At 51.8% G+C, this 280154-nt stretch overlaps 8 protein-coding genes, 1 long non-coding RNA gene and 1 pseudogene across 31 annotated transcripts; 5 read left to right on the top strand and 5 right to left on the bottom strand.

Annotated features, from left to right (window-relative positions):
* The first annotated feature begins 47457 nt into the window (after window positions 1–47457).
* On the top strand, window positions 47458–80372 carry ITGA3 (integrin subunit alpha 3). 4 transcript variants are annotated; one of them, XM_032616051.1, is made up of 26 exons: window positions 47458–47665; window positions 54799–54926; window positions 55247–55326; window positions 57104–57353; window positions 58905–58991; window positions 59351–59558; window positions 60017–60213; window positions 62108–62196; window positions 62323–62459; window positions 62627–62713; window positions 63660–63727; window positions 63803–63939; window positions 64537–64686; window positions 64778–64875; window positions 65174–65321; window positions 65598–65672; window positions 66285–66364; window positions 66474–66551; window positions 67833–67935; window positions 68042–68224; window positions 68406–68528; window positions 69243–69356; window positions 70307–70405; window positions 74362–74436; window positions 74848–74989; window positions 75744–80372. In XM_032616051.1, exons 1-25 carry the CDS (start codon window positions 47460–47462, stop codon window positions 74956–74958), a joined length of 3111 nt encoding a protein of 1036 aa, XP_032471942.1. In that variant the 5' UTR covers window positions 47458–47459; the 3' UTR covers window positions 74959–74989; window positions 75744–80372. The 4 variants fall into 4 exon arrangements, with proteins under 4 accessions (XP_032471942.1, XP_032471941.1, XP_032471940.1 ...); XM_032616050.1 differs by having other exon boundaries at window positions 74362–74487; XM_032616049.1 differs by lacking the exon at window positions 74848–74989 and having other exon boundaries at window positions 74362–74487.
* A 586-nt stretch (window positions 80373–80958) lies between these two features.
* Window positions 80959–108640, top strand: PDK2 (pyruvate dehydrogenase kinase 2). Of its 3 annotated transcripts, none has more exons than XM_032617906.1 (11): window positions 80959–81244; window positions 83103–83244; window positions 90273–90344; window positions 90693–90877; window positions 91346–91435; window positions 91623–91700; window positions 94055–94131; window positions 94222–94320; window positions 94489–94596; window positions 95262–95375; window positions 108190–108640. In XM_032617906.1, the coding sequence occupies exons 1-11, from the start codon at window positions 81127–81129 to the stop codon at window positions 108214–108216; spliced, it is 1110 nt and encodes a 369-aa protein (XP_032473797.1). In that variant the 5' UTR covers window positions 80959–81126; the 3' UTR covers window positions 108217–108640. The 3 variants fall into 3 exon arrangements, with proteins under 3 accessions (XP_032473797.1, XP_032473796.1, XP_032473798.1); XM_032617905.1 differs by lacking the exon at window positions 108190–108640 and adding an exon at window positions 96194–97284; XM_032617907.1 differs by lacking the exons at window positions 83103–83244; window positions 108190–108640 and adding an exon at window positions 96194–97284 and having other exon boundaries at window positions 81138–81244.
* Window positions 97539–112233, bottom strand: SAMD14 (sterile alpha motif domain containing 14). 3 transcript variants are annotated; one of them, XM_032617902.1, is made up of 10 exons: window positions 111671–112233; window positions 108172–108226; window positions 103563–103729; window positions 102842–103130; window positions 102030–102117; window positions 101859–101933; window positions 101593–101752; window positions 100271–100390; window positions 100028–100183; window positions 97539–99197 (listed from the first exon to the last, which is right to left on the bottom strand). In XM_032617902.1, the coding sequence occupies exons 2-10, from the start codon at window positions 108212–108214 to the stop codon at window positions 99042–99044; spliced, it is 1254 nt and encodes a 417-aa protein (XP_032473793.1). In that variant the 5' UTR covers window positions 108215–108226; window positions 111671–112233; the 3' UTR covers window positions 97539–99041. The 3 variants fall into 3 exon arrangements, with proteins under 3 accessions (XP_032473793.1, XP_032473794.1, XP_032473795.1); XM_032617903.1 differs by lacking the exon at window positions 111671–112233 and adding an exon at window positions 109443–109570; XM_032617904.1 differs by lacking the exon at window positions 108172–108226.
* Window positions 112234–115832: 3599 nt separating this feature from the next.
* PPP1R9B (protein phosphatase 1 regulatory subunit 9B) lies at window positions 115833–132300 on the bottom strand. Its single transcript, XM_032617900.1, has 10 exons — window positions 130420–132300; window positions 126345–126477; window positions 124902–125022; window positions 122908–123012; window positions 121735–121870; window positions 120994–121146; window positions 120830–120883; window positions 118063–118292; window positions 117653–117749; window positions 115833–117461 (listed from the first exon to the last, which is right to left on the bottom strand). The coding sequence occupies exons 1-10, from the start codon at window positions 131782–131784 to the stop codon at window positions 117408–117410; spliced, it is 2448 nt and encodes an 815-aa protein (XP_032473791.1). The 5' UTR covers window positions 131785–132300; the 3' UTR covers window positions 115833–117407.
* An 8613-nt stretch (window positions 132301–140913) lies between these two features.
* LOC116746176 lies at window positions 140914–141346 on the bottom strand (annotated as a pseudogene).
* Window positions 141347–145747: 4401 nt separating this feature from the next.
* Window positions 145748–155053, top strand: SGCA (sarcoglycan alpha). Its single transcript, XM_032615711.1, has 10 exons — window positions 145748–145784; window positions 146664–146786; window positions 146890–147044; window positions 147237–147309; window positions 147653–147851; window positions 148278–148440; window positions 149334–149542; window positions 149744–149770; window positions 154409–154601; window positions 154908–155053. The coding sequence occupies exons 1-9, from the start codon at window positions 145748–145750 to the stop codon at window positions 154587–154589; spliced, it is 1167 nt and encodes a 388-aa protein (XP_032471602.1). The 3' UTR covers window positions 154590–154601; window positions 154908–155053.
* On the bottom strand, window positions 150720–151247 carry LOC116745194 (spermatid-specific linker histone H1-like protein). The gene has a single exon (XM_032615712.1). It carries the CDS (start codon window positions 151245–151247, stop codon window positions 150720–150722), a length of 528 nt encoding a protein of 175 aa, XP_032471603.1.
* Window positions 155054–162773: 7720 nt separating the features above from the next.
* On the bottom strand, window positions 162774–180197 carry COL1A1 (collagen type I alpha 1 chain). Of its 12 annotated transcripts, none has more exons than XR_004347311.1 (51): window positions 179964–180197; window positions 178268–178462; window positions 178097–178131; window positions 177961–177996; window positions 177771–177872; window positions 176867–176935; window positions 176589–176633; window positions 176376–176429; window positions 176141–176194; window positions 175564–175617; window positions 175390–175443; window positions 175007–175060; window positions 174875–174919; window positions 174705–174758; window positions 174545–174589; window positions 174324–174377; window positions 173976–174074; window positions 173845–173889; window positions 173649–173747; window positions 173466–173519; window positions 173214–173321; window positions 173082–173135; window positions 172721–172819; window positions 172488–172541; window positions 172303–172401; window positions 171630–171683; window positions 171375–171428; window positions 171204–171257; window positions 171052–171105; window positions 170564–170608; window positions 170374–170472; window positions 170005–170112; window positions 169467–169574; window positions 169205–169258; window positions 168937–168986; window positions 168607–168714; window positions 168466–168519; window positions 168293–168346; window positions 167979–168140; window positions 167783–167890; window positions 167522–167629; window positions 167362–167415; window positions 167149–167256; window positions 166671–166724; window positions 166449–166556; window positions 166054–166107; window positions 165654–165761; window positions 165281–165563; window positions 164984–165174; window positions 164455–164697; window positions 162774–164339 (listed from the first exon to the last, which is right to left on the bottom strand). XR_004347311.1 is itself a non-coding variant. In XM_032615703.1 (51 exons), exons 1-51 carry the CDS (start codon window positions 180064–180066, stop codon window positions 164193–164195), a joined length of 4392 nt encoding a protein of 1463 aa, XP_032471594.1. In that variant the 5' UTR covers window positions 180067–180196; the 3' UTR covers window positions 162774–164192. The 12 variants fall into 12 exon arrangements, 11 of the variants coding, with proteins under 11 accessions (XP_032471594.1, XP_032471592.1, XP_032471593.1 ...); XM_032615703.1 differs by having other exon boundaries at window positions 168937–168990; window positions 179964–180196; XM_032615701.1 differs by having other exon boundaries at window positions 168937–168990; window positions 173214–173519; window positions 179964–180196.
* On the top strand, window positions 178927–189944 carry LOC116745195. The gene is made up of 3 exons (XR_004347313.1): window positions 178927–179651; window positions 188396–188402; window positions 189931–189944. It is a non-coding gene; the product is annotated as an uncharacterized LOC116745195 (long non-coding RNA).
* Window positions 189945–240442: 50498 nt separating this feature from the next.
* TMEM92 (transmembrane protein 92) lies at window positions 240443–245238 on the top strand. Of its 5 annotated transcripts, none has more exons than XM_032617157.1 (6): window positions 240443–241495; window positions 242226–242280; window positions 243156–243181; window positions 243983–244072; window positions 244215–244410; window positions 244649–245238. In XM_032617157.1, exons 1-6 carry the CDS (start codon window positions 241479–241481, stop codon window positions 244760–244762), a joined length of 498 nt encoding a protein of 165 aa, XP_032473048.1. In that variant the 5' UTR covers window positions 240443–241478; the 3' UTR covers window positions 244763–245238. The 5 variants fall into 5 exon arrangements, with proteins under 5 accessions (XP_032473048.1, XP_032473049.1, XP_032473052.1 ...); XM_032617161.1 differs by having other exon boundaries at window positions 240490–240593; XM_032617159.1 differs by having other exon boundaries at window positions 240508–240593; window positions 241456–242280.
* The last annotated feature ends 34916 nt before the right edge of the window (window positions 245239–280154 follow it).

Raw genomic sequence — 280154 nt, 5'->3', positions numbered from 1 at the left:
TACTGTAGGCGGGTATTCTAGCATAGGAATGTGCCAACATTTATTTATCTGTTCTACTGCTGATGGGCATTTGAATAGTTTCCAATTTGGCGTCCTCATGAGCAGTGCTCCCCTGAGCGTTCTTGTACATGTGCTTTGGTGCACATATGTATACACTGTTGTTGGACACGAGGGGTGGGATTGTGAGCCGCGGCGTGGGCGTGCATTCTCCTTTAGAAGATGCTGCCAAGTAGTTCTCCAAAGTGCTTGTGCCATCAGCTCCATTTTTTTTTTTTTTTTTTTTTGCGGTACGCGGGCCTCTCACTGTTGCGGCCTCTCCCGTTGCGGAGCACAGGCTCCGGACGCGCAGGCTCAGCGGCCATGGCTCACGGGCCCAGCCGCTCCGTGGCATGTGGGATCTTCCCGGACCGGGGCACGAACCTGCGTCCCCTGCATCAGCAGGCGGACTCTCAACCACTGCGCCACCAGGGGAGCCCCATCAGCTGCATTTTGACCATGCTGAGTCTGAGTGTTTCTGAGACATCTAGGAGGAGCTGTCCAGCAGGCAGTTGGCTACATGGATCTAAACAATCAGTAAAGAAGCTGGGATTGGAGATGTAAATTGGGGGCTTGGGACAACTTGTGGTAAGTGAAGTTCGATGGCATGGGTCTGATGGTCCAGGACGGGGCCGTGGAGAGAGAACAGAGGGTCGAGGGTCTCAGGGCAGCACCTGTGAGAGAGTGACCAGAGTGTGTGAGGCAATGCGGAGGGAGGTGGCCCTGAGTTTGTGGGGGGCTGGGAGAGTGTTTCAAGGAGGATGGAGTGGTCAGCAAAGTCAAATCCTGCTGTGAACGGCCAGATGGGGACTGAGATGTGCCCACTGGATGACATCTCAAGAAGGCATTTGGTGATTTCAAGGAAGAGTGGGTTCAGGGGAAGGGAAGTTTATGGCCGGCTGAAGGGTAAGTGGGAGGGAGGGTGTACAGAGAACAAGTGAAGTTTGACTCTGAAAGGAAGAGGAATGGAGAGGGTGGTTGCTGGAGGGCATTTGGCACATGGGGAGGGGTGTCTGTGTGCTTTAAATGGGAGGAAGTCTGTTTAGAAGTCAATTACAGCAGCCAGTAGAGGGGACTTGGGAAAGGATCTGGAAGCCCACCCAAGGGGTTAGCCTTACAGCAAGTTCTCTCTTCAGTTGAGTCAAGAGGAAAGATGACCCGATAAGAGCTAGCTTTCACTGAACGTTCTACGCATATGAGTTCGTTCACTCCGCCCACCGCCCTGTGAGGGGGAAACTGAGGCACAGAGTTGACAGAGGGGGAAACTGAGGCACAGAGAAGCTAAGTAAATGCTGGATTCACAGTTTGAGCCCAGGCAGTCTGACTTTTCACCTCTGTGGTAGCTACTCCGTTCTCTGTACTTTTCTGCATGCTTGAAACATTTCAGAGGAAACAGAGCTGTTCAAGACATCTGGGGGTTCCTGTATAGTAGGTGTGTATGCAAAGTAGGTGTGAAGTTAGTAGCTGAGGAGAGGGGAGATGGTGGCTGGTCCCAGAGGTTTAAGGACAGTGGAGAAAGGTAGGTCCCAACTGTAGCTGCTGCCATGGGGACCGGGGAGAGGACTGGCCAGGGGAAATGGAAGAATACCCAGGGCCCCTAGAGTCCTCTTGCTTGTGAGAGGTCATGGGGTTGCAGTGACCCCCAGGAGGCATGGTGGGGGTCCCAGGTGGTGGGCTGCTCTCCAGCTGGGCTCAGCACCAGCTGTGGGCAGATTGTTGAGTTGACCAGGTAGAGGTTGCTTAGCAGGCAAGGGAGGAGCGGACCTTAGCGAGGGTTGCTCAAGTGGTTTCCAGGGGACTCTTAAGTTGGGCAAGGAAAGAAGTGGAGGGTAGAGTGATTGGTGGAAGGTGGAGGAGAGTCCAGGCTGGGGTTCCCACGAGGTCAGAGGGAGGCAGCAAGGAGATCACAGAGGGGACGCTCTTGTGGTCAGAGAGCCAGAGATTGGAGTCTATTCAAACTGTGGGGGAGGGGGCGGTGGGGAGAAAATCTTGAATGAAGCTGGGGAGGGAGGGTACAAATATAAGAGTTACACCACACTTCTCAGAAACCGTGCGAGCAAAATCAGAGTGGGGTGAAATCTTTTTTCAAGTGTGGAAAGGAAAAACAGTAACAACATAGAGTTTTTTCTTTAATTAAGTAGTGTTGATTTAAAATATCATGTTAGTTTCAGGTGTAGAGCAAAGTGGTTCAGATATATACTTTTTTCCAGATTCTTTTCCACTATAGGTTATTACAAGATATCGAATATAGTTCCCTGTGCTATACAGTAAATCCTTGTTGCTTACCTACTTTATGTATAGCAGTTTGTATCTGCTAATTCCATACTCCTAATTTATCCCTTCCCCCTCCCTTTCCCCTTTGGTAACCATAAGTTTGTTTTCTATGTCTGTGAGTCTGTTTCTGTTTTGGAAATGGATTCATTTGCACTATTTTTTAGATTCCACATATAAGTGATATCATATAATATTTGTCTTTCTCTGTCTGACTTACTTCACTTAGTATGATAATCTCTAGGTGCATAACAATATAGAATTTTGTTTGCATTTTGTTTGGATTTTGGTTCCATTTTATAATTTCTGTCTCTTTACTGATATTCTCTATTTGTTCGTACACCATTCTCTTGGTTTTCTTTAGTTCTTTATCCATGCTTTTCTTTAGCTCTTTGGGTGTATTTTTTTTTTTTTTTTTTTTTTATGCGTTACGCGGGCCTCTCACTGTTGTGGCCTCTCCCGTTGCGGAGGACAGGCTCCGGACGCGCAGGCTCAGCGGCCATGGCTCACGGGCCCAGCCGCTCCGCGGCATGTGGGATCCTCCCAGACCGGGGCACGAACCCGTGTCCCCTGCATCGGCAGGCGGACTCTCAACCACTGCGCCACCAGGGAAGCCCTGGGTGTATTTTTAAAACAGTTGATTTCAAGTCTTTGTCTAGTAAGTCCAATGTCTGCTTCCTTAGGGATGGTTTCTGTCAATTTCTTTTCCTGTGAATGGGCCATATTTTCTGTTTCTTTGTATGCTGTGTAATTTTTTTGTGGTTGTTGAACAGTAGACGTTTTGAATTTTATAATGTGGTAACTCTGGAAATCAGATTCTTTTCTCCACCCGAGTTTGCTGTTGTTGCTTGTTGAGGGATATAGTCATCCAACTATTTTTGCAAAGACTATGTGCCTTATCGTGTGTGGTCACTGACGTTTCTGTTCTAATACCTCAGTGATCAGTCAGTGACTTGATCTTTTTTTTTAAACTATGTTTTTAATACTAACTTTATTTATTTATTGGCCACATGGTGTGGCATTTGGGATCTTAGTTCCCCGACCATGGGTGAAACCTGTGCCCCCTGCATCGTGAGCATGGAGTCTTAACCACTGGACCTTCAGGGAAGTCCCAGTGACTTGATCTTAAATGTCAACATTTAGCATCCCCTTTCTTTTTTACACACTCCTCTGAGAGCTGTAAGTATTTACTAGATTTCAGAGTTCCAAAAAAGTTGATTCTGTCAATTGTCACTGGTTGCTTCAGTGGAAGGGCTGATTTTTGGAGCATCCAACGGTACCATTTGCCTTGATGTCATCCCTGATTTGTTTTTGAAGCTTACTCTCTCCAAGATATATTGTTAAGTAAAAAATAAAGTAAAAAAATAAAGATGGAGAGAAATGTGTATAGTATGTTACCAGTTACCTAAAAAAGGGGGGGGGTATATTTGCTTATAAACAGTGAAAGGATAAACCGTAAGATTAAAAAAAGAATAGTTTTTAAAAATAGAGCTACCATATGACCCAGCAATCCCACTCCTGGGCATGTACCCTGAGAAAACCATAATTCAAAAAGAGTCATGTGCCACAATGTTCACTGCAGCTCTATTTACAATAGCCAGGACATGGAAGCAACCTAAGTGTCCGTCAACAGATGAATGGATAAAGAAGATGTGGCACATATATACAATGGAATATTATTCAGCCATTAAAAGAGATGAATTGAGTTGTTTGTAGTGAGGTGGAGGGAACTAGAGTCTGTCATACAGAGTGAAGTAAGTCAGAAAGAGAAAAACAAATACCTTATGCTAACACATATATATGGAATCTAAAAAAAAAAATGGTTCTGATGAATCTAGGAGCAGGAGAGGAATAAAGACACAGATGTGGAGAATGGACTTGAAGACGTGGGGAGGGGGAAGGGTAAGCTAGGACCAAGTGAGAGAGTAGCATTGATATATATATACACTACCAAATGTAAAATGGATGGCTAGTGGGAAGCAGCTGCTTGGCACAGGGAGATCAGTTTGGTGCTTTGTGACCACCTGGAGGGGTGGGATAGGGAAGGTAGGAGGGAGACACAAGAGGGAAGGGATATGGGGATATATGTATGCCTATAGCTGATTCACTTTGTTATATAGCAGAAACTAACACAACATTGTAAAGCAATCATACTCCAATAAAGATGTTTAAAAAAAGGATAGTTTTTAAGTGACTCCTTATTGAATATAGATACAAAAATCTTTATCAAAATATTAGCAGATAGAATTCAGCATTACATAAAAGAATTATACACCATGTCCAGATGGGACTTATTCCAGGGAAGTAAAGATAATCCAATATTTAAAAATCAATCAATGCAATCTACCATATTTACAGGTTAAAGAAGAAAAATCACATGATCCTATCAATTAAAGCAGAAAAAAGCATTTGACAAAATTCAACACCCATTCATGATGAAAATTCTAAGCAAACTAGGAGTAAAGGAATTTCCTAAACTTGCTAAAGAACATCCAAAAAAAATCTGTAGCTAACATCATATTTAATGATGAAAGACTGAATGCCTTATCCCTAAGATAAAGGACAAAGTAAGGATATGCACTCTGTCACTGCTATTCAACATAATGCTGGAAGTTTTAGTCACCTCAGTAAGGCAAGAAAAGGAATTAAAAATAAATACAGATCAGAATCCAACAATATATTAAAAGGATCATACACCATGATCAAGTTGGATTCATTCTGTGGTCACAAAGATGGTTCAACATATGCAAATCAATCAATGTGATATACCACAATAACAAAAGACGAAAACCACAAGATCATCTCAACAGATGCAGAAAAAGCATTTGATAACATTCAACATCCATTCATGATAAAAAAAAAACACCTCTCACCAAAGTGTGTATAGAGGGATTATATCTCAACGTAATAAAAGCCATTTATGACAAACCCACAGTCAACATAATACTCAATGGTGAGAAGTCGAAAGCCTTCCCACTAAACTCTAGAACAAGACAAGGATGCCCACTCTCACCACCTCTATTCAACATGGTATTGGAAGTCCTGGCAACAACAGACAAGAAAAAGAAATAAAGGTATCCAAATTGGAAGGGAAGAGGTAAAATTGTCATTATATGCAGTTGACATGATACTCTATATAGAAAACCCTAAAGACTCCACACAAAAACTTGTAAAACTAGTAAATGAACTCAGCAAGGTTGCAGGATACAATATTAATATACAGAAATCAGTTGCATTTCCTTACACTAACAATGAAATATCAGAAAGAGAAAGTAAAAAAAAAATTCATTTAAAATTGTGTCAAAGGAAATTCCCTGGTGGTTAGGACTCCACACTTGTCAGGGAACTAAGATCCTACAAGCCACATGGTGCAGCCAAAAGAAAAAGTGTCAAAAAAAAAAAACCCCAAAACTAAGAATAAACCTAATCAAGGAGGTGAAAGATCTATATGCTGAGAATTATAAAACATTTATAAAAGAAACTGAAATGATTCAAAGAAATGTAAGGATATCCCATGCTCTTGGATTGGAAGAATTAATATTGTCAAAATGGCCATACTATCCAAAGCAAGCTACAGATTTAATGCAGTCCCTATCAAATTACCCATGACATTTTTCACAGAACTATAACAACAATCCTAAAAATTTATATGGAACCAAAAAAGACCCAGAACTGCCAAAGCAATTTTGAGGAAAAAGAAAAAAGCTGGAGGCATAACCCTCCCAGACTTCAGACAGTACTACAAGGCTACAGTAATCAAAACAGCATGGTACTGGCACAAAAACAGACATATAAATCAATGGAACAGAATAAAGAACCCAGAAATAAAACGCATACACCTACGGTCAATTATTTTCAACAAAGGAGGCAAGAATATACAAAGGAGAAAAGACAGTCTCTTCAGCAAGTGGTGTTGGGAAAGCTGGACAGCCTCATGTAAACCAATGAAATTAGAACACTCCCTCACACCATATACAAAAATAAACTCAAAATGGTTTAAAGACCTAAATATAAGACATGATGCCATAAAACTTTTAGAAGAGAACATAGGCAAAATATTCTCTGGCATAAACCATAGCAGTATTTCTTAGATCAGCCTCTGCTCCCTAAGGTAAAAGAAATAAAGGTAAAGATAAACAAATAGGACCTAATCAAACTTAAAAGCTTTTGCACAGCAAAGGAAACCATAAACAAAATGAAAAGACAACCTACGGAATGGGAGAAAATATTTGCAAACAATGCAACAGACAAGGGGTTAATTTCCAAACTGTGCAAACAGCTCATAGAGCTCAATATATATATATTTAAAAAACCCACTAAAAAAATGGCCACAATACCTAAGTAGACATTTCTCCAAAGAAAACACACAAATGGCCAACAGGCACATGAATAGATGCTCAACCTCACTTGATTTGATTTGATGCAAATCAAAACCAAAATGAGATATCACCTCACACTGGTCAGAGTGGCTATCATCAAAAAGTCTACAAATTATAAATGCTGGAGAGGGTGTGGAGAAAAGGGAACTCTCCTACATTGTTGGTGGGAATGTACCTTCCTGCAGCCACTATGGAAAACAGTATGGAGGTTCCTTAAAAAACTAAAAATAGAGCTACTATATGGTCCAGCAACCCCATCCCTGGGCATATATCCAGAAAAGACAAAAACTCTAATTCTAAAAGATACATGCTCTCCAATGCTCATAGCAGCACTATTTACAATAGCCAAGACATGGAAGCAATCTAAGAGTCCATCAACAGATGAATGGATAAGGAAGATGAATGGATAAAGAAAGTAAATACAATGGAATATTACTCAGCCATAAAAAGAATGAAATATTGCCATTTGCAGCAACATGGATGGGCCTAGAGATTATCATACTAAGTGAATTAAATCAGACAGAGGAAGACAAATATTATATGACATCATTTATATGTGGAATCTAAAAAATAGTGCAAATGAATCTATTTACAAAACAGAAAGAGACTCACAGGCATAGAAAATAAGCTTATGATTACCAAAGGGGAAAGGGAGGGGTGGGAGGGATAAATTAGGAGTATGGGATTAATAGATACACACTACTATATAAAAAATAGATAAGCAACAAAGATTTATTGTATAATATGGGGAACTATATTCAATATCTTATAATAATCTATAATGGAAAATAATATGAGGGACTTCCCAGGTGGTCCAGTGGTTAAGAATCTGCCTGCCAATGCAGGGTATGCAGGTTCGATCCCTGGTCCAGGAAGATCCCACATGCTACAGGGCAACTAAGCCCGTGCGCCACAATTACCAAGCCTGCACTCTGGAGCCCACGAGCCACAACTACTGAGCTCGCGCGCCACAACTACTGAAGCCCATGTGCTCTGGGGCCCACGTGCCACAACTACTGAGCCTGCACTGCAACTACTGAAGCCCACGTGCCTAGAGCCTGTGCTCCACAACAAGAGAAGCCACTGCAATGAGAAGCCTGTGCACCACAATGAAGAGAGTAGCCCCCACTCACCGCAACTAGAGAAAGCCTGCACACAGCAACGAACACCCAAAGCAGCCAAAAAAATAAAAATAATTTTAAAAATAAATTTTTTTTAAAAAAGAAAAGCATCTGAAATATATATGTGTGTGTATGTGTATATATATATATATATGTATGTATCTGAATCACTTTGCTGGGCACCTGAAACTCACTATTATAAATCAACTATACTTCAATTAACTAAATACATACAGATCAGAAAGGAAGAAATAAAGCTGTTCCTATTTGCAGGTGACATGATGTGTTACAAAGAAAATCCAAGGAATATATTAAAAAAAAAACCCTCCTAGAACTAGTGAGTTCAGCAAGGTCACAGGATATAAGATGAATATATAAAAATCAATCATACTTCTATATAATAGGAATGAAAACTGAAAGTAAAAATACAATACCATTTACAATTGCTAAAAAAAAGAAATACATAGGAGTAAATCTAACCCCAAAAAAGTAGACATAAATTTAGCTAACGTTGTATTGTCAACTGTGATTTATGGTTCACTCTAATGGATCATCATCGTTGCATCACTCTGAGTGACGGCACTGAAGTGAGTAACTTAAGAGACTTTAGCAGTCTACCTTTGACTTGGCCTGTGGATTGAGATGGTGATAGTCTAATTTTTAACAATGTGAATACTGTGACCATGTATTTTAAGAGTTCAGATAATGAAGATGAGAATAATTACAATACCAATGACACCACCAGGTGAAAAAGGCTAAAGGACTGTGTTAGGACTGTGGGGTTTTTTTAAATTATTTATTTTGAAGTCTAATTAATTTACAATATTGTATTAGTTTCAGGTGTACAGCAAAGTGATTCGGTTATACATATATATGTGCATATATCTATATTCTTTTTTTAAAATTCTTTTTCATTATAGGTTATCACAAGATATTGAATATAGTTCCCTGTGCTATACAGTAGGACCTTGTTGTTTATCCCTTCTATATACGCCAGTTTGCATCTGCTAATCCCAAACTACCAATTCAACCCTCTCCTACCCGCTCCCCACTTGGCAACCATCTGTCTGCTCTCTGTCCCTGATTCTGTTTCTGTTTCACAGATAGGTTCATTTGTGTCATATTTTAGATTCCACATAGAAGTGATATCATAAGGTGTTTGTCTTTTCTCTTTCTGACTTACTTCACTTAGTATGATAATCTCTAGCTGCATCCATGTTGCTGCAAATGGCAGTATTTCATTCTTTTTTATGGCTGAATAGTATTCCATTATATATATGTACCACATCTTTAACCATTCATCTGTCGATGGACATTTAGGCTGTTTCCATGTCTTGGTTATTGTGAATAGTGCTGCTATGAACATAAGGATGCATGTGTCTTTTTGAATTATAGTTTTGTTTGGATATATGCCCAGGAGTGGGATTGCTGGATCATATGGTAATCCTATTTTTAGTTTCCTGAGGAACCTCCATACTGTTTTCCACCAACTTACATTCCCACCAACAGTGTAGGAGGGTTCCCATTTCTCCACACCCTCTCTAGCATTAGTTATTTGTAGACTTTTTAATGATGGCCATTCTGACCAGCATGAGGTGATACCTCATTGTAGTTTTGATTTGCATTTCTCTAATAATTAGTGATGTTGAGCAACTTTTCATGTGCCTATTGGCCACCTGTATTTCTTCTTTGGAGAAATGTCTCTTTAGGTCTTCTGCCCATTTTTTGATTGGGTTGTTTGTTTTTTTGTTGTCGAGTTGTATGAGCTGTTTGTATATTTTGGAAATTAACCCTTGTCAGTCGCATCATTTGCAAATATTTTCTCCCATTCTGTAGGTTGTCTTTTCATTTGGTTTATGGTTTCCTTTGCTGTGCAAAAGCTTGTGAGTTTGGTTAGGCCCCATTTGTCTATTTTCATTTTATTTCTATTGCCTTGGGATACTGGCCTAAGAAAACATTGGTACAATTTGTCAGAGAATGTTTTGCTTATGCTCTCTTCTAAGACTATTATGGTGTCATGTCTTATGTCTAAGTCTTTAAGCAATTTTGAGTTTATTTTTGTGAATGGTGAGAGAGTGTGTTCTAACTTCATTGATATACATGCGGCTGTCCAACTGTCTCAGCACCACTTGCTGAAGTGACTGTCTTTTTCCCATTGTATATTCTTGTTTCCTTTGTTGAAGATTAATTGAGCATAGGCATGTGGGTTTATTTCTGCATTCTCTATTCTGCTCCATTGATCCATATGTCTGTTTTTGTGCCAACACCATGCTGTTTTGATTACTGAAGCTTTGTAGTATTGTCTAAAGTCTGGGATGGTTATGCCTCTTGCTTAGTTCTTTTTTTTTCAGGGTTGCTTTGGCAATTCTGGGGCTTTTGTGGTTCCATATGAATTTTAGGATTATTTGTTCTAGTTCTGTGAAAAAGGTCATAGGTAATTTGATAGGGATCACATTAAATCTCTAGTTTGCTTTGGGTAGTATGGCCATTTTAACAATATTAATTCCATAAGTTTGTTTTCTATGTCTGTGAGTCTGTTTCTGTTTTATTCATTTGTACTATTTTTTAGATTCCACATATAAGTGATATCGTATAATATTTGTCTTTCTCTGAATGACTGTGTTGTTTTAATGACAGAAAGACATATAGAACTGGAATGGGGAGGTAAATAATCAAAACAGAGCACTGCACAGTATGCAGAAAAGAATTTGGGCTTGAAGAAGGGGCCGTGAAGCAAACACAGAGACTCATATATATGGAATCTCAACAAATTTGGGATGAATCAGGCAAGTAATGATAAATCAATCAAAAGTTTTTCATCTCCCAAAAGACACAATCCTCACTCACAAATAGTGGCTCAGGCATCCTACACGAATGAGCAGGTATCATCATATAGTTTCCTTGACAGCTCTGTGAAACTGAGTGAAGTTACATTACCTGATTCAGAGGGTGCAACTAAAATGTCCCCTGGGAGAGCAAAAGGGGACTTTTCGATAACCTACATCATGACCTCCAACAGTAGAGAGCTGATTTTGTCAGATCTCACCAACAGTCATGCCATGTATTTCAAGTCTGAATCATGGCAACAAAAAGATATTCCACCCCAGCTCTTAGGTACCTTGATTTGAAAAACAGAGTTTCAAATGGTCATCTTGATTTCTATGAAGGTTTTTAAAAATCCACAGAAAGCACAAAACGAAAGGTTGTTGATATCTTATCCACATACAAACTAATCTTGCTCATCTATCTTGGATATTCAGCAGACAGGGCAAATGTAAACTTTGGCAAATTCCATTCCGTCTGGAAACTTCTTACCAAAAAATAGAAAAGATCTTACCTGCTAAATGGACCGTATCTCCTGTGCACAGTGCTGTTGAAAGGAGTGTGATTTACTTTTCTGTGATATTGAGGTTTTCATAATGAATTTTTTTCAGTCACTTTTCAGTTTTCTCAAAATGTGCAGAAGCGGTTAATGAGATCGCTTCCTCAGGCATGTGCCTACAAAACAGCTCAATTGCTGTCCATGGCAGAGATATTAGAATGTTGACCTGCTGTAAAATCGTATTTTTAAAGGGTGAGATAAAAAGAATGTCTCTAATTTGGAAGTACATTAAAGATGAGCATGGGGCTTCCCTGGTGGCTCAGTGGTTGAGAGTCCGCCTGCCGATGCAGGGGACACGGGTTCGTGCCCCGGTCTGGGAAGATCCCACATGCCGCGGAGCGGCTGGGCCCGTGAGCCATGGCCGTTGAGCCTGCGCGTCCGGAGCCTGTGCTCCACAAAGGGAGAGGCCACAACAGTGAGAGGCCCACGTACCTCAAAAAAAAAAAAAAAAAAAAAAGATGAGCACAGAGAAAGGGATTACAGTAAAACAGATGTTTATGCTGTGTCTCCAGAACTGCTTGATGATCTTTGGAGAGGCCATGGGGAGCCTAGAAAAGGATGAACCAATGGCATCTGAGTTGTTCAATGTCATGTGTACGTTGTGACAAAAACTCATATACAGAAAAAAAATCCTCATACTTTGGAAATAAGACTGCTTCAAGAATTTCTTAATTTCTCTACTAAAACTTTAACTTATTTGAAAACTGTGTTAGTCTGGGTTCTCCAGAGAAACAGAACCAATAGAACATTAGATAGATATATAGACAGACCAGATAGATAGATAGATAGATGATAGGTAGATAGATAGATATGGGCATCCATATCTATCTATATCTATCTATCTATCTATAGATATATACTTATTCATGATAAGGAATTGGCTCAGGTGGTTATGGTAGTTGAGAAGACTTCTGTATCTGTAGTCAGCAAGCTGAAGACCCAAGGGAGATGAGGTATGGTTCCAGTCTGCATCCCAAGACCTGAGACCCAGGAGAACCAATGGTGTAAGTTCCAGTCTCAGTCTGATACTCAGGCTTTCAAAGGACCGGATGAGGCCCCCCACGTTGGAGAGAGGAATCTATAGAGTCAGTGTACTCAGTCTACTAATTCAAAGGCTAATCTCATTCGGAAACACCTTGACAGACACATCCAGAATAATGTTTAACCAAATATCTGGGCACCCCAAGGACACAATCCAGCTGACACATAAAATTAACCATCGCATAATTTCAACTTTGATTTCACAACTTCAAATTACCTCTGTGCTTTATTTTCCCTGAGAAAGAAGTTAAACTTCTGGTGACATCTGAGTCCTTAAAAATGATGGACGTTTTGGATACAGATAGTCTATATGATGAACTCATAGATGCAAAAGACTGGATTGATAAAAGCTGGTCGACCAAAAGTCTGTAGATAAAAGTAGGACATTTCTCAAGAGCTATAAACTGATTCCTACAAGTCTAAAAAACCTGCTGTTGTCAGTAAGTAAAATCCTAAGTATTCCACTCCCAAATATTTATGTTGAGAGGATTTTTAGTTTCATGTCATCGTACTGGACTGACACCAAGGAATTGGTATAATGTAAGATTGATAAGAGCAAAGCTGTAGGTCCAAGTGAATTTTACATTTGCCTGTCTGGAATTGCACTATTACATAAAAGAAGAGAAGGCCATCCTAAATAAAGACCTCAGGCTGTTCAGTTACTGGAAGAGAAAAGAGAAAGAGTCAAATTACCTTACCATACCATGGGACAGGAAGAAACATGTCATTGCTCTTTTTTAAATTAAATATGGGTAATATCTGTTTAATTTGTCCTATTATATTTCTGTTTTCCTTTTTAAAAGCCTCACCTTTATGTATCTTAAGAATACACAGGGCTCCCCTGGTGGCGCAGCGGTTGAGAGTCCGCCTGCCAGTGCAGGGGACACAGGTTCGTGCCCCGGTCCGGGAAGATCCCACATGCCGTGGAGCGGCTGGGCCCGTGAGCCATGGCCACTGAGCCTGTGCATCTGGAGCCTGTGCTCCGCAACGGGAGAGGCCACAACAGTGAGAGGCCCGTGTACCGCAAAAAAAAACAAAAGAATACACAGTAATAGGGACATCCCTGGTGGTGCAGTGGTTAAGAATCCACTTGCCAACGCAGGGGCATGGGTTCAACCCCTGGTCCAGGAAGATCCCACATACTGTGGAGCAACTAAACCTGCGTGCCACAACTACTGAAGCCCGCGCACCTAGAGCCCTTGCTCCACAACAAGAGAAGCCACCCAATGAGTACAGCACTGCAATGAAGAGCAGCCCCCACTCACCGCAACTAGAGAAAGCCTGCACGCAGCAAGGAAAACCCAACTCAGACTTGTACAAGCCTCTTAGATAGCCTAATCCACCAGAGGGCAGACAGCAGAAGCAAAAAGACTACAATCCTGCAGGCTGTGGAACAAAAACCACATTCACAGAAAGACAAGATGAAAAGGCAGAGGGCTATGTACCAGATGAAGGAACAAGATAAAACCCCAGAAAAACAACTAAATGAAGTGGAAATAGGCAACTTTCCAGAAAAATAATTCAGAATAATGATAGTGAAGATGATCCAGGACCTTGGAAAAAGAATGGAGGCAAAGATCGAGAAGACGCAAGAAATGTTTAACAAAGATTTAGAAGAATTAAAGAACAAACAAACAAAGATGAACAACACTATAACTGAAATGAAAAATACACTAGAAGGAATCAATAGCAGAATAACTGAGGCAGAAGAACGGATAAGTGACGTGGAAGACAGAATGGTGGAATTCACTACTGCAGAACAAAATAAAGAATAAAAAGAAGTGAAGACAGCCTGAGAGACCTCTGGGACAATATTAAACACAACAACATTCGCATTACAGAGGTCCCAGAAGGAGAAGAGAGAGAGAAAGGACCCGAGAAAATATTTGAAGAGATTATAGTCAAAAACTTCCCTAATATGGGAAAGGAAATAGCCACCCAAGTCCGGGAAGCATAGAGAGTCCCATAAAGGATAAACCCAAGGAGAAACATGCCAAGACACATAGTAATCAAATTGGTAAAAATTAAAGACAAAGAAAAATTATTGAAAGCAGCAAGGGAAAAACGACAAATAACATACAAGGGAACTCCCATAAGGTTAACAGCTGATTTTTCAGCAGAAACTCTACAAGCCAGAAGGGAGTGGCATGACATATTTAAAGTGATAAAAGGGAAGAACCTAAAACTAAGAGTACTCTACCCAGCAATGATCTCATTCAGATTCTATGGAGAAATCAAAAGCTTTACAGACAAACAAAAGCTAAGAGAATTCAGCACCACCAAACCAGCTCTACATCAAATGCTAAAGGAACTTCTCTAAGTGGGAAACACAAGAGAAGAAAAGGACCTATAAAAACAAACCCAAAACAATTAAGAAAATGGTAATAGGAACATACATATCAATAATTACCTTAAATGTGAATGGATTAAATGCTCCAACCAAAAGACACAGGCTCACTGAATAGATACAAATACAAGACCCATATATATACTGTCTACAAGAGACCCACTTCAGACCTAGGGACACATACAGACTGAAAGTGAGGGGATGAAAAAAGATATTCCATGCAAATGGAAATAAAAAGAAAGCTGGAGTAGCAATACTCATATCAGATAAAATAGACTTTAAAATAAAGAATGTTACAAGAGACAAGGAAGGACACTACATAATGATCAAGGGATCAATCCAAGAAGAATATATAACAATTATAAATATATATGCACCCAACATAGGAGCACCTCAATATATAAGGCAACTGCTAACAGCTATAAAAGAGGAAATCAACAGTAACACAATAATAGCGGGGGACTTTAACACCTCACTTACACCAATGGACAGATCATACAGACAGAAAATTAATAAGGAAACACAAGCTTTAAATGACACAATAGAACAGAGAGATTTAATTGATACTTATAGGACATTCCATCCATAAACAGCAGATTACACTTTCTTCTCAAGTGCACATGGAACATTCTGCAGGAATGATCACATCTTGGGTCACAAATCAAGCCTCAGTAAATTTAAGAAAACTGAAATCATATCAAGCTTCTTTTCTGACCACAAGGCTATGAGATTAGAAATCAATTACAAAGAAGAAAACGTAAAAAACACAAACACATGGAGGCTAAACAATATGTTACTAAATAATCAAGAGATCACTGAAGAAATCAAAGAGGAAATAAAAAAATACCTAGAAACAAATGACAATGAAAACACGACGATCCAAAACCTACGGGATGCAGCAAAAGCAGTTTTAAGAGAGAAGTTTATAGCAATACAATCTTACCTCAAGAAACAACAAACATCTCAAATAAACAATCTAATCTTACACCTAAAAGAACTAGAGAAAGAAGAACAAACAAAACCCAAAGTTAGTAGACGGAAAGAAATCATAAACATCAGAGCAGAAATAAATGAAATAGAAACAAAGAAAACAATAGCAAAGATCAATAAAACTAAAAGCTGGTTCTTTGAGAAGATAAACCAAATTGATAAACCATTAACCAGACTCAAGACAAAGAGGGAGAGGACTCAAATCATTAAAATTAGAAATGAAAAAGGAGAAGTTACAACAGACACTGCAGAAATACAAAGCATCCTAAGAGACTACTACAAGCAACTCTATGCCAATAAAGTGGACAACCTGGAAGAAATGGACAAATTCTTAGAAAGGTATAACCTTCCAAGACTGCACCAAAAAGAAAAAGAAAATATGAACAGACCAATCACAAGTAATGAAATTGAAACTGTGATTAAAAAGCTTCCAACAAACAAAAGTCCAGGACCAGATGGCTTCACAGGTGAATTCTATCAAACATTTAGAGAAGAGCTAACACCCATCCTTCTCAAACTCTTCCAAAAACATGCAGAGGAAGGAACACTCCCAAACTCATTCTATGAGGCCACCATCACCCTGATACCAAAACCAGACAAAGATACTACAAAAAAAGAAAATTACAGAGCAATATCACTGATGAATATAGATGCTAAAATCCTCAACAAAATACTAGCAAACAGAATCCAACAACACATTAAAAGGATCATACACCATGATCAAGTGGGACTTATCCCAGGGATGCAAGGATGCTTCAATATACACAAATCAATCAGTGTGATACACCATATTAACAAGTTGAAGAAGAAAAACCATATGATCATCTCAATAGATGCAGAAAAAGCTTTTGACAAAATTCAACACCCATTTATGATAAAAACTCTCCAGAAAGTGGACATAGAGGGAACTACCTCAACCTAATAAAGGCCATATGGGACAAACCCACAGCAAACATCATTCTCAATGGTGAAAAACTGAAAGCACTTCCTCTAAGATCAGGAACAAGACAAGGATGTCCACTCTCACCACTATCATTCAACATAGTTTTGGAGTCCTAGCCATGGCAATCAGAGAAGAAAAAGAAATAAAAGGAATACAAATTGGAAAAGAAGAAGTAAAACTGTTACTGTTTGCAGATGACATGATACTATACATAGAGAATCCTAAAGATGCCACCAGAAAACTACTAGAGCTAATCAATGAATTTGGTAAAGTTGCAGGATACAAAATAGTGCACAGAAATCTCTTGCATTCCTATACACTAATGATGAAAAATCTGAAAGAGAAATTAAGGAAACACTCCCATTTACCATTGTAAAAATAAAGAATAAAATACCTAGGAATAAACCTACCTAGGGAGACAAAAGACCTGTATGCAGAAAACTATAAGATACTGATGAAAGAAATTAAAGATGATACCAACAGATGGAGAGATATACCATGTTCTTGGATTGGAAGAATCAATATTGTGAAAATGACTATACAACCTAAGGCAATCTACAGATTCAATGCAATCCCTATCAAATTACCAATGGCATTTTTTACAGAACTAGAACAAAAAAATCTTAAAATTTTTATGGAGACAGAAAAGATCCCAAATAGCCAAAGCGGTCTTGAGGGAAAAAAACAGAGCTGGAGGAATCAGACTCCCTGACTTCAGACTATACTACAAAGCTACAGTAATCAAGACAGTATGGTACTGGCACAAAAACAGAAATATAGATCAATGGAACAGGACAGAAAGCCCAGAGATAAACCCACACACCTATGGTCAACTAATCTATGACAAAGGAGGCAAGGATATACAATGGAGAAAAGACAGTCTCTTCAATAAGTGGTGCTGGGAGAACTGGATTGCTACATGTAAAAGAATGAAATTAGAACACTCCCTAACACCATACACAAAAATAAACTCAAAATGGATTAGAGACCTAAAAGTAAGACCAGACACTATAAAACTCTTAGAGGAAAACATAGGAAGAACACTCTTTGACATAAATCACAGCAAGATCTTTTTTAACCCACCTCCTAGAGTAATGGAAATAAAAACAAAAATAAACAAATGGGACCTAATGAAGCAAAAGTTTTTGCACAGCAAAGGAAACTACAAACAAGATGAAAAGACAACACTCAGAATGGGACAAAATATTTGCAAATGAATCAATGGACAAAGGATTAATCTCCAAAATACATAAACAGCTCATGCAGCTCAATATTAAAAAAACAAACAACCCAATCCAAAAATAGGCAGAAGACCTAAATAGACATTTCTCCAAAGAAGACATACAGATGGCCAAGAAGCACATGAAAAGCTGCTCAACATCACTAATTATTAGAGAAATGCAAATCAAAACTACAATAAGGTATCACTTCACACCAGTTAGAATGGGCATCATCAGAAAATCTACAAACAACAAATGCTGGAAGGGGTGTGGAGAAAAGGGAACTCTCTTGCACTGTTGGTGGGAATGTAAATTGGTACAGCCACTATGGAGAACAGTATGGAGGTTCCTTAAAAAACTAAAATTAAAAAAAAAAAAAAAAAAAACTAAAATTAGAATTACCATATGACCCAGCCATCCACTACTGGGCATATACCCAGAGAAAACCATAATGCAAAAAGACACATGCACCCCAATGTTCATTGCAGCGCTATTTACAATAGCCAGGACATGGAAGCAACCTAAATGCCCATCGACAGACGAATGGATAAAGAAGATATGGTACATATATACAATGGAATATTACTCAGCCATAAAAAGGAACGAAATTGGGTCATTTGTAGAGACGTGGATGGATCCAGAGACTATCATACAGAGTGAAGTAAGTCAGAAAGAGAAAAAGAAATATCGTATATTAACATATATATGTGGAACCTAGAAAAATGGTACAGATGAACTGGTTTGCAGGGCAGAAATTGAGACCCAGATGCAGAGAACTAACGTATGGACACCAAGGGGGGAAAGTGGCGGGGGCTGAGGGTGGTGGTGGGATGAACTGGGAGATTGGGATTGACATGTATACACTAATATGTATAAAATAGGTAACTAATAAGAACCTGCTGTATATAAAAAAAAAACCCAACGCAAACAAAAATAAATAAATAAAATTAAAAAAAAAAGAATACACAGTAATATAGCCCACAGAAGTTTAATATCCAATGAAAACTTTTCAAGACTTAAAATAAATTTATAAAATTATATGAGGACAAAAAGAGATGTTATAAAAATATTGTTATATTTTTCTCGCACATATTATTTGTTTAATTGGTCTCACTATCAATTAGTACTAATCTCCTCTTTTAACTAGTCCTATTGTTGTTTTGTTTACATAACAGCATTTATGGACCAGAAAAGTAAATAACAGAGAATAACATATAATTTCAAATAACTATTTTCATATATTAATGTTTAAGTCATAAAACATGTATATACTATATATGATTTTATTATGCCCTTATACATTTCGTCTGGTATGACTGTGTCCCAGGTTGACTTTAAAAAATTGGTCACCCACACATGAGGTGATTCCCTGCCTTCTGAAAGCCAGGGCCCGGGTAGAATTCATTTCACAGAGCTCAGATGATGTTGCCAGTTCTACTCTCTTTCTCTGTCTGCTTTCTCTGGTTCCTCCTGCAGCCTGTGCTTACATTATCCTCACCCAGCAGTCCTAACCAGGAAAGTACTGGGACTGGGCTTCAGCAGATGCCCTGGACCGCTTGCATGGTGGTGTTCAAAGGGAGTTGCCAAGTCTGGATGTGCTCACCCGAGTGGGAGGGAGGCTGGAGGGAGCCAGCTCCCTCAAACACTGGTTATGGGAGTGGAGACGTGCTTCCCTAAAGGGAAACTGAGGGGCTCTTACCAGAAGGGGGAATAGATGATGCGCAGGCAAAAGCGTCCTCAACTGTCCATTGCCCGGTCAGCTGCGAGCCAAAGTGCTCCCTGGAGCCAAACAAACACGCATCCATTTTATCACTTACCATATTATATTGAGATGATCTATCGATGTGTCTCTCTTACCGATTTGGCAGTGAGTTTCTCAAGGTCAGGGACTACGTCTGATTCCTGCTCTGTCACCAGCGCCTTGCACTCAGCCAGGCACATCGTACATGCTCAGTAATGTCCCTGGGATCCTGCTCTTGCCTCTGTTCTCAGCTCTCACATCACATGTGCCTCGCACAATCTCTTCCACTCCTATGGCGTTCAATCTGTAGCTCCAGCACAGACCTTCCCCCTGACTTGGGTGTCCCAAAGGCAGCTCAAACTCCATCTGTTGGAAATTGAACTTGCCGTCTTCATCCTAAACATTCTCCTTCACTGCTCCTCTTCTCAGCAACGGCACCATGTCACTCAATGTACTACGCTCCCATCTGCCACGATCAGTCATTCCCTGAGTGTAGGATCAGTCCTGCCTCCCAAATACCTGTCAATTTTCCCAACATCCCCATCTCACTGCCCTGCCCCCCACCATACCCAGGCCTCAGCATCCCTCCGCAGATGTCCTGCACCAGGTCTCCCTCAGCCTGCCCCTCCTCTGTAACCATACTCCAGCTCAAAGCCCTCCGGTGTATCACCTTCACCTTCAAGCCCACACCAGCAGCACTTCAACCCCGCAACCTCCAGCCCTGCCAAGATCCTTGCATTCCCTAGGGGCCAGCTGGGAACACGTGCCCCTCTCGGTGTCTTTCCTCCTTCGTCAGGTGCTAAACCCCTCTTGTCCTTGGAGACCAAGCTCACCTCCAAGAAGCCTTCCATGATACACAGCCTGGTCCCCTAGCTGAGAGCCTTGCCTCTGGCTTCCTAGGTTCTCTGTGCTTTTCTCTTCCCTACTGTGTGCCCGCTGTTGTATTCGACAGCAATTTGGCTTCCTGTGGTAAAACCTCTTGGTTAGACAGTCAGTCTCTCTACTTACCAGTCTCTCCCTCTAGACTGTGAGTGCCAAGAGGGCAGGATGATACCCCTTATCGCTGGCACTCTAGTCAGAGTTTATCACAGGATTGGCACATAGTAGGTGCTCATCAATTGTTACATGGATGATCGGCGGACCAGGGACGGCAGAGATTGGCAAACTTTGTAAAAGGCCAGATAGGAAATATTTTAGTCTTTGCAGGTCCTATGGTTTCTGTTACAACAAGAAAACAGCCGCAGACAATAATAAATAACATGTGTTTGCAAAATCAGGCAGGAGGCTGGATTTAGTCTGTGGATTATAGTTTGCCAGCCCCTGAAATACAGGGATGAGCTCTCCCAGTGCTTGGGGACAACTTTCGTGCCCAGTGAGACCCATGCCTACTTGCTGTTCTGACCAGCATCCCTTCTCAGTCCAGCTCCCAAGGCCCTTCCTCCAACTTCCGCTCTCACCCTCCCAACCCATTCCACTCTCTGTGCCTTGTCACCTCCTTCAGGCTCGAAGCTACCTGTGACTCAGAATGCAGCCTTCTTTCCCTGGGGCTCCTCCTGCCCAGACACTGGGACTCCCCATCATTCCCACCTTGACACAATGACTACCCCTTTGGACAAAGGAATGACAAGCAGATATTTACCATGAATAGCATTTCCTTAGCTGATCAGAAGCTCTTTCCTCTGCAAAGCAGTTTACCTGCAGTATTCCACTCTTTTGTCAGCCCCTGCCTCTCTTAACCTTTAGCTGGGTTCCCTGAGGTCTTTCCCCTAAAGGCTTGGCCGTCCTGGTCCCTGCCCTGGCAGAGGCATGGCGTGCCAATCAGCAGCGTTGGTCTCCAGGAAGATGAGCGTTTGGAGAGGGTTAGTTGCTTCTCCAGAAAACCGGGGAGGGACAGGTATAGAAAAAGCATGGGGGGTTTTGTTTTATGATAGGCTGGGGGAGTGAAGAGAAGATGTTAGCCAAGGCATCCGTCCTTGCCCAACCCCACGGCCTACGCTGAGCTCCTCATTAGGCAGGCGGCAGGAGCATTTATGTGAGAGACTTCGAGCCTCTGAGCCCCAGCACAGCTGCTGTGGGGCCCATGCATTGGAGCTGAGCGCCACTCTGGCACCCAGGGGCTGACAGTTTGAGGAACACTGGAAGACAGCACCCTGGGAAGGACACTGGTGTTCTCCCCAGGGCACCATCAAGTCCCTCTGGTGTGGTTTTGTGGGCAAAGGAGCTCAGCTGGAGGGATGGAATGGGGGAGGGGGAACGGCGTGGGTGCAGCCGGGCACCCACTGCTCGGGGAAATGTTTACGCTTATTCCTGGGCTTCCCCTCCAGAGATCCTGCTGTCCTCAGTAAAAGTGAGGTCTGTGACCAAGGGGGAAGGGAAGAGTGGTTGTCAGGGGTGGGCAACCAATGATTTCACCACACTGGGATGTTTCCTTACAGGGACATCTGAGAAGTCACCATTTGTTCTGCAGCTGGCCCTGGGGGTGAAGAGCAAGACGAGGAATGGAGAGGATGGAGACAGCTATGGAAACTGGGCCAGTGGAAGGAGGGGAGACACGCCATAGACGTCAGCCAGGTATGAAGAGGCAGAGGCACCCCCAATTATACAGGTGGGGTCGCTGAGGCCCAGAAAGGGCAGGTGACCTGCCCACAGTCACACAGCAACGTCTCCCATCCCCAGGACGGGCATTTCCCCATGTTAGAGCCACCAAGTTCATCACAGGCCCTGGTGGGTCCCCACAGTTATCTGCCTTGTGAGGTGAATGGCAGTGTGTCTCTGGGCCCCGGGTGCCCACTGGGGCTGCCCAGACCCTGCAGAGCAGCCTGAAATCTGCCTTCTTTTCTCTGAGGAGGAAGAGGCCAAGTTTTCTCATACAAATGGAGAGAGGCAGGAGCCAACAACCCATCCTGGCACAAACCAGCCAACTTAATATATTTAGAAGTCTAAGGAGAAACCGGCAGACAGACAGAATTCCTGCCAGTCCAGGGCTTGGCCCCTCCTCAGGCTGACCATCCTGTCTGGATGAGGGGACAGGAGCCCTCTCATCCTCTCAGTCTTTCTCTGTCTTGAGGATAAGAGGTCAGATCATAGGTAGGATTTTCCAAGGGGCAAAGGTGAAGGAGAAATCTCTTTCCTTGGAGATTTTTTTTTTTTTTTTTCCCCTTGGAGATTTTTAAAAATAAGAGAAAACTGCCTAAGTGTGCCGGAAAAGAAGGGGGTGTGGTCTGGAGGCAGGAGAAGGGTCAAGGTGGCCCTTGGATGGGTCTGAACGGTTGCAATCCAGGCTTCTGCGGTTTGGAGACGGGCGATGCTGGGCCCTGACCGCGTGCTGCAGTTAGCGCAATCACCACCAGGTGGCAGGTCTGTCCACTTCTAACGGATGAGGACTCCGGCTGCTGGGAACTCAGATGGGTTACCGCATTTGTTTATTCATCCATCATTTATTCATTCGTGGTTTTTATTCCCCAAGCACTTTGGACTCCTCGTATGTGCCAGCAGGCATTGTGCTAGGTGTAAGGAAGAAACAAAAGTGGCCGAGACAAGGGCTCTGTTCTAGGCATCTCGCACAGCTCCTCTCTACTCAGCCGCCCGTCCCATGCGCAGACGAGGGTCAGTAAGGGCAGCTAGGTGTCTGTGGGTCAGGCCTGCTGCCTCGGTCGCTTCCTACTGCAGCCACGTGGGATGGTGCCCCTTGCCTCTATTCTGCAGCAAGAACCAACGGGCAGTGGGCCCTGAGCGAGGTTTGGATGGCCCCCCATCCCTGCGTCGGGCCGCTCACAGCGGGTCTCAGGTGTAGCCGCACAGAGGTCCCCGGGGGCTGCGGTTTTCTCTATCTCTGTTCCTCCTCCAACCCGGCCCAACCTCCAACCACCAGCCCCTCCCCTCCCCTCGTCCTCCCTCGCACGGCTCTGTTCTGGCAGCTTTCCTCAAAAATGTGCATCCAGAGAGCAGAAAGTGGGTCCCTGGAGCAGACCCAGGTCCTGGGTGCCCTGGGGGTCACTGTACGCCTTCTGCCTTCCTGAAACCTGGCTCCTACCCCACCCCTGCTCTGGGTAACCAGGGCCAGTGTTTACCTCCAGAGCACTGGTCTCCTGTGTGCTGGAAGCATTGAGTCTTGTCCATGGTGGCGCAGTGGTTGAGAGTCCGCCTGCCGATGCAGGGGACGCGGGTTCGTGCCCCGGTCCGGGAAGATCCCACATGCCGCAGAGCGGCTGGGCCCGTGAGCCATGGTCACTGAGCCTGCACGTCCGGAGCCTGTGCTCCGCAACGGGAGAGGCCACAACAGTGAGAGGCCCGCGTACCGCAAAAAAAAACACACACACACACAAAAAAAACACACCCGAGAGTGTCCATGTGTCCAAGTAACTGCCTTGAGTTGAATCGGAGGACCCCCTGGACCAACCTCAATGAGGACCGCAGGAGCCCCAGTCTGCTCCTTACACACCGGAACTCCAGACCCAGCAGGGGTGTGGTAGCACCCACTGGGGTCACTTTTTGGACAGGGTCCCCAGATGGCTTCCTTGGCCAGCAGCCACGGAGCCCTGTCCTCTGGAAGAGTGCCAGCCACTGTTTGGCCTTGCTTCCCACTCCCTTCTCTTCCTGCTCCAGCTTCCCTGGCAACTGGGAACCCCCTCGCTCAACCCAGCCCCCTGCCTTCTGACACATGGTTCAGCTCAGCTAGAAAGCATCTGGCCATGCCCACGGCCCTGGCATCTGGCCCGTTGCCCTACATGAGGAGCACCCCTCCCTCACACCTTCCGTGCAGCTCCTCCATTAGAATTATATCTATTGGAAACTCCCCAACTCTCAAGAAAATCCCCTCTGTAGGTGGAGGTGGCAAAGCACCCCAGCCCCAGTACTCAGTGCCAGGTAGAGTGGGAGTCCCGGTCTTATCAGCTCATCACATTCCTAACATTCCCCATGGGCAGGGGAGGAGGGGAGGACAGAGAGGAGAATGCTGCTTGACTTCAACATCCTGCGTTTCTGTTTGCTCCAGTTTCTCCCCCAACCACCACCACCCCCAGCCCGGGGCCCAGGGCCCCTCCATGTGCCTCCCAGGCCCTCGAATCTTAGACCGCATGTCTAGTTCCTCATCCTTTTCTAGTCTCTTCTGAGAGTTCCCCCAAAGCCCCCTTCCAAACTACGCAGGACCAGAAGTGAGGGTCAGCTTCTCCACCCACCTCCCACCTCTACCAGCCCCAGCCCCCCTCCCTCTCTTGCCAGAGGAGGGGCTGCCTACCCACCTTCTTTACACAGCATCTGTGGATATTCGGACAAAGTTGTCCTTTACCTAAAACACATACACCTCCCTCTGCCCTCTGGCCACCTCCCAACTCCTGGCCAGAGAGCAGTGGCTGAAGGGGGGCTGGGATCCAGGAACCCCAAGTTCTAATTCTGGCTTCTGCCACTAACTTACTGACCTGAAGCTTGTCACCACCCTGTTCTGAGCCTCAGTTTCCCTGAGAAATGACAGGAATGGACTGGTGGTCTGTTTCTGAGCCTAAGGGGAACACCTAGTGACCCCTTAGACTAGACTGAAGCTTGGTGGAGGACGTGAAGGGAAGTTATCAGGGAGGTGCTCCCCCTTTGGAGACAGCTCCGTTTTGGTTTTTGAGTGAGGAGCAGGCCATTCCCAGGGGTGCTCCTCCCCCAAGTGTTCCCCACCCCAGGTCCTCCTTCTCTTATCAGAAAAATGTGTCCAAAAAAGAAGTACCATGGGGCTTCCCTGGTGGCGCAGTGGTTGAGAGTCCGCCTGCCGATATAGGGGACACAGGTTCGTGCCCCGGTCCGGGAAGATCCCACGTGCTGCGGAGCGGCTGGGCCCGTGAGCCATGGCCGCTGAGCCTGCGCGTCCGGAGCCTGTGCAAAAAAAAAAAAAAAGAAGTACCACGAAGAGTATCTCCAAACACACACACACACACACACACACACACACACGCACACAGAGCCAACATCAAGCTTCATGGTGAATTACTGTAAACTTTTCTACGAGATCAGGAATGAGACCAGGATTTCACTATCACCACTTCTGACTAGCACTACACTTGGAAGTCCCAGACAGGGCAATGAGGCAAAAAATAAAAGTTATAAGAATTGTAAAGGAAGAAATAAAACTACCAGTATTTTGGGGTGAGGAGGGGTGTTGAACCATCTATCTTATTTTTTTTTTTATTGAATGCAAGATTCTTTAAATTCTATAGTGCTTTACAATTTTCAAAAGTTTCACACACATAATTCATGTAATCCCATAATAATCCTTTTTCTCCCTACCCTTATATTGCCCCTCTCCCCTTCCCTCTCCCCACTGGTAACCACTAGTTTGTTCTCTATATCTGTGGGTCTGTTTCTTCTTTGTTTTATTCACTAGTTTGTTGTATTTTTTAGATTCCACATATAAGTGATATCATACAGTATTTGTCTTTCTCTGTCTGACTTATTTCATTTAGCATAATGCCCTCCAAGGCCAACCTTTGCTGCAAATAACAAAATTTCATTCTTTTTTATGACTGAGTATTCCATTGTGTGTATATGTGTGTGTTTGTGTGTATCACATCTTGTTTATCCATTCATCTGTTGATGGACATTTAGGTTGCTTCCATACTTTGGTAATTGTAAATAATGCTGCTATGAACATTGGGAAAACTACTAATATTTAGATGACATATGATACACAGACAAAATCCATAAAATATACAAAATATTAGACTAAACAAGTGAATTTAACAAGGTCACTGGATACAAGATCAGTATAACAAATCAAATGTTCTTCAATATACTATCAATGTACAATTAGGGAAAGGAATTTTTTTTTTTAACACCATTTATACACCTTAAGATTAGCAAATACCTACCTAGAAATAAATCTAACCAAAATAGTGCAAGAATAGTCAATACACAGAAAACCACAAAACATTACTGAGAAATACTTTAAAATACCTAAATTAACAGAGGGGTATACCATGTTCATGGATTGGAAGACTAGATATTGTAAAGGTGTTCATCCTCCACAAATCAATCTATAGATTCAATGCAGCCCCGATCAAACTCCTAGTGAGAATGTGTATGTGTGTGAGTTTGTGTGTGTAACTTGGCCAGTTGATTCTAAATTTGCTTCTATAAAAAAATAAAATAAAATTTATACAGAAATGCAAAAGACCAAGAAACGCCAAGACACTCTTGAAGAAGAGCAAGGCAAAAGAACTCCAGCACCAGATATTAAGACAGCGTGGTATTAGTGCAGGAATAGACCAGATAGAACAAAATACAGAGCCCCAAAACAGATCCACACAAATATGGCCACGTGATTTTTTTTTTTTTTTTTTTTTTTTTTGCGGTACGCGGGCCTCTCACTGTTGTGGCCTCTCCCGTTGCAGAGCACAGGCTCCGGATGCGCAGGCTCAGTGGCCATGGCTCACAGGCCTAGCCGCTTGGCGGCATGTGGGATCTTCCTGGACCAGGGCACGAACCCGTGTCCCCTGCATTGGCAGGCGGACTCTCAACCACTGCGCCACCAGGGAAGCCCCGCCACTTGATTTTTGACACAGATGATACTGCTATGCTATACTTGGGAAAGAATGGTCTTTTCAAAATGGTGCTGGGTCAATTGGATATTCATTTGGAAAAAAAGTATCTTTTAAAAATTGAAGTATAATGGACATACAACATTATATTAGTTTCAGGTGTACAACATAATGATTCTACATTTGTATACATTGCAAAATGATCACCACAATAAGTCTAGTTATTATCTGGAAAAAACATATCTTGATCCCTATTTCACACCACACCAAAAATAAATTCAGGATAAGTTTAGTTCTAAATATAAAAGGTAAGGAAACTAGAAGAAAGCATAGAATATCTTCATGCCTTTGGGGTGGGCAAAGATTTCTTAAACAGGACACACAAAGTACTAACCATAATGGAAAAAAAACTTGATAAATTATTCTCCACTAAAATTAAGAACTTCTATTTATCACAAGTCACCATGAAGAAAGTGAAAAGGCAAACTACAGAGTTGGAGAAGATATTTGCAATGCAAAGGGCTTGTGTCCAGGGCTTGTCTTGCAGATCAATAGGAATAAGATGGACAACCCAACAGAAAATCAGCAAGAGGCTTGAATAGGCACTTCACAAAGAAGGCTTTGCAAATGGCCTGTAAACATCTGGGAAGATGCTCCATATCATCAGTCACCAGGGAGATGCAGACACCATAAGGAGCTAAAAGGGAAAAGACCGACACTATCAAGTATTGGCAGGATGTGAAGCACGTAGCACTCTTGGACCCAGCCGGTGGGAGTAAGTTGGCACAGCCACTTTAGAAACCTTTATGGCAGCATCAACTAAAGCTGAACTTATCCAACCCCTATGGCCTAACAATTTCCCATCTGGGCATGTATCCAACAGAAAGGCATACATTATGCCCCAAAAGACAGGGGGCAAGAGTGTTCACCACGGCACTATGGTCAGCAGCCACAAATTTTAAAAGCTGGATGTCCATCAGCAGTAGGATAGACAGATAAAGGGTGATACGTTCACATGATGGTGTATTATACAGCAACTCAAAGGAACAAACTGCAACTACAAGAAATGACATGGAGGATCTCACAAGCTTAACGCCGAACAACAACAAAAAAAAGCCAGACACAGAAGAACACATACTGTACGATGCTGTTGATAGAAAGTTCAAAACCAGGCAAAACTGCTCTGTGGCGGTAGAAGTCAGGGTGGTGATTACCTTTAGGGAAAGCAGAGATTAGGGGGAGGCAAGAGGGGCTTTGGGGGATGCTGGAATTAATCTATTTTTTTGAGCTGCATTCTGGTTACATATTGTGTTCATTTTTTGCTTTAGAAGTTTGATTTTTTGTTGATGTTGGCCGTGCCATATGTCGTGTGGGATCTTTATTTATTTGGCCGCACCGGGTCTTAGTTGCAGCACGCGGCATCTTTGTTGTGGCATGCGGGGTCTTTAGTTGTGGCATGCGGACTCAGCTGTGGCATGCATGTGGGATCTAGTTCCCTGACCAGGGATCGAACCCGGGCCGCCTGCATTGGGAGCTCAGAGTCTTAACCACTGGCCCACCAGGGAAGTCCCACATATTGTGTTCATTTTGTGAAAACCCGTGCACTTTTCTGTCTGTATGTTACACTTCAATAAAACATTCACATTACAACAAAATTAAATGGTGGCCCAGAGAGACCTGTGAACTTGCTCAGGGTCACACAGCTCTTAGACCGGCAGTTAAAGTCCTAGGTTCTTACTCCTGCTTTGTTCCCCCACATCTATGTGGAGTGGGAAGAAAACAAAACCACAGTTGCTGTTATAAAAGCTGACCGCAGAATTCCCCTGAGAGGAGGCTATGCTTGGGAAATAACTTGCTGGGCTCTCTCTGGGCATGAAAGGAAGAGCAGCATGGCCCCAGCTAATAGCCTGGAGCACTCGGGGTTTCAGGGGAGAGTTCTTGAAGAGAGATGTGGGCGGGGTGGGAGGGGCGGGGGAGAGAGAGGCTGAGAACCAACAAGATGGTGGGTGACCAGGGCGAGATGAAAACATGGCGGCTGGCCGTGAGAGGAGAGGGCAGCCGTGGGGCTTGAAGACCAGTGGTATCTGATATTCATCACTCCCCTCCCTCCTCCAGCACCCCCACCCCGCAGGAATGATCCTCCACCTTCGCTGCCTTGGGTGACTAGTATTCAAGGAGGAATTAAGGAAGGAGGGGGTGCATTCCACACCTGGGCTGACAAAGTGCAGGGCCAACAGCCCACAGGTGAGAGGCAGAGAAGACAATTCAGCAAAAGCCAGACCCTTGGGGTGGGGGGCTCATGCTGTTCCAGTATGCGCGCAGGCTCAGCGGCCATGGCTCACGGGCCCAGCCGCTCCGCGGCATGTGGGATCTTCCCGGACCAGGGCACGAACCTGCGTCCCGTGCATCGGCAGGCGGACTCTCAACCACTGCGCCACCAGGTAGGCACCCAGTATGATTTTTATTGTGAGAAGGGGAAGGGTGAGCCTAGAAATCTGGAGCACTCGAGTTCCCTGGGTGACTGACCCTTGGGTTTCATGTGAACTAGGCAGGGGAGCTTGGATGTGGTTTAGGGCCCATTGCACTCAGCTAACTTCCCCAAGCCCTTTCCTGCACTGGTGCAGGCTGTAGAAGGTCAGACCTTTCAGCCAGATGTTACACAGACACACAAACACCGTGGAGCATGTCAGTGACCAAAGGCCAAGATGGCTGGAGGAGGCCATGGAGGTTTACCTTGCTGACATCTGGGAGCTTGAAGGAGCCCCCCTCCCCGACCCACCCCCACCCCTGCCCTGTCCAGGCCTATCTCTGGGTGGAAGGACTCTGACACTCAAAGAAACAGGGGTTCAAGGCCCCAAGGGAAGAGTCAGCAGCCCTGAGGAGCTGAGACTGAAGGCGGGGGTGGGGGGTGCCTTCAGCTCCCCCCAGGGCAAGTGGGAGGACGCTTACCACAGTATCTCCTTTGCCTCTCACAATTTAGAAGCCCCAGTCACCTGCAGTAGGTCTAGTTTGTTGGCGCAGAGGTGCAGGACCTCTCTTCTCTCAGACCTGTCACTCCCAGGACCCCAGTCAATCAGCAGGAAGACTGCAGGAGGCAGTGCTAGACCATTTCTTTCGCACTGACGAGGCTCTGAGAGGCTCCAGCCCAGACACAGCTGGGAAGTCATGGGGGTGCAGGAGAGGCCGGCCCTGGGTGAGGTGGCAGGAGGGCAAGGAACGTGCTTTGCTCCTGGTGGTTAAGGAGGCTCCAGGTCGGTGTGGGAGTGCGGGGGCAGCAGTGGTGGACACGCCCCCAAGAGAGATAGGACCCTCCTCATGGAGGCCCATCTCCAAATGTCACCTCCTCCAGCAGGCCTTCCCAGATGCCCTCATTAAAGAGGCTGTCCCCATCCTCATCCCCAACCCGCGCTCCGAGAACACAGGCACACCAGCCCCCCACCTGAGTGGAGGGCCTGCTCTGCCTGTCTCCCCACTGAGCACTGACTAACCTCTGAAGAGCGGGGCCAAGGGCTCCTCTGGGTCTCCCCCAGGCTGCCAAGGTGCGCTCTGCACAGGGCAGGTGCTCACCAGCACTTTCTGAGTCAACCAGAGAGGGGTCCACGCCACCTGGAAGACTTCCTGTGGGAGGGAGCCCAGGAGAGGCAGGAGGACCTTCCAGAATTTAGGGGAGAAGAGGGGGTGCTCGGATCTCCTGTGACAGCCACATGCCTACCGAACCCTGATTCTAGGGCAGACCTGCCCTTGCTGCCCTGGCTGGGGACCAGCCCATCCCCATAACTAGTCCCAGCCAGGCAAGCCCAGGTCTGGGGAGGAGAGGCCGTGACTGGGCAGAGGGCCCATCCTTCCCTGGAGCCCTTGGACCCACAGGACCTGGAGCCTCTCAGGCCCACAGCCCCTCCCCGCACTGGCCAGAGCTGAATGGGGCTCCCCAGGAGGCAGGCGGTGCTGCTTCCCCTTCTGTCCCCAGGGGTGTTATCAGGGAAAGGGTGGCCTTCAGGGAAGGGGAGCAGGTGTTTGCCTGGTTGGGAGAGGCTTGGCTGAAGTTCAAGTTTAGCTACTTAAACATGCCAAGGGGGAAAGAGGTGTTGTTTGCTCCTATGTTGCTGCCTCAAACCTCCCAGGGCACGGGTGGGGCCGGACAGGACCGAGAAAGCTGAGTGTCTGGGTCCTCAACACGCTATGGGGATGCACAACCACTTCTCCTGGCCTGGCCCCTCCTTCCACCAGACCTCTCTTGGGTGGGTGGCACCTGGATTCTTGTCCCAGCCTGTCTGTGCAGAGATGAGAGATGAGGAGAGAGGGGACAGAGAGGCAGAGGAAGACAGGACTGGAAGGCAGAGGTGGGTGATGGGGGCAGAGGAGGGGACAAGGGAGAAGGCTCGAGAAGGCTCTCGGGCAGAGGCCCTGGGAGTGGAGCAGGGCTGCCCAGTTTCCTGGCCCAGAGGGAGGGAGCTACACAGGTCTGGCCCCTGTACACTGCCCAGGAAGAGTATCGTAACTTTCTGGGGGCCGGCCCCTGCCTCTGGCGCCCCAGGGCAGTTCTGAGGGTGTGTCTGAGACTGCCACGCATGATGGGGCGGTGTGCCCTGGCGGGGGGCCGCTTGTGAGGCCGACAGGCCTGGGACGGCACCCCCAGCCCTGTCAAGCTCCTTGATTGTTTTTTCCTGTCAGCTCTGCCTTCAGGGACGGCCTCCCGCCCAGGATGTAAGGCAGGCAGCAGCTTGTCTGACCCAGCCTGGCCCTGGGGGAGCCCCCCTCCTAGGGGGCTGAATAACCTAAGCCAGTGTGACAAGAGAGACTCTTCCCACCGCCATCCCAGGAGTCAGGGAGGGCCCCCTCCCTGCCCCCAGCTCTCCAACCTCTCCCCTGAGAGCAGGCCCAGAGTCTCTGGGATGCAACCAGATTCCTGCTGGGCTGGTGGGCTGTGGGAGGATCAGTAGGCTGGCTACTGTTCTCTGCATCTCCCATCCCCCTCAGAGGGTGAGCCAGGCTCCTGCCTCCTCCGGCTTCCCCTCCCCGTGTCCAGGGCCTGCTTGCCTGAGTGAGACAAGAGTAATGGATGCAGCCAGGGCCTGACCCAAGTTCCTTGGCTCTGGGCCCAGCGCCAGGAACACAGTCCGTAAATATTTGGGGAGTGAATGGTGCCCGCCCCTCCCCACACAGCCGACTCATATAGCCACAGAAGGCTTGCAAGAGAAGGAAGCCTTGGTGTCCGTCTTCATCAGCCTTGCTGATGGATGTTCTTTCTAAAATCTAGCCTCTGTCCTTCAGGGGCCCCTTTACTTGGTATTGGGACCGAAATGAACTGGTCTGGCCTTTGGAAAGTTAACCATGGTCCTCATCCCGCTCCACTGTGCCCCCTCCTGGAGAGTTGTCTGCCCGCTGTCACCCTGTCTGGAAGGGCTCAGCCCTGGGTGGGCACCCCAAAACTCCTTGGGAGTCCCCTTTCCTGCCCTACCGGGAGCCTGGAGGGGAACAGCAGCCTTCAACTCCCCCTCTCCCGTGGCCTCAGATCAAGACAACAAGGATGTCTTTTGAAGGAAGTCTCTGGACAGTTCCCATGCCAGGCAGCTGGGAATTGGAGGGAACCAGTGGCCGCCGGCTGCAGGGGGATGGCTGAAGTAGTCTCAGGGTGCCCCCTGCCCGCACTCCTAGAGCCTTGGGACAGGCTATGGAGCAGGAGAGCTGGAGTCAGGGCAGGCAAGAAGGTGCTCGTGTGTGCTCTTCCAATTTTGCTCTGTGGGTCTGCCCTCACTTCATAATACTCCCCTGGCCCACTGTCTTGTCATGTAATATGCATGGGATAGAGTATACAGTAAGTAGTCAATAAATGTTAACCATTATTCCTAAGACTTTTAGACTCAAAGACCAAGTTCTCCACGTTCCCTCAGCCCTGAGTTCCAGGTGTGCTTCTCATTGCCTGGGGGAAGGAAGGCTGTGTAGGAAATAATATACTTTGGGACTGGACAAACCCCTGCCCCAACCTGCCTGCCCTGAGCAGGCCGACCTGCTCCCAGCCACTGTTGCCCTCCCCACCGGGTTCTCATGGGACCCCAGATCTAGGGTCTTCCTCCATAGTCCTCCAGCCTTGCCAGCCTGGTGCCCATCCCACTTCCAGGAAGAAGGACATAAACACTGCTGAGATAGATTAGGGCCCCCAGCATCCTCTCCGGAAGCACCAGGATAGTTGGGGTTCCTGTCTGGGTCAGGGAGGTCTGGGAATTCCTAGGGCTTGGGTTAGGGAGCCCAGGGAGTGGGGAAGCACCCATTCCAGGAGCTAAGGAGAGAGGGAGCAGGGTGGTCCCACCCAAAGGTGGCATTTAGACCCCTACCACCTCTGCCTGCATACCTAATGGGTGTGAAGTGGTATCTCCTTGTGGGTTTTTTGGGGGTTTTTTTGCGGTACGCGGGCCTCTCACTGTTGTGGCCTCTCCCGTCGCGGAGCACAGGCTCCAGACGCACAGGCTCAGAGGCCATGGCTCACGGGCCCAGCCACTCCGCGGCATGTGGGATCTTCCTGGACCGGGGCATGAACCTGTGTCCCCTGCATCGGCAGGCGGACTCTCAACCACTGCGCCACCAGGGAAGCCCTCTCCTTTTGGTTTTGATTTGCATTTCCCAGATGACTAATGATGTTGAGCATCCTTTTTTTTTTTTTGAGCATCTTTTTTTAAAGCGCTTATTGGCCATTTGTATATCTTCTTTGGTGAAATGTCTATTCAAATGCTTTTTAACCACCTTGCTGGCACCAAGCCACTAGCCTGTCCTGCCTGCATCCATTCTCCCCGTAGCAGCCTGTCCTTTGCTAAGTGAGGCTCTAGCCAGGCTCTTCCCTGCTTAAACCTTTAATGGCTCCCCACTGCTTACAGCTGAACTTGCCAAACTGTGTCCTGTGAAAAGTGTTTTGGGAGAGGTCAGGAGAGGTTCCTTTGAAGATGGTTCCATGGTCAAATTATGGTCACAATTTGGGGAAATGCTACATCCTCTCACCCATGCCAGGAGTTTGCCAACACGTGTTGGCCCAAGGAAGTCCCAAGGCAAACATTCCCCTCCTTAACTCAGCATTTCCCAAACGAATTTGATGATAAATTCACACTCTCCTCACCTTGTATTTTCTTTTTCACAGCTTTATTGAGATATAACTCACAAATCATACAACTGACTCATTTAAAGCATGCAATTGAATGGTTTTTAGTATAGAGATGTGCAGACATCACTAGTATCAAATTGGGAACATCTTCATCACCCTCAAAAGAAACCCCATACCCCAACCTGCCCCCCTTATCCCTCCCTCTCATCTCTGGGCAGCTACTAATCTACTTTCTATCTCTATATTTGCCTGTTCTGGACATTTCATAGAAATGGAATCATACTAGATGCAGCCTTTTGCGACTGTCTTCTTTCACTCGGCAAAATGTTTTCATGGTTCATCCATATTGTAATGTGTATCAGTACTTCATTCATTTTCATGGCCAAATAATTGTCCATAGTCTGGATAAGCTACACTTTGATTCATCAGTTGATGGACATTTGTGTTGTTTTTACTTCGGAGCTATTTTGAATAATGCTGCTTGAACATTCATGTACAAGTTTCTGTGGGAACGTGTGTTTTCATTTCTCTTGGGGTATATACTTGGGAGTGGAATTGCTGGGTCAAATGGTAACTCTATGTTTAACTATTTGAGGAGATTCCAGGCTATTTTGAAGCAATTACATCATTTTGCATTCCCACCAGCAGCGTATGAGGGCTCCGATTTCTCCACATCTTTGCCAACACTTATCTGACTTTTTGGTTCTAGCCATCCTTGTGGGTGTGAAGTGGTATCTCATTGTGGTTTGATTTGCATTTCCCTAATTATTAGAGATGTTGAGCATTTTTCATGTGCTTGTTGACCATTTGTATATCTTCTTTGGAGAAGTGTCTATTCAGATCCTTTGCCCATTTTTAAACTGGGTTACTTGTCTTTTTATTATTGAATTGTAAATGTTATTTATATATTCCAGATACAAATCCCTTATCAGATATATGATTGATCAATATTTTATTTCATTCTATGGGTTATCTTTTTGCTTTCTTAAAGGTGTCTTTTTATTTTTATTTTTTATTTATTTAGGCCGTGCCACATAGCATGCAGGATCTCACCCATGCCCCCTGCCGTGGAAGCACAGATTCTTAACCACTGGACCACCAGGGAAGTCCTTAAAGGTGTCCTTTGAAGCACAACTTTGATTAAGTTCAGTGTCTCAATCCATTCTGGCTGCTATAGTGAAATACCTCAGACTAGGTAGCTTCTAAACAACAGAAATTTATGTCTCACAGTTCTAGAGGCTGGAAGTCCAAGATCAGGGTGACACCTGATGGTGTGGATGGTGAGGATGTAGCATTTCCCCAATGCATGGTCAGGTGAGGGCCCTCTTCTGGGTTGCAGACTTCTTGTTTTAGCCTCACGTGACAAAAGGGGCTAGGGAGCTCTGTGGGCCTCTTTTATAAGGATACTAATCCCAGTCACGAGGGCTTTGCCCTCATGACCTTATAACCTCCCAGAGGTCCCACCTCCTAAAATCATTGCCTTGGGAATTAGGATTTCAACATATGAATACGGGTGGGGGGGTGGGGACACCAACATCCGGACCACAGCATTCAGTTTATCTATTTTTTCTTTTGTTGTTTGTGCTTTTGGTGTTATAACTAAGAATCCATTGCCAAATACAAGACCACAAAGACTAACGCCTATGCTTTCTTCTAAGAGTTGTACAGGTTTACCTCTTATATTTAGGTCTTTGATCCATTTTGAGTTAATTTTTGCATATGATCTGACGTAGTGATTCAACTTCATCCTTCTGCATGTGACTATCCCAGTTCTCCCCTGCAGCCCACCTTGTATATTTACAAAACCTCCAGTAGCATCTCATGGAACCCTGGTGCTTCAGGGAACACCAATTGGGAATTGCCAACCTATATGATCAGGTCCGAGTTTCTTAGCCTAGCCAAGGCCTCTCACCATCTGCCCCCAACTGGCCTCTTGCTGTTCCTTAGACTTGCACTGGGTTTTTCTGCCTCCCGGCCTTCGTATATACTGTTCTAACACTGCACCCAACCACTATCACATTTACACACACCATCCACCTTTTCCTACTGAAATTCACTCATCCTCTAAGGGATAATAATAGCTAACATTTACTGAGCACTTGCTGTGTACCACTTTCCTAAGCGCTTTATTTGTAGTATTATCTCATTTAATGCTTACACTAACCCTATGACGTATATACGCCTATTATCCTCATTTTATAGGTGAGGGAATCGAAGTTCAACATGGGTAAGTAAACTGCTCAAGGTTGCACAGTTAGCAAGTGATGGAGGGAGAATTTAAACCCAGACCGTCTGCCTCCAGAGGCCCTGCTCTCACAAATCACTGCCCTCCAATCAACCTTCGTTTATCACCCCCACTCTGCCCACTACTTCACTGGTACCAAAATATATTTACTGAACTCTACTATGTATTTTGCTAAAATACCAAGCTAGCAAATGAGTAAAAGAATGAATAGAACTGCATTGTCAGAGCTGGAAGGGCCTCAGGCTTCCTGGAATGTGGGGTACACTCCAGGATAACAGGCTCTGTGACTCACCCAGGGTCACAAGGTGGGGCAGAAACCATGTCAGGACGAGGTCTCTACCTCCTGCAGGTAGTTTTGATGCCATGCCTGCTGTGTCTCCATTCAACATACGTTTATTGAGTTCCCTGCCTGTGCCAGGCCCCAGTCCGAGCCCCATCTGAGACAAACAGAACAAGACCCCTGGGACCCTGCCCTGTCTCTCTCCCCGGGGACAATGGGGCTTAGGCCTGGCAGGGTTCCTCCAGGGTTTCAAGGGCCATTCCCTGGGCTCCGACCCAGCTTTCCCTGTTCCCTTGGAGGAAGCGCTGAGAATGGGAGATGGCAGGCAGTCAGGGGCACAGAGCTGGCGGGGAGGAAGGGCCCCAGCTCCAGTTCTTTTCCTGGCACCCTTGTTTGCTGCGTGTCCCTGACTTCCGGTGGTTGTTTCCGCCCCACCCATAACCTCCCTGGCTGAGTGGGCAGCTGGCCTGGGACTGGAATTCTCCCACCATCCTCAATTTCAGCCATCTCTCGGATAGGCAGTCCCTCAAAGCCCAACAGACCTGGATGAGAATCTTGCTCCCTCCACCAGCTGCATGACCTTGGGCCTGTCACTTTGCCAGTCTAAGTCTTTGTTTCCTCTTCTGGAAAAGGGGACAATGGGACTGACCTCACAGGTTTGTCATGAAGAATAAAAGACATAATATACATAAGGCGCCTGGCACAATGAGACTCCCAATACAAAATGTTATCTCTTTTCTCAGCCTAGCTCTTCCCACTTTCCTCCTCCAGGAAGTCTTCCAGGATACCCTCTTTCCCCTGTCTCCCCATCCCTATGTTGGGATCCCAGTCTGAGCCCCGGGGAAGGCCAATTGGGCTCCTGCATGATGGAGGTGCTATGATGGGGCTCTCCAGGTGCTGATATCTCCATGAGCTCTCAAGTGTCCATTTCTCTCACATAGACGTATCCGTGTCTCATAGGGAATGGGGCTGAAGGGGACCCACAGGGAGCTTCATGAGTTTTTCAATGGACCAGTTCAATTCAATGTACATCATTGACCTTGACTCCAAGCAGAGCACTGTGGTAGGAGCTATTGGCAGGGTGGAGAGAGAGGGGGGTCCGAGCTTACTTTTCCTGGAGTATTGAGCTATAGGGGGAGAGATAGCCACTGCCACCCCCACACCCATTGCAATGAAAAATAACTTTTATTGAACTATTACTATGTGATAGACATTGTGCAAATTCTTTTACTCTCCACAATGACTCTATGCTTAGGGTGCAATTTTAAACTCAATTTTACATAGAAGCTGAGGCACAAAGAACTTAAGCAACTTTGCTCAAGTGAATAAGTGACATCTGGCCAAATGTGACAAATGCTCTATCAGAGGGAGAAATGCTGGAGCAGAAAACATCCACTGAGATCCAGGGAGCCTGGGAAGATGATGGGTTTCAGCTGGCCTTGAAGGAAGAGGAGTTGTTCATGGGCAGGAAGAAGTAGGAGCACTGCTTGCAGGCAAAGGCCTCAAGAAGGGGGCGAGGGCTTCCCTGGTGGCGCAGTGGTTGAGAGTCCGCCTGCCGATGCAGGGGACACGGGTTCGTGCTCCGGTCCGGGAAGATCCCACATGCCGCGGAGCGGCTGGGCCCGTGAGCCATGGCCGCTGAGCCTGTGCATCCGGAGCCTGTGCTCCGCAATGGGAGGGGCCACAACAGTGAGAGGCCCGTGTACCGCAAAAAAAAAAAAAAGGAAGGGGGCGAGCAGGCATTTGGGGGATGAAGATCTGCCTGGCAGTTGGGGCTGTGTGGGGAGGACGGGAGTGCAGAGGGCAAGGGCAGAAGGTGAGCAGGACGGTCATGGAGGACCTCAAGCCCCCGGCTGAGGACCTGGGCTTCAGGTTTGGTTCTGCAAGGCACCCAAGGTAGTGTTTTAAGTGGAGTCAGATCAGAGGAGAGGAGGAGGGCCTCCTGGGGCCAGGTGACAATTGTCTAAGGGGAGAGAAGGGAAAGATATGGTGGGTAGCCCGACGCCAGGTGCTCCCTGTGTATGAGCTCAGCCTCCCAACAGTCCCTAGAGGTGGCCATGGTCATCACCTCTTTGTAAATAAACTGAGGCTCAGAGCTGACCAGAGGCGGGTTAGAGGCTAATGGCATTGGGGTGGGGGCCCCTGTTCCCTAAGGTGAGGCCAGGTCCCAGACCGTGTTTGCCCACTGGCGGCGAGGGTGGGTGTGCAGTACTCTGAGGTCTTCTCAGGGTGTCTGTGGGTGCAGAGAGGAGGGTGGGCATGGAATGAATGGGGTGGGGCTTCTGGGGTTACAAAGTGGTCACCAAGAGAGCTAGAACAACAGGGGGTCAAAGGAAGGAAGGGCAGAGCTGAGGGGCCGGAGCCCAGGGTGCAGGTGGTGAGAGGCCTGCGGGGGTTGGGACCGCAGGGGTTGTCTTCAGTGAGTTTGTGGTGGGCCTGGCTGACCGCTGGCCTGATCAACAGCAGAGCTCAGGCTGCTGCTCTTGGGGAAAGGCCTGGGTTTGGGGTACAAACCTTGGGGTCCCTTCTGGACTCTGGCCTCCATGTCTATCTCTAGCCCTGCCCCGGGGCCTCGGGCAGATTGCCAGCCAGACCTGCACCTCCACCTGCGAGGCCCTAGAGGTCCCCGACTCGCTGGCTGTCCTTATTGCTGACTTCTCCCGTGTGCCCTGTGTCCCATAGCCACCAACTCCTACCCACACTCCTCGTCCAAATATCTCGACAGTCCACCTACATCTCTACAGTAAGGCAGCCCCTCACCCCTTCTCACTTCTCTCTCCACATCAGCCCCGAGATGGGTCTCCCTGACTCCCAACCAGAGGAAGCTTTTGAATCCACAAAGGCTGTCAGCTTACTCCAAGGCATGAACCCATCACTTCCCTTCAGTTCCAAGGCCAGCAAGCTGAAGCCCAAACTCCAGGCTCTAGTGCTTTCCTGAGCGTGTCCCTTACAGCCAGCTGTACTTGTGATTACTGCCCAGTGTCCTACCTACTGCATCTCAGTGCCCCCCACCTCTCCACACTCCACTCGTAAGTTCCCTTCTCAGCAGCCGTGGTGGACTGTGCTCTCACCCATCGCAGAGCTATACCTGTCGGGGGCGTGGTCCAGAGCAGTTCAGCCACTTCGGGAGTGGCCTTCACATCCTCCAAGCCCCATCTGACTCTTTACCTCAGATGAGTCCCTGATGCCCTGGACAATCCCCCAGAGAGAAAAGGCCAAGCCCCTGGGGGATTGTTTTACAGGAAAGTGAAATCTCCATCATTGCCCTCATCATGCTAACAGTTAAGCGAAGAGGGCAGTGCCAGGGCCTGTCTGGAACCCCTGCCTGCCCCGCCCACTCCCCACTAAATCATTCTTTGTCCCAGCTCTTCCCTCAGCACCATTTCCTCCCTGCCACCACCACCCCCACCTTCATGGCTGCCTGAGTCATTTTATACCCCAGGGCCCTGGTTTCTATGTGTGATGCTGTAACATCCTGCCCCATCCCTGCCAGGTAGGGCTCCCCGCCTTTTAATAGCAACCTTCAGGAAACAGGCCCTAAGCCACAAAAAGGTTGCCCAGTGGTGAGAATTTCTGTGATCCTGGCAGGAAAGGAGAGGGCCACGAGGAGGAGGAACGTCTGCTGTCTCCCAGGTCAGAGTCCAGAAGGGTGCCCTGCCTTGCACATCAGACTCTGGGTCCCTAGAGCAGGCTCGCACCTCCCCGCTCCGTCTGCCTTGTAATCTACTCTTTAACTCACTGAAACTTGCAAGCAGATTTCAAATCAGCGGCAACTCACCCCACTGCCCTTCTTGCCGCTGCTGGCCGCTCAGGGGTGAGGTCCCAAGTGAGGGGCTGGTTGGGGACGGGGCGGTGCTGGGATGAGGGGCGAGAGCTGGGAGGAGGCTACAACCTGCGTTACTCAGGGCCCTGGCCCGTCCGGAGCAGGCGGGGAGGAGGAAGTGAGTCAGTGGGCACAGCAATTCATGCCTCAGAATTCTGACTTTCCTTTTCAACCCACTGAGCCAAGACGTTTGTCCTAACAGGATCCTGCGGTGGGGGAGGGGAGGGGAGGAGAGCAGAGCAAGAGGATATTTATGAGACAGAGCTGGCCTCTCACTCACCTCTACCAGGTTCACTTTTTTAGGGCCATAAACAGTATGTGGCCAACTGAATTCAGCCAGACATGCAGTGGTTGAAGACCTACTGTGTGTGAGGGACTGTCATGGGTGCTGGAAATACAGGTGTAATTGACGGTGAGCACAGCTAGTACTTAGTGAGCGACTTCTGGGTCCCAGTTCTGCTGTTTTTCAACAAACCTGTGAGTCTGGTATCTGTGTCCAATTTATAGTGAGGAAACTGAGACTAAGAGGTGAAGGGGCTTGTCCAAGGTCACGGCCCTATCAGTCTATAATCATACCATAAGCCCAGCCTACAAGTCAGCGCAAGGCCTGGAAGATGCACGAGTGATTACATCTGTGTGTGTGTGTGTGTGTGCGCACAGGGGTGCAGGGGGCAGGGGTGAGGGAAGGAAGTGAAAACTCATGGAAGATTTCAAAGAACAAGTGGATATTTTCCAAGTGAACAAGGGGGTGTAGGGAGGCAGAGGTATCAGCATGTACAAAAATCAGGTGGCACGGACCAGCCCTGGCGTGTCTGTGGAATCCTGCCAGGGGCAAGGCACTGCGACAGAGGCTGTTACAGGGGAGCAGGCTGTGGGGACAAGGGGGAGGTGCTGAGCCCGTTCTGGACGCTCAGAATCTGGGAAGCCTGTGGGTGGCCAGCTGGAGGTGACTGGCAAGGGTTGAACATCAAGGCTGGAGCCTGGAGGTGCTTGGGTGGGGGTCATCAGCATGGAGGGGGATGGTAATGCACAAAGGGTGATCTGGGGAGGCAGAGGGATGAGACAGACAGCAGCCCAGGGTGGGCTGAGGAATCTCGCAAGGGGGTGAGGGTGCTGGGCAGAGATAGTGCGGGAGGAGGGCCAAGAGAAGGTGCAGAGGGCAGTCAACAGGGTCACTGCTGCCACCCCAGAGAGGTCAGGGGCAAAGGACCAAAGACCACTACCGGGCGTGCCCTCCAGAGGAGGCTGGTTCCCAAGTGGGTAAGGTTTCAGTGAGATGAGGGGGCTGAAACCAGGTTGGGGAGGTAGAAGGGACCAAGACAACCCAAGGGCAGAATCCCTACTCCAGGGAGAGCAGACAGGTGACTGATCTCAAGGATGTGACTTCTAAGCTGTGTGTGTCCTGGAAGAACAGAAGGCAGCCAAGATGACTGGGGGATGGGGGAAGCAGAGTGCCTGGAGGAGATATTCACACCTCTTGCACCTTGGGCATCTCAGTATTTTCAGCTGTAAAGTGGGAGACATCTCCACCTCATAAGGTTATTAGAAGATAACATACATAAAGGGTGGGACACACAGTAGGTGCTCAATAAACGTAAGCTTCCCTTCTGAATTCAAATGTTCATAAAACATTCAGAGACGCATAGTCACATAGGCAAACAGGTGTGAATGTGCAAGGGACCATGTGCACAGATACATGTTCCAATCAACATGTGTACAGGAGTGCTCCATAGACAACCACACATGGCCCTCCATCCTTAGCAGTATCTCTAGGAAGTTAGTAGGAGTGTGTGGAGGAGGTAGATGAATCCCCCCACCTGTCCAGATTTCCCACCTGGCCAATAAGAACCCTGCCAATAAGAAGGCATCTCCCCAAGAAATGGCAAGGCCCTAGGGGGCTCGTGACTCAGCTCACCTGGGGCTACCAAGTGGGTCCCCGTGGCCTCCCAAACTTGAAGAAGCCACCTTGGCATGAGGTAGAGAATGCTATAGAGTCCTAATCTCCCAGCCAGGAGGGCAGGGCTTGTGCAGCAAGGCCAGGCCGTGGCGGGCAGCAAGGGGACCATGGAGAGGGTTGAAGGAACTAGAAAGACAAAGGGGTTGGCCAGCAGGGAAGTTTCCTGATGTCTGCAGCCTGCTGGCCAGGCCCCTGTGGGGGTCACTGCCCATTTATCCCTGGAACCCCTCTGCTCTTTCCCTCCCCCACCCGCTGCGTACCCCACCACACATGTACCTGAAGTCCAAGTCAAATCGGCGCCCTGGGTCCTTCTCACTCACTCTCTCCCTCCCTCCCTCTGCCCCTGCCCCTGCTCAGCCCACTTCACCCATTGCCTAAATTATTACAGCAGCCCCTTCCTGCTCCCCAGCCCAGTTCGTCTTGGCAATGCCAGCTTCACGCTGTAGCCAAGATGTTCTTTCTCACACCCCCATTGTTCCATAATCACCAGTCCTGAAACGTAATGCAATGTTTAAATTTGAGAGCTTTCAGAACGTGAGGCCAGGATGAAACCCTGGCCTCCTGAAGAAGCCCTCGTTCATCTTTGAACCCCTGAGGGTTCTCAGCTCTGTGCCAGTACATAGCAGGTTGTCAAGGAATGCTTGAAACTGACAGATTCTGAGCCAGAGAAGTTGCCTGGCACATCTGGGGCACAGGAGAAAGGAAATCTGATAAACCCATTCATGCTTCGCTGCTCCTCGCTCCCTCCCCAGTAATTTGCATTTTCAATTCAAGTCAGAGATAGAGACCTGAGTCTTAGTTCCATAGCCGAGATTTGGTTCATTTAGTTCAAGGAATATTAGGAGCCTTGGGACACAAGGGATGCCAGGTGAGGAATAATAAGGGATTCCTTCCAGCCTTTCGTTTCATAGATGGGGAAACCGAGGCCTGGAGGAGGAAAGGAACTTGCGCAAGGTGAGAGGGCAGAAGACAGCCTGCATCCAGCCCTCGAGGAACCACAGTTCCACTCCATCCATATCTCTCCATCTCTGCACTGACCTTCCTATGAGAAGTGAGTGAACAAGTGGTGTGCTCTGGGGCTCTGGGAGAGGGAGAAGGGGAGGGGGGGAAGTGTTGTGTGTGGGCGGGGGGAGCAGCAGAGGAAGGCTGGTATGAACACAGCAGGCACTGAATAAATGGAAGGTGCCTTTACAGAATATGAGGCTGTCATGTTACAACTGGGAAAACTGCACCCCAAGTTAGGCCCCAACTCTTCTGCGTTCTTCTCTTGAGGCTCCCTCTTGCTAATAATCCTTTCCTTCTCACTTGTCCAGATACTCCTTCTCCAGGAAGCCTCCCTGACTCTACAGCAGAACCCACAGAACCCAAGCTCTACCTCCCTCTTGCTAATAATCCTTTCCTTCTCACTTGTCCAGATACTCCTCCTCCAGGAAGCCTCCCTGACTCTACAGCAGAACCCACAGTTTGTATGTTGTCATGTTTGCCCACAGAGGCAGATGGACCCCATCCAAGATTTGGTTCAATGTCAAGACTGATGATGCCACACGCACGCTAAGAGGGAATGAAAAGGTTTATTATTTACATAACTGAGGTCTCTGGAGGAGCAGGGCTGGCTTCTCAAACAGGTCCAAGATGGCTTGAGAGAGCGAGGAAAGGAGATTGGCCTGGGTTTTTACTGTGGTGAGGGAGTGAGGCCAGGTGAGCATTTGTGAGGAAAGTGGCTTGCATGGTTCGAATCTCCCATGGACGCCAAAGGAGGCAGCACAGCACCCAGGCTTTCTTTTTTTTTTTTTATTACCAAGCTATGAGCTTGTCCAGATGGGAGGCACAAGGGGAAGAGGGAGAGGGGACGGCTTAAAAGATGTCAGCAGTCAAACATCAAAAACTGGGCTCAGACTCCTCATTACACATGTTATTCTCCTTGTTTACATTTCTAGGTGGGTCCCTTCTCTACAGGGAAGGGTTGGCATGGGTCAACTGAGGGATGAGATGAGGCTGTGGATGATAATGTCACTTACATCAGAGGATTCTGGACCTTTGGCATGAACTGGGGATTTCTCTTTCTGCATCTCTCCAGCCCAGAGACCCCTCCAGTCCCTTCATCCCTCCATTCCCATTCCATCTCCCCCAGGTCTGTCTGACACTCCCCCACATTCCTTAGCTTGGGCCCTCCCCCTACCAGGCACCCGTGCTCCCACTCCCACATTCCCTCTGGACACTCCCCCAGAGTGGAAAAACCATTCCTCATCCCTTTCCTGCTCCCAGCCCTGGGATCGGACATGCTGGTCATTCCTGTTTGGGATGGCCAAAGAGATAACACCTGGCATGGAGCCCATCTGTCATCACAGAACTCTCAAAGCTGTTTCAGGTGGGGCCCCTGTCCACACTGAGTGTCCACCCTGGCCCCTGGGCTCCTGGCCCTGTCTGTTTCCTCCTTCTCTAAGAATGAGGTAGAGGACCCAGCAGCCAGCTGGAAGGAGAGCAAGGTAACTGTTCAACTTCCATCCAGGTCAGCTTCCTGTTCCTTGGCCCCACATGTCCTAACCCCTGGAGACTCTGGGCCACAAAGCAGACCATGGAGAGAGGCTGGGCAGCTCTGAGAGTCAAAGCTTGGGAACAAATGCTGCTCCAAGGGCAGACAGGGATAAGTGTCCTCTCCCCAAACACCACAGAGAACGCTGCTATCACAGCTGCTTTTGTCTAGGCAAGTCTGGCTTTCTGACCAACATCTGGAGTTTGTCTCTTAAAGACACAGCTGTGGCCAGTGGCCTCCAGTCCTAGCTCTACCTCCCATGAGCTGCGTGACCTTGGACATCCATGTTCCTCCTTAAGTCAAATGAGGAGTCAAATGAGGCCAGGAGAATATGAGAGTCTGCAGGTGAAAGGATTCATAAGCACAAGTTCATCTCGAGTTCCTTCCCAGGCTCTGAATCTAATTCTGTACTCCTAATTCTCTGAATCTAATTTTGTACTCCTAATTCTTCATCTTTTTCCTTAAAGAGGGCTCCAAATTGTAGCTTCAAGGCCCCACAAAACCTAGATCTGCCCTGAGTATGGTACAAATATGTTAATTATTAGCATAAGTGGTCAAGAAAGGCCCTGGGCTCAGATAACACAGGATTAAAATCCGAGTTGCTAGCCTTCAAGTTGCTTAACCTCCCGAGCCTCAGTTTTCTCATCTTAAAACAGAGGTAACACCTCAACGATTGCCGTGAGAATTTGATAACATTTGTGGGCTTCCCTGGTGGCGCAGCGGTTGAGAGTCCGCCTGCCGATGCAGGGGACACGGGTTCGTGCCCCGGTCCGGGAAGATCCCACATGCCGCGGAGCGGCTGGGTCCATGAGCCATGGCCGCTGAGCCTGCGCGTCCGGAGCCTGTGCTCCGCGACGGGAGAGGCCACAGCAGTGAGAGGCCAGCGTACCGCAAAAAAAAAAAAAAAAAAATTTGAAAAGCACTTAGCATAGTTTCTGCTGCTATGTGGTGGTTTTCTTATTATCATAAACTCTCAGAGATAGGGGCTCTGAAATAAATTTCAAGGAAGTAAGAGCTGAGAACTGAACTCCTGGACCAAAATAAGAAAGCTCCTTTAGCCTAGAAAAAAGAATGGTCAGGGGGAAAATGGGTCTTTGTGCTGCAATAAGGGAAATCTTAGCCAGACTCAAGAAAATACAGAGCGATCTCTTTAAGTTCCCTTTCCGTTCGATTCTTCTGCGGGTAACCAGGCCTTTGGGCCTCGCCCCACCTAACTCCTCCACCTTGGCGCCACCCACTACACACCAGTGGGGGCTGGAGTCCCCCCCCCCGCCCCCCGCTGTCTCCAAACGCTCGGTTGGAGCCTGCGTGGTTGGAGGGGGCCTTTGGAATTCTGCTGGGCTGGGCCCTGAAGGCAAGGGTGGATGAGAAATGGGTCCAGTCTGGGCCCAGCTCCCTGGCCACGCAGACACTAAAGAGAAGGGACTTCTTTCCACATCTACCGGACATCCATGATACAAAATAGATATCAGAAGGCGCAGCCCTTTGGGGAAAACACTGTCTTGTTGGTAATTACAGTTAGCGATGCTTGGTTATCACCAATGCTAAATAACTGTCTGATTTTGTTGAGAGACCATTCCCAGCTCGGATCAGGGTGGGTGGGAGCGAGTGGGCAAAAGAAAGAAATCTTGACAAGGACGGTGAAGGGCTGGGTACGAGGAAGAACGCCCAGAGACCGCTAACCTTCTCTCAGGGGCTCACAGCGCGGCGGAGGCGAGGGCATTCCAGCCAGTGGCTTGCGGATGTCGGCTCCCAGATGCGCCAACGCCGGGGCTCTCCAGCGGGACCCACAGAGGTGGCCGCGTCCGGAACGGCCTTTCCAGCAGCTGTAGCCTCCGCAGCAAAGCAGCGGGACAAATCCCACCCCCCGGCCCCGCCCGTCCAATCCATCTTGCTCGGGAGGCGACGCTTCTCGGGAGAAACAAGGGGCGGGGAGGGGTAATCCAAGCCTTTGGGGGCTCCGGACAGGTGTTTGGGGGAGAGGGCGGAGCCGGTTTAGGGAGGATGGAGAGGGAGGGGCGGTGCTGCCCCTTTAAGAGGAGGCGGCCGAGCCGGGACCTTTTCTCTTTCCCCGGAAGGAAAGCCTAGCCCCGGCTGGGCGCGCAAGGTGGGGAGGTGCGGGGCTGGGCGTGGAGAGGCGGGGCGCGCGCGGTGGGACCCCTCCTTCCCGTCCTCCTAGCGGTCGACAGGTCTGCCTGCCCAGATCCGCTGCCGAGCCTGGATCGGAGGCGACAGTGCGGCCAAGTGGGCGCGGCCGGCACGAGTTGGGGGGCAGGGTGCCCGGGGCAGGGGGGCGGTGACCCGGGACAGTGCAGGCGGGAGAACAGACCCGCGGACCTCAGAGGGGAATCTGAGAGCTCAGACCGTGAACGGACGTGAAACTGGCCAGGGCTGGGGGCCAGAAACTGATCAGCGCTTCGGGGCTCAACTAAGCGGACGCCAGAGTGTTCTCCGGTGGCGCGGGGGAGCAGGTGAACAGGTCCTCACTCCCAGCCCCACGCCCTCACGCGCTCTCGCCCGGGCCCCGGCTCCCGTCCGCAGCCATGGGCCCCGGCCCCAGCCGCGCCGCCCGCGTCCTACGCCCGATGTTCTGCGCGCTCGCCTTGATGGTGGCCGCCAGCGACCGCGTCGCCTCCGCCTTCAACCTGGACACCCGATTCCTGGTGGTGAAGGAGGCCGGGAACCCGGGCAGCCTCTTCGGCTACTCGGTCGCCCTCCATCGGCAGACGGAGCGGCAGCAGCGTTACCTGTAAGTGAAACTGGCCAGGGTGGGGTGGGAGAGTGTGTGAACAGGGTGCGGATCCCGAGTGGAGTCCAAGCCCTGGGCCAGCTGGCTTCCAGGCTCGCAGGCCTCCAGCTCTGGGGAGCGACGATTAAGGGAGCGGGGACCTAGGCAGCCCTTCTGCTGCCGAGGCTTGGCGGGAAGTAAAGGAATTGGGTGTGGGATGGGGGGCAGTAGTTATTGGCAAGTGCTGACCCGGCCAGAACCTGTCTAGACTCAGCCCCTCAGGCCTTTAAACCTCTCTTGAGAGTAGAAGTGGGGTCCCCGTTTCCTGACCCCCCTCCCATTCAGTGAACTGGGTGCTTAGTATACCGAATGCCTCTTCTCTCCAGGGCTGGGAACTGGGGAAAACTGCAAGATAAACACCTTTCCCCTTTTCTGGGAAGAACCTACGGGGGACATGCATTTAAGCCCGCCCCCATCTCACACAGTCTGCGGCCCGCCAGCCACACCCTCGGCAGAACCACACTGAAGGGCCTTCTCAACTGCTTGGCAGTTGGAGAGTGAAGTGATGGGCGAGTCTGGGCGTTTGGAGCTGTCCAGGCGCTCCTTCTGACCCCTTGAGGATGCAGAAGTAGAAGTGAGAGGAGCTGCTGTCCCGACTCCTGCTTGGTCTTCTGCAACCTACCCCCACCCCCAGCAGTGATGCCCTCCCACCAGACGTCCTCCTCGCATTCCATGGATTCATGTTGAATCTTCAACCCTGAGTGTGTTTGTTTTGGTCTCAGGAGGGAAATAGTGTTTTTCTCTTTCTTCTGTTCTCCTTCCCCAACAGCTGCAAGAAGGAGGAGAAAGAGCTAGGCAGAGGGGAGAGAGGGGAAGGAGCGCATCCAGCTGCTTGTGTTGCCACCCCCGCCCCCCTTAGTCATGCCCAGTGGGGCATGTCCAAGTTTGAGAAGTTTCTCTGCATGGGCTCAGCGTGCTGAGGTTGGCAGTTAGGGGAAGAGGCCGCTGGGGAAGGTGAGGCTGCCCCAGGAGGAAAGGTTATTAGGACGGGACAGGCAGGCCCTCTTTGGGCAGTAGCCCTTCTGGTTGACCTACCGAGATGTCAAACCCTGCTGAGCAAGAGGACATGGTCAGATAAAGGGTGTGTTGAAGCCTTTCTCAACTCTGGCTGGAACCTGCAGAAACTTGAGGAAGTTGCAGTGTCCAAAGTTCAGACTGCCCCAGCCTTGTTCCCCGCCCTCCTGGCCCAGCCCCTGCCCAGGCCACCTACCTACTTGGCCTCAATTCCATCTAGCTTCTGCAGAGGCTAGGACCACCACACCCTTCCCAGCCTGGCCCCAGCAGCTGCGGTCTGGCCTTAGCCACTCTTCCATCTTTTGGAGACCCTAAGTGATCATCAGCACTGGTGCTGTTTCTGCCCCAGCCCAGAAAAAGATTTTCAGATTTTCAGCTGAATCTGCATGATATGAGGCAATGGAGTGTAAAGAGAATATCAGAAAAGCAAGGGTAAATAGTGGAAAGCTGGAGTAAATAATAGATTCTGTAATCACACCCTCCCCCCTTTTTTTTTCGCTGTGTGACCTTAAGCAGGATATTTCTCTTCTCTGGGCCAGTTTTCCCCAGGGAGAGGTTGGGTCTGGATCTATGTACTCCTTCCTGCCTCTGTTGGCAACTTGGCACTGTGGAGAAGGAAGAGGCTCCCAAGTCCCATTGCCAGTTTCCTGTCTTGAATCTGTCACTAATACCTGAGTCTTAATTATCTTACACGTCAGGGGGAGGGGAGCCACATGCCTTCTTCATGGGGTGATAGTGGGCTTTTAATGAGATAATCTGTGTAAAATGCTCTGCATCTGCCTTCTTCTCCCAGCGGCAGCTGAGGGCTCTTGTGCTGAAGCGGGGACCTGGATGCGCCCTCACTAACCAAGGACCTCACCCAAGAGGGCTGAGCAGAGGGGTCCCACTTTTCTTCCTGGGCAACTAGAGATGGCATTAGGCCTGCCAGGAGCCCAGAAGTTTCTAAAACTAATGAATCTCAGAGAGGCAGGTAGTCTAGATAGCGTTCTGGGTGACTCACTTGGGTATCCTCAGACTTTTCCAGGGGTGGTTCTACATCTTGGGTCATCTCCTCATCTCACTGAATTCTGCCCCATGACCCTTTGGGAGAATCAGCTGGGCCAGCTGGGCTTAGCTACAGCCAGCTGTATAGCCAGATGTAAACAGCTTTCTGAGTGCACAGCTCAGGGCATCCAGCAAGTCAAGTGGCAGTTTTGTTAGCTTCCAAGTCCCTTTGGAAAAGGGGGAGGGTTCGTGATCCTGAACAAAGTCTTAGCCTGAAGTTCACTGAAGGTTTTCAGGAGATGCAGGGATCCTGGAAAGTGTATGCAAAATCTTGCGTGTTTGTGCATTGTTCTGGGGCCTGGAGGAGGGGAGAGCATAGCTTTCGTTATATTCTCAAAGCTGGCCTTATTCCAGAAATGGTTAAAAACCCAGGTGTGTCTTTGTTCCCCATCACCTTCATCTCTAGACTGAGGTTCCATGCCCACAACATCGGAGGCTTACTGCAACCCCAGCCCCAATTTCGCAGCCTCTGGAGTGAGGGGTCAGGAGCAGGACAGGGAACCAAGGTTCTTTGGGCTTCTTGGTGAGATACATGAGGACCCCTGGGTGAGCAGAGGGACTATTCCTCGGGGAGATGGTCACTGACCTCCCCCCCTTCCCCCAGCACCTGTTCTGTCATTCCCTCCTGGGATTCCAGGTGTCCTGGTCCGGCCTGACCTTGTGGGTTATGGGAGATACCTCTGGGGCTCTTGCCTGGAAATGAGGGTGTCTGGGATGCCTGGGGCGGGGGTGGCTGCAGCTCCTGGAAGATGAGGTCATACCTGAGGTAGGCAGGAACTAGGCTTACTTGCTCTCCTAAAACATGTTTCCCTGGGCAGGGTTGGCACCTGGCAGCCTCCAAGGCTCGTGCCAGAGGAAATGGGCATAGCAGCTGTGGCTGCAATCACAAGGCGTGGATGCATAGTGTCCTTTTTCTCTGGCTCTCTCCAGTGACCAGGCCAAGCCAGAGAGCTTAAAACTGGGCAGGAGGTAAGGGAAGCCTGATCTTGTAGAAAATGAAGTGAAAGGGGCTTGGTCAGAACTAAACAAAGAAGGGAGAGGATGGCGGTAACAGCAAGGGAGATTGAGGTTAAATGACATGAAGAATGCCCTAAGGGATCAAATGTGGAAAAATACTAAGGAGCCAGGGAAAGGGAGAAGAAATGAGAAAAACAGCCTTGTTCTTTATTATTGGAGGCTTGAGCAAGGCCTCTTTCTCCTGTCCTCTCTCATTCTCTCACTTTCTCCGGCTGGTTGCTCTGATTCTAGGGCTGAGTCTCCAGAGGGGAAAGGGAGCTGGGGGGCAGGGTAAGGAGAAGTAAGGCGGGGATTGAGAGGACTGCAGTTTCAGCAACCGCAGGAGAAGCCTCTGGGGACATGGCTAACTCAGTCAGGAGGATTGGCACAGAGCTGGGATCCAGGCATCTGAGAGCTGCCCCCAACCCACCCCAGGGCTCAGAGCTGGAGTGGGCGCCCTCCCCAACTGGCTTCCTGGCCTAAGGAGTAAGGCATGGGGGCCCGCTGGACCCTCAATGTTAACTGAAGTCTTTCCACTGGGGCTACCCCAGTGCCTCCCTGAGGTGAGGAGTCTGGGAAGTTGAATCCTACAGGCTGTTTCTCTGAGCATCACCCCACCCCAGTGTCCCTCAGGGGGCCTTCTTTGGGGTGAGCCAGCCTGGTGCCCTGACACCCCTGGGCCCCATTCCCCTGCCTCCTCTGATTCCACTGCTTTCTACCTGGCTGTTCCATTAGCTTTGAACTGCCCCAGGAAGAGTGATGGGGCAGGAGTGAGAAAGTGCTTCTCCAGAACTTGGAGCTTAGGGGCCTCCACAAAGGCCAGGAGGGGCTGTCTGGCCGGAGCCTGAGGATAGGGTGAAGAGGCAGCTGTTTGAAAGCCCTTGTGAGGTCATTTTATTCATCTCCCTACCTCCTGGAAAGACACCTACTCCCACCCAGCCCAGCCTGACTCCAGGAAGGAGGCAGTACAGTCTCCTTTCCTCCTCGCTCCAAGAGCTGGGCACAGCATCCCACTTCTGGCTGCTGCTGGGAGGGTGACCTCAGTGGTGGTTTGAGAGGGATCAGCTTCTCCACTCTTTGATCTGGACCAGTTCCAACAGCAGGAGCAATGTGCTCATTTGCATAGTAACTTACATTCATTTACATACCAGTAAGATCTTTCCCACCCTCTGGATTTTCCCACACCTGACTGTGGCTGGAGGAAGCTGGACCCGGCCCTCCGTGCACCCTCCTTCCCCCATCTACTCCCAGTCCTCTGGCCGTAGACCCATTGGATCCTGGGCTGGGAGCCAGAGGGCCTTAAAGGGCCTCTAAGCAGGCCAAGTAGGAGCTAAAAATACCCCAGGGAGGTGGGAGGTGCTCCCTGTGGAATCTCTGAGGAGGGAGGGGCCTGGGATGCGGGGGCTGGGATTAGGACCCTGCCCCACCGCCCATCCATGGGCACAAGGCTGTCGCGGGGTGAGAGTGGGGAGGGTATAGGTGGTAAGGGGATTTATGTCAATCCGATTGCTATTCATGCCCAGCTCTGCCTGCTCTGTACCACAGGAGGCAAAGAGGCGGGGACCCTCAGGCCACTCCCTCTAAGATGAGGGAGCTGGGAGGGCGTGGCCACCCTGTTCCTCAGCCACCTCCCACCCTGACAACTTGGGCCCAGAGAGCTGTAGGCACGGCAACACTTCCCTTGCATTGCACGCCCTGGAATGCAACCTGGGCTCTCCAGGGACCCCTTGCCCACTGAGGCCTGGATCCACCCCTTCAAGGTCATTGTAGCCAACCCCCAGCTGCCACCTCCAGCCAAATCTGGGCTCCCACCCTCGAAAGACTAGCTGCCAGTGCCCCACCCCCACCTGACTGATTGCCTTAGGCCGCGGATCCTCTGCCCCATCTGAACACCTGAACTAGTCTGCTCTGTGCCTGTGCTTCAGGTCCCCTAACCCAGTGGGGCAGAAATTCCTGGGTCCCCGGAGCAAGGCCTGGGGGTGTGCTAGGGCCAGTCCTGGTGCCACAAGAAAGCAGAACGACGGTGCTCACGTTGGCCTTGGCTTCATAGTCAGGAGGCCCTTTCAAAGAATGAACCCACTTTTTCCCCCAACAACCCTGGAGGGTGCTGGGACAGCTGCTGTCCCATTTTACAGATGAGGCACTCACAGCTCAGAGAGGGAAAAGAAATTGTCCCTTGAGGCAGAACAAACCTAGAACCAGGCCCTTCAGCTCCAAGGCTGAGATATTCCTTTCCCACAGGCAGCAGCTCCCCTCTCGCACCTGTCAGGCTGGGGGCAGACGCCCATGGGTGGTCAGGCAGCGGACTCGCTAGGCACCCTACCCAGCCCAGACAGAGGGTGACTAACAGGGCCTGGCTGCCACGCTGGCCCCCTGCCAGCCTTCCTGCCGGAACTCCCAGCCCTGCTCTGCTTAGAGAAGCTATACCCCTGCCCCCAGGAACCCTTCCCCAGGGTGAGGTCTGAGCTGAGGTGTGAGGTGCAGGCAGAGTCCCCTTCCAGGCACCCCCAGGCAGCGCATTCCTGACACCCAGTGGGCCGAGGCACCCAGGCCCTGGCATGCCCAGGCCCTGCCCTGCCCACTCCCTGCAGCCCTCACTCTCAGGTCCCAGGCAGGAGCTGCAGGCAGGGCCGTTGCTCTGCACGTCCAGACTCTGGCAGGGGGCCTGGCGCCCAAGTTCTGAGCTGGGCGCCTCAGGTGACAGCATTGCTGGGGCCGGATGGAGGGGTACCTACCTAGGAGGTGCCTGCCACCCAGGAGGCTGGGTCCAGCAGGACTGAGGAGGTGGTCTTGGCAGAACGTCCAGAGGCTGCAGACAGATGATGCTGGGAGAGCAAGGGGTGGTAGAGCCGGGTTCTCAAACTGTGGTGTGAATTTTTGGGGTGCGTGTTAAATAAGCAGGTTCCAGGGCTCCACCCCCAGATTCAATGCAGGTTGTCTGTGGTGGGCTGAGGAATTTGCCTTTTTAACAAATATCACAGGGATTTTTGATTCTGGCGGTCCAAGAACTGTCTTTTGAGATAATATTTCAAAGCTGATCACCCGCCTTCCTCTCCTCTAGTCACCTCTCCGGTATGGGAAGGGCTGCTAGAGCCCTAAGAACCCTTGCAGAGACTTGCAGTTGGTGTCCCTAAAGAGGGGTTCCAGGCAGGCTGGGGACAAGGTGATTTATAGTCCTCACCCATCCCTATTCTCATGCCCACCAGCCAAGAACTCTGCCCCAGGGCCACACTGTCCAAAGTGTCAGGTACCCAGCTCCCCTGCCACCACCCCTATACCTCATATGTCTGTCTCAACAGGGTGGGGAGGGGGAGAGTAGACATCGCCCAGGTCACATAAGGGCCCTGCTGACCTCAGCTCACCCAGCTCTGGTTTAGGGTCAGTTGTCCTTTCCTGCCCACATTCTTCAGTGCCCGCCCCCGTATCTAAGTCCTCAGATGTGGCTCAAAGAGGTAGGACCAGGACTCCTCCAGCCTTGCTCTCTTCCCCTCTGGCTTCATCTGAGAGGCCAAGCATTCCTTCCCAAACCCAGATCTGGCCATGTCGCTCCCTTGCTTGAAATCCCTCCGTGGCTGCCCTTCCCACCCTGCCTCTTGTCCCTCTGCGTGTTTCTGGCCTCCAGCTGCACAGAGGGCCTTGCAGATCCCTGAGTCACTCTTGCTTATGCTTCCCGGCTCTTGCACAGGCCAGACCTCGGCCTACAGAGCCCCTCCTCCCCTTCTTCACCTGGTAAGCCCTGGTCATCGGACTCAGGCCAGGGTCCCCTCTTCTGTGGGCCTCCCTGATTGCCCCCCGCGCAGAGTCTGGGCTGGTTTGCTCCCTGCTTTCCTCTCATGAGGCACTGACCGCAGGTGTCTGTCTCCTTGCCTGCCTTCCCCTACCCTGGGCACTCCTCGAGGGCAGGGGCGGGGAGCCATTCATCTCCAGACGGCAGAGCCTGGCACAGAGCGGATGCCCGGCCCATGCACGTTGAGCAGTGAGTTGTTTGAAGCGGGCTTTGGGGACTATGGGCTCGGGTCTACCTACCTTCTTGCCCCCAGGCTCCTGGCTGGTGCCCCCCGGGACCTTGCTGTGCCTGATGGCTATACCAACCAGACCGGTGCTGTGTACCTGTGCCCACTCACTGCCCACAAGAACGACTGTGAACGGATGGACATTGCAGAGAAAAGTGAGCAGAGGGCCTGGGAATGGGCGCTGGGTCAGGAGCCTGGTGGAGGGCGTAGCACAGAGAGAATGACTGGAAGAGACAGAAGGCTCACCTGGGTAGCTTCTAGTCCCTTCTTGTCCGGCTGGGAAGAGGGAGTCCTAGAGTGGGACCAGATGGGATTTGTAGAGCTCGGACTATGATGGGCTGGAGAAAGCGGGGAGGGAGGGCTGCCCTGCTGGAGTGGAAGATCCGGGAGGGACCAACCCCTGCCCCCTGGGTGCTCTTGATGCTGGGAGGGTGGGATGAGGTGCCCTGGCTCATGACCCCTCCCACGCCCACAGGTGACCCTGACCATCACATTATAGAGGACATGTGGCTCGGGGTGACTGTGGCCAGCCAGGGCCCTGCGGGCAGAGTCCTGGTAAGTGGGCGCTCGCCGTCACTCCCCCCCTCCAGCCCTCTCCTTCGTCTCCCAGGAGCTTCAGAGGGAGGCGGAGGGCAGGAGAAGGGTCCGTTGTGCGTGAGCTGGAGCCTTGCAAACGTCCATTTCTGTGGCTGTATGTCTCCACGGCATGTGTGTCCCTTCATCCTGCACTTGTAGCGGGAGTGGGGGGGGGGAGGGTGTCTGGCGCTCTCCAAGGGCCAGCCTGGGTCCTGTCTGAAGCACCCACTGCCCACCCCCCCAGGGGGGTGGTGTTCACTCTTGGTAGGAATGAGCTGAGGGAACTGTGAGATGGAAAGGGCAGAGAGGGCCTCGGGCAGTGCGGCCTGGGCGCGCTCCTTCCGGGGAGGCCGGCTGGTGGAAGAGGCACAGCCCTGCTGCCCCAGCTCACCCGGCTGGGGTTTGGGGGCCCCCTCCCTGCTGTCAGCTGTCACCTCCTCAATTTCTGAGCCCCAGATAGACAATTTATTTTTCATCTGTAAATTCATGTAACATTTACATACAGTGAATGTACAGATTTTGTTTCAGTTGCGTTTTGACAACTGAACTGCGTTTATACAACTGTGTAACCAACACCCACTAAAGAAATAGCATATTTACATCATTCCAGAAAGCCCACTCCTTTCCAGTCAACCGTCACCCCCATAGCCGTCACCTTTGGATCACGCTGTGATTTCTGTCACCTCTGAACACTGTCATAAGCTCTGGGTTTGACCCGTTCACTGAAACACCCTTTCTAGTCTTTTGTTAAGGATGGTGTGGGTCCAGGTTTCCACTTAAGTCAGTTCTAGATCCTGGGTCCTTCAGCAGTTTTCTGCTCACCCATCCATTCATTCAGTCCGTTTTTGGCGAGCCCTGCCCTGAGCCCGCACTACAAACTTTGTAGTTACCCGGGACAGGCTCAGGCCAGCACGAGCATGGGTTTGGCTCACGGCTGGACGGGGACACAGACGGCAAGCAAACAAGAACTAGGCCTGGTTCTGGGTTTCCCCTGGCCCCTGGCTGTTTTTACAAATACCCTATTCTGACTGATCTGCCCAATAACTCTTTATGGAGCACCTCCCATGTGCAGGGAGAAGCTTCAAGAGAGGAAGCACAGCCTGACACTTAGGAGCTCAGACCCCGGAGCCCGACAGCCTTCGTTTGAATATCCCCTGCCTCTCTCTAGATGTGAGATCTTAAGCAGGTTTCTTAGTTCTCTGTGCCTCAGTTTCCTTATCTAAAATGGGGAAGATAATTATCCCTACTCCATAGGGCTGGTAGGAGGCTTAAAAGAATTAATATGTGAAGAGCTCAGACTTGTGTCTGGCATATAGTCAGCACTCAGTACGTGTTAGCCGCTGCTGCTGTGGTTGTTGTTATTCTAATATTGACCTTTCATTAAGAGGGCGAGGCCATCAGGGGACAGCAGAGAAGCAAATTCCTAACCTGCTCTGTGTCTAGCTCCTTTTAGACCCAAGGGCCTGAACCTCACATTCTCTCATCCTTTTCCCTTTTCGTTTTGCCAAGATCCCTAAGCCACTCTCAAATCCAGTACCTTCTGGTCTTCCAAAAGTGTTCTCAGCCTTCAGAGCAGATTTTTGAATTCTGGAAAGGCAATGCAGGTCCAAGCACCACTGTGGGAAGAAAGAAAAGCTGGGAGACCTCTTTGCACTCCCCTCCTGCAAAGCCAGAGGCGCACAGGGCTGTGGAGACGCTGCTCCTGAGTCCCTGCCGCGGGCTCAGCTGTGTGCGTTGGTGGGGCTGGGGTCCCCAGGTCTGTGCCCACCGCTACACCCAGGTGTTGTGGTCGGGGTCGGAGGACCAGCGGCGCATGGTGGGCAAGTGCTATGTGAGGGGCAACGACCTGGAGCTGGACCCCAGCGATGACTGGCAGACCTACCACAACGAGATGTGCAACAGTAACACGGACTACCTGGAGACCGGCATGTGTCAGCTGGGCGCCAGCGGCGGCTTCACCCAAAACACTGTGTACTTTGGCGCTCCTGGTGCCTACAACTGGAAAGGTGGGGACCGTGGGGGAAGGGGAGAGGGCAGAGGCCACCACCCCTGTTAGGCCCGAGGGCAGCCTGCCAGAGCCTCCACACGAGAGGGCAGAGGAGAGCATTCGTTTGCCAACACCAGCAACTACCTCGACCTCTGCTATTTTAAAGTGCTTACTAGGTACCAGAGGCTTTACACCTATTATCTGAATTAATCTTAAAATACGAGTATTATTATACTCATTTTACAGAAAACTGAGCCTCAGGGAGGTGAAGTAAATCACCCAAGGCCAACAGTAAGTTCTGAAACCTGTACTGGAATGCAGGTCCACCATTTAAAAACTTAAAAAATAAAGCACGTTCCTGGTACAACTACTAAATGGTACAGTAAAATAAAAGAGGAAAGTGCCCTTCCTCTCCCCCATCTTCCTTGTCCCATTTCCCAGTGTATACTGCTAAGTGTCTTGTGGATCCTTCCAGACTTATTTTAGAATGTATAGGTATCTTCACACACACACACACACACACACACACACACACACAAAATCACATTAAACCTACTGTTCTAAAAAAAAAAAAAAAAAAAAAAAACCTACTGTTCTGCTACTTCCTTTTCACATATCGATAAACCGTGGGCATCTTTTCATGTCAGTACATACAGGGCAATCTTTTGGGAGGGCTGCAGAGATCTCCTTGTATCCAAAGTCATGCTTGTATCTGCCACACCACATACTGCCTCTCAGGAGTCTGACGGCTCACACCCCTTCCACCTGCCTCTCTCCACCACATGGGCTGTAGCAACAGTGGCCCCTTTTCCCTTACTGCACCTGCTATGGCAGAACCAACAGGCAGAGGGAGCCCAGAATCTGGTTTTGCTTTTTTTTCATTGCAGTATAGTTGACATACAATATTTTGTTAGTTTCAGGTGTACAGCTTAGTGATTCAACATTTAAATACATTATAAATGATCACCCCTATAAGTGAAGAAACAATCTGTCCCCATACCAAAGTGATTCCATTATTATTGACTGTATTTCTTATGCTCTGTGTTACATCCCAATGATTTATTTATTTTGTCCTCTTGACTGACAGGCAGCGCAGGGCGTAGTCACCGCTCTGGGCTTGCCTGAGGCCGAGGCCTCTGCTCACTCTGCTAGTCTTACCTCCCACCCCTTGGTCCTTTAGAATCTTGGCAGGGCCACAGGTACTCTCCAGCAGCAGCCCTGGGGAGCAGGGTAGGGGTAGGCAGCCCGCGTTTGGGGCGGGATTAGGAGGATATAATGGTGTGGAGTCTGGCTTCGGTGTCCAGGGTGAGGGAAATGTCATCTAGTATCTGGGTGCCTGGATGACTGGATTCCAGCTCTCCATCCCTGAGCCTCACTTTTCTCATCTGCAAAATGGGGGTCATCATTCTACCTCACAGAATTGTTAAAATAAAGAGGAAGTGATTTGCAAATGGCAAAGTACTCACAAATAAAAGGGGTTATTATTATCCTTATCTGGAAGTGGGGGGCCTGGACATAGTGGAGGAAAGGAGTGGTGATTTATACTCCCTCTCCTCAAACCCTCGTGAAGGAAACAGCTACATGATTCAGCGGAAGGACTGGGATTTATCCGAATATAGTTACAAGGACCCAGCGGACCAAGGCAACCTCTACATTGGTGAGTCCAGTTGTGGTGGCCCTTTGGGTGGAGAGGAGGAAAGGGGCTCAGTGGCCCTCTCACCTTCGGTGTCTGGTGGAAGAGTGAGGCCAGGGTGCAGTGCGACTAGTGGCATTTAATTCAGCTAGCACACAGTTATTGAGCACCACCTGTATGCCCCCAAGATGCAGAGTCATGACCCTCATGGAGCTCACGGTCCAGTGTGCAGGCAGGACTGGGGCTGGGCATCCAAGGTCCACCTTCTTGCCCAACTTAGAATAGAGGAACAGAAGATAATGGGGGGATATTGGGAGGTGGGTCCGGAGTAGAAGGGGACAAAACTTACTGGAGCCTTGATTGACCACCTTCCCCGCTCCCAGGCTACACGATGCAGGTGGGCAGTGCCGTCCTGCACCCTACGAGCACCACCATTGTGACGGGTGCCCCTCGGCACCAACATGTGGGCGCTGTCTTTTTGCTGAGCCAGGAGGCGGGTGGAGACCTGCGGAGGAGGCAGGTGCTGGAGGGCAGGCAGGTGGGCGCCTATTTTGGCAGTGCCATTGCCCTGGCAGACCTGAACAATGATGGGTGAGAATCCAGGGATGTTTCTCTGGGGCCGGGAGAATGGTGAGGGGGGCGGGCTTGCCCAAAGCAGGGCAGAGAGATGGAGGTTTGCAATTGTGCATTTCTTTGCATGCTGTTTGCAGGGATTTGCTAGTCAATTTTGCATGTTGATCTGCAATCAGACTTTATGGGATTCTGGGTATTTGCATGTCAATTTCACGAGGCTTGCATCTCCTCGTCTATGCCTGTCATCTGTATGGCTCTAGTGGATGTGGGCTGTTTGGGTGTGACCTGTGTCTACATGGCTTCTCCACAACGTGTGTTTTCTATTAGACGGGTCACAGTGACGCTTCCTTGTCCTTCCCACGACCTATGGCCAGAGGCGCCATTTGTAGAGTCACGTGCCCTGCCTGGCACAGTTATGTCTGCTAAATAAGAGTTATGCTGCATGTCCCATCTCCACCTTCTTCTCTCCTGTGCAGGTGGCAGGACCTCCTGGTGGGTGCCCCCTATTACTTTGAGCGGAAAGAGGAGGTAGGGGGTGCCATTTATGTCTTCATGAACCAGGCAGGCACCTCCTTCCCGGCCCACCCCTCCCTCCTTCTTCACGGCCCCAGTCGCTCTGCCTTTGGCTTCTCCGTGGCAAGCATCGGTGACATCAACCAGGATGGATTCCAGGGTATGAGCCAGCACTCCTGCCCCAGCATCCACTGACTGAGAGCCAGCTGCATACCAGGCTTGACAGGGTCCGAAGAGATGACAGGCTAGGGCCCAGGTCTGGGGAGCTCACAGCAGTGCTGGAGAGACAGCGTGCAAAGGGAGCCCCCACAGAGGCGAGCTTGGTAGACCTCCTGGAGGAGTGGACGTACCACTGGGCATCAAAGGCTGGGCTGAGTGTACACAGTGGAGGGAAGAGAAGGGGCACAACATGAGTGTGGTACACTTGCCTGATGTGCTCACATCTAGTAGGTGTGGGTTGTTCACATCAGAGATGAGGCTGGAGAGGTAGTGTAGGGGTGGGGTGGCCGCTTTGAAAGCCAGGCAGAAAAACTAGGGCTTTATATTTGGGTTATGGCAGAGCGGTGTCCAAAAAGATTTGGGGGCAGGGATTTGATATGATAGCTTGGCACCTTGCAAGATGATTCTGGAGGGAGATGTGGGATGGATGGATGCGGGGAGCGAGGCTGGGGGTGTTAAGATCAAGAATATAGTATATCAGGTGTGGGACGTTAAGCGCTGGGACAAGATAGACGTCCCAGACATAGGGGGTGTCGTTAGTGCCCTGCAGGACTTGGGGACCAATCAGACCTGGTGTATCAAGGAGAGGGACAAGTCAAGGGGTTGAGCCTGGTTGCCACGGGAGCACCTGGCGTATGTGTAAGTCATTTCTCTGACAACCTCAACTTCCCAGAACATACCTGGAAACCAAAAGGAAGGCAGAGGCGCCGCTAAAGAGACAAAACAGGTGCTAGAAAGTCTAGTTAATGAAGCCCAAGCACTTACTGATACAAGAGTTGCCCAGTTGTCACTCAGGACCTACTTCCTTCTCCTTTTCTAACAAGCTTGGCTTTCTGGTTACTTAGACCTTATCAGATCAAAAGCAGAAAACTAGAAAGTTTAAGAAGACAAAACGTTTTGGATTTATTTGTGCAAATAACGGTTAGAATTTAAAAGCCTGGCCATTTTAACAAGGAAAGCTCACTAGACTGTTGTGATTAAAATCCCAGCCCCCACACAGAGACAGACATGGGCTTAGAGCCTCTTCTCTACTCCTTAGCTGTGTGACTTTGGGTTTCCTGAGCCTTTTTTCTCATCTATGAAGTGGGGACGGTAGTACCTACTGCCAAGAGAAAAAACAAAAAAAAGTAGTACCTACTGCCAGTACTCTTGTGAGGACTGGATGAGATGAGTGCTTGATAACTACCTGGCAAAGTCACCGACGGATAACACCTGCTTTTGGGACCCTGCTGGTAAATGTCATTAGAAGAACCAGGTGTCTGGAGGGGCGGTTGGTGGGGGAGAAGGAAGGCACTGCAATAAGGGAAAACAAACAACAGCCAGTGGTCAGAAATCTGGGGTTTAGGCCTGCTGGACACATTAACTTGCTTTGTGACTTTGGGTGAGTCACTTCCCTCTTCTGGGCCTAATTTCCCTCATATAAAAGAGGCAATTGGGTGCCCAGTGGTCCCAGTTTTTTTTTTTTTTTTTTTGGTGCCGTACGCGGGCCTCTCACTGTTGTGGCCTCTCCCGTTGCGGAGCACAGGCTCCATATGCGCAGGCTCAGCGGCCATGGCTCACGGGCCCAGCCGCTCCGCGGCATGTGGGATCTTCCCGGACCGGGGCACGAACCCATGTCCCCTGCATCGGCAGGCGGACTCTCAACCACTGCGCCACCAGGGAAGCCCCTGGTCCCAGGTTTAATCCTGAGCCACAGAGCTCTGTTCCCTGATGCTCTGAGCACTGTCTGACAGGGAGGTCAATGCCATGCTGGGCTCTGCGGCCTGGAGCACAGGGTTGGGGAACTGTGGGGCCCATAGTACACGGGGTGACCCTGTACTGTATCTCTTCCCCAGACGTTGCTGTGGGAGCCCCTTTCGAGGGCTTGGGCAAAGTGTACATCTACCACGGCAGCTCCAGGGGGCTCCTCAGACAGCCCCAGCAGGTATGGATGGACAGGGACGGAGGGGCCCTTCCTCCTTTCCCTCATCCAGCCCTCCCTATTCCCCCTGGGCCCCACTCCCCGGAGCCTACCCCAGAGCCTGTCTCCACCACTTCCCTCTGCCTCCAGGTAATACACGGAGAGAAGCTGGGACTGCCTGGCTTGGCCACCTTCGGCTACTCCCTGAGTGGGCAGATGGATGTGGATGAGAACCTCTACCCAGACCTGCTGGTGGGGAGCCTGTCAGACCATATCGTGCTGCTGCGGTGAGCCAGGGCAGCAGTGGATGGGGGCCTTTCTCTCCTCCGTCCCTGTCTGCATGGAGCCCCAGCCCTGTCCACCTTCAGCATCGTGTCCGTGCAAACCTGAGCCCCGACCCCAGCCTGACCTGGGACAGGCCAGAGGCATTGATGTCTGTGGGTTTTCCATGCAGGGCCCGGCCTGTCATCAACATTCTCCACAGGACCTTGGTGGCCAGGCCATCTGTACTGGACCCTGCACTCTGCACAACCACCTCCTGGTGAGACCCTCAGGCCCCACTCTGCCCACCCATTCCTCCTGATGTATGGGAAGACTCTCCCAAAACCCTCCCCTGGCAACTCCTGATATCCCACCATTAAAGGGTTGATTCTTGGGTAAGCATGGCCCTCCCTACCCAACCTCATTAAAAAGCAAAATTCCTTGCAGGAGGTAATGGGTGAATTGGGGGTGGGGGCAATAGGGCACGGTGGTTGAGAGTGGGAGCTCTGACTGCCTGGTTCAAATTCCAGCTATGGCCATTGCAGTGGTGGGGATGGGCTCTGGGGGGTGAGATCCTGGAAGGGGAGGGAAGAGAAAGACACTTAGGTGATGGGATGTGGGGAAGGAGAGAGAGCCACCTTGAGCAAATTAATCTCTCCGAATCTCAGATTCCTTGCCTATAAAACAAAGTTAATAACCAATTCACAGGGCTGCTATGATAATCAAATGAGATAATATACAAATAGCCCTTAGCATGGCTCTCTGTAAACCCTAAATGCTCAAAAAATGTTAGTTGCTAACATGGTTACAATAATGATGGTGATGACCCCAAGGTCTGTGTGTGAATGAGGGTACTGGATCAGAAGGCAGGGGGAGACAGGGCAGGGAAGTGGGGGGCGGGGTGGGGAGGGAGATCTGGACTGCGGATCCTGCCCAAGACTGGGCTGGGCCAACAACTGACTAACGACTTCAGGCAACTCCTGCTCTCAGGGCCTCCGTTTCCCCATTGGTGCCCTCTAACCCTGTTTTCTATGGCTCTGATGAGAGTGGGGAGGGAAGGGGCCAGGGACACCCCAGCCCAGCCCTGTGGACTCCCCAGTTTTGTCCCTGCCTTTTCCCTGAAGGGCCGTGTTCCGCCTTGCCCAGGAAAGGGGGTGAAAGCCAGGGCCTGGATATCTGGGTCCCGCTGTGACCGGACCCTCCTCCATGTCCCCCACCCTCAACAGCGTGCAGGTGGAGCTGTGCTTTGCTTACAACCAGAGTGCCGGGGACCCCAACTACAGGCGGAACATCAGTGAGTGCTGGGCTGCAGGGCGAGGGGGAGGGCGTGCTCACCTGGTCACTTGCTGACCACACTGTGTACCTGCAGCCCTGGCCTACACTCTGGAGGCCGACCGGGACCGCCGCCCACCCCGGCTCCGCTTTGCACGCAGTCAGTCAGCTATCTTCCATGGCTTCTTCTCCATGCCCGAGATGCGCTGCCAGACGCTGGAGCTGCTCCTGATGGTGAGGGAGGGGCGAGGGGTGGCACATGGGCTCCATGGCCCCAGGAAGAGGTAGCCAGAGTCCCCAAGGTCAAGGGTGAGGGAATGAGGTCTCCCCAGAGACAGAGGTGGCAGGTCGGCCTGGAAGGCCATAGGTAAGTAGAGGGCACAGTGCACAGCACCCAGCCCATGGTAGAGGAGAGGGGAGACCCTTGGAGTGCGGATGGGGGCCACAGTGAGGGGTGTGAAATTCTTGCCTCAGCTCACCTCTGGGGAAAAGGCATCCGTTAGTAGGGGCAGGCTCAGGCTCTCTCTGGGACATCAGGGTGAGAAGGAAGAACACAACCTGGGAACCCCAGGGATGAAGGGAAGCTCAACCCTCCCCCCAGAGGGATCCCTGGAGAGGAGGAGCCCCACCTTCTCACTTGTGGGTCAAGGTGGTACCAGTGGGGTCAATTTGGTGATCAGACGGGAGGGGGTTCAGCCTTACAGGGGGTTTTCAGGGTTGAGGCGGGGTGGGGGGCCTTCAGCTCCTCCCTAGGGGTTTAGGATGGTGTGAGGATTCAACTTGGTTTGGAGGGCAGTGCAGAGCTGGGTTCAGCGTACCTTCCTTTCCCAGGACAACGTCCGTGACAAACTCCGACCCATCATCATCTCCATGAACTACTCTTTACCTTTGCGGATGCCTGAGCGCCCCCGACTGGGGCTTCGGTCCCTGGACGCCTACCCGGTCCTCAACCCGGCGCAGGCTCTGGAGAACCACACGGAGGTGGGTGGGGCCGAAGGACAGGGACCCGGAGAGCTGTGGGGCCAGAGGGCGCTGTGAGTGGTGGGCCCTCCACGCCTCCGACCACCCCCAGGTCCAGTTCCAGAAGGAGTGCGGGCCGGACAACAAGTGCGACAGCAACTTGCAGATGCAGGCGGCCTTCGTGTCTGAGCTGGGGCAGCGGCTGAGCAGGTGCGCTCTGGACCGCGGGGATTGGCCAAGGGTGGGGCGGACTTCACCGGCTTTGGGGAGTTGAGGGGCGGGGCCCTATTGGTCTGGAAGAGGGGAGAGAACTGGTAAGATCTGAGGGGAGGCGTCTCAGAGAGAGGCGAATCGGAGAGGAGGGACCTTAATTAGCGGGGTGGGAGCTGTTAAGACTGGCCTTCCCTGGCCAGAAAAGGGGCTTTCTTCTGGGGGGCGGGGCCTAACACGTCTGGGGCGGGCCCGGGGGCGGGGCTTTGGGCTCAGCCCGGGGCTCCTCCCCTCTCAGGCTCCCGTACAGTAGAGACTTCCGAAAACTGCTGCTGAGCCTCAACTTGACCAACACCCCAAGCCGGGAGCGGGCTGGGGAAGACGCCCACGAGGCGCTGCTCACCCTGGCGGTGCCTCCCGCCCTGCTGCTGTCCTCAGTGCGCCCCGTGAGTGCCTTCCGCCCCCTCGGAGCCCAATCACGGCTCCACCACGTATAGGCATCCTTCATACATGTCATGTACATGTGTTGTCATTTGCCATGTGTTCCCCGCCCCCCCCCCCAACTCCTCTAGGCTGGGCTTCCTCAGGTGCCTGCAGCGTCTCTGCTGCTAGGGGAACACATGGGTTCTCAGGCCTCTAGGGCTTCAGGCCCTGTACCACAGGAGAGGGGCGGGACAAGCCCTAGTCTGACCACCCAGACGTAATTTGTCTTCTTTCTTCAGCCTGGAGCTTGCCAAGCCAACGAGACCATGACCATCGTTTGCGAGCTGGGGAACCCCTTCAAACGGAACCAGAGGGTGAGCGCCGACCACACCCTCCCAACCCCGTGGGTCCCAGGCTACTCCTCTGATGAGTTCCTTATCTTCACTCTGCCTGCCTGCTTCCCAGGCCTCCTTGAAGCAAAGAGCCAGAGTGGAGGAGCGGGGGGGATACAGTAGGGGGTGGGGAGAGACCCAGAGACAGAAAAATGGGGCCACTAGGGAGCTATGCACAAAGCTAGAGCAGGTGGAGGTGAGGAAACCGATTTTGCTGAGCACCTACTATGTGCCAGGCCCTGACCCCAAGGCTGTGCTTCTTTTATATGATATAATTCTCACAACCTTCTGAGGAGGTAGATGCTGATTTACAGAAAGGAAACATGGACTTATATAGTTTCAGTGATTGCTCAAGGTCATGTGGCTCAAAAGTAGCAGAGATATTACTAACAGAAGAGAATGGGAAAAGGGAAAGAGAAGGGGCTAGGAAGGTGGAAAAATGGAGACAGGTGGCAGTGGGAGACCGCACCCCGAATGGGAGGAGGAGGCCAGAGAACCAACTCCTTAGCGTGGCATTCAGCCTCTCGCTTCCCCATGGCCTCACCCCTGCCTGGCCCCAAACGCCCCTCTCTGCCTCCCTCACCCTCATGGCAGATGGAGCTGCTCATTGCCTTCGAGGTCATTGGGGTGACCCTGCACACAAGGGAACTCCAGGCACAGCTGCAGCTCTCCACGTGAGTGACCTCGAGAAGCCAGGCTATGTCGGGCTTGAGATGTCCTGGGCCCCCCCACCCCAGCCTCAGCTGACACATTCCTCCCCTGCCCTCCCCATTCTTTCCCCAGGTCAAGTCACCAGGATGACCTGTGGCCCATAACCCTGACTCTGCTGGTGGACTACACACTCCAGGCCTCGCTCAGCATGTGGGTACCACTCCCCGCAACCCCAGCCTGCTGGGCCTGAGCTAGGGTCTCCCCTGCCTAAGGTGTCTCTCAAGCTCCTCTGAGACACCTCTCCTGGCTTGGTATCCTTAGGCCAAGACATAACAACATCACTATTGTTACTATTATTCTCCTTGCAAAGCAGGTAGCAGTGGAGGAATCAGAAACTCTGGGGCTAAGGTGTTGGTGTGGCCCTGCCATTTCATGAGAGCTTGTTGTGCTAAGGGTATATATATTTTTAAAACATCTTTATTGGAGGGCTTCCCTGGTGGCGCAGTGGTTGAGAGTCCGCCTGCCGATGCAGGGGACACGGGTTCGTGCCCCGGTCCGGGAGGATCCCACATGCCGTGGAGCGGCTGGGCCCGTGAGCCGTGGCCACTGAGCCTGCGCGTCCGGAGCCTGTGCTCCGCAACGGGAGAGGCCACAACAGTGAGAGGCCCGCGTACCACACACACACACACGAAAAAAAAACCCCACATCTTTATTGGAGTATAATTGCTTTACAATGGTGTGTTAGTTTCTGCTTTATAACAAAGTGAATCAGTTATACATATACATATGTACCCATACCTCTTCCTTCTTGCGTCTCCCTCCCTCCCTCCCTCCCTATCCCACCCCTCTAGGTGGTCACAAAGCACCGAGCTGATCTCCCTGTGCTATGCAGCTGCTTCCCACTAGCTATCTATTTTACATTTGGTAGTGTATATATGTCCATGCTACTCTCTCACTTTGTCACAGCTTACCCTTCCCCCTCCCCGTGTCCTCAGGTCCATTCTCTAGTAGGTCTGTGTCTTTATTCCAGTCTTGCCCCTAGGTTCTTCATGACCATTTTTTTAAAAATTTTAAATTCCATATATATGTGTTAGCATACGGTATTTGTTTTTGTCTTTCTGACTTACTTCCCTCTGTATGACAGACTCTAGGGGAAGCAACCTAAGTGTCCATCAACAGATGAATGGATAAAGAAGATGTGGCATGTATATACAATGCTAAGAATTTTATATACATCATCTCATTGTCTTCTCACAACAGCCCCATTATATAGTGACCCTGCTTAACAGATTAACCCCACTTTACAGATGAAGAAACTGAGGCTCAGAGAGGATAAACAACTTGTTTGAGGCCATACAGCTAGTAAATGCTAGAGCTGGGGTTTATCTCAGGTCTGCCTGATATCAGAGGAGTTGTAGTTAACCTTGGTGCCCCCGCCCCCGCAAGGGCCCCTCCCATCCCCTGTGACTCCAGCATCTTTCTTACCCCTAGGGTGAGTCACCGGCTACAAAGCTTCTTTGGGGGGACAGTGATGGGTGAGTCTGGCATGAAAACTGTGGAGGATGTGGGAAGCCCTCTCAAGTATGAGTTCCAGGTAAGGGGACCTCTGGGTCCAGGGTCTGAGGGTGTGAGGGTGGGGGTTGGTGAGATGGAGGTGGTTTTCCAGGAGACAGTAGCCATGACACCCCTTGTACCCGCAGGTGGGCCCAGTGGGGGAAGGGCTGGCAGCCCTTGGTACCCTGATCCTGGGGCTGGAGTGGCCCTATGAAGTCAGCAATGGCAAGTGGCTGCTATACCCCACGGAGATCACGGTCCACGGCAGTGGGTCCTGGCACTGCCGGCCACCTGGAGACCTTGTCAACCCTCTCAACCTCACTCTCTCTGTAAGGACACCAGGGGAAGCGTTCACTTGCATCTCATTTCCTTTGCAAGCTGCAGGGCAGAAAGGCCAGCGTCTTCCTCTCCCTCCCCTCCTACACCTCTGGGGCCTGCCCCTCCACCTGCCCTTTCCTCCTCTCCTCACCTTTGATCCTCCCTCCAACAAATCACCTCTTCCCCCTTCAGGTTCCTGGGGACAGGCCGCCATCTCCACAACGCAGGCGGCGACAACTGGACCCCGGGGGAGGCCAGGGCCCCCTGCCGGTCACTCTGGCTGCTGCCAAGAAAGCCAAGTCTGAGATCCAGCTGGTGAGTGACCGGGGCAAGGTTGGAGGGGATTGCGCCCACCCATCATAGGGTGCACACGAAGCAAGGGAGATAGGTGCTACGCCCCAGGAGAACCCAGTCTGATGAGGTGATGTGGCCCCTGCCTTCAGGAGCCTCCAGTCAGGGGGAGGGACTCATCTCCTGCCCTCAGAGGGACCCCGCTGCCCTTGCCTTGTGTTGGGGAGCAGCCAGTACAGTGGACTGAAGGGAGAAATACTGATTCTGTTCCCAGGAGCCCCAACCTGTTGAGGGTGACATAGCTGCTCAAAGCTTTGATCATTAGGGCTGGGAATGGGGAGAGGCAAGATGAAGACAGGGTGCGGGGCGCCCTCTGTCAGAAGGGAGAGGGGAGCAGGCCTGGGCAGCAAGTTGAGGTCTAGCTGGGTGGAGAGGGAGAAGTGGCCTTCCAAGTAGAGGGAGCCGGCAGGAACAAAGGCTCAGCGTGGGAAGGCATTGGAAAGGTGGCGTTTGGGATTGGGCCCCATTTACACGAACAAGGATCAGATTTCCCGTTCCCCCTGTCGCTGGCGTCTATGTATGCCTGGCCCAAAGAACGTGCCTTAAACACGCAAGTGCAGTGTGCGTGACTGAAAGGGTTAGGGCAGGTCAGCCATGGGTGGGACGGAGCCAGGGGCGAAGTCTGAAGAATCTAGAGACCCAGACTGGCTCGTGTTCTGTGTGCCCTGCCCGCCTCAGAGCTGTGGCGGTGACCACACCCGCTGTGTGTGGCTGGAGTGCCGGATTCCTGATGCCCCCGTCATCACCAACGTGACAGTGCAGGCACGAGTGTGGAACAGCACCTTCATCGAGGTCAGTGCTGGGGTCTGGAGGTCTCCACTGCCACCCATCCGGGCAGGGAGAGCAACAGGAAGAGGATGAGGCTGGAGTGCATGTGTGTGCCCAAGTGTGTGTCAGGGACTGCATGGAGATCGATACATGCTGGGTTGTGCACCTGTTACTGTGTCAGTGTTAGTCCGGGCATCTGTGTGGGGGATATGACATAAGTTTGTCTCTGGCCAAGATGACCTTCTCTCACATGTTCATTATTCTGTCACGTGTCCATTGCCTTCCCACCTCCCCGCTTCAGTCCGTGCTGTTCCTTCCCCCGGACGCCGGCTCGCCTCTCTTATCTCTGCATGCAAACTTCTGTTCACGCTTCACAGTCTCCCCCAAGAGACCACCAGCGAGGTCTTCTCTGACTTTTCCAGCTGAAAATGACCTCTCCCCTCTGGACACGCACAGAACTTTCTCAGAAACCACACATGCCGCTCACCGTGCTCTGCTCTGGGTTGCGGTGCCAGCCGTCTTGTGCCACCTAGACCAAACTTGTTCTGTAAATGACTAGATGAAACGTCTTTGCAGCTCTGTGGGCCACGTGCTTTCTGTTGCGGCTACTCGATTCTGCCCAGTAGCACAAAGCTGTCACAGACAATAACAGATGAGCGGGCGTGTCTATGTGCCAGAAATACTTTATTTACAAAAGCAGGTCATGGGCCAGATTTAGCCCACAGGCCGGACCTAGACTGTGACCTTCATTGTCTCTGCTGTCCCCAGCATCCAGCACAGGACCTGACGCACAGATGAATGAATGACGTGTGTTCGTGTGTGGAGGAGAGGCCTGGTGTCAGGTCCTTTTGGGTGCTGCTTAAGGATGCGGGGGATGGTGTCCTGGGGGTTGTTGTTGACCCTGAGGGAGGGTCAGGAGAGAGGCTCAGAAGGGCTTCAGCTGCTTCTTTTGACCCATCCTTCCCCCCCTCCAGGATTACAAAGACTTTGACCGAGTCAGGGTAGCCAGCTGGGCCACCCTGTTCCTCCGAACCAGCGTCCCCACCATCAACATGGAGAACAAGACGGTGCGGGTGAGTGATTGTGCTAGGAGACAGCAGTGCCTGGCCAGGGCATGGGAGAACAGGGCATCTTTTCAGAGCATGTCCACACGCTTTAGCTATGTGGTCTCAATCTCGGCAGCACATTGGAATCCTCTGGAGGACTTCTGGTGTCTGGACTACACCCCTGATCAATGAAATCTGAGTCTGTGGAGGTGGGACCCCAGTGTTGGTATGTTAAAAAGTACCCCGCAGTGATTCTACTGTGCAGCCAGGGTTGAGAACCTCTGCGTGAGCTCATTTGATCTGCACGACATCTCTGTGAAGATGTTCCATCTCCGTGGAAACTTGAAAAGAAAGTTCCCAAACTTGATTCTGAGTTACATATGGAAGAATAAATATGACAAAATGGCTAATAATTTGTTATGAAAGGGATATAAGTGGAGATATGAAGGGGGTAGGTATAGGAGGTGAATGACGTTTTGGTTAAATACATTATGGTACATTTCCTAAAATAAATTAAGGTAGTATAGGAAGGGCCAGAAAGATCAATGGAACAGGATAGAAATTTACTTTATTATACAGATGGCATTTTTAATCAGGCGAAAAAGGTAAACAAGTAGTATTGGGAGAACACATTTGGAAAGTAAAGGCAAACCCCTGCCTCACACCGTAAACAAAAACACATTTGAGTTAGATTAAATATTTAAATATCGGAAATAAAATCTATTATACCAGAAGAAAATTCAGGAAATAATTTAATAATCTTTAATTATAGACAAAGGGAGTTATTTTATTAAACCCAGAAGTCACAAAGGAAATATTTGACAAATTAGACTATATGAAATTTTATTTTATGTTATTTTTTAAATTTTTATTGGAGTATAGTTGATTTACAATGTTGTATTAGTTTCAGGTGTACAGCAAAATGAATCAGTTATAAGAGACTGTATGAAATTTTAAATCTGTGTACAGCAAAAGAGATGGTAAGGAAACTAAAAAGGCAAATGATACATTGCTTTTTTAAAAAGTTTATAGCATACATGACAAAGTATTGATAGACATACATATATATATATTTTTTTTTTTTTTTGCGGTACGCGGGCCTCTCACTGTTGTGGCCTCTCCCGTTGCGGAGCACGGGCTCCGGACGCGCAGGCTCAGCGGCCATGGCTCACGGGCCCAGCCGCTCCGCGGCACGTGGGATGTTCCCGGACCGGGGCACGAACCCGTGTCCCCTGCATCGGCAGGCGGACTCCCAACCACTGCGCCACCAGGGAAGCCCGACATATTTTATTTATTTATTTATTTTTCCGGTACGTGGGCCTCTCACTGTCGTGGCCCCTCCCGTTGCGGAGCACAGGCTCAGCGGCCATGGCTCACGGGCCCAGCCGCTCCGCGGCACGTGGGATCTTCCCGGACCGGGGCACGAACCCGTGTCCCCTGCATCGGCAGGCGGACTCTCAACCACTGCGCCACCAGGGAAGCCCCCCGACATATTTTTTATATGTAAAGATAAAGGGTGGCATAGAGATAAACAGGCAGTGTACATAGAGTGAAATACCAATGTTAAATTCAATAGTAAAGAAACAAAAATCATAGCAATAAGATTTTTTTCCTATCATATTAGAAAATATTTAAAAGAATAATGCTGTCCGGTGCTGATGAGGTAGAAGGAAATGCTGTTGATTGGAATATAAATTGATGGATTTTTTTTTTTTTTTTTTTTTTAAGTTATTTATTTTTATTTTGGGCTGCGTTGGATCTTCGTTGCTGCACGTGGGCTTTTCTCTAGTTGTGGCGAGCAAAGACTCCTCATTGCGGTGGCTTCTCTCGTTGTGGAGCATGGGCTCCAGGCATGCGGGCTCAGTAGTTGCGGCGCACGGGCTTAGCTGCTCCGCGGCATGTGGGATCCTCCCGGGCCAGGGCTCGAACCCGTGTCCCCTGCACTGGCAGGCGGACTCCCAACCACTGCGCCACCAGGGAAGCCCCGGTAATATATCTTAAGGAGCTAATAGGACACGTTTGCAAACATAAATATATGGGGATATTTTTAAAGCATTGTTTATAATGGCATAAGATTGGAAACAATCTAAATGTCTTTCAGTAGGAGATTGGTTCAATTAATTATGGTACATTTCCTACAATGACTATGCAGTCATCAGAAGAGACTAGGTTGATCTTTATTAATTGACATCGAAAGATAATGAAAAAGTTCGCAGAAGAGTGCATAGAGTACACACAGATCCCATTTATGTGGAAGAAAAAATATATATGTTTAACACATACATTTAGAAATATGGAAAGAGGACTTCCCTGGCGGTCCAGTGGTTAAGACTCCACCCTTCCAATGCAGGGGGCGCAGGTTCAATCCCTGGTCAGGGAACTAAGATCCCAAATGTTGCACAGCACGGCCAAAAAAATTTAAAAAAATTATACATATATATATGGAAAGAGATTCAACAATATGTTGAAGATAGCTTTTTCTATGGAGTAAAATTACTGGGAACCTTTAATTTTCTTCATGTCATCTTTAAAAAAAAATAATCAAAATAACTTTTTGTTGTTGTTTGTTTGTTTGTTTTTGGTTTTTTTTGCGGTACGCGGGCCTCTCACTGTTGTGGCCTCTCCCGTTGTGGAGCACGGGCTCCAGACGCGCAGGCTTAGCAGCCATGGCTCACGGGCCCAGCCGCTCCGCGGCATGTGGGATCTTCCCAGACCGGGACACGAACCCGTGTCCCCTGTATTGGCAGGCGGACTCTCAACCACTGCGCCACCAGGGAAGACCCCAAAATAACTTTTTAAGAAATAATAATGTAGCATCAGAAAAAATATTTTTCTATATATAAATGTATATTTAAAATATATGAAATAACTTCATATTATAAAACATATATAATTATATATATATAATATATATATATCTTCATTGTAGGGGAAGAAAAAATTGTACTGTGTGCTATGCACTCTTTGTTTTTTTTGTAAATATTTATGGAGTGTTGCTGTGTACCAGCTATTGCTCAAAGCAGTTTACTCATATTAAACACATTTAATCCTCTCCAGCAACCTATGATGATGTAGGTATTATTAGCATAATCCCCATTTTATAGATGAACAACAGAGAGGTTAAGTGACTTGCCCAAGGTCACACAACTGGTGAATAACACAGCTAGGGCTTGAACCCAGGCTCCAGAACCCATGCTTTTGGTTTTACTTTTGGTTCTCTACTGGATTATGAGGTAGGCATTATGATCCCCTCAGAGAGCATGAACTGGAGATTCAGAGAGGTGAAATTACTTGTCCAAGGTTCCACAGCTTGTGAAGGATGGAGCTGGTACCCAAGCCCAGATGTGTGGGTCACAAACCCAGACTACAGGCTGCCTCCCAGATCTGAGGCTGCTCCTGTGGAGAAAGGGGAGGATGGAGGAATCTGCGGCTGTCAGTGTACGGGCAGGGGCTTTTCCAGTCCCTGAGTGCCCCCTACTGGCAGTAGATCAAAAAGCAGGGACCTGCGCAGATGTACTAGAGGACGCTGGGAGGGGGAAGGATAAGCTGTGACAAAGTGAGAGAGTGGCATGGACATATGTACACTACCAAATGTAAAACAGATAGCTAGTGGGGAGCAGCCGCATAGCACAGGGAGATCAGCTCCGTGCTTTGTGACCACCTAGTGGGGTGGGATAGGGAGGGTGGGAGGGAGGGAGACGCAAGAGGGAAGAGATATGGGGACATATGTATATGTATACCTGATTCACTTTGTTATAAAGCAGAAACTAACACACCATTGTAAAGCAATTATAGTCCAATAAAGATGTTTAAAATAAATACATAAATAAAAATTTTTAAATAAATAAATAAATATGTGCAACTGAAAAAAAAAAAAAAAAAAAAAAAAAAAAGCAGGGTCCTGGGTCCAGCTGGAATAGGAGGGATGAGCTCTGGGCCTAAGGGCATGGATACAAGGCTGAGCCCCTTCTCACCCCCTGCAGTTCTCCGTGGACATTGACTCTGAGCTGGTGGAGGAGCTGCCAGCTGAGATCGAGCTGTGGCTGGTGCTTGTGGCTGTGAGTGCCGGGCTGCTGCTGCTGGGGCTGGTTATCCTCTTGCTGTGGAAGGTTAGGACACCCAGCCCGCCACTGGGACGCCCACTCTGGGACCTCCTGCCAGCAGACCCTCACCAACTCTCCCTTCATCGCAGTCCTCACTTCCATCTCACCCCCCGTCCCCCAAGTCCCCCCTACCTCTTCGCAGCTCCCAGTCGCACCCCCTGCCCCATCCTCATCTCACCCAGGATGCTCCTGCCTGGGTTAATGGGGGGACCTGCAAGCCAGAAAGGGGAACCAGGAGCTCTGGCTCCTGCTACATCACCAAGCTGGGGCTGGGACCCAGGCACCCGGGCCCCCGTTCATGAGTGCTGCTGGCAAGGACCCCCCAACCCCCCCTGATGGCCCCTCCCCACCTCCTCCCCTCCGCAGTGCGGCTTCTTCAAGCGAGCCCGCACTCGGGCCCTGTATGAAGCTAAGAGGCAGAAGGCGGAGATGAAGAGCCAGCCATCAGAGACAGAGAGGCTGACGGACGACTACTGAGGGGGGCAGCCCCCCACCCCTGGTCCACTGGGTAACACGGCCTCCGGGCCCCTTCCCCCAAGCCCCCAGCTGGCTGGCACCTCTGACTCTGTTCTGTCTGCTCCTCTTCCTTTATGGGCCCTCTCTGCACGTCACTGTGTCCCCAGCACCACCACAAAGAACAGGCCACTCTGTCGGCCTCCTCCTCCACACCCTGGGAGAGCTCGGGGTGTCTGCTCTCACCAGCCTCCCCACTGAGCCCCTCAAGGACTTGGGACCCCCCAGAGGGAACCATAAAACCCTCCTGTGCCCCCTCTGCTTTCTGGGGATCGGAAAAGGGTCAAGGCCAAGGCAGGCCCCATCTTTGTAGGCCACAAGACAAACTTCAGAGCGATTCCACACCCCCATCCCCACCTCTAGAGAAGGAGGGCACTAGTAGAGTCCTTCTTCTGGGAACCAGCCCTCTTCCTCTTGGGAGTCCCCTGGGGTGACAAACTGACCTCTCCCGACACTGTGGTCAGGGTAGATCACCACCTCTCCCAGCCATTCCGTCAGCAGTCTCAGCGACTGCCCCTCTGTCTCCATCTGCCTCTCCCTCTCCTCTCTGCCTTCCTCAACTCCTCCTTCCTCTGGGGCCTGGGATGGGGAACCTTGTCCTCCCCGTCTCAGCGCAGGGAGATGGCATTGTGTTTGGGTAGGGGTCCTGGCTTTGAGGACCTCCGGGTGGGGAAGGAAGGGGCTGGGCACATCTTCCCACTGGCGCAAAAGCTGGATGCTAAGGGCCTTTCTCTTCTCCCCTTCTCCAGTGTGACTTCTTTAAGCGGACCCGCTATTACCGGATCATGCCCAAGTACCACGGGGTGCGGATCCGGGAGGAGGAGCGCTACCCACCTCCAGGGAGCACCCTGCCCACCAAGAAGCACTGGGTGACCAGCTGGCAGACTCGCGACCGATACTACTGACATCCTCCCTGATCCCACCCCTGCTCCCCTAGTGTCCCCTTCTTCTATTTATCATAAGTTATGCCCTGACGGTCCACAGGGGCTACTGCCTTTGGCTGGCACCAGCAGGCTCGGGCACACACACCTCTTCAAGTGTATGCACGTGCCCTCCAGCCATGGCCTTCTCCCCGAAGGAGGGCCGGGGCCATGGAACTTGCATTGCTGAGCACTGCAGCCCTGTGCCCTGGACACATATGAGCACATATGGGTCCTACTGCTTGTGGACTGTGCTTGTGCACCCCAGATGGTGCATGGACATGCGTGTCCCAGCCTCTGCCTGTGCCATAACCAAGCCAAAGGGCCTCCACCAGAGCCAGGAGGAAGAGGCCTCCAATGTGGTGACACCTCCTCTGTCACACTGGACCCATCGTGAGCCACAGTCACTGGACTGACTCTGTCCTCAAGATGAAAACTACTGACAGGCCCCCGGTGCAGCTCCCAATACCCATGCCAGAGAGTCGGAGCCTGCCTCAGGTTGTCCAAGGGGGTGTTCACAGGACCTGGCACGCTCAGACCCAAGAGCAGAAGGAACTAGAAGGAAGGTCCCCAGGATGGCTTTCTTTCAGGAATCGTTGCGAAACCTCTGTCCTCCGCCATGACCATTCCATGCACTAGCAGGAAATTCAGCCCTAAGAAACAAAGATGGACACAGTGCCAGGCAGCCGGGACACACTGTGCTGGGACTGCCCTGGGAGCACAATGGAATCCTCAACAGAAGAGGGGACTGGTCCTGGGCCAAGGAGATGTTGGAAGGATACAGAGCAGATACCACTTTTCAGCTACATTACCATCCTGGCCTGGAGGGACCCCCACAAGGTCACAGAGGGAGCGACACTTGAATGTAGAACAGGGAGGGAGCCCCGTGACGCCACATAAGCCAGACCCCCCCCGCCCCACCCCCGACCATAGGCTGGAGACCTAGAAGTGAAGTCCTTGGCTGTCCTTGGCTTTCAGAGCCAGGTTAGCTCTGCCTTCTCCCCTGTGGCCCATTCTAGAAGTTGAGGCTGGTTCCAGAAAACCTCTCCTGACCCCTGCCTATTGGCAGGCCCCCTCCCCAACCCCTGCCCACTTCCATGGTACTGTAGCAGGGGAGCTCCCTCCCCCTCCTCGTGCCTTCTTTGTATATAGGCTTCTCACGGCAGCCAGTAAAGAGCTCCCAGTTTGTACACACTGCAGCTGCCTCCATCCACCCCCACGCCTCACCAACGCCATTCGGTCTGACGGATCATGCTACCTAGCTGACCCCCAGGTGGACAAAGCCAGGTGCAGGGCTCATAGAGGTTGGGAGGGTGAAGCTCTATGGCGGAGATACCTGCTCCTGTTCTCAGGGGTGTCCCAGTCCAAGGGATGGTCATGGTCACATAACTGAGATCCAGAACACGAGATGAACGAAAAGACCTGAGTAGACTGGATGGAACCCAAAATGGCTTCATGGTGGTGAGTGCGCCAGGCCTGGGGAAGAGGCGGTGGAGTGCAGGGTCTGGAAGAAGCAGGAAGCTACTGTGCTGTAGAAGCAGGTAGTCCCGGGGAATGGTGGAGTGAGGCTGGGTGCACAGGTGGAGAGCCGAGAGCCCTCGTCTGGTGGCTAAATTCAGACAAGAACCTGCTTTACTGCCTCAGTTCTCCCACAACCAGCCCTAGGCCCCATGATGAGTCGAGCAAAAGGTGGACCAGTGACCCAAGCCCGGAAAAACTGAAAGGTCATAGTATCCACGTCCTAGCCTCTGGGCAGGAGTACCTAGTCTGCGGCAGCTCCTCCAGACGTGCTGCTGTCCTGAGTCCACAGCCACAGTCCACAGCTCTCCGCTGCGCTAAGGTTGTCCTAAATCATGGCACAAGTCCTTCTGTTAATTGTCCCTAAGGCGGTGACCTCTGGCAAGAAAGAAGGCCGGAAATTACCACCCAGAGAAGCCTAGGGGCAGCTCTTCAATTCAGCTACTCAGAGCCCTCAGACCCAGCCGCTGTCTCGGGCTCCTTCTGACGTGTCTGCCTTCCTGTGCCAGCTGTCTGCCCTCCCCACCCTCTACCAGAGCCCTCCCCCTCACTTTCTGTGCTGGGATTTGTCACTGATTGACAGTGAAATGTCCAATTCCTCCAGGAAAACCCCAGCCCCTACCCAGAGCTCTCAGAACCAGTAACCGGAGACCTCAGTTTGTTTTCCAGAATCTGGGTTATTCACTGGGCCAGGAATAACACACGTGTGGGCTGCCAAAGCCCAGCTCAGGTTGAGCAGAGTTCCGTGCGGTTCGGTCCAGTCCTTTGCAACCACTTCCTGTTGAAGAAAGAAGTGGGATCTCCACATCCCTCTGGCCAGCTTCACAGGCCCAGCCCCCCACCTCCCGTGAGCACCTGTTTGGATAAGAACACACCGTCTGTCTCACACACACAGTTGTGAGAATAAGTAGTCATTTTTCAGGACCGGTGCAGCTACCCTTTCATGAAAGAAACATACTGGCAGAGATGCAGCAATGTCCACTTTATAGAAAAGGACCCTTTCTAATGCCAAGCTTCTTGAGCTCCTTGGAGCTGCAGCACCTCCGAACAGTTTCAGAAGAGGGTCTTGGCTTTTATATCACTAAAAGAATCCATAAGGTAATTCTCTTCTCTGGTCACAGGGCTGGATTGCATTTCCTGGGCCCTCCTGGTTGGATGAGGCCACGTGAGGCCATTCCGGCCGACGAGTTGTCAGCCAGAGGGAAGGGGATCAGTTCTGGGCTGAGACAGTTAATTGCTGGGGGAGACTCTCCCAGTTCTGCTTCTCCTAACTCTGCTGCTGTGGAAGCCTGTGTTGAGATAAAGCTTTGTCAGTCCTTGACAGCCCCCCACCAACCCACGTTGTACATTTAGTGGGAAATTTGGGAATTTGGGGGGTTTTTGTTACCTCCCATCACCTAACCTAGCTTGACTGATACACCACACCACACCACTCCCATTACCACCCTTCAGCCATCTCTGCAGGAGGAATTCAATCCAAGCTCAGAGCCCCATTACGGAAGTCCAGCTCTAAGGGGACGATCATGGGAAATCTCTTTCTGTCGCTTACATGTAACCTCAGAGGTCATGGCCTTTTCCCTGTTACTTTAATTTTGATAATAATAGTAATAGCTGCTATTTATTAATTATTTACTGTGTGCCAGGCATAGGGCTTGGCTTTTTACATATTGTATTTCATACACTCTCCTGGGCAACTTGAAGACTGCACTTACCAACGTTGTCAATGACCTAATTGCTAGCCTGAGGGATGTTCAGTGGTCCTTCCTGATTCCTCTGAGGCCTGTCTTCCCAGTGACCCCAACTTCTTTTTTCTCCTTCTTTTCCGTTCAATATGCTGGGTGCTGTGCCTGGTGCTGGAGACAGAGTGGTGAATAAGACCAATACAGCCCTGCCCTCGTGGAGCTTAAAGTCTAGTCGGGGAGACAAATGAGTCGGCAGATGGTTACCACTTGGTGTGATAAGAGCTAAAACAGTGCTAGATCAGGAGGCCTAAGGAACTTTTGGAGGGAGCCCATAACCCAGCCTGGGGGGTCAGGGGCCTGAAGAATGGGTAGGTGAAAGTGAGAAGAAAGAATGATCCATGGGTAAGAGACAGTATTAGCAACAGCGGGAAGATTGGAGGCTGGTTCAAGGCGGTAGATAAGTATGGCTAGGAGTTGAGCAGGGAATGTGGAGAGATGAGGCTGGAGAGTTAAGTATGGCTAGGAGTTGAGCAGGGAATGTGGAGAGATGAGACTGGAGAGTTAAGCCAAATCAGATCATGTGAGAGCTAGAAAGGCTCCAGTAAGAAGTGGAGGGCCATCAAAAGGCTGTGAGCGAGAGAAGTAACACCTTAAGATTTGCAGTTGAAAATGATCCCTGAACGTCTTTCCTCATCTATAAAATGGGGATAATAGTAGCACAGTAGAGCTGTCTGGAGAATTAAATGAGATGATGCATGCAAACAGTGCCTGGCACATAGGTTATTATTCATTCAGCTAAGAGAGTCCCTTCCATTGTGAAGCCTTGCACATAGCTCTGCATTGGCTGTAATTGCATTCTGTTATAACTATTATTTACTTATGCAGCTCTCTCTCAAACTGAGAACTGAAATAATCAAGGGAAAAGACCATGTCCCAATCCTGTCTATGTTTCCCGTTCCCAGCATATAAGCCTAGCACCTATTAGGCACTTGGTGAGTGCCAGACAAGGACTAAAGGGTGAAAAACACCTCAAAGGGGAAAGCGGGAGGGGTGGAGGGAACAGGACTTACGGCGTTCGACCACAAGAGGGCGCGCTATGTTCCCACGAGAGAGCCGGGCTGCTGGGCAAGGGTGTGCTCTCGGCCTCCAGCAGAAATCACCTTAAAGGACCTTTCTCTAAGGAAGCCCAGTGCAGAAAAGGTTGCTTTCTCGGGTCAACTGAGTAGGCAGTAATAAAATAAAAGTGTTTTGAAAAGTTTATTGTAGCCGCCGCTAGGCGTTAGTTAGGGGGTTGGGTGTTTTTTAACTGGAAAAGCAAAATGCCGCCTTTTCCTGAGCGCTTGGATATTTGTGGAAGTGGGTGGGTTGCACATCTATATGAGGGATTAGCGTGGGCTTGCATCCCGAACCCGAAGTTAGCAAACATTCACAGTCTGAGTCACTCATCAGGACTGGAAACCCACCAGACCCCCTGAGGGAAAGCAGGTGTGTGGAATTCAGGACAGGTGAATCAGACCCCTTTGGGAGGAAAGGAATGCGTTGAAAGCTACCCGGACAATCTCAGGGAAGGCAAGTGAAGGAGATTCAGGGAGGGAGCGGGGAAAGGAAGGAGTGTAAGAGGAACGGGAATAACGGGCCTCTGGGGAGGGAGGGGTTAACCCGGGCTAGGCGCAGAGGAGGAAAGCGCGTGGTGACGCCCGGGAGGCGGGCTCTCGGCGAGGCCTCTTGAAAACACCAGGCCGCTCCGGGTAAACAACGTGTTAAGGGGGTGGGCCCAGGGGCAGCCACGTGCCGGGGCGAGAGGCTACTGGCTCTCCCGGAGTTGTTTGTGAGCCGCCATTGGCAACGTCGGGGCGCCGCGACGAGCCGATTGGCCGGGATTCGGAGCCCCGCCAGGGCCAGGGTGGGGTGTAGGCGGCTGTTGCGGCGCTGGGCCCACCTGGGCCGAACGGAGCGCCAACGCTACTTGCGCGGGGACCGGAGCCCGAGCCCGAGGCGAGGCCGCCGCCGCCATGCGCTGGGTCCGCGCGCTGCTGAAGAATGCGTCCCTGGCAGGGGCGCCCAAGTACATCGAGCACTTCAGCAAGTTCTCCCCGTCCCCGCTCTCCATGAAGCAGTTTCTGGACTTCGGTACAAGTGGGCGGGAGGCGGCTGGCAGCGAGGGCCCGCGGGGGGGGTGGAGGTGGAGTGAAGGAGTCCTGGCCATGAAGGATTAACGAGGAGGGTAAGGGAGGCCGAGTGACAGGGAAGGTTTGCTTGCAGGGATCCAGACAGGAAACGGTTAACGGGGAGGAAGGGGCCGGCCGCTGGGCTTGAAAGGGTTAAGGGCACCGTTACTGAAGAGACTGAACTGTTAGCAGGAAGGGGGGGACACTGAGAAGGAAGGGTCCAAGATGTCTTCCTGGGCTTTGTGAGGGGTCTTGGAGAGGAAGGGTCAGTGAGGCGGTGATGTTGGAGCAGGAGGGTGTAACCAGGCACTAAAGGGTTACTGGGGGTTGTCCTGGCGACTCTAAAAGTGAAGGTCAGAGAGGAAATGGGGGGGATGCTGGTGGGGGTAACAAGGCAGCACTGGGAGGTGCAGCCATCTGGAAGGAGATCTGCGCAGGGGTGGGCGCGGAGGGGTCGTTTGGGGGAGGGGGCTCTTTCAGGTGAGTCAACAGGAGTGAGGCCCTGGCCGGTACACCTCCACCCGCTGAAGGAGCTGGCTCCCAGCTGTCCTAGAGGGCAAGGACATTTGCAGATCAAATCTGCTGTGGCCTGGTCGCCTTACCCCAGCTGGGCAGGGGTCCGGGGAACCATGAGATGGAGTCAGGTAGCTTGTACTTACCCATCCTTGGCTGCCCCCCTGGGTTCCTGGACCAGGGTCCTCTACCATCAGTGTTCTGGGGGTGGCAAGGCGGTGCCATTGTGGGGACTGAAACAGGCATTGTGTGGACCCTGTCTGTTCACACGGAATTTCCATGGTGCCAGCTGGAGATTAGGAGGGGTTGCCCAGGTCTCTCAAGAGTTGAGGAGACAGAGCCTGGCTTAGGTTACAGCTGTGTCACTGGTGGGACGGGGCGGGGAGGTGGCAGCCATGATACAGGGCATCTGTTCCCCAAGACTTGTCCGCCTACCCCCCTCCCTGTTTGAGCTCCCCCCATGTAGGAAAGCCTCCTGAGCCCACTCCCAGCCCCCAGCATCTGTCCAGTCCAGACTGGACCCCCGTTAACAGAACTGTCACAGCAGGGAGGGGCTCACAGTAGAGTTTGGTCCCCCACTTGGAGTTCAGTGAGGGAAACAGACCTTCAGAAGGATGGTGACATGCACTGGATGACAGTTAAAAGCAGAACCTGGACTTAGAACCCAGGTTTCCTGACTCTAGGCCATGGCCTCATTCAGTCCTCTACTCCCTCTTCATTTTCAAGCCAGACCAAGGATCAAAGTATTTGGGCCCCAGTTCTCAGGCCCTGTCTACCTCACAGGTGGGCGGGCATTAACATAGGGCAGCTCTACAATGGGCATAAAGACCAGCTGGGCCAGAGATGACACCGGGACCCTGCAGCTGCGGTGGTCCGAGCATAGCTCCCCTCAGCCAGGGGGAGCTCATCCCAAGGTAGGGATGGATTTCCCAGGCCCTTCTGCCCACCTGGATCAACCCTCCCGAAGTGAGTATCTACTAGGAGGGAAAGAAAGAGAAGTGAGATAACTTGGGCTGGAGGCAGCTCCCAGTGGGCCCAGGATGGCCCTTTTCCCTGTGGTTGAAGGCAAGCAGGGTTCGGCTGGGGGTGGGGAGAGGATGCAGCCTCTCTAAGGGTTAGGCTGGGTGGTGTGGTGGTCAGTGCAGGGGGGGTCAGGAAAGGCTCCTTGTCCCATGCCTCCATCTCTTCTCTTCTGAACCCTCAAGGAAATAAAGGATTTAGTGACCTGACCCCGCCCCCCCCCCCAAGATGTCCTCTGGCTCCAGTGCTTTGTAACTCTGTGAGCTCACCCTTCCCTCTCCCACCAGGGTCCAGCAATGCCTGTGAGAAAACCTCATTCACCTTCCTCAGGCAGGAGTTACCCGTGCGCCTGGCCAACATCATGAAAGAAATCAACCTGCTTCCCGACCGGGTGCTGAGCACACCCTCGGTGCAGCTGGTACAGAGCTGGTGAGACCCCTGAATAGGTCCCCGCACCTCCCTCCCCATTGTCAGATGCCCCCTGCTCCCAGGAACCTTGAGGGAGGCGGGGAAAGAGGAGAGGCACAGGGACTCCGAGAGGTAGAGGTGTTCCTACGGTCAAGTGGGAATGTTAGGCCAGAGCAGGGACTCAGATCAAGCTCGTAGCCTCCATGTCTAGGGGACACAGCCCTATACTCACCACCCTCCGTTCTCTGGAAACACAGGATCCGCCTAGAAATCATCATTTTCACAGCCCAAAACCCAAATCAGGTCAATGTCCGCATTTGCCACCAGCCCTGGTCCTGCAAATCTAGCACCTGTTAGGTAGTATTTACCTGAGGCAACTTTGTGGGAAGCAGACACCGGAAGAAGCTAATCTTCAAATTATATAATCCAAACACGTGAGCGTGTTTTGGATGTTGGAAAACCCTCGAATAGGTGCAAGGATGGCACAGTACCAACTCCAGAGAGCTTTGGATGGGCAAAGACCAAAGGTTTATTACACAGAGCAGCAGCGGCAGAGAGAAATCCTCAGTAAAGTTTACTCAGAAACTCTGTCCAGGGATAAGTAACTGAATGCCATTAGCCAGAGGCCAGTCACATGAAGGAGGAGCAAGAATTTGCTGTGTAACTGGGTATGTAAATGCGTCATCACGGTTCATCTTCAGTGGCGTGTGTGCAGAAATCTTTTGCCCTTGCTTCTGGCGGTGGCAGGTGTGGTATGACTGTGGTTTCCTTTCGGACTCGCGGCATCCACACCTACTTCGAGCCCAGTGCCGTGTTAGGTTAAACAGGCAGCAGCTGCCCTCGGGGAGCCTGTGATCGCACGGGGGGAGTAGAAGAGGGCAAACTAAGAGCTACAAGGTGGCAGGAGCAGGAAGCCGCTGAAAAGTTAGCTCTGTTTAAATTAAAAGCGAAGTCTTATTTTAAAATAACATTGATTGGGTTTTTTCCCCTCGTTGCGGAAGTATGACGTGTTCACGTTGACACCTGGAGAACACAGAAAAGTAGATAAAAGGGAATGCCAACCACTACCCTCCCCTTAGCCAAACGCTGTTAAGGTTTTGTAAGTGCCCTTTGTTGGTGCCCTTCCAGCTTTTTTCTATGCGTGAATATGCATATGCGTGACTTACTCTAATTGAATGAGGAGAAGGTAAGGAAGGACCAGGTCCGTGATGTGTGCACAGTGAATTTCAGTTGAATCAGAAAGTTGTGGGGCAGTTGAAATGGACGCAGAGAGGAGGTGACGTGTCACTGGGCCTTACAGGGTGCCTAACGGAACCCTGACCTAGAAGGGAGGGAAGGGCATTCCGGGCCAAAGGAACTGCTTGTGCAAAGGCGCAGAGGCCGGAGAGGGCCCGGCTGGGGCATCTGAGCGCTCACCTCGTGGATATACTGCTGTTACTGCAAGCGGTGAAGGCGGACGGGGGGGACAGAGGGCAGAGCCTGATTTGCATGTGGCCCAACAAGGTCACCCCTCGCTGGGCCCTGTCCCTTAGAGGTCCAAGACCTCTGAGCCAACTGGCATTTCCTGCCATCGGGCAGTGTGGAAGGCATGGGGAGGGACAGAAGGTGCCATCTGTTCTCCCCAGCCCTCCTCTGGCTGAGTGACCTGGCTGCCTCTCCAGCTGGTCCCTGACTCCAGGTCCAGGCTTCTCAGGCCCCCTCCCTGGACACCGTGTTCCTAGAAGAGTCAGGGGATGTGGGGAAGGAGGGCAGGGAGCTGCTGAACTGCCCGCGATGCCCCCGAGGCCCCCAGAGTCCCTTCCTGAAACTCGGTTACACGCGTGGGGGGCTTGGCCTGACGTTATTCTTCCCTCAGAGCTGGGAAGTAATGTCCAGCAGCAGCAGGAGGGAGTGAAGTTAGACAAAAGGGAAGACTTCCCAGTGCCTGACTCGCTTAGAGGGGAGCAGGCCAAGGTATTGCTAGAGTGTGCTGACACACTGAAGAGACGGCCTGCTGAGATTGTTTCCGGAGAATGGACATCAGCTGCAGCAAGAGAGACTGTGGTCTGAGGGAAGGAAGGACTCTCCGAGGCGGCTGCCTGTGAGAGAGGGCAGACCTCCCTATCCAGGGGAACCCCCTTGCCAGCTTGGATGATGGAGGCGGTGGAGGTGGGTAGAGTTTGCGGGAGAGGAGGGGGACGACCTATCAGAGAGCCTGGCAAGAGGCCCGCCAGCCTCAGAGCCTGAGTGAGGAGCAAAACCTCCCCTTTGGAAATGGACAAGCCCTGAGCACCTGCTCTCTGGAGGAGCAGAGGTAATAGTTCATCTGTGGCAAGAGCTAATGGAGTTTCTATTCAGCTGGGGAAAGGTTCCAGGCAGGAATCACTGTGGGCAAGTGGAGAATTCCTGGCTCTAAACAAACCTGATGTATTATTTCAACCGGACAGACTTGGTGTTGTGGGAACTTGTTTTGGAAGTGACTGGAAGGTAGAGGAGAGCCCTGGGTGTGGCGCCGGCATGCCTGACTCTGAGGCTTGGCTTTGCTGCTTGCTAGACACTTAATGTTTGGTCAGCCACGTGGCCCCTCTGAGCCTCGGCTTCCTCATCTGTAAAATGGGGATCCGTTCGGTTGCTAAGGGTCAGATGCCACGGCTGGATGTGAAAGTACACGGAACTCTCTAAGCATGAGTGATGTCTGCGAGCTTCTGGCAACAGCACCTCCGGGACAAAGATGATGTGCTGTGGCAGAGGTTCTCTTCACAGCGTAGTAATAATAATGATGATGATGGCAGAAGCAGACATGCCTGGAGCTGTTCTAAGCGTGTCCACGTATTAACTCATTTAACTTCACGACAGCCTGACGAAGTAGGCCTTGTTCTTATCCCCATTTTGTAGATGAGGAAACTGAGGTTCAGAGAGAGTAAGAAACTTGTCTGAGCTCATTCAGGTAATAATTGGTAGAGCCAGGATTCCAGCCCAGGCTGTGTGATCCGGAGGCTGCGTTCTTGAAGGGAAAGGAGAGAACCGCGTTCTGGGACAGTGACCGGGAGTCAGAGATTTCTAAGCTCACAGAGCAAGTCAGTGGGAAAGTAGATTTTCTTTACAGAGATGGTTTGATGGCTAGTATTGTGGGGGCACAGAGGGGTAACCTTGCCTCCTCTCAGGAGAGAAAGACAGCCTGAGGAAGGGCGTGGAGTCGGTGGGGATGCACTTCGAGAAAATGGAGGGTTGAGGGATTATTGCAGAGTAGAATCAAACGACAGCGAGTCACTCCTGTCACCAGTAGAGCCTTTGCAGGGCTGTAGGGAAGGGGGTGGCAGGGAGTATCACCAGCACCTTCTATGAACTTCCCTTGCGTCAGCAAGGTATGTAGACCCCAAACCCAGTCCTTGTCCTTGAAAAGAACGACCACCTCACAGGTTCCGGGCACCCAGGGCCAAACCCTGCCATTGAATCCCTCAGCCACCACTTACATAATCAGAGTGGAGACCGGGCACCAGCATCGTCTCCTCCAATCCGCACCTGCTGCTACGAAGCCCACTTCACACACGGGAACCTGAGTGGCACCGCCAGCAATGGGACCCAGGTCGGCCTGGCTCAGGGCCGTGCCCATCACCCCTCCGCAAGCAGCTTCCAGATAGATGGGGGACACGTCTGCCCCCTCTCCCCTCCTCACAGGGCCTTTGCCTTGTTCACACCCCTGGTCCCCAGCGGCTGTGGACACCAGTACGTGGTGCACACACACCCACAGGCGCCCAGACACACACACGCTTACCACTCCTCTGCCCCCACGCGAGGCTGCACACGCCTCCTCCCCAGCTGCCGGGCACTCATTCCGACACCCATGCGCACACACTCACGCACGCGTGCACACACACACACGCTGTCTCGCTCCCTCCTCTCCCCGTTTTCCACTCCTCCCAGCTCCTAAATCCAGGGCTCTGGAGTGGCTGGAAAGCCCCAGAGGCAGGGTTTGGGGCTTCCACATTACCTCGGTGGAGGGGAGGGGAAGGAAGCTCTAGATCTCACCCAGGAAGTCCTGGGCCTTGCTTCCTGTTGAGGTCGGCAGGCCAGGCCTTCCCTAGGGCGTCATATCGGCCCCGCTGCCTGCTCTACCAGGCCCAGGGCAGGTTGCGCAGCTGTCATTGCACCAGTGGTCCAGACCGCCTGTGTCTAAGCCCAGCTCTTTCTCTGGCCCTCGGGGGTGGGCAGCCCAGGAGCCAGCGTCACTCCTTCCCCAGCGTCTTTCCCTTTTTAGGAGCAAGATCTGGCCCAGGGGTGAGGTCTGGTCTGCCAGGCCCTTGGGGGGCTTCAGGCCAGAGTCAAGGTTCCCCTGGGAGAATATTTGTCATCCTCTCCTCTTCCTTCCAAGAGCACACTCAGGACCACTCCCCTGAAGGAATGGCCCTGCGAGGAAGGCAGGCAGGGATTCTAAACCCTGCTTCACAGTAAGGAGACTGAGGCCCGAGGCTGCAGCTCTCCCCAGAGCCCTGGCCGCAGGCGCTGCTCATTGCCAGTCCATCCTGGTGCCCTTTGTTCTACTTCACGTGACAGCGCCCTCTATGGTTCATTAGGCAGCCACAGAGGGGCGGGGCCGGCAGCGAGAGCTCTCATCCTACCCTCGCCCCACCCCCACCCCCCGCTCCTGGCCAAGCTGATCAGGGGCCCCTAGCTCTCTCTGCCTGCCCCCAGGGTCTTCGGAAGGGGTTCCAGGGCCCCCACCCCTCAGCTGGTCTCCTCCCTCTCCTCTCTCTGCCTGTCCTCACCATTGCGTACTCGCAGGTTCTCCTCCCAAATCCCCTCTCCAAGAATCCCATGAGCCTGAAGCTTTCTTCTGGGTGTGGTCAAGGAATGAGGCATTTGGAGTAGCACAGGCCTGTGAGAGAGGATCCCAGCTCTGCATGTTAACTTCCTCATCTGTAAAATGGGTCCAGCGGTAGCACCCCCCACACACAGGGTCACTGTGGAGGTTAAAGTAGGGGAACACCGAGCAGAGCCCTGGCACAAGGCCGGCGCCAGTAGATGCTGGGCCGCCTTTGCCATCAGCATCGCCGTTAGGACCGGTGTAGACAGTGAGCACTTGGCCGTGTGGTGTAGACTTGGCATCAGACAGACCTGGGTTGGAATCCCAGTGCAAGTGCTCACTGTGGCCTGGGGCATATTACCTGCCCTCTCTGAGCTGGTTTCCTTGCCTGCAAAAGGGGGGAAATACCACACGCTCATGAAGGCTGCTGGGAGATGAGAGACCCTGTGTAGACTCTGAGCTCTAACGGTCACTGGGTAAGTGTCGTCTGTTCTTATTCTCCAGGGAGCCCGAGGTGAGGCCGAAGGAGGGCCGCTCTGACTGTCTGCCAGGGCTGCGGGGGTACTGAGGGGGAGCTGATCTCCTCTGCTCTGCCGGCTCCCCCTACCAGTGACTACGCCACCTCTCGCCAGGCGTCGTGCCGGGCCCTGGGTGGGGAGGGCAGGCAGGTGCAGCAGGGCGAGCACGGCCCCATTCCTGCCATCAGTGGCCATCCAGAGCATGACAGATTCAAACATGGTGTGATTCAGAGTCTTTGCCCAGTACAACCAGGAGAAGTGTGTCGTGTGCCACCTGGGGACCCAGAGGGTGCACTCAGCTGTTGACAGTGTCTGAACCACTGTTCGAAACAAGAGCAAACGTTTAGAGAGTGCTCACTGTTTGCTGGGTACTGTGTTAATTATCACATTTAATTCTCACCAAAAAGCAGTGACAGCAGTAGGTACAAAACCCTTCCTTTTCTGATGAGGAAACTCAGGCCCAGAGAGGTTCCATGACTTACCCAGAGCCATGCAGCTCAAAGTGGAAAAACCCAGCCTGGAACTCGGCAGAGCCAGCTTCAAAGCTAGCTCTTTTACCCTTTTCTCTACTGGTTTAAGAGTAGCAGCTAGTGGGTGGAGGGGGCAGGGCATTCCAGGCAGAGGGAACCGCAGGCCCCATGGGCTGAGCCTTTTGGGCAGCCAGCCTGTATAGTGGCAGGAGCGCTGGAGGCCGGTCTTCACTATACTACCTCCCAGCTGTAGGACTGCTTCAGGCCTCAGTTGAGGAGACTGTGAAATGGGGCTAATTACTGCCGTTCTTACCTGTCAGGGTCAAAGCACTGTGTACCTGGGAATGCTTCCGACTGTGGTGGGGGCCTCTTCTAGAGACACTGTTAGGCCCCGGGGGCCCTCCCCCCCCTCCCCAGGTCAGAGCTCTCGGCGGCCCCTCCTTCCTGCCGGCTGGAAGTGTTTCTGCCGGAGAGAGACTCAGCTCTCTGCCTTCCCCAGGAGAATGGGCTGTCGCGGGCTGAGGTGTTAGCAGGGAAGCAGTGGCGTCCTGCCTCGCAGTAGGGGCGGGGGGGACAGTGGCTCCAGGTTGGCAGCATCTGGGCAGCCCGGGTCGCTTCAGGCTCTCCGTGGGCTCCAGCCCTACCCAGTGTCAGAGCTGGGCATGCCCACCCCACCCCGAGTCCTTCCCACCCACCATTTAAAATCCAGTTACCTAGGAGCCTGCACAGCTCCTGGTGCCTGGAGTCGGGAGTATGAGGCTGTCATCTTCCTCCCTGAACCCCTGCTCTGTGACAGCTCTGGGCTGGCCACTCTGCCACCTGTGCCCGTGGGATGCAGCAACAACCCCGCGGGACAAACACTAAGATCTGCTTCCACGACGGGCCCTGGGGAGCTAAGTGCCTTGCCCCAGCCTGCTCTCACTGCTGGTCTCGGGCAAGGCCCCCTCTCCGGTCTGGGCCTCAGTCTCCTAATCCGGGAGACCTGTGGGTGGGGTGGTCACCAAACCCCCTTTGAGGACTGCTATTCTAGGATATCAAGCAGAGGCGCTCTAGGTACCAACAAATTAGAGACTTTCTTGCATAACTCGCAGTGTCATTGGGGAGACTCACGTACGGAGGGAGCAGAGTGAGAGAACTTTTGACGCAGCTTATGAACCCAGGCGGCCCAGCTCTGGGCGGCGGCAACTGGAGGCGCGGGACGGAAGCAGGGTCAGCAGAGTCGGGTGTGCTGGGGCCCGGCCTGGGGCTGAGGCTTCCCCCGCCCCCTCCCGCACACAGGTATGTCCAGAGTCTCCTGGACATCATGGAGTTCCTGGACAAGGACCCTGAGGATCATCGGACCCTGAGCCAGTGAGTGAGGCCTCGGCTGGGGGCGGGAGGGCAGGTGTGGGCCACGGCCCCGGGGGCAGAAATGCCAGCGAGATGAAGGAAATGCCCCCACCCTCAGGGGTGTCTAGTCTGAGGGGGGCAGACAGCCCCCGATCCTTGGTGTGCCCTGAGTCTGATGGGGGGACCCAGGCCCCGCCCCTGTGGAGCTCCCAGGCCGTCAGGCAGGCAGTGGGAGATTTGGGGTGGGCTTCCGGAGGAGTGGGCTGGGGAGAGTCGAGTGGGTGAAGGCACCATGCAGAGAAGCGGGGAGAGTCTGAGGGTGTCCCAGGGCTGGGGCGGGGTGAGGGCCGACGTGTACCCCCATCGCAGGTTCACCGACGCCCTGGTCACCATCCGGAACCGCCACAATGACGTGGTGCCCACCATGGCGCAGGGCGTGCTGGAGTACAAGGACACCTACGGCGACGACCCCGTCTCCAACCAGAACATCCAGTACTTCCTGGACCGCTTCTACCTCAGCCGCATCTCCATCCGCATGCTCATCAACCAGCACAGTGAGCGGGCGCGGGCCGGTCGCTGTTCACGTGTTTACAGATGGCAAAACCGTGTCGCCTCTTTACGCGGCGTTCGTAAAGTCTCGTTACGTTAGGACGCAGGCGGTTGTCTGGTGTTTCTTACTCCAGGAGTATTAACTATGATTGTTGAGAAATCGTAGCCAGTCATTAATTACACAAGAAGGTAAAAATTACTTTTAAATGTATAGCAAAAGAGAAGGCTAAATATAATGTAGAACGTATGGGGAGGAAACTTCTGAGAAGAATGCGTCAGGCCTACAAAGGTCCAAGACTGGCCTGGGCCAGGGCTGGAGGGGCCGGGGGTCAGGGGAGAGAGGGTGGGGGGTGCGGCATCAGGGTCAGAAGTGTCAGAAGTAGAGGTGGAGCACTGGAGAACGGGGGGGGGGGGGGGAGGGAGCGCTGGGGTTGTGTGGCCCCGCTAACCGCGCCCGCCCTCCCCGCCCGCAGCCTTGATCTTTGACGGCAGCACCAACCCGGCCCACCCCAAACACATCGGCAGCATCGACCCCAACTGCAGCGTCTCTGAGGTGGTGAAAGGTGAGCTGTCCCCACCGTGCCTGGCCCACAGAGGAGCCCCAGTGATCCCCCAATCTTACCTGGCCAGACGGTGACCCATTCCCCAGTGGGTGGGGGCCACGTCCCCATGGGTTCAGTGTTGGTGCCAAGAGGACTGCCTGCTGGGGAGAGGTCACCCCATTCCCTGATGACCCCTCTCTTCTCTCAGATGCCTACGACATGGCCAAGCTCCTGTGTGACAAGTATTACATGGCCTCACCTGACCTGGAGATCCAGGAGATCAATGGTGAGGGAGTGAGGCTGTGTGTCTGCCTGTCTGTCTGTCTGTCTGTCTAAGGGCTGGGCACATGGGAGAGGAAAGTGAGGTGGGACTCAGGAAATGAACTGTTACCTGGATGAGGGAGAAGCAGAGCTGTTATTGTATTATTATTATTAATTTATCTGGTAAATATTTATTAAGCAGTAAACACAACAGGCAAGGTCCCCGTTCCCGCGGAGCTTACATTCTCGGTACTGGGGAGGTTGGGGAATGGGACCTTTAACCAGTGAACAAATAACAAACAAGATAACTTCAGGTCATGATAAGTGACAGGAAGGAAACACAATGGGGTAACGTGACAGTGATGGATAGGAGCAGTGTATTAGGTGGGATATGAGTTTGGCTGTTTTCCCGAAATCCAAAAACTGGTTTAATTTGAGAGAGAGATTTCCCTCTCCCCAGCCCCTGCGGTAGAATGGTTAAAGCTGGCTACCCACCCTCATGTTCCAGCCTGGAGAAGGGGAAAGAGGATGTAGAAGGCAGGGCCCAAGAGCTGAACATAGCACTTTCCTAAGTCTCCCAGCTGCAAGGGAGGCTGGGAATTTAGTCTCTAGCTGGGTAGTCACGTGCTAGTCAAAACTTCAGGGGAGGGAGACATCTATTACTAAAAGAAGAAAGGGAATAACGGATACAAGAGGATGGCTACAAGGGTCCTACTTTGGATGGGGTAGTCAAGGACCAGAAGGACCAGTGTGGTGGGGTTAGGAGATTAAAGGGGTGATGGGTGGGAGAGAGGCTAGGCATGCAGGGCCAGTGGACCACAGACAGGAGCTGGGATTTTGAGAGCAACAGAAAGCCACTGGAGGTTTGAAGCACGGTGATGACAGGATCTGAGTAACATTCTAAAGATATTTAGAGGGGACTTCCCTGGTGGCGCAATGGTTAAGACACCGTGCTCCCAACACAGGGGCCCAGGTTCGATCCCTAGTCAGGGAACTAGATCCCACATGCATGTCGCAACTAAGGAGCCGGTGAGCCGCAACTAAGGAGCCCACCTGCCAAAACGAAGACCCAGTGCAACCAAATAAATATTAAAGAAAAAGAAAAGATATTTAGAGGTTGGAGGAGGCAGGAGAGGACACAGGAAGACCAGTTAGGAGGTCATTGCAGATTCAGGCAAGGGGAAGGGAAGGCAGCAGAGAGGAAAAGAAGGAGGCGAACTGGATAAATACCTTGGAGGTGGAGGGGTGAGGAGGATCAGGGCCTCTACCCTCCCCTCCACCCACCTGCTCCTCAGCCACCCTGGCCTGTGGGCCAGAAACCTGAGGTGTTCATGCCTCTGTACCTGGAAGTCGCACTGCCCACATCCTAGTCTTTCCTTAAGACCTGGATCAAGTCCACCTCCTCTGAAAAGCCTTCCCGGACTTCCCAGGAAGAGTTAGGCACCGCCTGCCCCAGGTGTACCTCTACATTGCACTGTTTGAATTACTTGGCAGAAACCAAAGGGCAGAGACAGGCCGCCTTACTTCAGGATCCCCGGGGTCAAGCCCAGGGCCTAGCACACAGCTCTGGGTACACCACCTAATGTGAAAGTCAGTGGTGCGTTTCTCTGTCTAGACTTGAATTTCTGAGAGGGTAGGATTGAGTTCTATTCAACTTTATGTCTCCACTGCCCAGCACAGGGCCCGAGTTTCCTTCCTTCATTGAACCACTGCATTTACTGAGCTTCTGCTACATACAAAGCCCTGGGCCAGGCACCAGCAAGAGACACTCAGTCTATAGAACCAAGAAAACTCTCCAGGATGGAGTGATTCTTGGGAAGTAAGATGCTTGTGTCAAAATCGCCTGGGCAGCCCCCTCCCCTCTCCTCTGGGTGAAAAGGCTCTACAGGGGATTCTGGTATCAAGGTGAATGCTAGTAGGCTACATTTAGGATAGACATATTATTTGGGTGGATGAATGATGGATAGATGGGTAGATAAACAGTGGATGAATGGAAGGATGGATCTGTACTTTGAATGAATGGATAGATGGGAAAGAGATGTTTGAACAGATGCATAGATCGAGGGACAATTGGATGGTTGGATGGACATTGAATGGGTAGATAGAGGAATGAATAGATACTGAATGGATATGACTATGAATGGGTGGATAATGGATGGCTGGCTGGACGGACAGACAGACACTGTATAATGGATGGATATTATACAGAGAGACAGATGGATGAATGGACACTGAATGAATGGCTAGATGGATGAACAAATGAGCAGATGGATGGACAGTGGTTGGTGGTTGAGTGCTGGGTGCTAGATGCTGGTGAATGAATGCTGAATGGTGACCTCTTGACAATCTCCTGATCTGTGGTTTGGACTTCCCTGGCAGCATCCGACTCCAAACAGCCAATTCACATGGTCTATGTCCCCTCCCACCTCTACCACATGCTTTTTGAACTCTTCAAGGTGAGGAGGCTGGGGGATGGTCCTTTGTGGGGGGTGGGAGTGGTGAGGTCTAGGTTGCTCTCACTGTGTCTTACCCCTTTTCCACCACAGAATGCCATGCGAGCGACTGTGGAAAGCCATGAATCCAGCCTCACTCTCCCACCTCTCAAGGTCATGGTGGCCTTGGGCGAGGAAGATCTTTCCATCAAAGTATGTGACCCTTGACTTTGGGGGCCAGAGAGCGGTGGTGTGGAGACTTCCCTCCTGCCAGGAGATGGGCTGAGGGAAGCCCCTGGGGGTGAGGAAGATCTGAGAAGGTCAGGTGGGGTGTGGAGAAAACTGAGGTCTGGAGACCCTGACGTGTCCCACGTCCCCCAGATGAGTGACCGAGGTGGGGGTGTTCCCTTGAGGAAGATTGAGCGACTCTTCAGCTACATGTACTCCACGGCCCCCACGCCTCAGCCCGGCACCGGGGGAACCCCACTGGTGAGATGGCTTCTCTCTGGCTCCCCCCACTGGCCTCCTGAAGGATGCCTGTTGGCCTTCGGGTCTCTTATCAAATTGTCATTCTTGCCCATCTCTCGCTTCCCTACCTCCCACGGTCCCTCCGTCCTTGTGTGGCCGTGTGTGAGTCTGAGTCTGGGCCTCCCTGCTCTTCCTGTCTCTCCCAGCCTGTACCTACCTACCTATCTGCGGGTGTCTTCTGTCACTGTTGCTCAACTCTCCCTTCCCCTCTCTCTCTCCACAAGTAACTACCTCTCTCTTGGAGTTGTTCAGCTTACCAACACCTCCCTGTCCGTTCCCAGCAGAGTAGGCAGAGCTGGGTGTGGGAAATTGAGACAGAGAGGTGCCCCGTGACCTGCCCAGACCCCTGGCTACCAGTCCCGAGCCCCTCTCCCTGCCCTGCTTACCGCTCCCCACCCGCCCCATGCTCCGCAGCCTTCCTCCCTCTGCCAGACCGATTTCCTTTATCCCACGGTCCCCACCTTGCCTCAGAGCTGTCCCTTTCTCATGTCCCCTCCCCACCCCAGTTCTGGGAGTCCCCATGCACGACCCCAGCTTGGCCCTCCTCACCCAGCACATCGGGTCCCTGCAGTTCCAGGAAGCCCAGGGCCAGTGTCTCATCACGCTCCCTTCTCACCCCCTTGCAGGCTGGCTTCGGGTATGGGCTCCCTATTTCCCGCCTGTATGCCAAGTACTTCCAGGGGGACCTGCAGCTCTTCTCCATGGAGGGCTTTGGGACCGACGCTGTCATCTATCTCAAGGTGAGTGCCCCTGCCTGCAGAGTCTGGCTCGGGGAGTTTGCTGATACGTCGGGCCTGTTATTAGGTTTCTTTTCCATCCCTCCAGTCTTTTTCTGATTCCAGACTGAGAATCGGAGCGAAGCTATAGTTCGCAGCCACCAGGCACTCCTAAGTTGGCAGGCAATTTCAGGGAGTCTGTGGTTTGCATGAGTAAGACCCTGTTCTGGGAACCCTTGACTTGCTAGACTCAGAAGGAAACAGTGGCGGGCAGCGGGGGGGTGCTTCCCTGGTGGCTCAGTGGTTGAGAGTCCGCCTGCCGATGCAGGGGACACGGGTTTGCACCCTGGTCCGGGAAGATCCCACATGCCACGGAGCGGCTGGGCCCGTGAGCCATGGCCGCTGAGCCTGCGCGTCCGGAGCCTGTGCTCCGCAACGGGAGAGGCCACAACAGTGAGAGGCCCGCGTACGGCAAAAAAAAAAAAAAAAAAAAAAAAAAGGAAGGAAAGGGGAGACCACAGAGAACTCCTGATTCAGCTCAGGGGGAGACTGAGGCCCAGAGCTGGTGACCTTGTTCCGGGTCACAGAGCCTAGCCTCCTTCCTGTCTCTCCCTGACCTTGAAGTGAACAGCCTTCTTGAATGGGCAGGGGCAAGCCACAGAAGGGACAGACCCTTTCACGGGTCTTTCCGGGTCAGTCATCTCAGCCAGTGTCTGGCACTTGGCTGGGCTAACATGTGGGCCACAGTCAGTGGCCACCAGAGCAAACCGGGGCAAGGCTGCTCTGCCGAGGAGTGGGCAAGGCGCAGGGAAGCAGGAGAGGCTGACCCTGATGCCGTTCAGGCCCTGTCCACGGACTCGGTGGAACGCCTGCCCGTCTACAACAAGTCAGCCTGGCGCCACTACCAGACCATCCAGGAGGCCGGTGATTGGTGTGTGCCCAGCACGGAGCCTAAGAACACGTCCACGTACCGTGTCAGCTAGAGGCCACCCCACTCATCTGCACCCAAGAGGATGGACTGCTGTCTCTGGATCCGGCCACCATGGTGACCCTCCCTGTCCCCACCCCAGGTTGGGGGAGGCTCTCCCTGATGACCAGCTTCTTGTCTCTGTGGAAATCGCTGCGGTGACCGGTCTGTGGTGGCCCCTAAGTGCCAATCTCAGTCCCTATGGAGACTCCTAGGTGATCTCCCTGGGTCCAGTCTCTGTGGGCAATGCCTGAGGATTGGGGGATGTCTCCACCCTGATAGGGTGTCCCAGAGATACACTTCCATGGCATTCTTTCTCTCTGAGCCCAGAGCTGCCACTTCTCTGCTGGGGGTCCTAGGTCCCCCTCACTGCCTTCCACAGCCCTGGCCTTCCAAGTGGACACCCCTGCTTGCCTTATTCCCTTGGCCCGTGCCGGTACCCTGGCCCTGGTCTGGTGTCAGTGTTAGGAAGGGGCCAGGTACCCGCCACATCTGGCATAGTGGGAGGGGACCCTTGGCTGGGGACCTGGTCCTACAGTCTCTTCCTCCACTCTGAGTTTAAGGTCAAAGTTAGGAGGGAGGGGTTTCTCACCTGGGGCTCACCCCTAAAGCCGAGGAACCTGGGAGGACCCAGAGCTGGGCCACCCAACCAAGCTGCTTGAAGCCTGCAGGTGGCCCCAGCAATGCTTCTGCCACCTCCCGAGCCCTTCCCCTGCATGTCCTCACGTGCACACACACCTGCCTGCCACACACGGTCCCCCACTGAGCTCCAGACCCCAATTCCCACTGTGCCCGCGTGTGCTTGGGGTGGCTTTCTCCCTAGAATGTGGTGTGTACATAGCTAGTTTTATAGCCCTGAATGCGCCCACCCTTTCCCTTAGCACACAGGGGGTTAAAGTTGTGTGCTCCTCCCAGTGGCTGTGACGGTGACAGTGACATCCACAGTAAAGAGGAGATCGAATGAGACTGCAGCCCCGCTGCTTTCCTGGGGGAGGGAGATCCTCACGTATAAACGCATACAGACTGCAGCCCCTGTGACCAACACGTGACGCGCTCGGGACACCTGATCCCAGCTCAGGACATGGTTCAGTGCGTGCCGAGTGTAACAGCGGCCACAGCTGTCCATTCAGAGCACTTGACGGTGCAGCACCCAGGGACAGGACTGTGGCCTCCCGCATTCGGGGCCCAGCCCAACCCCCCAGCTGGGGCAGACAGAAAGGTCACTGGCACATCATAAGTGTTTATTGAAATAAACTGAGTACCGCCTCCCCCTTCACATGCAGGTGGGCACCCAGATAACTCCTGATGGCTTCAAGGACCTGGGAGCTTTTCACCTTCCCCACTGGCCCCTCCTCTGGGCCCAGATGGTACTGATGCCCCCATATCTCAGTCCCCTCTCTGAAGCCCCTCTCCCGGCACAGATAGCAGAGAGGAGGAAAGGGCTGAGACCCAGGAATAGGGGTAGCCCTCAGGCCACAGCGCTTGGGCTGGAACGAGGGGAGTAGGCATGCGTCGGGTCCTGTCCACCGCTCCAAGCGGATGGGAGGAGGTGGAGGGAGGTCTCTAATCAGAGGCCACTGGCCTCACTGTTAACTCCGGCCAGTGCTCCAGAAGCTGGGCTAGCCGCTGGCCAGCACCGTAGCGGCACACTCCCTCCCTACAAGGACAGATGGCTTGCTCTGGGCTGCTGGGGTAGACTCCACCCCCACCCAGGGAGCTGGCCCCACCCCTCTCTGTGGCCCAGGAACCGGAGCCCGCACCGTCTGCCAGTTCTGGAACCCACTGAGGCCTCGCTAGGGACCAGGGCAGATGGGGGACGGCTGATGAACCTCTCCAATTTAGCCGCCTCCGGGGGCCCTCCCAGATTTTGCCTCTCTGCTTAGCTGGGATGAGGATTCACCAGTTCAGGACCATCTAGGCATTGGTAGGGGGTGTCTTCTGTGGCCACCAGCTCCCAAGTTTGCTCTGTCCTCAGGGAGGGCCCAGGTGGCCTCTGAGGGAGCAGCAGAAGTGGGCCCAGCTTGGGGAGTGGGTCAAAGACCAGGCTTTGGGCCTCAGGAGGGGCAGACCTGCAAGGGCATTATCTCAACACTGAGACCCATGGAACAGGGACAGGGAAAAGGAGGAGCTTTGCCTCCTCCCTTCCTTCTGAAGTCCTTGCAGAGATGATGTGGGGTAATCATGCCGCTTTCTCTGCCCTCCTGTTGAGGAGTGCAGACTGGGAGCCTACCTTGCATGCAACTTGCTGCCGGCCCACCAGCCTCCCTGCGGAGCAGAACAGGGCTCTCCTGACACACAGTCACCTGGGAGGGCTGGAAAGGAGCTGCTTTATCTACCTGCTCCTGCAGAGCTGCCCGGCCCACCTCTCTGAGCCCAGGGCTTCTGGTAGGTAAGCAGGCCTCCTAATTCACTGCTGGTCCCAGGACCACCATGGCCTGAGGGCAGAGGGTCAGAATGACTCAGGCACTTCCGGGCTCCCAGACTTGCTTCAGCCCCGGCTTCTCTGCCCATGATCTGCCACTTCCCCCAGGAACCCTGTGCCAGACGAGTCCTTGAAATGGGGTTTATTACTGGGTCCTCCCCCTGGGGTCTCCCTTTCTGAGGAATCTGGGTCCAGATAGAAGACAGGGTGAGAGGGCTGTTCCTCCTGAGAGCATGGGGCCAGGCCCCACTTCCCCGGGCGGCCTGTGCCCTCAGAGCCCAGCAGCTGCCCGCCCGTCTCCCTAGCTCCTCTTGGCCGTCTGCTCCCTGCGCCGGAGCTTCTCACGCTGCCGCGCAGCCTTCTCCTGGGCCTTGCGCTCCTTCTCAGCGGCCGCTGCCAGCTCCTTCAACTTCCGCTTCACTAGCGCCCGGTCATGTGAGTTGCTGAGCCCCAGGCTCTGGGGGAGGAATCCAAGGGTGAGGGGAAGAACCCCGGAGCCACCCAGGCCTGGCCAACCCAAGGCCCGGGTTCTCTGTGCCCCAGGTGTATTCTATCCGGAGCTCTTGCCAGCCCCTCAGCCTCCACCTCCCAGACTTGCTAATGGATCAGAACCCTCAGGGCAAGAATTTGGAATGGGAGTGACTGGGACAGATGACGGTAGAGGGTTGGCTCCCATATTCCTCCACTCAGGATTTCAGCCTTGGCATGACCCTGCCTGATCCCCCTGAGGCCCAGAGACGGGGAGCAAAATGTCCAAGGTCACACAGCTAGTCAGTAGCCAAGTCCCCTCTCCATCCCAGAGCCTTCCTGGGGGACTCTTCGCACCACCGCTTCCCCAAGCAGCTCAGCAGAGGGTGCACAACAGGCCAGAAGCCCCCAGTGTCAGAGAGACACCCCCTGCCACCGCCCCCCCCACCCCACCCCCACTCGTTCCCTCCCACAACCACCAGCCTCCAAGATTCTTAGTCTTGGAGACTAAGACTCCAAGAATCAGGTGAGATGACCAGGGGAGACTGATTAGAGCGAAGAGCCAGATAGGATAGTCCTCAAGGTCAGAGGTCAACCTGGAGACTTGGGCTGGAGCTTGAAGGTCAAACTGAGGAACTGGGCTGGAGTCAGACTGGGAACCCATACTAGAGAGCAACGATCGGGCCGGGGATCTTGCCTAGAGGTCAGAGGCCAGGGCGGTGGTCTTAAAGGGAGTGGAAAGGTCAGGATGAGGGGATCCTAATTCTTGAAGGTTGCCTCAGGCTCTGGCTGGGTCGTGGTCCTTCTCCTCTGACCCACCTTCAGTTTGCTTCCATCCAGCTGCAGTAGCTGCGGCCCATCCACCTGCCTCGCAGCAAACTCCGCGGCATACTGCTCCAGGTTGAGGCTGTGCAGCCACTGGCCCACCTGCTGACTGGTCCAGTGGTAGATGGTGGGGAGAGGTTCATCCAGAAACTGGGGCGGAGACCAAGGAGCGTGAGGGGGGAAGGCGTGGCCCGTGGCCCGCACCCCTGGCTGCGTCAGACGTCAGGGCCTGCTTACCTCATCCGAAGACTGGGACAGTGTGTGGTAGGGGTAGGAACACTTGCCCGCCTGCCGGGGACCGCTTGGAATCTTGGGGCTGCTGCTGGGGGGTGTGGAGTCATCGCTCAGAGTGGATTCCTAGACAGGAGGGGGGCAGGCCGCTGAGGAGAGAGCTCACCTCCAAGCGCAAGGCAGTCACCCCCAACCCTCCAGCCCCATCCAGAGGAAGCTGAAGCCCAGGGCTGAGCACCAGGAGTCGCTCAGGGCCCTCGTAGTGAACCAGGAGCTAGGCGGCCACCCAGGGCGCGGTGACTCGTGCGAGGCATCGCATCTGAGGCCTCTGGGAGGACGTGGGGCTAGAACTGAGCCAGGCGGAGTAGTTAGCAGGAATGGAGGAGGTCAGACTGGTGTCGCTTTCTAGACAGCTGACTGGGATTCCCTCGCGCTGGGTCGGACGTCTCTGCCTTGTGCCTCCCCAGCATGGCCTCTAGCACCCTGGCTCGTAAAAACCTGGTTAGATGTCTTTGTCCTCGCTGGACTGTGAGCTCTGTGAGGGCCTGGGCTGTGTCTGTTCACCAGGGCCCAGCACGAGGGAAGGAAGAAAGGGAGGGACCCCTTCTCCCCTGAATTTCCGGTTTTCTGATCTCCTCTGACCCGGCTGCATGTAAGGAACAGAATCACAGAACAGGCACAGGGCTGGGAGTCACAGCGCCTGGCCCCTAAATCCAACTGAGTCTGTAGGCACGTCCCTTCAGTCTGGGCTTGCATCTGCTCATCTGTACAATGGCGGTGAGTGTGTCTGCCTTCCCTACTTCACTGAGCCTTTCTGGGAGTAAAGCAGAAACATGCACTCGGAGCTTTGTAGACTGCGGAGTCCTGGTGAACGTAAACAGGTGCTCATCCTTGCTTCTGCTACTCGGTCTCACTTCTCCCACAGGGCTGTGTACCTTCTGAGCACTAGCTAGGTTGGGGTCCTGTTCATCTCTGCTTCCCCCAAGCATCACCACACCACACACGTAGCCCAGCTCCTAGGACAGGACATGGGGCCAGAACTGAGCCAGGCAGAAGAGCTAGCAGGGATAGAGGAGCCCTCAGGCCGGGTGTGTACTAGGGGACTGTGGAGGCAGCAATGAACGAATCAATGAAGGAGCCGCTCAGCATATAAACAAGTGAATGCCTGAACTCAGAAACTGGATGAATTAATGGATCACTGAATGGGTCCATGGACAGACAGATGGACCCCAGGAATGCCTGGATCCCAGCCCAAGCCAGGGTGAAGTATGTCTTCACGTCACCTGAGTCTGGGGGCCAGTATGGGAGCCAGAGGGCCACAGACTCACCTGAGAAGCTGACTTCTTAGGGCTGAAGCGCTCGTGTTTAGGGGAGCAGGCCGGGGAGGTGGTGCTGCCAGAACACGCCGAGCCCTTGCCACTGTCTGTGAACCAGGAAAAGGGCAGGAACGGGGAGCCCCCTGACCTGCCGGACCCCTCCACCGACTCCCTGTGGAGAGAGCGCCCTGCATGGGTGTGGGCACCAAGGCAAGGGCTGGGGCCCACAGGGAGCTGGGGGCAAAAGCTGTGGCTGAGGGGCTGTGGGTACCTCTTACCTGCTGCCCATGGACAGACGGTTGCTGCCCTTCTCCTTCCGGCTCTTGCTAGTGGATGCTCGGCGTAAGGTGACCCTGTGGGGGAGGGGGGGGCAAGGGGGAGTGGGACAGTGCCGCCCACTACGCTACCCCCATCCCCAAGCCTTCGTTCTCGGCCCCGCTTCCACTCACCCCAGGTCCAGGAACTTTCGGCGAGTCTTCTTATCCAGGCCAATGGTAGGGCTGGCGGGCTCAGGTGGGCTGGCATCCCGGCTGTCATCTTTTGTGGAAGAGAAGGAAGGAAATAGCCTGTGTGGTGGCTTGTCTGCCTCTTCCAGCTGCCAGTGAGGTGGTAGGAATTCTCTCGACTTAGAATCAGGCAACCCGGCTCTGGTGCCCTTCACTAGCTGTGTGACCTAGGACAAGTCGCTACCTTCTGAGCTTCCTGCATCTCAAATACGGGGATAATGACACTGCCTATTTCATGAGACCTAATAAGATGTTGACGAAAGCCTTATACAAACCATAAACCACGCTGAAAAAGTAGGGACCACTGCTGTTTACTGTTAATTTTATCTTGTCCAACTTGTAGCCAACCTTCTAATCTTGGCTCACATGTCACTTCCTCAGAGAAGCCTTCCAGGATGCTCCCAACTGCTCCCAGGATGCTTTCACGCTGATATATGCTCTCCCGCCCCGCGCACTGTTTTCTCACATAGCACTTAATACACCTTGTAACTATACGTTTAATCAATGGATGATTTGGTTGCTTCTCCTCGAACCTATAAGCCCCGTGAGGACGAGAACTGCATCTGCTTGCTCTTCTGTGTGTGTCAGTGCCCAGCAGTGCCTGGCACATATTGAGGCGCTCGGGAAATGAGTGAAAGAACCGTGGTCTTTATTCCCCACCTGCCCCAGCCACCCTGCCCCTCGGATCCCGCCACGCACTTCGGCGCCCAAGGGACCTCTTGCCAGCAGGGGGCGCCGCGCCGACCGCCGCTCACCTTCGCTGTGCGGCTCGGCGCGGGGATGGCGGCGCACGAAGCTGGGCGAGCTGTCGGACGAGGGCGCGGAGCGCGGCGGCGAGCAGGAGGCGGCGGCCAGGCCCTCGTGCGAGGCGGCGTTGTGCAGGGGCCTGTAGCGTGCGAGCGGCGAGGGCGGCGGCTCGTCCTCGTCCAGGCTGCGCCGCAACCCCGGGGGCTCCAGGCAGAAGGAGCTCCCGGCTGGGGACCCCGGGCCCGAGTGCAGAGGTGAGCGCAGCCGGTGCAGGGGGCTCCCGCAGCCATCGGTCACCTGGGGAAGGGGCAGCCGCTCACCGCCAACCCTCCTCCCCTCTTCCCGGAGGGGAGCCCGGGCTCCTAGGTCCTTCCGGGACTTGGAGGGAGGGTTTCCTCGTGCCTTGGGCCGAGAGGTGGCTGGGCAGCGAGAGGTGGGAAATGGGACTTCCGGTCACATAGGCTGGGGCTGGATCCCGCCTCCTTCACTTACTAACTGTGTGACTTTGTTAGTGAACCTCTCAGAGCCTCAATTTCCTCGTCTGGAAGATGGGGATAATACCTTCCTTGAAAGGATGAGGTGAGCCAGAATTGAACTGCAGCTAGTATCTGTTAGCCTTATTATGTCAGAAGTCTAGGGGTGTGGTTTCCCTGGAAGAGTGGTTTGGAGGGATCATCCAGGAGCAAGAAGGGTGGGTGGGGTATGTGCGATTGGGTGGATTGCCCCAACCTTGCCTGCGGGCCCATCGGAGCCTTCACCATCCTCCGCAGAGCTGGCACTGTCCCGAAGCCTCGAGCGGGAGGGCCTGTGTCTCCGGCCCTTGGCCAGTAGTTGGGCTCGGGCCTTGTGTAAACTGCTGTCCAGTCTGACGGTCTCTGGCACAGCCAAGTCCAGGTCTGCAAACCGGGGAAGAGGGGCAGAGACCAGACACATGAGGACAGCAATCCCGGAGGCCCACCTCAAGTGGCCACCTGTACTCACACCCAGGCATTCAACAAACGTCTCCAAGCGCAGGGCACTGATAGTCCTATGAGATGGAGAGCTGGGTCTTTCACAGTCTCGCAGGGAGCTGGACATATCAGCTCATACAGTGTGTGATGGAACCTCTCAAAGGCACAGAGGACAGGATGGCTCTGTTTGGATGGGTTGGAGGAGGAAACACCAAAGCTGGGTCTTAAGGTCTGGATGGGAGTTTACAAGAGAGGAGGTTGGCAAAACTAGTATATGCAATGCTGGGAGGAAGGGAAGCTGGGGGCGGGCACCTCCAGGGCAATGGGAGGGCAGGTTTGTGGAGGGAAGGACTGGAGGATGAGGCCGGAGAGAGCATGGTTGTAACTGCTACCACTGAAGAAGTGCCAACTACACGCCAGAACATACATACAACACCTTGTCTACCTAGAACAACCCGCAGGCTAGGGACAGCTGTTACGGACATTTCACAGCTAAGCAAACTGAGGATCAGAGAGGTTAGGTCTCTTGACTGAGGCCAGCAGCTAGCAATGGTCTGGGATTTGAGCCTGGCTAGTCTAGCTCCAGAGATTGGCCCTGCCGGGGACACCGGCTTGCTGTGCCATGCTCAAGGTCACACTCAGAGACAGCACTGCTGAGCATCTAGAGGGCTCACAGTTAACTGGAGCAGAGGGACCCCCAAAAGCCAGCGGCGGTGGCAGAGAGGAAAGCCTACAGATCCCTGAAGCCTGTCTCTCCCGTCCTGGGGTTCATGGCCCAGGGCTAGGTCCTGGGTGAGGACATGGCGGAAGAGTAGGCAAACCCAACAGATTATGCGTAGACCCTCCTGCTCCAAGTTTCACTTTCCATTTGCTCCACCAGAGAACGCAGCCTTCACTCTGCAGTGACCCTGAGCTTCTCCAGGCAGAGAAGGTTCTTCCCAGACCTCGGCATGGGTTAAGACCTTTCTTCACCACTCCACCCCTCATGATCTCAGGGACCCCCTCCCATCACTCAAGGCCCTGCCTTGCCTGCTCCTCTTTCCCTTGTCTGCAGACGCCCCCTAAGCCACCCCAGTGGCTGAACTACTACCTATACCTATTTCCAACTCTGACCCCTCCCCTGAATTCCAAGTCTGGGCACCTCAGCACCTGCCAGGGAACTTACCATGTCAGAATCACCCAGGGACCTCAAACTCAACCCATCAAACGAACCCACCACCTTGCCTCAAACTGGTTCTCTGTCCCTGGCTCACTGAAAGGCCCCACTGTCCACCCAGTCACTCCTCTCAGACCCAGTTGGTAATTCATGTGTCCAGCTGCCTACTTGACACCTCCACTTGGATGTCCAATGGGCATCTTCAACGTATATGTCACAATTGGACTCCTGACCTCCCTACCCCCTAAGCTGCCCGGTCTGCCCAGCTCAGTGAATGGCGTCTCCATCCTTGCAGCTTCTCAGGCCAAACCCCTGGAGTCACCCGTGATTCCTCCCTCTCCCTCTCAGCCTGCAAACTGATCCATCCACAATTCCTGTTAGCTCTACTTTGGAAATATATCTAGACATGCTGAAATATTTATGGTGAAATGACATGATGTTTTGGGTTAGGTTCAAAATAATCCAGGAGACTAGGAGTGGAGAGTGGAAGGGGATGTAGATGAAACAAGACTGTCCATGAGTTGATGATGGTTGAGGTTGAGAGATGAGTACGTAAGCGTATGATGGGGTACATTGTGCTAGTCTCTCTACTTTTGACTTCCCACAGTAAAATATTGTGTATATGTGTCTGTATATACACGCACTTACATACATGTATACATGTGGGGAGAAGGAGGAGGGGAGAGGAAAGGAGAGGGAGAACACACAGCATTCCTGGTCTAGGTCACTACTACCTCTTGCCTCCATTATTACAGATCATCCCGGCTGGTCTTCCCTCCTCCTCCCTTTCCCATTTACGGTCTGATTTCAACCCAGCAGCCAGAGTGATCCTGATAAAACATGTCAGCCCAGGTCACGCCTCCCTCCGCTCAGAACCCTCCAGTGACTTCCATCTCTCACAGAGTAAGAAGCCGAGTTCTTAGCACGGCCTCCAGACGCAGGCAGCTCAGCGACTCTCTCCCTCTTCTTCCCTCTGCTCCAGCCACCCTGGCCTCCTGGCTCTTCCTTACACCAGCTATCCTGCACCTCAGGGCCTTTGCACTTCCTCTTCCCTTTCCTGCAAGGCTCTTGCCACAGATCTCTGCACAGTTCTCTCTCTCACCTCCTTCAAGTCTCTGCTTAAATGCTTTCTCTCACTGAGAGACCACCCAATTTAGAATAACCCCCCAAACCCCCACTGCTAAATTTTTTCCTATATCATTTGTCATTCTCTGGCATACCATATATTTTACTAATTTAGTTTATTGTCTCTCTCCACCCATTAAAACGTCAGCTCCTAAACGTCATTTGTACTAACACAGGCATAGAATAGTGTGTGTGTGACGTGTGTGAGACAGTGAATGTGTATATGAGTGTTCTAAGTGTTTTACAGTTACTAGCTCGTTTAAACCTCCCCACAACCCAAGGAGGAAGCGACTCCAAGAATCCCCAGGGCAGCCTTAATTTGCCTGAGGGTATAGGGCTGGTGAAGAGCAGGCCAGGGTTATAGGCCTTCGGGCTCCAGCGGCTCAGTGTGTAACTACCAAGCCCTCTCTACGTCCTCTGAGGCAGAGATGGGAGTGACTTGTGAGTCCAACCCCTCACTTTACAGGCCCTTACTTTCCTTGGAGAGGAAAGTTTGGCCCAGGGTGCAGAGGGAGTTAAGGACAGTAGGCAGGGCTCCTGGAAGGGAGCTCATGAGCCTCCTCGACCAGTCCAGCGCGCAGCTGGTGTCCAGCCGCCCTGGGCCATGGAGAAGGGCTCTCTGCACCTGAATCTGGGCCACATCAAAACCATGGTCATCTTACCGTGGAGGGTCTAGGGAGCAAAGGAACTCCTAAGGGGCTTGGGGCTTTTTGAGGCAAGGTGGGGCCAGCCTCTCCTCTGGTCCCTTACTCTACCAGGCCCTCATCACCTTGTCCATCCCTCCCACCATCTTGCTCTCCCTCTCCCTCACTCCCTGGGAGTTAGCCCGGCCCTGGGCAGTGGGAAGTCATGAATATTTCATCGCCTTTCTCTTCAGGAAAGCCGCCAGGCAGGCAGCTACCTCAGCAGGTCAGGGAGAAGGAAAACAGGAAGGGTGGGGGGTGGGGGAGCGGAGGCCAAAAAGCCCAAGGAACGGGGAGCTCGCCTCTGCCAGGCCAGGGGTCAGGCTGGGCCTGCGTGGGGATGGAGAGACTCAGAGTCTGAGGCCCAGAGACAGTTCGAGGCTGGGGGCGTCCCCGAGGCAAAGCCTGCATGCACAGGCCCCAGGGAGGCCAGGCCGGGAAGCAGTTCCCCAGGAGCCAGGAGGCAGCAGTTCCGGCGGGCGGCGTTGGCATTGCCAGGGCCTGTGGCAGCCGCAGGGGAGAGAGAGGTGAGCGGGGAAGTGGGAGGAGGAGAGGGCAAGGAAGGTAGAGATGAGAGGCAGGGGTGGAGAAACCGGAGGCCCTGTGGCATTCCACAGCTAGGAACCCCTCCCAGCTGAGAGTCCTGAGGGCTGCATACGCCAGCTTTCTGCCTCCACGGCGCCCTCCACGTTCCTCCACCGAACCCAGCTGGTAAACAGCCTTTCCACCCCAGTGCATGCTGGGAACTGTGCCCCGTCAGTGGTCTTTCTCTAATCCACACAATAGAAAGGCTGCAGGGGGTAAATGATGGGGTGGGGGCGTGTCCATGCACCCCAGTGAGAACACAGGGGGGTCGGTCTGGGGGTGTAGATGCTGAGTGTGTGTTATGCATTTTTGATTTCCCTGCACATCCATGCAGATGAGGTCCCTTATTTATGCAGCTCGGAGGTAACCTGTGTCACCTGCGCTGGGGAATACTGGTGTACATACAGCACAGTGGCTGCCAGCAGGGAGTTAGGCAGTCTGGAGTTTTAGTCCCAGCTCTGCCACTAACTTGCAGTGTGATCTTTAAAGCAAGTCACTTCTGTGCTCCGTGTCCTGGGCTTAGGACAGGTGGGCACGTTCCTTAGCCTTGTTGTGAGGGTTAAATGATGCGGTGCATGTGAAATGGGAGTGCTAGCCTAGCACCTGGCATGAGACAAGCGCTTGATAAATGGGGACCCTTATTATCATCGTTGTTGTAATTGGATATCTACTCAGATAATGGTGACAAAAAATCAGGCTGTAGAGCCAAAATACACACACACACACACACACACACACACACACACACACACACACACACACAGACACTGAAGTTACCAGGACTCCTCTTCCCCAAGGCCCGATAGCCTTGGCTAGAGATAGAGCCAAACAGAACTTACCGAAAACCTCATCCGCAGGTTCTCGGAGCTTTGAAGAAGCCATGACTCAAGAGAGCTGGGAGGACAAGAGGAGAAAGAGGAAAAAAAAAGACCATGGATAAGAGGTTCAGGTTGGTGCAGGCAAGGGAGCTGCCAATGGCTACCTGCTCCTAGCCTTCTGGCCCTCACCTCTCCTTACAACTCTTTCTCTGGCCCCTGAAAGAGAAATCATCTGAACCACAGCCCAGATTGTTGGGGCGGGCAGGAGGTAGAAGCAAGTCCAGGGTATCGACACAGGCCGTCCTGCAGCCCTGGTCCAAGCTGATTTGCTGAGTGCCTCCACACGGGTCACTGAACTTCTCTCCCCGTCACTGTCTTGGGCCCTTCCGTCATTAGCATTCCCTAAAAGCTTTTAATCATCAAAAGCTGTCCAATATCGAATCTGGGAGAAATCTTGGAGACTATTAAATCCAATCCTCTCATTCTACAAATAAAGAGACAGGAGAATGACTGATCTAAGATCGCATAAGTTAATGGCAAGATCAAAATGAGAACCCAGGTTCTTCCACCCACCCACCTACTTACGTCCCTACTTATCCATGCATCTACTTGCCTATTCACCGTCCACCCATTCACCCATCCATCATCTGTCCAAACATCTATCTTTCCAGCCACCCATCCATCCACCATCCGCCCCGTCCAACCATCCACCCATTTTTACATCCGTCAATGTATACCATCCACCCATCCATCTTCCCATCCATCACCCAGTCCTGCCTCCCCCAACTCTCACCACCCGTCTTCCTGAACATGAGCTGTTCAGGAAGCTGGCATCATCAACAGGGCCACTGTTCTTGACAGAGTCACAGTTCTCACAGTTCAAGACAGACTCACAGATGCAGAAGGATATAAAGAGTACCCATAGCAGGACAGCGTAGAGCTAAATCTCTGTGATGCATCAAATATGTTCCGGGAAGAAATATGGATGGATGGGGGTTTGGTTTTGTTTGTGGGAAGTAAGAAAGGAAGGGCAGGTGGGAAAGCAGGATATACGTAGCCGGAACAATTTGGGCAGGCTTCCTAGCAGATGTAGGATTGCAGCATCCCTAAACCAAAGCCTGGGTGTCAGAGAAGCAGGGGAATACCAGATGAGGGGAGAAGGAGGAAGCTCAGGGCCAGGGCCATGCTGCATGCCTGGGACGTGATCTCCAATTACTTCTAACACTCAGGTCCCCATGAGAAGGGCAGAGCACTGCATTAGACCACGCATTTGACAGGTGTAGGAAAGCTACCTCATGCCTGCTTGGTCTTTTCCGATTCTCCTCTTCTGTTATTACATAGATTCATCTCACTGTGAACTGTCCAGGCTTGGGATTCTTAGTATCCCCACTTTACAGATGGGAAAACTGAGATGCAGGAGATAAGAGGCAGAACTCGACCATGACCACAGGCTCCTGCCCCTCAGCTCTATCCTGAGTGGTGATCTGCAGTTTTGGAACCTGCTCATGAGGAAAGAACACTGCTGGGAGAAGGGACAGGGGTAGAGGTAAGGGAGCTGATCCATACTCGCTAGGACCGGATACGCTTCAAAGCTACCTCCACCCCAGGCTCTGTGGATGCTTGGGGCTGCAAGCAGGAAATGAGGTATGAGAAGGAGCCAGGGATGTGGGCCCTCCAGGAACCCTCCTGCCACTCTTCAACCCTGGGTGCTAGCAACAGAGAAGTTCTAGAACCTCTCTTCCTGTCCTGAAGGGGTAGATGGGAAGAGAGGCTGCCCCTAAGAATGAACTAAATTCCCTCCTTCAATCGCAAAGCTCATCTGACCAGGACCTAGCTGCCACCTCCTCCAGAAAACTGTCCTAGATAGCCCTCACTCCTCTCATTTGTCTATATAATTTCTAAATCCACTCTTCCCCACTACTAGGAAATGAGTAATTTTTCATGCTTCATTGATTCCCTAACTGGGTCATATCTCTGCCACATCAGATGGGAGCTCCTGAGGAGAAGGGGCAGTATTCCCCATCAGAAGAGGGAATCTCTGAAGATAAGAACTGCCTCTCCCATCAGAATGGAGGTTCCCTGAGGGTGCTTCGTCTCTTAGACCACCTGAGAATGGAGAGCCCATGTGCTCTTTATTCAAGGTCCCAGTTTAGGGTGGAGACCCTCTTGTGGATGCCATCCTCTTTCAGGTACGCTCTGGGGTGGGCTGGGGCCTCCAGCTCACATCAGCGCCGAATGAATTCTGATTCAGCACAAACCGCTTTCTTCAACAACTAACTCCCTGGGGTGTGTAGGGGGGACCCTCCCTACGCTGTCCCTTGGGGGACTCTGGGAAGCATGACATCAGAATGTCACCAGGCTCTTCCCACCCCCCCTTCTAACACTGAACCTTGGAAAATTAGACATCCCCCCCATTTACACTCCTACAACATTACACTCCTACACACCCACCCACACACACACACACCCACGCCACACTCATACATGCACATCCAAACCAGGTAACCACTACAAGGTGGAAATGAACCTGTTCTCTGGATGCAGTCTGGGCTCTGACTCTACCAGGCCACTCCTTCCTCCCAAAACTTCCCAATTCCCGGAGGAAGAACACCAATAACTTTTGAGCCTTCCCTGTGAGAAAGGGAGGCGGTGAACTCTAAGTTTCCTGGGACCCAGGGAAAGGAGAAAGACAAAGAAAGGGTGCACAAGCCCTGGAGAGGAAATGGGGAGCAGGACAGAGACAAGTTGGTGGAGAGTCAGTCTACAGAGCTGCAGAGAAGAGGAAGAAAGAGCAAGAAGGAGATGAGCCTGAGAGCGGCGGCGGCAGCGGGGCCAGGGGAAGAAGCAGTAGAGAGAGACAGGGCTCCAGCAGCCCTGAGTGAGGCCCAGGGGAGGGGTGCAGAAGGGCAGAATCGGCTGCCAGGAGGGAGGCGGCCCTCAGTGGGGAAGGAAAGAGGAAAGGGGCCCTGGAAGAGGAGAAGGAGCCCAAGAAAGAAGTGCAACTGGGGAGGGATGGTTGGGAGAGGAGGCTGGGGCAGAGGGAGGCAGTGTGGAGCTAGAGAAAGGGGTGACCCCCTCCCATAAGGCCCAAGCTCGGGGCATCCAGCAAGCACCGCTGGAGATGAGGTGGGGTGGAGGACAGGGCACCTTCTGCGCTCTCGGGGCCCCTATCGCCCAATCAGAGCCAAGTGGCTAGTTCTGTCCGATCCATTAGTCCAACTCCGCACCAGGCAAGAAGGGGTTAAGCTCTCCCCCCTCCCCCAACACCAGTTTTTTAAAAAAATTAATCTCTCCGGACCTCGGGCAGAGGGAGAGGATTAGGGACACAAATCCTATCTCCACCCATCTCCTAACGGCCCAGAACCCTAGCTCTGTGCGGGCCGCCCTAGGGACAGGGGAAGAAAGGTCCTTGTCTCTTCGCCCTATCCAACCCCACTCGGGTTCCCACCGCAAGCCGGAGACCCCCCCCCAGCTCCGCTTCCCCGTCCAACTTGGGGCTCTTGGGGTCCCAATACCTCACCTCCAGCATCTGTCATCTTCAGCGTCCGGCGCCTCAGAAACCCCTCAGGCCCATGGTGTTTGGGGCTGGGGCCAGGCGGGAGAGGGGCGGGGGACAGTCACCCCGGCCTCGGGGGGCTCCGGGCTGGCTCCATCCGCTCCATCCCGGGAGTAGGGGTAGGGGTCAGCGAGGGGGGTCTTGGAGCCGGAGGGAATGTGCGGGTGGGGGTGGGGGAGTTCGGAGAGAGAAGGAGAAGCTTTGCAGGAAGCAGGAGGCACGGCGGGAGGGGCTGGACCAGGAGACCTGACGGGAGGATGCTCCGTGCGTGTGTGTGCGAGTGTGTGTGTGTGTGTGTGTGTGTGTGAGAGAGAGAGAGAGAGCGAGGAGAGGAGAGGAGCGGAGAGGAGACGAGAGGAGAGGAGAGAAGAGAGAGGGAGGGAGAGAGAGAGAGAGAAACCGTCTCCCCGCCCCGCCCGGCTGGACGCGGGGTCCCCCGCCTGGCAGGCGGATACTCTTAGCGTCGTGTCAACGGGGATCCGCGGGGGGTCCCCAGGGAAGGGGCGATGAGGGGGCGCGTGGCGGGGAGGCCGGGCGCCCGGGAGACAAAGAACGGCAGGGAGGGAGGGAGGGAGGGGCGGAGGCAGCGGGAGCACGGCGGAGGGAGGAGGCGGCCCCGGCTGGCGGAGCCGGGCGAGGGGATTCTAGTTACCGCTACTCCTCAGCCCGCGGGAGTCAGGGCGGGTGTGAGCGGACGGAGATGCGGCCCCACCTTAGGACCTACGGGGCTTCTGCCTCCTCTGCAAGGCCTGTGAGGGCTCCTGATTCATCCATTCAACAGAAGTCCACAGAGCAGTCGGATGCGGCGAGGCCCGAGGGGACCGTGGAGAACAGAGCCGACCTGGTCCGGGCCGTCGTGGCTCTCGCAGCGTTGTCAGGGGGACAGACGAGTGGGGAGGCCCTCAAGAGAGCGGGTGCTGTGAGCCTTGGTTCACAGAGGACACTTCAGCGCGGGGAGAGCACATCAGAGGGAGCCAGGCCTCGCCTGGGGGCGGGTGAGGATCGGGGCGGGGGCCGTGTGTGGAAGTGATCCAGGAGGATTCCTGGAGGAGGTGACCTGTTGGCTACTTCTGCAGGCCAGGCCAGGGTAGAAGTGCTAGTGGGACTTGTGGGGGTAGGGAGGAAAGGAGAGGAAGATGAAGGATGGGGGGAGGGGCTTGCACTTTATCCTACCAGCCATAGGGGAAAAAGTAACAGAGGAGTGAGGGGCTCTGATTTGCATTTTAGGAAGAACCCCTGGCTCCTTTGGAGAAGGCTGCCTGAAGGCTGGGGCACCACTCATGAGGCTGTTGAGAGGTGATGGCAGTGGCCACAAAGATCAAAGATCGTGATGAGGAATATTAAGGATGTAGAATTGAAGAAACGGACAGGATTTGGAGACTGGCTGGCCACAGAAGGAGAAGGAGGGGTCTAGATGACTGCAGGCCTTGGCTTGAGGCCCTGTAGGTGGAGGGGGCGTGGGGGAATGAGGTCAGACTTGGACCTGGTGAGCTGGAGGTGGTGGCAGGTCAGCCAGGGGAGAGAATACAATAATCAACAGCTAGCTACGGTCCCGAGATGGTGCAGGGGGTACCAGACACTGTGCTAGGCACTTTTCTCAGATGATTAATGTCACCCTCACGATAAACTCGTGAGGTAGGTGTTTCTGTTACCCCCTTTGTCTGTTCAAGAGCAAGTGGTGAGATTGGGCAGGGGGGTCCAGAGCCCAGGGGAGCGGTGTGCAGTCTGTAGGGATAGAGTTCCCTGATGGCCAAGGTCTCTGCAGTCCCAGGTCTCTGAGGGGCTCTGGGAGGTGGCATGTTGTGCCCGGATGGTCTTAGGACCATGGGTAAGGACAGAATTCATAACCTTTAGGGGCTGAAGATCCAATGAGATCGTGGGAGTTTTGGCATCTCTGGGTGTCTTTAGAATCTGCTGGCAGCCATGGGATGCTGGCTGGACTGTGGAGATCTGGGGAGGGAGTGGTGACTCTGGAGGTGTTTTCGGGGCTGTGTCTGGGAAACACAGTTTGTGGGCATTTGGTGAAATCTGGGTGGTGGGCTGGAGTGAGGGATTGATTATATAGCCCCCGTAGGGAGTGGGGAGATGATAGGTATGTAATGTCAATGTTGGGGGCACATTCTATGGGAGGGTGTCTATAGACCATAAGACTCAGGAGGACCCCCTAAATTTCTGGGAGCTGGGAAACTCCCCTCATCTGATTTCCCTCCCTTATGGCGAATGTTGGGGCTGTGGCAAACCTACGCAAGCTCCTAAGAACTGGGGAGGTGGCAGGGCAGGGCTGGGGTAACGCCTCACACAGGCTTGCCCATGGCTACTTGACATAGCCCCGAACGTGGACATAGCTCACAGGTGAGTCACCTCTCAGGCCTGAGGAACTCGCAAAGCCACACACGCCGTCCCCAGCCACACACCACACTCAGGCTTTGACTTGGGCTACTCTCCAAAGGGATTCCACCTTTTGGAACATACGGGGTGCAAGCCCCTCACCTAATACACGGGACAGATGGGGGCAGGACCCCACCCTGGATGCTCTGCTCTGGTCAGATCAACAGAAGCCCTCATCACAACCCCCATGTCTGCCTCGCCACCCAGGAAGATCCAGCCACTTCACTCCTTGGGAACTTTTTTTAATTTTAATGAATTTATTTATTTTTGGCTGCGTTGGGTCTTCGTTGCTGCGTGTGGGCTTTCTCTAGTTGTGGCGAGTGGGGGCTACTCTTCGTTGCAGTGCGTGGGTTTCTCATCACAGTAGCTTCTCTTGTTGCGGAGCACAGGCTCTAGGTGCGCAGGCGTCAGTAGTTGTAACACGCGGTCTCAGCAGTTGTGGCTCATGGGCTCTAGGGCACAGGCTCAGTAGTTGTGGCGCATGGGCTTAGTTGCTTCGCAACATGTGGGATCTTCCCGGACCAGGGCTCGAACCCGCGTCCCCTGCATTGGCAGTCGGATTCTCAACCACTGTGCTACCAGGGAAGTCCTCCTTGGGTCTTCTTGGCCAGGTTGCCTGAGAAGGGCCCAAGTCACCTGTAACTCTGGAGATATGACCTGTGATCTTGTGGTTTGGTGGTTTCTGATCCTGGGATTCAGCCACCTGGATTTGTCTTCCCAGCAGTGTTCCAAGGAAGATCCACTTGTAAGAGAAAATGCCTAGAGAGGCATGGCCACCATCTCCAGGTTGCCAGGTTGATTCTTAGGTGGGTGGCAGAATTGGACTGGTTATATATGGCCCTGAGGTGTAGAACTAGGATTTTTGGAATGAAGCTATGGGAAGCCAGAATTTGGCTTGACATGAAGGAGACTTGTGTGACAGAGCCATCCAGAAGGGAGTGGCCACCCCAGGAGCTGACTGCCACTGGGAGTTCTGGTAGAGGCCACTCGTCTCGGGTTTGTCAGGGGCCCACCAAAGTGACTTTGAAGGGCCCTAATGTTGGGACTTCCATTCTTTAGGGCAAAGAGGACTGTGAGAATCCTCTTGGCGGCCGGGCCACTGAACACAAGTGTCTTGTGCTTTTTTCTCACACATAGCGCACAGCTCCCAGAGCAAGGAGAGGCCCCACTGCCCCCTGCTCTCATGTCTGTCTGGGATTTCACTGAAGTTTGTCCCTGGAACCCTGGCATCTGGACTCCCAGACCCATTGGTATTAGAACTGGTGAGTTAGCAACCAAACCTGCTGGCACAGAGCAGAGGTCTAGGACTACTTAAGGCCTCTCTGGCTACCGCCAGAGGGATTCTCTAGAACCCAGGCGACAAAATTGCTCTGACGTATCATCTCCCACCCCCCAGCTGCACCTCCAGAAAACTAGGGGCTGGGTATCCCCATCAGGTTACACTTCTCAGGGGAGGGACTCAGGGTTCACCTTACTATATCTAACCCATCCTTTGAATTCCATCAGAGACCTTGAAGAAGAGGAAAGCGATGAGCCTAAGGAAAGCTCTAGAAACCCCAGCCCTGCCCGGAAGGGATGGGGGCGGTGGGGGGATGGTGGCAGACGGAATTTGCGGGAACAAGGGTTCTCAGTATAAAGATCCTCAGGGTCAGAGGTAGCACTAGTGGGAGACCACTGGGCTCAGACTGGCATCTCTGCCCCCCACCCCCTCCTGCGAATCAAGAAACCAGGCAGCAAGGCTCTGGGGGCTGCTTTTATGGGGACGACCTGACAGAGGGCATGGTCCGTACAAAACCGGGAACAATACATACATATATATATTATATACAGAGACGCAGTCCTGTGGAAGGCGGGACAGAGGTGGCCCCGGCCGGAAAAACCAGAAGCACCCCCCACGGCCCCGCCCACCCAGCCCCGCCCCCTCCATCTGCTGAGGCCGAGGAGGTGAAGTGCATGGGCCCAGGCACTGAGACAGCCAGCTCCTTCGGGGGTAGGCGCACGTCTGGGGGCAGGAAGTGGGTGCTGAGAAATACTGATCAATGGCATGGTCTATTTACAGGGGACAAGGAAAAGCCAAAATGGATGGAACAAGCGTCGTTTTTTAAAAAAAGAACAAAAACCCAGGCTGAGGCAGGGGCATGAGGAAGAGGCAAAATGAGAGATGTAATCTGAAAGGGGAGGGGACCTGGGGTGAGGGTCTCACCTCCCTTGGTCCAAGCCCCAATTTGGGGTTAAAGTGGGGAAACGGAGTTGATTTCACTTAGAAAGCAGGCTGCCAGCAGGGCAGCCCTGGTCTCCAAAAAGATGAAAAGTAGTAAAATTTTGCCCTCCAGTCAAAACATTGGAAAACTGTGGGTGTGGGTGGGGTGAGGCTGAATCTCTGCCATGTTAGTACAAGGCTTCCAGGTGTGGCCCTGCGTAGGGCAGGACAGGGCCTGGCTCTCCAGTGACAAATGTTCCCCTCACCTAAAACCAGGCCCCCTAAGCTGACCTCCTCTCCTCCCGCTCATTCCCAGGGTTGGCCAGGAAACCTGGTCCCCAAAGAGGCCGCAGAACAGTTCCAGGAAGAGGTTATGGCTATTTGGCACCTGGGGGGGAGGGGAGGCACAAGGAGAAACTGAGGGCTGCTGCCCCAAGAAAAGGGGGAGCTGGACATCAGGTGTCCCGGACTCTCCCCTTTTCATGAAGGATACGTGAGAAATCAGTGCAGGGCCAGGCCCAGCCTCCAGGCTCTGGGTAGACTCTACCCATCCTGGAGGGCAGACAGGGATGGCAGGAGAGGTGTAGAGGCGACCCCTCCCAGCAGGAGGGTCAGGATGCAACAGAACAGCACGATGACGGGGGAGCGGGGACAGGACAGGAAGGTAGACTCAAGTCAAGAGGCCCAGGGGCCGCCTAGGAGCCCCGTGAGCAGGGAGCAGCCTCCAGGTGGTGAGGTGCTGGGAGAGCCCCCGGCCCCTTTCCAGTCCAGAGACAAAGGCTGGAGGCTGTAACGTCTGGCAGTTTGGTCTGCAGGTCCTCGTGTCCATCCACCACCCAGGCCAGCCCTTGGCATCCCATGGCCTCTGTGCCTCAGCCCCACAGGCTAGGAGGAGGCCATCCTTCCAGCCACCTGTCTGCCCGGGGCCACCTTAAGGGGGCCTGTAATATGGGCCCTCTGGTCCCTGAAGCTGGGGGAGGTGGGGTGAAGGGGTGGGGGAGTCGGGGCACCTGTCCCCAGGCTGGTAGGGGGCGGGGTGAAGTATTGAGGACAGGGGAGGGAGGAGGACAATGGGAGGGGATTAATTATTGTCCGGTCAAGGAATGATTCCTGTTAAGTAGAATTGGAATTCCTCAGTGTTTGCAGGTTTCCTTCCAGTTCCGAGATCTGAGAAACAAAGGGGAGAGGGAGTCAGGCCTGGGCGCTGGCCATGGTCCCTGCCCTTTGGGCCCCCCTGAAGGAGACATGACCCTGAGCTCCCAGCCAGCAGTATGACTCCTCTCTCTCCCTGCAGGATCCACAGGGTGGGTGCCAGAGGGGGGCTGACCGGCCTGCCCCTAGGGCACCCCTGGGCCTACCTTGTCCAGGAGCTTGTCCATCTCTTCCTTCCTCGCCAGCTCTGACTCCTCTAGAACCCGGCGCTGTGCCGTCTCCTTTTTCAGGAACTCAATCTCCCTGGGTACCAGTGGGAGACAGACAGTGGGTAAGGGTGTCTGGTCTAGCTTCCATCCAGAGAGTCTCAGGGTCCTCAGCCCCGTCCTCGGCTCCACCTGGGCAGCTTTTGCCGGCTCCTTGTTCTCAGGTCGGGAGGTCCCAGCTCTTCCCAAAGCCTCTGGCGCCCAGTCGTTACAAACCCAGGCATCCCCACCGCAGGGCCCTCCAACTCCTGCGCTCCTTGCCTCCCTACTTGGCTGGGGTGGGGAGGGAGTGCCACCACAGGCCTCTCAGGCCCCCCCAGGCCCAGGAACCCCAGCCCCCAGCCACGTACTTCTGCTGGTAGTCCTTGATGAGGCGCTTGGCCTTGCTGTACTTGCGCTCCAGCGCCTGGTACTGGGCCTGGGTCTCCCGCAGGTGCTCGTCCACAGCCTGGCACAAGCTCTGGGCCTCGCCCCAGTAGCCCTCCAGTTTTTCCATGCGCTCCTTGTTCTCCTCCACACTCTGCTCCAGCTGGGCCTTCTCCAGCCGCCACCTCCCCTTCTCCTGCTCCAGGCTCTGCAGCTGAGAGGAAGAAACACCCCTGGGTTGGCGGGGGCCAGAGTCGTTGGATGATTCCTGCAGATACGGAGCCCACTGCCCCCCAGCTACTGACTCTCCTTGGCTGACCTGAGAACCGAAAGCCGGAGAGGGAGGAGGTGGGACCACAACCTCAGCCTTCCTAGCCAGGGGCCCTGACACGTGCCACACTCCCAGAAGGCCGGAGGCCCAGGATCGTCGCTGATTAGCTCGGGGACTTGGGGCAAGGCCACTTCTGTCTTAAGCCTTAGTCCTCCCATCTGTAAAGCAGGAGTGGTTCCTTCCTTGCCAAGCTCACAGAGGCTGCAGTGAGATGGTGGAGGTAAAGGAGCAGGGCAGGTGAGGGTCACCATTGCCCTCTATCCCCTCTCTGCAGCCCTGGCTTCTGTGGCTTCCTCAACAGTCCTGGCTCCTCTCCCAGCTCCCTGGCCACCCCAGTGCAGACCTCCCAGCGCCCACAGCCCAGTCCTGGGGACTCTGTTCTCTCTCTACTCACCTCCTTCACCACCTCTGTGTACTGAGCCCCGTACCTCCAGCCCAAATTTACTCCCAGCTCCTCAGAGGCACCCTGCCCCCACCCACACAAACCTATTCCTCCTTTTCTGACCAGCCCACCTCCATCCAAAGGTACCATCATCTCACTGCCACCCCAGGGCTCAGCTTCAAGCCCCACTGCCTGCCCCTCAAACCTCGTTGGCTGCCAACACCCCTTGCCCTCTGTGTCCCAGCCACACGGGCCTTCGTGCACATCCTCAGACCTGCCACATTCCCTCTTGCTGCAGGGCCTTTGCCTCCCCGTTCCCTGTGCCTGGAATGCCCACACCTACCCTCCCACCGCCTCGTCATTTCCCACTAGCTCACCCTTAGGGCCTCTCCTTAGTGCATCACTTCCCGAGATGTCTCCCGTGATTCCCCTCTGACAGCACGGCCCACACACAGCCCGGCTGCATCAGGCTCTGCTGGCTCTAGGAGCTCAGCGGCCCTGTCCTCTCCTCTAGAGCCCGTGTCAGCTTCTGTGATACCAGTGTCGGTGCAGAGACTCTAAGCCGCACAAGGGCAAGGATCAAATCTGCTTTCGCCCATCACAGGTCCTAGACGGTGCTGAGCACTTAGAAGGCGCCCGGCAGTTCCTCCCCTTCATGCTCTGCATCTACCCAGGAACGTGGCCTGTCACCTCACCCTAGAAAATGCAACTCAAATCCGCCCTTCCTATCCATTCCCTCTGCCTGTGCCCTGGGCAGCCCCACCCATCCCCGCCGGGACATCACCCGGGTTTCTAACTGGTTCGCCGGCCTCCAAGTCCTGCTCACCCCACGCCTCCCACTTTGTCGGCAGTGACCTTCCCCCTCGTGGCCCCATACGGCCAAAGAATCAAGGCTGGAGCCCTTAGCAGGGTGTCAGGACACCGCAAGCGTAGCCCACCCCGGCAGTCCAGCTGTCTCCCACTTCTCCCCCACAGGAACAGCTGCCACAGCCTGTGGGCCTCCTTCCAAAGCCAGCCTCCAAGCTCACGCTGGTCTCCCTGCCAGGAATGCCCTTCCCCTGCCTCAGTCATCTAAACCCTGCCCTCCCCCTGGGGCTGTTTCACACTCTCCTCTCTCCAGGTGTGCTGGTCTAAGCCCACATATGGGAGTGCACATGTGTGTACCTGGGTGCACCATGTCTACACAGTCCCTATGTGCCCCTGCCTCTCCCTGCCACACTGGAAGCCCCAGGGGAACTGGGGCTCCTAATGTCCAGGCCCAGCAGGGACCCAGTAGACTGTGTATCAGAAGTCTGTGTATCTATGCCTGTGAGGGTGTTGGCACCCAGTGTGCTCATGTGGGTGTCTGTACATAGCACGTGTGTTTGTAGATGTACGTGTGTGCACCAACTGGTAGCATCGGCATCTCTGTGAGAACGCACACGTCCTGTGACACTCTTCTTGCGTCTCACAGCGGACGGACACAGCGGACGGACAGAGGTATTGCCACGTGAAGCATGGGTCCGTTGTCCCCGTGTTATGTCTGAGCAGAGTGGGTGTCTCTAGGTGTCTGGGTGAGTGAGTCTGTGGGTACCATGAGCCTGGGTTCGGGGCTGGTGCACGGACCCCTGGATGGTTTACGTTTACCGCTGGGCTTGTATGTAGAGGACACGTGTGGGACTGCGTGAACGTGAAGACATCCACGTTCAGCTGTTAGAATGCTGATGGCTAATAGCACAACTTTTTATTGAGCACCTATTATGTGTCAGACACTGTACTAAGAACTTCACGCGTATTATTCTATTTTACCCTCACAGTGATCCTACGGTGTTGGCACTGTCATCAACCCATTTTACAGGTGAGGAGAATGAGACCCAGAGCAGCAAGTGAGTGGTGGAGAGATGGGTCCAGAGCTTGCGCTCTTAACACTACCCTCCCTCACCTCAGAGTGGCTGGTTCTGCGCGCACCTGTGGGTGGGGGGCAAGGGCCGGCGTGTGCAGTGTGAGGGTGGAGGGGTCTTTCTCCCAGCGCCCCGCCCCCACTCCCCGCCGCTCTTACCTTTCTTTTCAGCTGCTGGATCTCCGCCTCGGTCACGGCATGCTTGATCTGGAGCTGTGGGGGCAGGGGCGCAGGCACTCAGCTCGGGCTGGGGTAGGCAGTACTGCGGGGCTGGATACCAGCCTGCCCTTGCCTTCCACCAGCCCAGGGACCCCTCTGCCCACCTCCTTGAACTTGTGCACCAGCTTCTCAGGCTCCATGTCCACAGGGGACAAGGCATCCTCGTTCTCTGCCAGCTCGAACACCTCAATGGCCATCTCACCACCTGGAAACGTGGGGCTCAGCTCCTCATCCTCGTCAGTGGCGTATTCTCCTGTCTGCGAAGGGAGACAGGCGGCTGTGCACCCTGCCCACCACAACCTCCCTCAGCCCTGAGGACTGGGGCCTAGGCCAGCGGCAGTCTGCCCATGTCAGACTGGGGGCCACCCAGGGGTGTGGTTCACGCCACCCTCATCAGACTGGGGGCCACCCAGGGGCATGGTTTGTGTCTACCCCAAACAGCCTGGAGAGTCCCCAGAAGACAGGGGTAATTCCCCTGTAAGACTGAGGGCCCTGAAGAAACAGCCTCTGCTTTCCCCCTCACACAGCAGGTCCCCTGAGGTCTGGAACTGTCTCCTTCCTCAGACTAGGTCCCCTCAGAGTGGGGGCTCTTAGAGAGAACTACGTTTTTCTTGTAGGACCAGGAAGGCTTTCTGAAGACAGAGGGTGTGACTCTTCCATCAGACTAGAGGTTCTTTAAGGGAAAGGTCTGCATCGCCTCCCTCAGATTGGGGGCTCCCCCAGGATAGGAGCGTTGCTCTGGGGTTCTTCACAAGGCCTGGAAAGTGGCAGAGGCAGAGGACGGCTATAATACTCCATCAAGCCACCAGGGGGCGATGACGCTGCCAGCCAGGCGGAGTCCCTACCTCCTCGTCATCCTCCCCGTACTGGGCGTATCTCTGCTCCATCATCTCCCGCTGCCATCGCTCCTGTTCCAGGGTCTGCTGAATTAGCTGGGCCACCTCACTCTGCTCACCCGGCCGCTCCCGGCCAATCATAAATCTGCAGAGGCACCAGCATCGTTCCCTTTGTCTCTGTCCTTGGCCGGAAGATGCCACCATCCTCCCCGCTGGTATTCCCCTCTCCACATCCAGGTCCTCCCAGGGAGGTGAAATGAAAGAACTGAGTCCAGAGACTGCAGGGTGTTAATAATGAATGGGGTAGCAGGGGGCCCTTATTGGGTTTCCTTCCCAGGAGAAGCAGAGGCCCACTAGCCCTTCTGGCCAGTTTGTGGGGAGGGGAGATGTCAGCGAAACTTCAGGCTAGGCCGCAGGGGACAGGAGTTCGGGAGGTGCCAGCGTAGGAGCTCTTCCCCCACCACGTGGGAGAAAACGAGGCAGGGGATTGGCGAAGTTGACCCTGGGGCTGTAGACGGGTGTCTTGTGTGCACTCCAAGGCCCTGAGCTTCAGGAAGGGGTGGGATGATGGCAACTAGAGATTAGGATGGAGAGGAAACAGTGGAACTTCCAGGCACCAGCCCCTCCTCTCCGTGGCCACCCACATCCTGTTTCTCTACCACCCTTTTCTGGGGGCAGTGCCCCTCTTGGAGGGGGCAGGGAGTGGTCCTTGAATGTTATGCCGGAGAGGAACGTAGGGAGCTTCTAACCCAACCCCTTTAATTGACAGACCCAGGGAGGAGAGTCTTCACAGGAATCACCAGGCTAGAGGGGAGGGAGGGATAAACTGCAATTTGGATGGCATTCTCCCTACGTGTCTTGGATCTTCAATGAATGAGTCAGGACAGGCAGGGAGAAAGGAGAATAAGCCCAAGAGGCCAGTTTGGAGGCATGGTGGACAATGGGCCTTGAAGCCTGCGTGCTGGTGGCTAGCAGCAGCCAGGGGCTAGAGATGTGAAGGCAGACAGGGCAGGGGATAGGCACACAGCAGTTCCTTCTGGCAGGGAGGTGGTGAAAGCTCCTCTGTAAGTTGGGCCACCCAGAGTCTTAACTAGGCGTGGGCAGCTGGGCAAAGTGGCCAGATGAGGGCTGAGCCTCCTGTCTGCTCCCACTGCCCACCGCCCCCACCCTCCCGGGCCTCACCGCACACGGCCCTTGGTGTTCCGGAGCACGGAGGCTGCAAAGCTCTGGGTCACTCCCACCAGACTTGTTCCATCCACTTCCACCAGGAGATCATTCACCTGGATCCTAAGGGAGGTGACACTGGTTAGGGGGGGTCACGAGGCGAACTGTGGAGCTGGGGTAGACATGGCCCCCCTCCCAACAGTAACTCAAGGCTCAGTCCCCACAGGGACCTGGTACTTTGTCTACCTGCGTAAGATGCATGAGGCCGGAGGACCAGGTATCAGCCAGGCCCATGGGCAGTGAGACCCAGGCATCCAGGACCAGGAATGGTGGCAAGCACACTCGCCATGACAATCACAAGCTATTTCCCCTCCTCCACCACACTCGGCAGACCAGTGTGACATCCACAGAGCTCATCACGGCCATGCACACCAGCGAGGGCCTGCCGCGCACACGTAACACACAGCCTTCTTACACATCCATTTCCGTGCAGACCTGAGTCCGCAGATTTCCTCCAAATGCCTGAGACCTGTGTTCACACACAGTCCCACAGGGTCACCCCCTGCCCCCATACAGGTGCACAGCCCCCAACACGCTCCAGCTGTGGTGCTGGAAGCCCTTGTTCTCCACACAAGGAGAGCGATGGGGGTGGTCCAGACTGGCCGCCGAGGGGGATGAAAGCGTGGGAGGGACCCTTGGCCACCTCCTTCCTCCACTCCCACCTCCCCGCGGAGTGCCAGGCCTCCTCGCAGGGCTCCCACACAGAAATGGAGGAGACAGCCTACTGTAAACAGCTCACACCAACACGCCCCGTGTGGGGACACTCTCACATGCACACACACTCCCCACCCGGCCAACGAGAGACCATGGGAAAGGCTCTGGCAAGTTCAAATGAGGGGGTAAGTGAAAGAGCAGGGGTGGCCTTCCTTCCTTTTCTCTGACCCCCCAACCCCAGCCCGCCATGCCACCTGGGCTGCAGCAACAGAAGCTCCCTGAATGAGGCAACCCCACCTCCAGCATCATGACCCCGGTCCTCACAAGGACACCCACTCACCTCTGTCACGTGGAGGGGTCTGTGCTTAGAGGTACCACAAGGTACCCCTGATATCAGCCTTTAACTTACAATAACCCAGGGGTGCTCTACAGCTGTTCCCACTCCCCCTCTGCAATCCACACACAGCAGGGAGGCTCCAGAGGGGTCACTGGGCTGCCCATAACTCCAGGGGGTCTTCCTGAGCCCTCTGACCCACAGAACTCACACCCTCCAGCCTCAGAGGCCAAACACAGGCACACAGGCAAGAAGCAGCCTCCTCCCTGGCATGCCCCCACTGGCTCTTCCAGCCTCACCGCACACCTGATCCCTTGTGGTCTCTAGCTCCAGCTATACCTGCCTGCTCTCAGTGCCCTGCCTGCAATGCCTTGCATGCCCCACTCCCTCAGCCTAGCTAACTCCTGCTCACGCTTCGGGTCTCAACTCCAACATCACTTCCTTCAGGAAGACTTCCCTGATACCCAGAGAGGTCAAGCCCTCCTGTTTTAGGGTTTAGTGGCACCCTGTATTTTTCTCTGTTTCACCATTTTCTGTGTATCCACTATTCATCCATCTGCCTCACTACACTACATGCTTCCTGAGGGCAAGGCCTCAACACTGACTCCCCAGCGCCTGGCACCAGCCCTACAACAGTGTCAGAGGCTCAGTGTTTCCTAAACGAAAAAAAAAGCTCACAGGTACTCTGCTAGGACAGAGCCTCCACACCCGTGCTCTCCTCCCCATGGCCCAACACACACTCAAAACCAGGACACACGACACCTACACATAGCCTCCTAGCATGCAAGTGCCATGAGGGCGAGCGCTCCGTCTGTTCTGTTCACTGTACCCCCAGGGCCTGGACCGGCACCTGGAACAGTAGTGCTCCACGAACATCTGAGCCCCACACAGGTAGTGGCCTGCCCCCCCTCGCCCAGTGGCCCGCCCCATAGATGATGGCTGATCAGGGAAGGGGAGGCGGTACCTGCCATCCCGATGGGCCGCACCGCCTTCAGTCACAGTCTTAACAAAGATGCCCAGCTTCTCCAGGCCCATGTCTGCCCCGGCCCCCATGCCAATGATGCTGATGCCCAGGCCCTCGGAATCTGTGAAGCAGAGGGTGATGAGAAGCAGGTAGGGGGGTGGGGTGAGGAGCTCCAGCCTGGGGCTTGCAGGGGACAGAGTGAGAGACTCCCCATCCCCTACCCTCATGCTGAGGTATGGCCTCACCTCAAGAAGCAGTCTCCACGTGGGGATGTCCCACACCTGGGGAAGGGACATGGTTCTGTCCACCTCTTCTCTGCCAAGCCAACTAGGATGCTCTTGGGCCACTGCCTGCCCTCTGCCCCGTCCAAAGAACAGACGTGCAGCAGGGCGCGCTGAGGGGTACTGTCTGTATGCAGACGCAGGTGTGTGGTGGCCACGGGACCACTGAGGGAGCCACGATGGGGATGACCTCCCCCCTCCCTAAGCAGTCTCATGCCTGCTCACAGCCTTTATAATTCAAGACCTCCCGCTTTTGTCTCCCCCTAGACCCACTCCTCTCTCCACAGCTGCTGCCCCCGCCTGTCTAACGGGCTTCTGACATCCAAACTCACGATCTTCCCCCACAAACAGGCTTTTCCTGTCTGCCGCTCCTTCATGGGGCCTGGGAGCCACCTGGATTCCTCCCGCCCCCTCGTACCCTCTGTGGAAGCCAAGTAACCACCTAATCTTGCCGATCCCACCTTCCAAGAAGCTCTTAAGTTGTTCATCCACTTCCCGCACGGCCATCATCTTGTCCACACCACAGTGGCCCCTGTCCATCCACTTATAACCCTTCACCCCACAGCACAGCCTGGTGTGGTCTCTCTAGAATACCTTTACCAGGCCTTGCAAGACTTCCGGTCCATCTTAGCAAAAAGTGGTCTACAGGGCCTTGTTTGCACACCCTTCTCCCCCCACCCTCTGAACCCACCAGGTCTCTCCTCTCTCCCACACGCTCCCCTGATCTCCTCTTCAGGGCTCAACTCAAGCATCACTTCCTTGGGGATCTCCCCGAGTGTGGTCAGGTTTCCTGTTAAATGCTGTTATAGCGGTCCCTCCCTTCTTTTCCCGGCCCCCTCACTGTACACAAGGATGTAGTTAGATGTGACCATTCCACCCAGGCCTGCCCCCCATCTCCACTGTCGCTCTCCCATCAAGGCTTGGCCCACACAGCCCAGGACCCAGCCCCCAGTGCTCCCGGGGGGCCTGATGACTTCAGGAGCACATAGTGCAACATGACAGGGGTGGTGGCGGTAGGAGCTTGGGCTGGGCTGAGTCTGTGGGGCCGTGGGGCGCTGACAGAGGCCCAGTTAGAGGTAGAAGCAGAACGTCTCTGTGGAAGCGCCTGAGGGTCCAGGGCGGAAGCTGGCACGGGGGAGGAGGCGCAGGAGGCCCGGCTCACCCTTCTCCAGCTCCACAGGGAACAGCTCCAACCTCTCCACCCGCTTCTCCAGCTCGTACTCAGCAGAGGCTGCCATGGGATCCACATCCTCGTTGCGGCGATCATAGTCCTCGTTGGAGTAGGTGCTGAACACCTGGGGAGGAGGCCGCCTGTCAGAGGAGCCCGCAGGAGGGCGAGCGCTAAACCGCTGAGAGGGGGCCCAACGGGCAGGCTGCGCCACCCGCCGTGCTCCCCTCCTGCCACAGGCCTCCCCCAGCCCGCAATGACCCCAGCTCAGAGTGGGGGCCCTTCTAGTTCCGGAACTGTGGGGCGAGAGAGAAAGGGAGCCAGCCTTGCCGCACCCACACCGTTACTCCCCTGCAGCTCCGACCACATGAGTGTGGCCAACTGGAGTAGGAAAGGAAGGTCAATGCCGGAGAAACTGTCACACTCAGGAACCCAGGGCCCCAGGTCAGAGAGAGATGGACAGACAGCCCCTGTCCCAGACAGAGGCGAGGGTGGGCACGGACACAGACGGCAGGAGAGAGGAAGGAACAGGATGAGGGGAAGAGAAGAAAGAGTGAAGGAGATGCTGGAGGATGCCAGATTTGGGGGGTGGCGGACAGGAGTGGAGACGCAGGGAGGGGGAAGGGAGAAGAGGGAGCGGTAGAAAGAGGCAGAGGGGCACCCAGGACCCAGCTGACCTGAACCTGAAGTGGAGGCCAGGGTGGAGGAGGGAGGCAGGAAGGACCACCTCTACCCCCATGGAGAGAGGGCAGGCCAGAGGAGCCCCTATGGCCTTGCCTGCACAGCCAGGCCTCCGTCTCCCTCTAGAACCTCAGCTCTCTGAGGTACACCCCTATCCCCAGGGCACTAGGAGGCCTGGGCAGAGGCCCTGGGCCCAGTGCCCTGTAGAAAGCAAGGAAAGCAGGAAGGTGGCAGCCTCTGACACTGTCCACAGCGAACCCGGCCTTACTGTCCCGTGTACCCCTCTGCTGCCTCTCAGCAGAAAGGGAAATTCCCCAGCCTGACCCTCCTCCAAAGAACAGAGAAGTTAGGACAAGGGCTCTGCAGGAGTACCTAATTCTGGGCCCAGGCAGGGTGCCCCTGGTGGGAGGTTAATGAGCACCGTTTGGGGTACCATGACGTGTTCCTGCTTCACTGCCTGCAGCGACAGGCTAGCACCACTTGGAGCCAAGCGGGGGCGACGAAGGATGGCAGCAGCTCTATCAGACGGCTGGGCCTGAGGCCTGAGCAGCTGAAGTGGGGCACCGTCTCCCCCAAGGCCCCTGCCAGGGCCCCACTCCTCCAGGAGCAGGCTCCACGGGCACCCAGGCCGGCAGCGGCACTCGTGTCCCAGCCTTGGTTTGGTGTCACCCCCGCGAAGCCCCACCACTCCCACGAGGGGGCTCCTAGCTGGAGGAGTCCATGTGGTCACTTAACTCACTGCCCTCAACTTCACAGCATCAGAGAAAGTTGAACACAAACCCTTAAAAGCTCCTTGTGGATTGTGCAGTAGTCGGACCGCCCCCCTGACATCTGGCCAGCAGCCCCAAGCTCCTGGGAGGGATGGGCTACCTCATCCACACATAGTGCAAGATGCCAGGTCCGCTGCCCAAGGTCACGGGGGTTAGCCTGTGACAGGGCGGATGAGACTGGCGGGTGGGTCACTGAGACTCTGTCCGCTTTGCACATATGCCCCAGGCCCTGGGACAGGGGCTGGTGTGTGCCTAGACCCGGCAAACTGGCTTTGGCCCCCTTTTGTATCTGAGTCCCTTTGACCCTCACCCTCTACTCCAGCAGAGATGCTCCCTTCATCCCTCAGTCTATGTGGTGGCCTGGGTCAACAAACCACCCCCGCATTGCGTAAACACACGCCCTCTCTCTCTCTATCTCTCTCTCTCTCTCTCTCTCTCTCACACACACACACACACACACACACACACACACACACACACACACACACACACACACACAGTGACCTCCATAACACCCTCACAGCCTGTCCTGGGCTTTGCCCTCCCCTCTTTTCTCAGCCTGTCAAATCCTGCCCCCTGCAGGAAACCCAGGCCTCAGGCTCAGAGGTCCCAGACCACCACTCACCACTGCCCACCACCATGTGCCCAGCCTATCTCAGGGCCCTGGACCCAGTCCCCCCTCTCCAGGTGACAATCTGGAATTGAGCTCTCTGTCCTCAGCAGAAGCCTCCATAAAGGCAACAACTGGGTCATCCAAGGGGCACAAGACCTGGACTTAGTATCAATGCAGGGGGCGCAGCAAAGAGACGGAAAAACTGGGGGGTGGGTGGAGGAAATTCCCAGTAAGGTCAAACGTCAGACACGCACAGGCGGCACCACACACCACAGGCTCCCACACAACAGGCGAGCAACAGTCACCAGGGAGTCAGAGAGCACTGTTCCAAATCATGTGCTATTTTCTACCCAAAAATCAGGGTAAGGTGTCAAATATAGACAGTCAGAGGCCCAGGGCTGAAAGACCAAACTCCAACTGAGGGGGTCAGACAGCTCAGAGAACTGCTGGTTGGGGGTGGGGGAGGTCCTGACCGCCTCAGTGGTCCCCACCTCTGTCCTCAGTGTCCCAAGAAACACCCATAATCTTCAATTCTCTCCCTCCAGGATGCCAGTACCTTCAGAAGAGGAGAGGGGAGGGGAAAGGGCTTGTGAGGTCACAGCTGGGGGAAGGGGCTGGCCCAGGCGGGGAGTAGCACTTTTCAGGCCCCCTGGGGTGGAGGTGGGAGAGGAACAGAGGTTAAGATGCTGGGGCAGGTGAGAGGAAACTGGGGCAGCTTCAGTGTCCGGGAGTAGTTATGGAAACTTCAGTCAAACAGATGAGGGTAAAGGCTGGACTTTCCTTAGCCTGGACTCCTTGGCCTGGACACCCCCATGAAGCAGACTTGGAGCTGGGCACAGCTGAGCCTGGCGTGGTGAGAAAGAGCCTTTAGGCTGAATGTGCCAGCCAAGAATGGAGGGTAGTAGGAAAGGCTGTGGTAGTAGGAGGGCTGTGGTTCTTAATTCTCCCAGGGATCTCACCATCGACATTCTCCTGAGGATCTCAGGGCACTGGCACAACCCACAAACCAATCACCAATAGAGTGTGTGTGTGTGTGTGTGTGTGTGTGTGTGTGTGTGTGTGTGTGTGTGTGTGTGTGTGGTGTGTACACACAGCTGAGTCCCCAAAAAAGAGGCAGCTCCCATCCCTCTTTCAGGGCACCCAGAGAAGGAAGCAAGAGCTCTTGGGTCCTGCCAAGGCCAAGGGCAAAAGAAGGAGGCTGCTGCCAGGCACCTGGGGGTTTCCCAGCCTCACCCGCTCCCTTCTCCATACCCTTCAGAAGGCCTAGCCTCCGCAAAAACCACAGAGAGTGCCTGCTCCCTGTGGAACCCTGTACCCCCACCTCGGGAGCTGGCCCAGCACAGACCCCAGGGAACAGGGCCCGAGTCACATGGCCCCAGCTCAGCTCAACCTCACAGACCTGCTTCCCTCTTTCAGTTCTGTAAAGTTGGGGTGAGGGCTATAGACATTTTGGAGGAAGGGCTGCAGGCCACTGCACGTTCCTGCTCCTCCATCCCCCTATGCAGCTCTGGTACAGGGGGAAAGCAGGGGTGTTTCTAAGCTCCCCAGGCCCCTCCAGCCCAGAGTGGAGTAAGGACCAAAGTGGGGAGGCTCTCCTGAGGACACAGATACACACGCACACACACATACACAGACACACCTTCCCACCACCCAAGCCCACGCCTCTGGCAGCCTCTGGAGGACGAAGGTCTGGGAAAGGAAGGGAAAGCAGGTGTCCCAGGACCCACGCAGGGCAGGGCAGGTGAGCCCCAGGGCTGGGCGGGGCAGCGGGCACAGGAACCTGAGGGCAGGTCAGAGCAGGCCACCCCGGCTCAGGCCTAAAAATCTTCCCCCTCTGACAAACAGCTGGAAGTCCCCCAGGCCCCCCTTAGGGTGGTAACTTCTGGGAAGGGGGCTGGGTGACAGGGCTTGACTCAGCCTGCCAAACCCGGCTGGCTGGCGAGGCGGGGGCGACTGCGTGCACGTGGCAGGGGCGGCGCGGGGGCGGGGAGGGGGGTTCACTTACTTGGATGGGCGCTGTGCTGAAATGGATCTTCCGGCTCGGGGCCGGGTCCTCTTCTTCCGAAAGCCCCGGGATCTCCACACACCCCGACTCGGGCTCGTAGGGGGGCTCACCCTCCTCCTCATCTTCGTCGTCGTCCTCCTCCAGGGCACTGCCCCCAGAGTCCTCCCCCAGCCCACTGTAGGCGCTCACGTCCACCAAGTCCGCCTCCGAGAAATCCTCCTTCTTGGACTCGTCCACCTCCTCGGGGGCCACGTCCGGGGCCCGGCCATTGCCCACCCCTCTCTCAGGCGCCGCCACGGTCGCCGCCTCCTCCTCGGGGGCCGCCTGGGCCTTCTGCTCCTCGGGCGCGGGGCTGGCAGTGGTTGCCAAGGCGCTGCCATTCTCCAGGGCCGCATGGACCGTCACCTCCGCCTGGATCACCTCCGCTGGCGCCGCCTCGGCCTCCGACTCCCCGCTCTCCTCCACCTCCACCGGCTTTATCTTGCGCACCTCCCGAGGCTTGGGGGGCGGCCGCGCGGGGGCCACTCGGTGCTGCGGGGGCTGCTGCCCTCCGGGGCCGCGCTCCTTCTCGGCTGGGGCATCCCCCGACGGGGCGGGCGGCGGCGGGGGCGGCTGAAACACCCGGGACCGCTTGCTGACCAGCTTCGAGTTGACCTGGGGCGCCCCGGCGGCCGCGGCCCTGGGCAGCCCCGGCGCGCGGTGGAGGCCGGTCCTCGAGTCGGCCTTCTCAAAGACGGCGCTGAGCTGACTGACCGTCGGCGACACGGCGTCGGCGTCCAGCTTGTCCAGCGCCTCGGTGCTGCCGTTGAAGCGCACCACGACGTCCAGCTTCCGGTCCTGCAGGCCGGCGCGCTCCTGCCTCAGCAGCCGCCGCGCCGCGGCCTCCTTGTCGCCGCCCGCGGCCGCCGGGACGCTCCGTTCGAACAGCTTCCGCGTCTCCTGCAGCCGGGACGGCGGGTGCGGCGGCGGCGCAGGCTGAGCGGAGGGCGCGGGCTTGGAGTCGAAGCGGCTCACGCGCTCCGACACGCTGGTGCCCAGCTTCAGCAGGGCACTATGGTCCACGTTCTCGTTTAGGCTGCTGGCCCGCGGCAGCGACAGGCGCACGCCGCGCTCGGGCGCCCGCAAGGCCTCAGTGGGGCCCGCGCCGCCGCCCGCCTCGCCCGCCGTCGTGCCCATCTGCAGGAACATACTTTTGATGCGGTGGACGTTGGAGCCATATTTCTTGTGGTGGGCCGCCTTGGGTGCCTCGTCTGGCCCGGGCGCGTCGGGCGGCTTCAGAGCCTGGATGCCCGCCTCGTAGGCGCTGCGGTGCGGGGAAGCGCTCCGGAGGGGACCCCCGGGCCCCCGCGGCTCCGTCTTCATCATAGTGGGGGGAGCCGGGTTCTCATCCCCACGCTTCCCGCTCCCCCCTTCCAACAGGCGGCTGGCCAAGTCGGGACCACCGCCCCCTCCCCCAGAGAAAAGGAACCCCGAAAGGCCTTTTTTAGCCTCCCCCCAAAACCAAGCTGCCCAAAACAGTTAACCTCGATTTAAAAAAAAAAAAAAAAAGGGAAAAAATATCTCCGAGAGCCCTGTGTGGGTCGCCTCCCCCAGTCAAGCTGCCAAAGACAGCCAGCCCCTCTACCAAAGACCGAGCGGCCTGGAACGGTCGCCCCCACCCAAATTAGAAAAGCGGCGGCCGGGGCCGGTGGGACTGCGAGCCCTGCCCGCGAAGCAGCAGCGGAGGCGCCGGCTCACATCGTCCGAGGCGGTGTCAGCGGGGCTGGTAGCCCCGGCACCCCCAACCCCGGCCGGGGGCCTTGGCTCTTGGGGGGCCCGGCACCAGGGCACCCATGGCTGCTCGGCCGGCCCGGGCCGCTCCGCCGCTGCACTACCCTCCCTCCCTCCCTCCCCCCCGCGCCCCGAGCCTCGGTCTTTCTCTGGTTCTGCCCAAGCGGCGGCTGCCGGAGACCAAGCGGCTGCCCTTCTCGCAGCCGCCGCTGGGGACTGGCACCTCTGGGTCCTAAAGGGATCGGATTTCCGGGGCCGGAGCCTGTGAGCCCTCCCCTTCCCCTCCACGCGATTGTACTCCCCTCCCCTGCCCGTTCCTCGCCACAGCCTTCCACTGACCCCAGACGCTGGCTTGTACACTTCAACCCTTCCATCCCAACCTCTGACTGTGGCTTTTCACAACCCACATAACCGCACTCCCACTAAATATTGGGGGTTGGCAATCCAACCACTGTGGTCTCAGTGTGGCCCTCCTCTACCCGAGGTGTGGAGGGAGAATAGTGGGGAGGGGCAAAGGATCATTTCCTTCAAGGTCCCTGGAGCTTCCTAGTATAGTTCACTTTGAAAATTTTTAAAATTCAGATTGCCCTGGAATCTGCATTTTAACAATTTCCCATAGGGAACATTTTGCACCCTTTAAGGCGTGAAACCTTGGCCCAGTGTTGCTGGCCTTATGGTGGAGGAGGAAGGGGAAGAGAGAAAGGAGATGATCCTCATCACCCAGGTGGCAGTCCGAAGCTGGCTTTTGCCCTCTGCAATTCTGAAGAGGGTGTCCTGTCACCTGCCTGCACTGCACCCAGGCTGGGAAAGAAGGGGTGGTATGTCTGTCTTCATGGCCTTACTAGAGCACTCCTGCCTCTCAAACAGGAAGAAGGAGTTTTGGAGGAGGAATTCTGGAGGCCTGGGGCCAGAGTTTCACCAGTGAGAGCTCTAGCTTGTATCTCTACCCTAAAGGATTCTGGCCACTGTGCGCAAGTGTGTGTAGGGAGGGAGGGGGAAGGGTGGCAGTGACCTATACGTTCCCTGTCCTGGCAGCTGTTTTGATGCTCCCCCCAACCCCCACATACACAACAAGGGGCCTGGGGTTGCCCTCTACCCTTCCCCAGATGCCCGGGCCTGGGAGTGAAGGTCCACCCCCTAGACCATGACAGATCCAGATGCACGGCTTCACTCCACAGATCCCAGAAAATGATGAACATTGTGGACCCTAGGACCCAGAGAACAACTCAGGCACAAAGCCTCCCCCCACTCCCAGCTGCTTCCTGCATCTCAGGCCTTCCTGCAGCCTCTGCCTCCTCCCCCGCCCTCTTCCCTTCCATCCTCTTCCTCTTCTCCCCAATCTCCCACTACCCACTGCCCTTGCCTGGAAGGGCTGTCGAAAGGAATCCTCTCACCTCTCCACTGTTGGGATATGTGTGGGTTTTGTGGGATATAAACTGGTTAGCACGTGCAAAAGAGCGTGGGGGATGGGGTGTGGGAAGCCGCCTGGGAACCCTGAATATTGGGACAGGGAGGGGCCAGGAACCACAGGACTGGATCTTGAGGCTGGCAATCCTGAGGGTAACGGAGAGGAAGGATTTGGGTTCTGAGCAGGAGCTTTGGGACTTGGGTTTCCAAGCTCAAGTCTGGGATTTGAACCTCCCCACCCACAGCGCCCCCGCCCCCGGCCCCGCCCCCGCTCAACCTCACTATAGAAGTTGGGTGAGACAGAAGTCTCACCTAGTTAGGGGTTTGGGCGGTGTCCTCGGAAGCTCTTGTGTGGATTGGGGGAGGGCACAGGCCCCTGGGTGTTCCGCCCAGAATCTCCCACACCCTTTGGTGAGTCATTCTAACTGGTCCCAGCCCAAGGGGTCTGTGCCCATGCTTCTGGCCAGGTGGGGAAGCCAGCTTCTAAAGGATGGGAGGACGAGGTGGGAACCAAGTCAGGCCCAGTGGACGCTCCCCACCCCGACCCCCAACAACATCTCCAGCAGCAGCTTGGAGTGGACTAGAATCGGGATGCTTGCGTCCCCCTTGTCCTGAGACTTCCAAGAGTGAAACTCTTTTAAGTACTTCGGGATGCAGGACAGTTGGAGCCAGCCCAGAGCTCGGAGGACTGAGGCTAATGAGTGGGATCATTATTTCCTGGGTGACACCCCCTGCCAGTATTCCCGAAGAAGCTTTTATGGAGCAATGAGTGCTTTAGCATCTCACTCCTTCCCCGGGGTCAGGCACCAGGCCGGCTGGCCTGTGAGAAGAGTGGGGAATGGCTGTTATCTTCTCCACCCAGTCCCTGCCTGCCTGAGGCAATAATCACACCTGCAGGGAGGGTGAGGAGGGCGGTTACTTTGGGGAGGGTTACGCCCAAACTGAAGGGTTTGAACCTAATTTTCATTCCTCAGGCTGTGATCCTCAGATCCTTACTTATCTCCCAGGGTAATTTAGCCATTCTTTCTCTCTCCTTTTTCCTTTGTGGAACTGCCTGATGGTCTTTGAATGGAAGTTCCTTCCTTACCGCTGACGTGGAATAGAGTGGTTCCCAAAGCTGGCGCAGGAGCCAGGCTGCCAGAGTTCAAATCCTGGCTCCACCACTTACTAGCTGTGTGACGCTGGACAAATCCCTTAGCCTCTCTGTGCTCTGATAAGGGTAAACTGAGGTGAAAGTGTGGAACACAGAAAATAGGGTGTGTGCCTTTCCCAGTTCTTGCTAAAAAGCCTGGAGGCTTCTATAGGGAGAGGTAATCTTTATTCTCCAGATAAAGCCCCTCCCTGTATTCCCACCTACCCTCAAATCTGATGGGGGCCCTCTGATCCCAGATGCTCAGGCTCAGCGGCCATGGCTCACGGGCCCAGCCGCTCTGTGACATGTGGGATCTTCCCAGATCTGGGCACGAACCTATGTCCCCTGCATCGGCAGGCGGACTCTCAACCACTGCGCCACCAGGGAAGCCCTAGGCTTCATAGTTTTAAACACCAGGTGTTAACTGCAAAGACAGGTGATGAAGGTGATGAAGGCAGGGAGAGACCTGATTTGCGATAAATCCCAAGCTCTTAGCACCCTGGGCTCACATCCAGGCTGGGTGCCAAGGCTGCCTTCTCTTCCCAGCCCTGGGGCCTTGAGACTCAGCCTCGGAAAGTGGTGTTTCCGTGGCTAGGGTCATCTGAGCAAAGACTGGCCTAGACCCCGCTCTTTGGTCGTTTTGTAGTGAGCCAGTGGCCCCTGCCCCAATCACCATCCTTCATCTGCCCTCCTCTGCCAGGGACTCGGGCTAATCCAAGGATGCTGGAAAGGCTTGCCTTATGTGTACACATGTTTTATATACAGGAGAGCTCAAATCCAGGATGTCAGTGTTGAAGGGCCTTTAGCGGCCCGTGGCTGACCCCTTCCAGGGGGAATGAGGAAGGCTGAGACTTGAAGTAGGAAGTGACTTAGCAGTTTTGGAGGAAAGAGACCAGGGTTCACAAGGTCTGAACCGAGCCCTAACTCCACCCATTTGCTGAGTGACCTTGGGCTAGTTGTTTCTACTCCCTAAGCCCCAATTTCCTCAACTTGCTCAAATTTGAATGTCTGAGTGTGTCGCCTGAGCATAGGTGATCCTGGTTGTTCCCAATTCTGGAACAGAGCAGAACATGGGCTTTGCAGCCAGACCATCTTTGTTAGACTCTCCAACCTGCCACTGCCCAGTTAAGGGACTTCAACAAATTTCTTCATGTGTAAAATGGAGATAACAGACCAACCTCATAGTGTTGTGAGAATTAAATACATTTAGAACAGCTCCTGGCACAAAGTAGGAGCTTGGTTGTTGTTGATTACATGTATATCTGAACGTGTATGGGTGTGTGCACACCGGTACACGTGTGGGGAGGTATGACTGAAAGTGGGCATCGGTATTTGCATCTCCACGTGTGTCTTCATTGGACTATAGGACCTCTCGTTTCCTTTTGAGGTCTATTATATGAAATTCTGAAACATAAGCACCCCTTGCCTGCAGCTCCTCCAAAGCTTTTGGGATCATCCCTGGAGTGAAGGTGACCTTCCTTCTCTACCTCCCAAAGTGTTTTTCATTCTTTCCTCTTAGTGTCTCAAGTCCCCCAGTGCCCCTGCAGAAAGAGTGCCCCTTGGGGTCCTCCCACAGCTGGGAGACTGGCTTGCCTGGGTCCCTATGCTCTGCCCCGCTTTCTTTCATCCACCCTCCATGCTGAATTCTAGTGTCACTTGGAAAGTTCAGATACCTCTTAGAGATTCAGGAAGGAGACTAAGAAGGAAGAGTCAGGGTGTGTGTGTGTGTGTGTGTGTGTGTGTGTGTGTGTGTGTGTGTGTGTTGGGGGCAGGGAAGGGTTAGGACAGAGGAAAGATTTCTCCAAATCATCAGTTGCTTTAAAAGAAAGCCTATATTTAGCTAGGCTTAGAGGGTTTGTAAATATGTATTTTGCAAAGCAGACAGCCATAGCCGTCGGAGCTCCAGAGATATGCAGGGAGGTCAAAGAAAAAAAAATAACTGGAAAGACTGAGCAATATTATTTTGTCATCAGCAGATTTGAAGAACTCTCTCCTGCCTGCTCCAACTGCTATTATTACACATTCCTGTGTTTTGATGTTGGTTTCTGTTTTTCATCTGCTCTCTGGATCTGCAGTGGATGCCTGGGGAAGATACTCGCTCTCAGAGTCACCTTCCCACCAGCCATTGCCTCACCTGCCCAAGGTCACAGGAGAGAGAATCCTGGCCCTGCCAGCTCCCCTCCCAACTGGTTCCACCGGGCTCGGCCAGGCTGCATGCGACTGGCCTAGGTACTGTCTGCAAAGCCAGCTTTCAGGCTCCACACTCAATCCTTTGCACTTCAGGTGGCCTTGAGGGTGAGGGTTGGGTGACAAATCTTGCCACTTCAGGGCAGTTCAACTTTAGAGAACTCTTGTTTCTGAGAGAAAAAGAAAAAGAATGTACACTTACTTTTTTACTTTTAGTTTGAAAAGTTTCTTTAAGAATAAGAAAAGTTCAGGGAATTCCATGGCAGTCCAGTGGTTAGGACTTGGTGTTATCACTACCATGGGCTCAGGTTTGATCCCTGGTAGGGGCCAAAAAATAAAGAAAAGTTCAGAGAATCACATAACAAACAGAATTTATAAATGCTATCAGAGACTTCCCTGGTGGTCCAGTGGTTAAGACTCCACACTCCCAATGCAGGGGGCACAGGTTCAATCCCCTTTCTCTTTTTAAAAATAAATTTATTTATTTATTTTTGGCTGTGTTGGGTCTTCGTTTCTGTGCGAGGGCTTTCTCTAGTTGCAGAGAGCGGGGGCCACTCTTCATCGCAGTGCGCGGGCCTCTCACTATCTTGGCCTCTCTTGTTGCAGACCACAGGCTCCAGACGCACAGGCTCAGTAGTTGTGGCTGACGGGCCCGGTTGCTCCGCGGCATGTGGGATCTTCCCAGATCAGGGCTCGAACCCGTGTCCCCTGCATTGGCACACAGGTTCTCAACCACTGCAACACCAAGCCCCAATCCCCTTTCTCTTTATCCCCAGTCCTGTTGCCCACCCTACCCACTCTCACAAATTTGGAATGCATCCTTTATAGCCCATAATTTTAAAAATTAATTAACTAATTAATTAATTAATATTTTGGCTGCGTTGGGTCTACGTTGCTGCACGCGGGCTTTCTCTAGTTGTGGCGAGCAGGGGCTACCATTGCGGTGCGCGGGCTTCTCATTGCGATGGCTTCTCTTTTTGCAGGGCACCGGCTCTAGGCGCGCGGGCTTTAGTAGTTGTGGCACGCGGGCTTAGTTGCTCTGCGGCATGTGGGATCTTCCCGGACCAGGGCTCAAACCCGTGTCCCCTGCATTGGCAGGCAGATTCTTATTATTTTTTTTTTTTTTGCAGTATGCGGGCCTCTCACTGCCGTGGCCTCTCCCGTCGCGGAGCACAGGCTCCGGACGCGCAGGCCCAGCGGCCATGGCTCACGGGCCCAGCTGCTCCGCGGTATGCAAGATCCTCCCGGACCAGGGCACGAACCCGCGTCCCCCTGCATCGGCAGGTGGACTCCCAACCACCGCGCCACCAGGGAAGCCCAGCAGGCGGATTCTTAACCACTGCGCCGCCAGGGAACTCCCTAGCCCATAATTCTTAAATTACCATTTTTAATTGTCAGATATACATAAAATTTACTATTTTAACCATTTTAAGTGTACAGTTCATTGGCATTAAGTACACTTGCCTTGTTATGCAACCATCGCCATTATCCATCTCCAGAACTTTTTCATCTTTCCAAACTGAAACTCTCTACCCACTAAACAATAACTCCCCAGGCCCCACCCCCGAGCCCCTGGCAACCACCATTCTACTTCCCGTCTCTATGAATTTGACTACTCTAGGTACAGCATATAAATGGAATCATACCGTATTTGTCCCTTTGTGACTAGCTTATTTCGAATAGCAGGATGTCCTCAAGATTCACCCACGTTGTAACATATGTCAGAATTTCCTTACCTTTTAAGTCTAGCCCATAATTTCATATTTTCCCTACATATTTAAGTATTCATAAAGCAGCATATGGTAATGCTTTCTGTATTATTAAAATGTATATAATGACCATCATGCCGTGTGTATCATTTTGCGTCTTTTTTTCACTTGAGGTGTTTTCCACGATGCAGCCACATTAATACATGTGGCTTTGGTTCATTCATATTAACTTCTGTTTTCTATTTCATCATATGAATAAGCCACAACTTATTTATCAGTTCATCTACTGATGGGCCTTTTAGTTGATTCTATGTTTTGCTGTTATAAGCAGGGCTGCGATGAACACCCTTGCGTTTGTCTAACCCATCTCTGGAGTGCACAGCTCAGAGCAGGAAGCCAGGGTTGCAGGCACCCTGTCACCTAGACTAGTACTGCCAAGCTGCTCTCTAAGCCAGTTTATGCTTTCACCACCAGCATTTGTACAAGATGTCCTATCTGACCACATCCTTGCCAACATCTGCTCTTCTTAGACTTTCTATTTTTGCCAATCTGATGGGTGTGAAGTGGTATCTCATTTGAATCTGCATTCCCTGCCTCTGAGGTAGAGCATCTTATCATGCTTATTGGCCATCTGGGTTTCCTCCAGGCAAATTGCTTACGTCCCCATCCTTTGCTCTCCAGTGCAGCTGTTGATACAAGTTACAGAAAGCCCAACTAGAAGTGGTTTAAGCAAAAAAGGGAATTGTATTATCTCACATAACAAGGAGTCCCAGGTTTGGTTCATTTAGAGACTCAACTATGACATCAAGGAAGAGGTTCTTTTCATCTTTCTATAAGACCCTCCTCATCATGTTGGTTTGCTTCCTAGACTGGCCCCACCATGGTCCATGATGGCTGCCTCAGCTCCTGGTGTCTCATGCAGACAACAATGTGCAGAGGCAGAAGAAAGTGGATGCTTTCTTCTCAGCATCTTTTTCCTAGAGGCCCACAGGAGCTCTTCCTTCTGGTCTCAGTGGACGGAACTGCATACATGTCCACACCTAAACTAATCGTTGACCAGAGGAACTGTATCGTCATGCTCTATTTAGACCAATCACTGTTCACCTGATGCGGATGGGGAAGGCCCAGCCTCACCCAAAGCCTGGACCCCTGACTTTTGAATCAGGATTCTGTTAGCGAGGAATAAGGGAAAGACTGCCCTTTGGGGTGGCACTTAAAAGTTCTGTGCTTGCTTTATTGATTTGTAGGAGCTCTTTACATATCCTGGATCCTAACTTTTTATCTGCTTTATGTGCTGCCGATATTATCACCTAGGCTGTTGCTTGTCTTTGAACTTTGTTTATAAAGTCATTTTCATAGAAGAAAGCTTTTTTTTTTTTTTTTGGTAATGTAATGAAATCAATCTTTTGTGAGTTGTGTCTCTCAGCTAAGAAATCTTTTCCTGCTCTGAGATCTCCTACATTTTCTTCTAATTATTTTAAAGTTTTGTTTCTCACTTTTAGGTCTTTAATCCATCTGGAATTAATATTTATGGATGAAAAGTCAACTGTCACAACACTTTTTATTGAGTTGCCTATTCTCTCTCATTAAGTTGCAATGCCACTGCCATCATAAATCACATTCCCACATATGCTTGGATCTGTTTCTGGGCACTCTATTCTATTGATCTCTTTGTCTAGCCCAGCACCAATACCACATTGTTTTAATTACTATCGCTTTCAAATAAGTCTTCGTTTCAGAATTGTCTAGTCTTTTCTTGGTCCTCTGCTCTCTCATATGAATTTTAGAATCATTTTGCTTAGCTCTTTGAAAAATCCTGTTGGAATATTCAGCGGACTTGCCTTGAATCGACATATTTTTATGGAGAGAACTGTCTTAGTGACATTGAGGCTTCTCATCCCTAAACTTAACACATCTCTCAATTTATTCTTTTTTTAGCCTATAGTTTTTATGGTTTTATAGCCTATAGTTTTTCTTCACAAATATCTTCAGATATCTTTTCTAATATTTTTCTGGGTTCTGTACAATTTTAATTTTATTGTGAATTATTTCTTTTTAAAAAGATATTACAGTTTCTAATAAATTATTGCTTGTGTATAGAAACACTGCTGAATTCTGTATTTTATTTGTATTTGGATGTTAAGCTTTGTCCAGCAACCTTGCTGATCTCTCTTAATAGCTCTGACAACATGCCTATGGAATCTCTTGGGTTTTCTATATAATCATACCATCTGCAAAAAAAAGTCTGAGTCTTTTGTTTCTTTCTTTTTTCCCTTTTTTTTTTTTTTTGGTCCCAAGGTTTAGGGTGAAAATGTTACAGCACAGCAGAGTCAACTGGCTCCATGGTGTTTTGAAATTCATCCCAACTGCGGGCTGAGTGGCCTGCAGGTTGGACAGATTGCCGAAGTTCAAGAGCTTCAGCATTTCGTTAGTGTCAGGATCTACTTCAATGATCTCCTGATCCAGGGCTGAGACCTCAGGCACATAATTCTCTCTCCACCTGCAGCTTAATGGAGACACTTCTCACTGGGCCTCTCTGAAACTGCTTCATCAGATGTGTGACATAGCCTGCTCTCTCCTTGCGAAGCTTCTTGCTGGGAATAATGGCCATCTCCTCGCACACACGCTTGTTGGTGCAGAATTCGTTGCCCAGGAACTTGTATTATTTCTCATTGATGACCCGGGCCACCTTCTTCACGGTTTTGGTGTGAACGCGGCCCATGTTGGCAGGTCCTTGGTAAAAGAGTGAGATTTTGTTTCTTTTATTTCCTAATCCTCTATCACGGTGTGGTAGCTGCTAAATCTGACCTCTCCCGGCTCTTGGGCTGTGCCAGTGGGCTGGCCCTGGGCAGCTACTGCCTTGCACTGTTATAAATAAAAGACCCCTTCCTCTCTCCAGAGCTTTACAGTTTACAAAGCACGTTTTCTTCCGTTATCTCATGGATCCATATTGCCCCCACTTTACAGAAACGGAAGGGCTGTAAGCTCCAAGTGCAGCAATCGAGCTGTGCGGAATACTGCGCTGTGAAGCCTCAGACAGTCCCTCTCCTTCTGTGTTTCTCCTCTAAGCTAAAAAGTTTGGCTCAGGGATGGTCTCTGGCATTCTCAGACCCATGACTGATAGCTTTGGGCGGCCACGAGGCTCAAGGAACCCCTTTGAAGACTGAAGTTCACCGATAAAAGGAGGGTAAGATTCTGGGTACACTTAGGTCCTCAGGCTGGTGCCCCCAAACGTCGTGGGGGTGGGGAAAAATGGAAGTGTTTCAAGTCGGAGAAATGATATAAATGATGGGGAGAGTGGGAAACAGGGCATTGTCTCCAGTCCCCTGCCTCCACGCGGGTTCTCCTCCCTGTTTGGAAGAACATCCTCCGGACCCGGAAGGGGAGGACGAGGAAGGGCTAGAGGCCGTGAGTCCCCTCTTCCGTCGCCCCCTCTAGCCGCCGAGCTCAGCAAGCACCTCTGACGCGTATCCGTAGCCTGGGGCGGGGCTCTCTGTTGCCATTCCAACGGGCCACCCGGCTCGGGCCCCGTAATGCGCAGGCGCAAGTCCGGGCCTGAACTGGCGAATGCGCCCTCTCGTGGCAGACCGTCAGATCGCACCCTTTGTTATAGTGCTGGAGGCGGCGAAGAGGATGCAGGAGAAAGATGTGGGTGGAGTCTGGGAGGCAGATGCGACAGTCAGATCACAATGACGAGAATCCCTTTCCTTTGTCCCTCTTGCCAACATCTAACCCTCCGTTTTAGATGCAGATGAAGAAAATATGGCTCTCAGAGATCAAAAAACAGGTTCATAGAGACGGAAGTGGAATGAGAGAGTTGGGGAGATGATATGTTATTCAATCATTCATTTATTCAGCAAACATTCATTGAGATGGGGAGAGACAGGGACAAAGGATCAAAGGGATTAAACTGAGACATTGACGGGCCAAGATGGGGCAGAAAGCTGGGGAGACAGGTGCGGAAGGCAAAGCAGCAGGGACAGAGAATCAGCTAGCTGAGGTCAGGGCTGGAGTAGCAGGAGTAAAGCAGAGGCATGGGAACCTGGGCTGGGCTTTTGGAGACAAGACTGAGAAAAACCCAGATGCAGAACTGACCCTCCAGTTCACCTAGATGGATGCTCTAGCTGGATAGGACAAAATCAGGAGCTCAAGATGGGCTCCTATGACCACCTATGGAGTGGTCTTGCCAAAGAAAGTGGAATATACACCTGATCAGGACTCTCGATCCAACTACAATTTACAAGAAAAAACAATGTCCAGGAGATACAATTTATAAGAAGTACAGAGGTCAGAGGAATATTTTAAAGAACACAGTAGAGATGCAATCAGCAAAATCCAGACTGGGAAATTACATGACAAATGACCTGGTTACCCCAAGGGCAGAGAGAGAGAGAGAGAGAGAGAGAGAGAGAGAGAGAGATAGTTAGTTGGAGGGGGACTCCAAAGATTTAAAGAGATTTCAAAGAGACTTATCAATCAGTTTCAATGTGTGCATCTTATTTGGATCCTGATTCAAACAAGTACATTGTAAAAAAAAACAAGACATTTATAAGAAATTGGAAATTTGAGCACTATAGATCTGATATTAAGGAATTATTATTAACCTTATGGTAAAATAATGTCATTGGGTAGCTTAATTGTGATTATATTTTTAAAAAGTCATTATCTTTCAAAGATTCACACAAATATTGACAGAGGAAATTAACTGGGAGGGCTCTAGATGAAATGAGATTGGCCATGAGTTGATCATTGCTGAAGCTGGCTGATTGATATATGGGGGCTCATTATATTATTCTATATATTTTAGTTTTATTTTAAAATTTCCAGAATAGGTTTAAAGACCCTGTGACACCCCCCCCCCCCACCACCACCCTTAAGCCTCAAGGAACGGAAGGCACTCAGTGTTATAGCAGCAGATTGCAATCTAGACAGCTCTGAGGTGGGGAGGTCATCTGTGGGGCAGAGGAGACTTTCAAGGGACTTGCAGCTGGCCCAGTCCCTGGTTCCCTTGATTTTGGGGAGAGAGAGAAGGATCAGTAAGAAAGGCTGGCCTCAGTGGGCCTGGTGGCACTGGGTTCGGGCAATGCCACCTTAAGACAGCTGAGGGTGTGATTGGGTGGCTCTAAAAATAGCAGGAGAGGCAGCAGCCAGGGAGGGAGGGAATCACATGGAGCCATTGAGGGGCTGAGGCCTGGGCAGCTAGCCAGGCTCTGGCACCTCTGCCTGCTCCCCCAGAGCCCTCTGACTTTCCTCTGCCTCCTTTCTTCCTCTTGCCCTCCATCTCTGAGAAGGCAGAGAGGTACCAAGGTGACTCTGGGACATACCCTGCCCTGTCTGAGAGCCTAAGTGGACACTCATTCTGGAATTTGCTGGCTATCCAAGGACAGGTGGGATGGTCATGTGGGGAGAGACAGGAAGGGACAAGGACTGAGTAACATGCCCACCGGTCACCCCAATCTTCAGGCCAACACCCTCCCTCTCAGGCTGACTCAGGGCAGGTCCCAGATGTCCTTGCCTGGGACATTCGCCTATGGGGGTGTGGTGGCAACCCCTTATGTCTCAAGGCCCGGGAAGAATGCTCACACAGGTACCGAGGATTTTGGAACGCTGGCACCCACAGTTCCCTGCCTCCTTCTCGGGGCATGTGGGGAGAGTGCCCCTCTGCTTGTTCTGAATGGGTAGTCCAGGGAAAGAAGGGCACACCGCTTCCATCACACCTGTACTGAGATCCTTTGGCAGATTCAGGAAGGAAGGGGAAGTGGTACCCCACCGGCAAGGACATTGGCAGCATCCTGGACTGAGTCAGGCACCGGGCTGAGGTCTTTACAGGGCATTCAGCTGTCTGTAGTGTGGGTGTAGTTATACACCCTTCATGCCTCAGTTTTCTCATCTGTAAAATGGGGACAAAGATAATACCTGCTTCATGGAACTGCCGTGGGGATGGGATGAGTTACTATATGTAAATCTATGTAAAACCTTCAACATAGTAGCAGGCAGAGGGTAGCTGTCATCACCTGCTGGCATGAGAGCTCCACCTGAGTAGGGGCTGCTCATCTCTGCCCCCTCAGTGACTGGTACATAGCAGGTGCTCTGTAAATATGTGCTGATTTCATGATTTTGTGGAGTCCTCACAAGGACACCTAGAGGAGAGCACCGTTCTTGTCACTTTGTAGTTGTGGAAACAGAGCCTAGAGAGGGCAGATGACTTTTTCAAGGCCATATTCTCCAGTGAATGGGTCAAGGTGGGATTCATGTCCAGGCCTGTAGGCCTCCTTCACTCCCTGTCCCTATGTGGTTGGTTCTGTCCAAGGCTCTCTCTCTTCCCGGACCTGGGGGGCATGCTGGGGGTGCCTAGTCTGAGGAGAGGGCTGGGTGAATGGGTGCCCTCATGTGCTGTTCATGAAGCTGTCACCTCGCCCCCTACACCTACTAGTTGCCAGGCCCTGGGCTAGGTCCAGGGATGCAAAGATCATAAGATCCCAGGCCACCCCGCAACACTGTGTGGTTGGCTGTGCCACACAGGAGGGAGGACAGAAAGCCTTCAGAGAGGAGAGGATGCCTGTGCTGCGTCTTGAAAGGTGAGTAGAAGGTAGGATGAAAGGTAGGATTAGGGCAGGAAGGGAGCTCCAGGCAGAGGGAAGAGCTCGTGCAAAGGGGTGTATACTCAGGAGAGATTATCAGGTTGTGGGACAGCAGAGGGAGGCAGGGTAGAAGCCTGGGTTTGTGTGTGTGTGCGGGGAGGGGGTAAGAAGGAAGAGAGGGGATTCTGGACAGGATGGCCAGGTACAGGCAGGGTCTGAAAGCCATCAGCCACTGCGACGCTCAGGGCAATGGAAGCCATTAGCGTTTTAAGGGGGGCCTCAGGCAGTCAGGTTGGTGATTTAGAAAATATACTCTGGCCCCAAGAAGGGGATTATTGGAGGGACCTCATCCTGTGAGGAGGGTGTCCACCCTAGATTTAGTGCCTTTCTGGGTGGGGAAGGGGAGGGTCCCGCTGGCTGAAGCCGGGCCCAGCTGCTCTGGGACATCTTCCCGTCCTTCCCCCTCCCTCCTCCCTCCTCCCTCCTGCCTGCTCCCTGCTCCTGTCTCTGTCACTCACAGGCAGCGCCAGGTTGGGACAGCCATGGCAGCAGTGCTAATCTGGATTTCTCTCCTTCTGGGTAAGTTGGGATCTTCTTCAGGGGAGAGGCCCAGGTTGAGGGGGGTGAGAAGTTCCTCAGGGGAGGGGTTGGGGGTCGGGGTGAGGCAAGGGCTAGAGGGACTTTGGGGTATAAATTCCACAGCCGATGGGGCTCTAGGGAACTGGGGCTGGGAGCTGGGATATGGGGGGCTGGCTGGGAACTCTGAGGGGCAAGGTGTCCTAGGCTAGGCTGGGCCTAACTGCACAGGCCCAGAGCGCCATGGGCCCTTTAATGGGCTGGCTTCTTTCTGGGTCCAGGCTAAATTTGGCTCTGGGAGAGTGTGAGGGTCACTGGGGCAGGTCCTCTCCCTGGGACTCTGGGCTCAGGCTCCCCTTTGCTCAGCTCCTAGTGGCCTCTAGTGTGGGCCCTCTCCCCTCTGTATGTTAGGGGAGGCGGGTGGGGGCCCCAGAATGGCTACCTGCCTCCTCCAAGGGGTCCTTACCTCTCCCTCCCTCCTACCCCCCCCCCAGCCTCCCACAGTCAGCTTGGGGGTCTTTTCCAAGTGCTCTTAACACACACACGCACTCACACACACAGACACACACTCACGCACCCCACACCCCTTTCAGCCAGACATCAGTCCCTGCCCATTGTGACCCTCAATGGAGGCCTAAAATGAGGAGTGAGGGGCTTCCGTGAATCCAAAGCAAACTAAGGTCTGGGTCTTGTCACTGATTAAAGTGTGCGGCACAGCCAGGGCCCCAACCTATCCTGCCTGGGAGCCAGCAAATCCATCTGCCTCCTCGCACACATTTCTCCACTCCCTCAGGGCCACTAGGGGCTGGGTGGAAAAGGGGACTTATTCCCTGGCCAGGACTGAGGCTGGGCCGTGTGTCTGGGGGTCGTGGGTCCCCACAGGTCTCCTGGCAGGGCTGGGGCACACCGAGGCCCCGCAGACCACCCTGCACCCGCTCGTGGGCCGCGTCTTTGTACACACCCTGGATCGCGAAAACTTCCTGCACCTTCCTGAGCTCGTCGTCTGTGAGAGGGGCCTGAGGGGCACTGGGGTGGGCTGCGGGCTCCTGGCCCAGGGCTGGTGAAGGCTCCTCTTGTGTCTCCAATCCCCTCTCCTCCCTTCCACCAGCTGTCCCAGCCACCGTCCCTATCACCTACCACGCCCACCTCCAGGGACACCCAGACCTGCCCAGGTGGCTCCGCTACGCCCAGCGCAGCCCCCACCAGCCTGGCTTTCTCTATGGCACTGCCACCCCAGCAGATCGCGGACGCCAGGTCATCGAGGTACCAGTAGGGGCCCCAGTGGGCTGTGTCGCATGCAACAGGGACCCGGCGTTCACTCATTTACATGGCTCACATACCTCTAATTTGGTGGGCTATCTCAGTCTTCTCCCGCCAGGCCCAGCCGCACCACCCGGGCTTAGGGGTTAGGTTCTCTCCTAACCCCATCTCTCAGCCCTCTACCCCATCCTCCAGGTCACAGCCTACAATCGGGACAGCTTTGACACCACCCGGCAGAGGCTGGTGCTGTTGATTGGAGACCCAGAAGGTACCGCCAGCCCCGCCCCACCCCTACCCCACCAATGCCAGTCTTGGGGGATCTCCCCTGGAAGGCGGGTGTAGAAGTGAGTAGTGGGGGGCAGGGCACCCTGGAAAGACTCTGGAGTCGTATTCTCGGCTGCTCTGCTGATAGACGGTGGAGGCTTGGGCGAGTAATTGAGGCTGTGGGTGTGGACGAAGGGCGTTTGAGGCCTGTGATATAGGGGGTATTAGGGAGGAAAGAAGGGAGCTGAGGGGATACGGGGACCAGCTTGGATGCGGGGAGGCTTAGGAAGGATCCACACAGGGCTGGGGGCTGGGTGCGGCCTAAGGTGCCCACCTGGCCCTCCCAGGCCCCCTGCTACCATACCAGGCTGAGTTCCTGGTGCGCAGCCATGATGTAGAGGAGGTGCTGCCCTCGACACCTGCCGGCCGTTTCCTCACAGCCTTGGGGGGGCTCTGGGAGCCAGGGGAACTCCAGCTGCTCAACATCACCTCTGCCTTGGACCGTGGGGGCCGAGTCCCCCTTCCTATCGAGGGCCGCAAGGAAGGGTAGGCATGCAGCCCAGGAGGGCTTCCTGGAGGAGGGGGCAGCTTGCCTTTTGTCTAGGTGGTGGGCATAGAACATGGGTCTCCCTAACTTCCAAGTGGGGCTTTACCACTTGCACGCTCACCGTACGCATCTTTACTTCCCAGCATCACATCACTGTCCACTTCCTTCTGGCCACCCCCTCATCTCCTCCCTCTTGCCCTTCCTGGGCCCAAACCCTAGTTACCCTGAACTCTGCACTTCCTGGTGCCCATAAGGACATGATAGATCCATCCATCAAAGGACATTCCTGGGGGCCAAGGCCCCAGAAGATGGGTGCTCTGTGTACTCTCACCATAACCCCAGATCTCAGGGTGGCCATAACCCTCAAATCTCCAGTGCCCAGTGATACCCCCAATTTTCTGATAGTGGTTTCTGTCTGGACCCAGGGTATACATCAAGGTGGGCTCTTCCTCACCCTTCTCCACCTGCCTGAAGATGGTGGCATCCCCGGACAGCCAAGCTCGCTGTGCCCAGGGCCAGCCTCCACTGCTGTCCTGCTATGACACCTTGGCACCTCACTTCCGAGTTGACTGGTGCAACGTGTTGTTGGTGAGGAGGGACCCTGGTTCTAGGGGTGGGGGCGGGGCATGACCCCCATCACGGTCTCCTCCATCCCCATCCCATCCCAGTTCCCTGTTTCTTCAATTATCTACTCGCGCGCGCGCGTGCGCACACACGTGTTCTGCCTTCTCCCACAAGAGGGCAACAGAGCCCATAATCCAGACAAGGGATCACCAGCTCCTGGAGCCCCAGCTGTGCCCAACGGAACAGCTAGAACAATCACTCCCACAGGATGGTTCCAAACTCCTTTCTCCACCTAGGGCCTCTGTGTGACAGCTCTATTTTCCTCTAAGGTGTCACAGCAAATTGGCCTAAAATAAGGGACAGATAGCTCTCACCCCCATGTTATAAACCAAAGATGCTCACTACTGCTCTGTGAGCTGAGGGGTCTAGGGTCCCTAGAGATCTTATTCCCAGGGCTAGGAACCCTTCCTGTGACTTGACCGACAGCACAGGCAGGAACTGGTAATCAACATTCTTGAGCACTTGCCATGGGCAATGCACCATGCAATCAACATGTTTTATCCTCACAACCACCCAGGAGACAGGTACCACTATTAGCGTCCCTACTTTACAGATGAGAAAACTGAGGCGCCTAGAGGTAAGTCATTGCAGCATAGCACTTGTCTGAAACAGGATTCAAAGCCAGGCAGTCAGACATGAGAGCTGTGCTCTAACCGTCGTGCGGTCCTGCCTCTCCTAGAATTTCTTTCCTGGCACCTAGACCAGTGTCTGCTCGGTCACATGAGCTGGGGGAGGCCAGGCAGGAGGAATCCCCGCAGTTGCATGGAGCAGGGTGGCCCCAGAACTCCTGCCCTGCGCCCTGAGGTTCTCTGTGTCTGGCCATCCACTCCTGGGTCAGCCCTGGGCTCTCTGAGCAGGTGGACAAGTCAGTGCCAGAGCCGGCAGACGAGGTACCCACGCCAGGTGATGGGATCCTGGAGCACGACCCGTTCTTCTGCCCACCCACCGAGGCCACAGCCCGAGAATTCCTGACCGACGCCCTGGTCACGCTCCTGGTGCCCCTGCTGGTGGCCCTGCTGCTCACCCTGCTGCTGGCCTACGTTATGTGCTGCCGGCGGGAGGGACGGTGAGTGTGGGGGCTGAGGGCAGGGAGGGCACTGGGGCTGGTGCTCACGTTGTGGGATTCCTTGTGGCACTTGTGCCACGTGGGGACCCAGATCCCTCAGGGAGCAGAGTCCTCAGCCAGGAAGGGAGGAAGGGCCCCTTGCCTGGCCTGGCACCAGGAGGGGTTGTGGATAATAGCTAATCCCCTCCCTTGTTTTTCCAGGTTGAAGAGAGACCTGGCCACCTCTGAGTGAGTAGGGGAAATCTGGGGGCTGGGTGGGAGGTCTCCTAGACTATCAGGCTGGACCCTCCAACCTCCATGAGCAGCAGACAAACCAAATTCCTCTGGGGTGATGAAGCTACCCTTGGCCTGTGAGCTCCAGCCCTCGGCTGGTTGGGCGCTGGGCCCAACCTGGCCTGGCTTGGCTTTCTCATTTTCTGGTCTCCATGGAGGAGTCTAAAGTGGGACAGGAGAGGGGACCTAGCCAAGCTTCAGGGATCTGATGCCACCCTGGGAGAAAGGGTTTGAGAAGCAGCTTTAGAAAGCAACTTAAGGGGCTTCCCTGGTGGCGCAGTGGTTGAGAGTCCGCCTGCCGATGCGGGGGACGCGGGTTCGTGCCCCGGTCTGGGAGGATCCCGCGTGCCGCGGAGCGGCTGGGCCCGTGAGCCATGGCCGCTGAGCCTGCGCGTCCGGAGCCTGTCCTCCGCAACGGGAGAGGCCACAACAGTGAGAGGCCCGCGTAACGCATAAAAAAAAAAAAAAAAAAAGAAAGCAACTTAAAAGGCTTCCAGTGCGTGCACGCACACTCACACACACACACACACACACACACACACACACAACCACGATTCGCTGTGAGTCAGACACTCGGGTTCTAGGCTGCTTTCTGCCACACAGTTACTGTGACTCTTTCTGGCCTCAGTTTCTTCACCTGCAAGATGATGCGGTCGAACCAGCTAATATCTGGGTGCTTTCAATCCCTCCAGCCCTTCCCAAATCTATCTCACTCTTATTTTGCCCAGGATTTCCCCACCCATGGCCTTACCTGTCCTCTGTGCCCCCAGACCTCTTTCTCTCCCTCTCCCTTGAACCCCAGAGATTCCAGGAGGCAGGTGTGAAGTGTTAGGCTCCTTTTATCCCCACTGCACTGAGCCTGTGGCGGGGCTGGCAGCCCTCCTTGCTTGCCCAGCCTTCCTGGTTAACTGCGGCAGCATTTGGCCGCCCTGCGAACCCCCTTGGCGAGCCTCTTGTGCCCCTGCTTGGAGCCCACGGGCAACCGGCGCTGCCCAGGCCGGCGCTGCCCCGACTGCCGCTGCTGCTGCTGTTGCCGTCTCTTTGCCTCGGGCTTGAACTTGGAGGCATGCTTGTTGGCCATGAAGGTGGAGCCTGTGGCCCCCTTGCCCGTCACCTGCTTGAGCATGCCCTTGTCCACCAGCCCCTTGAGTGCTCGCTTGAAGCGCCAGGCGCTGCGGGTCATGTTGTAGCCGCTGGCGGCGACGGCCTTCCTTAGGGTAGCCAGGGACACGCGCTTGCGTGCCCCCTTGCTCGCCATGACCTCCAGGATCACTTTGGATATGCTGGGCTTCCGGTGGGTTTTGGAGGAGGCGTGGCACCCAGTCCCTCTCTTGCTCGGGAGTCCGGACGTGCTGGCCTGCTGGACGGCACCCAGGGCACTGTTTGAGGCCAAGGGCCCAGATGCGGGTAGCAGCGAAGTGTCTTTCTTCATCTCTTCCTGGGGTCGGTGAAGGGAACTGGGTGCGAGGGCCTCCAGGATGGTGGCTGGAAGTCTCCCTTGAGTTACTCCTCGGTGGAGGCGGTGCGTCCCAGTTCCTGGTTCCCTCAGAGGCTTCCTTGTAGGGCTCTGGCCGGAGCCTTGCCCGCCCTGGGCGGCCAGAAGGAGGGCTAAGGACGATCACCCACGCTGGCAGACTCGTGCCTCAGGTGCAGGGGGTGGTCAGGTTATCCCTGTGGTGACCTCAGGGGAGCATTGTGAGGTCACCAGAATCTTGTGAGGGTCACAGTAGCCCCGCTGTTCCCCCCTGGGTGGGGCAGACGCCAGGTAGTGTGGGCATCCGACGTGCCAGGGAGCCTGGGAAGAAGGGCTGTGGCCGAGTGAGCCAAGCAGGTGGACCCACGGGGTGTGTATGTTCTCGCCAGCTGATTTTAGGGTGCCTTAACCCCACCATTTTGACCCCACCATATAAATCCATTGGGTTAAACGATACATTTTTAGAATCAGAATTATACCAACATTTTTGAATTTTTATGGGGAATAAATGTTCCCGAGTGAACATAAATGTAATTCCTTGATCTATCTAAGTCGATTTAGTTCCTTGATCAACTTTTTACACAAAGCAATGAAAAAGATTTGCTTGTTTTTCTGCTTTCATTTTTATTTGGTAGAATTTTCCCCCACTGGGATCAGTGATTTTCTATGTAAGTTTTACAAGGAGGATTTTATTTCTCAATTTGGGGGCCTGTGCCAAATTTGATTAGTGTCCTCTCCTGCCACTGCAGGGATTCTCTTCTGGCCAGTTACTTCCACCAGGTCTGCCTTTCCTGGGTCAACTTTCTAGCTCTGCTGGTGTCAGGAAACTATGCTTCCTCCATCAATTTCGAGTCAATAACCAATTTTACCCTGTGTGTGCAAGCACGGGGTGTCAGCCCTTGTTGGTTTGGATTTTGTGTTGATTTATTTCTACAAAATCCTATTTTTTTTCTTTCTGCCTGTTCAGGTTCATTTTTCAAATGATCCAAAATTGTGATCCTGCTGCCTGTTTTTCACCTACGTCAGATTTTATTGGTCAGAACATCCTCTAGCCCAACCTCCAGCCCAATGACCCTCTCCTGTGATCTGTGTGTCAGGATCAGGGCTCAAGGGGCTGTGCGTGCGTGCGTGCGTGCGTGTGTGTGTGTGTGTGTGTGTGTGGAGAGGGAGAATGCCTGCCAGTTGGTTTTTCTGCCCAAGTGCTGATGTGGAAGGACTGCGGAGGAGGGCACCGCGGGTCTGACTTCTGCTGCTGCTCTGGAAAACTGTCCGCAGAACGTTTTTCCACCTGTGTGTGTTACTAGAGTAATGAGACCCAGATGTGGGGCTGGGAGTGGGAAGGAGGCCCATCAACTAAGGCCTCCCCCACCGGAGGGATCATTACCTGCCAGGCTGCCTCCGTTGCCACACGCTTCCTGCTCCCGTCCCCTCTCGGCCTCCCCTTGCCTGCTAATGGAAACTTGTGTTTTGGACAACTCTCCTTGCCAAATTCCAGACTCAATAGCTCATCTTGACCCTCCCCGGCACAGTCAGTAGGAAGCTAGAAAAACTTTTCTGTAGTCTGATCTCTCAGGCTCTAGCTGGAGTCTGTGTCCCCTACTTGAGACATGGGCATGGGTAGGGATCATTTCCCCCTCCCGGATTTGATCAGTAATCCAGCAGTAAGTAGGATTGCTTCCACCCTGCCTGGGGCCCCCACCCCTTTAAGAAAACCAGTTCTTATTGTCCGTACTGAAAAGTCCCTGTTGTTTGTCTGACCCAGCAACCAGGTAGTCTGGGAAAAGGTCTCCAGGCTGAGCCCACAAATGTGGGTGGGTTCATGTAAAAGGGCTCGGAAACATCCTTCCACTGGAGGCCACGTTTATCAGTGGGCCTACTATAATAAAACAACACCAATGATAATGATAGCAATGGAAGTCTCCCCACAATAATAGCTATCTTTTGCTGCATGCTGACCAGTAGATGTAAATGTTTTTTCTGCCTCAACTCACTTAATTCATACAACAACTGCGTTACAGTCGAGGAAATGGTGACACAGAGAGGTTAAGTAACTTACACAGGGTAACACAGCCAGTAAGCAGTGGAACTCACACTCAGACCCAAAGCAGGTTCTCCTGCTTAACCACTGTGCTACCCTACTTCTCAAAACGAACTAAAGTTGCTCCTGGACAGCAGAAAGCAAGCCCATGAGAATGTCAGATGAGAACGAGGCTCAGCCTTCCTAGGGGAAACTGGAGTTAGAGCTCAGGTAGGACTTACTAAAGGGTGTGGTAGTCAGTCCTTTGGGCGCTGCTGGGGCTTCCAGTCCGGTGAGGGTGGGACCTCACTCCAGCCTCAAGGAGCCTTGGTCCAAAACACAGGAAGCAAGACTGTGTGTGTCTGGAGCTAAGCAATGCCGGGGACAGCCTGGGGCAGGGCGGGAGGGGGTCAAGTTACAGAGGGAGTGGAGCCCAGGTCTGAGGGTCCAAAGTATAGGCAGTCAAAGCCCAGCAGGAAAGAACTTGGGCAAAAGCTAGGAAAAGGTGGAGGAGGTAGATTTGCCAGACTAAGATGGGGATGACGGGGAGGGGAGGGAGGTTCGGTGCTGGGAGAGAATGTTAGAAGAGGGAACTGATTGCTAGAAGGGACACAGGGGATCACCATCAGAATATAAAAACAATATAGAGCCCAGCAAACACTGGCTTCTGGTAATAAATACCACTGTAGGTATCTATTCATGTCTTAGTACCTCAGGAACTCTTACCATGTGCCAGGCACTTTTCTAAACACCCAGCCTGCATTTTCTCATTTAATCTCCATAATGATCCTAGGAGGTGGGTTCTATTATTATCCCCATTTTACAGCTGAGGAAACTGAAGCAAAGAGTGGTTGAGCAACTTGCAAAGGACACAGAGCTTTGAATCCAGGATGTCTGCACCCAGACCCCATGCCTCAGTCACTGGACACTAAGCTGACACCATAGAACTTCCTGTTTGTCCTCCCCCACCTATCCCGTGTGTGTCTCCCCACACATTGTAGGTGGGGAAGACTGCAGGGTGGCTCAGAGATGATGCCAGGCTGGACCCCAAAGTGGGTGCTGACTCCCAGGGCTGATGATTCTGTTGGCCCTGTGTCCCCAGTATCCAGATGGTCCACCATTGCACCATCCGCGGGAATACAGAGGAGCTGCGACAGATGGCAGCTAGCCGAGAGGTGCCCCGGCCACTCTCAACCCTGCCCATGTTCAATGTGCGCACAGGCGAGCGGCTGCCGCCGCAAGTGGACAGCGCCCGGGTGCCCCTCATCCTGGACCAGCACTGAGGGCCCACACAGGTGGGTCCGGCTGGGCAGTGCCAGTCTCTTTTCTGGGAGTAAGGTGGCCTCCATCTCAAGGCTGGGGCAGGTGAGGGGGGCGGATGGGAAAGGGCACACAGACCTGTCTGCCCCTCCGAGGCAGTGGTGGGGGGTGCTCAGCAGTGCCAGGTGTGTGGGCCCCAGTGCCAAGCACTTGGACTCAGAGGGTCAGGGTGGGGAAGGCAGGAGAACCGGGGCCTGGTCCTCGCAGACCCCCACTCTCTCTTCTCTTTGCCGCTCCAGTTCCAACCCTGGCCTCATCCTCCCTTCTCTCCCCACTCACAGAGCAGCCACGACGCATGGCCACATCCTTCCTTCTGACTCCAGCTCCTGTCCCAGTGGACCCCAGGCTTGGAATAAGCAGAGAGATGAGGATGGGATGGGATGGGATGAGGGTGTCTGGGATCAGGTCGCCCAGAATAAAACCTGCTGTTCTGCTCATCTACTGCTGTACCTTCCTCTCAGCAGCCTCCTCCCCAGCCCTCATTGCCTCTGCTTCCCTTTCTGCCTTGGGGGAGCCCTTCGAGGCAGCCAGGAGCTGCCGCCTTGCCCTCTGGACTCTTGGCACTTGGCCGTTTCTCAAATTCTCTGAAAGTAAGAGCGAAGGACCTGCATATGCAGCCCTGATGTTAATCCTCCCATGAACCTAATGGCGAGGGAAAACTGGATCACCATCCCCATTTTATACACAAGGACACTGAGTCCGAGAGACAATGAGTGACTTACCCAAGGTCACAGAGCAGGCAAGTGACAGAGCTTGGTTTCAAACCTGGCATGTCCACCTCCACGCCGCCTTCTGGAGGGTTGAGGGGTTCTGGAAGCAGGAGACCCAGGCTCTCACCCATCCAGATCTCCTGGGGGGAGGCCCCTTTGGGAGTCATAACCTAGATATGGAGAGGGGGTTGCGGTGCAGGACCCTGAATCGGTGACCCGGATCAGCGGCCCCTCCCGGTGCGCTCCTCAGGGACAGGGTCGCGGTCCGCAGGACACCGCACAGCCCTTGTTGCGCTTGGTGTCACCAGCTTAGCTTGGTCCCCACGTGAGCCCTGGAGAGACTGGCTGACCAGGAAGCAGCCGCAGCTTGCTCTTCTCAGGTGGCTGCAACCAAAGCAGGCCGGCTCCACCCCTGCCCCTACCATCCAGGGCACATCCCGTCTCACATCTCATGCTCCCTGGGGAGGACAGGCCAGGGACTAGGCCCCGGAGGGGACCCAGGTAAGGAGGGGGAGGGAGAAGCAGGGCCTTTTGGCTCGGCCCCTGATGCCGGGGGCAGCTCCAAGAGAATACAGACAAGCCCACCCTGAGGCCTCTCCACCCCTTTCTAAGCCCCTCACACTAGGCCTGGGCCCCACCCGCTGTCCTGGAGCTGACGCTTAATCACCCCTTTTCCCTGTGTGTGTGTGTGTGTGTGTGTGTGTGGAGGGGGAAGGTAGGGGGGATGCATGGGAGTTTTCTCTCACCTGGAGGCAAGGGCCCAACCTGGGGGCTGAGGGGAGGCTGAAACAGTCAGAGCAGCCCCCAGTCTAATGGTGGTGCCCCCAGAGCCAAGGACCCCAGAGGAGGGCCGAGTTTCTGAACACTGCATCCCGCTCTTCAGAAATGTATAGGCAAGGGGGTCATGAGGACTCCAAGTTGCTCCTGGACCCCTCTCTCCTTTCTCTCACTTCCCAGAATCCCCACCTTCAAAAAATGTTCTGAATCCATCCACATCTCACGGCTTCCACAACGACCTTCCCAGGCCAGCTCCAGGATCTCACCCCGGACCCCCACAACAGCCTCCCTGTGGCCTCCCTGCCTCCTCCCTGCCCCTTCAGTCTCGCCTCCAACACCAGTTGGGCCCATACTTTAACAAGAAAAATCAGGGAGTCTCACCCCTCTGCTGTCAACTTTCCTCTACCTTCCCGTGACACCGAGAGTAAATCCACACTCTTGGCCAGGCGTAGAGACGCCGTCCACCCCTCTGACCTCATCACCACCCCTCCCACTGCTTGTGTGCCCCAGCCGCGCTGCCTTCTAACACAACCCTGTTTCAGGGCCTTCGACTCGCTCTTCCCTCTGCCGGGAACCCCCAGCCCCCATGTCCACACAACTTCCCCTTAGTGCAGTCATTCTGACCTCTGCCCAAATGGCAGGTCTTTACAGAGGCCTTTCCCATGCTCAGAGAGAGCCCTCTGCCCAGCCTCCGTGCTCTCCCATAGGATGTGCCCTGTAGGAGCGCCTTGTTGGGGTCCGCTTTGGCCCTAGAATGTAAGCTCCAGGAGGGCAAGATTCTGTGTGTCCCCAGGGGGTGCAGCGCCCGCACACAGTAGGCACTCAGGAAGGTTGCTCGGAAGGAATGTGAAGGGAAGCCATCAGGTTTGGGCCACTCCGAGCTCTTAAGGGGGTTGCTGCTCCTCTCTGGGCAAAGGGGGTGAGGTGAGCAAGGCCATTGCTAAAGTTTCTACCATTATCTTGTGGGTGCCTCCCCCTTCCCTGCTGGCCACCCCACACCCATTAGTTAGTTAATCCCAGAAGCATCTGTGGAGGCAGGAAGAGACTCCGAGCTCGCACAGCGTATGTGGTCAATAAACGTTTGTTGGCTGAAGAACTCTTTAGGTAACAACCCCCAACCACATGAGCTTTCCGACTTCTTATGTGCAATTTCCCTCCCCCGGGGCCCCTCATCTGGCTGAAACCTGGAGCTGCACAGAATCTGCTCAGATTGGAAGCTCCACTCGGTCAGCTGGCTGTCTGGGGTGGCTCCTCCCTGATCCCTGCCCCCCACCCCGTGAGCAGGGGACCGCCCTCTCCGAGTCTCATGCTCCCACCCTGGGCCTATACGCTCTTCCTGTGCTGGCCAGAATGGGAGAGTCCGAGGCCCGCGCCACACTTCCCTTTGCTGCGCGACTTTGCCTTGGGATCTTGGCAGCGCCTCCCTCCGGGCTCAGCTACCAGGAGCACACGGGAGCCTGGCTGCTGGCCGGGAGGAAGTGGCCCAGACAGGGGCTGGGGGCATGGCGTGACTGCGGAGGACAGAGAGCTGTGCCTGGGCTCCCAGCTCCCGGCCACGCTGGCGGCATGCGGGGAGGGCAAGGGGGCAAGATTCCACCTGGCAGTCACACCCCAGCCCCTCACCGCCGAGGACAAATAGCTGTTGTGTTCCCCTCCTGAGACTTGATCGCCTCCAGTGCCACGCCCACGATGCCCACAGGACCCAGCGTCTCCACCTGTATCCCAAACACAGCCCTCGCGCATGGCCTGACTCTAGATGGTAGCTCACCACCTCTCAAATTGGTGAGAAGGCCCTCTGCTACCAGGGGACACAGGGACCCCTAGAGCTGGCCTCAGCCCCCACTGGCACACTTCTTCACTTAAACCCCGTGTTATAGAGAGCTCCGTTGGTGTATCTGCTGGGATTTGGAGCCAGAGAGAGCAGGGTTCCCATCACAGCTCTGACATTTTACTCATAGATATTAATTGTAACTGTCTTGAGGCTTTTGGGAGAATTTGGGAGAACTAGGTGAGTGCCTGTCATCTGGCAGCTCCCAAGAACGGAGACTTTATGACATACAAACACGCACATGGTCACCCCAAAACCAGAGGTCTGTGAGATCTCCCTGTCCCCTAAGATCCGGATTAAATGGACTCAATTTCCATTCTACGAAAAGTTCAAGCTCTCCCTGTGAATTAGGGTGGAGCTTGAAACTCGCCTCCTTATTGGTGCTGCTGACCTGCTGTCCAATCCCGCTCTGTCTGGTAAGGCAGCTGCTGGCCACCTGGGGCCACTGAACATTTGAAATGTGGCTTCTAAACTGAGATGTGCTGCAAATGTACTGATGAAATGATAATATTTGGGGTTATATTAGGTTAAATAAAATATCTTATTAAAATTAACATCCCCTGTTTCTTTTTATATTTTTAATATGGCTGCTAGAAAATGAAAAATCACGCGTGTGCCTCACTTTGTATTTTTATCGGGCAGTGCTTTTCTTCTTTTTTTAATTTTTAAATTAAATTAAATTTATTTTTTTATACAGCAGGTTCTTATTAGTTAATATTTTATACAATTAATGTATATATGTCAACCCCAATCTCCCAATTCATCCCACCACCGCAGTGCTGTTTTCATGGTCCTTCCTGTATCTCCACTTCAGATCGACCCAAACCCAGAACTCAGGCACTTTCCAGAACACCTCCTCACACCAGGCCTCTGCATGTGTCAGAGTTTTCAGAAACCTTGAGGAGTGGCAGGCCTTTGCCTCACAGCAGTGAAGTCACCTAGCACTTGAATATGTGGCCTCCTTGTTCTAAAATGTGCTCTGGTCCCCACCCTGCCCCATTTTCCTTTTCCTCCACTGTCTTATGCAGAGAAAACCCCACTTTCTCCAGCACCCATGTGCACCAAACTCACCTCCCTCCGGGCCTTGCCATGCACATCCTCTGCAAAGCACTGGACCTCTGTGTGTGTAAGGGCCTGATTACCCTCCGAGACAAGAGCCATCCTTCTTCCAGGGTCTTGATTCCTGATCCATGGACATCTCTCAGCCCTATTTGGTACCCTCTGGAGCACACACCTGGGAGGAGACACAGAGACACAGCTGCTCACCCGCACTAGAGCCCTGCGGCCCTGGACTTGAGGACGGTGCCCCACCCCTCCAGCCTCTCCTCATTTCCCCCACACTCCTCTCTGCTCTACTGTCCGCCTTTCATCCTCGTCACACAGACTCTCCCGTGCCCTCTGTCATGCCTATGTACACACGTCTCAAGTGCCTAGGCCCGTCCCTCGGGTCGCCATCTGTGTGTGGAAGCAGTCCGCACGTACGCAGACCCCCCCACCGTCCCCCCACCCCACGGGTACAGGGCCCCTTTGGACACCGACGCAGTTTCCTCCTAGGTGGGTGGGCGCCTTCTCATCCGCTCAGGGGAGGCCGGGGGAACCCACCTCGCTCTCCCTCCTCCTGTGGGTCTTGGCTTTGAGAGCCCCACATTCAGCCCCACCGGGCCTTGTGTGCCCCTGGCCTGAGGCGCCCACGCTCAGCAGGGAAGCCCCTCTCAACCTCAGCCAGCTCTGCCTAGGAATGTCTTGGAGGCACCTGGGGAGCTGACAGTTAAGGAGCTGGAGAAAAAAGAGGGAAAATCCGCCCCGTTTCGGTTATAGAGAATCCTGCCGGGAGATGGGGTCGAGCCCGAAATGGACCCACGATTCCGAGAGAGAGAGAGTAAAAAGGTAAAAAATCCAAATGAAGCCTCCTCTCTTTCTAGAATTTTCGGTCTGGATTTGACTGAAAAATCAGCCGCAGGAGCATGACCCATTCCCTCACAGAGGAGCAAGCGTGAGCCCACGGAGCAGCAGGGCGGGAAGTCCACGCTGTGCCTCCGTGCAGGCAGCGGGTCTGGGCAGCTGTATTTAGGGCAGCTGTGATGTCAGCGGGGAGGAGGGCTCAAGTTGGGAATGTGACACAATGGCCCCTTTGTCCCCCTCCCCTCCTGTCCTGCACACACTCCTGAACCACATTCTGGCCCCAAACCACACGACACAGGCGGGGCCGCACAGCGGGGCTCTGCCACCACCACCGCCCGGACACTCGGCGTCACCTGGCGTGCCCTCATACGTGCGTGTGCACACACGTACCCACGTGTAGAGTCGTGCATGTGCAGTGAGAGGTGTAGTCCCTCCTTTACCGTGCTGCCCAATACGGGAGCCATGAGCCACAGGTAGCTTTTAAAATTAATTACAATAAAATTTAAAATGGAGTCCTTCGGTGGCACTGTCCACAAGTCATGTGCTCTACAGCCACAGTGGCTAGTGGCTACCGTACTGGACAGCAGATAGAGAACGAGTTTATCATTGCAGCAAGCCCAAGCCTAGAGCCTTCCACACCGCTGGCTGCTCGCACACAGGGCCTGGTCTGTAAGTGCTCTTCCTCTCACACTTGCTCACTCCTGTTCACAGCGATGTCACACTCCACACGCTCACCTAGAAAGGCCACCTCTTGACCTCATGGTCTCTCTCTTTAGTCTCCCGGGCATCTACACCCAGACTTGCACCCAGCCCTGCGTCTCAGCCCCTGGCTTCCGGCCTCAGCCAGCTCCTCTTGGCTTGGAAAGAATAACAGGGTGAAAACATGACAGCATGACAGTGGCACCAATGTCTGGTCTTAAGGCTGAGATGAATTCCATAGACATGGAGAGCTTTGGAAACTCAAGTCAAACTCAGCCTGGGTTGGCCAGGAGAATGAGGGGACTATGAGACATTTGAAACCTAAGAAAGGCCTGGGGCTTCCCTGGTGGCGCAGTGGTTGGGAGTCCGCCTGCCGATGCAGGGGACATGGGTTCGTGCCCCGGTCCGGGAAGATCCCACGTGCCGCGGAGCAGCTGGGCCCGTGAGGCATGGCCGCTGAGCCTGCGCATCCAGAGCCTGTGCTCCGCAATGGGAGAGGCCACAACGGTGGGAGGCCCGCGTACCGCAAAAAAAAAAAAAAAAAAAAAAAAAAGAAGAAAGGCCTGGAAGTTGAGAAGCGTGGTGCACCTGCCGGTGCGACAGGTGTGGGCAGGGGAGGAGAGACTGAGAACGAACAGGGGACTAGTGGCTGGTAAAGCTTGGACACCAGGCTTGGCTTGCTTCTGAGTCCCCTGTGGGGGCAGATAGGGATGGGACCAAGACAGCCAAGGGCCTCGGGGGCAGGAGGTCCAGGTGCATGGGAGTTGCCTAGGCTGGTGTCAGGTAGGCAATCATTCAATGGATTGATCAAAGGATCACGAGGTAACTTGGGGTCATTTGCATATTGAATAAACTTTTGTTTACAAGCCACAATTTCTTGCCCTCTTTAGGCTAATTCCAGTACTACACTTTCCTGGATGTGGTAGAAGTGCTAGTGATGAATTATTAAGGGCCATAATTAACCGTCACGACTACTGAATGACAGCCAAGGTATTAGTATTGCAGACAACGGCCTCTGAGGACTGGTCCATCTCTGTGGACCTGAGGGAGGGATGAGGGCCTTTCCTGGCCAAAGGTTTAGTTCCTGAGACCTTGGGAGGGGGGCAGGAATGGGACAGCTGTCAACTTCTCCCCGTCTCTAGGTCTCTGGGCGCCCGGTCTGCTCCGGAGTTCTGACTCCCTGGATCCTCTGTGTGCCCACGGACGGCACACGGCTGTGCTTCTTCCCTGAGATTGGGGAGCTGACCAGTCACCTTCCTTGTGGGGGCCTCAGGCTCTCAGGTCAGCAGGGAGGGGCAGGCAGAGGGTGAGGGAAAAAGGAAGGGAGGGAGAGAAAGTAGGAAGAGGAAGCAGGAATTTCTAAAAATGAGAAGGAAAGGGCAGGAGGCAGGGGCTGGGCAAAATGATCTCCCCAGGCCGCCACACACCCAGGGGTCATGTTTTGGGGACTTAGAAGGCCGAGAGAGATGGTCAGGAAGGCCTGTCACCTTCCTGGTAGCAGCTGGTAAGTACCTGGACTGCAGGTCTCCGAGGCCCTGGGGAGGCTTTCCTGAGGGCTGGTGGTTCCCTCCTTCCCTCCTGGGGGAGACCAGAAGAAGGAGGAGGAAGCAATGCTTTCTCCAGGTCTCCTCTGGCCCTCAGGGCAGGCTCAGCAGCCCTGTCTCATGTTGTCTTGCTGATTGCTCCCTTGGAGGAGCTCAGAGGGGGCTAGGACGGAGAAGAGGCCAGATGACCCTAGGCATTTGCCCAGGGGGGCTCCCAGGGACTCCACCTCCCTCCACCAACCACGGGCCTCCCAGTGCCCTGACCACAGCCCCCCAACCCTGCAGGGTGCCCCCAGCAGTAGGGGGGAGCAGCGAGAGTTGATGGCATTGATGGGCATAGGCATGAGGTTTGGGCAGGGCAGGATCTGCAGGGAGGTGTGTGTGTGTGTGTGTGTGTGTGTGTGTGTGTGTGTGTGTGTGTTGACGCACAAGTGGGTTGCCTGTCTGGCACTGTAAGGGACAAGGGGGTATGGAGACATGCAAGGAAGATGAGGAGAGAGTTAAGAGAAAGGGTAAAGGCGTAAGAAAGGCAAGAGGGAGGGGGAGGGTCCGTCAAGGGTGCTAGAGGGAGAGGGGAAGGGAAGGGGCAGACGCTGAAGGAGAGCCCACCCACCTCCCAAAGCTCCCTCCCCAGGACTCCCCTCCACCAACTCCAAGGAAGGAAATTAGGAGGCCACTGCAGATAGGTTTGGGTCATTTCCACATGCTTTATTCCAGCAATCAAAATAATTAAAAACATCTCAAATTATTATACACATACAAAATAGGTACAGAGTCTCTTGTTTCCTCCCACCCCTAGGGGGAAAAACTGCTTTGTGCTTTGGGAAATTGTGCTCTGAAACCCAGTGAGAGAGAACGCAGAACAGACTACAAGAGAGGCCGTGAGGATGGGATGCAGCTGAGGAGAGGGTTTCAGAGGAGGGAGAGGTCGGGAGAGAGAGGAGAGAGGCCTGAGGTGGTGCGAGGCGCTGAGGGGGATGAAGAGAGGGTGGAGAGCAAGTGACCCTGTCTGGAGCCGGCACTCTCTCCCTCACATTAAATAGCACCTTTAGAAAATTCACGAGTCCCCATCCACAAGAAAAAAAAAAAAAAAACAAAGAATAAAAAAAGACTTTGAACAAAAAGGAACATTTGCTGGCCTAAGGGGGGGGGTGCGTTTCCACTTCCATAGCACCAGTGATTCCCTCCCCACCCCACCCCATCACAGAGATGTAGCACCTTTGATATAAAACGGGGAGCCCCTTCCACCCTGCCCCCATCCCGCCCCCCATGCAGTTGCCCCGGTGACACACAAAGACCAAAGACGAGAACGAGGTAGTCTTTCAGCGACACAATTACACAAGGAACAGAGCAGTCTCTCCCACCCAGCTGGGGAGCACGGGGGGATCGGCATGTTTCTCAAATCCGACGTTTCTGCTCTGTCTTGGCCCCTCCTGACTTTTCTCCAAACCCGGTGGTGAAGGGCCAGTGGTGCCCCTGGCATGCTCCCCCTCAAAAACAAAGAGGGGTATGTTGCCAGGGCAACAGGGATGCCAGATGGTAAGGCTTCTTTGGCAGTCTGAGAACTCCGGGTTCCCCCAGGGCTCGGGGGTTCTGGGTGAAGGGAGTAGGCTGGGAGTGTGGGGGGCCACTTGGGTGTTTCAACATTGCCTTTGGTTGCTGGGCAAACAATGCATTGTTTCCTGTGCCTTTTGGGGAGACTTAGATTCGGGGAGCAGTGGAGGGGAGGCCCCAAGAAGGCATGGAGAAAGGAGCAGAAAGGGCAGCGTTGGGGTGTCATAAGCCCAACGGGCAGAAAAGGACTTACCCCCACGTGGGTCTTCAAGCAAGTGGACCAAGCTTCCTTTTTTAAAAAGTTATTTATTTATTCTTTTTTTTTTTTTTTGGTAAGGTTGAATGCAGTTTTGGTTTTTGGTCATATTCAGTTGGTCAAAGATAAAAACTAAGTTTGAGAGATGAATGCAAAGGAAAAAATATTTTCCAAAGTCCATGTGAAATTGTCTCCCATTTTTTTGGCTTTTTGGGGGGTTCAGTTTGGGTTCTTTGTTTCCAGAGTCAGGGGCAAGTGGGTTGGGTGGGAGGGAGCCAGGTTGGGGTGGAGGGAGTTTACAGGAAGCAGACAGGGCCAACGTCGATGCCGAATTCCTGGTCTGGGGCGCCAACGTCCAAGGGGGCCACATCGATGATGGGCAAGCGGGAGGTCTTGGTGGTTTTGTATTCGATCACTGTCTTGCCCCAGGCTCCGGTGTGACTCTGGGGTGAAAGGGAGACAATGGGAGAGGGGTGTCACCAAGTGGCAGTGAGGGGGTGGGGGGACTGAGCCTGCCCGGAAAGCCAAAGCCCAGAGCGGGGGCCCTGCTGGACTCACCGTGCAGCCGTCGTAGGTGACGCTGTAGGTGAAGCGGCTGTTGCCCTCGGCCCGGATCTCAATCTCGTTGGAGCCCTGGAGGAGCAGGGCCTTCTTGAGGTTGCCAGTCTGCTGGTCCATATAGGCCACGCTGTTCTTGCAGTGGTAGGTGATGTTCTGGGAGGCCTCAGTGGACATCAGCCGCAGGAAAGTCAGCTGGATGGCCACATCGGCAGGATTGGAGCCCTGGCCGCCGTACTCGAACTGTGGGAGCGGAAGAGCGACGAGTGAGTGGCTGTGTTGGAGCCTCCGGTCCTGGCCCCCCTCCCTGGAGTCCCCTGAGAGCATCCTAGTGAACCTTACGTCCAGAGGCGGCACCCCTTGCCCCCAGGCACCCTGTGTTTGACCCCGTATCACTGACCCAGGTCTCCTGCCTCCCAGCTGATCACACTTAGCAGAGGTCTGGTCCACCCGGGACCTACCCTTAGGCCCTTCTGAGCCCTGGGCCAGCCCATCTCCTAAGAGCGGCTACGGGATCGAGCTCACGCACCTGGAATCCGCCGGTCATGCTCTCGCCGTACCAGACATGCCTCTTGTCCTTGGAGTTCTTGCTGATGTACCAGTTCTTCTGGGCCACGCTGGGCTGAGTGGGATACACGCAGGTCTCGCCTGTCTCCATGTTGCAGAAGACCTTGATGGCATCCAGGTTGCAGCCTTGGTTGGGGTCAATCCAGTATTCTCCTGCAGTGGGGCAGGGTGAGATGGCGTCAGGGGAGGTGCGGGATGTGGGCACCTCAGGGCTCAGCCCCGTCGCGGCGGGAGGAGGCACAGCTGGGCCAGCCCTTACCGCTCTTCCAGTCGGAGTGGCACATCTTGAGGTCACGGCAGGTGCGGGCAGGGTTCTTGCGGCTGCCTTCAGGACTCCGGATGTTCTCGATCTGCTGGCTCAGGCTCTTGAGAGTGGTGTCCACCTCGAGGTCACGGTCACGGACCACATTGGCATCATCGGCCCGGTAGTAGCGGCCACCATCCTGAGCCTTCTCTTGAGGTGGCTGGGGCAGGAAGCTGAAGTCATAACCACCGCTGGGAGGACCAGGGGGACCAGGGGGTCCGGGAGGGCCGGGGGGACCCTGCGCAGAGAGGGAGGAGAGGGGGATTACCGGGGTTCAGTGTTTTCGGGGCTGGAGGGCCATGGGCAGACAAGGTGGGGGACCACATACAGCAGGACCAGCATCACCAGTGCGACCACGAGGACCAGGGGGACCGATGGGGCCTGGGAGACCGTTGAGTCCATCTTTGCCAGGAGTACCAGCGGAGCCAGGGGGACCCTGCAGGGAGGAAGCTGGTTGGAGAAAGCCTGCCAGAAAGCACGGGCCCACCCCAGCTCTGGCAGAGAAGCCCACAACCCACTCTGCCTGGGCTCTGGTTCCTCAGCCTCATTACGGCTCACTCCCACAGCTGGGCCAGGAAATTTTGTGGGAGGAAGCAGTGGGGAGGGGGAGGCGAGAGCTGCATAAGGTGGTCTAGAACCCCCTTCCCTCCTTTCATGCCCTGCCCCAGACCCTTCTCCAGAGAGGCGAGGGACCCAGGAAGAGCAGATAAATAGGAGACACAACTCACGCGGGGACCAGCAGGACCAGAAGCTCCGGAGGGACCTTGCTCACCAGGAGAGCCCTGAAGGAGAGATGTGAAGACAGTTTAGGCCAAGTGTAGGTCAAATGTGGCCAGCAACCGCCCCCAACCAACCACCTTGTTATTCTGGAAGTCTAGCCCCAGGGTGTCCATAGGCTGAGACCCCTCCCACGATCCCTCGTTGCGCACCCCTCACTCTCTCAGAGGCTACTTGGAAATACCCATTAGTCTTCAGACCCCAGTTCCCACTAGGGAGGAGAAGGACGGTCCAGAGAGGGAAACCGAGGCAAAGTGTCCTCCCCCATCACACAGCAGGACTTGGGGAGATGATAAAAGAAGGTAAGATGGCAGCTGGGCGCTGGGGAGGGGCTGGGCATACTCACGGGAGGGCCAGGGGGACCCTGGAGACCAGAGAAGCCACGGTGACCCTTAATGCCTCTGTCGCCCTGTTCGCCTGTCTCACCCTTGTCACCACGGGGGCCTTGGGGTCCCTAGAAGAGAGATGGGGACAGGCTGTCAGGTGGAAGTTCTGTTAGCACTGAGGGGGTGCAGTCCACATCTGGACAAGGGTTCTGAGCACACAAGGGCCATAGCAGGGCACTTACGGTGGGGCCGCGGGCACCAACGGGGCCAATGGGACCAGCGGGACCAGCAGGACCCTGGGGAGAGCAAAGAGAGCATTAGATCCTGGTCAGGGAGAGCCCAGCTGAGGGCTGGCACGGCCTGAGCTGCAGGTGAGGCCCCCCCTTGGCCAAATCCCTCTTTCCTCTCATCTTTTCCCACCACATCCATTCTCTCCTGACCCCAGGTGAATCTTCATGTAAATTCAGGCCTCCTGTAAGCTGGGGCAAGCACCTGGGAACAAACCCCATTCCTCGGGGGAAACGGGACTGTCGGGAGGAGGGGTCTCAAGGCTGAGCTGTGGCTCAGTGTTTTCAGGGAGGCCAAGGGCCCAGACATCTTGCAAGGCCTCCTCTTCTCCCCTGCTTAGGTGAAGTCAGGTGTCCATCTGCAGACCCCTCGGCAAGCCTGGAGAGTCCCTGGCCTGAGCAGAAACGGTAAAGCCAGAGCGCAGCTACTTACAGTCTCGCCACGATCACCGCTCTTGCCAGCAGGGCCGACGGGGCCAGGGGCACCAGGGGCACCAGGAGCACCAGGGGGTCCAGCAGGGCCGGTCTCACCACGGTCACCCTGAGAGGGGGAGGGGGGGGAGGAGGGGAATCCGGGTCAGCCCCAGCTGAGAGGGCCAGGTGGAGCGGCAGGTGGGGCTGTGGCCCCAGGGTGCAGCCGTCTTACCTTGGGGCCCGGAGAACCATCTCGTCCAGGGGATCCTTCGGCACCAGGGGCTCCCTGCAGAGAGCAGGGGAAGGTGAACGGCAGCCGAGGGGAGGGAGGCTCAGGCCAAGGCCGAGACGGCCACACCAAGGGCACTGGCGTGGGGCCGGCAACCACTTACCTCACGTCCAGACTCGCCAGGGGGTCCAGCCAATCCGGGGGGGCCCATGGGACCAGGGGGGCCACGTTCACCACTTGCTCCAGAAGGACCTTGTTTGCCGGGTTCACCCTGAGGGAGAAGAAAGGGTCAGGCCGGGGATGGGGTGGGAGAGGGCCTTAGGACCCGCCACCTCTGTCCCCGCTGACCCCAACACCCCCACCCTGCGCCCTCCAAGTCCTGCAACTGTTCTCGTCGGGATCCGCAAGGTGAGGGGGCACTCACAGAGGGGCCAGGAAGACCAGGGAAGCCTCTTTCTCCTCGCTGACCGGGCAGGCCGACCACGCCACGCTGTCCAGCAATGCCCTGAGGTCCGGGAGTGCCGGGAGCGCCCTGTGGGGGACGGGTGGGGGTGAGGTGACTTCCAGTGGCCAGGGACGCTGCCCCCACTCTGGACCCATCTGGAGCGTAGTGCACTTACAGCAGGTCCATCAGCACCAGGGGCTCCTTTCTCACCAGCGGGGCCAGGGGGACCGGGAGGACCGACTTCACCAGCACGCCCAGCGGGGCCGGTCTCACCGCGGGGGCCTTTGCTGCCTTCTTTGCCAGCAGGACCAGAAGGTCCAGGGGGTCCAGCATTTCCCTGGTTGGGGAGAATTGGGGCCGTCAGAATCCATCAGATTCCGGAGCATTATGGAAGCCGTAGTCGGGCCCACCCGACTACGTAGTCGGGCTCCTGACGGCCTGTGCCCCATACCCTCCCAGACCGGTGAAGTCTCCACCACAGACACTTACAGAGGGCCCAGGGGGACCGACTCGGCCAGCAGCACCAGGGAAACCAGTAGCACCCTAGAGAAGAGGACAAAGAAGCAATCAGAGGGAGGACAGCCCCTCACCTGGCCCAGCCGCCCCATCTCTAAACGCGGGCTGGGGAGGGCCTTGGCAGAGAATCACAGTGAGGTACTCACAGGGGGACCAGCGCTGCCACGAGCACCTTTGGGTCCGGGAGCACCAACGTTACCCTGTAGGAGAGCACAGAGGAGTCACGGCTGGGCCAGTCCTGGATCCAGCCTGCCAGCAGCTCGGGGCCTAGGTGGCGAGATACTCACAATGGGGCCAGGAGGTCCAGTGGGTCCAGCAGTGCCAGGGGCACCAGCATCGCCTTTAGCACCAGCATCACCAGGTTCGCCTTTAGCACCAGGTTGGCCATCAGCACCCTGGGGGAGGAGGGAGTGTGGTGAGTGGAGGAGAGGGCTGTGCCGGCCTAGGAAGTCAGCTGAGGAAGGACAGGAACTCCAGGCAGGAAGATGCTTGAATGGGAGACAATTCCCCCTCCACCCTCCTTCTCTGAATCAGGCCAATGCCTCTCTCCTCATCCAGTCACTCAAGGCCCCAGGGCCTAGTTGGAGATGGAAGATGAAAGGGATCTTGGTACTCACAGGGGGGCCAGCGAAGCCAGCAGGGCCGGGGGGACCAGGCTCACCACGGTCTCCCTAGAAGAAAAGGAGGCAAATGGAGAGATGCCCTGATCTGGGGGAAGGTGGGATGGGATGGACCGGAGGGTGGGGAAGGAGGGCCTGAGGAGAACTCCACAGGGACCAGAGCAGGTGGGAGCCAAGGTGGAGGAGGGCCAGAAAGAGGGCCAGGGGCAGTATGAAGGGAGAGAAGGCTGGAGTATGGAGCCTTAACCGGCTCTTCTGTACTTACGGGGGCACCACGAGCTCCAGTGGGACCAGCAGGGCCGCTAGGACCAGTTTCACCCTGAGAGGGAGGGACAAGAGGCGCAGGGTCAGGGGCCCACGCTGAATACTCCTGGCGGATAACCCAGGAGAGTCATCCTCCCTCCTGGCCCCCCACCTTTGGATCACCAGCTTAGAATGGCAGGAGCTGCCTCCCCCTGCAGAGCTGTGCCCAGGCTTGCTGGGGAAGCTGTGTGTTAGGGAAGAAGGTGGGGAGGCAGCCATCTCACCTTGTCACCAGGGGCACCAGCGGGGCCAGGAGGACCAATGGGACCAGTCAGACCACGGACGCCATCTTTGCCAGGAGCACCATCAGCACCTTTGGGACCAGCATCGCCCTAAAGACATAGGAAAGTCTGAGATTTCCAGTGTGGGGCAAGGAGGTGACCTATGGCATCCTGCTTGTGTCTGGGACCCCTCCTCAGTTTGTGTCTGCCCTGCCCCCATGTGTGCCAAGGACTCAAGATCTTTCAGGGGAAAGGTGTCTGTGTGGGGATTCCGGGGAACTTAGATTAAGAAGCTCCTGCTTTGTGTAGAGGGATTCCTCGTCCAGGAGCCCCCCTCCCACCTCTTGTTGCCATGGTAACACATGGGAAGGGTAGGGCCTGGACTATAGGTAAGGATTCATCAGCCAAGAGGCCAGAGAAGAAGGAGGATTAAGGAGAACAGGGAAAGACCCAAAGGAGTAGAAAGAGAGATGCTGAGGGATCTGAAGCAGAGAGAGATGGGAACCACACAGGGTTCGAGGGAGGGGGGAGTTCAACTTACTCTGTCACCCTTAGGGCCTGGGAGACCTGCTGCACCTCGTTCACCAGGCATTCCTTGAAGGCCAGGGGCGCCCTGGTTACCAGGGGCTCCAGGGGCACCAGCATCGCCCTGTATGACAACCAAGAAGACTGGAGTCTCAGAAGTGGGTCACAGCTTTGAGCCCCCTCTTAATTTCTCCCGGGCTTGGTTCTGAGGCCAAAGACAGGTACTAGCTAAGAGGAAAGTCTCACAGCCCAGAACTTCAGGCTGCACATGGACCTCCCCCCAGTCTTGTCCCCCCATCCCTCCCCAACATCCAGCCGGCTTTGGTCACAGCCAGGCATCCCCCATCACAGGAAGGGTGAGACCTGGTCCCTGTGCTGCCCTTACCTTAGCACCATCATTGCCAGGGGCACCGTTGGACCCACGGGGACCTGCAGGACCGGAGGGCCCTTGCACACCACGCTCGCCAGGGAAACCTCTCTCGCCCTGGAAGGAAAGGACAGGGCCCACGAGGTGGCTGCAGAGACGGGGCCAAGCACGGGGCACGTTGGTAGAAGCAGCAAGGGGCTCTACTTACTCTTGCTCCAGAGGGGCCGGGGGCACCAATGTCTCCAGGAACACCCTGAGCGGGAGGGGGGACACACAGTGAGCAGAACCCACCTTGGTCCTCCCAACTAGAAAGCGTTCTTGTCCACCTGGGGGCTAGCCCTTGGGGTCTGTGATTGGAGACCAATCCCTTCTCAGCATTGAACCGGGCTTATCCCTCTACTCCTCCTCGTGAATGTGTCACCCTCCCCAGACTTGGGGTTGAGGGAAAGCCAGAGTATTCCAGCAGCTCTAAAAAGAAGTCATCCAGACCAGCAGCCAGGCGGCTCCTTCCAGATCCTATCACACAGAGGTGCAGCTCTTTGCTCCCCTCTGTGTAGCACCCTTCATGATGGGAAGTCCTTCCTCGAGTCTAACCTTGATCCCTCTAGTTGATGGTTGTCTGATTAGCTAGGGGGCTGGACTCTCCCTCTGTATTCCCTGCGCTCCCCATCTCTTCAGCTGCCTGCTACCTCTTACCTGTTCACCAGGTTTGCCTGCTTCACCAGGAGGACCAGAAGGGCCAGGGAGACCCTGTAGGTGGGAAATGGGGGAGGGAGGCGAGGGATTAGAATCTGGAAGAGGTGTTCCTCATGCCCCTCTTCCAACACCCTGACAGCGTGAGGCCTCACCTGGAATCCGGGGGAGCCAGCAGGGCCTTGTTCACCTCTCTCACCAGCAGGGCCCTGCAAGGAGGAAATGCTGCGGTCATGGGAAAGCTCAGGAGAAGGGGGACGGGAGCTATCTCCCCTTTCCTGCCCCACAGCACCCCCTCCCCAGGCCTCGCCGTCAGGGACACTCACAGCAGGTCCGGGAGGTCCCTGGGCTCCAGCTTCTCCGTCTTTGCCAGCAGGACCCTATGGGGAGAGAGTGAAAAAGGGGTCAGGGTGGTGAGGTGGGCGGGCAGCTGAGGAAGAGAGCACAGGTAGGGGGCCTGGGGGCTGGGGGTCCTGACACCCTGGGGATGGGCTGGAGCCTCCCGCATCCCTCCTGCAGGATGTAGGGATGTGACATGGGCGGAGGCAGGGAGGGGACAGGGACCAAAAGGCGATACTTACAGCAGCGCCGGGGGGTCCAGGAACGCCTCGTTCTCCAGCCTTGCCGGGTTCTCCCTGTGGGGAGAGAGAGTTAGGGTTGAGGGAGCTGAAGTGGGAAACCGGGGCCTCCTGGGTCCCTCCCGTTTACTTTGAGTGGAATTTTTAAGGAGCTTTTGAATCTGTCAGTCAGCTCTGGCCCCTGAGGAAGGCCTTTGCTGGCTTCCACTGCTCCATCTCTTGGCCTCTCCCTGAGCCCTCTCCTCCCAGACGACCCGCCCCTTAGGCCCCTCTCTCCACCCTCTTCTCTTTCTTCTCCCCATTGTATGCCTTTGGTGACCTGAGCTGCAAAGGGCTTTCATCTCTTCTGATATCTTCTTTTGAACCTCAAAGAACCCACCAAGATATCCTATCCCCGTGTGTGTGTGTGTGTGTGTGTGTGTGTGTGTGTGTGTGTGTGTGTGTGTTTGGGGGCCAACGATACTTATTTCCAGGGATAGAGCAATGGTAGTAAAGCCAGGAGACATCTCTCATTTTATGGAATAGGGAGACTGAGGCCCAGAGAGGGGCAATGAGTGGCTTGAGGCCACATAGCAAGTCAGTGGCAGAGGTGGCCTCAGAGCGAGGACTCTTCCCCCCACCCCCACCCTCGCCCCAAGTGTGTCTGTCCCTGTGATACACCTCACTGAGTACTCACAGCAGCACCTTTAGGCCCAGGGAAACCCATCACACCGGCCTGACCACGGCTACCAGGAGGGCCTGGGGGTCCGGGGCGGCCATCTTGACCAGCAGGACCCTGAGGATGGAAGGTACAAACGTGGAGGTGAGGACAGAGGGTGAGAGGTCAGGAGACTGATGTGGGCCTGGGGGAGTGATACTTACAGGGGGGCCAGTTTTGCCATCAGGACCAGGGCTGCCAGGGCTTCCAGTCAGACCCTAGGGGGAGTCAGAGAGGTGTGAGTGGGGTGGGGGATAAGGGTGGTGGAAGAGGGGGAGAAGGAGAGTGGAGGCTGGGGTGGAGGACATTCTAGAAGGTGGATCTGTGGTCCTGCTCCAGAACCCTCATAGGATGGGCAGGGTCATGGGCCAAGCCGGGCAGAGGGCTGGGGTCTCACCTTGGCACCAGGCAGACCAGCTTCACCGGGGCGACCAGCTTCACCGGGAGAACCTTTGGGGCCAGCAGGGCCAGGAGCACCACGTTCACCAGCGGGACCCTGGTTGGGGGAGTCACAGCAACAATTAGGGTCTCTTTATCATGGGCTGGCCTCTTCGTCCTGGGCTGTGGGTGGTGCTTTGAGAGGCATTGGTGGTGGTAGGAAGGTCAAGGTGAGGCTCAGTGTGAAGAGAGGTCTGCAGCCCCAGTATGGGCACTAATGACCGGGCGGTGGGGGTGGGAGACGGTTGACTACATCTGGGAGAGGAAGGTAATGTCCAGGGAGCGGCAGGGTCAGCCTCCCACCCACGAAGAGAGGTTACCTTGGGACCAGCAAGACCATCTGCGCCAGGGAAACCGCGGCTACCGGGTCCACCCTGTGGGAGGAGAGGAGGTCAGTGAGCTCAGACACGTGGGCATCAGGCCGGCACTGGGGCTGAGAAGGGGGCACTTACACGCTCGCCAGGGGGTCCAGGCAGGCCAGCAGGTCCGGGTTCACCTCGGGCTCCTCGCTTTCCTTCTTCCCCAGCAGGGCCAGGGGGACCTTGAATACCAGTGGGGCCCTGGAGAGGGCAGAGAGGAGGGGGCAGCCTGCGGTGAGGGACTGTCCTGGTACCAGCTCCAGAACAGGCTTGAGGCTGGGTGTCCAGCACCAGGGGCTCCCATTCCTCCTTGGACCTCCCCCAAGGGGCTGCTGGGGGACTCACGGGCTCTCCCTTGGCGCCAGTGTCTCCTTTGTTGCCAGGAGCACCAGGTTCACCCTGAGTGGGAGGAGAGGAAGATGAGTGGAAAATGGGGATGCTCAGCTGGTCTGGGTCTTCACGCTTCCCAGACAAGGGCCACGGGAGCCAGCTCATGGGATGGGGCAGAAGAGAGAGAGCAGTACTTACGCTGTTACCCTTGGGACCAGGGGGGCCGCTGGGACCCTGGGGTCCAGAGGGGCCTCGGGCACCTGGGAAGCCAGGAGCACCAGCGATACCAGGAGCGCCCTGCGGGAGGCAGAACAAGTTAAGCCCAGGAGCGGAGGGCACAGGGTGGGCGGAAGGTGGGCACCAGGGGCGGCTCCGAAACCTGCAGGATACTTACATTGGCACCTTTAGCACCAGGCTGTCCATCAGTACCAGGGTTTCCCTGTGACACAGAGAGAGGCGGGTGAGTGACAGGCAAGGACTCTGAGTTAGGGAGAGGTACGGGGGTACTGAGGAGGTGCCACTTACAGCAGGGCCAGCGGCACCAGCAGGGCCAGGGGGGCCGGGCTCGCCACGCACACCCTGGGGACCTTCAGAGCCTCGGGATCCTTGGGGACCAGCTTCACCCTGGATTGGAAGAAAGAACCTGTCAGGAGCCACCCTGGGAGTCCAGCCTCATGGCTGGATGGCAGGGGGTGAAGGGCCATGACAGGAGACCAAGAGTCAGGACTCCAAGATCAGAGAAGGGGACCCCAGGACAAAGGTGTTGGGGACTGGGCTTCTCTCTTGATTCTGGGTCCCTCTGGTTTGGGGAGCTGGGAGATGCCCACCCCTTGGCCTGTGGGAGCCCTGCTCATTGGAGGGTGGGGGTCTCACCTTAGCACCGACAGCACCAGGGAAACCAGGAGGACCAGCGGGGCCAGTGGAACCCTGTGAATGAAAGGGAGATGTTAGTGAGAAGGAAGATGGCAGCCACAAGTCATACTCTGGGACAGAAAAGGTCCTGGGGTTCAGTCCTGCCCCTGGTATCAGACCCAAGAGCTGACACTGAGACCCCTCTGCAATCCCAGGCACTGAGGTCTAAGGGCTGTACTCACAGGGGGTCCAGCAGCACCAGTAGCACCATCATTTCCACGAGCACCCTGCAGGAGAGAGGGGAAAGCCCCGGTTACATTCACTGAGCACTGCTCAGTCCCTTTAGCTCCTAGGGAACGCCTTCCAGAACCTGGAGTCCCCCAAGGGGCCAGGAGTACTTACAGCAGGGCCAGGGGCTCCAGGGCGACCTCTCTCACCAGGCAGACCACGGGGGCCCTGACAACAAAACCAAGAGAAGCCAAGTGAGACAGGAGACACACCCCTCTCCCCAAGCCCCCATCTTGCCACTACGTCCTGTTCCCTCTCTTCCTTCTACAACTGGACACACTCACCATCTGACCAGGAGCTCCATTTTCACCAGGGCTACCAGGCTCACCCTACAGAGCAGAGAATAGAGTTAGAAATTCATTCATGGTGGGACTGCAGGGGAGGTGGAGGACCATGACAGTCACACAGCCTCTTACCTTGGGACCAGCAGGACCAGCATCTCCCTTGGCACCATCCAAACCACTGAAACCCTAAGATAGGAAGAGGGCCAAAGTGAGACCTTGTGGAGACTGTGGACAACCTTGACAGCCACCCAGACCTCAGGAGGAACCTCAGGAGGTCATCACAGCTATCTCCCTGTGTCTGAGCTAGACTAAACCCCAACTGGCCCAAGATCTCACTCCATGCCTTTATTGCGATTTCCTTCCCAATGGAGGGAAGTTCTCTTTGATGTCTACTCTCTATCCCTTGGAACTTATACAGCTGCCAGCCACCACGACGCACACCAGGATCCTTTGGGGAAAGGGCTGGAATGCAATGCTGGGACTTTGGGAACTTAGATGACACAAAGGTGACTCACTCTGTGTCCCTTCATTCCAGGGAGGCCAGCTGTTCCGGGCAATCCCCGGGCCCCCTGGAGAGAAAAGAAAAGGACAAAGGCAGGGCTGTTAGAAGACACCACTGTGGACACAGCTCCCAAATGAAGCCCAAATGCAGCAAAGCCCGGAGGCAGCCACGCCATCCTCCTGCTCACCTGAGGTCCAGGAGGCCCGCGCTCACCAGGACGACCAGGCTTTCCAGCTTCACCCTGAGAGAAAGAGAAAAGGCCATCGTGCCCGTGCCCCCTGAGTTGGAAAAGTATGGAAGGCCTGGGTCTTCCTGGGGTCGTTGAGGGTCAGGCTTAGGGGCCTAGAACCTTATCTCAGTTTAAATCTACCATGCAACCCTTGCTTGAATTTTGCGTCCCTCCAAAGGAATTTCTGTTTATTTCTGTCACCAGCATCTTAATCTCACCACGTGGAGTGAGAATCTGAGGTACCCAGGGTGGTTAAGCCTGTGGGAAGCCATTCACATCAGGGGATGGGGTTGGGGACTGCTTTAAGGTGATTGGGGTGAGGGGAGGGAGAGCCACTTCCTCTGTTAGGAAGATGGGGAAACATCCCAGGAGGCTCCTTGTTCAAGGGCAGTCCCATGAATCAAGGAGAACATGCCCTCCTTTCTCTGGGTATCACCCCCAAAGGTGGTGGGGGCACTGGGGTAGAGATTACAGGGACCTAACACATGGAGAGGTGGTGGGGGTCAGATGGTATCTCTTTACCAGGGCTACTTACATCATCTCCGTTCTTGCCAGGGGGGCCAGGGGGACCACGGGGACCCATGGGACCCTAGAGGAGACAGGAAGAGAGGATGTTAGAATGGCCAGGATAAGGAAAAAAGAAGGGGAAGGCTAGGATTGGAAGAAGGAGGTAAGAAAGACCCCAGATGGTGGTCCTTCAATAGGAGAATCCATGTATTTGTAGAGGGAGTGTATATTTGCATAGAGAGTACAAGTTGGGGAGCACTTACTGAGGCTCCAGGCTCGCCAGGCTCACCAGGGGGGCCTTGGAAACCTTGGGGACCCTGGCAGACAGGGAGAGAGGGGTAGGGTTAGAAGAGTAGGTCCCTGCCAACCTGTCCCCCAACTCACCAAGAGATCTCTGAGCACCCTCCCTGCCCTCATGCCAATCCTCTTTCCAAAAGCCCAGAGCCCAAAGCGGTGTAGACATCCTGGATACTCACAGGTGCGCCAGGGGGGCCAGGGAGACCACGAGGACCAGAAGGACCCTACAGAAGAAAAAGAAAGGGAGGCCATAATGAAGCCTCTGTAGGAAAGGTTATCTCCCATGGTTCCCATTCAGACCACCCAGTTGCCTGGCATCCTCTCTGATTCTGAGGTCCCAAAGGTCTTCTTGAGCTCCTAAGTCATCTATGCCACCCCCTATCTCTTCCCTGGCCTGTCCTGTCTGGATCCTCATCTGCTCTTCTTCTGTCCTCCACATCCCTCGCTGGTGACTCACCATGGGGCCAGGCACAGAAATTCCTGTTGATTTCTCATCGTAGCCATAAGACATCTGGGGAGCAAAGTTCTAGAAGAGAGAGTACATGAGAAAGCAGGGTCAGGGCAGTGAGTTGAAAGGCAGAAGATATCACCAGTAACGGGAAAAACTGATACCACGTGCCTCCTGACGTGACACGCTATGCAGGACAACGTGACCTGGGGCACAGCCCGGCCCGAGACGTATCACTGGAATGTAATCATGAAGACACACCCAACAAACCCAATTTAAGGGACAGTCTGCAGAACAACGGGCCTCTTCAAAAAATGTCAGTGTCATGAAAGACAAAGAAAGTCTGAGGAATGTTCCAGGTGAAAGGAAACCAGAGACATGACAATTAAATGCAATGCATGATCCTGGCTTGGATCCTGGAACAGGAACAACAGCAAAAAAGCTCTAAAGGCCATTATTGGGAACATTGGTGAAGTTTGAGTGTGGACTGCGTAGTAGATAATAAACAGTACTGTGTCAGTGTTAAATTTCCAAAATGTAGTCATTGTGCGACGCTCACGTTACGAGAACGTTCTTGCTCTCAGAAGATACATGCTAAAGTATCTAGGAGCCAAGGGACATAAGACCAGCAACTTACTCTCAAATGGTTTAGAAAAAAAAAAACAAACCCAGATGATTATATTTATACACAGAAACTGATAAAGCAAATGTGACAAATCGTGGATATGTGAAAGTTCTTTGCATTATTTTTGCAACTTTTCTCTCTTCCCGTAAGTTTGAAGTTATTTCATACTATGAAGTATGCCATCTGCCAAGACAAACCAACCCCAACAAACTAAAAACCCCGCGGTGGGGGGGGGGTGGGGGCGAGGTGACATAAGGCCTTCCACGAACGCCTCGACTCTCCACTTACTCCTCCGAGGCCAGGGGGTCCGGGAGGTCCTGGGGGTCCGGGGGGTCCGGGAAGTCCAGGTTGTCCAGGAATGCCATCTCGGCCAGGGGGGCCAGCGGGTCCCTGCAGCGGGAGAGGGCGGGCCGGGTGAGCGCAGGCCAGGAGCCACGCCCACCTCTAACCCCAACAGCCGGGAGAGGGCACCGCTTACCCTTGGGCCTCGGGGGCCAGTGTCTCCTTTGGGTCCCTATGGGGTTGGGGCAGAAGAAACAAGAGAAGCCGGGTTAGAGAAGGAGAACCGCGAAGAGTCTTGGGCGGGGTGGCGAAAGTCGAGGGCAGAGGATTACCTCGACTCCAGTGGTTTCTTGGTCCGTGGGTGACGCTGTGGGAAGGGGGGGGGGGAAGAGACTTGGCTTAGAGGCAAGGTTTGCTCCAGGTGCTTCCGGCAACAGACGCCTCCCCTGCGCTGGGCAAGGGAGAGCCCCCGCCCCCGCCCCGGCCCAGGCCCCGCGCTATACCCTCGCCTTCCGGGCAGACGGGGCAGCACTCGCCCGCGGGGACTTTGGCGTTGGGACAGTTCTTGATTTCGTCGCAGATCACGTCATCGCACAACACGTTGCCGTTGTCGCAGACACAGATCTGGCAGGGCACGGGTTTCCACACGTCTCGGTCATGGTACCTGAGGCCGTTCTGTACGCAGGTGACTGGTGGGACTGGGGCAAGAGGTGGAGGTGGGGGCTGTCAGCGGCGCGCGAGTCCCCCACCTCGGGGCTCCAGGTACCCCAACCCCACCGTCCCTTCCCCTCGGTCTTAGACGCACATTTAGATTTTCCCTTTCCCGCCTCTCCTTTTTTTGTCTTTCTGTTTTTCCTTTCCCCAAATCCTTAAACGCTCATCTGCTCCTCATCAGCGCCAGTGACAGGGCCGAGGCGCCTGGCCAGGGAAGCTATAACTCTTTCCAGTTCTCAGGAATTTAAACAAAGTTTTAGGCCGGGGTTGCTTCCAACTCCAACCCCAGACCATTTGCGCTGAAGCCAAATGAAATAAAAAGCCATTCGGTGGGAGAGTGGGGGGTGGAGGAGTGGGAAGAGAAGCTCCCCAACCAGAGGGCAGGCTTGTGGGCGTGGTTTGGGTGGAGACAGAAGGAGGGGACGGCAGGAGAGACCAGAGGTCTAGCCCGGATCCCGCCCCATTCCCGGGGCAGGTGGGATGGAGTGGGCGGGGCTAGGAGGATGGGGGAGGGGCTGATTGGCGTGGGATCCCGCCCAGAGACTTGAAGCGTACCGTAAAAGTAGGATATGCCCTAACCTCCAGCGCCCAGACATCTCAAAAGGCCTCTCACAGTGACAACCCCCGTTTCCCAAAGCCAGCCAGTGCCTCTGGGTCACTCCTTAGCCAAAGAACCAGAAAGTCCGCAAACAGTAAATGAAGTTAGTTAACCACGCCCACCGCGGATCATCTACCCAGACGGCCACTAGGTGGCGGGCGACACTAAGCAATTTCCCTCGACTGGCTACTTCTTCTAGAGACGGGGCTACCCTATCTCCAACTTTATTTTCCAGGTCTAGAGGTGGGGTCCACACCGGGCAACAATCCCGGTCTTCCCGCTCCGGCTCCTGCGCGGGGAAGCGCTGGATAAGGAGGCGCACTGCCCAGTGTAGATCAGCAGAGGGCGCAAGGACTCTGCCTGACCAAGTCCGCGCCTAAGAATCTCTTCCTTCAACCCGCCCACGCTCCGCGCCCCCTCCCCCGCTCCGCCCAGCACCTCCGCGGTCCCAGGAACATTGTCTAGCCTGCAGAGAGGGTAAACAATCTTTCCTTATGAATCATCTCATAGCCTTTCTGATCACTCATAGCTTGGGCTCCAAATTCCCAACTCGGCGCCCCCATCCCATCTTCGACGTACTTTCCCCCCACCCGGCGTCCAGACCCCATTTGCCCCGCAGTACTTCGCAGTGCGCGCTCAGAACTCCTCCTGTGCCAACTCGCGCCGTGCAGCATCCTCCCCTCTCACTCCTGGGGGGCGTTCATCTACACCCTGACCCAGAGTGCGGTCCCTTCTATCCCAGGGCGCCGAGGACAAGCCCTCACCATCTTCCTTCCATTCCTGAGCCTCCGGAGCATCCCGAGTCTCAGTTTAAGTCGCGGACCCCTGGGACCAAACGCAGGGCAAGATACCAAGCAGCCCTAGACTCCCAAAAGTTTGGGACTTACTGTCTTCTTCTTGGCCTTCTTCTTGGCCCTCCTCTTGGCCGTGCGTCAGGAGAGCGGTGGCCGCTAAGAGGAGCAGGAGCCGGAGGTCCACAAAGCTGAACATGTCTAGACCCTAGACATGTAGACTCTTTGCGGCTGGGGTGGGGGTTAGCGTCCGCTCATGCGTGGCCTCACACTCCGCGTGCCTCCTGCTCCGACCCCGAGGAGAAACTCCCGTCTGCTCCGACCACCGGCCCGGGCCCCTTTTATACCATCTTGATGGAGAGCGGGGAGGAACCCTGCCCCTGGGAAAGGAGGAGCAGGCTGCCCGTCCCCCAGCCAATCAGAGTTGCCTGGCCCGGCCCCCAATTTGGGAGTGAGAACGGAGAGGGGGAGGAGGAGGGAAGGGAAGGGAAGGGAGTCCACCGCACATCTCCCCCCTTCGCAGCTCTGCCTCCCCAGCCCCCCAGCCCAGCCAGGGCCAGAGATGATGCCGCTGGGATGCGGCTAGGTCCTCAATATAGTGTGGGCTAAAGAGTGGGTAGGGGCACCTCTTCGGCTTTCTTACTGGGACCCCCGACCTGGGGGGCAGAACTGGAATTGGGGAGCTGGTTAGGGAACCTTTCAAAGATGGAAGGAGTGGGGGTGATTGGGAGAGAGTTCTGCTGGCCATGCCTCGTTCACCCTCCTGACATCGTTGGCAAGAGCTAGGGGATGGGTATGAAGAGGCCAGCTGGGCACCCCTCTAAAGCAGGAGAACCTAAAAAAAAAGATGTGCCTGTTTAGGGGTGTCATCTGGTGTGGCTGGGGTATGGAACTTAGGAATATTTGGGGAACAAGTTAAGGACTCATTTGTAGACATTAAGGATCAAATACGTGGGGATGGGTGCTAGCAAGAGGGTTTTTATTTCAGGATGTCAATTCTTCTGCCATGCCTGAGGCTCCAAGATGAAGTACAACGCTCTCCCCAAACCTCAGCGTGACTGAGAGAGATGGGGTGGGAAGGCTGAGGCACTGGCTGAGAAATTTGACTACGCGGTCTCTCCAGAAGGAAGCTTTGGTGTTGAGTGATGGGGCAGCAGGGTGGTAGTGAGAAATCGCTAAAACTCTTCCACGCTGGGGGGAGTGAGTTTGCATGGGGAGGGCTGTGGTCACTGGCAACTTAGAAAAGGGTCTTGTGTTAGGGTCTGTCATGGCCAGTGGCCAGGCCCTGGTTAGAGACCCTTCTACCCGGCACAGCCAAACTGGAGAGGACTGTGCTGGAGAGCACTTGACCAGAGAGAGGGTTCTCCTTCTGGGGACTGCAGAAAGCTCTGTCTCTGTCTGTACCTGGACTCAGGGTTGGGGACATATGGGAGAATTTGGGTGTCTGGGGGAGACTTGCCTTGGGAGTATGAAATGGGATTGCAGGTGAGTGACCTTATTTTAGAGGATGTTTCCCACTGCCTCACCTCTTTCCTGAAAACCCAGGGCATTGCTCTTTGTCCCTGGAACCAGGAGAGAATCATCTACACCCTGAAAGGCAGTGGGGACCCCAAAAACAACAGGCTATATTTGGAGGAGATGCCTCCAGAAGCCAGTGTCCTCCCTTCTCTATGTCCCAGCCTCCTGACAGTGCTCGACCCCAACCCCAATCTATCCAGGCGGCTGATCCTGCCGAAATATGTGGACCCAAGAGAAGGCAATGAGGATCCCTTTGCAGAGCCCCATCCCCACCCCCACCGCTCCAGAGCTGCAAACGTGGAAGTGGGGAGTCCCGCCTCCCCCAAACCATCCAAGATTCCATTGCCTCCCCCTGCCCGTCTCCACGCCCTCCCCCAGCTGCTTTTGTGCAACGAAGGCAAAGGAAAAAAAAGACCAAGAGAACAGAAGGGGAGGGAGCCACGTCGGCTGGCCGGCTGGCCGTGGGCAGCCAGGATGAGCCGTGCGGGTGGGGCAGCAGAGGGAGACTGCAGGGGCTATAATTAAAGGGAAAATATAGAGTTTCCAGAGAGGCAGGGCTGGAGACAGCAATGGAGGGACAGGCCTTCATCAATTATCCCCACCATGTGGCAGCAGCTTGCGGCCCAGTATCTGCCCCCATCTGGTGCCAGCTACTGCAGGGCAGGACTGGGGGCTGAGGGGCTGAGATGGCAGTTCCTGCCCCCTCCAGTGTGGGTCAGGGACAAGGAGCGCCCCCTCCCTAATGGGGGACACGAGCCCTGCCCCTCAGAGCGGTCACCCCTTTGCAATGGCTGTCTGGGGTGGAGAGTCACAGGCTGGAGGTGAGAATTGCTGTGACCTGCCCACCTCCCTGCTTGCTGCGTTTTTGCAGCCAGAAGTACTCCCACCTACAGCCCCCTCCCCACATGCTCCCTGTTCAGGCCGTGCTCACTTGACCACCTTAAAGGAGATTAAGACTCAGAGACGTGGATTGGGACGTGCTACATCGTGGGCCCGTGGTCCTGAAGAATGTTTAGGGACCCCTAGGATTGGGGGGTGGGCTTTGTGTGTATGGTGTGCAACAGCCACCACCCCCGTGTCCAGTTTCAGACCTCCGTCCCAGGAGTTGTGGGCAGAAGGTTTCCAAGCATCTTTTACACGTGGCATAGAGCTGAGGCCCAGGGCCTCCTCTGCCACTTTTCGACTTGAAACGCTTGGCGGGCGCCCAGCCCCAAGATGTGTCTTTAATTTCTGCAGCATGACAGTGAGAGGAAGAATGTGCTTGGGGTCTCCTCCCAGCCTGGCTGGGCCTCCTTGGCCAGAACTGAGGGCTTGAGACTTGTGGGGGGAGGAAGGAGAGCAGGAGCTGAGGCCGGAGCGGGAGGAGACGCCACCTCATCTTTAGGAAACTCTGAAGCTCTGGCTTCTTGTGGAATGTAAGACTTTGTCTGGCATTTGGAGTGGGGGGAGCAAAAGCCAAAATCTCCTCCCCCCCACCCCCAAGAAATGGTAAAGTCATCAGCACTTAGGGGAAAAAAATTCCTCAAGAAGAAAACCAGAAGGAAGAAAGTGCTGAGCTCTGAGTTCGCTCCTTCTCCAAATTTCCCCAAGTGCCCTCCCTCAATGCGCCTGTGCTCCCCACTCCCCCTGCCCCAGAGCCCCTCAAGTCCCAGTCTGGGCTGCACGGTGTGGGGTAAAAGAGAAGAGGCAGCCCAGGTGTTGGTGTACCTGGTGAGCAGTTTGGTCAGCCCTTTCCAGCTCTCTGGTCCCCCTGCTGAGGTTCCGTTGCCCTCCTTCCCTGATCTGACCCTTCAGAATGCTCTTCCGCCCCAGACTGGTGATGGAGAGAGGGTCCCTGGGAGAGGGGTTGAGGACAGAGAAGGGAAGGGGGTGTAAGAGTGAGGCTGCAGTAAAGAACTTGGTGTCCACGTGTCCCCATTCATGGAGCCTGCACGGTTTGTATTGAGGACCCCTGCAGACAGAGCTGGGGACAGACCCCAGGAGTGGGGGGTTCTCTCTTCTTCCTTTTCATTCGCACTTTCCATTGCACTTTCTGGGTCTTTTGGTCCTTAGATTCCAGGCACAGCTTTCAGTGCCTCAGCCTCAACCCAAGTCCTTTGGCCTGAGATTTCCCTTCATCTCTTCATCCTTTCCAGGCTTAGAGGGAAGATGATGAATTAAGTTTGTCCGTGTTGAGTGTTAGGTGCCTATGAGACACCCAGTCAGACACGTGGAGGGAACCCTTAGGTGTCTGAGTCTGGAGTCCAGAGGAGAGACAAATGTGGGAGCCCCGCCTCATAGGGTGATGGTGTGGACGGAGTTATCTCCAGAGAAAGTATGGAGGGAGGAGATATGAAGGGCTAGGACCGAGCCTTGAGGACCCTCAGGGTTTAAGGGTTGGGAAGGGAAGGAGGAGCCTGCACAGGAGGTAGGACAAGAGTGGGAGAAGTAGGAGGGCAAGGAGGAGAGGATTGGGGGTGTCATGTATGCGGGGGGAAGATTGATCTAGAAGGAGGGAGAGTTATATGTTGCAGAGAGACTTAGTATGATAGGGAGTAAAATGGTCCCTGGATTAAGCAACATGGCAGTGATTGGTGCCCTAAGTGTGAGCTGCTTTGGTGGAGTGATGGACGAGGAACCTGGACTGGAGCCGGCTGAGGAGTGAGTGGGAGGCCAGGAAATGGGGTCAGAGTGCAGACAACTCAGGGGAGGAGTTTAGCTCTGAAGGGAGGAGAGCTTGTAAGATGCCTTATCCTCCCTCCCTCCTTCCTTCTCTTTTTCTTTCTTTTCTTACATTCCCCCACCCCACTCCTGTCTGTCGTTTTGCCCCTGGCCTCCCTCCTCTTTCTTTCTCACGGGACTCTGCTTCTCTCTCTGCAGCTCTTTTTCAGGGTGACATTTTCGATCTTCCTCTTCTCAAATGTCCACATCCAGTCCCTGTCTTCATTTCATTTTCTTCTAGAGCGAACCTTCAGTCCATGCTCTTAAAGAGAAAGCTTCATTTCTAGTCCTTCAGATCCCGTCACATTCTCCAGGACCTCCCCGGCCAAGAGGGGGAAACTGGGGCAGAGGAGCCAGGGAAGGAGCTGGGACAAGCTGGGAGAGAAGGGATGGGGCATGGTCCTTAGGTGGCATTAGGACTCCCCAGGCCCACTCCAGCCCCACCAGGTTGCAGCCAGGTCCCAACTGAGAATAATGTGCTGGATGGGGATGTCGCCAGGCTTGCGGGCCACAGTCCTAGTGTCCACTCTTGTGATCACAAAGCCCGTCTTTCCTGCTGACGTGCGAGCTCCCCAGGCAGGGACCTGTCAAGGTCATCATCAGATCACCGGACCCATTTGCAGTGTCTGAAGGCTGAGTCAATTCTTGTTAAAGGCTGTGAGTGAATCAATTGAATTGTTATTTTCCCCTGTCTGGCTTGGTTCACTTCTGCCCTTGTTTTATCCCATCCCCTGCTTCTTTTCTTTTTTCTATTCCTTTGTTTTCCCTCACCTTTTAACCTTTTTCCTCTTCACATATGTTTCTTCTTTTTCTTAGTTCTTTTCTTCCTCTCCTCTGCCTCTGTCCCATTGGCCCACCCCTCTTCCACACACTGCTTCTCCCTCCCTCTTTTTTCTCTCATATTCTCTTCTGGCATCTCTGGTGCTCCATCCACTCCTGGGGGGTGGTGGCTGTCTCCTGCGTGCATGCAGTCCACCAGAGGAGAGAGCTTCAGCAGTCTAGGAGAGGGGGGATCAAGGTGGGGTAAGGCTTGCATCACCACCGGCTGTCTGGTTGAAGTGTTCAGGGGCTAGATGCAAAGGTTTCTTTGACGCTTGGCTTTGAAAAAAAAAGAATGAAGGGGCAGCCTGTGTGAGCCAGAGGCACCCGTCCAAATCCTAATCTTCTTACTTCACCTCCACTCCCATCTTCCCACAAGTAATCCTCAGCCACAGATATCTGGTGTCTTTCCTCGTCTACATCAGCCACCAGTTCTTCCTCTGGGCAAACCTGGGATTCTGGAGTTTCCTGGATGGGAAAGTGAGCAGGGGTGGATCCCACTTTGCTCAGTTGCACCAGCTCTGGGCAGAGCAGCCCTTTGGACAGAGTCTGGCTTGGACTCAGGAAGGATCCAGAATCATTCATTCAGCATCCTTATAGGATCCTTTGCTAGGCACTGGGCCCTCAGTGCCTGTTCTCATGGAGCTTATGTCTAGTAGAGACAGACATGAATGAAGTCATGTAAATAAACATGTAGTTGCAACTGTAAAGGTTAGGAAGGAAAGGAACACAGGGCTCTGAGTGTCAGGCATCTCAGGCAGGAGGGAGCATGGCAAGTTCTAGATGCTAATAAAATCCGGAGAAGGATAGTGTGGCTGGAGCACAGGAAGCAAAGGCCAGGCAGGCCAAGGAAGCCGTATCAGGAGTTTTAGTCTTTGTCCTTACAGCTTTGGGCCCCACAGAGGGTCCGAAGCAGGGAGGCTCGCAATCAGGTCTGCATTTGTCAAAGGTCATCATGGTCACTCAGGGGAGCAGGTACTGAAAGATGGCTGTGATGGAAAGTGGCTACTGCAGGTGCCCAGGTGAGAGCTGATGAGAGTCCGGACCAAGTGGAAGAGGATAAAGATAGAGAAGGGGGCGGATTCAAGAGGGGTTTGGGAGGCAGAATTTATAGGCATTGGGATTAGATTGGATGAGGGAGTGTGGAGGTGAAGAGCAGGAATGACTCCTGTTCTTCTGACCAGAGAGACTGAATGGTATGGTACCCTGGAAGAGAGGAGGCTGGACAGGGACCCTGTTTAGGGAAGAAGATCCTGAGATTGGCGCCTATTGCAGACACTCTAGTCAATTCTATTCAGTGAATGGTTACTGCAGACCTCCTGGGGCCAGCCTTGCTTTGGGGAGAGCTCTGGGACAACTTCTGCCCTCAGAGGGTGCAGAGTCAGGAAGGGGAATAAAATAAACCCCCAAATGCCTCTCACCCGAGGCAGCACTGGCTGTGTGATTTTGAGTAAGTCACCTCATTTCTTTAAACCTCATTTCCCAATCTGTGAAATAGGGTAGTAATAAGACCTCCTTATCCAGCAAGGTAAATGGAAGCCTCCAGAGAGCTGCAAGGGAGGACGAGGATGCCAATGGGAGACAAGGGAGGTTTTCTGGAGGAGTGTGTGCTTTTGAGCTGGGCCTGGGAGGGTTTGAAATGCAAGGTTGGAATGGGAGGGAAGGCATCCCCAAACCTGGGAAGGCTGACACACACACACACACACACACACACACATACAGAGACAGAGAGAACGCACCTGGGGCAGAGGAGATGTGGAAGAGAAGGCTATAAGAGATAGGCTGGGGCCAACTTCTAGAGGCTTGGAATTCAAGGAGAGAAATTCATAATCAATTTGGTGGCCATAGAGAGCCAGTTACTACTTTTGAGTAAGGTATGGTAGTGAGCCTTTTGCCAAGGACTTGTCCAGAGAACCTACACCTTGACAGCAGACGAACTCAAGTTAGAAGGCTGGGGCCCGTGGGAGGAGGAGGAGGTACAAGGTAAGTGAGTGAGATTTGTGGATCTCGGTTCAACAAGAAAATACGGCTTGGGCACAGGCAAAGAGGTAGACCAGATGACCCCTCCAAAGTTGGTGTTCAACTTCCACTAGTTCCAGAACCTTATAGTTCCAAGGTGGGAAGATCATAGAACAATAGATGTTCAGTTGGAAGGAAACTTTGAGCTTATTCTGCCCTGTCCTCCCTTCTTTGCACAGAGGAGAAAACCAAGGCCCAGAGACGGGAATTGACTTACTTAAAGTCACACAGCTGAGATTCAGGGATTACAGGTAAGATCTCTGCTGTACTTCAAGAAGGCGGTGTGGGGGGGGGGAAGCATGGGGGGCAGGAGCTGGAGGGGCCAGGGAAGCAGCTGGGGTTGGGGGGTAGGTTAACATGATACAGGGATATGATACAGGGATCCCACCCAGACCTGGAGTGGGGGCGCAGGGCAAGAGAGTTGCTCCCAACTCTACACTGAGCCATGTGGCTAGAGGGGGAAGGGAGCATGGTGGGCAGGGTGGAACTGCCACATGGAAGATGCTTGATGTGAACCATCTGGCCTGGGCGGAGTGTGGGCTGCAGAGAGGGGAGGAGCAGCAGACGGGAAAGAGGCCATGGTGGGCGGGTGGACGGCGGGTTGGGTCTGGGAGTGGCCTGGCCCAGAGGCCCCTACCTTCCAGACTGCTGCAGCCCAGATGCCTTCACAGCCACAGCCTGTCCTGTCCAACCCGCTGACCTCATTCCCAGCTCCTCTCCCTCGCAGGCCCCCCTCTGCCTGCCACGTAGACTGAAGTCTTTAGCTGCATCTTCTGCTGGGGAGAGGAAGAGCAGAAGGACACAGGCCCCTTGAGCCCAGAACTCTGCCAGGTCAGGCAGACCTGGGGAAGCAGTGCTGTTCCCTGTGTCCCCAGACCACTCTGGGCCTCAGTTTCCCCTCCCAAACAAGAGGCCCGTAAATGGAAGGGAGCATGACGGTGAAGCAAGTTGGAGCGGGCAAGAAGCAAGGGAGGCCACTGAAGCCACCCCCCTGCTTCCTCAGGACTGGAAGCATCATTCTTAGACCCAGGAAGGGACGGCGCAGGACATGCGCCTCTTCTCAGACGGTTCTCAAGAAAGGGAGTTTCCTGAAGGCCAGGCGGGGGCGTCTTCTGTTCTATGGAGCCTTCATCGCTCCTGCTTGTAGAGAGTGGGATTTATGGCCAGGATGGCAGTGGAGAGGCACCTTGTCTCCCCTCCCTCAGGCACCTCTCAGTGACCTTTCCTTCAATCCTGGCTCCTGGCTGCAGCCTCTCCGGGGGCTCTGCCTCTTGACCTTCCGCCTTCCCCTCGCCTCCCCACCCCCCAGGTCCTGGGTCCTCTCCAGCTGCCCCAGCTGAGCAGGGGGCTGTCCCGCTGCGGCTGCCTCTCCCCAAGGCGTTCCGGGCCTGTGAGTCATCGGGAGTGCCTGCTCTGGCTGTAGCGTCTCCTCGCCGGCGTGGACCCTTTTTCCCATCCTCCCCCAAACGAAGGGCAGAGGTAGCCCCTCCCAGGCAGGGGGCTCTGGAGGAGGGGGAGGGAGGCCCTGTGCAAGACAGCAGTGAGGCCCTGCTTCGCCAGTGCTGGGAGGAGAGGCTTAAAGGACTCCCCCAGACGCCACCTCGCACATCACACACAGATCGAATTTCTTGTCCTTTCTCCCATTTCCCAGGTGGGGAAACAGGAGGGGCAGGTAGGGGAAGGCCAGGACTTTGGTGGGCTTAGGCTAATCCTCTCCTCCATTTTAGGGCTCCGCTTTGCCAAGCTGGGAAGCCCCCCAAGCTCTTTCTGGAAGGCCCTCCCCACATTGGAGGCTGGGTCTGGCAAGAGAGCTAGAGAGAGGCCGCTGCCGCTGCCGAGGGCCCCAAGGACGACAGGGCCCGGCTGAGCTGGGGAGTCCGCGTCTGCAGGAAAGGAGGGGGCCGGCGCCTGGACCCTTCCCACAGTGCGCCCGCACCCTGCAAAGCTGCCTCCGGCCCCCTCCTCCCCTCCTTATTCTCCTGGGCAGCCCTGTCTTGCCTCCTTCTCCAGCCTGAAGAAACAACTGGGGGTGGAGAGGAGCCGGAGGGGAAGGGCTGGAGTTAGAAAAGTTTCCAATCCTTTCCTTTCGAATGTGTCTGCTGCCCCCCACCTTCCACCATCTCCCTCTCGGCCCTGGATTCATTGTCTAGAGACCAGGGTCTAGGACTGGACTTGCCTAGTGACTTTGGGCCTTTTTTCACTTCCCACTGCTGAGCCTCAGTTTCCTCATCTGTAAAATCGGAGTCTGGACTGAAAAAGTCCCTGCTGGTGAGGTTGGTCTACGGTTCTCTTCCCAGTCAGACACTCACACATGCACTCACCTGTACCCACCAACTCACGTGGCTCTCTCTCACACACACCCATTCACACACTCAGATACACTCCCCTTTGCACTTGCACGTGGCCTCCTGCCTACTTTGGGTGCAGCAGTCCCCTGCATCTCTGACAGCTGCTTTCTTCCCTCACTCCCATCACACCGCCCCAGCCTTCCTGCCCCTTTGCACTCTCCTCCCGATGTCACTGGCAGGGCAAGGGCAGGAAGGAGCAGTGAGATATGAGATTTGAACCTCAGAATGTCAGACCTCTGACCCTGCCAAAGACCACTCCCACCACCCCCTCAGGTCCCTTGGCTGTTCTGAGGTTCTGTGGGAGGGGGGATGAGAAGGGAGAGGAGTAGAGAGAGGCTCCTTCTTCTCCCGCCCTGCGCCACGCCCCCGCCCCGGAGCTGAGCTTCATAAACATTCACTTTCCAAAATGTCTGTCCCTCCTGGGGCCTCCCTGGAAGCATGATTATTTTCGCAGCTTGCACTGGCCATGTTGCCCCAGGTTGCACCCTTCTAGGAACTCCTGCCTGAGGGAGACTGGTCACAGCTTGGAAAAGACTGTTCCAGGGGATGAGCTATCTGTTGGCCAGGAAAGGCGTGGGAATCGTGTAGCAGAGCACAGCCCTCGGGCCCAGCTCGACTTGGCAATAACGGCAAACGTCTGTCCCAGGCTATGCCATAAGCACACGTTTGAACTAATGTTCTGCTCACAAAACCCTCTGAGGTGGGTGCTATTATTGTCTCCAATTTCAGGAGAGGAAGGAGAGGCACAGAGAGGCTAAGTCAGTTGCCTGAAGTCACAAAGCTAGGACGTGGCTGAGCTGGGATTCAGACTCGGGCAGCCTGGCTCCAGAGCTCACTGGCTTAACCACTCTTCTCGACAGGTCCTAGAGATCCAGGATGGATGCCAAGGGGCACTCCCCACAGTGTGAAGAAGTGGCTATTTGCACAAACACATATGCTTCATCTGTGTGCATGTAGGCTAAAAATCATAGCATCACATGGCTGGAAATGGACCACAGGCACCAGCTGGAAAGGACTCTAGAGGTGCCATCTCCCTCCCTCTGCCGAGGAACTATTGTGAGCTGACAGCACCACACACATCATCCCATCTAACCCTCATAACAGCTCTGGGAGGTCAGTCTTAATGCCTCTATTAAGATGGAGGACCTGAGACCCAGAAGGGTCAAGGCATTGCCCCAAACTCCCTTCCTGAAGCTCAGAGGGACCCACGTGCTCCAACAGCCTGAGCAGTCTTCTTTTCGTCACCTTCCGTGTCCCTTACTTGCAAATCAACACAGCCACTAGACCACGTACAACACCGGGAAGAATCACAGTCCTCAATCGTGTCTCAAGAGGCACTGACAACCCCCCGAGGAAGGTTTTATACCCATCCTGTAGGTGAGGGGAAGCCCCTTGCTGGGGACCCCCCCAGCGAGGAAGTGGGGAAGCTGTGACTCTGGCCACAGAGGTAGCCCTCTTCGCATCGCACTACACTACCCGCCTCCCACACTGTCCCAGCCCAGAAGCAACCCCCCGAACACACCACATCCCCGCCGAGCACACACACGTGCATGTAACAGACACAGAAAAATGCTACTCACGATGCACCCCCATGATACAGGCTAAGAGTTACCTGGCATTTTCTGTATGCCAGATAGTAGCTCACTGAATGCCTCCAACAGTCCTGTGATGTAGGTTCTGTTAACATCCTCATCCTCATTTACACATGAGGAACCTGAGGCTCAGAGAGGTCAAGTAACTTGCTGAGGGTCACACAGGTAGGCAGTTGCAGAAGAGATTTGAATCCAGGCTCTCAGCACTACGCTACAGCCCATCCTCTATACTGACTGGGTACTACCCATTCAGCCAGTCAGCAGCCACTACTGAGAGACCTGTTGGGCCCAGCACTGTGCCAGGCCCTAGGCACACAGAGGTGAACAAAGTCCAGGTCCCCCCGGCCTCACCCACCTGCTCCTGCCAGTACCACATGGTAGATGGGGGCTATGTCCACTCTCGCTCTCCTTCCTTCCCAGACAGCGTCCCCCGCAGTGACCTAGGACATGTGAATCTTGGTCCTGGTTTGCATCTGACACCTAGTGAGGTGATGCCAAAGCCTGGATGGGAGCTCAGAGACAGGAAGATGGAAATGGAGTAGGCCGCGGGGCGCCGGAGCTCGGGGAGGGGGCATGGCCGAGGGTAGGGATGTCTCTGCTTCTATCTATTCTGTATCTCTCTAGCTCAGGTCTTCTCCTGACATCTCTGGCTGATTCTCTCCACATCCGTCTCTCTTTGTGTATCTTTCTGTCTCCTGTCTTTCCCTGTCCCTTCACTGCTTGTCAGCTGCTATCAGCCGCTGTGGAGACAACAGATAAGGGACTTGGGCACCCATCATCAGAGTGGACATCCATGTCTGAGCCGGGCCCACTTCCAGGGCACTCATCAGCTCTGTCCCAGGACCCTTCTTAGTGGTCTTCTCTCTGCAAAGGACCACAGTCTTCTTTTGCTCAAGCCTTCTAGGCTCTTCCTGTCCATTGTCCGAAGACCAGTCTTGATATCACCAGTCTGCATGTCTAAGATGTGACCTGCCTCCCTCTTCTCCCTGGGGGAGAAAGCAGTATCCCTCCCATTAAAGGTAGGAGTACGTCTCCTTGTTCAGACTTAGGGCTCCCTGAGGACAGGGACTGTGCCTCTCCACAAGATTGGGGTTCCTTGAGGATATAACCTGTGTTTTCCCCATCAGTGGTCCATAGGTGTTGGAGGTCTCCAAGGAAGAAAGGATGGAATTATTTTACTCATAAATTTGAATTGCAAAATTAAGATTTTCACTGCAGTCCCATTATGTTCTTAGTAACTGTCACATTCTTCAACATTGTACACGATACAAGGTTTGAATTCGGTTGATCAATCTTGGCAGTTTGTCTCAGGCAATATGTTTTTAATACCCTTTATGGGTTTTTGGTTACGAATTTGTGATGTGTAGTGTCCTCAACTCAAATAAGTTAGCGGTTCAAAAGTGGCTTATTCAGCCGCATAGCACAGGGAGATCAGCTCGGTGCTTTGTGTCCACCTAGAGGGGTGGGATAGGGAGGGTGGGAGGGAGGGAGACGCAAGAGGGAAGAGATACGGGAACATATGTATATGTATAACTGATTCACTTTGTTATAAAGCAGAAACTAACACACCATTGTAAAGCAATTATACTCCAATAAAGATGTAAAAAAAAAAAGTGGCTTATTAAAGCCGAAGAAAAGTGATGAAAATAGTAACCCAAATACTACAACTGAGAACAGGGTTACAAAAGTAAATAGTGAAGATTCTGGTTCCAAAAAAAATGTAAATCTCTAAGAACTCAGACATGTATGATGATTTCACACAAGCAACTGAGAAAGAAAAGTGTAACTAGTATGATGTTGAATTACCAACACTGGACTCCATCGGACTGGCTATCCGTCCCATCGTAATCCCCAGCGCGTTGTGTGTTATGAAACTTTGTCAAATAGTGGCATAAAGCCATGAAGCCTTTCACATCATTTTCAAACAAAGCACAGTGACCTTTCTGGTAAACCATTAGAGCCTTCTTTTTTTCCGGAGCAGAAGTAAAATAAGCTTTCCAGGACAAAACTGATGGATTTTTTTCCCCACTAAAGGCAGGAAGAAAAACAAAACTACGTAGGCAGCATTGAAAATTGCATTCCTCTCAATAAAACACAGATACAAGTAACACTATCTGAGAAGCTTGTAAAACAGCTGTGTTATTAATGACACACATTTTTCTCAGAGAGCATGCAGAGCTAGCTTTTGGCAAATTTCCTTCATCAAATGGCAGTGTTGGGCATCACATAGTATCAATGGCATGCATTATGAGAAAATAGTTTGGTTTTAATAAATCCCTCTATTTTTTAAAATAAATTTATTCATTTATTTTATTATTTATTTTTGGCCGCACTGGGTCTTTGCTGCTGCACGTGGCTTTCTCTAGTTGCGGTGAGCAGGGGCTACTCTTCGTTGCAGTGCGCGGGCTTCTCATTGTGGCTTCTCTGGCTGTGGAGCTCAGGCTGTAGGCGTGTGGGCTTCAGTAGTTGTGGCTCGCGGGCTCTAGAGCCCAGGCTCAGTAGTTATGGCGCACGGTCTTAGTTGCTCCGTGGCATGTGGGATCTTCCCAGACCAGGGCTCGAACCCGTGTCCCCTGCATTGGCAGGCGGATTCTTAACCACTGCGCCACCAGGGAAGTCCAAGTGATCATTTTGTGAAGCATGATATGCATTGAAAGGATTGTTTGGCAATCACCACTGAGGGAGCATCAGGAAAGGCACTCCTCCAAGGATGAAAGAAGTTGTTCTTGAAAGCCAATTCCTATCTGTTTCCTGAACTTTCACCAGCATTTTGGCAATGCCAGCTATTGCCCCCCAATATCCCTTTCCACTTCTCTCTCACAGTAATTGTATTCCCAATTTTTAGCTGGATACATGACCCCTCAGAATAAAAACTACATTTCCCATCCTTTCTTTCAGCTAGACGTGGTCATGCAACAATGTCTGGCCAAAGGGATGTGAGCTGAAGTGTGACTTTCAGGTCCTTATAGGGACATACCTTTCCACCCACTTTCCTCCAGCTACTGCCTGGAACCTCATGTCTTGGTGAGCCAGCCTGGAGCATGCAGATGAGGGCAAGTCTTAAGGTGACAGAACAGCAAGACAGAAAGAGCCTGGGTTTCTGGACAAGCTAATACAGAAGAACCACCTTCCTAGCACTGGACTACTTGTCTCTGGACTTTTAGATGGAAAAGAAATAAATTCTGTCCTGTTTAAATTACTATTATTCTGGATCTCTGTCCTACCCAATATAGAGTTGAGGGAAGTACTAAAAATTGTGACTATGATCCAATCTCATTCACTGAGAATACTTCTCAGCAACCTATGCAAAGACAAGGACGGCAAGTTCCAGAGCCCACTTTTCCACCCTAAGATAGTCTAGCTGTGGAAGGAAAGGGTTCCCACGAGGAGTTTTGAAAAGAATGATGAGATAAAGCCATTTTTCATGGCATTGATAATGCCACTCGAGACCACTTCTAAGATCTTATATGTCCTGCTCAGATGGCAGTGTGTTCAACATCTGTATTGCCCAGAAATCACCAAATTATTACATTTACTGATGAGTATCAAGTTAACAGAATTTCTTAAAACCAAACTGCATTGTGACTGCTCCATTATGAGAGTCTGATTCTTTCTTAACACTTGGTGATTTTTGTTTCTGAGCAGGAGAAAGGAATCAGTGACATATTATTAAGATTATTTAAAAACCACATCCAAATATTACATCAGAATTTAAAGAATTCTTTCCAGAGTCAAATTCAACCAAAGAGAGGATTATGGCTCTGTTTGTCAACCTCTGTCTTTCTCAAGGTGATATAGTCTTGTCTTCTAAATTTTGGAAACTTTGTACCTGTTGACCTAGTGTCCAAGAGAGTGGAAAACAGTCTTCAAGGAGAAACAGCTCTGTGATTTATAGATTCTTGTTTGGTTTGAATCCACAACCATCTGACAGCCACCAAACATTTGCTGCCATTTTTAATGACCTATAATTGTGGTTTAGGATTTTCTAATTTCTAAATTAGAAAAGAAATTGACAGGATGTGAGAACTCATGCCACCTTATTGTCACACAGAGCATAGATACACTGGTGGAAATTTTCAGACAGTATCCTCTCTCACTGATAAGAAACATTTATCCTTCATATTACCTTTTTTAAAAAAATTTATTTATTTATTTATTTAATTTTGGCTGCGTTGGGTCTTTGCTGCTGCGCACGGGGTTTTCTCTAGTAACGGTGAGCAGTGGGTACACTTCGTTGCAGTGCGCGGGCTTCTCATTGCGGTGGCTTCTCTTTGTTGTGGAGCACGGGCTCTAGGCGCGCGGGCTTCAGTCGTTGTGACGCAGGGGGCTCTAGAGCGCAGGCCCAGTAGTTGTGGCTCACGGGCTTAGTTGCTTCGCGGCACGTGGGATCTTCCCGGCTCAAACCTGTGTCCCCTGCATTGGTAGGCGGATTCTTAACCACTGAGCCACCAGGGAAGTCCTATCCTTCATGTTACTTTTGCAAAGTTACATTTTGTATTATTTTAGAAATACAATGTTCTTTTAAAATTTGCTTAAACTTGGAGGTTGGTGTGTGAGCACAAGACCCATTAAGGGGTTGCTGATACTAAGAGTGTGAGAAACATTTTTCCCTATGGCCTAACATGGCTGCATTCCACAGCAGATAAAGAAATCCCTAAAGGGAATCCATGGTGGGGGGCAGGGACTAAGATCTCGCAGCCCTGCCTGTCCAGCGGAAGCCCATGTGCCAGCTGGACTGACCCTCCAGCGCAGCCTCTCCCAGATCCTGCTCACGCATTGTCCCATCTGCTCGACCCCAAGTCCGGTGTGGGAGTTATTAGCGTTCCCATAATAGGCACAGGACCTAGAAGCCCAGGGAACTTCTCTCCAAAGCCACCCAGCTTGTGAGGGAGCGTCTAGGACCAGAACCCAAGATCTTTTATGCCCCTCCGAAAGGCTCTTTCTTTCACAATTAAATGTTTGCAAAACAGCCTAAACTACAGAATAATAACCGCTACAGTTTGCGTGGGACTTACTGAATACCAGGCCCCTGCGTTCACATTGCCTCAGTCTTCACAACGGCCCTGTGAAATATACCATGTGAGCTATATCATTAGCTCCACTTTACAGATGAGAAAACAGATACAGAGAGGTTAAGTAACTTGCCCTCTGTCTCATCGCTAGGGAGTGGCAACATCTGCCTCAAACTAACCTCCGACAGGCAGGGGGCTTTTAACCCCCACCACAAACGGCCATCGCACTGGGCTCGGAGTTCTCCCCCCTCTAAAATCTCTCCATCCATGGCTCAGATTCGAGCCGCCGGCTCTTTGCCTGCCTCGCCACCTCTGCGGAGCCCTGCAGCAGCCTCCCTACTGCTCTCCCTGCCCACGTCCACCGCTTCTCCAAAAGGCCAGAGTGGCCTTCCGAACTCGTGCAGGCTCCTTCCACCCCGCTCTGCCCCAGGCGCAGTGGCACCCTCGCCTGGGCAGGACCCGAGCCCCGAGCCGCCTTCCTGGGCCCCGGGCTGAGTGCGTCGGGCTCCGCGCGAGTCCAGCCCCGTCAGCCCCCACCCCCGCCGCCAACTCTTCCAGGGTGTGACTCTCCCACGTAGACGTCTCCCGCCTCCGCCACGTGCGCCCCTCCCCGGCCGGTCACTATGCTCAGTCACTCACCCAGACCCGTTTTTCTCGGGGTCTAAAATCCCGGGCTTTTCCTGCCTGACCCCAGGCCCCCTTTCTCTGGCGTACAGTTCTGAAACGGGCGCCCGCCGCCCTCCAGGCCGGCCCTCTGGCAAGCTGCCCGCACCCACCCCAGGGGGCAGGAGCCCTTTAACTCTGATGCCCTTACAGGGCTTCGGAGGCACTGAGGTGCTTGGAGACCTTGGTGCTGGCCACTCCTTCTCTGCCTGGAGCATCCTCCCCTCCACCTACTGTCTCACTCCTACTCTCCCTTATGTGTCTCGGACGCCTCATCCTGCCCAGACTCACCTTGGGTACCTGCCCCCATCAGGGTTCTCCCACAGGACCCACACTTCCCCTACCAGAGCCCAAGCCCAGCCTGGCTGGTTGCTCTCCCCCATCCCACCCTGCAACGGAGCCCTGGCCTGTCATCTTCATTCTGGCTCCCAGCACAGGGTCTGGCCCAGAGTGGGTGCTCAGTGAAAATGCTACAAGTAAGTGGAGCTCTTGAGAGTTTGGGCTCTGGGCTCCAACTTCCAGTTCAAATCCTAACCCCTCCTTTTCCCAGCTGTGTGACTCTGGACAACTTACTTTCCTTATGTGCTTCAGTTTCCTCGGTTCTAAAATGGGGCTAATAATAGAACTTTTTCGTGGATTTTGTGAGAACTTAAAGCAGTACCGGCATAAGTAAGTAATTATTAGGTACTATATAGTTACTATTAACGGTATTTGTGTTGTTAGTTTGCTGTTTCCTAGGTATGTCTCTTCCACTAACAGCACACTCCTTGGGTGTGGGACGAGTCCTCACTTCCTGACTCCCCAGAGCCCTGCCCGAAGCATGGCGTCAGGCTGTCCCCTGGCTCCTCCCTGGGAATTGAATGTCTTCTGTGAAGCTCCCCTACCCTACCCCAACCAACATCTTGACCCCTGACAGTGCTCTCATCCTACTCCCCTCTCCTGAGGGCTCATGTGCCCCTGAAAGCCTGGCCCCCTCCTCATTCACTCAAGGGCAGTCCCAAAATCCAAAGGGAGAGATTCTGTCTTCTACCACACCTCCCATCCCTCAGCCCCTTCTCAGAAATTTCAGAGCTCAGAGAGCTCTGAACTTGGAGAGAAGAACCCTGTCCCCTAGTCTTGGCTCTGCCACTGAACAGCTGTGTGACTTTGGGCAGGTTGCTTTACATTTCTGAGCCTTACTTTCCACACCTGTGAAATGGGATTAATACCAGACCTGCCACCCTCATAGAGTTGTCCTGGTGCTCAACTTCACACACTGGAGAGAGGGTGCTTTGTAAACAGAGGCAGAGTGAAGCAATGCAAGTCACAGTTACCATGGCGTTGGAAGTGGGGATCAGAACCAGACCGGTAGGCACCTCTGGTTAGGGCTGTGCCAAGGGTGTGACCACTGGGCTCTGAGTTGGGAGCAAGCTGTTACAAGGTGGGGTTGGTTGGGGACAAGCCTAGTGACTACTGCTTGGTCATTGTGTCCCTGCCACCTGTTCTCACCACTTTTTCAAAAGCACCTTCAAGTACCCACCCCTGAGGGCCCCAAGATTCCTAGTGAATCCTGACGCTCAGAGGCCCCGCCATGTCTGTCAGCCACAACTCTCTTCCCCCTCCGCATCCCCACAGACTCCAGTCCAGCTGAATTAGGAATTTCCTAACATTAGTCATCGATCTTTCAGTTGCAAGTGCCAACAGCCTAACTCAAAGTGGCTTATGCAGAAAGTTAAATACATTTGGGTTATTTAACCAAAAAGTCAAAGTACAGCTGGATCTGTGGGCTAAAATGATGTCAGAAGGACTCAGTTTCTCTGTCTCTCACTTTTGCTTTTCTTTGAAATGGCTTTTTTTCCCTCTGGACAGTCTGGTTCCATGTGGTGGTCTCAGGCACTTCCAGGTTTATTTTCTAAAAGCTAAGCAACCCCAGGAGAAAAACAGAACCTCTTGCACGATAGTTTTAGAAAAAAATTATCCCAGTGTTAACCTATATTAAGCTAACTTGGCCCTTCCCTAAACCAACGACTGTGGCCAAAACGATGAAATGTGCTGATTGACCTGGGTACATGCCCACACCAGTGACACATAAACCAAGAGCTGGGGAGGGGCAGTTCCCCAAAATAAAATCTGAATGCTGTTTTTGGAGGAAGGAGGGATGAATGCTAGGGAAGGCAGAAACAATGGATGTCCAAAACATTCCACCCCTTGGCTGGTAGCATATAGACACGCACATACTTTTTCCATACACATAATATTTATAAGCTTTTTGTCACCATTTTTTCTTCTTACTTGCAAATCATTTCAAACTTACAGAAAATTTCCAAGAATAGTGCCAACAACTTTTTTTCCTGGAGCATTTGAGGGTAAATTGCTGACATGATTTCCCACCATTCATGAATACTTCAGTATAAATCCTGCAAACAATGACATTCGACTAAATAACCACAATGCAACCATAAAAATTATAGATGTATTACTATAAGTTATTCATGTTTCACCATTTGTCCTAATAAAATTCATTGTAGCAAAAAGACCCAATTTAGTGTCACGCATTGCATTTAGTTGCCATGCCTCTTCCGTTTCTTTCAGTGTGGAAAGAGACCATATTAAAAGTAGTCTTTTCTTGACGATCATGACTTTGTAAATTTTGAGGATTATAGGCCAGTGATTTCGTAGAGCATCCCTCAGTTTGGGTTTGTCTGATGTTTCGTCATGATTAGATTCAAGTTATGCATTTTGGGCAGAAATATCACGGAAGTGATGCTGTGATCTCACTGCATCTTATCAGGTAACGCATGATTTCAATTTGTCCCATTACTGATGGTGTTAATTTTGATCTTTTGATTAAGATAGTGTCGATAGTGTCTACCACATTTATCTACTTAAGGTTACTTCTTTTCTTTCTTTTTTTTTTTGCGGTACGCGGGCCCCTCACTGCTGTGGCCTCTCCCGTTGCGGAGCACAGGCTCCGGCCGCGCAGGCTCAGCGGCCATGGCTCACGGGCCCAGCCGCTCCGCGGCATGTGGGATCTTCCCGGACCGGGGCACGAACCCACGCCCCCTGCATCGGCAGGCGGACTCCCAACCACTGCGCCACCAGGGAAGTCCTAAAGTTACTTCTTTTTCCCATTGTAATTAATGTTTTTTTTTTTTTTTTTTTTTTTTTTTTTTTGCGTTATGCGGGCCTCTCACTATTGTGGCCTCTCCCGCTGCGGAGCACAGGCTCCGCACGCCAGGCTCAGCGGCCATGGCTCACGGGCCCAGCCGCTCCATGGCATGTGGGATCTTCCCGAAGCAGGGCATGAACCCGAGTCCCCTGCATCGGCAGGCAGACTCTCAACCACTGCGCCACCAGGGAAGCCCGTAATTAATGTTTTTTGATGGGAGGTACTGTATAAAGTCCCATTCCTCATCCAACTTGGACCCATTAATTTTAGCATCCATTGATATTGCTTGGTTGAAACATTTTGTATTATGATGGTTGCCAAATGTTGATGATCTAATTCCATCATTCCTTTTTTTTTTTTTTTTTTTTTTTTTTGTGGTACGCGGGCCTCTCACTGTTGTGGCCTCTCCTGTTGCGGAGCACAGGCTCCAGACGCGCAGGCCCAGTGGCCGCGGGTCACGGGCCCAGCCGCTCCGCGGCATGTGGGATCCTCCCAGACCGGGACACGAACCCGCATCCCCTGCATCGGCAGGCGGACTCTCAACCACTGTGCCACCAGGGAAGCCCCCCATCATTCCTTTTGTCATTCTACTCAATGGAAAAACTTTATCTTTCTTTCTTTATTTACAATCAGTATTAAGATTATTATTTATTTTGATGCTCAAATCGTCCATATTCTGCCAGTGGGAGCTCTTCAAACTGCCATCTATCTTTTTTATTTGTCTCTGATATGGGCTGAATCATGTCCCCTCCAAATTCACTTTGAAGTCCTAACCCCTAATGTGACCGCATTTGGAGATAGGGCGCTTAAAGAGGTAATTAAGGTTAAATGCGGTCATGAAGTTGGGACCATAATCCAGTATGACTGGTGTTCTTAAAAGAGGAGGAAGAGGCACCAGGGTGGACAGAGGAAAGACCTTGCGAGGACACAGGCAGAAGGCGGCCATGTGCAAGCCAAGTAAAGAGGCCTCAGGAGTGGGCTTCCCTGGTGGCGCAGTGGTTGAGAGTCCGCCTGCTGATGCAGGGGACGCGGGTTCGTGCCCTGGCCCAGGAAGATCCCACATGCCGCAGAGCGGCTGGGCCTGTGAGCCATGGCCACTGAGCCTGTGCGTCCGGAGCCTGTGCTCCGCAGCGGGAGAGGCCACAACAATGAGAGGCCCGCATACCGCAAAAAAAACCCACAAAAAAACAAAACAAAAAAAAAGAGGCCTCAGGAGAAACCAAACCTGCCAACACCTTGATCTTGGACTTCTAGCTTCCAGAGCCATGAGAAAATTAATTTCTGCAGTTTAAGCTCCCCAGTCTGTGTTACATTGTTGTGGATGCCCTAGCAAACTAATATAGTCCCTATCATTCTTTGAGCAATTCCTTACTTTCTGGCATAAGATGTTCCAGGCTCATTTTGTATTTTACCTGCCCCAGCTCTGGAGCAAGTCATTTCTCCAGAGAGTTCTAATTCCTTTTAGTGAAAAGTGGTACTTAGAAACCAAAATGTGGGTGCTACTATTTACAGTTGCCAGGACATGGAAGCAACCTAAATGTCCATCAACAGATGAATGGATAAAGAAGATGTAGCACACATATACAATGGAATATTACTCAGCCATGAAAAGGAACGAAACTGAGTTATTTGTAGTGAGATGGATGGACCTAGAGTCTGTCATACAGAGTGAAGTAAGTCAGAAAGAGAAAAACAAATATCGTATGTTAACACACATATATGGAATCTAAAAAAACGGTACTGATGAACCTAGTGGCAGGGCAGGAATAAAGATGCAGACATAGAGAACGGACTTGAGGACACAGAGGGGGAAGGGGAAGCTAGGACAAAGTGAGAGAGTAGCACTGACATATATACACTACCAAATGTAAAATGGATGGCTAGTGGGAAGCAGCTGCATAGCACAGGGAGATCAGCTCGGTGCTTTGTGATGACCTAGAGGGGTGGGATAGGGAGGATGGGAGGGAGGCTCAAGAGGGAGGGGATATGGGGACATATGTATACTTATAACTGATTCACTTTGTTGTACAGCACACATTGTAAAGCAATTATACTCTAATAAAGATAAAAAATAAACAAACCAAAATGTGGGTGCTAGGTGCCCATTGCTATTGCAATGTCAGTGCTCCCAAGACTTCTTAAGGGACAGAACTAGGGAATGCATACACCTACACATATTCACGTCTACATTTATTTTTTATTTACCTGTATATGTTGAAAATTATGGGTTCATACAGATACCTCCAATTTCAACCCAATATGATAGGATTAATTCTAGTTTTCTCCCTTTCCCTGCTTGTAATGTCCTTCTCCAATAGCAAGAAACCTGACTTCCATTATCCTTAATAAATTTATTTATTTGTTCAATTCTCCTGTTTACAACCCATCTCCATCTCTGCTACCACTTCCTCCTTGTGTAGATTCTGTTCACTTTCTGCTTGGGCTCTGTGATCCCATTACAGGCCACCCCTCTGTATGGATGTCTTCCCATGCCCCTCAGCCTGACTCCTCACACTGGGCCACCCTTTCTCTTCTCAGGCTGATGCCCCACACCTGGCCACCCTATATACGTGGAATCCTTCTTAACCCCACTGTGGTTCTGACTTCCCATGCCAGGTCATCTCCATGCAGGGACAATCTCCTCAACCAGGCTCTAATAAACTGCATGGGGCCATTCCACTGCATGGATGCCCTCACCCCCATTAGTCTGACTGACCATACCAGCTGCCCCATCCCCCAGGGGGGAACGCCCTCATCACCCAACTCTGGCTCTGATTTCTTGCTCTGGACCACTGTGGCTCCCACCATCACCACCATGGGCCCCTACCTTGCTCTGGCCTACCTAATGGCTTTAGGGCTGAATTGTTCAGGTATGGAAGGAAAGGAAAAGACAGGAAAGGAAAACAAGGAAAGGAAAGGGAAAGGAAGGAAGAGGGAAGGGGAAAGAGAGGGGAAGAGGAATTTTAAAAATTGAGATATAGCATAATTACTATATAAGGTGCACAAATCCTAAGTGCACACCTCAATGAACTTTTACAAAGCAAAACATTACCAGTACCTTATAAGGTTCTCTCATACCCCATCCAATTATTGTCCTCCCCAAGATAAACCAACTTCTGTCACTATAGAATAACTTTGCTTATTTTTTAAGTTTGTGTAACTGGATACATATAGTATACTATTTTGTTTGTGACTGGCTTCATTTATGTTTGTGAGATCCATCCCTGTTGTTGCAAGTAGAAATAGTTTGCTCTTTGGCATTGCTGTATAGTATTCCAGTGAACGCATATACCACCATTTAGCTACCCATTCTATTCCTGACAGTCATTTGGATTCTTTCTAGTTTCTAGTAATGTAGCTAATAACAAACTGGCAATGCCCTTTTGGTGCATATATATGTGCACTTCTGTTCGCTATGTACTCAAGAGTGGAACAGCTGTATTACAGGTGATGCATATGTTTAGCTTTAGTAGTTATTGCCAGTTTTTTTCTAAAGTAATTGTACAAATTTATACTCCTCCCAGCAATATGAGAGTTCCAGTGGCCACATCATTGGCCACACTTAGTATTGTCAGTCTTTTTAATTTTAGACATTCTGGTAAATGTGTAGTGGTATCTCACTGTGGTATTTTTAATTTAATTTAATTTATTATTTTTGGCTGCGTTGGGTCTTTGTTGCTGCGCGTGGGCTTTCTTGAGTTGCAGTGAGCGGGGGCTACTCTTCATTGCGGTGCACGGTCTTCTCATTTTGGTGGCTTCCCTTGTTGTGGAGCACGGGCTCTAGAGTGCATGGGCTTCAGTAGTTGCAGTGCGTGGGCTCAGTAGTTGTGGTGTGTGGGCTCTAGGGTGCACAGGCTTCAGTAGTCGTGGCATGAGGGCTTAGTAGTTGTGGCTCAATGGACCCTAGAGCATGGGCTTAGTAGTTGTGGTGCACGGGCTTAGTTGCTCTGCGACATCTGGAATCTTCCTGGACCAGGGATCAAACCCGTGTCCCCTGCATTGGCAGGCAGATTTTTAACCACCAGGGAAGTCCCTCATTGTGGTATTAATTTAAATTTCTCTATGTTGAATATCTTTTCATGCATTTATTAAATATTTAGATATTTTCTTTTATGAAAAGCCTGTGAAGTCTTTATCCATTTTTTAAAAAATGGATTGTCTGTCCCTTTTTCTTATTTTGTAGGATAATTTTAATATAGTCTGGATATAAGACCTCTGTCAGGTACATATATTGAAGATATCTTTCACTCTGTGGCTTGCCTTTTCACTCAGTGGTGCCTCTTGCTAAATAGAAGTCTTTAATTTTACTGAAATACAATTATTAATATTTTCCTTATGGCTAGTTGTGTGTGTTGTTTAAGAATTCTTTGCCTAATTTCAAGGTCGTGAACTTATTTTCTTTTGTTACTCTCCACTGTTTTCTTCTGGAAGCTTTCTTTTTCTTTTGCTGTTTACATTTAGTTTTTTAGATGAAGTTTTAAGTCTTAACAAATATGTTTATGTACATGGTTTAAGACACAAAGAATTTACAGGGCATGTAAAGAAAAGCAGCAGTCCTGTACCTCTTCATACTTAATTTCCTGCTCCCCAGAGCCAGTGATTTTCAACTCAGTCGGCTGATATTTTTGAGAGAGATTCTCCATATCTCTAAATAAAAAACTTTTTTACCAATTCTTGATTTTTCAGTTTTGGACATTCTCTTTTGACTTCCCTGTGTGGAAAATAAGGATTTAATGCTTTCCAACTCCTCACCTCTACCATTCTCAGTCACACTTCCAGTCCCACTCATTTCCCAGTAAGGTTACATGTTAATTTTGGCTCAGTGTTTACCCTATTATGATTATCTAATTGTTATTTGTGTCTGAGCTGTGTAATGTACTATGGTCTCTTCTTTTCGTTCTCCTGGAGTTAATCTTGTTTTGTTGTTGCTGAGGTTCATTTAATTTTCTATGTAATGACCACTGTTTCAACCCCAGTTGTCCATATTCCCTGTCAAGACATTCAGGCACATCAGGTCTTCTGTCAGTTCCCTCTTCATGAAGCAATCTCTTCTGCAGACTTTTAATCCCCCCTAAACCTGACTAATTGCTCTCTAGCCCCAGTGAACAGCTCTCATGTTGGAATCTCCTTTCACCATCCTCCTTAGGATTCCCTTTGCCTCTTTCCTACATCTGATTTCTTCATTTCCTAAAGCCCATGTCTTCTTTCTTGTTTTATTCTCTTGTTTCTTGGAGCATATCCTCCAATAAGTTCTTGAGAAGGTATGCAAAAGAGAGATAATTTCTGAAACTTTTAACATTGAAAATATCTTTAATTTACTCTCACACCTGATTGATAATTTTGCTGGGTATAGAATTCTAGGTGACAAGTGGTTTTCCTTTAGGATTTCAAAGGCATATTTCTATTGTCCTTTATATTTGTGTTTTTTTTTAATTTATTTATTTATTTGGTTGTGCCGGGTCTTAGCTGCATCAGGCGGGCTCCTTTGTTGTGGCACACGGGCCCCTTAGTTGCAGGCAGAAGTCTTCTTAGTTGCGACATGCATGTGGGATCTAGTCCCCTGACCAGGGACCAAACCTGGGCCCCCTGCACTGGGAGCACAGAGTCCTATCCACTGCGCCACCAGGGAAGTCCCTGTCCTTTATATTTGGATTAATGATCCATCTAGGACTAATTTTTCTATATAGTGTGAGGTAGGAGTCAAAGTTCCTTTTTGTTCCCACAGGGATATTAAATTTATCTGATACCACTTATTGAAAAGATCATTCTCTCCACTCATCATACCACTGGACCATATAGGTGTGGGTCTGTTTCTAGAATCTTCATTGTGTTCCATTGGTCCATTTGTCTACAAGTTTGAAAATACTGTTTTAATTATTGTAACTTTGTAGTAAGTCTAATTAATAGGTAGTTTAGGGACTTCCCTGGTGGCACAGTGGTTAAGAATCTGCCTGCCAATGCAGGGGACTGGGTTCGAGCCCTGGTCCAGGAAGATCCCACATGCTGCAGGGCAACTAAGCCCGTGCGCCACAACTACTGAGCCTGCGCTCTAGAGCCTGTGAGCCACAACTACGGAGCCTGTGTGTTGCAGCTACTGAAGCCCGCATGCCTAGAGCCCGTGCTCTGCGACAAGAGAAGCCACCGCAATGAGAAACCCGTGCACCACAACTAAAGAAAGTCCGTGTGCAGCAATGAAGACCCAACGCAGCCAAAAATAAAATAAAAATAAATAAATTTATTTTTTTAAAAAGGTAGATTAAGTCCTTGTACTTCTTTAAGATTATCTTTGTTATTCTTGGCCTTCTGCATTTTCATATAAATTTTAGAGTCAGCTTGTTAATTTCCATCAAAACCAAAAAATTCAGAAATTTTTTTAAAAAAGTAATAGAGTTAAGATTTAATTCACATACCATACAAACCACCCATTTAAATAAGTGTATAATTCAATGGACTTCAGTATATTCACAGAGTTGTGTAACCATCACCACAATCAATTTTAGAACATTTTCATCACCCTCCAAGTAAAACCCCATGCCCATTGGCAGTCACTCCTCTCCCCAACCCCCACTCCCAACCCTAGGAAATCATTAATTCTATATTCTGTCTTTATAGACTTGCCTATTCTGATACTTCACATAATGGGTGGTCTTTTGTGACTTGCTTCTTTCATTTAGTATAATGTTTGCAAAGTTCATCCATGTTGTAGCATGTATCAGTACTTCATTCTGTTTTATGGATGAATGATATTTCTTTATATGGATGAACCCATTTTATTTATCCATTTATGAGTTGATAGTTATGGGTTATTTCAATACTTGGGCTATCGTGAATAATGCCACTGTGAACATTCAGGTGTAAGTTTTTGTGTGGTTATGGTTTCATTTCCCTTGGGTATATACCTAATATTAGAATTGCTGGGTCACATGGTAACATTATATTTATGCTTTGGAGGAACTGCCAAACTATTTTCCAAAGAGGTTGCACCATTTTACATTCCCACCAGCAGTGTATGAGGTTTTATTGAGGTCGAATTGAATCTATAGATCAAATGTGGAAAGAACCAATCACTTTACAATATTGTTACAACTGATCTATCAATACAGTGTATTTCTATTTTTTTGTCTTCTTTTCCTCTCAGTAATGTGCTGTAGTTTTATGTGTAGAGTCATGACTATACTTTGTCAGATTTATTTCTATTTTTTTATTTTTTAAAAATGTATTGTTGATGAATTTTTTCATTTTTAATTGCTTACTGTCAGCTTATAGAAATACAATTGATTTTTGTATATTGACCTTGTTTCCAGTAACCTTGCTAAATTTATTTATTCTTATAGCATATCTGTAGATTATTTTCAGTTTCCAACATACATAATCATGCTACTGGTGAATAGCCACAGGTTTTTTTAAAAAAAATAAATTTATTTAGTTTAATTTTTGGCTGCATTGGGTCTTTGTTACTGGGCACTTTCTCTAGTCGCGGCGAGTGGGGGCTACTCTTCGTTTTGGTGTGCGGGCTTCTCTTTGCGGTGGGTTCTCTTGTTGCAGAGCATGGGCCATAGGCACGTGGGCTCAGTAGCTGTTGCTTGTGGGCTCTAGAATGCAGGTTCAGTAGTTGTGGCACACGGGCTTAGTTGCTTCACGGCATGTGGGATCTTCCCGGACCTGGGCTCAAACCCGTGTCCCCTGCATTGGCAGGCGGATTCTTTTTTTTTTTTTTTTTTTTTTTGCGGTATGCGGGCCTCTCGCTGTTGTGGCCTCTCTGATTTCGGAGCACAGGTTCTGGACGCGCAGGCTTAGTGGCCATGGCTCACGGGCCCAGCCGCTCAGCAGCACATGGGATCTTCCCGGACCAGGGCCCGAACCCGTGTCCCCTGTATCGGCAGGCAGACGCTCAACCACTGCGCCACCAGGGAAGTCCCCTAGCCACAGGGTTTTTTTGTTTTGTTTTCCCTTATTCAGCCTTACATCTTTTATTTTTTCTTGCCTTATTGTACTGGCTAGGACTTCCCATACAATATTAAATAGAAGTGGTGATGGTAAATATCCTCAATTTTTTCCAATTTCAAGGAGATATTTTTCAATACTTGACCATTAAGTGTGAAATTTGCTATAGAGTTTTCTGTTGGCTATTATTAGATTAAGAAAATTCCCCTTTATTCCTAGTTTGGTAAAAAATTTTATCATGAATAAATGTTGAATTTTTATCAAATGCTTTTTTCACGTTTATTGAAATATGACTTTACTCTTCTATACTTTTAATGTGATGAATTATATAATTGGTTTTCAAATGTGAAGCCAACCTTGTATTCCTGGAATAAATTCAAATGTGTCATGATGTATTATTACTATTTGATCACTATTATATTGTTTAGCATTTTTATACTTTTTTATAGAAATTGTTCTGTAACTATGCTTTCTTGTCATGTCCTAGTTTGGTCTTAATATAAAGTTTATGCTGCCCTCAACCAAAAAGTTAGGAAGTGTTTCTAGTTTGTTTTTTTTTTTTTCACTTATTCTCCGGAAGAGTTTGTGTAAAACTTGGATTACATCTTTCTTTATGTTTTAGCAAATGAAAAATATCTTATATCCACCATTAAAGTATCCTACAGAATAATTCAACTGCCAAAAAAAAAAAAATGTCATGTTCCATCTCCCTTTCTCCCCTTGGGAACCACTGATCTTTTTGCTGATTCAATAGTTTTGCCTTTTCCAGGATGTTATATAGTTGGAATCAGTACGTAGCTTTTTCAGACTGACGTTTTTCACTTAATAATATGTATTTAAGGTCCCTGCATGTTCTTTCATGGCTCGATAGCTCGACTTCCTTTTAGCAGTGAATAACAGATAAACTGTGGTACATTATTCAGATGTACCACAGTTTTTCTATTTACCTACTGAAGGACATCTTGGTTCCTTCCAAGTTTTGGCAATTATGAATAAAGGTGCTATAAATATTCATGTTCAAGCTTTTGTGTAGACATAAGTTTTCAATCATTTAGGTAAATACCAAGGAGCACAATTGCTGGATCATATGGTAAGACTATGTTTAGATTTGGAAGAAACCACCAAATTGTCTTTTATATTAGCTATGCCATTTTCCATTCCTACTAACGATGAATGTTCTTGTTTTCCACGTCGTCACTGGTGTTGTCAGTGTTCTGGATTTTGGCCATTCTAATAGGTGTGTAGTGGTAGCTCATCATTGTTTTAATTTGCAATTCCTTAATGACATATAATGTTGAGCATCTTTTCGTATGCTTTGCCATCTGTATATCTTCTTTGGTGAGATGTCTGTTCAGCTCTTTGGTCCATCTTAAAATTAGATTGTTCATTTTCTTATTGTTGAGTTTTAACCTTTATATATTTTGAGTAACAGTCCTTTATCAAATATGTCTTTTGTAAATATTTTTTCCCAGTCTGTTGCTTGCCTTCTCACTCTCTTGACAGTATCTTTTGCAGAGCAGAAAATTTTAATTTTATTGAAGTCCAGCTTATCAAGTCTTTCTTTCATGGATCATGCCTTTGGTATACCTAAAAATTTATCACCATACCCAAGGTAAGTTGTTATATTATCTTCTAGGAGTTTTAGAGTTTTGCACCTTATATTTAAGTCTATGATTAACTTTTAGTTAATTTTTGTGAAAGGTGTTAGGTCTGTGTGTAGAAACACTATTTCATGTGGATGTCCAATTGTCCTAGCACCATTTGTTGAAAAGATTATCTTTGCTCCCTTATGTTGCCTTTATTCTTTTGTTAAAGATCAGTTGACCACATATATGTGGATCATTTCTGGGCTCTCTAGTCTGTTTTGTTGATCTATTTGTCTATGCTTTCACTGATGTGACACTGTCTTCATTACTATACCTTTATAGTCAGTCTTGGAGTGGGTAGTGTTAATCCTCTATGTTCTTCTCCTTCAATATTGTGTTGCCATTTCTGGATCTTCTGCTTTTCCATCTAAACTTTACAATTAGTTCATTGATGTCCCCCAAATAACTTGCTGAGATTTTGATTGGAATTGCTTTGAATCTATAGGTCAAGTTGGGAAGAACTGATCTCATCAATATTGAGTCTTTCTTTACATGAACATGGAGTAGCACTCCATTTATTTAGTTCTTCTTTGATTTCTTTCATCAGAGTTTTGTCTTTTTCCTCATATAGATTTTGTACATATTTTGTTAGACTTATACATAAGTATTTAATTTTTATGGGTGCTAATATAAATGACACTGTGTTTTTAAAATTTCAAATTCCACTTGTTCATTGCTGGTATATAGGAAAGCAATTAACTTTTGTTTAGTAATATTGTATCCTGCAACCTTGCTATAATCTCTTATTCGTTTCAGGAGGTTTTTTTGGTTGATTCTTTCAGATTTCCTACATGGACAATCATGTCATCTGTGAACAAAATTTCATTTCTTTCTTCTCAATCAGTATATATTTTACTTCCTTTTCTTGCCTTATTGCATTGGCTCGGATTTCCAATGCCAAGCTGAAAGAGAGTGGTGAGAGGGGATATCCTTGCCTTGTTCCTGATCTTAGCAGGAAAGCTTCAAATTTCTTACCATTAAGTATGATGTTAGCTGTAGGTTTTTTGTTGATGTGCTTTATCAAGAGGAGAAAGTTCCCCTCTATTCCTAATTTGCTGAGAATATTTATCATGGTTGGTGTTGTATTTCGTCAGATGCTTTTTCTATATATATTGATATGATCATGTGATTTTTGTTCTTTAGCCTTTTGATGTGATGGATTACATTAATTTGATTTCAAATATTGAACCAGCTTTGCATACCTGGAATAAATCCCACTTGGTCATGGTGTATAATTCTCTTTATACATTGTTAGATTAGATTTGCTACTATTTCGCTGAGGATTTTTGCATCTATGTTTATGAGAGATAATGATCTGTATTTTTCTTGTAATGTTTTTGTCTGGTTTTGCTATTAGGGTAATGTTGGTCTCATAGAATGAGAAAGAGGGTATTTCTGCTTCTATCTTTGGGAAGAGGTTATAAAAAATGGATATAATTTCTGCCTTAAATTCTTGGTAGAATTCACCAAGAACCCAGTGAACCCATCTGGCCCTGGTGCTTTCTGTTTGGGAAGGTTATTAATTATTAACTCAATTTCTTTAATAGATATAGACTTATTCAAATAGTCTATTTTTCCCTGTGTGAATTTTGGCAGATTGCGTCTTTCAAGGAATTGGTCCATTTCATCAAAGTTATCAAATTTGTTGGCATAGAGTTGTCCATCATATTTCTTTATTAACATTTTAATGTACATGGAATCTGTAGTGATGTCCTCTTTCATTTCTGATATTAGTAATCTGTGTATCTCTCTTTTTTCTTAGTTAACCTGGCTAGAAGCTGATTGATTTTATTGATCTTTTCAAAGAACCAGCCTTTTGGTTTTGTTGAATTTCCCTACTGACTTCTATTTTTGATTTTATTGACTTCTGCTTTAATTTTTATTATTTCTTTTCATCTGTTTACTTTGGAATTAATTTGTTCTTCTTTTTCTAGTTTCTTAAGGCCAAAGCTTAGTTACTGATTTTAGATCTTTCTTCTTTTCTAATATATGTAATTCAATGTTATAAATTTACCTCTAAGCACTGCTTTCTCCTCATTCTACAAATCTTGATAAGTTGTGTTTTCATTGTCACTTAGTTTAAATATTTTTAAATCTCTTGTGATTTCTTCTTTGACCCATGTGTTATTTAGAAGTGTGTTGTTTAGTTTGGGATTTTCCAGCTATCTCTCTATTACTGATTTCTAATTTAATTCCATTGTGATCTAATGAGAACATATGGTATTAGTTCTTTTCTTTTAAATTTGTTAAGATGCGTCTTATCACCCAAAATGAGGTCTGTATTGATGTATGTTCAATGTGACCTTGAGAAGAATGTGCATTCTGCTGCTATGAGGTGAAGTAGTCAATAGATATCACTTATATCCAGTCGATTGATGGTGCTGTTGAGCTCAACTATGTCCTTATTGAGTTTCTTCCTGCTGGATCTGTCCATTTCTGATAGAGGGATGTTGAAGTCTCCAACTATAATAGTAGTTCATCTATTTCGTCTTACAGTTCTATCAGTCTTCGTCACATGAATTTTGATGCTCTGTTGTTAGGTGCATACACATTAAGAATTGTTATGTCTTCTTGGAGAATTGACTGTGTTATCATTATGTAATGCCCCTCTTTATCCCTGATAACTTTCATTGTTCTGAAGTCTGCTTTCTGAAAATAATATAGCTACTCCTACTTTCTTTTGATTAGCATTAACATGATATATCTTTCTCCATCTATTTCCTTTTTTTTTTTTTTTTTTGCGGTACGTGGGCCTCTCACTGTCGTGGCCTCTCCCGTTATGAAGCACAGACTCCAGACGCGCAGGCTCAGTGGCCATGGCTCACGGGCCCAGCCGCTCCACGGCATGTGGGATCTTCCCGGACTGGGGCACGAACCCGTGTCCCCTGCATTGGTAGGTGGACTCTCAACCACTGCGTCACCAGGGAAGCCCCTCCATCTATTTACTTTTAATCTATATGTGTCTTTATATTTAAAGTGGGCTTCTGGTAGACAACATATAGTTGGATCATGATTTTTGATCCACTCTGATAATCTCTGTCTTTTAATAGGTGTATTTAGATTATTGATGTTTAAAATGATTATTGATATATTTGGATTAATATCTACCGTACTTTCTGTTTTATATTCACTGCACTTGTTCTTTGTTCCTAATTTTGTCTTCCACAATTTTTCTGCCTTTTGTACTTCTTTTACTTTTTAAAATTAATTAATTTATTATTTTATTTTTGTGCACTGGGTCTTTGTTGCTGCATGCGTGCTTTCTCTAGTTGCGGCGAGCGGGGGCTACTCTTCGTTGTGGTGCGTGGGTTTCTCATTGCAGTGGCTTCTCTTGTTGCAGAGCACGGGCTTCAGTAGTTGAAGCACACGGGCTCAGTAGTTGTGGCTCGCGGGCTATAGAGCACAGGCTCACTAGATGTGGTGCATGGGCTTAGTTGCTCCACAGCATGTGGGATCTTCCCAGGTGAGGGATCGAACCTGTGTCCCCTGCATTGGCAGGGGGACTCTTAACCACTGTCCCACCAGGGAAGTCCCTGTACATTTTTTTTTTTTTTTTTGCGGTACGCGGGCCTCTCACTGTTGTGGCCTCTTCCGTTACGGAGCACAGGCTCCGGACGCGCAGGCTCAGCGGCCATGGCTCACGGGCCCAGCCGCTCCGCGGCATGTGGGATCTTCCCACACCGGGGCATGAACCCGTGTCCCCTTCATCGGCAAGCGGACTCTCAACAACTGCGCCACCAGGGAAGCCCCCTGTACATTTTTTAATTTAAAAAGATTTAAAAAATTTTTTGTACTTAAAAAGTTTTTTATTGGAGTATAGTTGACTTCCAATGTTGTGTTAATTGCAGGTGTACAGCATAGTGATTCAGTTATACATATACATATATTCATTCTTTTTCAGTTTCTTTTCCCATGTAGGTTATTACAAAATATTGAGTAGAGTTCTCTGTGCCATACAGTATGTCCTTGTTGGTTATCTATTTTATATATAGTCTTTTGTACTTTTAACTGAACATTTTACATGGTTCCATTTTTCTTTCCTTTCTTAGAATACTAATAATACTTTTTAAAAAAGTGGTTGCCTTAGTGTTTGCAACATACATTTATAGCTAATCCAAGTCCACTTTCTCTTTTTTTTTTATTATGTGCTAGACATTATTCTAAGTACTTTTATTTATTTGGCTGCATTGGGTCCCAGTTGTGGCACACAGGATCTTTCATTGTGGCATGCGGGCTTCTTCGTTGCAGCACATGGGGTTCTCTCTAGTTGCAGTGTGTGGGCTCTCTAGCTGTGGCGTGCGGGTCCAGTAGTTGCGGCTCACTGGCTCTCTAGTTGTGGTGCACAGGCTCCAGAGCACGCAGGCTCAGCAGTTGTGGTGCACAGGCTCTATAGTTGTGGCACGTGGACTCCAGAGCGCACGGGCTCAGTAGTTGTTGCACACAGATTCTCTAGTTGTGACACGTGGGCTCTAGAGCATACAGGCTTGGTTGCCCCATGGCATGTGGGATCTTAGTTCTCTGACCAGGGATTGAACCTGCATCCTCTGCATTGGAAGGCAGACTCTTAACCACTGGACCACCAGGGAAGTCCCAAGTCCACTTTCAAATAACAGTATACAGCTTCACAAATAGTGTGAGTACCTTATAAAAACAAAATAATCCTAATTCTTCCCTTATGTCACTTGTATTATTGCGTCATTCATTTCACTTACACATAAATATTTATATAAGGTATGTACATACACATAGGCATATATAATCAAATATATTTTTACTATTATTGTTTTTAACAAACTGCTATATATTAGATTAATTAAGAATAAGAAAAATAAGGGACCTTCCTGGTGGTCCAGTGGTTAAGACTCTGTGCTCCCAAGACAGGGGGCACGGGTTCAATCCCTGGTTGGAGAACTAAGATCCTGCATGCTGCACGGTGCAGCCAAAAAAAAAAAGAAAGAAAAATAAAAGTTTTTATTTTACCATCACTTATTCTTTCTCTAATGCTCTGACCTATATTATTTTCATTCTCTCTGAAGAATTTTTAACATTTCTTGCAAGGCAGATCTACCGGCAATAAATTCCCTCATTTTTCATTTTGCTAGAGAAAGTATTTCTTCTGTGCTTTTGAATGATAATTTCTCAGGGTACAGAATTCTAGACTGGTGAGTTTTTTTCTCAACACTTTAAATATCTCACCCCACTCTCTTCTCGCATGTATGGTTTCTGAGAAGTCAGATGTAATTCTTATCTTTGCTCCTCCATAGGTAAAGTGCTCTTTTTCAAGATTTTTTCTTTGTCTTTGATTTTCCATAGGTTGAATATAGTGTGCCCAGGTATATTTTTTTTCTGGCACTTCTTCTGCTTATTTTTCTCTGAGCTTCCTGTATCTGCAGTTTGGTGTCTCACATGAACTTAGGGAAATTCTCAGTTATTATTGCTTCAAATATTTCTTCTGTTCCTTTCTCTTTTCTTACCCTTCTAGTATTCCCATTATGAGTATGTTATACCCTTTGTAGTTGTCCTATAGTTCTTGGATATTCTATTCTGGGGGTTTTTTCCAGGTTTTTTTTTTCTCTTTGCTTTTTCATTTTGGAAGTTTCTATTGACATCTTCAAGCTTAGAGATTCTTTCCTCAGCCATGTCCAGTCTACTAATGAGCCTATCAAAGGCATTCTTCATTCCTGTTACAGTGTTTTTGGTTCCTAATATTTCTCTTTTATTCTTTCTCAGAATTCCTCTGCTTACATTGTCCATCAGTTATTGCATGCTATCTACTTTATCCATTAGAACCCTTAGCATAAGTATAGTCAGAGTTCTGTGAAAAAAACAGAACCAATGTGATAGATAGATAGATAAATAGATAGATAGATAGGTAGAGATATAGATACAGATATATGAGGAAACATTATAGGAATTGGCTCACACGGTCATGGAAGCCAAGAAGTCCTACAATCTACTGTCTGTAATCTGGAGAACCAAGAGAGCCAGTGGTATAATTCAGTCTGAGTCCAAAGTCCTGAGAATCAGGGGAACCAATGGTGTAACTCCCAGTCTGAGGCTGAAAGCCTGATAACTGGGGGGCCACAGGTGAAAGTCCTGGAGTCCAAAGGCCTGAGAACCAGGACCTACAGCGTCCAAGGACAGGAGAAGATGGACATCCCAACTCAACAAGAAAGAGACAGAATCTGTCCTTCCTTCTTCCTTGTCCTATTCATGCCCTCAATGGATTGGATGATGCCTGCCTACTCTGGTGAGAGCAAATCTTCTTTATTCAGTCTACTGAATCGAATGCTAATCTCTTCCAGAAATACCCTCAGACACACCCCAAAATAATGTTTTACCAACTATGTAGTCATCCCTTAGCCCAATCTAACTGACACATAAAATTAACCATCACAGCATATTAATCATAGTTGTTTAAATTCCTATTCTGTTAATTCCAATAGTTCTGCCATATCTGAGTCTGATGCTTGGTCTGTCTCTTCAAACTGTGTTTTCTGCCTTTTATTATGCCTTGAAATTTTTTCTTGATAACCAGATGTGATGTGCTGGGTAAAAGGAACTGCAGTAAATAGGCCTTTAGTATGGTGGTGAGGTGTGGGGGGAAGGGAAATATCTATAGTCCTATGAGTAGGTCTCTTGAAATTCATCAACTACAATTTAGATTATCCTACCTTGGCACTGGTTCCTGCAGAGGTTTCTGCTAGGTAAGTTGTGATTTTCTGTACCTGCCTGTCTGCTGTCCAGTTTGGGAGGGAGTAGTCTGCTCCGTGATAGATCCAAGGGGAGCGTTGATTTTTTGGTTTGTTTAGCTTTTTCATTGTTATTAGTATGGAGTTATGACTTCCAAGCTCCTTAGATTTTGGACCAGAATCATCTTCAGGTTTTAAGGATACTGTCAGAGCTTCCCTGGTGGCACAGTGGTTAGGAATCCGCCTGCCAGTGCAGGGGACACGGGTTCGAGTCCTGGTCTGGGAAGATCCCACATGCCGCGGAGCAACTAAGCCCATGCGCCACAACTACTGAGCTTGTGCTCTAGAGCCCGTGAGCCACAACTACTGAGCCCGAGTGCCACAAGTACTGAAGCCTAGAGCCCATGCTCTGCAACAAGAGAAGCCACCCAATGAGAAGCCCGCGCACCGCAACGTAGAGTAGCCCCCACTCGCAGCAACTAAAGAAAAGCCCCCGCGCAGCAACAAAGACCCAATGCAGCCAAAAATAAAAATAAATAAAATAAATATATTTATAAAGGATATTTTCACTTTTTTGCCAGTTTGCCAGTTATTTTACAGTACTTCACATATGTCATTTCATTCTCTTCTAGTTCACATCATTTCTGCGGAAATATAGAATGTCAGTCTTAAAGATAGCATATAGTTGGGTCTTCCATTTGTTTATTCTTAATCCAGTCTGATAATCTCTGTCTTGGAGTATTTAGGTCATTTACAGTTGATGTAATTACTAGTATGGGTGGGTCTAAATCTACCATTTTTCTATTTGTTTTCTATTAGTCCCATGTATTCTTCATTTCTTTTTTCCTCTTTTCCTGCTTTCTTTTCAATTAACTGTCTGTTTAAAAATATTCTTTTTATCTCCCCTAAAGTCTTAATACTTATACTACTTTCACATATTTTTAGTGGTTGCTTTAGGGCAGGGGTCAGCATATGGTCCATGGCCTGTTTTTTATGGCCCTTGAAGTAACAATTTTTAAAATAACAAATGCTATTTTTTAGAATACTTTTAGATTTACAGAATATTGTACAGAGTACAATTTTCCATCTATCCTGTGCCCAACTTTCCCTATTACTAGCATCTTGTATTAATAACACGGTTCATTTGTTAATATTAATGAATAATTAATAACACATTATTCTTAACTAAAGTTCATGCTTTATTAAGATTTCCTTAATTTTTAAAAATTGTGGTAAAATACACATAACACAAAATTTACCATCTTAACCGTTTTGTTTTTAATTTTTTAAAAATTTTAATTTATTTTTGGCTGCGTTGGGTCTTTGTTGCTGGGCGTGGGCTTTCTCTCGTTGTGGTGAGCAGGACCTACTCTTCGTTGCGGGGCGTGGGCTCCTCATTGCAGAGGCTTCTCTTGTTGCGGAGCATGGGCTCTAGGGTGCACAGGCTTCAGCAGTTGTGGCACACGGGTTCTAGAGCAGCTCAGTAGCTGTGATGCACGGGCTTAGTTGTTCCGCGGCATGTGGGATCTTCCCGGACCAGGCATCGAACCCATGTCCCCTGCATTGGCAGGCAGATTCTTAACCACTGTGCCACCAGGGAAGTCCCCATCTTAACCATTATAAACTGTTCAGTTCAGTAGTGTTAAGTATATTCACATCATTATGCAACCAATCTCCAGAACTCTTTTCATCTTGCAAAACTGAAACGCTCTACCCATTAAACAATTCCCCAGTTCCCCCTCCCCCCAGCCCCTGTCAACCACCATTTTTCTTTCTGTTTCAATGAACTTGACTACTCTAGACATCTCATATGAATGGAATAATAAAGTATTTGCCTTTTGTGACCTGTTTGTTTCACTTAGCATAATGACCTGAAGGTTCATCCATGTTGCAGCATGTGTCAGAATTTCTTTCCTTTTTAAGGCTGAATAATATTCCATTACATGTATATACCACATTTTGTTTAACCATTCATCTGTCAATGGACACTTTTGTTTATCCATTCATCTGTCACCTACATTTTACCTAATGTCCTTTTTCTGTTCCAGGATCCAATCCAGGATACCACGCTGCATTTCATCAACATGTTTTCTCAGCCTCCTCTTAGTGATTACACTTTCTCGGACTGTTTTTTTTGTTTACGGACCTTGACAGTTTTGAGTAGTACCAGTCAGATATTTTGTATAATATCCCTCTATTAGGATTTTTCTGATGTTTTCCTCATGCTTTGACTAGAGTTATAGGTTTTCTGAAGGAAGACCACAGAGGTAAAGTGCCATTTGTATCACATCATATAAAGGGTACATACAGTCAACATGAGTTATCACTGTTGATGTTGACCTTGACCACCTGGCTGGGGCAGTGTTCGTCAGGTTTCTCTAAAATTACCCTTCTCATCCCTTTCCATACTGGGCTGCTTGGACGGAAGTCACTATGCCCAGTCCGCATTTAAGGAGTAAGAAGTTATGTCCACCTCCTTCAGAGGTATCTACGTAAATTATTGGGGGTTATTCTGCCTGGGGGGGTTTGTTAAGAATGGTTTTTACATTTTTTATAGTTTGAAAAATTTCAAAAGAAGATTTTGGGATATAAGAAAATAGTTTGAAACTCAGATTTCAGAATCTACAAATAAAATTTTATAGGAACACAGTCGTGTTCACTCATTTACATATTGTCCAAGGCTACTTTCATGCTACAACTGCAGAGTTATCAGTTGCAACAGAGACTGTGTGGCCTTCAACATCTAAAATATTTAGTATCTGGCCCTTTCCAGAAAAATTTTGCTGACCTATGCTCTAAGGTTTACAGTAGGCATCTTTAACCTATCAGTTTTCCTTCACATAGTAACATTATATCACTTTATGTAAAAGTTAGAAATGTAAAATATTGGGTTGGCCAGAAAGTTCGTTCAGGTTTTTCCATAAGATGTTACAGAAAAACCTGAATGAACTTTCTGGCCAACCCGATAGTGTAGTCCCATTTCCCCTTCCACTTCTTTGTGTCATTGTTGTTATACATTTTATTTCTACCCCACAGTACATTGTTATCCTTTTTGCTTTAATTAGTCAATTATGTTTAAACAATTTTTAAATGAGAAAAATATTTTTTTTACTTATCTATTTTCCATTTCTAGTTCTATTCATTCCTTTGTGTAGATCCAAATTTTCATCTAGTATGTTCCTTCTGCCTGAAAAACTTACTTTTATTTTTATTTTTTATTTTTTTTGTGGTACGCGGGCCTCTCACTGTTGTGGCCTCTCCTGTTGCGGAGCACAGGCTCCGGACGCGCAGGCTCAGCGGCCATGGCTCACGAGCCCAGCCGCTCCGCGGCATGTGGGATCGTCCCGGACCAGGGCACAAACCCGCGCCCCCTGCATCGGCAGGCGGACTCTCCACCACTGCGCCACCTGGGAAGCCCTCTTTGATATTTTTTATTGTGTAGGTCGACTGATGATGAATTCTCTCACATTTTTGTGGGTGTGTGAAAATTTTCACTTTCATTTTAAGGATATTTTCATTGAGTTTAGAGACCTGTTGATAGTCCCTTTACCCCCACAACTTTAACAATGTATTCTACTGTCTTCTGGCTTGTATAGTCTCTCACAATAAGTCTATGATAATTTTATCTTTGTGCCTCAGTATGTAATGTCCCTTTTACCATCTGGCTTTTTAAAAGATTTTCTCATTGTCACACATTTTCAGCAATTTGATTACAATGGACCTCACTGTCTGTTTTATGTCTTTTTTTTTTTTTGCAGTATGCAGGCCTCTCACTGTTGTGGTCTCCCCCGCTGCGGAGCACAGGCTCCGGACACGCAGGCTCAGCGGCCATGGCTCACAGGCCCAGCCGCACTTTAAAGACACGTTTGCAGGTTATAGACCAGTTGCTTCGTAGACTATCTTAATTTGGGCTTGTCCAAAGTTTCCTCATGGTTAGATTCAGGTTATGTGTTTGTGCAAGAATATCACAGAAGTGATGCTGTGTCTCTCTCATTTCATCCTATCAGGAGATACATGATTTTAATTTGTCTCATTACTGTTGACCTTCCCTTTGATCATTTGATTAAATTGGTGTCTGCCAGGCTTCTCCACTGTCCCACTGTAAAGTTACTCTTTTTTCCCCTTATAATTATTTTGTGGTGACATGCTTTGAAAATATGTAAATATCCCATTCCTCCACAAACTTTCTGTGTATTTATTTTTTTATGTCCGTATGGAGTCTCGGATTCCTATTTTTTTCAATCAGTGATAATCCATTAATATAATTTACTTTAATGCTCAAATTATCCATATCCAGCCAATGGAAGTCCCTTCCAGCTGGCTTCTGTATTCTTTTGAAAAGTCTCCATCATCCTTTGAGTAATAAAGACAGCTTTACTGAGGCATAATTTACATACCATACAATTCACTCATTTTAAGTGTAAAATTTAATGAGTTTTAGCATATTCACAGATATGTTACACCACCACCACAGTCAATTTTAAAACATTTTCATCATCTCAGAAGTAAACCTCATAACCTTTAGCTATCATCCCCGTATCCTCCCATCCCCACTTCAGCCCTTGGCGACCATTAATTAATCGACTTTGTGTCTCTGTACTTTTGCGTATTCTGCATTTTCATATGAATGCAATCATACAATATGTGGTCTCTGCGACTGGCTTCCTTTACTTAGCGTAATGTTTTAGAGGCTCATCCGAGTTGTAGCATGTATAATTACTTCATTCCTTTTCATGGCTGACTAATACCTCATTGTGTGGATATACCGCATTTTGTCGAACTGTTCATCAGTTGATGGGCATGGGGTTGTTTCCATCTTTTGGCTCTTGTGAGTAGTATTGCTCTTAATATTCAGGTACAAGTTTTTGTGTGGACATATGTTTTCGTTTCTCTTGGGTGTACTTCCTAATGGAATTGCTGGGTCATATGGTAACTCGGTTTAATCATTTCTGAGTACTTTACTTTCTGGCACAAGATGGTCCAGGCTTATCTTGTATGTTCCCCACTCCAATTCTGTAATCAGCCATTTCTCCAAGGAGCCCCGGTTCCTTTTAGTGGACAGTGGTAGTCAGAAATTAAGACATGGGGACTTCCCTGGTGGCACAGTGGATAAGATTCCATGCTCCCAACCCAGGGGCCACGGTTCAATCCCTGGTCAGAGAACTAGATCCCACATGCATGCCACAACTAAAGGAGCCGGCGAGCCGCAACTAAGGCCTGGTGCAATTAAATAAATAAATATTTTTTAAAATTCAGACGTGGGTGCTAGTTATGCTCATTATTATTAAGATGTAACTGTTTCAGGCCCTCTCAGTGAATGGAGCTGGGAGATATATGTATGTATTCAATAGAAACATAAGTGTACATGCATTGACACATACATGCACAACATAAACATCTACATACACACACAGCAACATTTATTTCTGTATCTATTTATTTTGAAAATCGTAAGTGCTCACGCCTACCTCCAATTCCAATCCACAGGGTTCATTCTAGTTTTTCCTTTTCCATGCTTACAACAGTTTTCACCAACAGTGAGAAACCTAGTCCATTCTCTCAACAAATTCCCTTATTGGGTCAGTCCTACTGTGGGTAACCCATATTCTGTTGCAACCGCTCGCCACCTCACACAGACCCCCGCTCAGCCCTCCTGGGCTCTGACACCCTGCCTCAGGCCACCCACACCACCCCTTCCCCCCACATGGATGCGCTTTTCACCCCACCAAGCTCTGACACCCTCCCAAGCTCCCCTGTGGACACCCTGCCCCACCCCTCTAGGGATGCCCTTCTCACCCTGTGACTCTACTTCCCGGTGCCTGGCCACCCTGGTCAGATGCTCTCTTCACCCCCTCAGGGTGCAGTCTGCCCTACTGAGCTCTACCCTACATGGACGTCCTCCTTATCTTGACCAGGCTGCCATCCTGCTTAGATGCTCTTGTTTCTCTGCTGCAGCTCCGACACTGGGCCAGCCTATCTGCCCATATGACTGAGCTTTGACTGATTCTCTCTGTCTCGTGTCTCTCTCTGTCTCTCTCTGTCTGTCTGCTCTGACTCTCCTCCATTGGAGACACCCTCCTTACTTCACCTGAGCTCCCAAACCATGTGCCGGGCCACTGCATCCCTCCCCACCCCCCACCCTGGGGACGCCTACCTTGCTTGGCCCATCTAAAGGCTTCTGCACTGAACTGTTCTTGAAGGGAAGGGAAGAGAAAATAAAAAGAACGAGTAGGGGAGGTGGGGGAGGAAGAGGAAGAGAGCTGCCTGGCAATATTTTGTTGAAAGGTGGACCTTGTATGTGACAGGTTGTAGAGGTTCCCGTGGCCATTGTCTCTTCCTCAGAGAATTTCACTTCCTTCTGGCAGCCAAAGTACAGGTAAATCGTCTCGATGCGATGAAGCTGGCCTAGTTTGCCCTTATTTCTGGGTGTGGCCCTCTGCAGGGTCTCAGCTGGAAGCCAGTTTGAGCGGGCTGAGGGACGGAAGCTCTTCCGAGAAGCGCAGCCGGGAAGAGGAGAGAGTCAAGGTGACTGGAGTTTCAGGAGTGGAGGAGGGGGAGAGACACTAGGGTGCATCTTCGGGCAGATGGGAAGGAGGCAGCCAAGTGGCAGGTGAGGGCAGCACCAGGAGAACAAGGGGTGGAGGGGCAGGAGGGTGGGCCCTTGGCTTGGGGAGGGTGGGCTTTGGACTCGAGGGGACACTGCCAGGTGCCCGCCAGGTGTACGGGAGGCCAAGTGGGACACGACCTGCATCTCTGCGGGGCTGCGGTTTCCTGGAGTAGCTGGAGATGAGGTCTCTACAGAGGGGGCAGCCGTGGTAGGGAGAGGTGTGGAGAAGGAATGGGACACAGTGGGGAGACTGGGACTCAGTAAGGGGAGGGAGTTTAGTGGGGAGGGAGCTCAATGAGAGGGAAGGGGCTGGGTAGGGAGGGGGGCTTTTTTTTTTTTTTTTTTGCGGTACGCGGGCCTCTCACTGTTGTGGCCTCTCCCGTTGCGGAGCACAGGCTCCGGACGCGCAGGCTCAGCGGCCATGACTCACGGGCCCAGCCGCTCCCCGGCATGTGGGATCTTCCGGGACCCGGGGCACCAACCCGCGTCCCCTGCATCGGCAGGTGGACTCTCAACCACTGCGCCACCAGGGAAGCCCCGGGAGGGGGGCTTTTTAAGCAGGAGGGGCCCAGAGGTCTCATTTCTTTGTCTAGACGGGGAGCACCTGAGAGCAGGGACTCTGTCCCTTCCCTTCTGACATTGCCCCACCCCCGCCACCACCACCATCACCACCTTCAGCGTGGGGAGGCGGCCTCTCTGCTCTTTCTTTTCCAGGGCTGGGTTGGAGAACCACAGACTGTCTGCCTCATGGTGCGTGTTGGGAAGCGAGGGTCCTCCCCTTCCCTCCCAGCTAAACCTTTTGCCCCTGGGGTCCTAGAGCAGGTCGGTGTCCTGGGTGGAGGGTGGCAGTGGGCATAGGGAAGGGGCTGGGGGCTTGCTCTCCCCTTTCCTCCATGCACCACGGGGCAGGCAGGGGGACGGCAGCCCCAGGCTGGCTTTGTTTCTCATTTTGCTCTTGGCTCTTCTGGTGGAAAAACCGAAGCGCTCCCCTTTGTATAGCTGAGGTGGAGACGGTGAGCCTGGCTGGGAGGCTGCCCTGGCAGGGAAGTTGAGGGGCAGGAGGGGCCTGGCTGGGGACAGACTGCCCACCCTTCAACCCCCTCTGCTTCTACGTGGCTCTCCAGGCCCAGGGCTAAGTCTTGAGTCTGAGGTGTAGGGGGCTGGGGCCTGGGAGGAGACAAGCTCTGGGCTTGGGCTCAGCCTCAGGCCCAGAGCACCCTCTCTGCCAGGGCTGTTCCCAGAACGGTCTCCAAAGAGGGGATTCAAAGTCCCCCTGGAGTTCTAGAGGGAACCACTGGGAAGCTGCAGCAGGAGGGATTTGAGTCAGACTGGGACAGGCTTTCTCCCCTCACAGGGGTTTTTCCTAAGGTAGAGGCAAGCTGCGTGCTCAGGGCATTTCCTGAACACCTGAGGATGTGACGGCGGCCTTTCTGTACATTATCCATGTCACCTTCACCAGCACCCCAAGGTCAGCATTAGCTGTCCCCATTTTACAAGCGAGGAGCCTGAGGCTCCAAGAAGTCAAGAGTTGCAGAGTCTCGAGGTAGCCAAGGCAGGACTGGAACCCGAGTGTGTGGCTCACTGGGTGACGCTTTTTCCCCAACACTGGGAACAATGGAGAGCCTTCCTCCCCAGGGCCCGGAGCCCCCAAGCAGCTCCCTGATGGGCTGCCCAGTCAGAGAAAGAGCTCAGGGATGCTGGCATCCCTGAGGTGCTTTGGGCCATGCCTGCATCTCAACACAGCCCATGGTCTCTCCCACGCCCCTCATTTGGCTGTGAGATGCCTGGGGGGATCTCCCCGCATCCGTCCTCTTGTAGAGCTAGCACCACCCCCACTCCATTTTTCCTGCCGCCCTAGTCCCTGGTCCCGGCCTCCTCTCTCCAGCCTGATGGAAAGGGGAGCCCAGAGAGGAGCCCAACCACTTTCCCTCTGGAATCTGCTGCCTCGGCTCTCAGATGGAGAAACCATCTGGAGTGTATTATGGGCAGTGGAGAAAGCTGAGAGCAGGAGAATGCGAGTTGGCCCCAGCGGCGGCTCCTGTCTGCAGGAAGAGGGGGCTCAGTGCTCTTCAGGGGATGGGCCAGCGGCTGCCCCCACCTCCCCAGTCCCTGGAAGAGGCAGATAAGAGATGTGCAGGAGAGGGTGGTCTGGGGAAGGCAGGGCCCAGGCCTCCAGACGCCTCTGTAGAGCCCAGTTTGAAACTGCTGATCTTATCCACTTCCCATTTCACAGATGAGACCGAGGTCCAGAGAGGGATAGTGACTTCCCCAGGGTCACACAGCAAGTCATGAGGGAAAAGATTGGAATTAGAACACTTCCACATATATGCACACAGCAGTGGACATCAGAAGTCCCCGGTGTCAGGGTGGAGGACAAAAGTAGGAGCGAGGATGCAGGGTCTAGGCTGGATGACCTATCTCTTCCTCAGCTTCAAATGAGTGGAGCAAAGGCCAATGAGAACAGGAAGATATACCCTTCATCCTTTTGGGGTCTTCATTCCCTTCCCACGCCTGCCCCACATGCCACCCGATCCTTGAGGCTGGGCCTGGTCCTGGGGTCTGGACTTCTAGGCTCTTCCTCTGGCTCCCAGGAGCCCCCTCCCCCAAGCGGGGCCCCAGCTCCAGACGTGGCAGGGCGAGCAGGAGTGAGGTTTCTCCGCTCCCTTCCAAGTGCTGTGCTGGCGGCTCCCGAAATAAAAATCAAATGTGGGCTTGGCAGAGAGCGCGGGCTTGGGACAAGCAGCAGCTAACGGCACTGGGCCTTCATTCTTTCCATAGAAACTTCACCTCCTAACCTCTAGCATTTTAATTATTCTCCTACCCACTTGTTCTCCCTGGGCCAGAGGGTGAGCTCACCCTTTCCTCTAGCCTGAGAGGGGGCAGCTGCTGCCTGGACCCTCAGGCTGCTCCCGGGAAGCTCGGTGGGGCCAGGCTTGCTGCTCCCTCCTGCTTCTGCAGTCCCTGAAGGGGCGGCCAGCCTGGCACCTAAGGTTCCATGTGTGAGTCATTAAGTCTTCACACCCACTGCTCCATTTAATGGTGGCCACTGTCTTAAGCTGCGGCGTTACCAGCTCAGCACACACAGCCATGCTCAGTGTGTACAGAGCAGGGCCTAGGACCTGGGCTGGTGGCTCCTGGTCCTGCACTCTTTCCAAACCCAGGGAAAGGGCAAGAACAGCTCAGGCTTGATCATTTGCCTCATCTCCCAGAATGTCCAAATTTCCCCAATGGTAAGTGATTTAAAGCATTATTTTGATATTAAAACATACAAGGGGGACTTCCCTGGTGGCCCAGTGGTTAAGAATCCGCCTGCCGGGCTTCCTTGGTGGCGCAGTGGTTGGGGGTCCGCCTGCCAGTGCAGGGGACGCGGGTTCGAGCCCTGGCCCGGGAGGATCCCACATAACGCAGAGCAACTAAGCTCCTACGCCACTACTGAGCCTGAACTCTAGAGCCCGTGAGCCACAACTACTGAGCCCACGTGCCACAACTACTGAAGCCCGCGCACCTAGAGCCCGTGCTCTGCGACAAGAGAAGCCACAGCAATGAGAAGCCCGCGCGCTGCAACAAAGAGTGGCCCTCGCTCGCCGCAACTGGAGAAAGCCCACGTGCAGCAGCGAGGACCCAACGCAGCCAAAAATCAATAAATTAAATAAATAAATTTAAAAAAAAAAAAGAATCCACCTGCCAATGCAGGGGACATGGGCTCGATTCCCTGGTCTGGGAAGATCCCACATGCCGCAGAGCAGCTAAGCCCGTGTGCCACAACTACTGAGCCTGCACTCTAGAGCCCGTGAGCCACAATTACTGAGCCCACGTGCCACAACTACTGAGCCTGCACTCTAGAGCCCGCAAGCCACAACTACTGAGCCTGTGTGCTACAACTACTGAAGCCCGCGCGCCTAGAACCCGTGCTCCACGACGAGAAGCCACCGCAGTGAGAAGCCTGTGCACCACAACGAAGAGTAGCCCCCGCTCACCACAACTACAGAAAGCCCGTGTGCAGCAACGAAGACCCAATGCAACCAAAAATAAATACATTAATTCATTAAAAAAAAATACAAGGACATAGTATGGGGTAAGAAGTAAAATGTTTATGAATTTTTAAGGTAGAAAACAAGTTCTCAAAGATCTCCACTTGAAGCTGTCTGTAGACACCAGGCAGCAGCATCTTCTCCCCGGGCCTGGCCATGAACCGGGGTGAGATGCTGGTCATATCTATTAGTGGCATTTGTTTGGACCCCAGGCTGCCACTGAAGCTGCTGATGGCTGCCGGTAGGCAGCCTTGGCCCACCCTGGGAGGCAGAGGCCTTCTCCTATCTCCAGGCCCAGAGATGGAGCTCTCTGCTGATTCTGTGTGTCTCCTGGGCAGGCCAGCTTCCACAAGGCAAGCAGCACAGGTCAGGGACAGCCTCAACTCTGACCCCAGAGCCAGCACCCCAGCAACCTTAACCAAGGCCTCCTGCTCCATCCCCAAGTCCTGGAGCCTCTCCCACCTCATGGCCTTCAGAGGCCCAGCCCGGTGGGGGTGGGGGGTGGGGGTGGGGCGGGTGCAGGGAGGCAACCCTCAGTCTTCTTCTTTCTTGCCTGTAAGTCTCCCCTGAATGAATATTCCATCTATGGAACTATGCCTGCGCAAGGCCTGTGGGCAGTTACAGTCTCTGCTCTAGTGGAGCTTCCAGAAGTAGAGAGATGCGCTATTCAATGCGACGAGTTCTTTGACGGGGGAAAGTAAGGCTCTGGCGGCCCCTGGAAGGGGATTTCTGACCCAAGCTCAGGAGAAGGGCATCAGGGAAGACTTCCCAGAGTCCGGTGACGAGCAGGATGGGAGGGAAGTTGTAACTACAAGTTTCAAGCGGAGGGAACAGCACCTGCAAAGGGGCCAGTCGTGAGAGCAAGTCGAGTGCAGGGCCCACAGGAGTGTAAACACTGCGAGGGGTCAGGTCATGGGTGGGGAACTGCCGGAGTACTTGGAGTGAAGACGGGGTAGGATGACATGACCAAACTTGTGGTTTAGGAAGATTTCCAGACGAAGTGTGGAGGATTGGTTGGAAAGTGATCAGATTGGAGGTGGGGTGGTGAATAAGAGGCCGCCACAGAGGTCCAGGTGGGAAGAGACAGTAGCCGGTGGCAGTGGCACAGAAAGAGATGGCTGGATTGACCAAATTTGAGAGCAGGAGTCACAGGACTTGGTGACCAACTGGCAGAAGGATGAGAGCTGGTTCGCACATCTGGCTGAGTGGTTTACTGTTGAACGTGGTGACCGTGAAATACCTGTTGGGATCCAAGGGGAATGCCCACTAGGGCCCCTGGAGAAAGTGTGCAGAGAAGAGGCCAGGCCCAAACCCGAGGGGAGATGCAGGAGGCAGAGCCTACAAAGGAGCTGGAGAAGGAGTAACCAGAGAGGTAGGAGGGAAATCAGGGGAGTAAGGGGTTGCCAAAGCCCCCAAGGGGCTTCCTAAAGGAAGCATGACCAACAGCTTCAGCAATCACAGAGATGAGGTGGGATGAGACCTGAGAAGGGACGTGTGGTCTAGGGACCAAGAGGCTTTTGGTCCCTCACCCATCTCTGTCCTGTCTCCCCTCTCTCTGTCCCCCAGCCTCCCCCGTCTCTGATCACCAGCCTCCCCCAGCCTCAGTGCCCCCTCAACCCTTCCCCACATGCCTTCCTTCACCTCACTCTTTCTCTCTGACCAGAAGAAGGCCCAACATCCTTCTAAGGGAAACTTCGTGTCACCCCAACCCCCCTCGGGTCTTTGTTGTCCTTCCTGGCTCCAGAAATCACACCCCACCGCCAAGAACAACAACCATCACATATACTTCTCACCAGAGAATCACCCAGAGCTCTTAGAAGCTGGGGCAGAGAGGAGCACACACTTCCATCTGGCCGCTGGGGCAGCTCACTGCCTCTTCTGATTGAGCCCCCATGGGGTGCCAGGCTCCAGAACGGCTCCAGGCAAGCCTGACCCGCAGGCCTTATTATGGTCTAGGGCAGAGAGAAGCAATGACCCTGGCCAACTTACACAGTGACAGGACAGGTACAGAGAACCAGCTACGTTAAATCCAGCGGAGAGATCCAAGCGGGTTTCATGGAGGAGGTGACTCTGGGTAGGACCTTGAAAGTCTAGCAGGATTTGATCAAGTGGCAATGGGAGCTAAAGGGATTGCAGGAGGAGGGAATGTAAGGGGTGCCCAACATTCGGGTGGCAGCCGATAGCTCGGGGTGGCTGGTGGCCCCAAACAGTAGGCCCAGAGCGGGCAGGGGGCTGCAAGGTGAAGGGGCCCAGAAAGCCAAGGGAAAAGACCTCGTACTTTGTCCACTGCTGCCTCTTGATCCAGGGCTTTCCGATCAGACACAGTTTCCCTGTTCATTCATTCATTCATGTGGGAAATATTTACTGAGCTCCTACTCTGTGCTTAGCAAGTACTGAAGGTACTTTGAGGGACAGGATAAAGTCCCTGCCATCACAGAGCTTAAGTACCAGGAAGAAACACAGACTATACAGTTGTAAACAAATAAAGGTCGAAAAGAAAACAATGACTGGTCACTCTGAAAGGAGAGCCTGTGTCCTGCCTCCCCTCAGACTGAGGGCTCCCGAGGGCAGAGCCTGTGTCTCCGCCAGCAGACTGGGAGCCCAGCACCCTGGGGAAGGACAGAGAATGGAGCATCTCGGAGCAAGAGCTGACGTGGCTCAGAAACCTCCCAGGAATGGCTGCATCCCCAGCCCAAGGACCCTCCAGCAGGGACCGGCCATCATCACTTCCCTCAACCATCGGCTGTTTCTGGTGCGGGGTGGTGTGAGTAGGGCTGGGACCCGTGACCTGGAGCCCCAGGCCTTGGAGGAGATGGCAGACCACTGCCTGCTGCTGGACAAGGCGGGTCCAGAGGGGTCTGTGAGGGCCTCCGCGAGGGACCCAGGGAGAGAGGGCAGGGGATTCTCAGAAAGGACCCTCTTACCAGGCAGGCCCAAGTGGGAGGGCTTCCCTCTCCTCCTCCCCATCCAACCCCCACCCCATTAAACCCTTAAATTAACCTCAGCCCCACCCGGAGCTGGAAAGAGTGCCCCAAAATAAATCCTAAATTACATGCTGCCTGGGGGCAACCACAACTCTCCTTCCTCCCTCTCCAGCAAGCAGACCCGCCCTACCCGATGCTGGGGGGTCTCCCCCCAATGGGCTATTTATACAGCTCCCCGCTTTGCTGTCTGGCCTCCTTGTCCTTGGGTGAGGCCCAAGCAGGCTACACTGCTCTCCCGGGGGGTGGAAGCCAGTAGGGAGGCTGTGAGATTCTCCAGGCCTGACAGGACCATGGGGATAAAATTTGTAGTCCAAATCAGGGTGCTTTGGGGCGCTGCTAAGAACTACACCTAAGCAACAGCATAGATCTGTCCTGTCCTGTGTACACCGGGCATCTGGTCACCCAGAAATGCAGCCCAGGCTCCAGCCTCTTAGAGCGCTGCCTTCCCAGGGATGAGAGAGAGAGAGAGAGGGAGAGCGAGAGAGTGATTAAGAGAGAGAGGGAGATTGAGAGAGAGAGAGAGAGAGAGAGAGAGAGACAGCAAGCACTGCCTTTACACCCTGGTTGCCTAGGGGAGCAGTTCTAAATACAGGGCACCCCCCCATACACACCACCTGACAAGGGCAAGAGTGGTTCTAGCTCCGAGGACCCCGGACATAAAGGGGGTCTGGGGGAGGGCCTGGGCCAAGAAACGGGGGAGCTGGACATGGCTCTTTGGAGACCACAGGCTTAGGACAAGGACTTCCCTGGACAAAGCCACCGTCCTCACTGGGAACCTGGCTTCAGACACTGGGGCTGCTCCCCTCAAGCAGTAGAGATGGGAGGGGAGGGAAGAGGCAAGAGAGAAGAAGAGAGTAGGAGAGAGAGACGTGCACACCGAGATGGATAATGACAGAGGAAGGGAGGGGAGCTTCCGGAGCCCCGTCTCTACCGCGTGGCACCCGTGGGCCTGGACGTCTACCCACTGGCCACTGCCCCTGGCTCCTCGGCCCCTCTTCCCTGCTCTCCAGGGGGATGGGTGAAGGGCCTGCCGCCTGCCTGAGGAGCGGAGATTCTCCTCTGCCCCGGGGAGCCTGCTCCACTCCCCCAGAGACCCAGCCTTTACCGGCCCCTCGGGGCAGGCATCGCTGGGGCTGAGCTGGGGCTCACCCTCCACCGCCTCTAGCCTCAGTTGCCCTGTGGAGGTGGGCAGCGGTGAGTCCAGAGAGAGGGCAGAGAAATAAGTGTCCCCTTCTCACTTGGACTCAGCCCCAGAGGAGGTGGGGGGACAGGAGCTGAGAGCAAGGAAGGAGGGAAGGGGGAGGAAATGGAGAGGCTGGGAGAGCCCGGAAAGGAGCTGGCTTCAGGCCTGGGTCTCAGGAGGAGGCAGCGTGATGGCCCAGGGATAGAGCGGAGTGGTCTTGCTGTCTGGAGGACCATGGACACATCCAAGTTCACATCTCATGCGGGCGATTTAGGGGATAGGGCTCACCCTCTCCGGGCTCACCGACAGGTTGTGAAGAGGGACAGGACAGCACGCGATGAGCTGACTGAGCCCCAGTCACCGCCGAAGGGATATTTTCATTCACAAGGAAAGTGGGTGCCAACAACCTGCGGGAGCAGCGGGCTGGGGTTGCTGCCTGAGGGGGTCCAGAGGTGCCCAGGCATACCTGACCGGGGCTCCAACAGCCCTCCTTAGAGGTGGCAACGTGTCTCCCTATTAAACTTGATTATCCGTCTGTGCACCAGGTCCCCATGACCCCCACCTGCCCAGAAAACACTGTTTATGGGGCCTGAGGCTCAGACCTGTTATTTAGCTGGAGGAGGCAACCCAAGCCACAGTGAGCCTTAAGTGGAGAAGCATTGCCCAACTCGCGCCGGCACCAGCCCAGACACTTAGTGCCCTGTTTACCCTGGCATGGGCAGCTGGCACAGGTGGGGCTCTCCAGGGAGCTCCAGAGGCCCAGCCAGCAGACCTTCCTGGAGGCCAAAGAGGAGGCCGGGACAGCTGCTCTGTGGAGCTGAGGGAGGGGGTGCGCGGAGAGGCACCTAGCCCAGCTGCACACCTGGTCCTCGCGCTGCAGCCCACAAGGTGCCAGCCACTCCCCCCACCCACCCACCCAATCCCAAACTCAGTGGCCTCTCAGCTGCCCTGCAAGAGGAGAAGAGGAGATCACACGGGCCAGGCCCAGTAGGAGAAACTGCAGCTCTGAGGGTTCTGGAAACTCCCCAAAAGCACCCCCAGGAAGTGGGGGAGGCTGGAAGAGGTGAAGGAAGCCCCAGGACTCTGGAGCCCTGGTCGAGTGTGCCTGACACTTCTTGACTCCCCAGGTCCCAGGGACCCACCCTCAGCACTGAAAGGCACACATGGCTTCACTCAAGTGTGTACCCTCACAACCCCCTGCTCCGCGACCCCCCCCACCCCGCCAATACTACACAGATGCTGTCTCCACATTCTTTCTCTATCACACGGACCACAGGGACCATGTCCCCACAGCCTGCCATGCCCAGCATGCACGTAACCTTCTAATACCCAGCTCATAACACAGCTTATAGGAGTCAGACACAAAGATGCTCACCCCAAGATACCCCTCCCCATGTGTAACCCACACTCCCGAAATGAGGATACACGCACACAGACGCATCCTCTGTACCCTCCTTCCAGCTCCACACACCCACACCAAGCGAAACTGAGGGGTTCTAATGCTTCAGTCCTGAGCTTCTCCCTGCTCGCATCTCCGTCCCCCCCCGACTCCCTCTGTCAGCCCCCCTCCGCACTTGCTGCCCCCCACCTTCAGCTTCTCTCTCTCCAGGCGACGGGCGACCCCCTAGCTGGGCCCCTTGCTCTGAGGCCTCATCTCCCCTCTCCCCCTCTGGAAATGAGGGCTGCACATCCGGGCAGCTACCACTCCACCGGCCCGCAGGCTTCAGGGGGCTGGGGGCTCCAGAAGAAGGCAGCTGCTCGGGGGGGCCCTCCCTTCCCTCTGCTCACCACCCCCCACAATGGATCGCCTACCCCTCCCCGTTCCAGGCTGAGTCATCCCTACATCTGGAGCCTCAGCACATCTGGAAGAGCTACAGCCTGTGCAGGCAGCTCCACGTGGACACCCCTCCCCCATATTGCAACTCATCCCCACCGCTCCTAGCAGCTGGGTTCCGGCCCCTCGACCCCACCTGGGCCAGGTGCCTGGTCACCTAGCAAGCAGGCAGGTGGGCACACCAGCGCCAGCCTTTGAGGTGGACGTCCAACGACCTCGGGGCCTCTCCCCGGTAGCAGTAACCACAGCTACTCGGTGCCCACCCCCTGAGCAGGCCGGGCAGCCCTGGCCTTGGGGGAGGCCAGGCCCTGGTCTGGGGGAGGCAGGCTAACCGAGCGCTGAACAGGCAGAGGGAGTTTATCCTGGCACCCGGCCCTGAAGCCAAACATCCTTCGCTAACCTCGCAGACACATCAAAGCTGGCCGGGAAGGGGCCCTTCAGTAGAGGAAACCTGCAGTCCTGGCAGCCCGACAGCCTGGCTCTGCCCACTGGACCACCCTGCCCCACCTGGCAGCCCAGGCTCAGGTTACGCACAGCAGCCCTGGAGGGGGTGGGCAGAAGGGGACCCTTCTACCCCATCCCTCTCCGCTACCAACCCGCCTCCCCACCTCAGCGCTGCAGAGAGGGTGGTGATTTGCCCTGGTGAGGGTGGCACAGCTGGCACCGGGACTTAGCTTTGGTCCCTAGAACAGGGTTCCCTCTCCAACTTGCCCCCTCCCACCCTCTAGGCAGGAGAGGCTGACGGAGGGGCTCACTTTGTCTGTGCCTCAGCCTGGAGGAGGAGTGTGTGCTGAACTGTAGGGGCACCAACTTCACCCCCCAGCCTGGCTTGTTCAGGAAAGGACCTCTCCAGGTAGATGAGCAAGGATGGAGAGGGCAGGGGGCTTAGCGGTTGGGAGAAGAACAAAGCTTCAGAAGATAGAAGCTGAAGTGGAGTCGGAAGAGGAGAACTGGGCTGCAAGCCACGGGCCTCTCTCCAGGGGCAGCAGGGCCAAGGAGGAAGAGGGGCTGTGAGGTGCTAACAAGGGAGGAAGGAAGTGCTAACAGGGCCACTGGGGTGAGGGGGACCCTGGAGGCAGCCCACTAAAGGCTGGCCTGGAGATAAGGAAGCTGGGGGGTGCTGTGAGAGGGCTGCCACATCCTCACAGAAAGCTGGGTGGTGTGCACACACGTACGTACACACACGCAGACACACACTGCATGCGCCCACCCACACGTGCATGCACGCGACTCCAGCCAAGTCTGTCCTCGGCTGGGGGCCAGACAATGTGGCTGCTTAGAGGAGCTGTGATTTGCGGAAGGATGCGATCTCTGCCCACCTCGCTTCCCCGCCCCTCTGCTCACACTCGCTCTTTGCCTAACTCCCAGGTCCCTAATCGGTGAACAGTTTCAGGGATGTCCCAAGCTGTGCTTTCTCTGCATTTTAGTCTCAGTCCCCGGACTCTTTAGAAGCCCTCCCCTCAATATGCCCCGCCCACAGAGGGGCCACCCTTTCCGATGGCAGCCCTGAACCCCCAGCTTGTTTCGGACCGGGAAGTTCTTCTGAAGTCTAACCACGGTCCCCTGTAACATTTGGATCTGAGCAGAGGCACCCACAAGCAGGGTGTAGAAGAGCCCGCTTTCAAGGGGCCAACAAGAGCAGAGCTACAAAGTGGGGGCCCTAGGGGTTCCTCAACCCCTTTCTCTCTAACTACAGAGTCCTATCTCTTAAGAGTCAACATCGAGGTTGGGGGTGGGAGAGGGGCTGTAGGGGGCGAGGGGCAGGGAAGACTTGGGGAGAAGGAGCCTCAGAAGCAGGGGACCAGGGCTGGGGGGCTCTGAAGACCCTTAACCTGAGTTGAGCCCCTCCCACCTGAGTCTTAGTGGCTGTGCTCCATCTGCCACCCCAGACAACCGAAGCTCGTTAGCTCAGCCTTCCCCGACTACTCCCCACCACCTACTCACTGGAGGTGTTTCCCCTCCCACCCCTGGCTGTGCCCCGGAAACCTACACTTTGGAAGGATAATGCCTCCCCAATGCCGTTTTTGTCTCTGCTAAGACTCCGGGAAGGTGAGCACTAGTTGAGCTCCTCCAACCCACTCATTAGGATAATAAGCTCCCTGCACTGTTAATTGTCAGGTGGCATGACCCCCTCCATCCTCCTGGCTCACGGGTTTGTGGCTAAGCCCGGGGCTCAGTTCAAGACATTATCTCCCCACACCCACACCCATCACCTCGAGAATGAGTGACAGGCCGGTGGGCTTCAGTTTTCAGAGATGCTGGGAAGGAGACTCAGACCCTGGTCTCGCGGCCAGGAATTCCTATTGGCGACCTAGCATGCATCTGCCTCTCTTGGAAGGTGTAGAGAGAGCCAAGCATTCCTTGCAGCACGCCCCGCCCCGTAGGAGTTGCTCAATCCCTGGGGTGCCATCTCACCCACACGGGGGGTATGTGTACACTCGCGGAGGAAACAGGAAGCAGAAGAGGTGGATTCTCCAAACCACACAGCCCATGGAAGTGGGGAGCCCGGTCAAGTCTGGAACAACCCCCCTAACCGAAGGCCCCCCACCAATGACTCTGAGAATTAATTCCTCATCCCCTGGGAGAAATCTGGCCCCTGAGCAGCCAGTGTTTACTTGGAACAAAGCACCATGGGAAATGAAAGCTGAATCAGAACTGGGCGGGCCCCTGCAGCCCGGTGGGAACATTAGGGCTTGTACACACATCTTCAGCGAGAATGGCCAAGGGCATCAGAGAGGCCCAGAGAAAAGGCTTGGGTGGGGGTGAGCAGGGAGGGGACCATCACTTCTTGCAGGAGGATCCAAGTCCAGGAAGCCTTTCTGGAGGAGGTGGTATTTGAGCTGAGCCTTGAAGGATGGATCAGAATTTGTTAGGTTGCAGGGAGGGCATGGGGCACGTGTGCGAGGTGCAGAGGAAAGGAGGGAAGCAGCAAGGGCTGGGCCTGTGGCTGGAGAGAACATAGGACAGGGAGAGCGAGCACACCATGAGGACAGGTGAAGGACCCAAGGTCCCATCTCAGGTGAAGGTCTCCCTGAGATGGAACTTTATTCAGGCAGAAGTGGGGAGCCTCTGGAAGTTAGGGAATGAGAGGGTGACATGCCCCCACAGGGGCAAGGAGGAGACCAGGCTGGAGGCCTTGAGGACAGCCCTGATGGCCCTGGGGAGCCACACTGGATGGGGGCAGTCAGTGGCAGGGGGACAACTGTGATGAGCACATCACGCCCCCATGAGGGCGACGGGGGCGGCCACTGTGAGGCCAGCCCAGGCAGTGCTCAGCGGACAGCTGGGGGAGCAGAAGCGGGGGACAAGCCAGGAAGAGAGGGAATTGCTCAAATCTCTGGACCCAGCACCACTGCCATGTCCGGTCCCCTGTGGCCCTCTAGTAGTCCACATAAGGTCATCCTCTGAGGTTGGTCACCCATCCCACTGCCTCTGACCTGGCCCTTGGGTGGCGCCCAAAGCACTTAATGGACAGCAGAGGGGTCTAGGGCATCTGAGAGAAGTTGGAGCTGGACTTTGGGTGGCCCATCCGGAAAGGCTGAGAACAATTCTCAGAGGGAAGCAAGACCGTTCATCCTTGGCACCTCAGCCTCCATGTGGAATAAGGAGAAAAAGCTTTGGGCCCTTTTCCTCTGCCAGGACTGAAACATTTACTGCTTATTATTATTTTCTGTGTTTTTCTTTTATTGAAGTACAGCTAATTTACAATTTTGTGTTAGTTTCAAGTGTACAGCAAAGTGATTCATATATATTCTTTTTCAGATTCTTTTCCATTATAGGCTATTACCAGATATTGAGTAGTTCCCTGTGCTGTACAGTAGGTCCTTGTTGTTTGCCTAGTTTATATATAGTAGCATGTATGTGTTAATCCCAAACTCCTATTTATCTCTCCCCCCCACCCTCACTATTCCCTTTGGTAACCACATTTGTTTTCTATGTCTGTGAGGCTATTTCTGTTTTATAAATAAGTTCATTTGTATCAATTTTTTAGATTCCACATATAAGTGATATCATATGATATTTATATTTCTCTGTCTGACTGACTTAATACGATAACATTTGGTCCATCCATGTTGCTGCAAACGGCATTAGTCCGTTCTTTTTTTATGGCTCAGTAATATTCCACTGTGTGTGTGTGTGTGTGTGTGTGTGTGTGTGTGTGTGTGTGTACACCACCTCTTTATCCATTCATCTGTTGGTGGACATTTAGGTTACTTCCATGTCTTGGCTATTGTAGCTTACTCTTAATGAGGTAATATTTACCATTTTACTATATGCCAGACACTGAGCCACTTCCTTCATCTTCACGATGACCCTAAGTGACAAGGGAGGTACTGTTATCCACCTCCGCACCCCCTTCACAGATGAGTTTAGAAAGGCACAAAGAAGTTTGCTTTCTTGACTAAGATCACCCCGCACACCATAGCTAGTGGCACACTTACTAACACACCCTAACACTGTCCTTGCAGACGGACAGCCAGCTTACGGCAGAACACTCTGGGGACTTTGGAAGGAAAGATCCCAGCCCAGCACCATAAGTCATTTATGGGTATCAGGGTCCACCACAGTATGGCGGGGAGGGGGCTGAGACGAACAGAACTCAGCCTGACTCTTGCCCCTTCCCCAGGGCCCGGCCCCTGGGCCTGGGCTGAGCCAGGCTGCACAAGGCCTCCCACTCCAGTGAGGAGTTCCTCCATCCCAAGCAGCAGCTCCCCAGCCCCGACACGTGTGCCGCCTCTGAGGCTGCCACTGGGTGTGGGGTCTTAAGACCTGCGTGGTTTGGTTTTGACTCAGCCCCAATGTCCCCTGTGACTTGGCCTTTCTGCCCCTCTGGGCTCCAGCTGGCTTCTCTGAGAAGAGAGCGGGTGGACCAGCTGACCTCCAAGGCCCTTGCAGCTGGGCCCTTGTAGGGCACACAATCAGCTCCTTCTTTATGGAATGGGCCAGGGAGGCTGGAGCCAGTAGGAAGACATTTCAAGTTTGCTGCTTCGGGGAAACCCCGGATGGAATCTGGAGTGGAATCTAGAAGGATCCACTGACTGCATGAGGTCTCTGGGCCTCTCTGCCCATATGTCCCTGGATGTCTGAGCATACACGTACATGTGAGCACACACTGCCCACCCACTGCCAGACTGAGTGTTGAACAGATGTTGTCCTTGTCCAGGACCCTCCTGCCTCTAGACAAGAACAGGCCCCGGGTCTGCTCAGTCTGGGGCCCCACTATGCCCTCACCCCCACCCGACCTCACCCACCAGGAATGCTGGGGCCCTGGGAGCCATGGTGACACTGGCAACAGGGCTTGGTGTTCTTGGCCTGAGCTGGGACTGCCCACCTCCCATCTGCAGGAAGGAGCACAGAAAGGAAGTCTGATGTCATAAAAAAAACTGGGGATCCAGAGGCAGATTCCAGAGGCCCTCTGGACTCTGCCCACTAGCCTCATTTTCCCACTGGGGAGATGTGGGGCAGAGGATAGAGTAGCTATTCTCTTATGACATTTTAGGGATGTGGGTAGGGTTGCAGGATTTAACAAATAAAAATACAGGACACCCAGTTAAATTAGAATTTCAGATAAACAACAAATACATTTTAGTATAAGTATGCCCCAAATATTGCATGGGACATATTTATTTATACTAAATAGTTATTCACTGTTTACCTGAAATTCAGATTTATCTGGGCATCCGGTATTTTGTCTGGCAATGCTACATCTGTGTTGGTGGATGCCTGAAGGAAGAAGGGCCATCCTCCTGCCCTCCTCCTCAGGGCACCAACCTGCCTCGTCCCTTCACCTCTTCAGCCTCCCACATCTACCCCTCAAGGTCCTCCATGCCCTTCTCAGCACCCTCATTCCACTCCTTAGGATACCCTCCTCCCCTAAGCTCACCCATCTTCCTCTCCCCTAAGGGCCACACCTCCACAGGGCTCCAGGCCTGGGCAGAGAGGCAGGAGGTTAGGGGTGTCTCAGGTCTTGGGTGTTGGTGTAGCAGGGCCCTGGAAGCCCAAGTTAGCAACAAATTCAAGACTAAGGAAGCAGCAGCGTGGGTGCTGCTAGGAGAAAGCTCCAGTACTCTCTGGACTAGGTCCACCTTGGCAGAGGGGTGGGCTAGGTCCAGAGCCAACCGCTGGGGGAGGAGGAAAGACATGCCGTGCGCCGCCCCCCATCCTTTCTCAGATCAGTCTCCAGGAACTTCCAATAGAGAGGGCATTCTCTGGGGCCAGACCCCAATTCAGCTTGGACCAGGAAACTGGAAGATTCTGTCCTTAGGGGCCAAGAGATAATGAGAAACAGAAACAGAGAAAGAGAGAGAGACCAGGAGAGTTGGTGAGAAACAGACACAGAGACAGGGAGACACAGGACCAAACCAGAGACAAGGGAAATGGAAACAGAGACAGAAAAACAGACACCTCCACTGAGACAGACAGAGATTAACAAAGAGGAGAAACAGAGATGGGAAAACAGGGAACATGTAGAAATGAAGAGAAAATGCATGGACACAGAGATGGGGAGGAACTGAAACAGGAAAACAGAGACTGGGAGAAATGGGGCGGACCAAAGAGAGGTTAAACATAAGACCGAGAAAACACGACTGGGAGAGATGAGAAACAGAGATAAGGAGAAAGCGCTGAGAGAAAAAAGAAAAAGAAGCCAAAGGACGACGGTTGTCCTTTCTTACTAGGTTGGGGCTAGCTTTCAGTGGCAAAGTCAGGTTTGAGACGCAGCAGGAGACGTCTAAAGAACTGATTCTCTCCTGGAGCCCTCCCCCTTTCCCCAGGTCTGGGAGCAGCACCCCACCCACCATCTCCATTTCGCCCCCGTCCTCAAGGGTCCGGGCTCCATCTCTCCAACTCCCACGAGGTCTCCTTACGTCTCATCTGTGTCTGGGCGTCTGGCTCTCACCCTTCGCGTATCGCCCACCGAGACGGCCTCCCACCGCACAGTCCAGCCGGGTCCCCCCGTAGGCAGCCCAGGGAGACCCAGCCCCAGGTCCCAGCCCCGCGCTGCCCGACTCCGGCGGAAGCCCGCGTTGAGCGATGCTGCCACCTGCCGGCCGGATCCGGGAAGCACAGCACGCCTCCGGGGCGGGGCGCGGCCGCCGCTGGTCTGAATCCAGCCCCACGCGGCCGGGACAGCGTCCGCGGGGCCTCTCCAGAAATCTGGATGGACCTGCTCGCACGCGCCCCAGCTCGCCTGGCTGCCGCTCAGCCCCAGCTGCGGACTCAGGCACTAGTCTCTGAATCCTGTGGCCTTAATTTCCACTGTAGTCAAGTGGAGGAAGTGTACCAACACCTCCTTCCAGGATTTCAGGGAGGGTGGGGGCGGGGTACGAATGTACTAGTGATCTACTCTAGGTTCTCCTGACCCAGAAATCAATCAGGCCTCCCCTCCCTCCCTTCTTGGCCAAAAAAATTTTTAAAAAAAAGTGACACCTCCCTCCGTTGTAATCCCCTCAATCCACTCCAGGACCTTCGCTTCCTCTCTCCCTCAACCTCTGCCCCCCAGAAGTCCATGTGGGAAGGGACTTCCAGTGGTCCAGCTCCCTCTGCCTGCATCCTCTGTCCATCTGGTAGGCGCAGCAGTCCCTCTCAAGCTTGGGATCACTTAGAGGGTGGAGCAGTTGAGGGTTGGGAAGGGGTAGCTCAGCAGTCTTAAACTGACACCACAATATTTTTTAATCAGTACTCTCTTCTACCTCCCATTTCCCAAAACCCAACCCAAACTTCTTTCCCTCCCCTCCCCTCCCCCTCCCCTCCCCCCCTCCCCTCCCCCTCCCTTCCCGGTCCGGCCCAACCCCGGTGCATCAGCTCCGCCCCCATCCCGAGGCGGGGCCCTATAGGTGGAGAGTCGTGGGAGAGGTCGCGGCCCCGCCTCTCCCCTCTTTCCCCTACACTCGGAAGCTCAGTGGCCCCCCTGCCAGGATGTCAGCCACCTGGGTGCCTGGCCTAGTACCCACCTTGCTGCTCGGCCTGCTGGCCGGCCTCCAACAGGTGAGCGCTTGGGAGGTAAAGTTGTGGAACTTTCGGGGCCCTACTCTTGTGGGTCAGGGGCCTGCTTCTGGGTCCCGATCACCACCTTCCACTGTCAGGATTTCCGCGTTACCACATGCAGTTAGCAACTTCCTTTCTCTTTCTGCCGGGGAGCTAAGAGCAGAGGGAGGCCCTGAGAAGGCCTGGGTTCCTTCATCTCGTGGGGGACTGTGTCGTGGGAACTACTCGCGCCCACCGCCATCTGACACTTAGCTCCTCTTGGTGACTGGGGACTTTGACCCTCACGTTAGCCTTGGCTCCTTCTCGCTGCGTCAGAAAGCGGGGACTAGCGGAGGGCCTGAGGTCTGGACTGAGATCTGGATGCCTGGTCAGCCTATCTCCCCAGCTCCATTCTTCACAGTGCTGGGTGACCTTGGGGAAGTCCTAGCCCTCTCTGGGACTGTGTTTCTCTGCTTGTGCCCTAGAGGAAAGGAGGCTCCCCCTTCCCTTTCTAGGAGTGGGGGTAGGATTCCAGCTGGTGATAGGATTTGACCTGGCTGCCTGACCCGAGGCTGGGGTGACCTCTGAAACCTGTGATTTCTGAGGATGAGGCAGGGTTTCAACACCCCCTCATCCCTCCCTGCCCCAGTGATGGGGGCAGTCTATCCAGTTTTGGGATGGGAGATTATCCTAGAAACTGACATAGGTCTCGAACATGGGTTTTTAACTTCTGTGTAAGAGTCTGAGGGAAGGCCCAGGCCTGCCCCCCACGACATTCACTGCCTGCTGAGCGGCTCTGCTCCAGAAGCCCTGTTACTCCTTCTCTATCATCAGCGGTGGGTTTGTGCCAGCATTAGGTTGAGCATTTGTTGATTCCTCCCAGCAACTCCAGGCGGCAGGCTGTTAATGCCCCCAGTCCGCATGTAAGTAAGTTGAAACTACCCAAGGTTACCCCAACGCTTGACACCACCTCGGTCGAGACCACCACCTGTTTAAAATGGGGGTGGGGGAAGAGGATCCCCTACTCCTCCAAACAGGAGCTCAGGATTAATTCCATAAACCCGTTCATTGCTTGTCTTTCTCAGTTGGGGGCCAGGAGAAGGGCGAGGGACAGGGGATGGGATCTGAGGGAAAGGGGGTACGCTGGGTGCCTGGACCCCTTGGGCTGTCCCCAACTCTGCAGTCACCTTACCCTCTCTGGGCCAACCTGCAGGGGTTCATTCCTGCTCTTGAGCCCACTGGCCAAGACTTGTGGGAATCAGCCCAAATCTTATTGGCTGTCATCGGTATTCTTAGCTTTACTGTTATTGTCGTTAACAGTTGAACTGTTATTTCAAGGTATAAAATATACCTTGAAATATAAAATATACCTTGAAATATAAAAATGGTGGTCTTCGGACTTCCCTGGCAGTACAGTGGTTAAGACTGCGCGCTTCCACGGCAGGATGCACGGGTTTGATCCCTGGTCAGGGAACTAAGATCCTGCATGTTGGTGGCGCGGCCAAAAAAAAAGACATGGTGGTCTCACCAAAGTTGGCTTCTTATTCTTGAGCCATGCTTGTTTATCTCCCTGGAGGCTGGGGTGGGGTGACAGATAACCTCCCGTTTGCTGTGTTCCTCTACCTGCATTCCTCCCCCACGGTCTGGGAGCAGCCAGGATGAAATGAAACCAGGTTGTCAGTGCTCTTTCATTCAGTCTGCCAAAATCGTGAGTATTGGTTTTCAATAGACAAAAATCCCTCCCCTGACGGGGTTTACATTCTACTGAGGAGACAAACAAGTAGCAAGATAAAGTAAAATATATAGTATGTTAGATGTGGACAAGAGCTATGCAGATAAAGTAAGCACAGTTAGGGGAAAGGGAGTGCTTTGGGGGAGTAGATGTAATTTTAAGTTAGATGGTCAGAGAAGGTGCTGGAGCCAGCCTCTCAGATACCTGGGGAAAGAACTTTCCAAGCAGGACTTACGCACATATTTGCTATTAATCAGGTTAAATTCCGTAATGATAGCCTCCATGTGGCACAGAACTAGTGCAAAAGAGGGAGGGAGGGAGGAGCTTGTTCCTGCAGGCATGTGTAACACAGCCAGACGTGTTCAGAGAACTCCCAGTGGGTGGGTGTGCAGGAGGGCCAGGGGGAGTGGGAATGGGGGATAGGGCTGGTCATGGTGTCTGGGCCCCAGGGAGCCACTGAGGGAGGCTTCCAGCAAGGTTTTAGGTGTTCAGATGTGTGGGATAGAAACTTGCAGCAGTGTTGGGAGTGACGGGGTGGGCGCGGGGGTTGCTGGAGTCCTGGCCGTGGTGGGGATGGGTTGGAAGGGTGTCAGAAGGCGTGAGCTTACAGACCTGGGGGTGAGCAAATGTGGCAGGAGGTGTGGTGAGGAGAGGAAGGAGAGCTGAGGCCACGAGGTGGCGCTGGGGCTGCAGCCACCGACCCGGGGAACATGTGGAGGGAGGTGGAGAGCAGGTGTGGGGGAAGATGCTGATCCTCTGGGACCTGCTAGCAGTGAGGTACCTGGGCAGCACCTGGTGGAAACCCCAGCCCCCAGTTTATGACCCAGACCTCCGCCTCTTTTCTTCCACAGGCTGCAGCCACATGTGGTCTCTTCTTGTAAGTCTGGGATTTGGGCTGTAACTTCCACTGTGGGGAGGAGACATCCCAGATCCTGCCCTGCCTGCGTTCATCATCCTCACCCTCTCCCCTTCTAGCCAGAAGCCATACCCCGACCCCGACAGGGAGACTCCGCCCCTCACTCCTTCCAGCAGCCTATCCACGGGCAGTTTCACATTTGCGGGCCAATCCCCATCCTTCTGACGCCAGCCTTAGGCCACCTCCCCTCTGAGGGTCCCCCTGGAAGCGAGGGCAAACACTCTCACTCTATAAACGCTGAGAAGCCCAAGCACGATGAGGAGGGGCTGAGGGGGGTGGCCTCTGGGCAGCCAAGTGTTTCCAGCAGTCAGCCCTGAATGTTCCAGGGACACCGTGTCCCTCCTGCTCCGTGGCCACCAGCATCTGCTCACTCTTCCTGGAATTAGCTCCCGGCCCCTCCCCACTGTCCCTCTTCGTCTACATCTCCTTAGAGCCATGTTGTAGCCACTACAACAGTCAGTCCCCACACCCGCCCAGTGAGGTCGACAGGACCTTCGTTACACCCATCTTATAGATGCGGAAAGTGAGGCCCAGCAAGGACTGTGACTTGGCACGAGTGCATCAGGCCAGTAGTGAGCTGAGCCTGAAACCCAGGTCATGATCCCAGCCCCAGGTTCCTCCCACTGAGCCCAGGGGGCCTGTACCTCCGCCCTGCTAGGGGTGTGGCTCGTGCCCTGAGCGCATGGGTGAGTTTTAGGGAAGCTGGGATCCTTCGGCCTCCGCACCTTGGTACCAATGGCCTCTCTCTGACCCGGTCCGCAGCACCTGCCCTAAAGGGTTCAACTGCTGTGGTAACAGCTGCTGCCAAGAGTACCAGCCAGAGCAGTTCCAGCTCTTCTCTGGCCCCTTGAGGTGAACCTTGGGCCAGTTCCTCTGGCCCACCCAGGACTGGACTGGACTTCCTGCTGAGGGGTGGGTGTAGGTCAGGGGAGGGAGGGAGGTGCAGCGGGGATGGCTGGAGACTCAGGCTGACGTTGGTGGTTCCTTACCCCAGGATCTTTGTCGTCGTGTTTCTGATCATCGTACCCCTCTTGTGCCTCTGTGGCCTGGCTAAGCGCTTCTGTCGCAACTGCAGAAAGTCGGAGCAGGACCCCCCAACGGATCATGAGGGGCCCCCAGAACGGCCCCCCATTACTCCCGCAGAGAGGGTCACAGCATCCATTTGTGAGCCCCCACCCCCCTACAGCGAGGTTGGTATCCACCCCAACCCCTGCCCTGTCCCTCGGCTCTCTGTGCCTCCCCATTCAGATTTTTAGAGCAACGGGGGCAGTGGAGGGTGTCCTTACGCCAAGCCTTTGGGCCCTAGGGAGGGCTCTGCAACCAGCGTCGGGTCACCCTTCTCCCTGGTAAACATGCCACCACCGGCACATGGGTGGCAGTGGCCAGTGGCAGGTCCTAAGAAGTCTCTGTCCCCTCCTTTCCCTGCAGATTATCCTGAAGGCCGTCGTGGGTCTGCCTCCCGTGGAGCCACCCCCTCCCTACAGCTTCAGGCCCGAAGAACACGCCGGGGTGCGCAGCGGCGTCGACAACCCCACCTTCTGAGCCACCTCCTGCCTGGAACCTTGTCATCAGCCGCCTCCTCCCCAGGGCCTCCTGGATCAAGCCAGAGACTCGCCCCCGCCCGTCGTGCCAGACCTCTGGCCATTCTTGGCTTTAACTTATTGCTTTTCCTACCCCGGTTCCATGCCAGTTGCTTCTCTTGTCCCAAGGGCTGGTCTGGAGTGACATGTCCACCCCTCCCTCACCCACCATTGCAAGGTAGAGGCTGCCTGGAGGAAAACGTGAACAGTTGGAGGTGCCCAGCGGTGGAACGAGGTGTTCTGAGAGTGGAGGGAGCTGTGCTCTGGCGGTACGAGCGTGGACTGGACAGCCAGCTCTGAGATGTTTTGGAGGGCGCTGATGCACTCTGGGAGACAGGACTGCCTGAGCTCTACCTGGGCTCTGCCTTCCATTCTACCTGACTAGAGAAGACCCCATTGTACATTCCCCTCCCCTGCAACATGAGTTCTCACTAAATCTGAGAGTCTGCCTCTGACTGTGTGGGGAGGTGAGCCCAGGCAATGCTAGGGGACACAGCTGGCGGGGGGGTCACCGTGCCTGAAATCCCACCGTTGATGAGCCTGGGAGGACAGTACTTCTGTGGGCCACCCTCCGGGAGAGGATCTTGGCAGATGCTTTGACCTCTGGTTCCTTGAGGTCTCTGGGTGCCACAGAGCCCGGACGGGGAATGGGGATGGGCTGGGAGTGACCATTGTGTGCTTCCTCATCCTACCCTCCCGCTGCTTTCCCTCGGGACACATAGAGCTCAGCTCTCTGACTCTCTCACCACGGGGGTGGGGAGGGGGCAGTGGGGAGGCGAGCTGGGGCAGGGCCTGGAAAACCTTGATCTGCCCCACCCTGGAATCTCTGGAGGGAGGAGAGAGAGCAGGTCTGCCCTTCTCCAGTCCCGCGTGGTTCTGGGCACCACCGCCTCAGCCCCATCTGCGGGGTTGAGCACCCGAAGAGGAGAGGCGCTCACCATTGCAGCACGGCAGAGTCTTCACAGGGCGTTATCCCTGCGGGGGCCTGCAGCCCCGTGGAGCTGGAAGCCTGGTGTGGGACACGCAGCGGGAGAGACACCCCCACGCCAGCATCTTGGGGGCTCAGGAGGCCTGGGCCTCTCCACCTGACCTTGCCTTTGCACTGCTTCCCGGCAGCCTCTGAATGCCAGCCTTCGTCCCCAGGCAGAGGGCACAGAGCAATGCCGGCCCAAAGTTCCTACGAGGGTCAGAGGTAGAACTGGCTCCGGCGTGCTGGCCTCCTCCGGGGCTCTTCCAATAATTTTCTTGGCCTCCGGGGCTCTTCCAATAATTTTTCAGGACCCAGGCAGGTGATAGGGCCAGGGGAAGGGAGATGGCACGGCCAGCCCCAAAGATGCTAGAAACGGGCTGTCTGGCTGGGGGTTCCTGCTGGAGACGAGGCCCCAGAGGAAGAACAGCAGTTACTGACAATAGAGTTCCAGAGTTGGCAGTGGAGTGAGCCCAGCCATGGGAAGTTTCCCTTCAGTTTCAGAGGTTGATAAGGGGGAGCAGAAGGAAGATATGTGGGTGCTTGTGTAAACATGGCGAGTTCCCATTGGAGAAGTCCCAGAGCTGACGTTGCCCTCACTGGTAAACACCCACCCCAGTGGGAGGATGTGAAGCCATGGCCTTTGCAGACCTGGGAGAGGAGGTCACCCTCTGCCTGGATGCTGCCTGCCTTTCACCGAAGGTGACATAGGGTCTTTAAATCCTTCCCAGCAGCAGCAGAGTGGCTTGGAGGAAAGTGGTTGTCGTGAAGCCCAGTGGGGCTGGGACCCAGTAGCAGAAATTGTCAGTTCTGTGGCTCTCTGTTTGCTGTTGGTGGTAGTGGAAATAGTGTGTTTTTCCTGGAGGGCAATCCAGCAGTATCCATTCATGCCACAGATACTTACAAAGACCCTACTATGTGTCTGACGCTATGCCTGGCCCTGGGTAGCCATTAAAATTTTAAATGCACGTGACCCAGCAATTCCATTTCTAGGAATAATCCTTCAGAAATGCTCATACAAAAGAGCTTAAAGATACATACAATGGAATATTACTCAGCCATAAAAAGAAACGAAATTGAGTTATATGTAGTGAGGTGGATGGACCTAGAGTCTGTCATACAGAGTGAAGTGACTCAGAAAGAGAAGAACAAATACCGTATGCTAACGCATATATATGGAATCTAAAAAAAAAAAAAAAAGTCATGAAGAACCTAGGGGCAGGATGGGAATAAAGATGCAGACCTAATAGAGAATAGACTTGAGGACACTGGGAGGGGGAAGGGTAAGCTGGGACAAAGTGAGAGAGTGGCATGGATATATATATATACACTACCAAATGTAAAACAGCTAGTGGGAAGCAGTCGCATAGCACAGGGAGATCAGCTCTGTGCTTTGTGTCCATCTAGAGGGGTGGGATAAGGAGGGTGGGAGGGACACGCAAGAGGGAGGAGATACGGGGATATATGTATATGTATAGCTGACTCTGTTGTAAAGCAGAAACTAACACACCATTGTAAAGCAATTATACGCCAATAAAGATGTTTAAAAAAAAAGTGCTTAAAGAGATATCCATGGCAGCATTGTAGCTGGCGGTAAATGAAAAATACCCTGAATGTCCTTGATAGCCTGTTAAATATACCAGGTCCTTCCATATTGTGAATGCTCTGCAGCCCTTAAAGAGAATAAGTGGATCTGAAGCACTGACCTGGCACGTTGTCCATCATTTATTGCTGCAGAGAAAAAGCAAGTTGCAGAACAATCGTCTATGATCTCAATCTGTAAACATAGACTTCATCATATAATATATATGTTTTCCCCCTTTGCAAATGTATAGAAAAGATCTAGAAGGATATAAATTAATCCACATTTGCCACCCTTTTAACAGCGGTTGGCACTGTGGGATGGAAGTGGTTTTTTTACTTTGTATGCTTTGTCATTGTTTACATTTTCCACAATGAGCCAGCATGACTTTCACAAATATGTAAAAGATCTCTCTAATGGAAAATATAGGCGGCTTTAGAAGTTAATGAAGATTCATCACATGAACTCTGATCGATGGCGATTCATGTAGTATCAGCCCTGCTATGAGGAAGAGGCTCAAAGAATTCAGATTCGGATGTGGCACACACACATGTATAGGACCCAGGGAATAGATAAGCGATGGACATGGGACCTGCCAGACGTGTGAGGTCACGTGATGCCTGTATGTCACACTTATGCAGGACAGTGACGGGCACCCAGTGCATGTCGGACGTCTGGTTGGCGGACTGGGTGGATGCGCAGTCTCATGGCGACTGAGAATTCATCCCTTGAGCTTGCTTTAGCAGCTCGGACCTAATGAAGAACAACCGAGAGGTGAAATCACTTAACCAGTGAATGAATGATTACCTAAGTGAGTGAGGGAACAAATGTGAAAGTCTGCCACAGGCATTTCAATGCCACATGCAGCCTGGTTACCTTCAAGAAGGCGCTCCTTGTGGCTGTGGACGTGCCCTTCTGTCTGCAGGGGCTCTCCGGAGGACTGGGCAGTGCAGGAAAATCTGTGAGGCAGGGAGCAGGCGGGAGGCGGGAGGAAGGGGGAGGAGAAAGGAGCCCTGCGGCTGTGCAAGCTGGGAGGAAGGATGACACCAAGAACCCTCCCTCACCCCAGGACTCAGTCAGAACTCCAGCCTCTGACATTTTAGCTTCAGCATCCAGCATCCTCAGGCCTCAGCCCGTTTGCACAATGAAGAGGTGTACCCCTGCCCACCCCAGTAGGAGGTTGCTCTCTCACTCGCAGGTTGGGAGGGGCCGAGAAGCTCAGAGAATTCAGAGACCCTCCTTGATTCCAACAGCTTCTTCCCAGCCACACCTCGGCCGCACCCTCAAGTGGACACCCCTGATCTTGTCATCCCTGGTAACTTCAACCCTCCCACCCCCTGACCATCACCTCCATTCCTCCAGCTCAGGTACTGTTATTAGCCCCACGCCATGGATTCTGAGCCCACTGAAACCTCCGAGCCATTGGCCTTTGCCTCCTGCCGTGCCGTCAGCTACATCCTCACTGCCCTTACCCAGCTTGGAGTCCTGGATCCCTCCTGATAATCACTGCCCTGCATCCAACTCCTTTACCCTTTTCTGCGTCCATTGTACTCGACTGGGAAAATCCCAAACACTGGTTGGAACCAACTTCTGCTCAAGAACCAGTACACCTGTGCAACTGGACTCACTTCCAAATCAAAACTACAAATCTCAAGCGAGGGGGCTTCCCTGGTGGCACAGTGGTTGAGAATCCGCCTGCCAATGCAGGGGACACGAGTTCAAGCCCTGGTCCGGGAGGATCCCACATGCTGCAGAGCAACTACACCCAAGCGCCGCAACTACTGAGCCTGCGCTCTAGAGCCCACGAGCCACAACTACTGAGCCCACGTGCCACAACTACTGAAGCCTGCACGCCTAGAACCCATGCTCCACAACCACAGAAGCCTCTGCAATGAGAAGAGCACGCATCACAATGAAGAGTAGCCCCGGGTGCAGCAACGAAGACCAAACACAGCCAAAAAGAAATAAATAAAATAAATAAATTTCCAAAAAAAAAAATCTTGGGGCTTCCCTGGTGGCGCAGTGGTTGAGAGTCCGCCTGCCGATGCAGGGGACATGAGTTCGTGCCCCGGTCCAGGAAGATCCCACATGTCGCGGAGTGGCCGGGCCCATGAGCCGTGGCCGCTGAACCTGCACGTCTGGAGCCTATGCTCCGCAATGGGAGAGGCCACAACAGTGAGAGGCCCGCGTACCACAAAAAAAAAAAAAAAAAAAAATCTCAAGTGGACCCTCGATGCCTTAGAAGATTTACTTCCTCACTCTTGAGATGACTAATTCTACTCTAATCTCCCAACCTCAATTTCAGGTGGTGATGGCACCACAGACTTCAGAGGAAAATTGGTTGCCATCACACAAGAACCACCCAATTCTGCCCCCATCCCCCCCACCACCTCTGACTACAGTGGAAACTGCATTCCACACCTCCAGCTGGATTCCCCCTCTCCAAGCTTCTCAGGACCTCACTCCTGCAGTTATTCCTGCATCAGCTATCTCTCCCTCATTACTGGACCTTTATCATTATCACATGTGCATCACTGTGTCCCATGACCTGTCTTAGAGAAACCCTCCCGTTGTCATTTTACCCTGCTCCAGTCAGCCCTTTGTCCCCATGAAATGGCTCTTGTCCACGTCACCTACATCTTGCTGAAGTCAAAGGTCAATTCTCAAGCCTCATTTACTCGGTCTCTGGGCATTTGACACATTTGGCCATTTCCTCCTTCTTGAAGAAGCTTCTTGTCTGTACTTCTCTGATGCCACTTTCCCTGGTTTTTGTCCTGCACTGCTGTTCCTTTTCAGGCTCCTTCACTTTCCTCCCCCTCTACCAGCTTTGAATGACAGTTGACTCGAGGCTCTGTCCTTGGGCCTCTCGTCTTCACCTTCACTCACTCCTGTAGTGGGTCTTAGCCGGTTCTGTGGCTTCATAGACCATCTATTGTCTGCTGAATCACAAATCTTTATCTCTGGCTGAGACTTCTCCCCCGAGATCCAGACTTAGATATTTAACTACCTAACATCTCCACTTGGATGCATTTCACAGTCCAAACTAGGTTCTAATTTCCCTCCACCCCACCCCAAATCCAGTCCTCCCCAAGTTGTTCCATCATAAATAGATGGTACTACCTGCCAGCCTGCTGTTCAGGCCCAAGAACTGAATTATTCTAATTTCCCTCTTTCCCTCACCCCCTCATCTTGCCTCCAGAACAGATCCATGTCCCCTTCTCACCATTTCACCACTACAGCCCTAGACAAAGTCACTGTCAAGGCTAGCCTAGGCGGTCCTACTGATGTCCTAACTGGCCTCCATCTCACCCCCTGCAGTTCATCCTGTTCACTGCAGCCAAAATCTTTCTAAAGCATAAATAAGTCACTCCCGGGCTTCCCTGGTGGCGCAGTGGTTGAGAATCTGCCTGCCAATGCAGGGGACGCGGGTTCGAGCCCTGGTCTGGGAAGATCCCACATGCCGCGGAGCAACTAAGCCCGTGCACCACAGCTACTGAGCCTGCGCGTCTGGAGCCTGTGCTCCGCAACAAGAGAAGTTCGCGACAGTGAGAGGCCCGCGCACCGCGATGAAGAGTGGCCCCTGCTCGCCGCAACCAGAGAAACCCCACGCACAGAAACGAAGACCCAACACAGCAAAAATAAATAAATAAATTTATATTAAAAAAAAAAAAAGTCACTCCCCCGCTTAAAGGCTTCTGACAGCTGCCCACTGTGCTTGGAATAAACTCCAGCCCCTGGCTGTGGCCCGCAGGACTTCCAGGTGTGGCCCCTCCCACCTCCTCCCTGCTCATGGCATCCCAGCTTTGACTGTCCCAGATCAGCCTGGCTCAGGGCCTGAGGTGTCCTTCTCGGGAACTTCACAAGGCTGCCAGCTTTTCATCATTCTGGTTCCAGTTCAGCTGTCACCTCCTTAAAGAAACGTCCCCTGACCACCTGCAGAAAGTAGCGCCCCCCCCCCCCGACCCCCGAGGCCCACTCTGTTACACTACCCTATTTTATTGTCTTCACAGTTTGGCCTCATACTGGAAATCACCTTATTTATGTGCTTCTGTGTTTATAGTCTCTTTCACCTCTCCGGGCAAAGCTCCTCAGAGCAGGGATCTGCCATGTTCATGGTCCCGTCCAGAGTGTAGAACAATGCCGGGCAAGGGGGCAGCCTCACTGTGGACTCAATGCCAGCAGCCGGCAGCTGCCTCAAAGCAACACGCAAAAGGTCCTGCAGGAGAAACATCCAGGAGAGGAGCTGCCGGGCCTCGCACGTGCCCCCCCAGCGCTGTCTGTGTGATGCCAGGCCCTTGATCCACAAGGAGTTGCTGTGTTCTTTCTCCCTCTCCCTTCCTCCCTTTCCTTTTTTTCACTGAATACTCAGTGAGCACCTCTCACGTGTCAGGCACGATCCCAGAGCCCGGGTAAATGAGGCCCACAAACTAGACACTGTTCCTGCCCTCATGGAGAACAGACGCTAGTCAGACAAACCAACAAATGAACCTGTGGTTACCCAGTGGGCTAACTGCTGGGAAGAAAAGGTATGCATGTAGTGTTAGAGAAGATGGGGTGGGCTGCTTTAGATGGGGAGGTTGGGCATGATCCCTCTAAGGAGACGACATTGAATGAATGCCAGAAGAAAGAGAGGTAGACTGACATGAGAGAGCATGCAGAAGAGTGCTCGTGGCAGAGAGGCCAGCATGTGCAAAGGCGCTAAGTAGGGAAGGAGCTTGGTGGCTCAAGACACTTAAAGGAGACCCCTCTTGGCTTCAAAATCCCCAGGATTCTTAACAATGGGTAGATGCATTTCTTAGGGCTGTCAGAACAAATAACCACAACCTGGAGGGCTTAAAACAACAAAAATTAATTCTCTCACAGTTCTGGAGGCCAAAAGTCTGAAATCAAAGTTTGGGCAGGGGCTTCCCTGGTGGCGCAGTGGTTGAGAGTCCGCCTGCCGATGCAGGGGACACGGGTTCGTGCCCCGGTCCGGGAAGATCCCACATGCCACGGCGTGGCTGGGCCCATGAGCCATGGCCTCTGAGCCTGCGCATCCGGAGCCTGTGCTCTGCAACGGGAGAGGCCACAGCAGTGAGAGGCCCGCAAAAAAAAAAGTTTGGACAGGGTTGGTTCCTTCTGGAGGCTCTGAGAAAGAATCCATTCCATGCCCTCTTGTGGCTTCTGGGGGCTGCGGGTGATCCTTGGCAATCCTTGGCTTCTGGCTGCCTGCGACCTCTGCCCTTGTCTTCACACGGCCTTTTCCTCTGTGTCTATGCGTGTCCTTCTTTCTCGTCTCTCATAGAGACATTTTTCATTGGATTTAGGGCTCACGCTAATCCAGGGTGATCTCACTTCAAGATCCTTACCTTAATTACATCTGCAAAGGCCCTTATTCCAAATAAGGTCACATTCTGGGCTTCTGAGTGGAGATGTCTTTTGGGGGCAAAATTCAACCCCCTACAGAGGTCATAGAAGACATTCTCATCTGGAAGGCACCTCAGAGATCCTCTGAAACAACATATCTCAAAGTATAATCCCTCAAAAAGTAGTTCTAGAAGGTATTTTTAAAAGGAGGGAGTGGCATTCTGTGTTCAAATAAATTTGGAAAATGCTGCAAACACATCTCACACTGAATGATTCACAATTCACCTTAGCATATTAAAGGACTGAGGATTGACAACAAAGAAGCCACCTTATCATTATTTAAAGCAGAATGTCCCTAGTTTATTTCGCCATAAAACCCTGTTTTCCTTTTCATAAACCCTGTGGAATTTTGAGAGAAATGCTGATGTAACCCAACCTTGTCTTATGTGATGATCAAAGTCCAGAAAAGAGAAGTGACCTATCCAAGGTCACACGGCTGGCAGGGTCAGAAGCTGAATTTAAAACTCAGTCTCTTCAAGAGATGAAGGACAAATTATTGAGGGCCAGGGGTCAGGGGTGATGTGAGGGAGGGAGTAGGTGTGATTATAAAGGAGTAGCTGGAGGGGATCTTTGCGGTGAAGGAATAGTTCTGTATCTTGATTGCAGTGGTTGTTACACAAATCTACACAGGTGATGAAATGACATAGAATTATACACACACATTGTACCAATGTCAGTTTCCTGATTTTGATACTGTATGTAAGATGTAACCACTGGGCATTACATAAGTTGCAACCATTGGGGAAGACTGGGCAAAAGAAACTTGGGACCTCTTTGTACTATCTTTGCAACTTCCTATGCATCTATAATGATTTCAAAAACAAAAAGATTTTACAAAATCAGTTTCCCACCTCCAGGTTCAAGAGCTTTTTATATTATTAAAGTTTATCAGATCAAATTTAGTTTCAGTTTATAGACCCAGGGCCCAACACAGAGCACATTTTATTGCTTTTTTAAAAAAAATAAATTTCTTGGCTGCATTGGGTCTTAGTTGCTGCACACAGGCTTTCAGGGTCTGCTCTTCCTTGCGGTGTGTGGGCTTCTCATTGTGGTGGCTTCTCTTGTTGCAGAGCACAGGCTCTAGGCATGCGGGCTTCAGTAGTTGTAGCACACAGGCTCAGTAGTTGTGGCTTGTGGGCTGTAGAGCACAGGCTCAGTAGTTGTGGTGCACGGGCTTAGCTGCTCCGCAGCATGTGAGATCTTCCTGGACCAGGGCTCGAACCCGAGTCCCCTGCATTGGCAGGCAGATTCTTAACAACTGCACCACCAGGAAAGTCCCTTTACTGCTTTTTATAGTTCGCAGTTTATGTAAACTGCAGTAATTTGGGTGTAGAGGTGGGTAATTTGTAGACACTCCACTGCGGTGATGAATGCAAAGTTGTATAGATCTTCTCCCTCCTTCACACCTGACCATGACTTTCTTGCAGCCAAGTGTGTGGCTCTTGCTTACATAGAGACACAGAGACAAGAGGAAGAAGACGTCAGCCGGATTTCTTAGCCATCTAGATATACCTCCTTGGGGCAAAAATATATATTATATACACACATGTATATAATATACATATTGGCATATATTTTATATGTATATTGAAAAGATGTAAACTTTATTTACAAAAACAGTCAACTGGCTGGATTTGTCTCATGAGCCGTAGTTTGCTGACTTCTGAATTAAAACATATCATATAAATAAGTCTTATTTTTCCCCTCTTATCCTCCACCCAGCTTGCTTGTGCAGTTGGTTGTTTTTGTTGCTGTCTTGGTTTGTTTTTCCAATGTCTTTTCATCGTGGTAAAATATACACAACATAAAATTTACCATCTTAACCATTTTGAAGTGTACGGTTCCGTGGTATCAAATACATGCATGATTTCGCGCAACCATCACCACCACCCATCTCCATAACTCCTTTCATCTTATAAAACTGGCATTAAATAACAACTATCCATTCCCTCTCCCTTCCCCCCAGCCCCTGGCAACCACCATTTTACTTTCTGTCGCTATGATTTTGATTAAGTATCTCATACAAGTGGGATCTACAATATTTGTCCTTTGGATCAGGCTTGTTTTACTTAGCATAACATCCTCAAGGTTCATTCGTGTTGTAGCATATATCAGATTTTCCTTCCTTTTTAAAGTAATATCCATCACATGTACATACCACATTTTGCTTATCCATTCATCTGTTTATAGACACACGGATTGCTTCCATGTTTTAGCTATCATGAATAATGCTGCTATGAACATGGGTGTACACAAAGCTCTTCGAGACCTTGCTTTTACTCCTTTTGGGTATATACCCACAAGTGGAATTGCTGGATCAGATACTGCTGGATTGCTGGATCATTCTATGTTTAGTTTTTTAAGGAACTGCTATTCTGTTTTCCACGGCAGCTGCACCATTTCATGTTTCTATCAACAGTGCACAAGAGTTTCGATGTCTCCATATCCTCACCAACACTTATTTTCTGATTTTTTGATAGTGGCTATCCTAATGGAAATGAGCTAAAAACATTGTAGCTTTGATTTCCATCTTCCTAATGATCAGTAATGCTGAGCATCTTTTCATGAGTTTATTGGCCATTTGTATATCATCTTTGGAGAAATGTCTAAGTTCTTTGCCCATTTTAAAATCAGGTTTTTTGCTCTTTTGTTATTGAGTTTTAGGAGTTCCATAATATACATTCTGGATATTAATCCCTTATCAGATATATGATCTTAAAATATTTTCTCCCATTCAGTGGGTTGCTTTGTTACTCTATTGCTATTGTATTTTGATGGGCAAAATATTTGTTTCATGAAGTCCAATATGTCTGTTTTTTCTTTTATTGTTTGTATCTTTAGTGTTATATCCAAGAAATCATTACCAAATACGTCATAAAGCTTTTGCCCTATGTTTTCTTCTAAGAGTTTTATATTTTTTAGGTCTTTGATCCATTTGAGTTCATTTTTGTACGTGATGTTAGTAAAGGGTCCAACTTCTCACCCTTCTGTATGTAAATATCCAGTTTTCTCAGCACCATTTATTAAAGGACTGTCCTTTCCTCCACTGAAGAGACTTGGCTCCCTTGTCAAAAACCATTTGATCATATATGGGAGGGTTTATTTCTGGACTCTCTATTCTATTCCATATATCTGTCTTTATGCCAGTATCACACACTGCCTTGATTACTGTGGTTTTGTAGTAAGTTTTGAAAGCAGGAAGTGTGAGTCCTCCAGCTTTTTTGTTTTTTTGGCTGCATTGGGTCTTTGTTGCTGTGCGTGGGCTTTCTCTAGTTGCAGTGAGTGGGGGCTACTCTTTGTTGTGTTGCGCGGGCTTCTCATTGTGGTGGCTTCTCTTGTTGCGGAGCACGGGCTCTAGGCACGCAGGCTTCAGTAGTTGCAGAACTTGCGCTCAGTAGTTGTGGTGCACAGGCTTAGTTGCTCCATGGCATGTGGGATCTTCCCGGCCCAGGGCTCGAACCTGTGTCCCCTGCGTTGGCAGGCAGACTCTTAACAACTGCGCCACCAGGGAAGCCCCAGTCCTCCAGCTTTACTTGTGTTTTTCAAGATTGTTTTGGCTATTTGGAGTCCCTTGAGATTCCAAGTGAATTTTAGGATGGGTTTTTCTATTTTTGAAAAAAAAAAAAAGTTGGGATTTTGACAGGGATTACATTGTTTTTACATAGTTTTTAAAAATAGAACTACCACATGACCCAGCAATCCCACTACTGGGCATATACCCTGAGAAAACCATAATTCAAAAAGAGTCATGTACAAAAATGTTCATTGCAGCTCTATTTACAATAGCCCGGAGATGGAAACAACCTAAGTGTCCATCATCGGATGAATGGATAAAGAAGATGTGGCACATATATACAATGGAATATTACTCAGCCATAAAAAGAAACGAAATTGAGCTACTTGTAATGAAGTGGATAGACCTAGAGTCTGTCATACAGAGTGAAGTAAGTCAGAAAGAGAAAGACAAATACCGTATGCTAACACATATATATGAAATTTAAGAAAAAATAAAGTGTCATGAAGAACCTAGGGGTAAGACAGGAATAAAGACACAGGCCTACTAGAGAATGAACTTGAGGATATGGGGAGCGGGAAGGGTAAGCTGTGACAAAGTGAGAGAGAGGCATGGACATATATACACTACCAAACGTAAGGTAGATAGCTAGTGGGAAGCAGCCGCATAGCACAGGGAGATCAGCTCCATGCTTTGTGACCGCCTGGAGGGGTGGGATAGGGAGGGTGGGAAGGAGGGAGACGCAAGAGGGAAGAGATATGGGAACATATGTATATGTATAACTGATTCAGTTTGTTATGAAGCAGAAACTAACACACCATTGTAAAGCAATTATACTCCAATAAAGATGTAAAAAAAAAAAAATCGTTGGGATTTTGACAGGGATTACATTGAATCTATAGATTGCTCTGGGCACTATTGACATCTTAACTTTATTAAATCTTCCAATCTATAAACAGGGTTGTGTTTCCATTTATTCATGTCCTCTTTAATTTCCCTCAGCAATGTTTTGTAGTTTTCATTGTACACGTCTTTCCCCTCCTTCGTTAAGTTAATTCCTAAGAATTTTAATCTTTTTGATACTATTGTAAGTGGAATTGTTTTCATAATTTCCTTTTCAGATTGTTCACTGCTAATATATTGAAATGCAACTGATTTTTGTGTGTTGAATTGTATTCTGCTACTATGCTGAATTTGAAACCAAGCAGGACCCTATGGGGCCTCCCAGGTACAAAAGCCTTTCCGTGCCCTACCCCCCACCCAATTCTTGTCTGTAGGAAAAAGGTTTCAACCTCCGAGACCCTCCCTGAGTTCCAAATGGCATATCCAAACAGTTACTAATTAGAGGAATGAGGGAATGCAGAAAGAAGGAATAGTACAACAATGGGGCAGGGTCCCAGTTCCCCCTCAAGGAATATGCATGACAATCTGATACATATCTCTTGAGTTTTTCTACCAGAACTAAGGCCCCCACCCAGGTGGGGGATGGTAGGTTTAGGCTGAACATAAGCACATGGACCCCAGACTGGTTGGAAACAGAAGGAAGATTCCTGGACCACCACTCTGTTACCTCACCACCAACCAATCAGAGGAAGGTCACACACCCTGCAGACCTCCCCCCAAATTTTGCCTGTAAAAACTTTCCCCAAACCATCAGGGATTTTGGGTCTTTTGAGCATGAGTGTCCTTGCTTGGCCCTCTCAATACCTTTCTCCACTCCAAACTCCGAAGTTTTGATTTCTTTGGCTTCACTGTGCATTGGGCACATGAACTTGGGTTTGACAACAAATTCGTTTATTAATTTGAACATTTTTTGGTGGACTTTTTGGGGTTTTCTACATATAACATCGTGTCATCTGTGGACAGGGATGATTTTAATTCTTCCTTTCCAGTTTGGGTACATTTTATTTCTTTTTCTTGCCTAACTGCTCTGGTTAGAACTTCCGGTACTATGTTGAACAGAAAGGGCAAAAGTGGACATCCTTGCCTTGTTCCTGATCTTAGAGGAAAAGCTTTCAGTCTTTAACCATTGAATATGATGTTCCCTGTGTTGTTTTTTTTTTTTTTCCCCCGGTACGCGGGCCTCTCACTGTTGTGGCCTCTCCCGTTGCGGAGCACAGGCTCCGGATGCACAGGCCCAGCGGCCACGGCTCACGGGCCCAGCCGCTCCGCGGCATGTGGGATCGTCCCGGACCAGGGCACGAACTCGCATCCCTTGCATCGGCAGGCGGACTCTCAACCACTGCGCCACCAGGGAAGCCCAGATATTGGTCTGTAGTTTTTTTTTTTTTTTTTTAAACATCTTTATTGGGGTATAATTGCTTTACAATGGTGTGTTAGTTTCTGCTTCATAACAAAGTGAATCAGTTATACATATACATATGTCCCCATATCTCTTCCCTCTTGCGTCTCCCTCCCTCCCACTCTCCCTATCCCACCCCTCCAGGCTGTCACAAAGCACCGAGCTAATATCCCTGTGCCTTGCGGCTGCTTCCCCCTAGCTATCTACCTTACTACGTTCGTTAGTGTGTATATGTCCATGACTCTCTCTCACCCTGTCAAAGCTCACCCTTCCCCCTCCCCACATCCTCAAGTCCGTTCTCCAGTAGGTCTGCGTCTTTATTCCTGTCTTACCCCTAGGTTCTTCATGACATTTTTTTTCCCTTAAATTCCATATATATGTGTTAACATACGGTATTTGTCTTTTTTTTTCTGACTTACTTCACTCTGAATGACAGACTCTAGGTCTATCCATCTCATTAGAAATAGCTCAATTTTGTTTCTTTTTATGGCTGAGTAATATTCCATTGTATATATGTGCCACATCTTCTTTATCCATTCATCCGATGATTGGTAGGCACTTAGGTTGTTTCCATCTCCGGGCTATTGTAAATAGAGCTGCAATGAACATTTTGGTACATGACTCTTTTTGAATTTTGGTTTTCTCAGGGTATACGCCCAGTAGTGGGATTGCTGGGTCATATGGTAGTTCTATTTGTAGTTTTTTAGGGAACCTCCATACTGTTCTCCATAGTGGCTGAACCAATTCACATTCCCACCAGCAGTGCAAGAGTGTTCCCTTTTCTCCACACCCTCTCCAGCATTTATTGTTTCTAGATTTTTTGATGATGGCCATTCTGACTGGTGTGAGATGATATCTCATTGTAGTTTTGATTTGCATTTCTCTAATGATTAGTGATGTTGAGCATTCTTTCATGTGTTTGTTGGCAATCTGTATATCTTCTTTGGAGAAATGTCTGTTTAGGTCTTCTGCCCATTTTTGGATTGGGTTGTTTGTTTTTTTGTTATTGAGCTGCATGAGCTGCTTGTAAATTTTGGAGATTAATCCTTTGTCAGTTGCTTCCTCTGCAAATATTTTCTCCCATTCTGAGGGTTGTCTTTTGGTCTTGATTATGGTTTCCTTTGCTGTGCAAAAGCTTTTTAAGTTTCATTAGGTCCCATTTGTTTATTTTTGTTTTTATTTCCATTACTCTAGGAGGTGGGTCAGAAAGGATCTTGCTGTGATTTATGTCATAGAGTGTTCTGCCTATGTTTTCCTCTAGGTCTGTAGTTTTATTGTAGGGTTTTTTTGTCTGGCTTTGGTATCAGCACAATTCTGGCTTCATAGAATAGTCATTTAAGCATAGTAGGTTTTCCCTCTTCTTCAATTCTTTGGAAAAGTTTGAGAAGGATTGGTATTAGTTTTCCTTAAATATTTGGTAGAATTCACCAGTGAAGCCACCAGGTCCACGGCTTTTCTTTTTTGGAAGATTTTTGATTACTGATTCAATCTCCTTATTAGTCATAGATAGTTTCAAATGTTCTATTTCTTCATGATTTAGTCTCTGTAGGTTTTGTGTTACCAGGAGGGGAGGAAGGAGGGCAACAACAATGGCTGGCCTCCTCTTTGTACCTCTAAGATAAGAAGCGGAATCAGCAATCAGAGCAGGGATTCCTGCTATTTGGAGGACAGGGCCCTTTTTGCCCCCTCTGGCTCCTGCAAGCTCTTTGCAAGCTGCTCCAGGAACATGGGCACAGCTTCCTGCAACCTGGCTGAGGGTGGGGGATGGGTACCTGCTACTGTGCTAAGAGCTGAAATTGATGGAAATTAACTGCAATTTCCTGTCTGAGCCTTCCCCTGGAAGTTGCAATCCCTTAATAGATTCCAGAGTTACAAAATATGTACATCAGACAGATTCTGCCAGTGCAACTGTTGTTCAGGTGAGATACCTTACTGTTGCTTCCTACTCCATCATTTTCCCAGAAACCTTTTGGGAGGATTGTTGGTTTTATTTGAATTTTATTTAATTTATTTTTTTATACAGCAGGTTCTTATTAGTTATCCACTCTATACATACTGGTGTATATATGTCAATCGCAATCTCCCAGTTCATCACACCACCCCCCCTCACCACCACTTTCCCCTCTTGGTGTCCATACATTTGTTCTCTGAATCTGTGTCTCAATTTCTGCCCTGCAAACCGGTTCATCTGTACCATTTTTCTAGGTTCTACATCTATGCGTTAATATACGATATTTGTTTTTCTCTTTCTGACTTACTTCACTCTGTATGACAGTCTCTAGATCCATCCACATCTCTACAAATGACCCAATTTCGTTCCTTTTTATGGCTGAGTAATATTCCACTGTATATATGTACCACATCTTCTTTATCCATTCATCTGTCGATGGGCATTTAGGTTGCTTACATGACCTGGCTATTGTAAATAGTGCTGCAATGAACATTGGGGTGCATGTGTCTTTTTGAATTATGGTTTTCTCTGCGTATATGCCCAGTAGTGGGATTGCTGGTCATATGGTAATTCTGTTTTTAGTTTTTTAAGGAACCTCTGTACCATTCTCCATAGTAGCTGTATCAATTTACATTCCCACCAACAGTGCAAGAGGGTTCCCTTTTCTCCACACCCTCTCTAGCATTTGTTGATTGTAGATTTTCTGATGATGCCCATTCTAACTGGTGTGAGGTGATACCTCATTGTAGTTTTGATTTGCATTTCTCTAATAATTAGTGACGTTGAGCAGCTTTCCATGTGCTTCTTGGCCATCTGCATGTCTTCTTTGGAGAAATGTCTATTTAGGTCTCCTGCACATTTTTGGATTGGGTTGTTTGTTTTTTTAATATTGAGCTGTTTCTATATTTTGGAGTTTAATCCTTCGTCTGTTGATTCGTTTGCAAATATTTGTTCCCATTCTGAGGGTTGTCTTTTCGTCTTGTTTGCAGTTTCCTTTGCTGTGCAAAAGCTTTTTAAGTTTCATTAGGTCCCATTTGTTTACTTTTGTTTTTATTTCCATTACTCTAGGAGGTGGATCAAAAAAGATTTTGCTGGGGCTTCCCTGGTGGCGCAGTAGTTGAGAGTCCACCTGCCAATGCAGGGGACATGGGATCGTGCCCTGGTCCAGGAAGATCCCAAATGCCACGGAGCGGCTGAGCCCATGAGCCATGGCTGCAGAGCCTGCGTGTCCGGAGCCTGTGCTCTGCAACGGAGAGGCCACAGCAGTGAGAGGCCCGCGTACCGCAAAAAAAAAAAAAAAAAAAGATCTTGCTGTGATTTATGTCAAAGAGTGCTCTTCCTATGTTTTCCTCTAAGAGTTTTATAGTGTCCAGTCTTACATCTAGGTCTCTAATCCATTTTGAGTTTATTTTTGTGTATGGTGTTAAGGAGTGTTCTAATTTCATTCTTTTACATGTAGCTGTACAGTTTTCCCAGCAATGGTATTGAAGAGGTGGTCTTTTCACCATTGTATATCCTTGCCTCCTTTGTCATAGATTAGTTGACCATAGGTGTGTGAGTTTATCTCTGGGCTTTCTATCCTATTCCATTGATCTATATTTATGTTTTTGTGCCAGTATCATATTGTCTTGATTACTGTAGCTTTGTAGTATAGCCTGAAGTCCAGGAGCCTGATTCCTCCAGCTCTGTTTTTCTCCTTCAAGACTGCTTTGGCAGACTTCCCTGGTGGTGCAGTGGTTAAGAATCCACCTGCCAGTGCAGGGGACATGGGTTCGAGCCCTGGTCCGGGAAGATCCCACGTGCTGCGGAGCAACTAAGTCTGTGCGCCACAACTACCAAGCCCACCTGCCACAACTACTGAAGGCTGCATGCCTAGTACCTGTGCTCTGCAACAAGAGAAGCCACCACAATGAGAAGACCACGCACTGCAACAAAGAGTAGCCCCCGCTCGACACAACTAGAGAAATTCTGCACGCAGCAACAAAGACCCAGTGCAACCAAAATAAATAATTAAATTTTAAAAAAGACTGCTTTGGCTATTTGGGGTCTTTTGTGTCTCCATAGAAATTTTAAGATGTTTTGTTCTGGTTCTGTGAAAAATGCCATTGGTTATTTGATAGGGATTGCATTGAATCTGTAGATTGCTGTGGGTAGTATAGTCATTTTCACAATATTGAATCTTCCAATCCAAGAACATGGTATATCTCTCCATCTGTTGGTATCATCTTTAATTTCTTTCATCAGTGTCTTATAGCTTTCTGCATACAGGTCTTTTGTCTCCCTAGGTAGGTTTATTCCTAGGTATTTTATTCTTTTTGTTGCAATGGTAAATGGGAGCGTTTCCTTAATTTCTCTTTCAGATTTTTCATCATTAGTGTATAGGAAAGCAAGAGATTTCTGTGCATTAATTTTGTATCCTGCAACTTTACCAAATTCATTGATTAGCTCTAGTAGTTTTCTGGTGGCATCTTTAGGATTCTCTATGTATAGTATCATGTCATCTGCAAACAGTGACAGTTTTACTTCTTCTTTTCCAATTTGTATTCCTTTTATTTCTTTTTCTTCTCTGATGGCCGTGGCTAGGACTTCCAAAACTATGTTGAATGGTAGTGGTGAGAGTGGACATCGCTGTTTTGTTCCTGATCTTAGAGGAAATGCTTTCAGTCTTTCACCATTGAGAATAATGTTTGCTGTGGGTTTGTCATATATGGCTTTTATTATGTTGAGGTAGGTTCCCTCTATGCCCACTTTCTGGAGACTTTTTATCATAAATGGGTGTTGAATTTTGTCAAAAGCTTTTTCTGCATCTATTGAGATGATCATATGGTTTTTCTTCTTCAGTTTGTTAATATGGTTTATCACACTGATTGATTTGCGTATACTGAAGAATCCTTGCATCCCTGGGATTAATCCCACTTGATCAAGGTGTATGATTCTTTTAATGTGTTGTTGGATTCTGTTTGCTAGTATTTTGTTGAGGATTTTTGCATCTATATTCGTCAGTGATATTAGTCTGTAATTTTCGGTTTTTGTAGTATCTTCGTTTGGTTTTGGTATCAGGGCGATGGTGGCCTCATAGAATGAGTTTGGGAGTGTTCCCTCCTCTGCAATTTTTTGGAAGAGTTTGAGAAGGATGGGTGTTAGCTCTTCTCTAAATGTTTGATGGACTTCACCTGTGAAGCCATCTGGTGCTGGACTTTTGTTTGTTGGAAGCTTTTTAATCACAGTTTCAATTTCATTACTTGTAATTGGTCTGTTCATGTTTTCTATTTCTTCCTGGTTCAGTCTTGGAAGGTTATACCTTTCTAAGAATTTGTCCATTTCTTCTAGGTTGTACATTTTATGGACACAGAGTTGCTTGTAGCAGTCTCTTAGGATGCTTTGTATTTCTGCGGTGTCTGTTGTAACTTCTCCTTTTTCACTTGTAATTTTAATGATTTGAGTTCTGTCCCTCTTTTTCTTGATGAGTCTGGTTAATGGTTTATCAATTTGGTTTATCTTCTCAGAGAACCAGCTTTTAATTTTATTGATCTTTGCTATTGTTTTCTTTGTTTCTATTTCATTTATATCTGCTCTGATCTTTATGATTTCTTTCCTTCTGCTAACTTTGGGTTTTTTTTGTTCTTCTTTCTCTAGTTCCTTTAGGTGTAAGGTTAGATTGTTTATTTGAGATTTTCCTTGTTTCTTGAGGTAGGCTTGTATTGCTATAAGCTTCCCTCTTAGAACTGCTTTTGCTGCATCGAATAAGTTTTGGATCATTGTGTTTTCAGTGTCATTTGTCTCTAGGTATATTTTGATTTCCTCTTTGATTTCTTCAGTGATCTCTTTGTTATTTAGTAACATATTGTTTAGCCTCCATGTGTTTGTGTCTTTTACATTTTTTTCCCTGTAATTGATTTCTAATCTCATAGGGTTGTGGTCAGAAAAGATGCTTGATATGATTTAAATTTTCTTAAATTTACTGAGGTTTCATTTGTGACCCAATGTGTAATCAATCCTGGAGAATGTTCCGTGCACACTTATGAAGAAAGTGTAATCTGCTGTTTTTGGATGGAATGTCCTATAAATATCAATTAAATCTATCTGGTCAGGACTCCCAGAGTACTCAGAGTCTTAGTCACAGAATAATGCCTTGGGGAGCCTTTAGAATCCCAAGAATAATCTGTGAGAATCAGATGGGTTTAACTTCAAGAGTTCCTAGCAGTCCCTCAGAACTCCTCAGTGACAACTAGCTATTTCCACCAGGGTCCTCAGGGGCCCTGGACACAACCTGCATGCTGACCACCAACCACATTCCTCTTTTTAGCCAAAAAGTAGGGCTTCTCCTCCTTTTTAGCTCCTCTTTGGTGCCAGCTCCACCAGGCCCCCTGGGATAGACCCACAAGTCTTGTGGAGGGTCTCCAGCTCAGTCTCCGTTTTGGGGGCCCCTCCCAATCCCGGCCATGAAGGGTAGGGCACCCCCCCGGCTCTGGCGTACTCCAGTGAGCAGTGTCCAGACAAGACAGCCTGTGAGCAGGTGGTAAAACACCTGACTGGTGAAGGAGACCTGTTTCTTACTCCTTCCAGATCAACCCAAATCAATCTTTGCTGGTCTCTGCTGTTCTTCTTCACTATAATTTAAACATTTTACCTCCTTGATGGAAAACAGTCTGAAAACTGAATTTCTTAGCCAGGATAGACTGCTTTCATCAGCTGCCTGCAGTTCTGTAGTGTGGCTGGAAGGCAAGTTTGAAACTTGAGGTCTGTGGACACCCAGTAGTTTCCCGGATAGAATTCAGGGAGTCTATGAACTGAAGTGGGAAAAGGATTATAAGTTGATTTTCACAAATATCTAACTGAAATCTGGCATTTCCTTTATTATGAAGATAGGCAACAAGCCATGGCAATATTCACGGTACCTGTGGATTTGTCGCATAGAAACCACAGAAGTTGTACATCACCTTACAGTCATTGGAACATGACTGTAATCTTCCAAGCATCTTGGAACATCATTTACACTCAGAAGTGCTTTAAAATTAGGTTTGTTGTTAGACTCACTATCTCATTATTTCGTATTTTTATTAAAAAGTACATGTATTATTTTATCACAGTTTTTTGGGATATTTTGTTTCCTTTGTTCCAGTGTCTTTTATTTCATACATTTAAAGTGCATTTATGCATTATTCTGAGAAGGGGTCCATAGACTTCACCGGTTTGCCAAAGGTGCCCAGGGCAAAAAATAAAAAATAAAAATTAAAAAAAATTTTTTTTAAAAATTTTAAAAAAAATAAAAAATAAATAAAATAAATAAATAAATAATAAAAATTAAGTATCTCTGAACTCTGGGGATAGAGTCCAGGCACAAGGATATTTCTGGGAGAAATTCTGCTTTTTGTAGGGAAAGCAAAAGTTGTTTGTTTGGGAGGAGCATCTGTTTATGCAAAGAGATCTCTGCATTGTAATGAGGAAGGCCCAAGAGTTACAGGCCCTGGCATTTCTACAGGGTTGTGACAAGCCTCTCCTTCCACGTGCTTGCCACCTGTACCGCCTGCTGTCTCACCTGTCCTTCAGTTCACTTAGCCTGTGCCATCACTTTCCCATCACGTGTCTTTTACATCTTCTCACTTGGTTTACGTGTGTCTATATGTACATTACACGCCTCTTTCAAGGCTCTGTCACATTTTGGTCCAGTGCCTCCCATGGTGGGTCACATGCCCCCCATATGTCAGCTGCACATCCACGTTAGTCACCTGTCCATTGGGTAACAGTTCCTTCATAGGTCAGCATGTGTTTGACATGTAGCTATCAGGGTAACTCCTTCAACATTCAATGGGAAATTATTATTCAACATATAACAACGACAGCATAGTTGTAGGCATATAAATAAATAAATAGCATACTGCATAATCCATTATATAGTGTGCTAGAGGGTGATGAGCGCCGTGGAAAAAATAGGGCAAGGTAAGGGGGATGGGCTGTGGGGCAGAGTGGATACAGCTGCAAGTAGGGAGGCCAGGGTGGCCCCTTGAAGAGTCATTTGAGCAAAGACTTGAAGGAGACAATTAAGTGAGCTTAGCTGATATCACGGAAACACATTGTAGGCAGAGGGAACAGCAGGTGCTGAAGCCCTGTGGTAGGAGCTTGTCTGGAGTGTTGGAGGAACGTTGAGGTGGCCAGTGTGGCCGCTGTGGAGGAACGTGTCAGAAAACAACAGGACTGAATAAGTGTCTCAGACTCAGCGAATTCAAAGTTTTCCTGCTACCTTCACCTTTGATGTGGTTTTGCATACCCCCGTCTGTGACATAGAGTCCGGGCCTGAACAACTGTCCTGGACAACATGGCCCATTGTGATCCCGGCTGACTTTACTACATTCTGATGGGTTTAATCTCAAGGAAACAAACAAACAAACAAACCCTTTTCTCTGCAGAAGGGGAAAGAAAATGAAAATGGACCATAAAATGAAAACTGTCACCCAAGGGACACAGGGTTGTATGGGAAGGGTCCCAGCTCTGCCACTCAAGCTGAGAGACAGTAGTCACCGTGCTAGCCTCACTGAACCTGCTTCCACATATGTAAAATGGGGTGGTAACCCCCACAATTATGAGGCCAGAATGCAAAAGTAACCCCTCGGCCCCCAGCTGGAGCCTGGTGCTCAGGCTGGCTCAGCAGGGGGCCACGCCCTCCTCCCCAGGCCCTCAATGCCCACGTGTAGCTCAGGTACCAGGTAAGATCTCTGCATGGCTTCTATTTATTTTTGTTTGCGTTGGGTCTTCGTTGCTGTGCGTGGGCTTTCTCTCTTTCCAGCGAGTGGGGGCTACTCTTCGTTGCGGTGCGGGGGCTTCTCATTGCAGTGGCTTCTCTTGTTGCGGAGCACGGGCTCTAGGCGCACGGGCTTCAGTAGTTGTGGCTCGTGGGCTCTAGAGCGCAGGCTCAGTAGTTGTAGCGCACGGGCTTAGTTGCTCCGCGGCTTGCGGGATCTTCCTGGACCAGGGCTTGAACCTGTGTCCCCTGCTTTGGCAGGCGGATTCTTAACCACTGCCCCACAAGGGAAGCCCCATGGCTTCTATTTTTAATCCTGAATTCTTCCACTTAGAATAATGCTTCAAATCTTCCTGGAAAAAAAAAATCTGGAGTCTAAACCCTAAATAAATAAAGCATGTGAATTAGAATTGGCACAATTCACCTTGTGACCGTTTGAAAGGATATGGACAGACGCCCACCTGACTCCTCAGTTGCCGGCCACTGCCCTCTGGGACTCCTTGTCCTCTGCTGCCATCGCCTGGAAGTAAGAGGGACTGCAGGGACGCAGAGGGACAGAGACACATGGAGAGGGCCCTAACAGGGACCCTTCCTGCTGGGGAGGAGACTGGGCATACCCCACAGAGGCCAGCAGTGCATCTCACATGAAGAGGCTGGTGGTATGGCTTGAAAAGCTGGTTCCTAGACCAATTTCAGCACCCAGAGAGGGCTCAGTGTCAAGGAAGGGAGTCCTAACAATGACAGATCTAGTCCACCTGCTTCCTCAAAAGAGGAAACAAAGACCAGGTCAATTGTGTGTTTGTCCCAAGGCTGAACTTCACCTTAGTGCAGAGCCAGGATTCGAACCCAGAACGCTGAGCTCTAAATCGAGGGTTGTTTAGATCCTGGCTCCTCAGATTAAAGTCCTTGGACCAGCTGCCTCTATCACCTGGAGCTTGTTACAAAAATGCAGCATCGCAGGCACCACCAGAAACCTACTGAATCAGGCTCAGCGTTTTAACAGATCCCACAGGCAATTGGTATGTGTGTCAGAGCATGTGAAACACTGACTTTGAACACACTGCCTTCCTACTCTCCCAGGATGGTACATTAAGATGCTTTTATTTCCCAGAACGGAAATCACATTGTTTTTCCCTGCTTATAAAGGTTTTACATGCTCCTGTAATGAAATTCACACAATATAGGAAAATTTATTTAAAGTGGAAAGGAATGAACATTGTGGTGTATAAATATCCTTCTAAACATCTACCACTTGCACATACACACACACTTTTACAAAAATCAGATGGTATTCTAAATACTATCTTGTAGCCTTTGCTTTTTACTTGAGATTCTTAAGTATGATTTCTCTTTTGAAAGAGTACTTGTTCAATGAATATTTGCTAAATGAAAAAAATTGAGTAAAGCAATAGTCATGGTGTATTCGTTATCTATTCCTGCATTAAAAATTACCCCCAAGCTTAGCAGTTGAAAACAAAAAATATCGATTATGTCAGGGTGTTTCTGAGGGCCGGGATCTGGGAGTGGCTTGGAGGGGTGATGCTGGCTCTTGGGCTCACGCCATCATGTCCAGCTGTAGATGGGCACGGTCACCTGAAGGCTGTGTCACCTCCCATTCTAAGCCCTCACTGTCTCTCACCTGACCTCATATAATAGCCACATGTCTTGTCAGTTCTCCCCACATCTATCCTTACCCCCCTCTCAACGTTTCTTCCATTTACCAGCCAGAGTGAACTTGGAAAAGGCAGATTCAACATTGTGGCCCCTACTTAAAATCCATCCGTGGTTTCCCGTGGCTCTTAGAATAAAGTATTAAAAATTAAACAAGGGAAGGTCTATAAGGCCCAAGTGGTCTGGCCCTGCCGACATCCCCACCCTTGCCTCCTGGCCTTGTGCCCTTGCTGTCTGTGGTCCGGCCACACCATCCCTCTCGCAGCCCCTCCTGGGTGCCAAGCTCTGTCCCACCTGGCATTCTCCCCGGATGTGGTTCCCTCTGACCCGCCCTCCATCCAGGCCCATTCACCACCACACTCACAGGAGTGCAGTGCACACACAGGCCACTTATTAAGCTGCTGCTCCAGCCTTCATTTCCACTCCTCAGTGCCCAGAAAATGGTCGGCCCTCAATAAATATTTGTTGAGCATTTGTATCTCTTATCTTTTATGCCTTATACTAGTGGCAAATATTTTCTGCAGATTGTGATTGCATTTAACTTCGCTTATTGTGTCTTTAACCTTCAGAAGTTTTACGTTTTGATGTAGTCAAATTAGTCAGTCTCTCTTTGGGGATTTCTCTGTTGTTTAACGCACAAAAGTTCCAGAGTTTTATAAGAAGAGCAGGTGCCCGAGCAAGGGCCCAATTCTGAGGAATTCAGATTAGAAGAAACAGGAACTGATGACGTTGTTGGAACCTGACCGAGGGAGCTAAGCAGGTGGGCAGGGCCGGGTACAAGGCGGCTGGGATGGGGGTGGTCAGGCGTGTCCTGGGTGTGGCATTTGTGCCCTACCATTTTCCTCCGTGCTCACAGCCCCCCTAACAGGTCGGGACAGTATTAACACCCAGCCCAGGTCAAGGGAAATCATGTCCAGGCCTGCAGTTAGCCAGGTGCTGTGTTAAGCCCTGGGAAACTGACTTTTTAGGTAAGACTTGAGGGAGGGGGTAGTAGTTTATTAGGTGCAGGCTCAGTGTGTGTGTGTGTGTGTATGCATAAATGTGCCTGGAAGAGGGTTCAGACGGAGGGAACAGTATCTGTGAAGAGCCCAAGGTGGGATATGTTGAGGTGGCCTTCATTATATCTCCAAAGAGGCTGCAATCACTGCTCCCTCATCCACAACCCACCGATGGAGCAGGGAGAGGGTGTTACTGCCCAGATGTGTGGCCATGCCCTTGAGGTCTCAGCCCAACTTCAGCTTCCACAGAAGACAAGACCAGGCAACTCTAGTCCTGCAGTGCTTCTCCACATCTGCCACGAGAATGAAGGGCAAAACCGTGCGCACGACACAGCAGTCGTCCCAGGTGAAGCCCTTGTCCTCTGGGGTCCTTGGCTCCCCAGCTGGCTGTCCCATCCTTGGCTGTGAGAAAGGGCAGCCTTTAGAAAAACACCTGTAAACTACAGTGGTTCAGGGGCAGGTACAGCGCAGCCTTGCCCAGCCCTGAGCCCAGCAAGGTGACATTGAGAGGGGAGTCTCTCACTGTCTTCAGGGGACAAGTCAGCATATAACAATGATACTCTGACTCCCAGTTGTCGGCAGGAGCCCGGCCTCGCACTCATGCTTCCCTAAGTACAATCTTAGGTGGTAGGTGTGACTCAGCCTCACCTTACAGATAAGAACTGGAGGCTCAGAGGGGTTCTGTGATTTGTCCAAGGTCATTCAGCTACACCTGAGGAGATCCAGGGTCAGAAGCCCATGAGGGGACCCGGGATGCCCTGTGGTCTCCCAGACCACGGTGGTGGAAGAGTGTCCGTGGGCCAGGGGTGGGCACGCGTGAGGCAGCCCTGGGACCTCAGTGTCTGGTACCTGGGGGAGGAGCCTGATGTCAGGGACTTTGATTCCAAAAAGGAAGAGATTCGTGGGGATGCAGCTGCACAGACCTTTCTCAGAAAAGTACATCCTCTTCTCTGTTGCAGTGCTGGAAGAGGGCTATTTTAGTAGCAGCAGAACCGTGGGGGCCCAAATGGCTTGCAGGGAGCCGGCAAGCCATGGATGGACAAGGCTGGAGAAACACTGAAACGGGGCTGTTAGAACAAAATGTTACACACGAGGAAGGTTGATGGGGTTTGAGCTGTGTGACAGCTGGCAGGAGACCATCTTCTAGGAGGACACAGGACAAGGTGCCAAGGCAGGCTGTGAGAGGCACAGGCATGCTGACAAAGACGGGAGAGAGGCTGCTTCCCCCTGCAGCAGGAGCCCGGCCGCCTGCCTGGAGGAGGGGGCCCTGGAATGAGGACTGGAGACAAACGGGGAAAAGAGTGAGGTGAAGCAACTTTGGTAGAGACCTGGGAACTGCGACAAGAATCCTGGATTCATGAGTTGGTGAACTGAACGATTCCCGGAAGCGTTTGTGTGTGTTTACAAACGTCCCCCCTTCCAAGTTGGAATCAAGACTTACTTGGCAAAGAATGCTGTCTCCGGGAAGGAGACTGCCCAGAGACGGGAACATGTAGGTGAATTCGTTTCCCAGAGCTCTAGATATGGCTTATTTGTCCACGGCTCTGGTATTTTTCTAAGATAAGTAACTGAACTGTTGAAACTGTGAAAATGAGCACTTGTGTAAACTTTGGAAGAATCCTAGTGTGTAAGTCTGGGGGCTTATGTCAGTTAAAGCTTGTGTATATATAACTAATTTTAAACGTGATAAAATTGGGGCTCACATCATTTTTTCCTGTGTGTTGAATGGTTTTCTTTGCCAAACACAGATGTAGTCATGCAGTATAATTTTTAATTGGCAGAGAATAGAAATATGAATTCATATTAATAGATTTGTTTATTTTAATTAATTAATAGACTATTTTTTAGAGCAGTTTTAGATTTATAGTAACATTCAAGGAAAAGTACTGGAAGTTCTCACATGCTCTGGTTCACCCCCTGCATCCACAGTTTCCCTGTTGTTCGTATCTTGCATTGTCCTGGTGTACTTGTTACAATTGATCCAACTTTGATGCATTATTATTCACTGAAGGGTTCACATTATTTACATTAGGGTTCACTCTTCTTGTCGTACGTTCTATGGGTTTTGACAAATGGATCCAACATTATGGTATTATACAGAATAATTTCGCTGCCCTAAAAATCCCCTGTGCTCCACCTACTGTACATAGATTTTTAAAGGAAGATTTTAGATTTAAGTGATTTTCTCGTCCACGTTCTTCTAGAAAGTAGAAGTCATATTGTGTCCCTTCCCACGCCATGTCCATGCCCTCCCCATTCTAAGAAGCAGGTCAAATTGGTTTCTCACTGACAGCCTCAGAAGAGGTGGCCAGGATATGCTCAGCCCCTTAAGTCCGTATGGCCACACGGTGGCCCCTGAGGAACTGAGAGGATATTCGCACGGTCGTCCTCTGATGTTGTAATGGGAGATAGTCACCCACAGTCCCAGCTCGGGGGCTCCTGGTCGGACTCCACTCAGCTCGTCCACATGCTGGTGTCGCTTTTGGTTGAAAGCAACAGAAACCCAACCCAGACTAACTTAAGCAGCGGAAGAAATTTAAGTACCACGTCATGGACAGGACTTAGAGCTGGTCCTGCACCGGGTAAACTCTCAGTGGTGTCGGGCACTTAGGGATCCATCTCCCAATGGCCCCTTGATCTAGCTGAGGTGATGCTGCCTTTTATCTTTCATGATTTGGGGGGCTTGTCTTAATCTAGGAGAGCTGCATGTCTCTCTAGCCGGGTTTGCCTTGAGGTAGCAAAGTCAGGTTCTCACGTCCCTCCTTCTTTCTGTACCTTTTCTAGTTGAAGGTGCAGTTCCCTTACCTAATCTCTGTTAAATGGCGGGTGCGTTGTCTTGCAGGGAAGGGCTGGCTCAGTATGCTATCTCCAAGAGCCCTGGTGGCTTTTGACCCAAGGGCCTCATACTTGCCACAGAGATACATTTAACTGTCCCTGTTAAGCTGAATAAGCAGGTCTCCCAAGGAACAGTCCTTCTAAAGCAGCTTTACTGCGGTTTCCCACCGCCTCTCAATCCTCCCAGGCTAGCTCTGCCCGCCTTGGCTGAAAACCAACTCTGACAACTCTGTCATCCTTTCTCCAGTCCCTTCAAGTCACAAAACTGTCACTTTAGTCACTAAAAGTCACAAAATAGTGGACACATCAGTCTTTCTTTTAATGAGACTTCTCTCCAAGCTGGGGTGAAATCTGTGTCAGGAGGGAAGCAGGGCCACTGGCTTCTGCTCCTTCAAGCAAGGACTCGCTGCCCCAGCTGCTTGGCGCCCTGTCATCTCCCTCAGTGTTTGCCTCGCTGCCCAGCGCTGCCTCACCAAGAGCAGCCCCCACGCCTGATGTCTGTAGACTTGGGGCTGGAAGGACTGGCCCTGGGCCAGCTGAGAGGCACCACGCCCACCCAGCCCCTCTGCCCACTCTGGCTCCCTCCCCTTCCCTTATTCAGGTGTAGGCCAAACTCCACCTCAGTAATAAATGCTGGAGAGGGTGTGGAGAAAAGGGAGCCCTCCTGCACTGTTGGTGGGAATGTAAATTGGTGCAGCCACGATGGAGAACAGTATGGAGGTTCCTTAAAAAACTAAAAGTAGGGGACTTCCCTGGTGGTCCAGTGGTGAAGATTCCATGCTCCCAACGCAGGGGGCCCGGCTTTGATCCCTGGTTGGGGAACAAAAATCCCACATACCGCAACTGAGCCCACACACCGCAACTAGAGAAGCCCGCGTGCCGCAACTAGAGAGCCTGCACACTGGAACTAGAGAAGCCCGTGCACCACAACAAAGACCCAGCACAGCCAAAATAAATAGATTAATTAATTAATTAAAACAAAAACTAGAAATAGAGTTACCATATGATCCAGTAATCCCACTCCTGGATATATACCTGGAAAAGACAAAAACTCTAATTCGAAGATACATGCACCCCAGTGTTCACAGTGGCGCTATTTGCAATAACCAAGACATGGAAACGACCCAAGTGCCCATCAACAGATGATTCGTTTAAGATATATATATATATATATATGATAGAATATTACTCAGCCATAAAAAAGAATGAAATATCACCATTTACAGCAACAGGGATGGACCTAGAGAATATCATACTAAGTGATGACAGAGAAAGACAAATATTATATGATATCACTTATACGTGGACTCTAAAAGACAATACAAATGAACCTGTATACAAAATAGGAACAGACTCACAGACACAGAAAACAAACTTATGGTTACCAAAGGGGAAAGAGAGTGGGGAGGGATAAATTAGGAGTATGGGATTAACAGATACAAACTACTATAAACTAGAAAAGCAACAAGGATTTGCTATATAGCACAAAGAACTATATTCAATATCTTTTTAAAAATTAATTCTATTTTAGGCTGTGTTAGGTCTTAGTTGCGGCACGCGGGATCCTCTGCTGTGGCATGCAGGTTCCTCATTGCAGTGTGTGTGCTTCTCTCTAGTTGTGGCTCGCATGCTCAGTAGTTGTGGTGTGTGGGCTTAGTGGCCCCGTGGCATGTGGGATCTCAGTTCCCCGACCAGGGATTGAATCTGCGTCCCCTGAATTGGAAGGCAGATTCTTTTTTTTTTTTTTTTTTTTTTAATTTATTTATTTTTGGCTGTGTCGGGTCTTCGTTGCTGCGTGCGGGCTTTCCCTAGTTGCGGTGAGAAGGGGGTACTCTTTCGTTGAGGTGCGCAGGCTTCTCATTGCGATGGCTTCTCTTGTTGCGGAGCACGGGCTCTAGGCGCGCGGGCTTCAGTAGTTGTGGCACGTGGGTTTAGTAGTTGTGGCTCGCAGACTCTAGGGCGCAGGCTCAGTAGTTGTGTCGCACGGGCTTAGTTGCTCCGCGGCATGTGGGAACTTTCCGGACCAGGGCTCAAACCCGTGTCCCCTGCATTGGCAGGTGGATTCTTAACCACTGCGCCACCAGGGAAGTCCCTCGATATCTTGTAATAACCTATAATGGAAAATAATTTTAAAAATATATCTGAATCACTTTGCTGTATACTTGAAATTAACACAATATTGTCAATCAGCTATACCTCAAAATAAAAATTCACTTATGAGACTATTTGCCTATGGCGGGAATGGGGTAGGGCAGGGTGGGCGGTGGCAAATTGCAAAGGGGGATGTGGATAAAAGGAAATAAACAGATGCTTAAAAACAGGAAAGGGGCCTGGCATTGACTAATGATGATAGAGTGCCATGAACAATAGCATATGATTAACTCAAATTTCTGCGCCTGAAGTTTAAAAACGGGGGAAAACAAAAGCAAAGGAGGGAGGAAGGAGGCAAGGAAGGAAGAAAGCTGGTCCAGGAAGGGAACAAGGCTGTGTGTGAGCGGGAGCTGCCCAAGAGTGCCCAGTCTCTGGTCCAGAGGGGCCCAGCCCAGATCGGGAAGGAGTCATCTCAGGGGGCTCCTCAGAATCCTCTTCACATTTTTATGAAAATGAGAGATATGTCAAAAGAATGTACAAGGTCCTCATTTCCAAAAAGGATTCCAGAATTTTAAGGCCACTAAACTTGACACCTTTGATTTTGGAATGAATTCAAGTCCAAGGACCCAAACCAAGCCCAGACTTTGCATCCAGCTGGGCGTGAATCATCCAACAGATGGTGAGTGCACATTTAGAAATGAGTCCGGTGAGCCGTCGGAGCTACAGAGGCTCTAAGATGAGCCCTGCCAAGCTAAGCTGCCATCCTCCTTTGGGAGTGGCTGAGGGACTGGGCAATGTGTGGGTTCCGCTCTTTCTGGCTGCAGGGAGAAGATGTGACTCTGCAAATTCAAGTAATATTGGGGAAAGATGGGTTAATGGCAACTGTCAGAATATTAAAGTAGACACTGGGGTCTAACTCGGCTTTTCTTCCCCTTCCCGGGTCCCTCATAGTCTTCCCAAGCACCCTCTTTTTGTCTCTCTGCTTCTCACCTTCGACCTTCTTGAAGGATAGCTCAGTTAACATCCACAGTATGGCAGCTCCTGACGGAATTAGCTTTTGGCTCAGCCATTGTTGGCCCATCCAGGCAAATCGTTGAAGCACATGGCTATTTTCTTTCCTTTTTAAAAAGTTTATTTATTTATTTATTTATTTTTGGCTGCATTGGGTCTTTGTTGCTGCGCGTGGGCTTTCTCTAGTGGTGGCGAGCGGGGGCCGCTCTTCGTTGCAGTGCACAGGCTTCTCAATTTGGTGGCTTCTCTTGTTGCAGAGCACGGGCTCTAGGTGCGCAGGCTTCAGTAGTTGTGGCACACGGGCTCAATAGCTGTGGCTCGTGGGCTCTAGAGCGCAGGCTCAGTAATTGTGGCGCACGGGCTTAGTTGCTCCGTGGAATGTGGGATCTTCCTGGACCTGGGCTCGAACCTGTGTCCCCTGCATTGGCAGGGGGATTCTTAACCACTGCGCCACCAGGGAAGCCCACACATGGCTATTTTCTTATGCATGGTTGCCTGGCACTGGGGCTTTGTGGTCTGCTCAGGAGATACATGATAGATACGATGGGTCTTAATTTACTGAGCATCTCTCTGTATTAGTCTTGTGCCAGATGCTGGGACACCACATAACCGATGTTGCCCAAGCCAAGTGCCTCTGGAGCTCCAGTTAGTAGGAGATGAACATAAACACTTGCCCCATGGCTCTGCCCCAAGCTGGCCATGTGTCATCGCCTCCTGCCTCTGGCCCGTCTCAGAGGGGAAGGCTCTCAAGTGCATCTACCTCCTGGTCCCCACTTGCAGGCAGAACTTTAGTGGCCAGGCCCTTCTACTTTAACCCCCTCTGGACTGAACCAGACTGCTCCATCTAATGTCTCATATTAATAAGTGTTCAGGTTTTATTGATCTCCAATACCCTCCTCTGAGCCCCTAAGGGAAGGAGAAAAGGAGAATAAGACACAGATGATGGAACCAGTGCTGGTGATAATTTTGCCTAACAAAGTCCAGAATAACTTGGCAACCAGTGACCTTCTGACCGGTCTCCCTCGTGGGTACAAGCATGGGGGGAAAAGGCAGACCTTCCCTAGAGGGGCGTGGGGCTTGATGAGGCTTTCTAACCCTGCCAACTGTGTCACCCTCCTAAGGACAAAGGATAGGAATTCCAGGACCATGTTAAATCACAACAGGGAAAATGTCCCCTTTGAATAGGTTTTCAAAGGGATGAGATTTAGAATATTGAGGAGGGGGCCTTCTGCTCTTTTTTTTTTTTTTTTTTTTTTGGCCACACCACTTATGGGATTTTAGTTCCCCAACCAGGGATTGAACCCGGGCCCTCGGCAGGGAGAGCATGGAGTCCTAACCACTGGATAGGCCAGGGAATTCCCTTTATTTTGTGACTGTTAGAGGTTACTGCATCCACATCAGCTGTCCTATGCGATCTCTGTCGTTGCCCCCATGCCAATCTTGCATTCTCTTGCATTAGTGAGCAACGTGGATTTCCCTGAATACTTCACAGAGAAAACCAAGCGGGAGGTTTTCACATCACTCGCTCCATAGCAAACTCTTCAGATTCTTCCTCTGCCATGTCTTCTTCCCAGGCTCTCGTCAGTGGGTCCCCAGGATTCTCTTCTGAGCCTCCTCAGGCAGCCCGCAGCAGTGCTCAGCCCCCCGACCCTGCTGCCTTGGTCCTGACTCTTGCTGCATCTCTCTCCATTGCTCGTCTTCCTTCTGTAGGATGGTCTGGCTTCTCTCTGGGCTTCTGACCACAATCCTCTGCTTTCCATGGCAATGCTCAGGAAACCCCACCTACCAAGACTGGCCCTTGGACCCACCCCTTAGGCCTTCAGAAAGAAGGCCTCTGATTGGCCGGTCTTTTTCACTTATCCGCCTCTTGGAACAATCACTGGGTCCAGGAGGATATAATGCTAAGTTGGGCGCAGCCTGAGTCACATGCCCACCCCGTTGCAGGAGCGGGATGGGCTCTGTGACTGACAGTACTCCTACCAGGACTACAGGGAACAGGGTACATTTGCTCCAAAAGAAAGGGGTACCGATTGGCACACAAAATCAATAGTTACCCCAGCCCTCAAGGGTCCCCTTGGAAGTGGGAATAGGATATGGGGGAGGGGGGAAGAATTCCCCTTCTTATTTTGTACAAAAACAAACATTTTTGGTTATTTTAATCCTGCAGTGTCCTCTATGCTGGATTTCTATCACATGCAATCAAAAGAATCCCGACTGTTATAGAAGCATTGCAGAAAAAGGCATTTATTTTTAATATCCATGTGCTTTGCTAAAACTGTTTTTAAGAATTTTAAACTATTTTAAGGTTGTTCAAGTTGACCCTTAAACAACACGGGTTTGAACTGCGTGGGTCCACTTATACACAGATTTTTTTTTCAATAAGTATGCGCTACAGTACCACATGGTGTGGAACCACGGCTACAGGGCCCACTATGGGACCTGAGCATCCCTGGATTTTGGCATTTGGGGACAGGTCCTGGAACCAACCCGCCACAGATACTGACGGTTGATGGTACTTGTTTTGAAATTTTGCAGGTTAACTCTTAATTTGACATGCATTTAAAGAGATGCTTTCGGACTTCCCTGGTGGTCCAGTGGTTAAGACTCCACGCTCCCAATGCAGGGGGCACGGGTTCGATCCCTGGTCGGGGAAATAAGACCCTGCACATCACCAGGTACGGCCAAAAAAATAAAAACATGAAAATAAATAGATGCTTTCAGTGGTTTATATTTTATCTCTTCCACATAAATCTTTTGAATTACCTATTGGTAAATGTGACTTGTTTAATGAGCTAAGTTAGTGGTTTTTCAGGATGTAGATGGGGCATGACAGCCTGCCAACAGAGAGCCGGAGAATTTAGGTCCTTGTCACTCTGACAAACACGTCCTGGCCTGGTTCCCACAAGGAAACTTCTCATTTCATCTGATGACCTTGCTTCTATAGTTTCTTTTTAGCTTCAAGTACTTGTCTGAGCAAGCCTGTTTTTTCACAGATGACTAAAAACACTCTATGAAGACGTACCGTTCACAAGAGTTAATAACAGAAAGCACTGTGTCAAAATCCAAGACGTGAATATAATTAAAATCACATTGTATTTCCTGTTGGTCGCTGAAGCAGACATTTAGAAAGTCTTATCTTCAATAGGACATTTAGAATGCCTGTCATAGAAAATTATCTTTAAATGATAGCTCAGAAAAGAAATACAAAAAGCTCTCGTGCCATTTATTATTAATGTGATTTATGTTAAGCGTCTCAGTGGAAAGCTGAAAATGTGCCAATAAATTAGTTCAAGAAATGATGCAAAATTAAATATTAATGAAGTGCTCAAACAAGCACCAATTAAACTGCAGTATAAGCTTGTAAATATTTCCGTAAGTAATTCCCAGTCCATATTCAGGTAGCATTGAAGTTCAAAAAAAAGAATCATCATTAATTTATACAGAAACCTTTTTTTAATTAATAAATTTTCCAATTCACAAATTTAAACCTAGCTTCTGGTTTTTAAAAAGGCAATAAACCGTTGATATTTGTGCTTGGATTCACAGATCATGGATAGTCTTTATGTTGCAAGTGATAGAAAGCCCAACCCACCTGGCTTAAGCAAAAAGGAGAATCTGCCTACTTGCTTAACTGAAAAGTACAAAGGAATGTCGCTGCAGGCAAGGTTCCATCCAGCAGCTCAAAACATAACACGAAAAACCTGGTATCTTTCTGCCTCTCCTCTCTGCCTTCTACTGCATCAACCTCTTCCTCGGGGTGATGGATACTGGAGGGCACTACCCTTCTCTCCTCTTCAGGACCAAAGCACTTCGTTCCCCCAGCTGTCGGGAGGATTGGTTGTTGATGGCTCGCAGCTGGGTCCTTCAGGCATCAGCTCATATTAGTAAATGCTCAGCCTCTGTTTATTCCCCTCCAAACACTATCCTCTGTCTCTCCCAAGGGTACATGGCCTCCCAGTGACTGCTTAGTACAGGGGTACAAAGGCCAAGTCCTCTTGCCTAAGTTAGAGACGACTCTGAAGGGACACGTCAGCTTGAGCTCCCTGTGGGACAAGCTGCGGCCTCTGGTGTAACTGCATCACAGTTCACCTGCCTCTGCCCCATCCTGCTTCATTTACCCTCTTACCGATTTTCTGAGGCCACCATCTTTCTGAGACCACGCCCCAATAAATTTCTCATGTGTAAGTCCCCACCACAGAATCTATTTCCCGGGACCCAGACCTAAGACGGTCGGGGCTAGGAGTGATTTTAGGGAGCGGATTCTAAAAACAGGAGTTTGAAGCTTGA

The sequence above is a fragment of the Phocoena sinus genome, chromosome 20 (genome assembly GCF_008692025.1).
Source record: "Phocoena sinus isolate mPhoSin1 chromosome 20, mPhoSin1.pri, whole genome shotgun sequence".
Classification (NCBI taxonomy): Eukaryota; Metazoa; Chordata; class Mammalia; order Artiodactyla; family Phocoenidae; genus Phocoena; species Phocoena sinus.
This window is presented reverse-complemented; position numbering and strand designations above follow the sequence as displayed.

Coding starts and splice junctions, on each gene's coding strand:
- ITGA3 (XM_032616049.1), top strand. CDS start 47,460: ATGGGCCCCGGCCCCAGCCGCGCCGCCCGCGTCCTACGCCCGATGTTC. Junction 66,552..67,832: donor CTCCAGGCCTCGCTCAGCAT/GTGGGTACCACT, acceptor TCTTACCCCTAG/GGTGAGTCACCGGCTACAAA. Junction 70,406..74,361: donor TGGAGAACAAGACGGTGCGG/GTGAGTGATTGT, acceptor CACCCCCTGCAG/TTCTCCGTGGACATTGACTC.
- PDK2 (XM_032617905.1), top strand. CDS start 81,127: ATGCGCTGGGTCCGCGCGCTGCTGAAGAATGCGTCCCTGGCAGGGGCG. Junction 94,132..94,221: donor TGCTTTTTGAACTCTTCAAG/GTGAGGAGGCTG, acceptor TTTCCACCACAG/AATGCCATGCGAGCGACTGT. Junction 95,376..96,193: donor ACGCTGTCATCTATCTCAAG/GTGAGTGCCCCT, acceptor GATGCCGTTCAG/GCCCTGTCCACGGACTCGGT.
- SAMD14 (XM_032617902.1), bottom strand. CDS start 108,214: ATGGCTTCTTCAAAGCTCCGAGAACCTGCGGATGAGGTTTTCG. Junction 103,730..108,171: donor ACCTGCGGATGAGGTTTTCG/GTAAGTTCTGTT, acceptor CCCGGTTTGCAG/ACCTGGACTTGGCTGTGCCA. Junction 99,198..100,027: donor TGGATGGAAGCAAACTGAAG/GTGGGTCAGAGG, acceptor TTCCTCCCCCAG/AGCCTGGGGCTCAGCAACTC.
- PPP1R9B (XM_032617900.1), bottom strand. CDS start 131,784: ATGATGAAGACGGAGCCGCGGGGGCCCGGGGGTCCCCTCCGGAGCGCT. Junction 126,478..130,419: donor TCAGCACAGCGCCCATCCAA/GTAAGTGAACCC, acceptor CCTCCTCCCCAG/GTGTTCAGCACCTACTCCAA. Junction 117,750..118,062: donor ATCAAGGACTACCAGCAGAA/GTACGTGGCTGG, acceptor ACTGGTACCCAG/GGAGATTGAGTTCCTGAAAA.
- SGCA (XM_032615711.1), top strand. CDS start 145,748: ATGGCAGCAGTGCTAATCTGGATTTCTCTCCTTCTGG. Junction 146,787..146,889: donor CCTTCCTGAGCTCGTCGTCT/GTGAGAGGGGCC, acceptor CCCTTCCACCAG/CTGTCCCAGCCACCGTCCCT. Junction 148,441..149,333: donor ACTGGTGCAACGTGTTGTTG/GTGAGGAGGGAC, acceptor CTCTCTGAGCAG/GTGGACAAGTCAGTGCCAGA.
- LOC116745194 (XM_032615712.1), bottom strand. CDS start 151,247: ATGAAGAAAGACACTTCGCTGCTACCCGCATCTGGGCCCTTGGCCTCA.
- COL1A1 (XM_032615700.1), bottom strand. CDS start 180,066: ATGTTCAGCTTTGTGGACCTCCGGCTCCTGCTCCTCTTAGCGGCCACC. Junction 171,684..172,302: donor CTGGGCCTAAAGGTGCTGCT/GTGAGTACTCAG, acceptor CTCTCCCCACAG/GGAGAACCCGGCAAGGCTGG. Junction 167,891..167,978: donor CTGGTGCTGATGGACCTGCT/GTAAGTGCACTA, acceptor CGTCCCCCACAG/GGCGCTCCCGGCACTCCCGG.
- TMEM92 (XM_032617157.1), top strand. Junction 244,073..244,214: donor CTCTTCTCTGGCCCCTTGAG/GTGAACCTTGGG, acceptor TCCTTACCCCAG/GATCTTTGTCGTCGTGTTTC. Junction 244,411..244,648: donor CCCCACCCCCCTACAGCGAG/GTTGGTATCCAC, acceptor CTTTCCCTGCAG/ATTATCCTGAAGGCCGTCGT.